The 288,358-nt window shown below is 32.0% G+C and overlaps 21 protein-coding genes and 1 long non-coding RNA gene across 37 annotated transcripts; 12 read left to right on the top strand and 10 right to left on the bottom strand.

Moving 5' to 3' along the window:
• Positions 1-45,833: 45,833 nt before the first annotated feature.
• LOC113520372 (uncharacterized) lies at positions 45,834-50,832 on the bottom strand. 3 transcript variants are annotated; one of them, XM_052898057.1, is made up of 3 exons: positions 50,232-50,832; positions 47,402-48,087; positions 45,834-46,383 (listed from the first exon to the last, which is right to left on the bottom strand). In XM_052898057.1, exons 2-3 carry the CDS (start codon positions 47,618-47,620, stop codon positions 45,958-45,960), a joined length of 645 nt encoding a protein of 214 aa, XP_052754017.1. In that variant the 5' UTR covers positions 47,621-48,087; positions 50,232-50,832; the 3' UTR covers positions 45,834-45,957. The 3 variants fall into 3 exon arrangements, 1 of the variants encoding a protein (XP_052754017.1); XR_008253206.1 differs by lacking the exons at positions 45,834-46,383; positions 47,402-48,087 and adding an exon at positions 48,094-48,429; XR_008253205.1 differs by lacking the exons at positions 45,834-46,383; positions 47,402-48,087 and adding an exon at positions 48,437-49,177.
• Positions 49,673-52,875, top strand: LOC113520369 (uncharacterized). Its single transcript, XR_008253207.1, has 2 exons — positions 49,673-49,880; positions 50,226-52,875. It is a non-coding gene; the product is annotated as an uncharacterized LOC113520369 (long non-coding RNA).
• Positions 52,876-68,730: 15,855 nt separating this feature from the next.
• LOC128201351 (uncharacterized) lies at positions 68,731-70,054 on the bottom strand. Its single transcript, XM_052898064.1, has 2 exons — positions 69,947-70,054; positions 68,731-69,842 (listed from the first exon to the last, which is right to left on the bottom strand). The coding sequence occupies exons 1-2, from the start codon at positions 69,966-69,968 to the stop codon at positions 69,295-69,297; spliced, it is 570 nt and encodes a 189-aa protein (XP_052754024.1). The 5' UTR covers positions 69,969-70,054; the 3' UTR covers positions 68,731-69,294.
• A 20,890-nt stretch (positions 70,055-90,944) lies between these two features.
• Positions 90,945-102,197, top strand: LOC113520249 (gustatory and odorant receptor 24). Of its 2 annotated transcripts, XM_052898039.1 has the most exons (5): positions 90,945-91,536; positions 99,808-100,065; positions 100,366-100,644; positions 101,052-101,213; positions 101,865-102,197. In XM_052898039.1, the coding sequence occupies exons 1-5, from the start codon at positions 91,000-91,002 to the stop codon at positions 102,060-102,062; spliced, it is 1,434 nt and encodes a 477-aa protein (XP_052753999.1). In that variant the 5' UTR covers positions 90,945-90,999; the 3' UTR covers positions 102,063-102,197. The 2 variants fall into 2 exon arrangements, with proteins under 2 accessions (XP_052753999.1, XP_052754000.1); XM_052898040.1 differs by lacking the exon at positions 101,052-101,213 and having other exon boundaries at positions 100,366-100,479.
• On the top strand, positions 93,571-96,222 carry LOC128201343 (E3 SUMO-protein ligase ZBED1-like). Its single transcript, XM_052898038.1, has one exon. It carries the CDS (start codon positions 94,059-94,061, stop codon positions 96,036-96,038), a length of 1,980 nt encoding a protein of 659 aa, XP_052753998.1. The 5' UTR covers positions 93,571-94,058; the 3' UTR covers positions 96,039-96,222.
• An 860-nt stretch (positions 102,198-103,057) lies between the features above and the next one.
• LOC113520287 (hsp90 co-chaperone Cdc37) lies at positions 103,058-106,793 on the top strand. The gene is made up of 5 exons (XM_026905570.3): positions 103,058-103,280; positions 103,421-103,984; positions 104,729-104,844; positions 105,260-105,449; positions 106,027-106,793. The coding sequence occupies exons 1-5, from the start codon at positions 103,248-103,250 to the stop codon at positions 106,237-106,239; spliced, it is 1,116 nt and encodes a 371-aa protein (XP_026761371.2). The 5' UTR covers positions 103,058-103,247; the 3' UTR covers positions 106,240-106,793.
• A 1,620-nt stretch (positions 106,794-108,413) lies between these two features.
• Positions 108,414-121,023, bottom strand: LOC113520248 (regulator of gene activity). Of its 2 annotated transcripts, XM_052898041.1 has the most exons (9): positions 120,518-121,023; positions 118,977-119,252; positions 117,142-117,325; positions 115,060-115,350; positions 112,810-112,842; positions 111,932-112,136; positions 110,494-110,658; positions 109,184-109,319; positions 108,414-108,559 (listed from the first exon to the last, which is right to left on the bottom strand). In XM_052898041.1, exons 2-9 carry the CDS (start codon positions 119,247-119,249, stop codon positions 108,485-108,487), a joined length of 1,362 nt encoding a protein of 453 aa, XP_052754001.1. In that variant the 5' UTR covers positions 119,250-119,252; positions 120,518-121,023; the 3' UTR covers positions 108,414-108,484. The 2 variants fall into 2 exon arrangements, with proteins under 2 accessions (XP_052754001.1, XP_052754002.1); XM_052898042.1 differs by lacking the exon at positions 112,810-112,842.
• Positions 121,024-121,972: 949 nt separating this feature from the next.
• On the top strand, positions 121,973-126,362 carry LOC113520311 (V-type proton ATPase subunit E). Its single transcript, XM_026905613.3, has 5 exons — positions 121,973-122,143; positions 122,320-122,495; positions 124,063-124,231; positions 124,597-124,791; positions 125,347-126,362. Exons 1-5 carry the CDS (start codon positions 122,111-122,113, stop codon positions 125,452-125,454), a joined length of 681 nt encoding a protein of 226 aa, XP_026761414.2. The 5' UTR covers positions 121,973-122,110; the 3' UTR covers positions 125,455-126,362.
• Positions 126,363-126,447: 85 nt separating this feature from the next.
• Positions 126,448-139,006, bottom strand: LOC113520247 (glutamate [NMDA] receptor subunit 1). The gene is made up of 17 exons (XM_052898037.1): positions 138,824-139,006; positions 138,061-138,227; positions 137,539-137,661; positions 137,082-137,353; positions 136,554-136,706; positions 135,682-135,855; positions 134,960-135,221; positions 134,279-134,380; positions 133,622-133,736; positions 132,778-132,945; positions 132,330-132,454; positions 131,676-131,910; positions 130,987-131,135; positions 129,976-130,133; positions 129,144-129,316; positions 128,284-128,537; positions 126,448-127,533 (listed from the first exon to the last, which is right to left on the bottom strand). Exons 2-17 carry the CDS (start codon positions 138,214-138,216, stop codon positions 127,354-127,356), a joined length of 2,799 nt encoding a protein of 932 aa, XP_052753997.1. The 5' UTR covers positions 138,217-138,227; positions 138,824-139,006; the 3' UTR covers positions 126,448-127,353.
• A 642-nt stretch (positions 139,007-139,648) lies between these two features.
• LOC113520245 (uncharacterized) lies at positions 139,649-142,686 on the bottom strand. Its single transcript, XM_026905519.3, has 5 exons — positions 142,464-142,686; positions 142,097-142,217; positions 141,589-141,766; positions 140,623-140,816; positions 139,649-140,135 (listed from the first exon to the last, which is right to left on the bottom strand). The coding sequence occupies exons 1-5, from the start codon at positions 142,479-142,481 to the stop codon at positions 139,948-139,950; spliced, it is 699 nt and encodes a 232-aa protein (XP_026761320.1). The 5' UTR covers positions 142,482-142,686; the 3' UTR covers positions 139,649-139,947.
• Positions 142,687-143,688: 1,002 nt separating this feature from the next.
• On the top strand, positions 143,689-161,708 carry LOC113520423 (mitochondrial glutamate carrier 1-like). The gene is made up of 8 exons (XM_052898060.1): positions 143,689-143,872; positions 144,796-144,867; positions 150,379-150,513; positions 153,478-153,627; positions 156,647-156,780; positions 157,148-157,346; positions 159,076-159,216; positions 160,872-161,708. The coding sequence occupies exons 2-8, from the start codon at positions 144,815-144,817 to the stop codon at positions 161,008-161,010; spliced, it is 951 nt and encodes a 316-aa protein (XP_052754020.1). The 5' UTR covers positions 143,689-143,872; positions 144,796-144,814; the 3' UTR covers positions 161,011-161,708.
• A 5,622-nt stretch (positions 161,709-167,330) lies between these two features.
• LOC128201352 (regucalcin-like) lies at positions 167,331-174,810 on the bottom strand. Its single transcript, XM_052898068.1, has 6 exons — positions 174,420-174,810; positions 173,231-173,366; positions 172,196-172,399; positions 171,494-171,712; positions 168,978-169,090; positions 167,331-167,691 (listed from the first exon to the last, which is right to left on the bottom strand). Exons 1-6 carry the CDS (start codon positions 174,504-174,506, stop codon positions 167,443-167,445), a joined length of 1,008 nt encoding a protein of 335 aa, XP_052754028.1. The 5' UTR covers positions 174,507-174,810; the 3' UTR covers positions 167,331-167,442.
• Positions 174,811-179,061: 4,251 nt separating this feature from the next.
• Positions 179,062-192,767, top strand: LOC113514024 (SWI/SNF complex subunit SMARCC2). The gene is made up of 20 exons (XM_052898069.1): positions 179,062-179,308; positions 179,524-179,643; positions 180,084-180,197; positions 182,034-182,199; positions 182,494-182,648; positions 183,270-183,413; positions 183,694-183,821; positions 184,450-184,556; positions 184,915-185,057; positions 185,386-185,567; positions 185,692-185,833; positions 186,095-186,203; positions 186,384-186,568; positions 187,336-187,525; positions 188,104-188,258; positions 188,570-188,687; positions 189,524-189,676; positions 190,373-190,582; positions 190,974-191,076; positions 191,617-192,767. The coding sequence occupies exons 1-20, from the start codon at positions 179,192-179,194 to the stop codon at positions 191,741-191,743; spliced, it is 2,868 nt and encodes a 955-aa protein (XP_052754029.1). The 5' UTR covers positions 179,062-179,191; the 3' UTR covers positions 191,744-192,767.
• Positions 192,768-192,954: 187 nt separating this feature from the next.
• Positions 192,955-197,714, top strand: LOC113522162 (regucalcin-like). 2 transcript variants are annotated; one of them, XM_052898061.1, is made up of 6 exons: positions 192,955-193,203; positions 194,142-194,301; positions 195,500-195,667; positions 196,025-196,243; positions 196,755-196,870; positions 197,284-197,714. In XM_052898061.1, the coding sequence occupies exons 1-6, from the start codon at positions 193,117-193,119 to the stop codon at positions 197,521-197,523; spliced, it is 990 nt and encodes a 329-aa protein (XP_052754021.1). In that variant the 5' UTR covers positions 192,955-193,116; the 3' UTR covers positions 197,524-197,714. The 2 variants fall into 2 exon arrangements, with proteins under 2 accessions (XP_052754021.1, XP_031770672.2); XM_031914812.2 differs by having other exon boundaries at positions 195,470-195,667.
• A 1,232-nt stretch (positions 197,715-198,946) lies between these two features.
• On the top strand, positions 198,947-203,547 carry LOC128201350 (regucalcin-like). 2 transcript variants are annotated; one of them, XM_052898062.1, is made up of 6 exons: positions 198,949-199,094; positions 199,974-200,172; positions 201,264-201,461; positions 202,105-202,320; positions 202,548-202,663; positions 203,254-203,547. In XM_052898062.1, exons 1-6 carry the CDS (start codon positions 199,029-199,031, stop codon positions 203,500-203,502), a joined length of 1,044 nt encoding a protein of 347 aa, XP_052754022.1. In that variant the 5' UTR covers positions 198,949-199,028; the 3' UTR covers positions 203,503-203,547. The 2 variants fall into 2 exon arrangements, with proteins under 2 accessions (XP_052754023.1, XP_052754022.1); XM_052898063.1 differs by lacking the exon at positions 201,264-201,461 and having other exon boundaries at positions 198,947-199,094.
• A 245-nt stretch (positions 203,548-203,792) lies between these two features.
• LOC113520244 (biotin--protein ligase) lies at positions 203,793-222,936 on the bottom strand. The gene is made up of 16 exons (XM_052898177.1): positions 222,497-222,936; positions 221,735-221,994; positions 221,445-221,598; positions 220,517-221,354; positions 219,854-220,049; positions 218,915-219,039; positions 218,772-218,798; positions 217,133-217,265; positions 216,250-216,426; positions 212,240-212,428; positions 210,938-210,989; positions 210,833-210,894; positions 210,278-210,384; positions 209,817-209,917; positions 209,105-209,321; positions 203,793-208,404 (listed from the first exon to the last, which is right to left on the bottom strand). The coding sequence occupies exons 1-16, from the start codon at positions 222,630-222,632 to the stop codon at positions 208,230-208,232; spliced, it is 2,949 nt and encodes a 982-aa protein (XP_052754137.1). The 5' UTR covers positions 222,633-222,936; the 3' UTR covers positions 203,793-208,229.
• A 2,973-nt stretch (positions 222,937-225,909) lies between these two features.
• On the top strand, positions 225,910-238,950 carry LOC113520366 (protein lgg-2-like). Its single transcript, XM_026905685.3, has 8 exons — positions 225,910-226,118; positions 229,459-229,514; positions 229,789-229,923; positions 230,174-230,312; positions 231,711-231,772; positions 232,496-232,630; positions 232,852-232,988; positions 237,103-238,950. Exons 1-7 carry the CDS (start codon positions 226,034-226,036, stop codon positions 232,981-232,983), a joined length of 744 nt encoding a protein of 247 aa, XP_026761486.2. The 5' UTR covers positions 225,910-226,033; the 3' UTR covers positions 232,984-232,988; positions 237,103-238,950.
• A 1,151-nt stretch (positions 238,951-240,101) lies between these two features.
• On the bottom strand, positions 240,102-249,005 carry LOC113520368 (mediator of RNA polymerase II transcription subunit 29). Its single transcript, XM_026905689.3, has 5 exons — positions 248,420-249,005; positions 246,939-247,000; positions 246,666-246,750; positions 242,494-242,592; positions 240,102-240,323 (listed from the first exon to the last, which is right to left on the bottom strand). The coding sequence occupies exons 1-5, from the start codon at positions 248,630-248,632 to the stop codon at positions 240,207-240,209; spliced, it is 576 nt and encodes a 191-aa protein (XP_026761490.1). The 5' UTR covers positions 248,633-249,005; the 3' UTR covers positions 240,102-240,206.
• A 1,019-nt stretch (positions 249,006-250,024) lies between these two features.
• LOC113520380 (DNA repair protein RAD51 homolog 3) lies at positions 250,025-255,354 on the top strand. 2 transcript variants are annotated; one of them, XM_026905705.3, is made up of 7 exons: positions 250,025-250,261; positions 251,497-251,627; positions 252,008-252,114; positions 252,346-252,512; positions 252,858-252,986; positions 253,465-253,653; positions 255,223-255,354. In XM_026905705.3, the coding sequence occupies exons 1-7, from the start codon at positions 250,217-250,219 to the stop codon at positions 255,253-255,255; spliced, it is 801 nt and encodes a 266-aa protein (XP_026761506.2). In that variant the 5' UTR covers positions 250,025-250,216; the 3' UTR covers positions 255,256-255,354. The 2 variants fall into 2 exon arrangements, with proteins under 2 accessions (XP_026761506.2, XP_031770587.2); XM_031914727.2 differs by lacking the exons at positions 250,025-250,261; positions 251,497-251,627 and adding an exon at positions 251,855-251,940.
• On the bottom strand, positions 255,264-268,012 carry LOC113520378 (annexin B9). 4 transcript variants are annotated; one of them, XM_026905703.3, is made up of 8 exons: positions 267,858-268,012; positions 267,564-267,603; positions 266,249-266,425; positions 261,443-261,647; positions 260,546-260,775; positions 259,263-259,359; positions 257,744-257,925; positions 255,264-256,716 (listed from the first exon to the last, which is right to left on the bottom strand). In XM_026905703.3, exons 2-8 carry the CDS (start codon positions 267,591-267,593, stop codon positions 256,666-256,668), a joined length of 972 nt encoding a protein of 323 aa, XP_026761504.1. In that variant the 5' UTR covers positions 267,594-267,603; positions 267,858-268,012; the 3' UTR covers positions 255,264-256,665. The 4 variants fall into 4 exon arrangements, with proteins under 4 accessions (XP_026761504.1, XP_026761502.1, XP_026761503.1 ...); XM_026905701.3 differs by having other exon boundaries at positions 255,264-256,134; XM_026905702.3 differs by having other exon boundaries at positions 255,264-255,783.
• Positions 268,013-273,521: 5,509 nt separating this feature from the next.
• On the bottom strand, positions 273,522-281,121 carry LOC113520337 (protein Pixie). Its single transcript, XM_026905649.3, has 12 exons — positions 281,007-281,121; positions 280,585-280,799; positions 280,033-280,248; positions 279,460-279,667; positions 279,019-279,205; positions 278,537-278,658; positions 278,233-278,333; positions 277,865-278,042; positions 276,439-276,560; positions 275,463-275,659; positions 274,905-275,139; positions 273,522-273,699 (listed from the first exon to the last, which is right to left on the bottom strand). Exons 2-12 carry the CDS (start codon positions 280,795-280,797, stop codon positions 273,652-273,654), a joined length of 1,827 nt encoding a protein of 608 aa, XP_026761450.1. The 5' UTR covers positions 280,798-280,799; positions 281,007-281,121; the 3' UTR covers positions 273,522-273,651.
• Positions 281,122-282,848: 1,727 nt separating this feature from the next.
• On the top strand, positions 282,849-285,632 carry LOC113520334 (copper homeostasis protein cutC homolog). Of its 6 annotated transcripts, none has more exons than XM_026905640.3 (5): positions 282,851-283,088; positions 283,182-283,277; positions 283,543-283,684; positions 284,118-284,192; positions 284,558-285,630. In XM_026905640.3, the coding sequence occupies exons 1-5, from the start codon at positions 282,991-282,993 to the stop codon at positions 285,137-285,139; spliced, it is 993 nt and encodes a 330-aa protein (XP_026761441.1). In that variant the 5' UTR covers positions 282,851-282,990; the 3' UTR covers positions 285,140-285,630. The 6 variants fall into 6 exon arrangements, with proteins under 6 accessions (XP_052754067.1, XP_026761441.1, XP_052754068.1 ...); XM_031914719.2 differs by having other exon boundaries at positions 283,042-283,088; positions 283,182-283,273; positions 284,558-285,631; XM_026905641.3 differs by having other exon boundaries at positions 283,043-283,088; positions 283,182-283,273; positions 283,345-283,684; positions 284,558-285,631.
• Positions 285,633-288,358: the final 2,726 nt, after the last annotated feature.

Here is a 288,358-nt window from a genome sequence, read left to right as displayed (position 1 = left end):
TTTATAACTTTCATATTTATGAACAATAGAAAATAAAATGATAACATCACTATAGCAATTATGTAGGACCTATTTATTTAGTGTATGGAATATTGTCTATCGACAATGGGTGTAGGTTGACTGGCGCCGAAGGCAGAACAACCCACGCAACGACCAACTAACCGGCACATAAATTAGTTTAACATTCAGTACGTAATATTTAACTGCACTATATGCTTGTAATTCTATTTTCTCCATTTTTTATTATAGTTTCTGGTGCGATGAAGAAATAATACAATTAGAGGAAAGAAAATACTATTCGTTCTTCCCCACAGGATATCAAAAGACGTGGAGAAAAGAACAGAGATCAATCTAATAATAACAAAAGAAAAACTTAAAAGTCTATACCAAACTGTCAGGCCAGCGTAGTAATAACAAGTTAATGTCATTAGATATTATATTAGATTATATAGATAGATGCAAATTCATCGCCAAACACAGATTTTTTTTTTAATTTTGTGCGTAAATTAAAATAACGTACTCAGTATATGGAAAAAATATATTGTCAGGTTTAATTCAAAAAATAAAAATGATAAAAAAATTTTAAGAATATATTTGAAAGAACAAGATAAACAATGATTCGTAATAATGCCTATCTTGACTAACTACTTTGATTTATATCCAGCTAGACTTCTCTTTTCATTTTTAAGTAATTGAAAATGTCGGTGCAACTCATGCTGTTTTAATTAATACTATCCCAGTATATTTAATTTGTTAGTAATGACACCTATAATTAATATATTTATATCTAATAAAATTATTCCTCAATTCAAATTTAAAAAATTAACCATCTATTTTTCCTTCTAGCATATAGTACATTAAAAAATCATCATTGATGGACGAACGTATAGAGATAGTCCAGCACACATTTGCCTCCATCAATGTTCTCTATTGTTTTTATAGTCATTTATCTCAAACAATGCGTCAAAAACACTATTTTACTTTTTTTAAAGTTCAATGACGAATAACGAACAATAATATTTTTTCACACGGTTTAACATTCAATTGGCTTTTTAGTTTTTTTTTTTATTTGTAAACAATTTTATGGCATTTCCTTAAAAATTATTTCCTTAAAAAAATATCTCCCAACTCAAATTTACAAAATAGACCTGATCTAGGAAATTTTTAATTAACTATATATAATAGTAATTTATTTGTCCGCAAAACACGACAAATATGGATTTATCATACATATTAACATCGCTGCGTATAGTAGGTAGTACGGCAATTTTGATTTATCTCTAAGAAGATTGTCAAAATAACATATTGCATACAGTAGGTTATATAGGTATCAAATATTTTTAGTATGTGGATATTTATCTACAATCAAATAAGATATTTCTAAGCATTTTCGGTGTAAAAAATTTATACGCAAATTTGATACGGAAGCGATATCTAATTAAATCTATATTTGTAGACTCAACGAAAATATCTTTACGCTACGCACCATACGAATATATTCTTAAAATCGTTCCTTTCTGAAATTAATAATGCAAAAAATATACCAAAAACTATCAATTTATTTCTGCAATAAATTTAGGGAGACATAAAATGACATTAACAAACGAACTGTTCGTTATTTTAAAACTACCATAGGCCCTGGCTGGTTATACAACCAACATACGAGTTCCTAAAGAAAAATCCTGGTTGTCTGTATCGCAGACTACAAATAGTAGAGGTCTGTTTGGGCGAAGACACTAATGGGACTCTTTAGTCCCTTCCCCTGTAATGGAAGACAGGACCGCGCGTGAATATTGCATGATAACTGTTTCTGTAATCATTACGTCGGTTCTAAGCGTGCAAGGGCAGTTCTAAATATATATAAAGTCAGTATATTCTGTGATGATCATGATACTGCCCAAGTCTATAGGTGACGATGATTACTTTCAATCAGGTAAACTAACAGCTTGTTTGCTGTTCTAAATATCACAAAAAAACACCAACCCTTTTTTTATCAATAAACATTTTGGTTCTAAAATTATCAGGTTCAGTGTAAATACGATAGTAATTATTTCACTCACAAAGCTCTTCGTTGATCGATAATTCCACTTTGGACATCTTCATTAATCACTCTGTACTTAATGAGAATTTGAATACAAATAAAAATTTCCGTAAAAGGATCACTCCTCTTTTATTATCGTGATATAATTTAAAAAATAGAATTAAAAAATGCCCTAACTTGGATAAAGAGTAAAGTTATTAGTCGACTGCTAATATTTTTTTGTTGTTAAAGTTTACCGTCATCATAATTAATCAAAACTAAAGTTCTTTTAAGTCCCAGATTTGAAGTCAAAACACTTAGAATTGGAGTAGTTGAGAAAGAAACGACACCAAATAATACCTTATCATTTCTGAAATTGACAAGGTCAAAACTTTATTTAAATTTATTCAACTGATACAGTGTGAAACGTGCAAATATTATATTCCTAATACCGTTCTAAATACACCTCCCTCGTTAGTTTTTTTTTTAATTGGAAATAAGAGAGATCAAATTGTATCCATTTGCAGATTATGTCAAGTAATGTTCCGCTTATCTAAAGTGTTAATTAGTGGCGACCCTAAAATGACCTTTCGTTCACATAAAAGAGAATTGCCTAACCTTTAATAGAATATTAAACGCGTTTTATTTAGGCGATTAATATTGAATAAACTTCCCGATTTAGAATGTTAATAAGTAATAACATCCATTTCCCTAACACTGTATGGGATCACATAAACATAAGCATTAAAAGAGATACAAAAAATTTAAAAAATGGAAAATAAATAAATAAGAAAGAGATTAGATTTTTATATAAGACAGATAAGTAAATCTTAAGCAGATACACCACACAATGTGAGAAACAATGAAATGTTTCATATAAAATATCTAATAATTGAAAATATTTTAATTTAGAATGCCAAACAAAAATTCTGAATTGGCGACTCAACTACGTAACACAGTCACATAATATCACGCATAAATAATAACATAGTAAAATCCATATATGAATAAATAATTTATTATTATTATTAAAAAAAAACCGATAAATTAAGAACCTCCTTCTTTTAGAAGTCCTTTAAAAATATAAACCTGAGGCTTCCGTATGTATTTAGATCTTTTACCATCGACAGTGAACTAAATACATGTATATTTATTTACATATAACCTACTTTTATATAGGGCATGCCATGACAAATACGCTCACGGCTCACTGAATGGAAAGTAGTAACCGTCGTCGCCTACAGACGTGAAGAGCACGGTAAACATGACATAATATACTGTGACGCTCATGGTGCACCTCATACGTATATGGTATGCAATAATTTCTCTCCCATTTCCCACCTTTTATCGTGAGGGAACTCTGCTAACACTAACAAAACTGTAGGAAAACTCGAAATAAAACCTCTCCCAAAGGCGCGAGGTAATAGACTAATATCCTCTTATTCTTCTTATGGGCGGAACCCACGCCCTGTAGTGAGACATTAATGGTTTCTTATGGTCATCTTTACCTTTCAAACAGAAACACAGCTATGCAAACAATTGTGTTTGCATAGCTGTGTTTCTTTTATTGATTTATTTTTGATTGATATTTGATGATTGATGATTATTATTGAATCACATACATACATAGGTACCAATGCAGTATTTTTGAATTATGTTACTTATTATTTTCGCCAATTCTAAAACAATTTCGATGATTCATTTATAATAAAAGTATTTATTATATTGTCTCTTAAATATATAGTTACCATTTATATTTTTTATCAATAAAAGGCTAACTAATTGACTAACTAATTGATTCAAAAACTTAATGATTTTTTGAAAACCTACAGGCGCAGACTTGAGTCAAATTACAGAATATTTATTATTAAAGTATGACTCCCAATAGTTATTACAAATAACTTACTCAAATTTTATAACTACAGCCTATTGAAAACTGTGTACTTAATATATATTATTCGTTACGTCTATGTATCGCGTAAAACATCTATATTAGCCTGGGAAGAAACGCGCCAGTTAAATCTTTTAGAAAAGCAAGGGATCAAAGGAATGGTGGCCATTTGCGGAATATACGTAGGGAGCGCCCTCAGCCGGGATTAGGGCGGGAGTCGATCCTCGTTAGTGTCATTGGCAATTTAAATATACGACGGGCGCGTTTTTCTTTTTGAAGAAATAATGAAATAAGGAATAATGAGAGCATCGTGGCCTAGTTATGTTACTGCCCTAAGACTAATAAACCTCAAAACCGTGCAAAAATAGTGAGAGACACAAAAAGTGTCCTGCGTTTTGAATTTCTCACCAACATACCGGTGATAAAAAGCGCCATTGACAAGACATATTAATCCAAAAGACAGTCATTGATTCGTCTCTAACCTCTTTCATTTCAAATAGATAGATGAATACATTTATTTGCCAGAACATTGTTTCTACAGATCTTGATTTATTGTGAAGTACAAATGTTCGCCTTATAGTCTAAAGCATGCATATTTATTGATAGGTAAATATCAAATAACGGATTGTATTCTAAAAATTTTTAGACATGATACCTAGAGCCATCTATTACCACCGCACCGCTCGCCATTAGCAGCGAATCAATTTTAACACCCTAAAACCAAAATGGTGACGCACAGTGCAGTTTCAGACTATGACCGCTCAGATTATAGAATGATCTTCCTGCTAATGAGATTACAACATGGGTTCTTTAAAAAGTGCGTATTTGCAGTGTAATATGAACATGTTGAGTTCATAATAATATTTAGTAGTCAAGTCCTGAAAATATTTATTTTTCGATTATATAATACAATTTAAAGTACTTTGTCTCACTCTCTTTATTAAATGTTTTTTTTATTTTTTTATTTTCTTTATTAAATGTTTTTTTTTTTTTATCAGCTAACTATTTATTATCCAAAATTGTATGAGAAATTGACCCGTTTTTTTCGAAGCGTTTCTATGGAGATACTCGGTATATATTATATAATCTAAGCACATAGCATACTTTAAGTTCTAATTAATTTAGAAGAAGCCGCGGGCTATTGCTTGTAAATAATGAAAATAAAGACAGTAAAACAAAATAGAAATATTATTATGTAACAAATTTCCATCAAGAAGTTACGATATAAACAGTGAATTATATTATATAATAATAAATTAATATTGGATAATAAGTAATTGTAATTAACCGTAGTCAAGTCCAACATAATTGTATGTTTTCCTGGAAGACCGAAAAACGAGAAATGGTGCTGCTGAAGTTCAAGTGGAGCATGAAACGTCGGCAGTGTTTACCAGACTCGAACGTAATTCCTTTTATTGCTATTATACCCCCTTCTTTGAGTAAGCGATAGAAACAAAACAATTTACATGGGTCGTCAGCTTGTTTACCATTCCGAGTTATATCACTCAAAATTCTAAGAATATATTGAGGTAACGTGTCTACATTCCTTTCCCGATGCATTACAAATCGGTCGCTTTTTTCGGCAATAATATATTGAACCTCATACACATATAAGTTTCTATGTCATAAAAAGAAAACTAATATTATCTAAGATACAATACAGTATCACACACACCTAGTATCTGACTCAAAGATTGTCGTTTGGTATTCATATCTCGCGCCGGGTAACTTCTGCGGTCGCGTTGTATCAATAGGTTCTCGATTGAGAGTTGTCCCCACTATATTTTATTGTATCAGGGTGACAATAATGTTAGAAACAATAAGTATAGATTAAATATACTCATATTAATCTATATTGTTCTTAATGTCATTTATTGGGGAATTTCGAAACAATAAAATTATTGTTATTCTTAATTTTTAATTAATTAAACTTTTAATTGTTTTTCTTCTAATATGTTTATGGTGAGTATATAGCCAGTACGGCTCCTCACCAAGTTACACGATTTTGTGTTTTCACTTCCAGTTGTCTTTTTCTGGTAAAATTACGGAGATTGTAATTCAACATACTGTCCAACAAATTAAACAAACTGACGGTGACCTGTTACCGTATAGGTGCCAAGTATAAAAGTTTTTCTTTTATATACTTAGACACAATATTTAACTCCACATATATGAAAGTAAAGATCTATTCCACCCAACTAAATATAGTGTTTTTAGGTACTAATACTTATCTGAGTTTATTGAAAAAAAAATCTTTTTCCTTGCTCCCTAAATGATCACTAATTAATCTAAAATAGAAGAACCACGTCGAGAAAATAGATATTATTGCAAATAACAATTAATATTTGCCAATTTTGATTAAAATTGTTTTCATTGTAATAAAAATAGGTATTGTTGAATTTTTATAGACCAATATGATCATTTTCTTGCACTTTTAATTTAAAAATAACAGCTACAACAGAGTCAACTCAATGTCCATGATTTTAAACTGGCAGAAAAATTCCTCACTTATATTACGGTATAAGTAATAACATTGTTTCATACCATATACATTACTTTGAGATCCATTATACTTACCAAATTATATAAAAAACAAACAAAACACCAACTTATCGACGAATACTAACCATTTAAACAGTGATCATTTCCTGTCATTCTGCTATTACTACTTGAATATGGTAATACTAGTTCTAAAACCGATTGTATTACGTTTGTTTGTCCGACGTGTTCAGCATCAAGCATCGTACTATATTTAACCTACGTGTTACCAAATCTTAGGTCCACTAACATCAGACAATGCTTTGTTACGCATTTTTCGTGTGATCTACGTCATATATATATATATATATATATATATATATATATATATATATATATATATATATATATATATATATATATATATATATATATATATATATATATATATATATATCTTTTAATGATATCATAAATAACAAACTAATTGACAGCCTATCTAATGGAAAATGGTATATAGTATTAGATAGATAATTAATAAGATGGTAACACTGGTATAAGGAAACGAGTCATCTAGGTATGGCACAAATATTACGTATGTTTTATTTATATGACCTAAATGTATGTTACACAGTCGAATGCGTTTGTCGATCGCGGTTTGGTAATGAACAACAAATCCCTCTGACTGTCTCATCAGGGATTACAATAAGCATGTAACCAACAGAAAAAAATACTTACGACTATGTGCCAGAGGCATTTGTCGACTAATTTAATTAATAAACTTATAGAGTTCAATTCAAACATGTTAATATTCATATATTTTTTTATTAATATACATCTTTTTCTGTCAGTCAATGAAAAAAAAAATTATTTCATGGAAAAAACACGAATGGAACAAGGCTAAGCTGATAACTTTTGTACAAAGTTTTCCTCTGTTTAAACCCGCGGCTTTTACCGCGTTAATTAGAAAATAAAGTATCCTACCTATATATTAAGTTAGGATAAGGCCCATGTACCCGCATACCAAATTTAATTTCAGAATGAAATAAAAAATAGAAAATCAAATAAAAGTAAAAAATAGTACACAAAAGATCATGGAAAGATCGCGGTGTCACAGATTTTTCTTCCTGAAAATCTTTCAACAATAATAATAAATACTCTTAAATCAATGTAGAAAAACATAGTTTTTTACATAACTTTAATCTCTTATTTATTTATATAATTGGCTTATAATTTTTGAAAAATACTGAAATTAAATTGCATTATTTTTATAGTTATAAGAGATATATGATTAATTTTAAGTAAATTGGTTTGAAACGTACTTTTTTATAAATTTCCATCCCTATTTTTACAACCTTAAGGATTGAATGTCGAAAAAAAATTCTTCTTAGTAGTTACTGTCAAAATTTGGTAATTCTTACTTTAGTAGTTTCAGCTGCGCTCTGATGAGTCAGTCAGGACTTTCCTTTCAATTAGATTAAATTAAAAATACCCAACAGTTCCTAATTTAAACATCAGATTATAATAGTCTGGCACTTAATAAAAAATAATTGTGCAGCTGTGAGGTGTAGATAGCCCAGTATTATGCGGTTAATAGCATCGTGAGGGCCACCCTTGCTTTACGTTACTAAAGATAGCTCCAAGGTACTTTAAGTGTCAAGGTAAATGAATGCGTGCTTATCTCATCCATGATGTAGGGGTGAACTTTTATATGTGTTGCACAAAACATCGCTATCTTATACATTACATATAATATAATTATAAGTTATACATGTTATGTTATGCTGTTTTACCAGAGGGAGATTTTATACAAAAGTCGTTTGACATTTTAAATTTTATAAACAAATACGAGTGTGTCTGGAAGTTTTCGAAAGACCATATTAAACTTTGGAGTTTAAATAAAATAACTGACAGATGACAAGAATTCTCAAAGACACAATACATGTATTTATATTAGACATATAGATATGGATTAAATATGAAATGTAAATTTAATAAATAATTCTAGAGAAATAGTTGCCTGAATAGAGCGTCAAAATTAATTTGGGACCAACATGTAAAAAATCTCCATCAGATTGCAAAAATATATATCGAAGTCAGTTCAAAATTAATGAAGAGTACATAACACACTCAAAAAGATATGTAAATTAAGAACCTCATGTTCTTAGAAAATCACTTAAAATATCTATGTCATCGATTATTTCCTATCTTCCGAAGTTCTCAACACCTTTTCGAGTAAGTACAGTAGCAATAGGGTTGCAAACTATACTGTTAAAAATAGTATTATGCTGTTTTTCACTACATTATACTTTTTACTGTTGAACAAAAATAAAGTATACAAAATACTGTTTTCAGCATCAAAATGCTTAACACTATAAGTTATACTTAGACGCTCACACGAATTTTTTTTCAGTCAGAGGGCGCTTAGTGCAGATTAATAAAAAATGACCATCTTATTTATTTTTATTTTAGTTATAATTGTGATGAGACATATGAAGTTTTTAAAAAAGACTAAATTGATAATTTGTGCTAGAAGCTCTAGAAAATATGTATTTAAAACATTAAATAAATAAAATTCTATTAATTATTTTGAAATACTATGTAATATTCTTCTCAGATCTAAATAGACTTCATTTATTGTAAAAAAAAAAGATGGCAACCCTAAGCAGCAATGAGTCAGTCATGTAGCTTAAGCAATCGATAACCGACGGAGAAGACAAGTTCTCGGCTCTTTGCAGACAAACATAGTGTCGATCGAACCTCAGGAGATAGAGTGACGATCTCAAACTTAGCCTCCTTTATGTGGTAAAATATAAGGGAGATATATATTTAATGGTGAACGATGTTATAGATTGATAATAATGAACCTTAAACCAACACTTTTAACATATTTTTATAAAGTAACACTTTGCCTTAATTAGTAAATACATCACTATGGGTAACCATTTTCTAAACGTTATTTGATTGGGCAATGTACATAATACTATACTACGATATAAACTTAGTACAGGACGTTAATTTTTTTCCACATCTTTGCCCACAAATGAGAATGAAGACCAATGAGAATCTGACCTCCCAAAACCTATAAGTGATAGCAATTGTGCGGGTATAGATCGGAGTTCGATAAGACCTTCCCTCCCGATAACGTCAATGGTATCATTTAAATGGATTTTATTCTATCTAATTTCAAGTTTAACGGCGCTGCGGAGGTTTATTGTTTTTTTTTTCTTTTGTACAATAAACATTTTTGCAATCAAGTAAAAAAGTGATTCTTAATAATAGGGTTTAATAGCCACATTGCCAGCAAATACCCTATCAGTACGACCTCCCCTAAAAACAGTCGTGGTTATTTTTTACAGAATACGTCACTATGGACTAACCAACCTACTGTCTTCTTCACCTATCATCTCTCACTGGTACCCCATCGATGTATACCGATAACCAATCAATTTTTATTAGTTTAAAAAAAATAGAACTGGCCAAAAGATCAAAGGTAGCTATAATACGAAAAACAAGGAAGAGGGTATGCAAGAGATAGGGCAAGATCGTAAGGACCCAACCTGACCAAATCCGTTTACTAGTATGAATATTATAATTTTATATATAACAACTTTTTATAAATCATTGAAACAATATCTCTGGCCTACATTTTAAAAATAAAAATTGGGAAATAAAAAGTAATTTTCTTTTGTTCACAATTATCTAAATACTATAACCTCTTCAAGGATGAAATGAAGAAAGCATATTCTGTAGTTTGTTGTTTGCAGTTGTATAAAAAATATGCTTGCGGACAAGACAATAAATAGCATTTGCAGTATGCGCTCTTATTTTTAGAATAATAATTAGTCACTTTTATTATATAAATTTTTATTTCACTTAGTATTTTTGTGTTTTTTTAGCACTAAGTTATTTCTGATTTGTTAATTATTTATACAAATAACTGTAAAATAAACGAACTCATGAAGTAGGTATCATAGATATAACCTATAGAATAATTATATACCAATGACAATTTTCTAGTCTATTAAACATTTCTTTAGGTGTTTATTTCAAATATAAATAAAATAACATTACATTGTTCTCTTAATATAAGTATTTATTAATATATTAAGTAAAACCTGACGTTCACTTCTACTAGGAGGTATGTTATTTTTTATCAACAAACACTTTTAATTTCTTTTTTAAACTATTTATATAGGTACATGGAATCTTTTACATTTTTAGGTAATCTATTATGCAGTTGAGTACAACTTGAGGGAGTACCCTTAAACTGAACAGATTTTTCCCATCCATAGTTCTTATGTTAGGTAATTTAATGTTATTGTTATTATAAAAGACAATAATATTAACTGCAAATTTCCAGCTAGAAATAACTCCAGGATTACAAATTGAGGCGGGAGCAAAACTATTGGCGGAATACTAGTGATGTTTTAGAAGTGAGGATGAAATTAGGTCAGTTGGCCCCCTGTGACAAATTTACCAGGAATTAACCACAATGGTTACCAAGGGGATCGCATAGGGATCGACCTAACAGGGTATATTACTAACAATGGGACCGCAAGTCTCTGTTACTAATAATCCTTTCCCATACACATAGTATTGTATTGCTAGAGAGTAAAAGTTTTTCCAAGTTTCTCCTTCTAGTTAATTTAAACATAACAATTATAGTAGTCATAAGAAATTCCAAAAATCTTTAATACTTGAGGGCAACACCCTCAATAATTAGTAATAATATATAGTAAAGACATTTCTAAATTAGTTTTTACAACCCAGACTAAACAGCTTAATTCGGCCTTGATAGTACAGAATATATTCTGTACTATCAACTTGAAATAGAATACTTTGTTGAATGACAAAGTTTTTATTAAATAAGTAGTAGTAAGAATATTCCATATTCAGCTAATATTGAGTATGAAAATTACAAATTATAAATTTTTAATACGAGTACTAATAATTTATTTAAAAGTCACAATATATAGTGCCGTACATACTATGCCACATTAATTATTATACTGTGAATACCTTTAAAAGGCCTGTGTATTGCACATATATTGTATTGTATTTATTGTTTGTTACATGTGTGTGTTCTAATCCAATATGCTGTTAGTGTTCCTATAAATAAATAAATAAATAAATTATTATAGGTACATATTATAATTTCAAATATATAATAAATTAAATGCAGTATTAAAATTTAGTTTATATCTACAATTAGGTAGCATGATGTCGGTTGATGACGACAGATAATAGCTAAAGGTTATAATTTCCTTTTGTGAACTATTTATAGCACTGTTCCGTTGTACCGCCCACAACAACAATCAACAAGTAGGTAGACAGAGCACCGACAAACGTCCAATGAAAACTCAATTTTTATTGTATAATTATTACTTTATATCAGTAACAATTGACAGATCTCGGATCTATTTAGTCGATACCTTTAAACGAATATTATATTATTATTTTAAAGGTATTTCTTGATCCATCATTTGTTTTTTGTATTATATTAACGACTTTTTTGGTATAATAGTTTATCATATTAATTCAACATTCGTATAATTGCAATAGTTCAATCCCCGCATGATATAACAAATTCTAGTTATAATTATAAAGATATAAATCTTTTTCATTTATATTGTTTATATTTTTATTTGGAAAAACGCACATGTCATATTTATGAATCTCATCCAATTGAGTGCTAACTCATACTAACATAACATAAATTCTATGTAACTTAAAATGGTAAACAAGCAAACAGCCCAGATGATGGAAATAAATCGCCAATAGACATGAACAGAAAGAAAAGCTATGCCATTCCTGAGGAGTATGGTGTTATGCGTCTATACTCTATAAGTTCACTGCCATTTTGTATCCTTAAAAATAAAAAATATTTAATTTGTCACAATAAATTGGTAGATTGATATTACTAATACAACTCTGTACAAAAGCCGTTTGCTTGGGAACCTCCGTCCCATTCGTGTTTCTACCGTGAAGCAGTTATGTTTCATGACTGTGTTTCGGTTTGAAATGCGAGATATGGCAGTGAATTTACAGGGTACAGAGGGGGGGGGGGGGGGATATCATGGGAGAAACAGTACACTCTGTTACGTCTATAATACTGCTCTAGTGTATAGGTGACGGTTACGACTTTCCATCAGGACCGTCAGCTTGTTTGCCATTCTATGTTGCATAAAAAAGAAAAAAACTATCCGGCCAGATTTTTCCAATAGTTAAACTACTTAGCTGTGTCGGAATAACCCGCTCCTCGTTATCTTATTATAAAAGCTCTTATTTTGAAAACAATAAACAAATAAATTAAAACTAAGAAAACTCACTCTATAGTTATTTATGTGTGTACGTGTGTGCGTACGTGTGTATGTGTGTGGTTGTATGTATGTGTGTGAATGTGCATGCATGTACATATGCGTGCATATACTAAAACCAAGCCATACAATTACTTCTTCATGGTAAACTATCAAACGAGACAAAGGGACGACTTGTACAAAGTCGTCTGCTTGACCGTCTGCGTGTCGTCTGCTTGTATAAAATGAACTTGTCCACACAAAGCGCTCTTTGTAAAATATAGGGATATCATTATGTATATATTCTAGGTTTAATCAGTGACCTTTTGATGTTTTAAGTTTATGTTTTCATCTTCCGACAAATTTCATCATTCAACAAATGTAAAATAGCATTTTCTGCCTGGTGGATTCCGACAGCTCTAAGCGTAAGGTCCTTTCATTTCCGCAATCAGCATACAAATTAGGGTGTTCTGGCTTTATTAAAATTTTATTATGGAGGTCTTAACATTTATGCTCTTGTTAGGATGACATGACTTGTGTTTTTATTTTTTGTTCCCCATTTATTTTCTGTTTTGCATATATTTGTGTAAATTTAAATGTAGACAAGGTCATGGCCAATCCTGATATTCTAAATGACCTTCATGCAATGAAGGCGGTGTTGAATCTCTCGGCATTCAAGGGTGCCACTCTAATTCGAATGGTAAAAAATAACAACGTATATCATAGGTCATATACACTACGTATACACTTCCATTCAATCTTGAATTATAAGTTAATTAATCATCTATGTCATTGAAATATTAACATGTCCGCCGTGTAGTCGATAGAATTAAAACGAACTATTTCTCTCTTTAAACATCGAAAAATAGCAATCAGCCTGCCAAGCTACAATTACTAGCAAAACCCTTCTTATGGGAGAAGCCTATGTTCATCAGTTGCCAGATAATGGCTAATAATTATGATTAGACACTTGGCTAATTATAAATTAGTAAAGTTATTATAAAAATTATTATTAGTTATTTTAAAAATAATATTACATATTAATAATTGGCAAGAGCACTGGTGGAGCATGACGTAGAAAGTGACTTAATTATTAATGAAATAATTGAGATTACCATTTTTAAAAAATATTTCTATTTTAGGACTTATTATTATTATTACATATATCTAGATAAAAAACTTCACAACAAAACTTTTAAACTCAATAATTTCATTATGCCCTAATAACTTAATATTCAGCTAAAATAACGTATAAGTACTTTATTTCGTAAAGTCATTTCCTAATAACCGTTTCTTCCATTTAATACATTTAACGCGTATAATGCATATTGTTCAATATCCACGTTTCCGTAGCTGAAAATAGGGATCAAATGGCATTTAGAATTGCCTACATACAAATATATATAATGGAATGGGCCAATTCAGTTTTGCAATATAGCTAGTTACCGCCTTTAGCCGAGTGACGAGCGTTTCATTTCCCGTACCGTCATTTTCAATAACTATCGTGATGTTGTTTATATTTGAATTTTATTACAAACTGTTATTTCCTTATAAATTTATTAGAAGTGAGTTTTTTTTCTGTACTGGTACAAATTTACTCAATAGCCACTTCATGGTAAGTGATTATGAAATTTATTTGTGTGGGCCACAGGACCAATGCACGATTGCATCTAATCTGTAGCTCTGAATTAATAATGGTGTTGAAAAAAACATTAAAAATTTTGTTTAATATTGAAGTTAGCCTAAACTCACAATCCATACCGCTATGTAAATTCTATGCATGATAAATTGACCGAGATTAGAAAATTTTTTCTACTTTATTGCGAAATATAATTCGTAAAAAAATTATAATCTTTATTTCATTTTCTTATTAAATACGATAAAAACAAAATTGATCTATCAAAATAAATTTACGTATTTTTTTAATTATTTATAATTATCTACTTAATACAAAATTACAAGTAACTATAATATCATATTGGTGACGGTGTAAGAATTCAAAGCATCTTTACTTCCTAGAATTTCCCAGAATTTCGTAAGAAGTGGGCTAAAGGAAAAAAGGAAATAAATGAATGAATGAATGAGTATACTTTATTTGCATTATACAATATAGGAAATAAACAAGAGAATTTACAAACATAACGATACAATTGTATAACTACAGTAAGGCGGTCTTATTGCTGAGAGCAATCTTTTCAAGACAACCTTAAGGTAATCAGGGCAAGAGAAAGAGAAATCAAAATAAAGCTATACCAAACCGATCAGCTCGGATAATAATAGCGGAATATATTCTCCTATTTCATTATTTCTACCTACCTTAATGGGAAACAGGCGTGACAGATATGTACGTATGTATATATCCTACTCTATGAAGATAGATCCGTAGGTATATATAAAGAATCCTATATGAGGAGAAACCTAAGCCCAACAGTGAAATGTTAGTAGAATATTAAAGAAAGGTTAAAATAATACTAAAATATTAACTGAAATATTACCCTATACACCGATAGAAGAACGTGTCCTTCTAGCCAAGTTACACTAGTTGGGGATTGTATATTCTTCAGACTGACATGTAGTACTTTATATCACGTCTACAAAGAATTTAATACCTTTACTTATTTCATTGTTTATATTATAGTACTTACATATTCTTATTTCTTCAATTACATTTATTTTATGAAAGTCAGATTTTGCTCCACAGACAATATATTAAATAGATATTTGCCAGATATATTGGTCCAATAATATCGATCCTGTGTTACCCTTTCTCTACACTTATCTTTTAATCTTACATTTAAGATTTTTAATTTCCCGAATTTACTATTTTATAAACCATTATGAACTGAAATTATAATAATTTTAACTTAAAACTTTTAGAAAACTATTTCACAATGATTATCTGAAAGAGAATTAACAATAAGATCGCCTTTTGTACTTCATAAGTGTAATATATATACTTGTACAATAAAGAGTAATTAAATAAATTGTAAAAATATTTACTAATTTCGTCATTTTTATAAACTATTAATAATTTTTATAAAATAATTAAGTTAAAAAACAGTTATAATATATGCCTTCTCCCGTATAAGGTAAAGTACATAAACAGTCAAATAGGTGTGGTACATAAAGGTCACTTTTTATATCCATGTTACTAAGTAAAAATAGAAATTGTTATTTTATTGGCGTAAAATTAACCTTTATTGCCTGTGTTATTACCTTACGACCACGGACTTAACCCTTATTACACGGTACAATGGTAAAGAAAATATAAACGCAGTCGCCCGCGGCCGGACTAAAACATTATTAAGTAAATTTATTTCTGTAGTGGGCTCAACTGATTATGTTAATTTAAAATAAATTATCCAAACTTCAGGCTCCTAATTAATTACATTAATTGAGAATATTTAATGCTCTGCAAGTTCTTTTTGTGTTTCGAAGATAGATACCATTTATTTTAATTGTGCAAACAAAATTTAATTGAATAAATTTGCCTCGAAAAAATCTGAATTTCGCTAGAGACAAATAAATAATAGAATATTTAAAATTAATTTTCATTAATATTATACAATAGTATATAAAGATAAGAGTTGGAACATTTTGCTGCACTTTCATGAAGGTTTGAAGGGTAGGATATAGCAACGAAATTACAGGATACAAAGGCATAGCAGGAAACTTAGTCCTCATGAATGGCAACGATAACAATATTGGAGGGTTCATGGGCAACACAGTATACTCTATTATGTTTATGTACAGTACTATTACTGTTCATGTCTATAGACAACAGTTACCACTTTCCATCAGGTGAACCATCAGTTTATTTGCTAGTTGTTATATAGAGACTTAAACTTAGTAATTTTACAACTACATATATCCCACCTTTATAAACATAAAACTAACCCCTATATCGAGCCATATGAAGAAATAGTACGAGTAGGCTCTTTCTCCTGAGGGGAAAGGGATTATTAGTAATGAGACCTAACTGTCCCCTTGTTAGCAACATACCCTATCAGGTCGACCTCTACGCGGTTCCCCCTAGAAGTTATCGTGGTTAACGTTATCATGGTTGTTGAGAATTCGTCACGATGGGCCAACTGACCTCTTCATCCTCATCTCTCATCCTTTATGAGATCCATTGCATTTCGATAAGCAACAAAAAAAGAGTAGATACTATTCATACACAGATACATTCAGACGAAACTGGGGACTTTTGGGGCAAAATTTCATTGTGGTTAAAAGTCTCTCTAAATACCATAACAAAATACATGAAAAGAACTTGACATAATTTGTAACATCTTTTGTAACCTCATAAATTAATGAAATAATTATAACAGTAAACAATCTACAAACAATGTTACTACAAAGTTGAATACCTTTAACCTACAGTGACATTAGCGATCGCATAGTCCAATATGGCGGTATATATAACAAAGAAGTCACGATATTCCGAGAAAAGTACAAAGTTACACGTGGGCGACCTACAGATGAAATATAATCTTGTTAATAAACTTTTGCAGTTTCATAGTTTCTATCTTTTCCTCCTTAGTTATCATTTAGTGCCATTCCATTTGACTGCGGGATTGTGTTATTGCTTTATTTCTTCTTCATTTAACTAAGTATCTATAAAGATAATATTCGAAATAATGAACTGTCATAATATTAAATTTTATTTAAGTTCGAGTAAAATGAAAATTGCGAGATATTAGAGTGGAGACCGTGTGGAAAATAATATATAATTCTAGCGGTTACTTTACCGAACTAGGTTATCTTGCGGATATCCATATCACTGGTTATTTGATACTTTATTACTTTTATTGATTACTGCCAGAAATAATATAGAATTATTGTTTGTGGTAGTAATAGTTGGCAGTCACATAAATACTAATGGAAACTCAGGGAATTTAAACAAAATAACTCTTATCAAATAACCATTAAAAGATACGACAAATATTATCCTACCCGAACGTTAGCCTCTATCTATCGGATCTAAATATGAATCTAAAATATCAAGGGAACAACTCAAATATACAAAAGAAAACGACAAAAGAGTTCAGTGATATATACACGTAGAGACGTATAACTACAGACATTCACAGCGTTAACAGGACAAAACTAGCCAAAACTAACTAAGCAGTACTTGTATTATGAGACAAGCACACAAACAACAAAATACAATACAAATAAAGCATATCAATAATAGAATACAACTGATCACAGATACAATTTTTTTGTAACAATAAAGAATGCACACAAACCAATAGATACGATACAAACAGAAATTAATGATCAAACCCTTAGAAAATGAGACTGTGTGTCCTTCTATTACACCACTAAGTCCCTCAATAAATATAATAAATAGGTACTTGTCTCAAATTTGAAACTGGCAACACTGTTAGATATTGCATTGAATAAATCAAAAGTCACCTACCATGAAACATATTACTGAATTTTATGGTCTGCAGACGTAGATCGTATCGGTAGTCGTTTATTTTACGTCCTATAATGTCATTTATATGTGCGATTCATAGATATGCCATAACAAATCTTTTATAAATTTTATATACCTATCAATTTTCTAAAGAATGTTCGAAAAGATTTAAAATTTTCACAGTTCACTTTGAATAACTAAAAGATGAATAAAGTTTAACATATACCTACTTGCGGTTTCCCGCAGTTTTGTCCACGTAAATAAATATATAAAATATCTTATGTGTTAATATATATATATAAAATATCTTTAAACGTGATTAGTTTAAAACAGCTTTATAAACTTCTACATAATATTAGTGGGTATCAAGTATACCTCACTGGTGCCTGCACTATCCGTATACATTGACGGGGCAGTAGTTGCCACAGTTTACAAACTGTAGCAACCACAGTTAGGCTTTAGAGATGTTTCAAGAGAGACGCTGCTGCCCATCCATTGCCCTCCCTTAGTTCTCTCTTACGACACCCACGGGAAAGGAAAGGGTGGCTTATTCTATACCGGAACCACATGTACATTATATATCTCCTAAATGTGGAGATATTATATTTTATCTTATTAACGAAGGTAATATCTGATAGAGTGGCCAATGAATAAAACACAAAAAGTATTAATATTGACTCCATTAATTATATGCTAGGGACCGACTTAAAATCACTGCATATGAACCACTAATTTTCTAAACAATAACAATGCATAAAGTACATAGTTTAAACTAATAACCCGTACATTGCATTTGAATTTGACCTTCTAGAAAGCATCGTGATTAATTTCTATGTAGTGAATTCAACATGGTAGGTCATTCATCTAACTTCATCCTTACTATTTCATCCTTCGCTGGTACCCCGCCATTACAACCTACTATTACGCCATACAGTATACTTTTACAATAGACGGACATACTATTCCATCTTCATCTATTAAAAAAACCGCAAAACATAATTATGCCGTCCACTGCTACCTATCTAGTCCATGTTTTCTTATCTGGATAAAAACTATTCTACCTGTCAAGTTGGAACACACAATTCATAATTATAAAATTTCATGAAATTCCTTTCAGCTGTTTCGGAGAATAGTTTGAAGAAACCGTAACACGGGGTTTTTATATTTTATAAGTAAATATCCTTTCCCGTTGGTCGTAAGCGTCGATTAAGGAAAGACGAGGAATGGACAGCAGTGCCCCTCTTAAACCTCTCTAAAACCTGACTGCGGTTACCAACCGCCTGCCAAGTGTGGCAACTATTGGCAAAACCCCCCAAGGGGGAGGCTTATGTTCAGCAGTGGACAATTAAAGGCTGATATGATAGGTTAGTTAGGCGCTTGTAATATAAAATAATACAACCACCTAACGCTACGAGCATAAACCGATCCTTTTGTATCCTTTTTACATTAAAACCTGTGCATATAACGGGTATTAAGTCCATATATAAAATGACCTTAATCAACACAGGCCATAACCCATAAAAATGTGACTGCAGTGGACAGTAGAGTTAATAAAGCTGTATATTCGCTTTCAGATTTACTTGCAACATAAAATTTGGGAGGGAACGGAAGACGAAGACAATCAACGCTAAAAGCGCCATTGTTGATGTTAATGAAACCCAGCGAGATATCAACTTTGTTTGGCCCATTGTCGGAGCGCCCGCCCAGCGGACTTCGCCGTCTGTTGCGTGCAAAGTTTGATTCTGTCGAGTTGTTCGTTAAAGTTTCGTTTTTTTTTTTTTCAGTCTGCGATATAATACAATTTTGAAAGTTGTCCAAAGTATACAGACATATATATATATATATATATATATATATATATATATATATATATATATATATATATATATATTTTATATTTTTAATGTAATTTTTTTATACGCTGGCGGGATACGAATGAGGTGAGAATGAAAAGGAAGGTCAAATATGATGAATACACCTAGATAATCATTAAAATGTTTCATCTAATATTGTATCTGTATTTTATTTTATATACTTTATTTCCATAAGTAGCTTTTACCCGTGACTTTGTCCGCATGATCGGGTTATGTTTACTAACTGGTATGAAAAATTAAAACCAAGGGTGATAGATGAAAATAAAAACAGATCAGTTAGCCAATCATGATGAATTCATCAGGAATTAACCATAATAGTTTCCAGGGAGAACCGCGAGAAGGTCGACCTGGTTGGGTATATTGCTAGCAATGGGATTCTCAGTCTCCATTACTAACAATCCCTTTCCCAATAACCAGAGGGAGACTTTGTACAAAAGTCTGGGTACCTCTATCTCATTCGTGTAGCCGTTGTGTTTGCATGGCTATGTTTCGGTTTGAAGGGTGGGATATGGATTGAATTTACTGGGTACACAGGAATAACACCTGAGTCCTCAGGAATGGCAACGCATGGGGGGTATCATGGGCAAAACAGTATACTCTGTTATGTCCATGGTACTGCTCATGTCTATAGGCGACGGTTACTACTTTCCATCAGGTGGGCCGTCAGCTTGTTTGCCATTCTAAATTGTATAAAAAAAAACTGGCCTGTTTTCATTGACTGGGACTCCGTCAGTGTATCCCGTTAGCGCAGGCGAGGTTAGCATTCTATTTTCACCCACAAAAAAAACACCCATGCGAAAGGAAGAGGTGACCTATTCCCTGCCGATGGATGGACCACACGGACAGGTGATTTGTATTATCACAATATTATCAAATTAATCACAAAGTATAAAGTCCCTCTTTTATTTTTTTGAGATAAGCTTGTTATCTCAAAAATGCTAAATGATTTCTTTAAAAAAAAAATAAAAGGTAGACTACAGCTGTCTCTTTATTTAGTTTGTGACCAGTGTTTACCATCACCAAATAGTTGGAAATACAATTTCTGACTAACCATTAGTATACAAAATTTAACCCTGTTTAAATTTAAAACCCGAACTTATAATTCAGAGAGAGTCCTAGAATAGTGGTTTATTACCTCAACAATTTACTATTATTAGCCTACTATTGGTTACATTATTACCAAGCTAGACGTCTAGCCATCTTGCTAGGTATTGGATTTTTTAATATGGTTTCTTTCTCTTGCATCTAGGTGTTCTGTGTTTAATTAAACAGTTAAATCCATTCCACAATCCAGTCCCACAATTACATTGTAGCGGATGCAATCAGTGGATAATAGCTTAGATCTACACATCTGTTAAGACATCTTACTAATATAATGAAATTGTAACCAGACGATGCCCGTACATAAGAGAAATTAACATGAGCATCCTAATAGATGACAAAATAATATTTTTTGTCAGTTTGTCTGTCAGTATGTTTGTTCTGGCATCAAAAACTACTCGACCAAATTAAATACTGTTTTCACAGTTGTGTTTTAATTATCTTTAAAATTAGTGTGTGTTTTATTTTGATACGCTATTTAGAAGTGAGTAGCTATTTTTAAAATACGCATAGGAAGTATCAAATAAAAGGTAGTCATAAAAAAATATTACTCTATCGAGAAAAAATAAAGCCTGCCCTACTAACTATAACTGGATGAGTGAGGCACATGCATAATTTACACTTGTGTCACTTTTAGATAACAACTGGGGTCACAACAATGATATCTAGGGAAATTCTATTTGATTCATTTACACCTCCAAGTTAACTATGTACTTAAAAATTGTATTCCATAAGTACGTAATCATAAAAAGTAACGATTTAAAAGAGCTTGTAAATGAAGTTATTTGAATAAAGATTAGTATATAGTATAATAAAAATCATATTTAATTAACACTTTACAGATCAATAATAACTTTTTAAAATAAGACTTGAAATGGCAAATAAAGTAACGAGATCTAAAAGAAAGTATTGTGACTATAGACTATATTGACTATAGATCGATATCTAAATAACACTATGAATGATACAGATCGATAGATAGATCCAGTTTTTATAACACCATTGTATGATCTAAAATAAGAAATTTCAATTTGAAATAAAATAATGAAAAAAAAAATTTTTTTTCTAAAAAAATTAATTTTACTCATATTTAAAAATTTTTTTATTCAAAGAAAACAAAAGCCTATTTACAGATTATATTTGTACGAAACCCTTGGCATATAAATTCAACTCGAACCGTTTTATTTTGTGGAGCAAAATTTACTTTAGATAACTCTATGCGAGTGCTATTTGAGTGTCCTCCCTATAAGAGTATCATGGACATCCAACATCTGATACGATCGCCACGAATGAGCCAATCTGAAACCTGATAACTATCTCTCCTTTAGAACAACAATCCCGAGCTTTTTATACTCAAGCTTCTTGGACAGTTTCATACATTGGATTGTAACTTTTTATAATTATATAGATAAAATAATCCCATAAAAAAATCTACTCTGATTGTGATATAACCAGTTATTTTGATTCTAAAATTAAACCACTAAACTAATTTTGATAAAATTTGACCAAACTGTTAGTATCTCCTTTCAGATAAAAATATAATTTCCTAAATAGGCTTAGAACTGACGCAGTTATGAGGTAATAAACAAAAAATAATAATACCAAATTGAGAACTTTCTTTTTTTGAAGTCAGTTAAAGACAAGATACTTTTTATATTCCAACCCCATTCTCGAACGTATTTGTTTACTCCCTTCAACTACACGTTAGTTAACACTTAGTAGGATACCCATAATCTCAGTAGAGACTAAATCTCATATCTTTTCACACTGGATGCATTAATATTCATTTAATATGGATTTCTGTATATTACAGATTGCTCTTCGTCGCTGTAAATAGCGTCATGATATTTTTTGTCATTTGATCATCTATTAAGATGAATAAATATCAGTTTTTATTGAAGCCTGCATGTTGAGGGAAAAGGATTATTAGCAATGGAGTTTAATGACCTCATGCTAGTAATATATACTATCAGATCAACCTACGCGTGGTCTCTCCTGAAAATCATAAAACAAAGAAAAAATAAAGAAGAAAATCTGACTATTTTTTTAACTTTGCTTTAGAACGTAGGCTACACACATGTTACTTTTACCATGTATAACCATTATATTATCCTCCATAATTACAAGTTCAAGCCCACTTCAATACTTTACACTGTCATTCTCGTATCTACGGAACCGCCCTTTGTGTGAAAGTGTTATACCCTCATAACCTCGCTCCACTGCGCCCACATTAATAACTAGCAATAAAGTAGTAAGTACTTGATAAAATCTGAAATTACACAGCTACAGAATAGATAATATTTTGTTTTATGCAATCTTGAATTGTAAACAAGCTAACAGTCCACCAGATAGAAAGTAATAACGATCGCCTAAAGGTATGAAGAGCATATATACTGTGATGTCCATGACATTCCAACCATGTTTATTCTAGAAGATTAAGATTATAGCTGATTCATCATAAAAATGTGATTGGTTGAATGGCCGTGTGGTCCTGGCTACCCCTTCCTTCCCCGTGAGTGTCGTAAGAAGCGACTAAGGGAACTTAATGATAGAAGAATAGCAGCGTCCCTCTTAAACATCTCTAAAAGCCTAACTGCGGTTGCCAACCTGCCTGCCAAGCGTGGCAACTACTGACAAAACTCCTCTTATTGGGAAGGCTTATGTTCAGCAGTGGATAGTTAACGGGGGAAATGATGACGACGTAAAAATACAAGAGAGATAAGAATATCTAAGCAGAAGACTCTTGTACAAAATTTCCTCCTAGTAAATACAAAAATGAATAGATACAAGAATAAAAAAAACAACTTTCTTGCTAATCAGTATTTTTTTTTATAAAATTTTTATAATTATTGTGTCAGTTCTATCCAAATACACAAAAAAAATCTCTTTGTGTTTTAGATATAATACAAATAGTGCTGTGATCATGTTTAGTCTTTTACTTCGATCATTTCATGAACACACAGGAAGCACACGCTCAAATGCTCCTAATAAAGCCATTCTTACTCGCGCAACTCGGCTCCGCCTCTTGATTTGATGAAGCATGTAATCCACCCTCATTCTAATTTACTCGTCAAGGTGTACGCGGAATGAAGAGCTCCCACAAACATTATACATTTCATTACGCTGAATCCGGTTTAACGTTTAACCTGAGAATTGTTTTGGCTGCGATCCTTCGAGATATTACATCATAATATTTTGTACACCTATATTTACGGAATCTGACGATGGAACTTTTACGAGTTTTGCTTTATCGATAGCTCAATTTGCTGTTCTACTTACGATTAGTCTATTATTCGACTAATCTATGCTATAAGTTATTTGCTAACATTCCAACTTTCATATATAAGGTTAGCAATTTCGTTGATCCTAATTATGTATATTTGAATCGAATACTAATATTGTATCGGATACAAAGAAAAATATTATTACTCCCTGATAACTAATCCCTGATAACGTGAATCTTAATTTTGTCCAAGTCACTAACATTTAGGTAGTTAGTTAGTGCTTACTAAGACCTCTAACTGAGAGGTGATTTCACAGGACACGACTGGAAATCCACACCTGAGATCTTTGTGTAAAATTAAATTAACCTGGAAACTGATACAGAATTCGTAACAATTATAATGCTAGTTATATCTATTTATAAAATTATATTATTGTTTCTTATAAAAAAAATGCTTACGACTATAAACGCTAGCCAGAATTATTTGTCGACTATTATTTTTGTGATGAATATGATGCTCAATATACTCACATTTCTGAACTGTCGCAGAGGTATATTTTTATATTTAAAATATCTCAATCATCAGTCATAACCACTGACACAATTCAATATGTCCTTATTAAGACCTCAAATTTAACTAGACATGTCTACATTTCGCCGAGTATATTTAAATCCATCTTGCCATGCAGGTTTACTCTGTATCTGAGATTAATATAGTTCCTTAATGGTATTTACCATATCAAAGAAATAGTCAAATATTTAAATAGATACACAAAGTTATTGGTAACTGCCATATTCAATTTCACTGCTAATTGAGAAATATATGTTGAAGTGATTTTTCTTGTTTTACAAATAGTAATTAAACAAACAGTTTTTCTATTATATTAATATGCATTCTTAGTAACAAATAAGTAATACTGTTACAAACTCTTTTGTAATTTGTATTTTTTTAATATTTTATTCTTTGTATTGTTCATCTTTTTTATTAAAAATTGACAGTACAACTTTTCAACACGAATCGGCGTTTTCATTCCTACAAACAGTTCACAATAAATACCTTACACCGCCTACAGCTAAAACACTAACATTAAGTTTACGAAAACCTCTTGCAATTTGTCTTGCAATGAACATTCTTAAGAGTGGATTAATTCGTTCCTTTGTTTAAATAGTAGTCACCACCTTTTAGTTTGTCTAGCGATTATTCCCTTATCCTTTAACGCTTAGCTGAATCTAATTAGTAATATAAATTTAAGCACCTATCTCTTCTAGACCTTACAAAGTAGTTTTGTTAATCTGACATCACATATAAATATGCGATAAATACTTAATGGTGCTGAAAGTAAAATCCTTATACGGCCACAACTCTCAGTGATGAGGAAATTAGAAAGGTATACTAAAATGCCCATTTTAAAGAAAAGAACAAACAGATACATTCGAAACCAATTTAAATTAAATACAATAAACTAATGTTGATCCAGGCACACCTATTTAATAGAATCATTTGCATAACATAACACGTATTATCTGTAGAATAGTAGAAAGGTTTCCAGAACTGATGACAAACATTTTCGTCAAATTTGTTACCTTGAAATTTTAGATACGTAGATAGTAAGTTATACATTTACATTTTTTTATCCTATTAACTAGGCATTGAAACAAATATGAATATATATTATACCTATTTGCTACGTTACCAGTATGAAATAAGTGCGTAATATACTTGCTATAAGTACTCCTTATTATATCAAACGTAAGTACATTTTCACAGCAATCCAAATTATTAAAATAAATAAAAACCAGCACCAGTAAGTAATAACAAGCAAACAGTAACAATTATTAGCAAGGTCCCGCGATTATTACATGATTATAGCAAATTTTAAGAAACAATGTAGTAATGTAATAAAATTTTATAAGAGCAAAGGAGAGTACCTAATTTCAAATGGAATTTTCATTGCAATCATCATGTTTTATAGTGACAAGGGCCTTCCATGGATTATTTGAGCGTTAAATCGCGTCTGAAATTTCATAAAGTACTGGCTACTGGGTGCTGTTACGTTCAGAAAAGGTTTGGATTTATTCGAGCCGGTATGCTGAGCTCGAATTATTAGCTGCTTGTTAGGGTTTCCGTAGGTATTCATAAACCTTGTTTAATTACAATTATAAATCTATAAATGGATTTATGAGCACGTAATAATAATTATAAAAAATTAATTAATTAATTAAAATTGATAAAAAAATACGAAAGGAACTAAAATCTACGCTTATAGTTTTTACGTAACGATAATTTTACATTATCAATATGTACAAATACCCATACACTATCTGCGTTTTGCTTAGGTAAGTGTTAAAATGGTCTCATTCAAGCCTAATCTTTCATTTAAGGGACGGTTACCACTTTCCATCAGGTGCGGTCTTCAACTCATTTGCCGTTCCCAGTAACATAAATAATTCACAAAATAATTTCCTTGAAATGAATTCATCTATCTCGCATACGATTGTGGTCTTTATTTTCGAGAAAAACTGTTCGCAGGTGGTTCTGAGTATTTGTAAGTACTTACTTTGAATGGAAAGTATTCAATTAGAATAAATGAGGTGATTCCTGTCAAGAAAAATACATTCTCAAAGACATTATGTGTAACAATTGTTTCACTTGAAATTACTAATTGTCATTGTATAATTTTATGTTCCTCATGCAATAAAGCATCATCATCATCATTATCATATCAGCCGTTAAATGTCCACAGCTGAAGATAAGCCTTCCCCATAACGAGAGTTTTGACAGTAGCTGTCACACTTGGCGGATTGGCAACCGCAGTTATGCTTTTGGAGATGTTTTAAGAGGGACGCTGCTGCCTATCCCTCGGCCATTAAGTTTCCTTAGTCGCTTCTTATGACATCTACGTGAAAAAGGGATAAATAAATAAATAAACTATACTAACTGTTGTTACTGAATAAATTTTGCCTCAGGTATGTCTTTGCATATCCGTACAATAATTGCGCGAATACACATATGTCAAAGACAATAGAATAGAAACAAAAGCAATAAAGATACTTTAAAAAAAAATGGATTTGCTAAGCTGCACTCAGTTAATATTTTATTGTAAATCTTTATAGGAACAGTGTGTGAGCCTGTTCTTACAATGTGTAACGTATTAATGTATTAAACGGTAGGGCTAGCCTATCTCCATTACGTAGATTATGGTGGCTGAAGTGGTTCTTCTTCTTTAATTTCTGGATAAGCTCTTAATAAAAATTAATATTTAAGAAACAGCTTAATACAATATAAAAGATTTTTTTTTATTTTAAGTTTTTTATATAATATAGATAGTGTTTTTAAAATATGTGTCAACAACGAAAAAGTTTAAAAGTAATAAAACCTTTTTAAAAACCATTTCAAAAATATACAAAGATATATAAATTTTACAAGGATTGTAGATGTTTAGCGTAGATTTCGAAATGGAACCCTGCCACGTGAACGAAATTGTGAACACCGTATTAGGTTTCAGAGTTAAGAAACGTTTTCCCCTAAAATGAGTATGTCCATAAATATTTCGTTACATTAGAAGTTGTAAAAAGAGTTAAATCAATAAATTTACTGTAGAGATAATTTTGTTTAGTTCTAAAAAATACCTATATTTACAGCTATGAAAATAACGCTTGAGGCATATTGAAAAACCTTCTTGATAAAGATCTTTAAAATCTGTATTCACTCTCAAACTGTTCCTCCTTTTTCCTCGATGATTTCCTTCATACCGTAGCGATAGGCGAATATTACCAACAAATGCATATCCGAGGAGGGTTGACGTCAAGCAGACGGCCGGTCGTAAAACTAAAAGCTAAGACCTTGGTTAATGTGGATAAGAACATATTACGCCCACCCAAACAATTGGAATAAGGACAGAAAGACGACGATGATTTAAATATAAATGTAGATTATAAAATGTAAAGTTTCCATGCTATTTACACACGTCTGTATTTTTCGTAAAATAATTGATCACAACAGTCTTACAGCCCCCACAATGGTTATATTTACCAGTGTACGTTTATCATAAGAAGCCCTGTCTCATTGTGAACATACGTTTCGTCAGTTCTCGGTCCTGATTAATGAATGAGCTCTGTAAATAAGGCTTAGTGAGTTATCTACTTGAACCACATTTGTTAGCTGGCCGACTACTTTTATTTCCCTCCAGCTTTGTATCCGCATACTAACGTTGGCCTACTTTTCTGATATCTGGTTTTTCTAAATGTAAATACTTCGAGACCTACGTATTGATTTTGTATTATATAGATTTATATAACGTATTTATAAAGTCAATTAAGATGATAATATTTTTAAAAGATTTTAACAAAATTTTAGACAGATTTTGATCGTTTATTGATAATATAATACATGGTTAATTTTAAATTTTCGCGTTGTCTACACATATTTCAAATACACAATCCGGATTTAACGAATTGTAAATATAAAAAAGAAGTAAGTATGTAGATACTATGTACCTATCTATGCTTTTAGATCGCGTTAAGTACTGATTGTGTATTTGAAATAAAGTAATAATATATATTTTTAATTGGTGAAAATGGTATGGTAACCCCGCTTGCACTATTAATTTACACTGGTAAGTACTAATGAAAGATTATAGGTAAAGATGAAATCAGGTCAGTTGGTCTATCATGAAAAATTTACTAGGAATTAAAAATGATGTATTCTAGAGGGTACATGACCTAAAGGTAGACCTGATAAGGTGTATTGTCACCAATAAGGATACGAGTTCCAACAATCCTTTCCTGCTCCCACCTTTATATTTTGGATCAGACAGCATACAATCTAATACTTTTCATAAATCATAAACTTATTATATTATACGATATTGTGTCATTTTACTAAATTGCCAACCGATTCCGTACATGTTTCGAGAACGAATAAAATCAACTTTCATATTATTTTATACCAATAAAATACATTGTGCTCTCATCGTTGAAAGAACAGTATTTTAAAACATGTGCCGATGCATTGTAAATCATAAAGAAAACATTGGAAACTCACTTTCCCTGTATAAACACTAATTTAATATTGAGCTTTATAAGTTATTTTACTATGTGTTAAATTATCACTTAGCGTAAAATATATTATTTTTAAAAGTTCAATTTTATATAAAAAAAAATTACTAGGATCTTTATATATTTATTAAATCAATATATAATGATACAAACGGAACAAATCATAAACCGTACGCCGTGTGTGTTTATATAAATACTAATTTCAAATATAACCATCGTTCAAACCAAATTGATTTGGTAAAATTGTTTTCCATCACTGAAAAATTAATTAAATAAATGACTCATAAAATTTTGCTAATTTATTTAGGATATAATCGATGTGTATTTAAAATTTCTTTCAGATCAAAAATCAAGGAATAAACATCAAAATTTTTAAACCTTTACATATTTTACTAGGGTAGTGGGTAGTGTAGATAATTATAGAAATTCAGTCGATAAAAATACGATGACTGGGTAACTCTGCGAGCAGTTGTGCGTATAATGCCACTGAGCGTGAAGGAAGGCCGAAAGGCGAGAACTAATACCTCCCTAGAGGTCATCAATTCAATAAAGGTGACTGCATACTTGCATATAAAATTTTAAATCGTTTTTTATATACATACCTTTAAGACTATCACTCGACAAAGTAAGAACAATAATTGCCCGTAGAAAATGTCTGTAAAAATACAGTTATATACGCTGATAGTGCTGTTAAAGCCCATTTATCTATTTATTTATTTTATTTATTTATTTAAGGCAAACAAACAGCTAGAGCAATACATAATTTTATACTTAAATAGTAATTTGGCAGCCACTAAAATTTGCACAAATAAAATACAAGTAAAGGAAACACAAAATTAGACAATACTAAATTAAACAAATAAAACAAAATTAAACAAATTTAAACAAACAACTATTGGAAAATTAGTCTTCTTTACTTTAGAAATATATCGTATTATTTTAACAAGAATAAAGTTAAAAAAAACTTTAAGTCACAATATATTTCTACCTACATAGGTAACTAGCTATTAACTCTTAATTTTTTTATTCGCTTATGAAAATTGTTTAGTCAAAAAACACGAGGTTATCAACCTTTGACTACCTATCTGTCGTTCCATCATCAGATGATCAGGTCTCTGTTATATTGATAAGTCATCAGAAATAAGTATTTGTACAAATGTATCAAGTTTCATCACAGTCGATTAATGAAAAATGGATATGAAAAGTAATTTTTTATTTATCTATATTTAAAAGAATCTGTATAGAGGTCTAAAAGACCATTAATAACACCGGATAGTCGAGTACGAAGCTATGCGCGATAGCAACTATTGTAAAATTTCAGCAGGTACATTATCTGTTACTCCGAATTTCATATCTATATATAGGTATTTTCAATAATTTATACTATATCTATTAAATAAAGGTATCCTCATAATCTACTTTGTAGACTAAGCTATTTTTTTAATATCAGACCTTTCTTATTCCTCCCTTTATTTGTCGATTTAAAGATATTTACGCTATAATATTTATATTAATAGGTATGTTTTTGTGTAATATACAGATAATTATTACAATATGTAACGACAATTATACGTCGGACGGCTCGAATTATTGATGATCAGTTCTGACTCGACCTACTAGGTCGAGTTAGAACTGATCAGAACTCTACATAGAGACGTCGCATCTCTATGCATCTTTTATCGATTGTACCATGGAGAGTTTTCGGATTGATACCTGCTGCTGAATTTCACCACGTACAAACTAAACTAAAGTATGGAACTTTAGTTTGTGACAGGTTGTAGGTACTGTTACGGGGTGGGTCAGATGAGACTTTTTAAAAAGAAAATTATTTTATTTAACACGGGTCTTTATTACAAAAATTAGTAAAGCGTCTTGTTCGTCTGAGGTTCAAATCCGGTCTGAATTAAAATATATCGAAAAATCATTGGAAATGGATGGTATGACGCATACCTTATTGTTAACCGTTGACTGTTTCGAAAATGCAGTTCAGCACTTTTATGTTCGTATGTTGTACATAACCACGCCTATGTAACAGTACGTAGTACTAACTTAACCTAAGCGCTTGAATAAGGGGGGAAAGGGATTATTATTAATGGGGTCTAACTCACCCATTGACAGCAATACCCTATCAAGTCGACTTCCACGTGATGACCCCTGGAAACCATCATGGCTAATTCTAGTGGAATTTCTAGTGGAATTCGTCACAATGGGCTACCTCCTTTCATCGTCACCTATCATCCCTCATTGGTGCCCCGCCAGCATATACCGATAGCGTAGGCCGGGTTACCATTCCATTATCTCCCATTAAAAAAAAACCGCCTGAATAAGTAACGGTCCTCCACCGTGTGTTTTTCAAGGTCCTTTCTTCCACGTACGTTCACGTTCTGGAATCAGCTTCCAGCAGCAGTATTTCCGAACTGATACGACATCGTTGCCATCAAGAGCAAATTCCGTTTTAAAAGGCCGGCAGTACACCTGCAATATCTTTCATGTTGCGGTTGATCATGGTAGGCAGTAGTCACCATCAGTTGAGCCAGATGCTCGTTTGCCCTGTATCTTTTCCTATTCCTTCCAATTTAAAAGTACACAATTTATCTAAACCAGATCCAGTAATTGATCATACGTAGAGTACGTTGATGTATTCTCTTATGACATTTCCTATATCCATACCAGAATTTCAATACGCAAAGCACTTGGTAGTTTGAAACTACTTACCTATTCGTCTGTCAATTTTCATCTAAATCGGATCTGAATGTAGCTGGAAAAACGTAAATACCATAAACAGCGTAACTCAGTTTCACGATTCTGTAAAATATCAATGGCTATGAAATAAAATAAAAAAAAAATGTTTTTTTTTTTTTTTTTTACAACACAGGGGGCAAACGAGCATGCGGCTCACCTGATGGTAAGTGACTACCGCCGCCCATGATCACCCACAACACCAGCGGCATTGCAGGTGTGCTGCCGGCCTTTTAAAAAGGAATATACTCTTTTCTTGAAGGTTATGTTGTCGTATCGGTTCGGAAATACTGCTGCTGGAAGTTGATTCCAAAGAATGGTTGTGCGTGGAAGAAAGTGCCTTGAAAAACGCACGGTGGAAGACCGCCACTCGTCCAGATGATTGGGATGAAACTTTAGTTTGTGGCGGGTTGTACGGTGGTGAAAATCAGCAGCAGGTATCAATCCGAACAATTCCTCAGAACACTCCCCATGATAAATTCGGTAGAAGATGCACAGAGACGCAACATCTCTGCGCAGTTTCAATGGGTCAAGTCGGACAGTAAGGCGTTGACTATCGATAATTCGAGCCGCCCGACTTTGAATGCGGTCTAACGGAAGGAGTTGGTACTGTGGCGCTCCTGCCCACAGGTGAAAACAGTATTCCATATGCGGCCTGACTTGGGCTTTATATAATTTCAGTATTGAATAAGTTTGCTGAATAACAATTATATTTTTAAAGTAAACAAATCGAAGAATTATAAAGATATGTAGTTGAATTATCAATATTGTTATATTACTTAATTATTTTTTCTGTATTAAGAAAACAAACTCATAATAACATGAATATTAGATCAAAACCTCCCGTAGTAGTAATCACCTACAACCATTTGTCGTGCATACATATTGTCCATTTGGTCCCGGCATAGAATGGGCCACCCCTTGCTTCCCTATAGGTGTTATAAAAGGCGACTAAAGGAATTTAATGGTAGGGGATAGGCAATAGCGTCCCCCTTAAAACATCTCTATAAGTCTAACTGCTGTTACCAACCCGCCAGCCAAGCGTGGCAACTACTGGCAAAACTCTCCTTATGAAAATGACTTATGTTTAGCAGTGGACAGTAATAGCATTGTTGCTAAAAAAGACAAATTAAAATAACAATGATAAAATTAATTAAGTAGATGTTTTGCGATTTCGAGCACAAAAATTAAAGGTTATTATAATACATACAACATATACAAGTATACAAATTTGAACAATTTCTAAGTTAGCTGATAGTTTCATTAATTTTTTGCTGATATAGTAATAACTATATCAGCAGAACGTTTATATATGTTATTTTAGTATGTATGTATATCAATTATTAGTAGTACCGCATCCGAGTATTCTAACACTACCCTATGGTTGACTGGGAGAGAATGCTTTTAGCATTAAGTCCGCCATGTACACATATTTGTACTAATGAATAAATAAATAAATAAAAACTATTGTACAGCTGTATAAAATATTATATAGCTTTGTAAAAAAATACACATTAGCAAGAAACATTGCGAGTATATGGATTCCATTCAAGAAAAGATCGCGTACCATCTGTCACTTCACATTCATACACAATAATAAAAATCACACGCCAATTTAAAAATTTTAATTCAAATTATATTTATTTACATAATAATCAACAAAAATTTTCGCAAGTTTTGACTCCAGTGCCATCTAATATTTCTTGTGCAATTTTGTTTAGTGACTAATCATCTTAAGAACTGATGATTTATAACATTTTAGTCCACCAAATCTGACATATTTTTTATCTTAATGTGATATCGCATAATATGCATCTATTTATCTACACCCAAACATGCACCTAAACTCAATAACATTATACCTCAAACTAAGTTAAATTTTTCTTACACTGTACAAGTTTAAATATATATACACAGTCTCTATGTATAAATTATTAATTTTTTGCTCGTAACTCCGAAAACTGTTGCAACAGTGGTGGTTTTAGGAAGCCCTGCTACATAGTAACTTATTCATAGCACCAACAGCTGTGAAGAATAACTGGAAGCCACAGCTGCTGCAAAGTATTGTCATTTGTCCATAACATCACTTTTTATTAGATGTTGTTGAAATTTCAAGGTAAGTATGCATACCTACGATACAAGTAAACATTTTAATACCAGTCTGTCCCGAATTAATCTTTATTTTAACAAATATAGTTTTAGACTTTTTTCTAAAGAATGTAAATTATTTCAAATGTAAAACGACAGTTTTCTTGCCAGTATATTCTTTTTAATTGTTGTCATATTGTCGGAATACTTCGTGTGTATATGATGCAGTTAGTCGCCTACAAATTGCGTAATAACGCAGTAATAACATTATCAGTAGTATAAATAATTAATCTCATTCTACCGGCACACCAAATCTATTATAGATTTAGTAGAGAGTAATTAAAATGCATCTAAGTCTACAAATTTACTCTTAGATTGTATCAAAATAAATAGAATGCAGTTTGGCTTTATCTCTCAATTCAGCGATAATACCAATATTTTCATACAATTATGTTTAGTTCAAGTCTTGCTAAGATTTAACTTAGTAAGTAAAAATGTTAAATTTGAACACTATAACAGATTAAATTATTTCGATTTTACCTATATAATAGTTTGTTACTGTTTATGTCTGTTTGTCTATCTATATTAAAATAAACCACTAGCAAGCTATTGATATAAAGTTTAGTACAGATTTTCTTCAATGAACGTACATAACACTTGGAAAGGATTTTATTTCCCACAAACATTTTATTATCCGAAATAAAAGCATGCGGGGATGCGACTGCTCGGCAATAAAGATTAAATGGGAATTAATAAAGGGTTCTGTATTTTTGTCGGTTTTTTTTTTCTTATCTTCTCAATTAATCAGTTTCTTTGTCTTCTCGAAATAGGTTAAGCCGATATTATCGACCGCAGTTAATCCTACTTACCTATACGATCAGATTCGTGCTGTTAAAAATGTGCTGACTCTATAAGAAACAGCAGTCTGAAGGGGTTTCTGTCGAAGTTTGAGAGTTTACAAAGGTATTGTTCAGTAAAAGACATATCGTACAGTATGTACACATATGTCACATATGTTACAGTAAAGCATGGATACAACTGTATTTAATGTAAATGTTTCTATTATTTTTCATTTAATGAAATCCGGTTGACAAAAAATTTAGTAAAGTAAGTTGCAAAATGAAATGCGAAGCTTTACAAAATAGAATAGCCATTATTGCTTGCTCCTGCTACCATTGTATATCCTTGAACTACACGTCAAACGCCAGGGATTCATTCCTATGTTATAGAGTTCTATAACACAGATCTACACGAAGCGGTCGATTTTATCATTCTTAATGTGAACTGCTAAACTGCAATTTCTATTCCCAGACAAATACAATCTTGAACTCTTCGAATCAATGGTGAATAAATCACTCAGTCATTCGATCTTAGAATCCCTGAAGCACAATAAATTAAATTTGAAACATTTTGAAATTAAAAAATAATTATAGTTTATAATATTTATGTACTTGGATATTTATTATTCTCTGACGTTTAAACGGTAACGTGGATATAAATAAAATTGGCTACAAATTTATCCTAGATTACCACATGATACTTTATATCCCAATTCACAAACATTCATATACACACACATGTATACAGTAGCCTATACATTCTTCCGCTCTCGACTTATCGCTATGTGTACCACAGGGAGCAATAAAACGAAATCACCCCGAGATCGATGCTAATGTCAGGGGACACATAGGTACCTTCATTTCAATTATTGCTATCTCGTTTCGTTACGATAATAAATATACTAGGTGCGAGGGACAAGTGTTTTCGAAAATTGTTTTCAATTATGCCCGTTTTCAGTGTGATGTTGACCCAAACAAGAATCGAACCTGAAGCTCATTTTTCCAAAGCATGTACCCACTGTCATTGGAATATTTAAATTCATTTTCCAGGGGGGGGAGGGCAGGCTCCTTAGACAAAGCGCATCTGCACTTTGCATTAATACATAACTGAAAGCTTCGCTCCATGTTCTGAAGTTTTTTGTTTTTAATGAATGATAATGGAATGGTAACCCCGACTGCGCTATCGGTATACACTGGCGGGGCACCAGTAAGGGATGACAGAAGACGATGAAGCAGATCAGTTAGCCCATCGTGATAAAATTATCAAGAATTAATCACGATGGTTTCCAGGGGGAAACCGCGTGGAGGTCTACCTGACCAGGGTTCCACTAATTCCCATTACTAACAATCCCTTCTCCCCCCTTTGTTCTGGAATGGGAACCAAACAGTTTTAGTGTGGGTACGACCTACCCAGACCCTACTCTAAATACGCCTATGTCTACTACTGCTCCACAGAGGTAAGGTCATAAAATAAATACATAAGTACTTACTAACATAAAAAGTATTGTTCTGACTCAAAAAATGATTGATCCTAAAATTGTTAAAATAAGTTTTACATGTTTTAGAGAATAACATGTATGAATAATTAACAATTTTTTAATTTTATAAATGCGAAAATTGGAAGTATAAACTATTTTTAGTTCATTTTGAATGCGCCGTACGTGCTCCCCTCGAAAATTCCAAGATTATAGACATAAGCATTAAAACAACCACAGTTTCCTCAATACAATGTAAGTAGTCAAACTTGATGTTTATCGACTTTAAGATGTTTAGTCAAATTGAAGTAGGCATTTCAATGCACTGGTATATAGTACCTACTCTATATCATCAACATCATCATCTGCCGTTATCTGTCCATTGCCGAATATAGGCCGCTCTGTAGGATAGACCTATATTCTCGAATAAATATCTCCCTAATCAAACAATTAAAAAGATTTTGATCGGTCGATACGTATAAATATCTACTCCACAAGTAAACATTTTAAAGTAAGTTTGTCCCAAATTAATCTCTATTTTGATAAATATATTTTTCACAAAATAAATTGTCATTCACATGAAATGTGAGCTATCAGTTTACTTACTACTATCTTCTTTATTTTCTTTTTGATCTCTCGCAAATTAACAATAGACTAACGATAAGAGATTTCAAAAAAGCAAAATAAGAGTTATGAACACATTTGCTTCAAATTTATGCACTCACTGACAGCTGTACCCGCGATATTATCCACGTAACCAGAATAAAAAACTATATAACGCTTCGCCCCATATAATACTATGTATTCAAACTTTTATGATGAGTTGAGCCGTCAAACTTCCAAAATATAACATACAAACTAACTTTCACATTCGTAATATAAAAATAGCTTATGTATTCTGCGCAACAGCTTAAACTGATATTAGAATAAAGATACTTTCTTAGTCTCTACAAAGAACAATCATATGTTTCTATATCAAAAACTCGCTAATGCGTAAAGTATGAGAGAAATCTACTTAAATTAGTCATAGACATGAGATAAAGTTAAAATTACACATCTTACTTAGAATATTACAGTGTCTATTGTGTAAGATAAAAGCAAAATGAATTTTCAACATCAGAACAAATTGTCTATAAATGTAATATGGATTTCTGCAAATAACTAGTCCAGAAATTAACTGCTTTAATCGTTTAGTAGAAGAAAAACTTCCACGTATTGGCAGCTAGCCAAGTCTGTCATGTAAGGGTGGTTGAACGATTTACAGCGGCACTTAAATCCTAATTAAAGCAAACTTAGCCGCTTTGTGTAATTGACTTGCTATTGTTATTGACAAAAGATTCAGAGAATATCATATTGAGTAGTGAAACGTAAAAAACAATTTTACATCCATATTTTACACAAAATTATTTGTAATTTTCTGTGAAATGTCGTTGTCTGTCGTGCTTTTTACATTTTAGTATTGATGTTATCCCTAAAGCAGTAAAATTTGCTAATCCAAATTAAAAAAAATCCTATTAACATTATATGAGAAATCAACACTGTTATAAATATTATTTACATAAATATTTAAGTTTGAATATTTGCTACAGATCTGAACGAAATTTGGTAGTTTGTATAATATTTTATTAAAACCTGAACAAGAATCTTGAGAGATTAATTAATTTAATAAATTGATTTTTGCAATTAATAAAACGTGGCGTTCTAAATGGATAAATAATATTAATTGCCACCTCAATGAAACTGAAGAAATAGAATGTGAATAGAATGTAGCTTCTGCTCATTGCACACCACACCTGCACATATTGAAATTTACGCGCGTAAAATTCCAAAATCATTATGTTTCTAATAAGTATACAATTAAAATAACAGCATTAAAAATATAAAAAAAAAATCAAACATATATACTATACTTTTATGCAACTTGGAATAACAATAAAAAAAGTAAAAGTAGACGATTACAATAACCACTTTTTTTTTAATAAATGGGACACGTTTTGTTACAAGTCACTCTACTTATTTTTAAACCTATGAGAATTAATTGTTTATCTGCAACAATTTTCAATTTTTTCACCGCATAATTACATTTCTGTTTCGCCAAAGGTTGACTGGGAGAGAATGCTGTATTATAGTATTAAGACCGCCTTTTGTACCAGACGTTTTTTTTTGTAATGTGGACAATAAAGAATAAATAAATAAATTATATCTACCTTGATGCAACTAAACAGCTTTTGAACAAATTAGTGAGATTACAAAATGTATGCATACGCTTTATTTTTGACCTACGTAAACACGACCATATTTGCGCTTATAGAATTAGATTGAAATGGCTACTAATTCGAAGGCGTCGAGATTTTCATATAATGTCGCTTTTATATTCCGTTCTATACAACTCTTTTTCTCCGTCCTATCTTCGTGAACATTTTAATTTCCTAGTTCCCAATTGCGTATCCTCGACGAAGTTTGACGAAGTTCCTTATCCTTAAAATCCCTCCTTATTCGTCTACGCTTTAAGATCATTTACCGTCCATGCTGCTAGATTGAAAAATTCCCTTCCCATGCCTATCCATGAGAGTCAGTCCTTAAATATTTTTAAGAGTAGACTTAAAAAGCATCATCTATCCTTATGAACATATTATGTATTTATTTGTTTGTGATTATTATAATTATTATTTCAGCTGTTAACTATCCATTCCTAAACATAAACCTGTGTATGTATGTGTAAGTATAAATTTATGTTCATGGATATGTGTATATATACGATTAAATATGATATAATTCATTCGTTATAAACTTAAGTTTGTCTAATTCTTCTTGTTTGTAAATTGTCATAATATAAAATTGTACATCGCTCTACCCGCTGGCATTGTAGCTCCTTTCCACTTTGGGTTTGATAGAAGAGAACTCTTTTAAAGTTAAGTTCGCCTTTGTGCATATGCTTACCTCTGTCATATTCGTTATGTATTACTAGTGTGTACAATAAAGTGTACATAAATAAATAAATTATATACCCACACATTGTACCTGTAAGAATTCTCGGCATTTTCAGGTATTTGTGTCTAACAAATAGCGAAAATTCTCATTAGCTACACTTGAAAGCATACCGAGTGAAACGAAAGGAAACGTTATACTTTAGTTTGACGCTTTTATTATTTTAATGGCTTTAGTTACGCAGTTAGGAGATAACAAAGGTGAACCAACTTTACCTCTTTATATAACATGTAATTTATTACAATATCCCAACTTTTACCAGCTCTGTTTTCTATATAAACAACGGGGGATAAACAGTAAGAAAGTTAACGATCTAATGTTGTGATTATTGAGCTATGAATACGTAATCCAAATTTAAATATGTTACATACTTCACACACAATCAATATCGACAACAAAAATAAATATCCTAAGGTGTCTATCACATTTTTTATCCGACGTGGAATACCAAAGAAGCTGACGGCCAACATGAAAACATGGGCAGCTTCGTGGTTCTCATAAAATATACTATGCTGATCCATGGTACTCTTCGTGCGTTGCAATTCCTGAGAATTATTGTAGAGTATAAGTAATGTATCAAGTACTTAACCTACTTATAGATAACAGAGAAATTATTATTAGGTATCCTTCCAAAAAAAAAAACAAACACAATAACTTAAAAATAAACATCTACATACAAGTTCATCGTAATCGTCATCATATCAGCCATTAAGTGTCCACTGCTAAACATAGGCCTCCCCCATAAGGAGGTGTTTTGCCAATAAGTGCCACACTTGGCAGACGGATTGGCAACTGCGATTTTGGTGATGTTTTAAGAGAAATGCTGCTAATCATCCCCCAACCATTCTATTCCCTTAGTCGCCTCTTATGACAACTACGGGAAAGAAAGAGATTATCTATGCCGAGACCACACGACCAAGTACCTACAGGTGAGGAGAAAGGGATTATTAGTAATGGAGTATGACAGCCCCATTGCTAGCAGTATGCCCTATTAGGTTAACCTCCACGTGGTTCCCCCTGGAAACCATCATCAACAATTCTTGTTGAATTCGTCATGATGGGGTAGTTACCCCATGATGATGAAGCAAATCAGTTGACCTGCTTCATCCTCACCTATCATCCTTCACTGGTGCCCCGCCGATGTAAACCGATAGCGCGGGTGGGGTTACCATTGCATTAACACGCATAAAAAAGTACCTACAGGTACTAGTATAGTATTATATTATCTGTGCTACAAGTAAATTAATAATTTAAAAATTTCACAATATCTATGAAAAACAGACAACAAATCATATTTTTAAATTAAGTAAATAGGTATAATATTACTAAGAGACTAAACCACCACTTCAGGGAATTACAGTGAATTTCTTTAAGTCGGGAGACTTGAAAATGTCCAGACTAACAAAGAAATACCTACATAACTTTTAGAGAAGTTTTCAAATCAATTACGGTCCTGTTGCAATTTGATCATTCTATTACGTAAGTAGTTACATTTTTATTTCTCTATCTTTTAGATAAATATAAGATATATTATATTCATTGCTGTGTCCTGTGTTTTTTATTATGTTTTTTATTGGCCGTCATAGATCACGACCTCTTACGCGAAATTCGATTCCCTATGAGATTTTTTTTAATCTGATTTTTAATGGTCGCCCGCTTCATAAAGCTTTATAATTTCGATATGTTGAATATAAATTACATCCATTATATCGAATTTAATGAGTTGATAGATCAGTTAATTAGAATAAGTGTTTTTACGAGTGTAAATAGTAATTTCATTTAATTCTAGTTTCAATTATCCAGCACCTATGGGCAAATGATAAACAAATTTATCATATAAAACTAGACTTATATAAAAGCAAAAACTAGTTACATAGAAAAGGCGAATCAAAATCTATCATTTACATTTTTTTTTTTTATTATTATATTTGAGCGAGGTATACGAGCAAGTTGAACAGAGTGTGCTGGGAGATAGGCAAGGATCGTAGTAATACGATCCAAAAGTCTTATTGCTATCAAAATTTTAACATTTTAATTACCCTGTTCGTGGAAATAAGTGCTATTGAACAAATACGAATTTTAATAATGAAAAATATTATTGAATATTGAGTCATAATTAATATAAAAAGAAAATTATTTATAATTATATATTTATTTAAGGTTTATAATTAGACTTAATATAGCGTATTTGGTAGCGTACGAGACTAACGGTTGATCTTGCATTATGCTGTAGACACCTAAGCGCTGCGCGTTCTGCGCCCTCTGCCTCAAGACCGGTTTAATTTATAAAAAAAAAACTATTGTTATAAATATAAATAGCATAAAAGCTATAGGAAACGAAATATTTGCAAAAAAAAAACTGTTTTTTTTTTTACCTTAGACCTTGAATATCTTAGACACGAAATTTTATGATGCTTTTGAGACATTTAGAAGAGCAAAACAAAGGTATTTTGAGGTTGACCTTTCTTTCCAGCCTACATGACTAAACTATTTTTTCGCTCAGAATGGTGAAGTCAAGAAAAAGAGAATAGTAGAGCTATTATAATAAAAAATCTATAAAAAAAAATACACAAAAATAATTGAAGATTTCAATGGCACAAATATAGGTATATTCATAGAGTACATAATCATACCACGAATTATACGGCAAATAAAATCTACATTACAGAACTAAAAGCTAAATTACTCTGCTTTATCGTGAGCAAACAGCGATTCATGGGAAAGGTCGGCGGACGGATTTATTTCAATCTTAGGTCTCCCGGCACTAAATATGCAGCGTTAACCCGGACACGATGCTGCACTTACTCCAACCAATTCACTTGGGATTACCGTGAATAACATTTGTAATATAACTCTAAAATAATATAAAAATAACATATTTATTTAACTTGTTTGAATTAGAAAAACTTAGTATCTGAAACAATTTTTCATTTTCACGGTTACTGTTTTAATAAACTTAATGAGAACATAAACGAACGAATAATAATCGATCCAATCATAAGACAGTCTGCTCATGTTCATGTTCAATCATAAATCGATTAATTAATTGAATATTTATTTATTTATTCTTTATTGCACAATAAGACTTTGTACAAGTGGCGAGCTTAATGCCATATAGCATTCTCTACCACCTAACTATTAGGTAAAAATAAAAAGCGTATGAAGGGCAGATGTGGTGAAAAATATGTGACATAATTATAGCAACATACTGAAATAATTATACATGTTTCCATTTGTTACTAATTTCATTTAGTGTTTCTGTGAGAATTTAAAATAATAGGCTGGTAACATGTGTCACTCAGGTTGATATAAGGACTGTAACGATATCCCATACATACCTACAATATTACAGAGATTTACAAGTTATGATGAAAAAAAGAAACTAATATATATGAACTCTGAAAACATAACACTGCTTTTTTTGATAGTTTTTTTTTTCACAGTCGTGTAACAAACTCACTTTCACATTTACAATATTGAGTAAAAATTTAAAAATGGAATAAAAAAAGTAATATCTCAACTAGGAATTAGAACAAACTATTTTTATTTCCGTGGTCTAGCCCGGCGGAGTTTTGCATTAGGTATGCAGGGGATTTGAGTGCGCCGGTTCATCCGGTGCGAGTTATATTTCCGTTGAAAATACTGCGGCTTCCCCTAATGGATGCTAAAGGTTAGCCAACATTGTGTACGGTCGACAAAATAATATTTCGCCGAGCCCTATACACAACCCCATACATAAGTATGTCAAGTGTTTTTGATATGAATATTTTTTCAGTGAATCGTGATTATAGCTACTAAAGTTGAAGATAGAGTTAGCTAACTAATCATATCTAAGAATAAAGTCACGTGCTAGTAATTAGATACCAAGGAACTTCCATTAAGTACTTGAGTACTATATTTCATTTGGAACCCACTTTCCTCCCTTGCATGAGATTTACTGATAAAATAAAAAAAGTATATATATGATAGTGAATGATATATTGCAATGAAATAAGAGTATATGAAGATGACGAGATATTTCACTGATATCTTCTCCTACATGTGGGATTTAACACCATTACTAATACAATAGTTCACCTAACTTATGATTAAGTATGTAGCAATTTGTTACCTATAACCTTTGTTTGGTTTTTTTTTTATTGAATGAAAATGGAATGATAACCTTGCCTGCGCAAACGGGATACGCTGGCGAAGCACCAGTGAAGTGTGATAGATGAGAATGAAAACAGGCCAGTTAGCTCATCATGATGAATTCATCAGGAATTAATCATGACAGTTTCCAGGGGGAACCGCGAGGAGGTCGACCTGGTTGAGTATATTGCTAGCAATGGGATTCTTAGTCTCCATTACTAACAATCCCTTTCCCCCCACCTTTGTTTGGTTAGACAATAAAAGGTTTAATAAATTATATATATATACGCACGCACGCACGCACGCAGGCACACGCACACACACGCACATGCAAAAATACACACACACACATACATATATATATTCATAATCTGACTAATGTTTCTGGTGGTAATATACTGCTTAATTTCTGACATTGCTTAATACTGACTAACGAATACTGTCGCAAAATTGTATAAATTGAATATAGAATACTAAAAAATATTTCTTCTAACAAGTAAAAAAAACATTAATTGCCGTGCATTTCAATAAAAACGCCTACTGAATTCAAGCCCGTAATAAAAGAAGATTGTATGTGGCATTAATAACATTTTATATGTTTTTAATGAATGATAAAATGTTTCATTCATTATAACTGGCGTCCCGCGTAAGCCCTCGGCGCTACACAATGAGCGAATTAATTAAAAAAATCCGTAACATGCGGCGATTTGAAAGGAAACGTTAGGTAATAAAAAGAAATGCTACGTTTATCTGCACAAAGGTGAAAGTATAATAAATAATTATTCTATATCGATAGTGAACACTAAGAGTACCGTGTCGTTAAAAAAAATACTTAGGTAAAAATATCTTACTAATGTTATAAAATTGTAACCAGACGATGTCTGTATATATCTGTATATGTGTACCATGTATTTAAGAAAAACTTAATACGAGGGTTAAGAATAGAATCCAAAACAAATATTTTTTAGAAATCTTGTGTTAGCCTGTGGGTTTGTTTGCTTCGATATCACGCAACAACTACTGCACCAAATTGGATGCGGTTTTCACAGTGGTGTTCGTGAAGGTTTAATTTAAAATCTGGTATATATTATATCAAGATAAAAATGGCGTATCAAGATACGCCTTCTAGAAACTACTTCATCGGTTTTCCTAGTTCTGAAACCATGCATATATCTATTATATTTCACATGATCTCTATTATATTTAGAACCTTAATAATATATTTTTATGTAATTTAGAACAAGCTAACACCTAATGGAAAGTGTTAATTGCCAGAGGGAGACTTTGTACAAAAGTCGATTGCTTGGGTACCTCTGTCCCGTTCGTGTTTCTACCGTGAAGCAGTTGTGTTTGCATGGCTGTGTTTCGGTTTGAAGGGTGGGATATGGCGTGAATTTACTGGGTACGGAGGAATAACACCTAAGTCCTCAGGAATGGCAACGCATGGAGGTATCATGGGCGAAACAGTATACTCTGTTATGTCCATGGTACTGCTAATGTCTATAAGCGATGGTTACCACTTTCCATCAGGTGGGCCACAGCTTGTTTGCCATTTTAAGTTGTATAAAAAAAACTTACAGACAGGACCAGCTCTATGAACATAATAATATACTATACAACATAATGGGCTGTGATGCCCATGGTACTTTTATGCCTTAACATTTCTAAAGACTATGAATATTATTAATATTTATAAAGAAATGTTAATATGATCATTGTAGACTGTAATTTAACATTATGATTGCTTAATAATAATAATAATAAAAATCATTCAGAAAATCATATTAATTTCATGTGCAAGTTAATAAACTAAATGTTTTCATTATTTTCTTTAGTTAAAACAATAATTTTGTTATACCCATGCCCAATAGTGATTTCATTATTCTGATTATCATAATCTCATTATGATAATCAGTTATAGATTAATAAAATTACTATAAAAAAATATTATTTTAACAACATAATAGAATCAATATATGTCTGTGTATATAGACTTATGTCAAATAATAAATAAAACAATATATGTGCCAAAAGATATGTGTGATAAAATATTTTAGTCTATTTATCTGATTATCCTAATTTTTTTCAATATCATTTTGACAGCTCTATATTAACAAAAGGTATTTAATGTCAATTAGATTTTAACTCACAATAGATTCATATAAAGGTATTACTTCCAACATAACAAAAGTAAAAATACTTAGTTGTAGTACTACATTTTATTAAATACATAAAACTCTATCTTAGGCATATCTCAGGTCTCTTTTGTATATACATACATCCCACAAGGTACTATTATAATTTCTAATTATAAAATTATTCAATATGTTATAAACTAAAATATCCATAACTGACAAAATCATCTAATATATTTTTAATCACTGATTTATATTTATTGACAGCCATTTCTTTTTCTTCATCTGTTGTCCAGATATTTTTGCTCCTAACATGTCCTTCTTGCTGCAAACCATTTGATAGCCATAATGCAGTGTTAGCCACAATAAAGCATGCAGGAGCAACAATTTTTAAATCATCATATAACATTTTCTTTGAATATAAAGTGTGTGAATCTAAACCCACCTCTTTCAAAACTTTATTAAAAGTTTGGTAATAAATATCTAATAATTCTTGGTAATGTTTATGCCTTAATTCAGACTGTGTACTTGTTATAATAAAGAATAGAGTATCATATGCTGGACTGGACATACGAACTGTTTGATAATCTATCAAGCAAGCTGCTACTGGTTTCTTCTCCTGCAACAATATTTTAATATGCTAATTAAAAATTAAATTTAAACTTAAGAAATATGATTTAACAAGACTGTTTGCTCGTGAAGCTGAGGAGTTCTTGATAAAATTAAATTTGTTATTCATGCCTTAATTCTTATAATAAAATTAGAATTTAAAAGGTGTGTGTAGTAGTAGAAGGCTATTCATAAACAAAAATTTTGAATATTTGACTGTCTAACCATTGAATGGTCTACATCTATGATCTTCTAATGTTGCAATTGCGAAAAATATATCTTTTTATTTAATATTATTATAATTATAATTTATTATTATTATAATTTCTATAATGCTTGCTCTTGAACAAGACTTTTATATATATTGTAATGCATTATCCAATTAGTACTGTTATATATATATATATATATATATATATATATATATATATATATATATATATATATATATATATATATATATATATATATATATATATATATATATATTTAAAGAGTAAATTTTCTTTCCAAATGTCCCCATGGCATATGCAAGTTTGTTCTACAGCTGAAGATATAGATTCAACTATATATCTACAATTCTCTTTTAGATTCCTCAATAATAGTTCATACACAGAATTTTCAAATACATTTATTACTTTTTGTAGTCTATCTATCAAGATATCCATAAACCTTTTATTGCTCTGATTGCTTAATGGCACACATATTGCTTTTGTTTCTTCATACAGTTTTGGATCCCTTTCTTTCATAATAAAAGATAATGCATGGAACTTTGCCAATGATATCAAGGATACTCTAGCATGATCTATGTCTACAAACATATTTTGAGTGTATGGTTGATAACCATCACTACACATATTCTGCATGGCAATCACTTCGTTACAATATTCCTTAGATATATAATAGCATTTTGGGCTAACAAATTGCATTGAAAAAGGCACATCATTCTGCAGTTCTTGGTATTTTCTCAGTATGGTCGAGTAAACATATATTTCTTTAGCAAAAAACTGAGTGAGCGCTCCACTTACCCGAAATCTTTCATCGGTAGGAGCAATTTTTAAAACTATATCTAAAGTTACTTCATTTTCTCCATTTTTTCCAGTTAAAATTACTGGGATTAGAACGCCGAAATAATTTTGAGCTATTGACTCAAACTTTATTTGTGAATAATGGCACTCTACCAGGTTAAGATCAGATATAATTAAATTAATAACATTATTAATATAATTTTCTGTTATTTGAGACATTTTTGTACTTAAATATTAAATAAAAACATTGTATTTTATAATAAGTATAGGTTATTTTACTATCAAATATTACATTTTGTAATTTTTGTCACTGTCACTGTCAATACTGTCCATTACACTGTACCCCACTTTCATGCTCATCAAAGATTCAGAATTATAAACTTCGCGTCGAACTGCAATAACCAAAATTAGCCCATGCTAAATTCCAGATGTTATCATTACAATGAGCTAACTGACCTGCCTTTTCATTTTAATCTATCATCCCTCAGCATACACCATTAGCGCAGACGGCAGTACCATTCCATTATCATCTATCATCCCTTACCGGTGCTCCGCCAGCATATATCATTAACGCAAGCGGGGCTACCATTTCATTTTCGTCCATTAAAAAAAAATTACCTTATATTATTATTATTTAAAGAAACTTTTCATAGGTAGGTACGTCTTTGGTATTTATTATGTCTGGCCTGAAGCAAAGGAATTGTTTGTTTACCAATGTTATATTAGCTGTAGTAATAGAGTCATCACCTATCCATTCTTTACTAATTCCATGCCAGTATATACCAACAGTACAGATGTAAAAAGCTGAAACATTTGTGATAACAAAGTAATTTTAATTGTCAAATCTTTACTGTACGTACTGAATAATAATGGTATGTTGAATGGAAAACGACTGCAATCGTACTGCAGCTTTTTATACAAGACACTGGCAGAAATGGTCGTAAAAATAACGACCGATTGTCCTTGAAAAAAAGAACATAGGGCAGATGAAGGTAGTACTTTGAATAGGTATCATTCCATTTCACCCGCTAAAAAAAAGCAAAACCTTATCTGCTATTTTGACTCTGACAGTTGTCTAGTGGATTAACATCAGCACAAAAATATAAGTGTACTAATATAAAAAAACATGTTTCATTTATTACAAGCCTGGAAATTCTTAAATTTCGAGACATAGTCTCTTTTATCCCTGAAACAGTGATGTCATATCTACCAACTTTTCGGTAGATCTACTAATTTTCTTTTCAGTCAACGTATCTACCAACCTAGACTTAAAAACTACCTATTTTTTTTATTAGTTTGACATATCACCACTTTGAATTATTTTTATATCGACGAGCGACGTTGCAATGTGTAGCGTGAGCCATGTGACGATACGTCAACATACATAGAGTTCAGGCAATAAACCACAAAAAAAAAACGTCAGCAACAGTTCTCCGTTCGCGCCATTTCGCGCCCATAGACATTATTATACTGTTCTGTTCCAGGCAAGTTAAACGTTATAAAGTTAAAATTATAAAATGTTGTCTACTCTAGAATTTTTTTTTTATTTACATTACATTTTTATTTTTAGGACTATGCCTAAAAAACATGACCAAATTGGACCGAGAGTGAAGATTATTAAGAAACATGACATTTCATTTCACAGAAAAAAATGTCCTACACCTGAAGAATTCTGGAAGCATGTTTCATTCGATCCAATGTTTCCCCTGCTATGCGAATTCGTGAAAAAATTATTCGTACTTCCACATAAAAGCGCCAACGTTGACATATTGTTTTCTGCAATTAATAATATGAAAACCTTCTAGAGAAATAGAATATGCACGGAGACTAGAAGGATTGTTGCATACTAAAAGATTCATAGCAAACAACGGGCAGCCTAGCGCAGAACATTTAAAATTTTTCAATAAAAATATGTATAATTTCCAAAAATAAACATTTTAAGAATAGTTCATGCATTTTTAATCTTAAAAAAATCTAAATTGAGGTGGTTTGATTTACCGATTTTGCATTTTACATTCTACCAACTTCTAACAACATTTGGCGCATAATCTACTAATTTTCTAGAATTCGGGTTGGCAACACTGTCATTAAATTTTTTGTATATTTATACTTTATGTTCTTGTATTTATTGTAGTCCATCGGTGAAGATTTTTAATTTTCGACTCTGTTGCTCCCCTCTCGTGGTCTTGGAGTGTCACCGCTCTCGTTCCTGCATACAGGCCCGGTGAAACTGTCAAGGCTATCTCCGTCTAACAGCACTAACGGGTGAAAAAATCTTCTCTCTTTGACTTCGAGTGTTCCCGAACGTCGATCGATAAAATTGAATTATATTTCTGAGAGTATATTACCAATTATAATGTAATACATATTAAAATTAAATCATAAAATGTTCTTTAGTTAAAAATATTCTATTACTGTGACATCGCAACTATAGTGAACAAGTTTATTGGCATCATAGAGTCCATTATGCTCGTATTAGGTATTAGGTTTATTATTATATTACGTATTAGGTTTAATATGCATTTTTTGGCCTAAAAAATTGAATGGTGACTATGTGGGCTATCGGTAGAATTAAGATGACATTCTGGAGACACCATGTGGTAACTAACCTAACCTCAGTACTAACAATATATCCTTATTTCTTACAAAGTGTTTACTAAACGCATTATTAACAATTCCGTCCCCTCTAAAATCTGTATTATTGTCCCACTGTTAGCAATATACTCTGTCAGATCGACCTCTACGTGGTTCCCCCTGGAAATCATCGCGCTGAATTCCAGATGTATTCATCATGATGGGCTAACTGATCTGTTTTTTTTTTCAGTCTCACCTGTGACCTATCCTCACTAGTGCTCCGTCAGTATACCGTTAGCACGATTGGAGTTACTACTGTATGCCATTATCATCCAAGAGAGAAGGAATTGTTAGTAATGGAGAGATTAGTCCCCATTGCTATCAATATACCTTATCAGGTCGACCTCCATGCGGTTCCCCATGGAACTGTGAATTGAAATGAAACATTGAATTTGTGTATAGTGTATAATGATAGTGTGGATGAGGTTACAATTTCATTATCATCAAAAAACATACTACCCCTCGAGTTACCCACCAACCAATGAGAATTTTGACCCAAAATCTGATCTTGTTGCAGACAAATGCAAGAAGATGATCTACATTTAAGAATTGTCATCGGAAACAATTGATTCAATTAGAAGTTATGCAGTGTGATACAGATAGATCTGGAATTATAAAAATTAAGCATATTAATGTAAAAGAAGAATCAGCCATAATTAACAACATGTTTTTGGGCAAAGAAAATTGCAGTCCTATAGAACAGTATGAAGATTGTAAAGTGAAGAGTAAATTGGAAGAAGAACCTTTTAAGTGTTTTAAAACTGATTCAAAAAATTACTTGTATAATATGGATGAAGTCCATAAATATATGCAGCAGGAAAGGAAAATTGAATCTTATAAGTCTTCTCCGTGTGATACCAATGCGTACAGAAAAACACTGAAATGTCATAATGGATCTGAACACCACATTTTACGTGTTTATACTGGCCAGAAACCATATATTTATAATTATTATAAAAAACCTTATACACCAAAATCATATTTTCATATTAAAGAAAAACCAAATGGTATTGATGTGTGTAAAAAATGTTATAACACAAATGCACGTTTGAAAGAGTATGCATGCCATACTGATGAAATGCAATTCTATTGTGGTTTGTGTAAAAAATTGTCTTAAAACAAAGCAGCATTTGAAACACCACTTGCATATTCTTGCTGTTGAAAAACGCTAGAGTTGTGATGTGTGTAAAAAAAGTCTTCTAACAAAAATATCATATGATACTTGCATATTATACACACTGCTAAAAAGCCATAATAGTTGTCATGTATGTAAAAAAAAATTAAAACAAAGACAGCATTTTACACAGCACTTGTATATTTATTAAAATTGAAAATAAAATATAATTGTGACCTATGTAAAAATATTTTAGAACAAAGAGCACAAAAGTACTTATGATAGATATTTATATATCTATATAAATAGGGCATCTCTTTCATAATTAATCTCAATATCTGCAGGATCTTTTATTTTTATGTATATAAAAGATATACTAAAAATATTTTTTATAAATTTAAATACCTACATTAACAATAATAAAAAGGTTTTCTCTGGTTCTGAAAATTGATGCTTTAATGTTCACATTACTAGCATTCTACTAGACAGAACCTTTAGTTTTCTCCAAAAATATTTCTAGTAAATGTTACATATTATATAGACAGATGAGCTCACATAGCTCATATTGTAACTGTTATGTACATTCAAATCTCACAAACACAATAATAATCAAATTTTGATATTAAATGTGGAATGTCATAATTACCTCTGGATATAGCTCTTTAGTCTGTACTATTATGCTCTTTTAACTTTTGTATACTACATACATTGTAAAAATATTTTTACATAATTATACATCATACACAGTTTTTTAAAAGTATAAATATGTAAGTGCTGTATCAAATTCTATGCTTCATTTTAATTTTTTTTTTACATACATCACAACTATTATGGCCTTTTAGTAATGTGTATAATATGCAAATACCATATAAAATATATTTTGTTGTAAAACATTTTTTACACACATCACAATAATAGAGTTTTCCAACAGTATAAACACTGTGGAAGTGCCGTTTCAAATGCTGCTTTGCTTTAAAACATTTTTTACACACATCACAACTAAATGGCTTTTCACCAGTATAATATGCATGTTTTTTAAATGTGTATTCATATTGCTTATTTTGATGTGTTAATTAATTGTTAAGAATTTTCAAAAAATTGATAAGATCAGAAAAACAGCAGGCTGTAATAAAGGCTAGAGGGAACAATACCAAGTATTGTTTTAATTTTTTTTTTATTCTTACCATTTTTTGTTTAATTTCCAAAATACGGTATGAGGGTCATTTGAAAAGTTCTTAGCCTAGCATGGTTAGTCATTGGTTTTTTTTTTATAACTACCCTCATTTTGTAGTTACATTATTTAGCAACAAGTATGCACAGTTTATTCACAGTAACTCATTGTTCGTTTACACGTGATACCGTAAGTCAAGTCAGAGCTATTTTTGAAAATGGGTGAAATTGAACATCGTGCAGTGATAAAATACCTGAATTTGAAAGGTTTAACTCCAAAAGCTATACATGAAGACATGTCTGCTACTTTGGGTGAGTCCGCTCCTTCGTATGCGTCTATTAAAAACTGTGTGGCAGAGTTTAAACGTGATCGTGAGACCATTCAAGATGAGCCCCGTAGTGGCCGGCCTTCGACTGCTTCCACTGATCAAAACGTTTATTTTGAGGAGTTAGACGAAGATTTTTTTAAAACGGGTATCGAAGCCTTACCGGGTCAATGGAAAAAGTGTTCTGAGCTCGGAGGAGAGTATGTTGAAAAATAAAAATAAACTCAAAATCGTGTGGTTTCATTAAGTATGTTAGGCTAAGAACTTTTCAAATGACCCTCGTACCTAGGCCCTTTTCCTAAATTCCCATTTTTCCTACTCTTACATTCAGACATCATTTACTTAAGAAATAATTGATGGATTTTAATGATAATGATATCAAATTAAAAAATAACTAGGGTAATAGGTTTATATAGTAATTACGTAATTGTAACTTTACATGGTATATGATATATTCTTTAGCAATATAAAGGTTGTAAGCCTTTTAGTAAGAAATGAAGCACAAGTATTTACAGTTCATTTAATTTAGATATCAAACTATTAAATCATATATTTACTTTGCATATAATATATAACATAAATACCCAACTTCTGTTAATCCATTGACACTTATTTAATTATAGCTTCTTTTAGGACTTCAACAACAATAATTGTGATATATTTTATATAATGACCACGTGGTTTGCTATACTTGGTCACTCTTGATACGTCAAGGAGGAGCTCCTTGACGTAGTAAGAGTGACCAAGTTCCAAGACCAAGCTCTGTTCAACGGTTGGACAAGAAGTGTCTCTCCACCCAAATGATAATCTTTTATATTCACACGGCCGAATTCAAGTAAACAAGTCAGTGAGACCACGTGTTCTTACGATTTGATTATTTTTTATTTAAGTATAATGATAATAATTAATTATAAAATCAATTAAAATATAAATTAGGGTTCTATATACATTCAAGAATAATTTATTACCAAATTCAGTATAATAACAATTTTAATACTTTATTATATTTAGTTACTTTGATATTTATTAATAAATGTAGGTACACATTTTGACACAAGATGTTTAAGAAAATTAATATAATTTAAAATAAATATCTAACAAATGCATATGTGCGCCGTCAAGGGTTAAGTCGATTTGGTTGCTCGCGAGTGTATTTATTTCCACGAAACAGGTTTTGCCTAGTGTGAGGTCATAGCTGTACTTCTTAGAGTACTTTGAAAAGATATACTTATCTATAGAACATTTTTTTAGTGTCCCACGTATATTGGCTAATTTTAATTATGGAAATAATGTTATTCTTTTTTGAAAAACAATAAATGATAATAATCTATTAGATTGTCTATACTTATTTCAAACGACACAACTTAAAAGGCAACACTCGTATTAATCCTTATGTAACATTTGATTGTAATGAAATACGAGAGTGTGTTCTTATGTTCGCGGAATGAAAGGGTTATAGGGGAGTGATTAGGCTCATTAGGATCGAAACGTGTTCAATGACTTATAATTCATCGTAATACGAAGTTTAATTGTTATTACATAATTAGTCTGAGCTATCGTCAACCAAGCAACATAATCGGGAGTAAAAAGTGAAATATAGAAAAAATCTAATTTCTTGCCGTTATAAAGTTCCTTACCAAGCAAGGAAAATCAGTTGCCCCCATAATGAATGAGATGTCATTGATTTACGGCGACTCTTGTCCAAGAAAAACCCTAGTGTACAAGTGGCATAGTTTATTTAAACAAGGAAGGGAATCCCTTGAAGATGACTCGAGGCCGGGCACGAGCATCGAGGTGACTACGCCAGTACTTATCCAAAAAGTTTGATAAAACTGTACTCGATGCTCGATTAAAGAAGTAACAACTAGCAGAAATGGTTGGAGTATCCGATACAACCATCCTGCATTAAATACCCTTAAAATCCTGCACGATCATTTTAGCATGACTAAGGTCAGCGCAAGATGGGTGCCGAGAATGCTCACGCCGCTGCAAAAATAACAGCGTGTGGAATATTCACGTGCATTTTTGGACTTGTATAATGAAGACAATGATGGTGTATTGAGTCGAATTATTACTGGAGGCGAAATTTGGGTTCATCATTATGGACCTGAGTCGAAATAAGACTCCATGCAGTGGCATGAAAAGGGCACAGCACCTCCAAAGAAGTTTATGGTGACACAGCTAGGAAACTCATGGCAACAGTCTTTTGGGAATCCGAAGGAATATTATTGATCGATTATAAAGTTAAGGTGTTTCTATAACCAGAGAATACTACGCTTCAATATTAGAGCGACTGAAAGAAGCCACTAAAGAGAAAAGACGGGGAAAATTGACGAAAGGTGTGCTGCTTTTGCACGACAATGCGCCCGTCCACAAGAGCCGCGGTGCGTTGGCAGCCCTGCTTAAGGTGGGCTTCAATATTTTGAACCACCCACCCTACAGCCCAGACCTGGCCCCGAGTGATTTTTACTTGTTTCCAAAAATGAAAAAAGAGCTGCGGGGTAAAAAATTTACTACCGATGATGAAGTCAAGGAGGCAGTTTCGGCGTATTTTAAAGATAAAGAGAATTTTTTTTTTATGAGGGTATACATAAATTAATTGGAGGATCTGAAAAATGTATCCATCTTGCAGGTGAATATATTGAAAAGTAAAAATTAATCCCCCATTCCACGAGCATAAAAACACTCCCTCGTAATAATAATACTATTATTTTATTTGTGTAGTTAGTATACTTATAACCCTGTACTCCTCAGGAATGGCACCATGAAGGGTAGGTATCATGTCCATAGTGCTGTTCATATTTATTGATCATTTTAACCGTTTTATATTAGGTTTCTAGTTTTTGTTTACCACTGTTTTTCCATAAAAAGATTACTCGCGAAGTTGTCCAAATCTACATCAACACTAATATTATAAAGAGGAAAGATTTGTATTCTTGTGTGTATGTTTGTAATGAATAAATTCAAAAACTACTTTGCCGATTTATAATACTATATGTCCAAGTATTATCGTTTTGTCACAATAACCACTTTTTACATTTTAAAAGTTGATAGAAATTCACTTCTGTTTAAATCCTTATCCAAATAAATCATATTGTTTTCAAAACTGTTTCAATTTATGTAGACTAATTTTTGAATTGTTCAAATCGGCTATTCCATTCAATAGATATTACGAATTTAATAAGTCATAGAAATAGAAAAAATAACGCTGTCGCGTTGTACATGTAATTCATACCTATTTTAGCGGTGCGGAAGAGGGGCAGGTAGGAGCGAGCACATCTATGAAATAAGTAACTAGGTAGGATTAGATAAAAATGTAAAATGTTGTAAAAATGTTCACCCGTGCGAAGCCGGGATGAGTTGCTAGTACACAATATACACACATTTTCACATCGGAGAAATTAATTGGCTTTTGCTCGCTACTTATTTCGTGTGGCACTGGATACTCCCTTAATATTTTAATAGAAAAATTATCCATTACACATTTGGTTTGAGAAATTATTTATAGTTTCTCAATAAATTATTTACAGAATTATACTTCTTTCTATCGTAAACTACCTACCATTATAAGTTATCCTACTCTTAGGTAATGCAAATATACAACCGTTTTAGAGTACTTGATGTACAACTACATAAACGATAAAAAACATCTAAAATATAAATAAATAGGCACATTAGTTTGACCTTATGCCTATATATATGTTTTAGAAAATTTAGTGTTAATATTAACAATTTTAAAAAGATGTCAACAGTAAGTAAGTACGTATATATTTAATAGACGGTTATCAGTGGAGTATCAGCAAACGATCATTCTAAATTGAATAAACATTTTTTTAATGAGTGATAATGGAATGGTGTCCTACGCTGTCAGTATACACTGGCACCAGTTAGTGGTGATAGGTGAAAATGAAACCAGCTCAGTTAGTCCACTGTGATGAATTCAACAAGAATTAATCGCAATAACTTCCAAGGGTGTTATTAATGGGTGAAGATAGAATGATAACTCCGCTTGCGCTATCGGTATAACGAACCCACGCAGCTTCCAGGCGTGGAAGTCGACCTGACAGAATATATGACATAGATATAAATTTGATTATGTATCGATTGTAATTCAGCTGTACGTTTTCCAAAAAATAAATAAACATCCCCATCACTAACAATTTTCCTCTGGCAAAAAAAAAATCCAGGGCATCAATGAAAAACGATACCTAAATAGAATTAAGCAATATGGGTTTCCAGGGGGAACCGCGTAGAAGTCGACCTGATAGGGTAGGTAGGTAACAATTTGGCTTTTACATCCCCAATACTAACAATACCTCCCCCGAATAAACAATGTTAGTTATCTAACTAATTACGAGTGTTATGAGTGAATGTAAAAATTGGATTTTTCAATGAAACATCGATATTTTTATTGTTTCGCAAAAAAAGGTTACGAAATAATAATAGGATTTGCAATTTTCTCCTGTGTCGCTTCCCATTATATTTTGCACATTTTATTTTCCATTTGGGAAATTCCCAATGAAATTTTCCTATAACGATGACGAAGGGGCGGAAAATTACTGAAATGTGGATTGTTCATTTTCGCTTTGCATAGATATTATTTAAATCTCTGAACCCTTCTTATAGAAACGTATTAATTCATTTCTCTACTTGGAATACTTTGATGAAATATATTACCATTGTGATTCATGTCTGGAGCTGGTTTTATAAAGTGACATTGTTCAATGGACTTCAAAACGTTCCTAATTCTTTTTTTTATTAGTATGTTACACGACATCTTTGAAGTGATTACATAGATCATTGCCTATAAACATACCAGAGAGACTTTGTATAAAAGTCGTTTGCTTGAACATCACTGTCGTACTTGTGTTTCTGCTGTGAAGCAACTGTACTTTGTATAGTTGTATTTCAGTTTGCAAAATAGAATATAGCAGTGAAGTTACAGAGAATGGAAGTATCAAGTGATGTCTATGATTCTGTTCATGTCTAGAGGCGATGGCCTATCGATACTTTGTAAAAGGTGGGCCGTTAGCTTGTTTGCCATGTTCTAAATTGTATAAAAAAAATTATAGTATATTTTAAATTGCCTTAACGACAGCATGTGGTTAATAATTTTATGGCGGCTCCTAAACCTACCCTGAAAAAATTGCGCTTGTAATAAATAAGACAGTAACAAGAACGCCTACACTTCAAAACATATTTAAATTTGACTATTCGTGTGTAGGCAGGTTATGATTTATTATTGTAATTTTATGTTAGGGTTTGATGATTATTTAATAAAAACTCATGACCATAATTACCTAATTTAGATAAGGTTCAAACAGGTTTTTTTAAACCTAAAATTATACTGGAAATAAATGTACTGGATTAAGTAAATAAGGCGAGGCGTCATAAAACGTGTCAGACCTTGTTATATTAAAAATCTGGGACCACGCTAAACATTTTTATCGGCTCTTATTTATAAGTTAAGTAACTTAGGGAATTATGTTGAAAATTTTGCTTAGTAGAGCACGAGTGATCATTTTCAGTATTATGTCTTTAAAAACAATGATCAAATTCTACTATGCTTTATATCCTATAAAATACATATTAGATTATTATTACGATTTTATCAAAATATGCTTAGACGTAAAGCTCCATTATTTTGAACCTACAATATCTATACATATAATAAAACTGTAGAGGTCGAGTGTCGATACATAGAAAAAAAAAACACCAAACACCGAGTCAGAGGGATGTTAGAAGTGAAATAGAACACATCCAGATTTTTTTAAATTTATTTTTCTGTCAGTTTGTCTGTTTGTACGGGTTACTCTCCGAAACTGTTGGACCTTAAGTTAACCTAAGGTCAACCTTTTAGATACTTTTAATTACGGAAAATTAAAGAGTTCCTGTGCATAGTTAAAAAACTATAGTAACTTATACAGCTTAGTACACAACCTACTTAAATAGTTATTTTGAAATAAGGTAAAGAGTGAGAACGACACGTCATTTGTTAATTTTAGTCCAGTATTCCTAGACATAATAAATCGATAGGTTCATATATCAACAAATGCTAAACAAGAGTAACAAATACCACGCGGATAAAGTCGCAAGCATCAGCTAATTATCTATAAATTTAAATGAGTTCAAAAGAAATTTTTCATAATATTCTGTATAACTGGCTACCTACAATGTTTATACCTATTACTTCAAGTTTAATTTAGTTGATTGTACATATTAGCGATATAATATGCATTTAGTTAAACCTTGTTTTTATTTATGTAAACCTGTAATTGGCTTTTTGTTTCCAAGAAGAACCGTGGGGAGGTCGACTAAATATATAGATATGACTAAATATGAATATGTACACTATATTACTAACTAAGGACTAGACGAATCTGTCAGGTCCACCTCTATGCGATCCTTTTTTAAAACCTGAAATCCGTGTTAAATTCTTGTCGAATTCGTCACCGTTCCATTATCACTAATTAAATATTTAATTACTTACTAAGAATAGTTATTTCGATCTTTACACGGGAAAATAAGGCTAGATCGACGGTAACATGTAATGCCAGTCTCGGTTCGTTCTTGCTCCGTACTCAGTCTGTAAGTAAACAGAAAAGTTCAAGATTGATCATAACTTGAAAGGAACTGGACTGTACTATAGTATGAATACACATTGTTCTTTACATAATAATATTTTACTAGACTAAGAACAAACCAAAAAAGAATTGAAATCAGTACTATAATCTGAATGCGGCATAATCTGTAAACGGACGTCCTCAATTTGACATTTTACAACATCTGCAAATAACAAATATCTACGTCTACAAATTGGGGACTTGCTGTGATTGCCCAAATCTTATTACTTTTCTACGTAAGTAGGTACTTACATTTCTTCATACGCCTGTCACGTTTGAAGTTGTTTATTGTACTTAGGTGCTACTTGTTTGGCACTTTGATATTGTTGTAAAGTTGTTAGTCACGTGCAATGTAAGCGGTTTGCCAAAATATTCAGAAACATATGGGTAGGTTTACATTAGTTTTGACGGCTGCTTAGAAAATAGAACTTTTAACTTTAAGATCAACATCATTCTGTCCAGTAATTAAACCATGTACTTACATAATACATGTGCGTATAATTTAATGTGTTTTATTAAGACATTATGACTAAATTTGAAGAAATGCAATTTTTTGTCTTTTTGACAAAATTTGTATAAAATCTCCTACGTGTGTGCAGACAGGTGACAAAGTCGCAACAGAACTTGGCTGTAAAATACATTTTTAACAGTTAATGACCTCTATATTAATTTAACTATGAGAAAAGGGAACATTAGCAATGAGAACGCCAATCCCCATTATTAACAATAACCATATACCTCATCTTACCAATATAATAAAAATTTTACTGAATGATAAGAAGTAATAAAAGTCATAAAAATACTTTTTAAAAATTTTATTAATTTTTTTTTATACAACTTAGAATGGCAAACAAGCTGACGGCCCACCTGATGAAAAGTGGTAACCGTCGCCTATAGACATAAGCAGTAGCATGGACATAACAGAGTATACTGTTTCGCCCATGATACCCCCTATGCGTTGCCATTCCTGAGAACTCAGGTGTTATTCCTCTGTACCTTGTAAATTCACGCCATATCCCACCCTTCAAACCGAAACATAGCCATGCAAACACAACTGCTTCACGGTAGAAACACGAATGGGACAGAGGTACCCAAGCAATCGACTTTTGTACAAAGTCTTCCTCTGTCTGCCAGTCTGTATGTTTGATCCGAAATTACCAAATTGAATACTGTTCTCTCAGTTGTGTTTTTCAAGGTCTAACTTAGGCTGATGTGTTTTATCTAGCAATCTATATGTGGTTACCTACTTCCAAAAGCCACGCGAACGAAGTTAGGGGCAAAAGCTAGTATATTATAAAGTCATTAGAATATCATTAGAACCTTCACTGGTGCCGTCATTGTAGGTATACTATCTATTAGCATAGGCGTACGCACTACCTATTCCTACTTCATCTATAAAAAAACTACTTTTGTATGTACTTAGATCCTAAAAGAAACACTAATTTTATTTAATACGAGGAAGCATAAGCTCACATATCTAACATCACTACACCAAATTGAATCGAATGAAGTCGTTCACATCAATGGACTTTTATAAAAATCGTTCTCATTTGTCTAGTGGCTGCATCTCGAAGGGAAGGTTCCCCTTTATTGGACTCATTTGTAACAGATTCCTAGCTCTCTTGTAATGGAGTGTGTTGAGATAGATTACCTACGGTGAAACTTGTTTCGAGTTCTCGATATGCTTATCTTAGACATGCCTAATTGAAGAATATTTCACTTAGTTTTATAATTATTTAATTATACGTATAATTAATTATATGTACTGTCTATATTAGTGTTAATATATAGTGCCTAAAACTATTTAGGTAATGAAGCCGTAAGGTAGACTGTATATATTTATTAATCAAAATTAAATTAGTGAATTATAAATGTAAATACGTTGCATATTTGAATCCAACATCCAGTAAGAATGTTGGATTTTTTTGGATTATTATCAATGTTTCCCATTTCCTTCGTCAGAATATTAGTCAAAAAGTCGGTATCAACCGACAGAACTCGCTCGAAATTTAACTTAAAATGTAACCAACACCAAACACTTTTATTGTCAATTTAAATTTCAGACTGACTCTCCGGTGACGGAAAACAATGATAATAAACCAAATTAATCCGAGTGACGTCGGTGGGCTTGCCCCCTGCCATGTTGGATTCTAATATACTAAGAGAAATGGGGCATTATTTTACCACAAGGGCAATAGTCGACGAATGCCTCTTACACCCCATAGCCGTAAACAATGAACTTATTTTAGTTCTACTCCGATCAAAGTTTTTTATAAGTAACTTCGAAATTCGAATGGTAAACCGTCGACCACAGACCTAACTAACATAAATAGCATCACGAACTGAATTGAATTCTTTATTATGATTCGCTTCTTAATACACTTAAGAACGGTGTTAAGCTAAGATCTCTGTCCATAAATGTTTTGTGCGATACCGTTGGCTGTTCATTATTATATCGCCTGAATTATATGAGAGTAACAAGATTTACGAGACACGTCTCCTGAGGAGAGCTAACGAGTTCTGTGTAGGGCTGTCACTTAGAATACCTTCGCACTAATACAATATTAAAATATTAAAAACATTTGTGTACTCTCATACATTTTGTATGCCCAAAAAAGTAGAATATAACTGTGTAGATATAATTTTGATTTTATTAACTTTGATGGATTTATTCGCCGAATAAGAATTTGTAAATTTGTGGTAAATTGACCTAAAATCTTAAATCTAACGTGTTTACTATCTACATCCATGTGTCCAATAACATTGTACAAAATACTCAAGTCAGTTAATATCTACCGTTGCTGTAGCCAAGATGAGTAAGGTTTTACTTATCAAATATTTATTTCTATAGAGGACGCCACACGATGAAATAAAATAGTTAGGATGCAACGCAACAATACTATGTAAATAATGGAACAAGAAGTAAAGGGCAGTGCTGGATAAGATAATATTATAAAATAACAACTTAGTCTATTTTTATATAACAGAAACTCTTACCGAATTCTTCAATACCGTAACAATGTTTTTTTTTAATTGATAAAAAAAAAGTTAACCTTAAACTATTGACAGCCCTATCGATGATTCTAGCAAAACTCGTGTCACGTAATTACATAAAAATAATCACATCAAGACTACGACTGTCCTCCGACCTTCCACCTACTACAATAAACGCCTCGCTTGACAAAATAACGCTACCTATTCTTTTCTTTATCATTTTTTTACTACACTTGTTCCCAAACTGTTCTGACATGTATCCAGCGTAATCACTACGCAGACCCATCTCAGACTAGATGGTTTTAACGACTGTCATCCAAATGGAAATGGGAACGCCGTGGAATTTAATTTGTATTTACACTCGACACACATTTTTAAGTTATACAAAATCTAAGTAACGCAGTACCGTGATGGAATAAAAATAATGAAATCTTTATTCGAATAAACTTTATCAAGAGTAATTTTAAATTATCAATATTCTATCACTGGGATCGAAATATTATTACTTATCTCTTTAAAAAAAAATCCCTCAAGAAATTTAAAGTACGCAGGTAATTTATGAAATTAAAGATTTTATTAAATACAGTAACTTTTAAAAATAGCATAGAGGTAATCTGCGACCATATTGATTTAACACTCTGATTTACGAATATGGGACCTATTTACCCTATACATATGTCTCCATCAGAGACTTCACACAGCACTTGTAAATTAATCTCCTTATTCTTAAAAACTAAAACCTCCAACAAACCCATTACACTGTTTTGACACATATATTAACTATTACATTGTTTTGTCACATTCATTCAAACTGAGAATTCAGCACTAAAGAACGATACTAAACAGTTCAATAGCTAAAATATATTAATGAAAGGTTTGACGTTTTTACGAATAGAAAGATAAGAATGTACCTACTATTTAGCTTAATACTTCAACGCTGAACAGGTGACATGGTATAAAATTTTATTTGTATTCATGCACTTTTATAAAATCTGCACAGAAAATTCATCTACTGCATTTATTAGAATTTGTACACATTGCATCGATAATACACTTACATTTCAAAAACACTGCCCTCTTTTAGCACCAAAATTTATAAGTACAACTTACATTACATTAGTCCAAAAAAAATATTAAAAAAAAATATTATTCTCACAAACGGTAAGAACGAAATTCGTAATAGAAAATTTGTTATAATAAACGCCCGTAAAGCAATAGGGTCCTATTACCGTATCCGTTTCTGTACAGGAGTAAATGGTTGAATTTCCGAGATAAGCTCAATAGGCAGTTACGAATGTAAATCTCGAAGGCCATTTAAAAGATATTTTTTGGTACTGAAACTGAAAACCGCATAACTGAGTCGATCAGCTTATTTGTTTACGTGCCTTTCAAAATATAAAAATGTGCTTACTACTATTTTTTGTTCCAATAAACTTAATTACAAGTATTTTTAAATAGTGTTTTTTTATAATACTACCGTCCAATCGGAATGCAATTTCAACTGAGAAAAACGGAAAAGAAACTCCTGTTGCTTGCATCGCTTAAACATCGCTTAAACTCGTACGTTTAATAGAGAGAAATTTCGTACAAAAGTAGTCTATTTAGTTGCCTTTATGCAAACTGCCACTCAATTTTCTGCAATGAAGCAACTGTCCTAACATAACAATGTATAACTAGTACCATGGGCGTCACAGAACATTCTGTGATGTTCAAGGGGGCGATCAGATCGGCAACGGTCACCATTTTCCATCAGATACGAGTAGGCCATTAGTTTGTTTGCTATTCTTAAATAGCACAAAAAGAGAAATTGCCGACCCTTATGTTACGAATATCTTAAGTCACGTAACCAGTAAATAAATATTATTTCTGAGTTCATACAACATACTTCTTCGGAACTTTATAGATCCTAATACCTATTATTAACTATCTATGTTATTTTATTATGATTGGATTTAGTCATAAAGCTGTATAACTTTATCGTTCTTACGTGAACAGAAACCTGTACCAACGCATTAGCCCTATCAAAAGTGTAGGTAAGTTTACTGAAAGTATAGCTTACATGAAATGGTAGCCAGTTATATTTACGTACTTATAAAACATTTCTGATGCTCTAAGGTTGTTTAAAATAGCAAATTAGGTGAAAATTGTCCCACATCACGGCGATCAGTAGCAGGGGATCCACTATGAAATAGCGGCTGAAAGTTTGAACATTTTCCACTACGAAGTTACAAATTAGTTAATTGAATTTAGGCGATTGGTTCAACCAAAATATATTTGACATTTGATGTGAGTAAGCCATCATCATCATTATATTTATATTAGCCGTTAATTGTACACTGCTGAACATAGATATCTTCCATATAGGGGAGATTTGGCAGTAGTCGCCACCCTTGACAAGCGGGTTGACAACCACAGACAAACCTTGGTGATATTTTCAAATGGACACTGCTGTCCATCCCATGGCCATTAAATTCCATTACGACACCCATGGGAATGAAAGAGAAAGGGGTGGCCCATTCTATACCAGGATCACACGGTAAAGGAGAATAAGTTATACTTATATTCAAATTTTGCAAGAAGAGGACATATTGATTGCCACAATATGATATCAATATTTTTGATGTAGTTTTTTTTTTACAACACAGGGGGCAAACGAGCATACGGCTCACCTGACGGTAACTACCGCCGCCCATGATCACTCACAATACCAACGGCATTGCAGGTGTGCTGCCGGCCTTTTAAAAAGGAATATGCTCTTTTCTTGAAGGTTATGATTGTTTTGATTATTAAATGAAAAATAATTATTTAATAGTTTATGTTCATCTTTCAATCTGTCCCACAGATGTCTTATTGGTCCTCGACCATAGATAATCAAGATAAACAACAATGATGTCGTATCGGTTCGAAAATACTGTCTAGATATCTTGAAACAGATTCTGCTCACTATTCAACTGTAATATCTAGACCAGTATCGGCATAATGGGCCAGTTTGGGGGGCTTCTTATAATGCGATTGAACACAACTACGGCTAACTAGTCTGTCATACTCGTAAACAGACGCTGTTTATAGTCTAATATGTTCAAATATACTGCGACTGTAAATTAATTATTAATATACCTACTGTATATAATAGTTATCGCCATTGCCGTGTGATCCTAGCATAGAATATCTATATAACTATCATTTCCTTATCTGTTGGTGTCGCAAGAGGCGACTAAAGGAAAATAATAGTCAAGGGATGGGCAGTAACGTCCCTCTTAAAACAACACCAAAGCCTAACTGCGGTTACCAATCCGCATGCCAAACGTGGCAACTACTAGCAACCCCCTTATTAGGAATATCCATGTTACCAACGATACAATAAAAATAATCATTAAATTATTTTTTTATAACTTGTATAATTCAACTTTTTTTGTAAAAAAAAAACAATAAGATGAGTTCCTCACTTCCTTATTAGATGAAATTGTATTCCAATTTGCACGGCAAAAATCATAAACAACTATTAATGAAAAATGCATAGGTTTACCTGAATGAAAAATACTTGTTTTCTATTTATACGTCAAACAAACATGAGTGGGCCAATAATTTGAGTTACAGTAATGCAAAGCTTAGTGGAATACCATTCGGATCCAATCATTCTGATTTTTAATTTCAGAGTAGATTCCCTGAATAACCACTAAGGTTACTAATGCCCATTTGACTGAAGAATACTAACCATGTCATATGTTATACTTATAAAAGAAGAATTAATTATAATTATGAAAAAGTTTTACATTTTCCACGACAATATCGTATGTGTACACGGAAATTTATACAAATAAATAGGTATATATTGAATATATATTGTTCTAGAGTAGTAATATCTATATTTATAAATAATTTATTCTGACTGACTATCGCACAGCCAAAGTTAATAATTCCAGAATGCTGAAATAATAATTAATTATATTTATTTTATAACCTAAGCATACGCTAAGAAAGATTTTTTTATTACCTTGTGTGCAAAGGCGTAGGCAACAATTAGTATATTATACAAAATGAAATTGAAATATATATTTGCGGCGTTTGGAGTTGAAACTCTGGGTCCGTGGGGCCCCGAGGCAATGAAGCTTTTCAAAGAGATTTCACGCCGGCTGGTGGAAACCTCTGGTGACCAGAAGGCTGGTCTATACTTTGGTCAACGCATTTCCATTGCTATTCAGCGTGGAAATGCAGCAAGTATCCTAGGCACCCTACCAGCTGGCAGTGATCTCACAGAAATTTTTTATCTTTAAATAATTTTTAAAATTTTTAATTACTTTTTCTTGTTATTTGTAAATAAATATTTAGGATAATATTTCAACAAGTAATGTAAAATTTGTTACTGACTAATTGAAATCGTTTTAAAGGAGTCTATTGGTGAAACAGACCAAATTTCATTTCAATTTTTTTAAAAAAAATTTACTTCCTATTATATACTATTAGACGTAGGTACCACTCATACTTGTATGTGTAACTTAATTGTTTGCTGTCTATTGACCTATCTTATAAAAGTATATTCAGTTTTACTTGTAAAATATTCTTTTAATAAAATTTGAGCCTCAGATATGCTTAACCACCTGTCAAATTAGGACAAGCCCGCGTATAAAATATGTTCACTGCCACTGACAGAACACTCCCTTAATAATGTAATATTGTGATCTACAAAAAAAATCAACTTCACTTGTGGCATTATGTCATTTTATTTTCATTTAAAAACAAAACTATTAATTTTGATAAAATTTCTATGGGACTAATCTGTAAGTAAATCTTTTCAGATAAAAAAAGAATTTTCCAAATCAGTTTCTAACTAACGGAGTTATGGGGTAACAAATATAAAAAAAAAAACAAGTAATTTGAAAAACTCCTTTTTGAAACCGGTTGAAAATATTAATGATTTTGATTTCATAGTATAATCTCTGTCTATCATCATCATTATTATTTCAGCCATTATCCGTCCACTGATGGACATAAGCCTCCCCCATAGACTGCCATAAAGAACGGTCCTGAACCACCTGCATTTACTGACTCCCTGACTCTCTGTCTATAAGTAGGTACGTATCTATAAGATCCTTTCAAGATGACTTTGAATACATTATTAGTTTAACACTTCAGCAATCTCTCTATAGTATAAGGAAGCATTAGATTCTCAAATCCTCAGAGCAAACTATGCATTACAGCTAGTTCGTGGCTTGTTTGATTAGTTAACTAACTTGGTGCAGTATCGGTAGGTATACTGTGTATAGATTGGTAGATACTCGTGCGATTCTTCCAATTTCGATATAACAGTTAAAGAGTGTCGCTTTATGAAATACTTTGTCTATATTGACTGGAACCTAAACCCATAATTCTGAGTACAAATCAAAATTTTCTGTCAATTAACATTTTCGATTAAATATTGTGGTAATGGTAAGCACTGTTAACAATAAAATTTAACCGACAAATGGTAATAGTACCTACTCTAGGCCAACCTAAACATATAGGGGAGAAAGGGATTGTTAGTAATGGAGAATGAGAATCCTATTGCTAGCAATATACCCAACCAAATCGACCTCCTCGCGGTTCTCCCTAGAAACTATCATCGTCAATTCCTGATGAATTCATCATGATGGGCTAACTGGCCTGTTTTCATTCTCATCTGTTACCCTTCACTGGTACTCCGCCAGCGTATCCCGTTAGCGCAGGCGGGGTTACCATATAATTTTCACCCATCAAAAAAAAACCTAAACATATGCAGCACGAACTAACTTCAAAAATTAAATGTATAATTATCGCATGAATTGATTATTGACATGTTACAAAATAATAGGTAATATATCGATAAAATTAAGACTTAATGTTTAATTATAATTTTCAATCCCATATAGTAAAACCGACGCGAAAATCAAAACCGTATAACCATAGTCCCTTTGAATTTAATGATACATTAAATTACACATTTTTAACATCTGCCTTTAAGCTGGAATTATTTGAGGTTTTGCTCAGCGAAATAACAGTGGCTTCAATCGTGATAAAAATAATTGGGCTGGAACAAACACTGGAGAAATTTTGAAAATAAATGATCAAAATCGCTTCGAAATTGCGATATAACATAATGTAATAATTACACAAAAACAAGTCGGTACGGACAAGAAAACTTCGTTATTTTAGATCGTACACAGGAAATAAATACATAGTAGTAATACTATTTCTATTTAATATTCATAACGAATTGAAAGTTTCACCAAGTGCTAATAATTGGCAATATTGACTTAGGTTGCAGTGGCTACTCCATCAGCATTTCTCAATGGTACAGTTTAGAGTAGATACCATCTATAGGTATATTTTGTTACTGTAGGTCAAAATATACGTTTGGCATCCTATAGGCGTAGCTCAGAATGATAATTTAATCAAAGTTAATTACGAATATCCGTAGAAATTCACGAAGTTCTAAAGTTTAAATTTTAAAAATATATACTCACAACTGTAATCCCTATTAACCCTAGAACACTAAACTTATTTTTCAACGCTTATTACTAACCTTCGTCGTTTCGACTACGCTGTCAAAAAAGTAGGTTTATAAAATTTTATTGAATAAAATACTTATTTCTTTTACAATATTTGTTTATTACAATCATTTGTTAACAAAAATATAACATTCTTATTTAATTAAATCACATATTTATTACATAATCAGCCTTTGTGCTGAGACCATATGTTTCGCTCTAAATAAAGATATTTGTTTTTTTTTAAGCGCTTATCTCTTAAAAACTAGAAAAAAAACTTTGAAAAAGAAGTCAAATAATCAAAATTTAAACATCGAATCAACAAAAAAAGTAAAAATTTTGGTAAAAAACTATGAACTAAGACATTTGTGACACATATCAAATTTGTGTTCACCACACACTGATTTATTGCACTCGTAGCAACTAGTTTTCGTCATCCTTTGCTGATGGGCATACGGCACAAATTTTTCTTTTTTTTTTTGCGATAGGATGACCTGTAGCTTCAGTTTCAAGTGTCAAACTCGATCTACTACTTCCTGGCATATTCAAAATTTGTGTAATCGAATCGCGCAGGCCAGTTTGAAGTGTGGGCACAAGTATACGTTTTTGCATATGTGGCTCGACTAACTTGTGATGCAAAATTTTTGTATTTTTCAGATTTTATTACAATCTCAGCATTAGTATAAGTGAAAATTATATTTACTATATCATCTGTAATAAAAGACGAAAAGCAACGTAAAGGATCTAATTCATTTTTACACATACGAGTGGGGCCTGGTCTAATATGCACAATGTTTCTTGCGACTGTTCGGCCTTGTGACTTTGGCTTTAACGATGACCATTTGTGCTTATATTTTCCGCGAAGTATGTTACGCGATGGTATAATAATCAATTCGTTAGGTTCTTGTGCCGAAGTACTTGGTATCTGTTCTTCAATTGATGCCAAGTCCAAAGACGAAATTTCATCCTCACTCACTGATACATAAGCCGAATCAACCTCGATGTGGTCTTCCTTCTCACTCTCTGACGAATTTTCTTGGTCACTATTATCTTCTAATAATAGTTGAAGAATCGTATCTAAAATAGAACAATACTACACATTACTTTTATGTTGTAAAAACTAAATAATAAACTTAAAATATTACAAACACAATAGTACAAAATATATCGTTATTACTAACCTTCGTCGATGCGACGAGTCATGGTTGCTGGTCCGGCGCTCACAAATCTCTTACACAAAAAACACTACCGTGTATCGCGGGGGCACCGGGCCATCTAAGATTACACGAGAGTTGCAATGGATGCGATCGCGCACTCAAAATTTACGGCACCTGTTTCGAATTCGTGTCGTCGATTCGACGAAGCTTAGTGATCTAGGGTTAAGGTAGTTAAAAACATGTATTTTATTATTATGATAAACGTATGCACATACCAACTTCACTCTGTTTGTGTTGATTATAAGTCAGTCTTCCGAGAGTTTGAAGAATAGGTATTAGCCAGGTTTGAACTCGTCGTGAGATTTTCAATACATCATTCAACCAGACATCACAATTCCACCACATCTCTACTGGCAAAACAGCCCCAATGAGAGCCTAAGTGCAAAAAATGGAGTCCCATTACACTACTTTACATTTATTACCAATAGACCACGTCTCTTTGATTTTTATTTTTTTTTTAAATAGAAATCTCAGCTAATAAGTAGTACAATAGCTGGTTTAATTCTGTGTATATACGTTGTTAACAACGCTTCCGTCGTCGCCGTTCGGATCGTGGGAGATTGAAAAGTAAACGGATTCGCCACACGTTTGTTTCGTTTATTTTCCCCGAGAATATAAACAGGGCCGTCGGATACAACAAGAAAGGGGGGGGGGGGGGGGGGGGGGGTGTTCTAATTTACCTTTTATTTTTCAAGTTTTATACTACATTTTTTTATGCAACTTAAAATGGCAGACAAGCTGACATCCCACCTGATGGAAAGTGGTAGCCGTCGTCTATAGACAGGCAGTACCATGGACATAACAGAGTATACTATTTCGCTCATGATACCCCCCATGCGTTACCATTATTGAGGACTCAGGTGTTATTCCTCTGTACCCCGTAAATTCACTGCCATATCCCACCCTTTAAAGCGAAACTCACACAATATATTTATTTTATTTATTTAATAATATATTTTATTTTATTTTTTATTTATTAATATACCGGAGGGGATAATATATGGATTTTTAGTAAGAGGGTCCAACAATCCCCTTGCTAGCAAGATACACCATCAGGTCGACTTCCACGCAGTTCCCAGTATAAAATAACATGGTTAATTCTAGTGGAATTCATCACGTTGGCAAAATGATCTAACTTTATCTCACCCATCATCCCTCACTGGTGACATCCCCGCCACGTATACTTGCGTGGGGTTACTATTTTATTTTTACGTATTAAAAAACTATACAGGCAAAGTCATTATGATTAATAATCTTTTAAGTGAGAGTAACCAGTGACACTAAACATTTTCGTAAACAAACAAAAATAGAAATAAGAAAAAATAATGCTGAGATTCCCATACTAACACGGCACATTCAGCTATGAAATAAGTATTAAAGTTCTAATTTATTATTTTTTGTTTTCGACCATTGATTCTTTAAAAAAAATTTTTGACCCACTGGATAGAAAACGGTCGCCGTCGCCTATAGACCTGAAATATACCTTGGACATAACAGTATATACTGTGTCGCCCCAAAAGAAAATAATCACCTGGATATCAGCCTGTCTAGCACTAACAGGGACAGTACCTACATATAACAACCTTTGCATATGAAACTATTAACTGAAAAAGATAAAGGGCATGGATAGATTAGGTTTTAAATATAATTTTATGAAGCCAATACATGTTTTCTCATTATTAATTGACTTTCTCTTTAAAGTGAAATAATTTAATGTTGTCTAGACTGATTTAATTATTACTATTATCTAAGTAGGTACTATTAATGAACCAAAATTATTTTAAACTTTAATTAATTTTAGAGTGGTACATTCCTTTATTTATCAAATATTAATGTAATCATAATAAAATACTTTAATAATCAAGGCTAATTTTTATTATTATTTCAGCCGTTTTGCCAATAGTTGCCATGCTTGGCAGGCGGGTTGGCGACCGCAGTTATGCTTTTAAAGATGGTTTAAGAGGGACGCTGCTGCCCATCCCTCGCCCTTCCTTAGTCGACTCTTACAATACCCACGGGAAAGGAAGGGGTGGCCCATTCTATGCTGGGACACACATGGCGAAGCTAATAAGGCACGAATCGAAGCTAATAATATATATATATATATATATATATATATATATATATATATATATATATATATATATATATATATATATATATAAACTATTAATACAAATACATTATTATGCCACTTACATATCAATGTATTGTATACATATAAAAAGATATTCCAAAATTATATACCAAATATGCCAAGTATAAAAAAAAGAGATTACCATGCAATTTCAGTTTAAAAAAAATTCAAATAGGTATTAACAGCAGTGGTTAATCAGATATCAATGTATCTGTGTAATATCTAATTAAACACTGATAAATTACAGACATAAACAATTAAAGATGTTATAGTTAAGTAATTATGTATCTTAATGGTTCTGAGATGGGCAGCAACGTCCTTCTTAAAACATCACCAAAGCCTGTCTGCGGTTGGAAACCCGCTTGCCAATCGTGGCAACTACTGTCAAAACCCCCCAAGGAAGAGGCCAATGTTCAACAGTGTACAGTTAACAGTTGATATGTATGTAACGTATATATGTTATGTGTTATAATAGTATCAAAAAAAAATAGTTTTTAAGAAAAACTTTACGGTACTAATATTTTGCTTAATAATACAACATACATATAAACAAGTACTTAATGACGAGTGTGCATGGCAATAGTTGTTCATGCACTGAATTTTCATTTAATGTTAGACATAGACACCTATATAAATATACATTGTAAATAAACTGGCTTTAAAAAAAAAAGTAATTCAATTGAGTTTCTTGCCAGTTCTTCTCAATTGGATCTATATACCGAACTGGACGGTAGGGAAAATATAAAATTATAATGTAAAAATTTGACGTTCATAAGCGGCTAAAATGTCCTACATGAATAAATGATTTTTGAATTTTGAATTTTAAATTTTGAATTTTATTCTATACGATTTAAAGTTTATGAACTTTTCTTGTATAAAATGTTAAATAGCATCATTATGTAAAACTTGAGAAGATGAACGATAGTGGAATGGCAGTGTTGTAATAATTACAAAGCTTAGAAACAAGAATTATGAGAGAAACGGATAATTTTAGACGCGACAATAAATTGCGCACTAGACTAGCCTTAAAGGAAATAAATTATTCGAGATATCACGTTATTATAGCACTCGTTTAAATGTGCTTAAATCATAATAAATATAACTTACGATAGAATACTTTATTATCAACGTTTTACCATAGATAATTGAACTTTAATTCACTTAGACAATGTAAAAAGACCTAACACCATACGACAAGGGGGAAAAGGGATTGTTAGTAATGGAAACTGAGAATCCCATTGCTAGCAATATACCCAACCAGATCGACCTCTTCGCGGTTCCCCCTAGAAACTATCATGGTTAATTCCTGATGAATTCATCATGATGGGCTAACTGGCCTGTTTTCATTCTCATCTATCACCCTTCACTGTTGCTCCGCCAGCGTATCCCGTTAGCGCAGGCAGGGTTACCATACCATTTTCACCCATAAAAAAAAACACCATACAACATTATCTACGAGGAATAACAGAAAATATTAATTGATAGTTCAACATAATGAGCGACAAAATACAAAGATTAATTTACATATCATATAAATTAAAATGAATTATTAATAATTTTAAATTCTATCTATCTCTAGACTGTATCTCATTTTTTAAGTAAATATATAACAATTATTATATTTATACTAACTTATCGTTAACTAAATAAGTAGGTACGGGGTTTTTTTTAGTAAATAAGTAAGTGAATAAATATTTACATGTAATCAATCTGTAAGTATACAACGTTTCATTAGTTCTCTCCACCAGAATAAATAAGAGGTGATTATTAAAAAAAGCACAATGCAACTAAAAAAAGGAAAATTAAAATGTTCTTACTATAAAACATTTATTTGTTTTCCTTTTGTTTCGTTGTATTATGCTTGTGAGATTATATTTTGCGTATTTAAAAAAAATTAAAATAATAACTGAGCCCGTATTTGTTCTTTTCTATTCATACACATTCGTTACAACTATGATCTAATGAATACTATATCGAATGTAAAATTTATATACTTTTTTATCTATTTTCATACATGTTACATATGCATCACGTACTCATATACAAACGGATTTTCTTAATGGCAAAATAAATAATAAAAAATACATAGCATGCCCTGAGTCCAGCTCTGTGCTGTCGTTTGTTTTTATTACAACAATATGCTCGTTCTAAAACCCCCTTTTCTCTAGGGTTACAATAGCGTTGATACGGTCAGTGCCCGTGTCCTTTTTCAGAACGAGATTAAAGCTTTGGGAGATTAACGAAGAATTGTGTTTACTATCTGAACATTTCAAGAGTTTTACAGGTACCAGTCTTTGTTACACTATTTATTATTTAACGAATAAATCGATCTAAAAACAATCACTGGCCAGTGAATTGCAGGTATTTTCTCACTTCATGTAGTGATCAATTACAAACAATAAGACAGACATAGCTGATGAAAAGAACCCCAACAAGTTAATTTTGTCGCGCAAATAAAAAAATATGACTGCCCTGCCAAAAACAATTATAATCATTGTAGATAGTAGGTATTTAAAAGTTCAGTATGATGACCATAAATTAGAACTCAGTGTTTTAACTATATCCCATTTATCTAAAATTATTCAGGGTTATACAAATTATAGTAGAGTGAATAATGCCAAATACGTTATACGAACGCTGATAAAGTTTGACTTCGTTTTATGAGCAATAATGTAAAAAAACCTACCCAAAATGCATGTTGTGTGAGCTAAACAATGAATCTATACTGCTACAGAAATAATTAATTTAGTCAAGTCAGTGAACTTTATCGTAAACTCTCTGGTTACAAGAGCCATTCTATTCTATCTTAGCGTAACCGCAATCACACCGCATGTTTTGGTAGTGTCAGCAAAACAAACGGATATTTACACAATTACCCAACTGCTGAAAAAAATAATGTTTCTCGGATGTACCTTAATGTGTGATGTATGAATGTAAATGTATCTACGTATGTAAGCTATGTCTAAAATCTGAATTTTATGAGTGTTAAATAACATTATACAATAGGAATTTATCGCATACATATATAGAACACATCGCCCATGACATCTTACGGGTAATACTGCACCAGTGGCATTAATACCTGAAGACTAGATTTTATGATTACGATATTTATAATATAATATATAATACCAGAGGGAGACTTTGTACAAAAGTCGATTGCTTGGGTACCTCTGTACCATTCGTGTTTCAACCGTGAAGCAGTTGTGTTTGCATGGCTGTGTTTCGGTTTGAAAGGTGGGATATAGCGTGAATTTACTGGGTACAGAGGAATAACACCTGAGTCCTCAGGAATGGCAACGCATGACGGATATCATAGGCGAAACAGTATACTCTGTTATGTCCATGGTACTGCTCATGTCTATAGGCGACGGTTACCACTATCCATCAGGTGGGTCGTCAGCTTGTTTGCCATTCTAAGTTATATAAAAAAAAAATTGGTTTGAGTCCTATAATTTTTTTTTCTAATAATAAATGAGTAGATATTAACAAAAGAATTATTATTCTTAAGGGATATATTTCACAAAAATGTAGTTTTTAAATATGTACATGTTTATTAATTGTGCTATCGCTATTAGCAATAAACGTGCTTCCAAACCAATGACAATATACTAAGTTTAAAGACGGTAGCTGTGAGCCAATTAAGTCCACGCCTGGCGTCATAAGGCACATTGAGGATGCCCAGTTTAGCGAAAACTAACTCAATTAACTTTGTTAATTGCATACAATCTGTGCCATAGATTATGGTCCTAATAAACGAAAAAAAAAAATTCAAATTATATATATATATATATATATATATATATATATATATATATATATATATATATATATATATATATATATATATATATATATATATATATATATATATATATATATATATATATATATATATATATATATATATATAATTTTACATATAAAGAATTATTGCGTGTGTTAGTGATTATTTTTGTTTCCTTTCAAATCGCAACAACAACGTACCATAACTGCTTTTCCTAATAAAATAAGTCGGACATAATTAATACGTACCCAAATAAATATAATATAGGGTTCAACCCAAGCGAGTTACATAAAACTCAAAAAAAAAAAAAACTTATCCTAAAGACGTAATTATGTAAATCTTTAAAAACCTCAACCTTTTTTTCATTCAGTTCATTTGAAATCTCTCTAGCGGTGGCTCCTCCAATTTAAATATTTCCCCGAGATGAGGTTAATCATGTCTATGACTTTACGAGAGTAAGACGACAGCTAAATACGGGGACAGGATATTGCTAGTTCCTTTTACATCGGCCAACACGTAGCGAGGAATGAATGTAACTGACATCGGAACCAATTTGATATTGAATGAATTAAAATCTATATTTAATATTCATATTGATCCATGTAATTTTCTATTTTAATTTTTACAATATTGAGACAGAATTTATTTTTACTAGATTTCGGGTAACTAATGCGTTAAGTATAGTACACAATTTATATCATTATATCAGCCATTAACGCCGTCCTTCGGCCACTGCTAAACATAGGCCTCCCCCGATTGGAAGGTTTTTCCAGTAGTTGCCACGCTTAGCAAGCGGATTAGTAACCGCAGTTTGGCTTTTGGTGATATTTTAAGACGGATGCTGCTGCCCATTCCTCGACCATTAAATACCCTTAGCCCATGCTATGCCGGAAACACATGGCAGAATTTCATTACTATTAATTACTAAGTTAGTATATATCTAATCTAAATTTGAAACTACAAATACTCGAGACGTGAAGACAGTTTTCTCTTCTTTTTTTTTCTTATGACGTGTTGAAGTTTAGATACGTGATCAGAATAAGATCGTACGTAGTCTAGAACATCTTATTGTAACCACTCAATTAGTTAGTATATTTTTATAAAAATAATAAATCCGGACGACTCAAAGCTTTGGTTACATGAAGAATGCCTCATTCCTTCTCTACAAGTTTCTGTGCCTTCTAGTTTAGATATAGGAGCAGTATAATGCTAAGTCCAGCGGTCTGAAACACAAGGGAGGGCCCACCTGATGGAAAGTGGTAACCGTTGCTTATAGATATGAGCAGTACCATGGACATAACAGAGTATACTGTTTCACTCATGATGCCCCCCATGCGTTGCCATTCCTGAGGACTCAGGTGTTATTCCTCTGTACCCAGTAAATTCACGCCATAACTTACCCTTTAAACCGAAACACAGCTATGCAAACACAACTGCTTCACGGTTGAAACACGAATGGGACAGAGGTACCCAAGCAATCGACTTTTGTACAAAATCTCCCTCAGGTAAACTAAAATTATGATATTAAAACCATCAATTACAAAACAACGATAATTTCGAATTTGTTTAACTTAGCTATTACGTATTTACAAATGTATGTCTTGCATTCCACGAGAGTATAAAATGGAGGGAAATAAAAAAAATAAACGACCCGTTAAACGACAATTTGAATCAGGAAAAGTAGAGCGCCAAGATATATGTGAATGGGTACACCTAAGAATATTTTTACTGTTATAATGCATACCGTAAACAAATGTGGCCATAAAATAAATAAGATAAAAGCTTCGGTCACTATTGTAACAAATTACTGACACAAATAATATACTGTTTTTCTCCAGTATTGCATTTTTCCCCGCTACGATTAGCTGGCAGAAAATGCCATAAGATTTAAGGCATCTGAGATACATAAAGAGAGTTAATTTATTTATTACACACAACGTCCTTGCGGCTTAGCTAACGTAAATTTCAAGCACAAAAACAAGAGATAGGTATTTTATATAATTCGTCCACTTACTACGACTACATATAGCGACGTCAGTTGCACCTCTGAGGGTTTTTCCTTATCACCATGTACTACATAGACCATATCTTAGATTATTACTAAAAGTACTTGAGGTCCGTACTAACTTTTACCCGCAACTTTATCTGCATTACCGGGATATGTTTACTGATCAGAATAAAATGTAACTATCTTCATCAGATATAGTATGTGTATACCAAATTCCATATTTATTTAATAATACCAGAGGGAGACTTTGTACAAAAGTCGTTTGCTTGGGTACCTCTGTCCTATTCGTGTTTCAACCGGAAAGCAGTTGTGTTTGCATGACTGTGTCTCGGTTTTAAGGATGGAACATGGCGTGAATTTATAGGGTGCAGAGGAATAACACCTGAGTCCTCAGGAATGGCAACGCATGGGCGGTATCATGGGCGAAACGGTATACTCTGTTATGTCTATGGTACTGCTCACGTTTATAGGCGACTAAGGCGATTTAAAAAATTATCCCCAATTTATTTGCTGATAATGTAGCATTCAACAGTTGAAAGAATTCAGTTTTTTTATATGATATGGACATAACAGAGTAAAATGTTTCGCCCATGATACCCCCCATGCGTTGCCATTCCTAAGGACTCAGGTGTTATTCCTCTGTACCCTGTAAATTCACGCCATATCTCACCCTTCAAACCGAAACACAGCCGTGCAAACACAGCTGCTTCACGGTTGAAACACGAATGGGACAGAGGTACCCAAGCAATCGACTTTTGTACAGTCTTCTTATGTAAAGTGTTTTACATACGTCATTTAGACAATACGATGTAAAAGAAATCAATGGGTTATACAATACTTATTAATAAAAATAATCATTTGTATTAGTTTTATTTCAAAGAAGTAAATCACGTATGCGTAATAATATCTCCCATGCATGACCGTTCTTGAGGACTCAGGTGTTATTTCTATACCCTGTAAATTCACTACCATATCCTCAGTTAAGTAGTTTTTAATTAAGTAGGTAGATTATCCATTCGAAAAAGTATACGCACTGAAAATCAAATCCTTCCTCCATATTATATTAGTATAGATATAGACAATTAATTACGTATCTTTTTTTTTTTTAACTTATTCTAGTAGATACTCAAAGTAAAAGCGAATTTTAGAGTTGCTTAAAACACAACTCATGTTGTCTAAAGCCTGATTTAAAAAGTTTGTACTAGGTGTACCAGACGTCTTCCCAACTTTAACAACAAAGGTATCAAACAGAATGACTGACATCGTGCTTGTACAGTTTCCATCGCAAAGGAATAAGCTTATTATATTAAAGTTATAATTTTAAAAATCTAAACAAAGAAGAATTTTACGACAAAACTTATTTACATTTTACACCACGTAACACGTCTGTATGTAAATAGAAAGGACATAAAGTGATTAGTTTTTAGTAATTTCTTACAATATAACTTATACAAAACAAGCTTTATTTATTTTATCCACACACATAGCTACATTATCCACAACTTCATTCATGTGTCCGGGATATATTCAATGATCGAGATAAAATATTTCATCCATAAAAATAAAAAAAAATTAGATAAATTCTTCCTTTCTCCATGGCATATACGTAGTTTTTATAGTGATTGGTACAAAACACATAAATCCACTTTCACATTTACTACTGATAATACTAGTAAGGATTAAAGTATTTTTGAGTAAATCGGTGAAAGCAAATCAATTTAAAGCAAAATCGATGTAAATTAATGAAATTTAGAATACCATTGTACAGTTTTTTTATACTACATACATTATACTCATAACAGACACGGATAGTCACAAGTCTCCTTTACATGTTTGTTGCAGAATTCCTACATGACGTAATCTAAAAAAAATCATCATCCACACAAATTTCTAATGACTTTGCAATAAACATCCGCTTAGAAAGATAACCCGTCTTTTAATTCACATACAGCCATTATTCCAGGGCCTTTCTCATTAAGCGCTGAAAGGACGGAACTTTTTCAATAGCGCAAATTCTGGCCTTCCTCGACGACATTGGGGTCAAACTTCTACGTTGTCATAGCACGATAACACTTATATTACGTACAACAAACACACAGGGTGACATCGTTTTCATTAGCCGTGAAAAAAAATCTACTCATAGTCTAGTATGGAATAAAATGGTATAAAATGGAAATGTTGTGAATCAAAGATTCAAAAAACAACAAAATATTATATGCGCCTCCCATACCTATTAACTTATCAATTGGATTCACGATTGTGGAGACTCAAAAAGTTTTTCATTTTTCGACAAATTTCAAAAATATAATTTAACAGTAAGGAAAATAATAAACATAATGCTAACGATTACAATTTTACTTTATTAATTCGTCAAGTATTTATGGCAGGAAATAGGGATAACACGGAATATATATATACGTCGTGTATGCCCCGGCATTAAATGGACCACCCCTTCCTTTCCCGTGAGTGTCGTAAGAGGCGACTAAGGGCACTTGTGGGGGGATGGGCAGCAACGTCCCTCTTAAAACATATCTAAAAGCCTAACTACGGTTGCAACCCACCTGCCAAGCATGGCAACTACTAACAAAACTCCCCTTATGGGATAAGCTTATTTTCAGCAGTGGACAGTTAATGGTTGAAATAATAATAATAATAAAATATTTAGCTATTTTTATTTCATAAGACCGCATACTTGATTCCCGAAGGACTTACAAGTATAATACTGTTAGTTGTTTTGATAGAAGTTGAACGGATTTTGTAAGTTAAATTAATAATATTTACTATCATCGTCGAAAAAGCGATCAAATATAAATGGCGAAGTGCCGGCTTGAGCTTCACGATGTCTTGGTTGTTTTTAAGTCAAGCGACAAAGAACAGCATCGTTGCTCGGCTAGTAATTTTGCCACCCCAGGTAAAAATAATAATAACCGCATTTATTAACAGTCTCAACTTTGCCTCCCCTCGATTTTGCCGCTTTGGGCAATTGTCTGTCTAGGTCGCGCCCAAAACGTTGTCTGTTATCGACGTCATTCATTTTTCAAATGAAGACAACAATGAAACGACTTTTAAAACCCTGAGCTTAAAAATAATCTTTAGCAAATCTCTAGAATAAAATGTTAGACCTATTTAGAATATTACTGGCAAAGCCACCGTTGTTAAAAATAGGACCTATTTATTACAGTACTTAATAAATAAACACAACCACTTCATTCATTAACTCCAGAATAATATTGAGATTTTTTTCATTTATTTTTCCTTGTGTTTCATTACCACAAAGTACTAATTTGCGCTTAACCGTGGGCGGTTTTAATCAGAGGTTGTAATTAATATTTCTACACAGCGATTGTTAATAATTAATATGAAGTGCGCACAGCTCAGTTACTTATACTAGCTTATTATATATATTAACCACTATTATATCTAACTAAAAATACTTATTTATAAACTTTTGAAAACGAAGATACAATTATGAAGACGTTAGTGTAGGTTGTGCGTTTTTTTTCTTGGGTGTAAATGGAATAGTATAACCCCGTCTAGACTATCGGTATAAGCTGGCAGAGCACCAGTGAAGAGTGATAAGTGAGGATGAAAACAGATCAGTTAGCCAATCGTGATAAATTTATCTCCAATTAACCATGATAGTTTTAAGAAGGAATCACATGAAGGACAACCTATTAAAGTATATTGCTAGCAATAAAGCAGTTACCATTACTAACAATCCTTTTTCCGCCCAGTGTAGATAATGTTGCTATATCACAATAAAATCTGGAAAACGGGCACCTTTGTATAGACTTGTGAATACATATAACGCTTCTTTTAATGATGTTCATATTATTAATGAACGTCCAAGTACTTTTAAAAAGATAAAAGTTTCACATAATTTTTAACTATTCCTGTTTGCTTAAACTATTTGTATTATATTTGAATCGAAACTGTGGTAAACGGTGTTGGTAGCAAATTTACTCAATGTTTTCTTTGATTAATATTATATGTATTTTTCTTTATTTTGTCACTGTCACTGTTTACCCAAATAAATGAAAAAAAAATCTCATTAAAGCAATAGTTACTTTAATTATTTGTAGAATTGGTTAATAAATTCCTTCAGTAAGAGGTTACTTATGTATTATAAAAAGAACATATTTCACCAAAGTGCATTAAGTCAGCATTTTAAATAGTTCTGACACAGATTTTAATTTTGTATAATTTTTTTATGCAACTTATAATGGCAAACAAGCTGACGGCCCACCTGATAGAAAGTGATAATCGTCGCCTATAGACATGAATCATGGACATAACAGAGTATACTGTTTCGTCCATGATAACTGTCATGCGTTGCCATTCCTGAGGACTAAAGTGTTATGTCTCTGTACCCTGTATCAATATGTATACCCAATATGTATACCCATGTGCAATAAGTATGTGCAATATGTATACCCATCTTGACAATGTTTTTTGTAACTGCGAGTATACAGAAAAATTCATAATAAATAAACTTCCTTCAGATCACTGTGGTCAAGTTGTTAAGTTTAGCAGTCAAATCAATAAAGTCAACAATAATAAAAAATCAAAAAGACAAATAAACGTTTACAATATTAATAAATACAAAAGCGCGATTAAAAATAAATTGGATTTGCTGTTACAATCTAGTAATAATCCTGATTATCTTTACACCAAGCTAATTAATATTTTATCCGGAGAATATGAACAATTTTTCAAGAAAAAAGAAGTTCATGTTAAATCTAAATTCACGGAATGGGCAACAGTAGGAATACTTAAAAGTAGAAATATTTTGTTTGATTTATACGATCAAAAAAAATATCGATTTGATGACAAATTCACCACTTATGTAAAAAATTATTCTAAAATTTTTAAAAAAGTTTGTATTATGGCTAAGTCTAATTATTTTAATAAACAAATTAAGCAGTCTTCTGACAAAATTAAAACCATCTGGAGCATTATAAATAAAGAAACTGGAAGATCTAAAATAGCCTGTAATCAATTTACATTAAATTATGATAATAAATTAATAACAACAACAAAAGATGTAGTTAATATTTTTGAAGATTTTTTTGCTAATATTCCGATTGATATTACATCTTCTCTGGACTCATCTCAATCTCGAGCAAAAAAATTACTAGAGACTAATATCGGTTGTTGTTCTTTAAGATTTAAATTTTCACATGTTAGCCCCTTTCATATCATAAAAATATTCAAACAGCTAAATTTAAAAAATACGGAAGACCTTTGGGGCATGTCTGTAAAAGTAGTTAGTTCTTTCATAGATATTGTTGCTCCATATCTAGCCACTATTTTTAATAAATGTATTGATAATGGCGTTTTTCCACATTTAATGAAATTTAGCAAATTAATCCCACTATTTAAATCAGGAGATAAATTTGAGCCAGGGAACTATAGACCTATATCTATTTTGCCAGTTCTAAGTAAGGTGTTTGAAAAGATAATGTTAAATCAAATGTTACATCACTTCAGGGTTAACGGACTGCTTCACAGTCAGCAATATGGTTTCACCGCCGGCAAGTCTACCACTGACGCAGGTGTTGCGCTAATGACACATATTTTCGAATCTTGGGAGAGGTCACAGGATGCACTCGGAGTTTTTGTGACCTATCAAAGGCATTTGATTGTGTGGATCATAAAACGCTTTTGTACAAGCTCGAACATTATGGTATAAGATATAATGATCTAAAATTAATGAGAACTTATTTAGAGGATAGGGTTCAAACTGTAGATATTGACGGTGTAAAATCTAAGGGAGCTAATATTAAGATGGGCGTTCCACAAGGGTCAATCTTAGGCCCCTTTCTCTTTTTAATCTACATAAATGACCTTCCCTTTATGGTAGAGAAAATTGCAGATATAGTGCTGTTTGCGGATGATACTTCGTTAGTGTTTAAAATTGGACGTCAAAGTAATCAATTAGACGATGTAAATTGTGCTATGTCTGCAATATTAAATTGGTTTACATGTAATAACCTATTATTAAATTCCAGCAAAACAAAGTGTATAAAATTTACACTTCCTAATGTAAGACTAATAAATACACAGTTATTGCTTAATGACGAAATAGTAAATTTTGTTAATGATACAGTTTTTTTAGGTATAACAGTGGACTCGAAATTACAATGGGGGCCCCATATTTCAAAATTGGCCAGTAGACTCAGTTCTGCTGCATATGCAATTAGAAGAATTAGGCAATTAACAGACGTGGCGACGGCTAAACTTGTATATTTTAGTTATTTCCATAGCATAATGTCTTATGGCATACTGCTGTGGGGTAAAGCAGCCGATATAAATACTATATTTGTTTTACAAAAGAGAGCCATACGTTCTATTTATGGTATGGGTTCAAGAGAGTCATTACGTCAGTGCTTTAAAGACTCAAATATCCTCACAGTTACTTCACAATACATTTATGAAAATATTATGTATACACGGAAGAACTTAGCGAGTTTTAAAAAACTCAAAGACTGTACAAGTAGAAACTTACGCAATATAAATAAGCTTATTTTACCTAAATGCCGTCTGCACAAAATCAGTAATTCATTCTATGGTAATTGCATAAGATTTTATAATAAACTGCCGGAATCTGCATTAAATCTGACAGAGAGGCAATTCAAATCTTATATTAAACAATTTTTATGTAAGAAAGCCTATTACAGGATAGACGAATTCATAGATGACAACATATCAAGTAAATAATTAGTTTATTAGCATACAACGTTATAATTTTATTTTCTCATTGCTTTCTTGATTTAATTGATTAATTTTAGAAATATGAAAGCGTAGCGGTTTTTTGTATTAATTGCCGCATGCATTCTTATGTAAAATGTGAATACTATAACTATCAGATGGCAATTGTGAGTAGCTTTGACGTGGTCGTGTTTTGAGTAGTCATGCTCACTAAAATGTCCAGACTTGTGGCGGCGTGGTGGGCCGGGTCATTGGGCTCCCTAAAATATGGTCGAGCGCAGTGATGGCTGGCTCATCCGTCATACTCGTGAACGGGTGCTGCTTGTAGGGACTGGTCTGCTCTAATCACTATGACTGATTTCCTCTTATTAATTGTTTAACCAGTTGGTTATGTATTCAATTTTTTTTTCTTTTTGAGTATTTAATTGAATTAGTGCTAATTGGTGGTTTGTATTCACACAATTAAACTTAAAAATGTAAAATAATAATAAAATTATTTAAAAGAGCATCACGCAAGTTTCTTGCTCGTTCTTCTTGTGATGAGACAGCTTTCCGAACGAGCGGTAAATTAAAAAAAATGTAATGACTTTTCAAAAGTGCTTCAATGTAAGTTTATTTGAATAAATGATTTCTATTCTATTCTATTCTATTCCTGTAAATTCACTATCAGATTCCACTTTTCAAACACACCTCTTCACAGTTGAAACTTGAATGGTACCCAAGCAAATGACTTTTGTAGGAAGTCGCCCTCTGGTGCAGTATGATAGAACGGCAAATAAGCTGACGGATCCCCTAATAAAAATCTGTAAAACCGTTGCATACAGACATGAGCTGTACTATGGACCTCACAGAATATACTGCCATATTATCTCCCAACAGCTATGAGTTAAACCTACAATAATGTAGTGAATTGTAAAATGACAATTGCTAAAAAAAAGCATTTTTTTTTTATTTAATCGAATATATTCCTACGAATATATATCTACGATTTACATTTATATTTACCATGGCGAATAGACGAATCAATTTATATTGAAAATCGAATTTGATCCAATACAAGTGAATTGAATATTTTACTAGAATTTCCGTCGTAGCACGCCATCGTGTGGATTCGAACCCGAGACGAACGTTGTGCCTGACAAGGCAGTCCCACTTGAGAGCACTCCAGTGGGATGCTGAGATTTCAATAAGCCAGGAAACGGATCCGATCGGTTTCCGTGTCGATTTCACACTGACCTTTATATATACCTATATTGACGATGAGATAGATTTCAGATTTCTACAGTATTACTACTTAATAAAAATATTATATAAAACGAAACATCCACTTTAACGACAAAATAAAGCACAGTAAAGAGTAGAATAGAAAAGAGTTTACTTCATAACATTTAATCTTACACATTAATGTTTTATTATTTATTTTAGCGTTCCGTACCAATCACACACCACCAACCTTATTATCTTTATTATATGTCCGTCCGTTCGTCCATCTTTAACAGCGTTACATTTAGCAACCACTAATGCTATCGATTTAAAATTTGGAATAGTTTCACATATTGCAATGGAAACGAATATTTTTTTAGTTATTATCGAAAATGCAAAAAAAAAAAACAATTACCCATACATAACTTGTACAGTAAAAACCTATCAAAGTTAATACATATAGGTTATACAAGGGCATATGATGCAAAAAAAAAGATTAAATCACAATTTGCTTATTTTTAAAATTATTAAAAAAACTGTCGTTTAATTATTTGAAAATAAAAATAAAAATCTTATCCTAAACAATTTTTTTTCTCTACTTTCTATCAGGTATAGGCCATAAGATTTTTTTTTCCATTTTAGGCTATATACAAAACTTAATTGTAAATGAAATCTAAGGAAATTACCAAGACACATTTTTCATTTTAACAAACTTTTTTGTTTCTTAAAATAATAAGCAATCGAAACTATTGGAAGTGTCGTTTTCTATCTCTGACTCTAAAATTAAAAGTTTAATAGATATTAGAGTGAATATACGCTCATAGCTTATAAGTTTTACAACTATCGTAAAGTAGATAGGTACAACTTGATCATAGACTATTAAGCCGGTAATTATGAAGAAAGCTTCGCCGCGGGGGTTTCTTAAGCCGCTCACAATCAAATTTGGCTACACCGAGGCGGGTTAATCGAGGATTAAGTACGAAAATTGGCCTCGATACACTGATGAGAAAACTTAACCAATTGGATTGTTTCACTATCACTACTAGGTACATACAGGGGGGAAAGGGATTGTTAGTAATGAGGTTTAACAAGCCCATTGCTAGCAATACACCCAATGAGGTCGATCACCACGCGATTCCCCCTGGCGACCATAGTGGTTATTTTTTGTTAAATTGGTCACTATGGGCCAACTGTCCTGCTTTCATCCTCACTTATCATCCTTTACTGGTACTGGTATTAGGTTTCCTTTGATTTTAGTAAGACTGTACCTGATACCTTTTCTGGAGAAAAAAAATTTCATTATTATCAATTAAAGTTCTTTTTTTTACATATAATTCCGCTACAAGGCTCTAGTAATACACAATAAAGTGCCAATGTAAATATCAAAATCTTAATGTAATAACTGTTAATAGCCAAAGTAACAATATTATCGCAACTTTTAATTTAAAAATCCTTATTTTATTGGCCTTACACTTTACGGCCTAAATTCATCTCGCGCATTGAGTAACACTTGTGTTTTATTTATCGTTCACCCAAAGCTTTATGATCCATAAAAAGACATTTCCTGGCGTTCATTTGTTATACAAGTATCTAATGTCCTAGTTTATGTATTGCCGAGCAGGTGCCCTATAAAACATCATAATTTATATCTGCAGACCAGCGATAATTTTTTATTAACTTTTCTGCTTTTTACGGATTTACCTTTGAATAAATCGTAAACTTAATAAGTAACATTAACACAATTGTTTTTACATCAAAATATGTTTTGTTTATTATTAATTACAATTAATGTAAATTATTAAAACCGAAGAATAAACATGTAAATACGAGATATTATTGTTAGGGATTTTGATATTTAATACGAAAAGTTTAGGAACTAAAGTCCTGAATTTGTAATATAGAACAAGACATTTTAAAATTGTTTTACCACAGCGTTGTTGTTATGTATTTCTAGTATATCACATGTTTTGATAGAATTTTAAAGAATTTGCTATAAGCAAAATATTTATGACCTTTATAAAATGATGATATTTATAAAAATTAAAGTGTTATATTAGTGGATTACGATCACTTTTATGTATATGTAGGTGAATATTGTGAAAAACCTTTACCTACAAATTTACTAAAAAGTTATTTAAATAAAAAGGCATGTATTTATACATGCACTTTTGTATGTACTCGTATTTACTATACGTATGAATTTATACATTACCTAGACAATGATCCAATTGTACTAAATTATATTTTAACAACCCCTACTGAGAATAGATTTGGATTAGCACAAGAAATTTCGTCCTCATGCGTAAATATAATCTTCACGCGAGAATCTCCACAAATCTCTTAAAATGAGTAAGTGCTTGCTATAAGCACCCTCGTGCGCTTACAAGACATTAAGAGGGTACTAAATTTACATAAATATTCCGCTTATCGCTTTAATTAGCTAAATAACACGAAGCTACTAAAATTATTGAAATAGTAAATCCTACAAATATTATAAACGTTTATTTTTTTATTTATTTTGTATATACTTTTTTCCAATTCATATCAGAAAAGCTGCAGGATTGAGGCTAAATAATTTCACTCAAAGGAAATATTCTTTCATTTATAGACAGCATTTACAGGTTTTTAAAAAGTTACCTAACCTAAACCGGAAATTAAACCGACTAAAAATAATTTATTTCTACTGTAATTGCACTATTTGATAGGGCCAATATGAATGATATAATTTTAAATGAACATCTACATTTAGGAAAACCATTGAAGGTTATATTTCGGTCATATCGATTCTTTGGTACATGAAGGACACCGTTTCTACCTATACTCTTAACCATTGAATATGTATGTTAATCTTGAATATTTAATGGCATTTATAATTTAAAATTCAACTTGAGATTAAATAATAAAATATATTTCATTCAAGTTGTATATAATTGATATGTCTGAAATGTAATATTCCATTGTTTCCTTAAATATGTATACACAATAGTATGTACATGTATATACGACATATGCATAAGTATATTATCTGAAACAATTTATACGTAAAATTTACTCTGTTTCTTCATAGTCATAACAAAAATAATGCAATTTGCAAGCAGCCGAGCAAGCAGTACTTTTTACACAAAAAGACGGGCTTTTTAAATATTCTTATTTTTGTAACTAAGTTTTTTCTCGCTACTACTACATTGATTCCACAAATAAGAAAATCTATTAAATAGAACACTTCTGGATGACTTTTAAAGCATACGCAAGATTTTAAATTAAACCCTTAGGAACAAAACCGCATCCAATTTGGTACAACAATTTTTGCGTGATGGCAGAACAAACATACATACAAACAAAGTTTCTAAAAATTATCATTTGACTTCTGTTGCTCCTATTAAATATTTATTTATTACCCCTCAATTTCAGTATTATTTTTTTAAATATCTCCCATGTACAGACATCGTCTAGTTACAATGTTATTATATCAATAAAATGTATTTTTTTTTAATAAATTTTGTTCTTTTGGTCGAGGTTATATATTTAAAACTTAGATTATATAGATAGTTTCCATAGAAATGATTCGAAAAAAATGGATCAACTTTTTCATACAATACTGCGTGGTAAATAGTTATGAGAAAAGGAATCTTCTTTTCATTTAAGAGTTTCCTCTTGTCGGTGCAACCAATTCATGCATCTTCCTCCAGCCAGCTCTATCCCAGGCCATATCCTTTATCTCCCTATACGACACGACGCCTAGTGTTTCCTTTATCTGTCCCATGTAGTTATAGAGAAAAGGAATAACCTTTATAAATTCTATATTTGTTTTGTCTTATAAATTCTGCATCTTTTTAATGCATAAATACTTAATATTTTATTTATTAAATAATACGTCAAGATACATTTTGCACGTAAATACATATATAAAATACTGATAAAAAAAAAGATTCAACTAATTTGATAAAAAGTTGCCCCGTTTTTTAGGCCCAGTGATTTCTCTATATAATTTAAAATCTCAAACTGTTTCCCAATTAGCGAAGAAACAAACTCATCAGGGGATTTATTCTAGATATTCTAATAGTACTCGGATATCATGAAACTGCTTTATTTCCAACTTGTGTCTATTAGTGTAACGGTGTTGAGTACTACGAGGAATGCATAGTTAATGCTCACTTCAATATTCAAATACCTATATTGATGACGACCTTAAATGTGGCCGTACGCAATGATGGCTGGAGCATGCGTTACCTATATCTAAAAGTATAGCTGTTTCTACAGAGAAACTCAGAGACGATAAAAAGAGTATGAAAAAATCCAACTTATATATATAAGTTGAATTATATAGTATCATATAATCCAACTTATATATATATATATAACGTGTAGGTATATATACAGTCTTTCAATTACATGTACTCAACAGAATTTAAAAGGGGGAAAGGGATTGCAAGTAATGGGGTCTCACCCATTGCTAGCAATACACCCTATCAGGTCGACCTCCACACGGTTTCCCCTGGAAACCATCGTGGTTAGTTCTAGTGGAATTCATCACTATGGGCAAACTGACCTGCTTTCATCGTCATCTATCATCCCTCCCTGGTGTTTCGCCAGCGTATACCGATAGCGCAGGCGAGCTTACCATACCATTATCACCCATTAAAAAAAAAAACAGAATTTTAAAATCACGGATAAAGGTTTGAATCGTGTCTGAAATTAAATTTCTTTAAGATGTTTGTTACTTAATCTCGTCCAAATGACTAGACGGATTTGAATGAAAGTAGATTGAATTAACACATTTCTAATATAGAAGTACCTCCTGTTACCATAATTTATGAGAACAAAGCCTCAGGTTACATCTCTAACTGAATTTAGTAAGGATACCTCAAGTCAGATTAGATAATAATTATTTTATTTCCAATTACCTGCTGTGTTTTAACGAGAAATTTAAACACCACGTATTGAAATGATCATGATGTTGTCACGAGTTAATATTCAAGGTCGTAGTCAAGGTGAAGTACACAGTGAAAGATTAATGCAAGGACGACAAAACGCCTACGTGGCTGCAATCAAGCTGTCAACCTTTGAAATATGACGAAGCGGCGCCATCTTAATCCCATTACGCTTCCTTCTCCTGTAACTCGATTCAGTAAGAACTGTGCATCAAAGCAGCTAACACGTTTATAATCAAAATGTCTCTCTACACGGGTAACACTCTATTTCCAACAGCGAATATTCCTAATGGAATCGCATCACAAATGGATGATAAGCCAAAGAACAGAATGATATACCTGGACGTCACGCCCGCTCGGACTCCATTTAAGAAATTAACTTCGCCGAACACCGTAGTTCCGCTACAGGATAATCTCGTAAATCCTTTAATTAGCAAAGATATAATATATGAGAATATTAAACCCGTATTTGCAATATTGAGGCTAATTGGTGTATTGCCAATAACGAGGCCTAAACCAGCTGTGAATCAGTTTCAAATAGCATCACCCTCTATGGTGTATTCGGTCGTCCTTTACGTTTCACTCGTAAGCTATGTGCTTTACCTCTCACTTCATAAAGTCCAAATATTACGGACTACAGGGGCTGAAGGCAAGTTCGAGGAAGCTGTTATCGAATATCTGTTCACCGTTTACTTATTTCCAATGATCGCAGTTCCAATACTGTGGTATGAAACACGAAAAATTGCTGCCGTATTGAATTCATGGGTTGAATTTGAGGTAATGTATATATTTAAAAAATTAATGTTTTCAATTAGTTTATCGAATTAATTCTATACGTTACATCATGGAGTTACTTGATTGAATGTGGACGAAAAATAAGTGATTATTGATTATACCAAATTGACCTCTATGTTTAAAAGTCTACCTTGAAAAAAAAAAATAACGGAGCGGGAACCTTAGTTTTATATATTCTGCTATGTGTAAGAGTGACGCCCTCTAATGTCAAGAGTTTATACGCCGCCTTCGTAGTACACAAAAGGCTCTGACTGGCTTTAACTTAGCGATGGGCGAATCGAATTAAAAAACTCGAGTTACTCGAGCTGCATTGCCGGCGGCTCAATTCGAACTGGCATTTCTATCAACTCGAATCAACTCGTATGAAGCCAATACACCGCTACCTACGTCACAACCGTGATATGAATGCGATCCGCGCTCGGGACTCGGATTAGTGTCGCCTCAACTCGGCCGAGTGTGTTTGTCATAACGTTAACTCGATTCGTAAGTTGTGAATGCTGTGTGGCTGTGTGCGTGCGATGCAATAGAAACATCATACACACGAGTAAGACTCTCGTTGCGTGACGTTTCTGTCAGCGTTGTTTTGCAGTTATACTCCGCGCACTATAAAATGGTGCGATAATAGCTGAGATTTTGGCTCTTCGTCATCATCACTACATAGTATAAAACAAAGTCGCTTTCTCTGTCCCTTTGTATGCTTAAATCTTTAAAACTACGCAACGGATTTTGATGCGGTTTTTTTAATAGATAGCATTATTCAAGAAGGTTTATATTTATAATACATGCATAATAGGAACACTGATAATTTAAGAGGTTTCTAATTTGATGTAATGTGCACCCGAACGAAGCCGGAGCGCGTCGCTAGTTTTATTATAAATGTAACAGAATAGTGTTGAGTAAGATTTATGGAGTTAAAGTCAATCTAATAATATATTTATTACATATTTTTATACGACTAGAAAAACAAGCTACCGTTACCGATCCATAGATTTGTCGCATACAATGAACTTTCGTAAATTATCTATGCTTTACTGTTTGCGTTGTACAAGTATTTTGAATTATATACTGATATGTGTATGTACCTATTACCTGCACTGCACCATGCCATAGCGTGTGGTGTTTAATTCTCGACATAACTACACCAACCGAACAAGCTACGAAGCAGAATGAGATAGTAGAATCACCCGAGGCGTAAGTTAAAGGAAGAGAAGGCAATTGGTTCATGATTGGCCGACGACGAGCTCCTTTTTTTAGAAATGTACTGTTCCGTTTTTAATTAATTAATGTTAAAATAAATTTAATTAAATAGTAAAAATGTAAATATTAAACTTTTATGTATTTTCTTAGGTGATTTTTATACTTTTTATATTTTTATAAAATGAAATTTTTAAAAATGTTGTTCAAAATTTTTAAGTTTGTAAAAGAAACCTACATGTTTTGGGATACTGTAAGTGTAGTGAGTAATTTATAAATAAAAAAAAAATAAATAGGTACCTACATAATGACACAAACTCCTTTTTATTTCAGTCATTTGCTTATTGTGAACACTGTTATTTTAACAAAAACAGATGCTAAGGTGGTTTATTAAAAACCATTTATGAAAGATGTATATTTAAAATGGAATAAAGTTTTTAAATATAGTAAGTAAATATGAATCATCGTTATGAAATTTGGTGAATAAAACTTTTATCACGTTAATATAAACTTCTTAAAAATAAGTAGTAGATTAATCTTATAATAAAAAAAGCAGATGTATTAGTAATTCATGCAATTACTTCTATCTTACTTTAAAATAATAGGTAATTATTTCATGACAATTACTTGATAAATTAAGACACCAAGAAATAATAAACAAACGAATTCAAGATGATATTAAAATATGATGTTAGTATAACTTTTAACAAATATTTATTAATAAATTAAAATAGTTCTAATTTACTTTTTTTTTCATGGATGATTAATGGAATGGTAACACCGCCTGCGCTATCGGTATACACTGGCGGGGCACCAGTGAGGGGTGATAGGTGAATAATGAAAAAAGGCACGTCAGTCAGCCCATCGTGATGAATACACATGGAACTCAGCACGATAGTTTCCAGGGGGACCCGCGTGGAGGTCGACCTGACAGGATATATTGCTAGCAATGGGACTGGTAGCCCACATTACTAATGATCCCTTCCCCTCAATTTACTTATATTGTAAATGGAAAAGTAAGCTTAATTTACGTTCAGTACAACGACAATAGTCGTAAAATTACTCTACCATATCTGAAACATAGCTGTAAATATATTGATTATTTAATTAATTAATAGAAAATATTTTAATCTGTTAATTTTAATAAACTTTCAAATTCTGTGTCCCCTCACTATTTTTTTTTTTTTACTGTGACTCACCGAAAATGAAATTAATGCAACGACCAACGGACCAACGTTTCGCGCGAAAATACAACAGTGAATATATAGATATATAGTTATTGTTTTTCGCAGTTTCTATTTTTTATCAATATGAGTCCACCTAAAAAAAGCGTAGTATGGGAGTTTTTTCGTAAAAACAGTGATGACAGTGGTACCAGACTTTATTGTAAACTGTGTAATTGTAATTACAAATATATAGGAAATACATCCACTCTAATTAATCATTTAAAGAAAAAACACATTGTTCAATATAGTGAAGCAATTGGACAAGCTTTACCAAGTAACGAAACTGTAAGTAATGGTTATGAAGAGAACTCGAGAATTTTTTTATCTAGTAATAGGCCAGAACCAAGTTCCAGTGAAAATAGAATTTTACCATCGCCATCCCTCGTGGAAATACCAAATGATGAAAGACTTACTGAACCAACCCAAAAGCGAATGAGACAAATGCGTATAACTGCGCCAACTAAAATTAATCAAAAATCTGGAAATGATGCATTAATGGACATGATTGTTTTGGATTTGCAACCCCTACAAATAGTCGAAAATAAAGGTTTTATAAAGTACACACAAACATTAAATCCGCATTATGAAATACCATCAAGAAAAAAATTAACCCAAATGTTAGAAGATAGGTATTTAATATGTAGTACTGAATTAAAAGAAAAACTTAAAGATGTATTAGATATCGCATTGACGACTGATATTTGGTCTTCCGATAGCCAAAAAAGTTTTATTAGTGTTACTGCCCATTTTATACAATATTCGAAATTACGATCAATGGTCATTTCAACTAAAGAACTTCCAGAACAACATACTGCAGAAAATATTGCAAATATATTAAGAACCATTTTATCCGATTGGAAAATTTATGACAAAATAGTCACCGTAGTCACCGATAATGCCTCCAATATGAAAAAAGCCGTAAACGATTATCTAAATAAAAGGAATCATTTTTGCATCGCACATACCATCAATCTAGCTGTTAAAGACTGCCTCGGTAAAGAAATTGAAAATATTCAAAGTTCATATTTAAAAAATACAGAAATTCTTAACGTCATTACAAAATGTCGCAATATAGTAACTCACTTTAAACAAAGTACAAAATCAGCGAATACACTTAGAGACATGCAAACCCAGATGAACCTAGAAATTTTAAAACTTAAACAAGACATTAATACCCGATGGAATTCCACTTTTTATATGCTTGAAAGGCTATTAAGATTAAAAATTCCTTTATCTGCAACTTTACCATTGCTTGACACACCACCACTTAACTTAAATTCAGCTGAATGGTCTATTCTGGAAGATTGTGTTGCAGTTTTGCGGCCACTAGAAAAAATTACAACCACCTTGTCAGGAGAATATTACCCGACGTTGTCATACATTATTCCATTGGTAAGAGGACTACAAAATTCTATCCTCAAGAAGACTCCACATACTGAAGCAGGCCAACATCTACAACAATCATTACTGGAAGTCATAGATAGAAGATTGGGTGTGTATGAAGGTAATAGGACTGCAGCAAAGGCAACTATTCTAGATCCCCGTTTCAAGAAAAAAGCATTTGGGTTGGAAAGTGCTGCAGAAAATGCGATAAAATATGTTATAGAAGAACTAGCTCAATATCAGTTACAGCTTCAGGTATCTGAAATACAACATGAATCTAATACGGCAACAACATCTCAGACTCAGACTTCTTCAAATAGTGACGATGAACTGTGGGAAGTCTTCGATAAAAAAGTGAATGACAGTACTACGCAGCAAACGCCAATATCTTCTGCTTCAATTATGCTAAAACAATACCTAGATGCCCCGTATCTAGATAGAAAGAAAGATCCACTACAGTTTTGGGAAGAACGAAAACATATATTTCCGTCTCTGTATCGAATGGCTTGCAAATATTTATGCATACCTGCGACGTCCGTGCCATCAGAACGACTTTTTTCTAAAGCTGGACTACTTACCAATCAAAGAAGAAACAGACTTCTCCCAAAAAAGTTAGACCAAATTTTATTTCTGAACTCTGTCTGCAGGGAGAAAAAGATTAGTAATACATTTAACAAATAATAAGTAGGTATGTACCTACTTATTATTTATTAAATTATAGGTATTATTATAATTTATTCTCTTTCAAATTTTAGGGCTATTACATAATATACGTATATTTAATTATAGATACTAGGTAGTTAACCGTATCTACAAAACATTTATATTATATCCAGTTAAAATTGAGTAAATTAATACAAATTACAAAACCTGTGTTTCCATATGTGCCAAATTTAGAAAACATGACTAAAAGACGTAAGACTTGCTATTTTATTTTGTATAGATTATATATTATGTTAAAGTTTAACTAGATAGTATTTTTATACAATAATATTACACGATTATAACTTATATATCTACTTGCCTTTTAATATTTTACTAGCTGTTGTCCATGATTTTTACCGCGTGAATTAGAATAAGTATATTCTATGTGTAAGATAATGCTCTATCTGTGTACTAAATTTTATCCAAATCCTCCATCCTCCTCCATCTACCCTTTAGCGTAATTGAGTAACAAACATCTTTAAAAAATTTCGTATTTATAATATTAGTAGGATTATCTGAAATCTTTAGCTTTGCCTGAGTGATAAAAACTATTCTTGCATCGAGTACATTTTGTTTCACAAAAAAGAAAACGTACTTACTACCAATTGTGACAAAATGTATGGAAGCGATATGGGAATAAACTATCGACTGCAAAAAGAATCAGAAATCCGTTCAGTTTTGGGGGAGTTACCGTGTAACATACAAATAAAAGTAAAATAAAAAATCATACGAGTCGAATTAGGAATTTTATTTTTAAATCACTTACAGCATAACGTATAATTACCTCACAGTGCTTTCTATCGGAGACATATACCCCATAGACATAAAAACTTAAAAAATAAAGTTCAACCGACTTCAAAAACCACAAAACGTCATTACACTAAAAAGTAAAAAATAACAAAATACAAATTTAATCAAAGAGAACAATAAACGTAATATTTATTTATTACTATGCACTACCTACTGATTGTTCTATATGACAGGACAGGCAAAATAGTTTTTATAGTTATTATTTAATGAAACACTAAGTAATAATTGTGGAGCGTACATATGTAATCACTTTCTTTTTAAAAGTGTTGTCATCTACAATTGCAGTGAGATAGGGATGCCATATATGCAACATCCCCCCTTTTTAAGTTCATTAAGAACACAATAAGTATTACTCTACATGATATAGTCATTATAAATAGTTGGCTTTTTAAATATTTCAGAGGGAGACTTTGTACAAAAGTCGATTGCTTGGGTACCTCTGTCCCATTCGTGTTTCAATAGTGAAGCAGTTGTGTTTGCATGGCTATGTTTCGGTTTGAAGGGTGGGATATGGCGTGAATTTACTGGGTACAGAGGAATAACACCTGAGTCCTCAGGAATGGCAACGCATGGGGGGTATCATTATATTTACCACGCTTAGCATATTTTCTCCCAAATTCTGGACAATTGTTTCTGGAGTGACTTTGACCACACCTTGCACATATGTTCTTTTGTATTTATTATTTTTTTCTGAATTTTTGTCTCTTTTTTAAGAGTGTTTACTTTCATCATTTTCTAATGTTTATATTTTCTTTTTTAATTTTATTTTTTTCCTGCTTCTGCTGTTCTACATATTTTAATGACTTTTTTTGCATCTATTTTCTCTTCTCTTAATAAAATTTCCTTCAAATTTGAATCTTTAATCGCGATGATGATTATCATTGCAATGAGCCTATCTTCTAAGATATCAAATTCACAGAACCCTGGTGATGAAATAATTTATAGATTCATCATCTTCTTGTCTCATATTTAAAAATTGATACGTATTTATTAATATGTTTTTACGTGGATGAGTATACCTCTCGAATTCTTCCAATACATCGGTAAATATTTTTGTTCGTTTTTTATCAAACGTATTAAAAACTTCGACGGTTTCTTCACCTGCTGTGTTAAAAAAAATTGCTATTTTCTTTCATCACTCTGTTCTGACAGTCCCGTTGCGGTTAGGTACAATTCAAACTGTTGTCTAAATTGTTTAAAATTCGCCTTTTCCCCTGTCAATATTAGATCTCGCGGGGATCTGATGCCTTCCATCCTGGTATTTTGTTAGTACCAGATTGACAAATGTTCACTTTTACACTAGAGTTTATACTGCATACAGCTATTTTTACGACAAATAGGCATTTGATGATTGTTACAATTGCGGTTTTTTGCACAAAGCAAAAAAAGCAGGGAAAGGGATTATTAGTAATGGAGACTGAGAATCCCATTGCTAGCAATATACCCAACCAGGTCGACCTCCTTGCGGTTCTCCCTGGAAACTAGCATGGTTAATTCTTGATGAATTCATCATGATGGGCTAACTGGCCTGTTTTCATTCTCATCTATCACTCTTCACTGGTGCTCCGCCAGCGTATCCCGTTAGCGCAGGTGAGGTTACCATACCATTTTGACCCATAAAAAAAACTCCTGAGAGTAAAAGAGCGCTATTTTATCGTCAGCTCATGTGACTCGAAAGAATACAACTAACGGTGTAAACGTGCCTATGATATTTAAAATATGTCCCTTAACTCCTAACCATTAAGGAGTTGTACTCCATCATCAGATCATCTTCATATTACTTGAAAAATACTTTTAACGGTTTTAACGTGCCTAAAATTTCAAGAATTATCTCTTAACTCCTAACTTTTAAAAAGTTGCACCTTCCATCATCAGCTAAGCAACATGAGATGATGACTACCAGACCCAAATATCTGAATAGCTTTAGAAAGTACATGAAAAATATTGTAGGTGCTTATAAAGTTTGAGAGTTGCCTTTGATTTCCCTGGGATCCCATCAACAGATCCTGACATAGTGACAATGGGACCACATTAAGACAATACCCTTTCCAACAAAAAAAGAATTTTGAAAATTGGTCTACAGTTGACGGAGTAATCGCATAACAAACATACAAAAAACATACAGTTTTACAGTGGAAATGCGAACCTCCTCCTTTTTTGGAAGTTGGTTAAAAATTAAAAACTATATTTTAAATATTAGTGTTTTGTATTTTTCTTTCAAATTAATAGCTCTAAAGTACAAAACTATTCTATAGCCAAAATAGGTTGATTATATGTTTAGTTTTTTTTTTTATGAATAAGGAGATTTTTATTACAACCGCCTTTAAAAATATTTAAACAGTTCAATCAACAATGTTGTTGTGACTTTTGAATTCTGAGTGTTTACTACGTTACGCTAATTTATTTTATTCGAATTGATTAAAACTCGCGAGTTCGCGTTGTCAACGATTTAAATCTGAACCGAGTTAAGTAACCGACCTGATGAGTTCATATTCAATTGCAATACTGATCCCATACGAAGTGAATGCGAGCTGATTCGAGTTGCGATTCGAATCAGCCACCGTTTCAAATCGGGTGATTCGAGTTCAAAACTATACGAGTTGGCCCATCGCTACTTTAACTACCCTACTTTATGTACCCCACGCAGTACGTTTCAATCATTTTAAATGATCCAAACTTTAATTTTTATCTTATTTTACGGGATACTGTTAACATGGAGTACATAACAAACGTTTACAAATTTAAAGATCTTTACATCAAGTTTACAAACGCTACAATATGGGGTTCTTCAAAAAACGTATTTACAGATTCTTAAAAGACGAGCTACAAATTAGTAACCTTTCTTATGTTACAAGTATTTACGCCAGCCATTCCCACTCAGATGGGCTGATAGCTCGTTTACTTCACAAATAATAATTATGCTATTTTTTTGCAGATTGCTTATAAACAAATGTCTGGTCGATCACTGCCAGTAAAATTATACAACAAAGCACTAGCAATTGCGATAATCATCCCTATACTATCAACGACATCTGTAATCGTCACTCATATTACGATGGTACACTTTAAACTCATGCAGATTGTTCCATATATATTCCTAGAAATATTGACTTACATATTGGGAGGATACTGGTATCTTCTTTGTGAAAGCCTCAGTTTTTCTGCTAATATTCTGGCCGAAGACTTCCAACAGGTATTATTCTGTGAATACATTTAACGTACAACATTAATTTGTATAATAGTTAAAATCTATCTTGACATCATGCTTTTATTTTTTTCATTCAGTATGTACTTAGACACTTAGATGCTTTACTTAATAAATAAACTTGCCATATAGCTCTTAAATACATTTTAAAATAATGTCTTAGGTACGTAATCATACTACTAAGTAAACGAATAACCATTACATTTAGCAGTAGATCTTGGCTTCACGACTTTTAACAAGACTGCCTAAATTGATATAATGTTTACACATTTACTGTTCTATTTACAGGCCCTTCGCCACATTGGCCCTGCTGGAAAAGTTGCTGAATACCGCGCCCTTTGGCTGCGACTGAGCAAAATCGCTCGGGACACTGGCATCGCTAACTGCTACACGTTTACATTCGTCAGTCTATATTTATTTCTCATTATAACTCTCTCGATTTATGGCCTCCTAAGTCAGATATCGGAAGGCTTCGGAATTAAAGACATTGGCCTAGCATTGACTGCTCTCTGTAGTATTTTTTTGCTATTCTTCATTTGTGATGAAGCCCACTATGCATCTCATAATGTAAGTAGCTATTGTATTAATTTTATTTGTAGTATTAATTGCAATGTTTTTAATACTTACCTACATTAATTTATTTTTAAAGATCCTTATTACCTTAGCTTTGATGAAGAGTCAAATCTTATACAAGTATATTTTGTTCAAGTTCTGAAGTTGGTATTTCCTTGGACCACGTTGCAATAGTTTATACCTAAGCTATTTAAGAGACTTAATGTCTTTTTGATGATTAAGACCTGATCAAATGGTAATATAAGAAAACAATAAGTAATCACCTTCCTGTCTTTTGTACCTTGTTGATGTAGGTACAGTGCCTTTAAACTTGTTGGATAGTGTGTTCCTAGTTATCTTCGATTTTAAGAACTTTAGTGCTATAACCGTAGCATTATTATAATATTACAATTCATCTTTAGGTGCGCACAATCTTTCAAAAGAAGCTTTTGATGGTAGAGTTATCATGGATGAACGCAGACGCTCAAACAGAAGTTAACATGTTTCTCCGCGCAACCGAAATGAATCCTTCACAGATCAGTCTTGGAGGTTACTTTGACGTCAATCGCACTCTATTTAAGTCTGTACGTGTAAATTTATTTGTGTTTAATTACCTAAACAATTACTTAATTAATATGTAAATGTTACTTTTCTGAAAATTCCCACAAATTAACTTGTACATCTTTTATGGGTGCCAAAAGTAATTAAATGTAAATAAAAAACAAATTAGCGGTGAATAAGTAAATATTTAACACTTCTTTACAAATCAGCAACTGCTCTTTTGCGTATAAATTATGTCAAAGATATACTCGTACTTTATAATAATTACAATCATTATCACCATATCAGCTCTTAACTAACCACTGCTGAATATAGGCTTCACCCATAAGGGAGATTTTGTCAGTATTTGCCACGCTTGACAGGAAGGTTGGCTACCGCACTTAAGCTTTGGTGTTGTTTTAAGAAGGACGCTGCTGCCCATCTTTGAGCATTAAATTCTTTTAGTCGTCCCTTAGGACACTCACAGGAATAAAGATATAGCCCATTTCATGCCAGAACCGCACGGAAATATGTTGTTATGCACTATAAAAAACGGCCTTAACCCACCTAGATTCAGTTCTTTATAACACCTTTGAATTCGCTCCACTCGGGATCCCAATCTTAATAAACTAATTTTAATCAGTTACTTTTTTTTATTCAAGACAGTACATAATATAAACTTTTTTTTTAAACAGTTAATGGCAACGATGGTGACGTATTTGGTGGTACTACTGCAATTCCAAATAAGCATACCTGATGAAAACCAAAATCAACTAGAAAATGGAGAGGAATCAATCGCAAATATCACATCAACTGTTACCGAAGCCATGACAACGACTACTACCGCTACGACTATACTCACAACCCTGGCGAAAAAGAAAAAGAAACACTGAGACATCACATGACATAATTTCTGAATACTCCGTCCATCCTAAATAATCTGCAAAAATGTTAATTTTGTTTTAGATATAGTTAAATACCTAATTTATGTTTAATTGTTTACAAGCTTAATTCGTGTTGCAATTATAAAGAGATTTTCATAATACAAGTGTTTTGTAGTCTGCCCTGTAGACATATTTTAATGTGTGAAAAAGTATAAATAAATAAATTTTGGGTGAGGATGAAAGCAGGTCAGGTGAGTTAATCCATCGTGACGAATTCCATAAGAACTAATTACATACTCGTAGTTTCCAGGGGGAATTGAATAGAGGTCGACCTTGATAGAGTATATTGCTAGCAATGGAGCTATTATTAACAATTCCTCTCGCCCCAAATACTCCTATCGCATTTTCCGATTATAGGTTCTTAAATTATAAAGACAAATTTTAAATCATATTAATAGTATCTCTGCTCTATGGATTATATACTGGATCAATTCTATGATATCAATTTATTGGAACTTTAAAAAAATCACTTGTGCATTTATGGTAATTTGTATATATATATTTTTTTTAATGTGTAAAAATGGAATAATGACTCCGCCTACGCTATCGGTATACGCTGGCGAGACACCAGTGATAGATGAAGACAGGTCAGTCTTATGAAGAATTCGACAAAGATTAACCACGATGATTTCCACGGGGAACCGCGTGGAGGCCGACCTGATATATTATTGCGACTATCAGCATTGCCAGATTGAGGGTTTTCGCATTCTGGGTAAAATTTTATCATGAAATATGTTTAGAGAAATGGAATCGTTGGACAAAATCGTTGGCGTTTGTAAACATTATTTTCTTTGTCATTCATTACTTAGCACTTACTTAGTCAAATATAAAAAATGAATAAAATTTTATTTGGATAAATACTGTCGGAGGAAAATAAAAATTTCAACTGGTAATATTAACAGTCGCACTCTCACTGACAATGTCAGACAAATAATGTCATTGTCAAATTTGTCATTTTTCCTCATAAGAAGCGAAGCGAAATCTTTCATTCTTATTTTTTCAATTCACTAAAAGAATATTCTAGGTTCCGAAAGTTAAAGAATAAACAAAACGGTTACTTATCAACTACATATAGAACTAAAACAGTGCAAAATTATTGCTAGAAATATATTCAGAGAGATTTAATTACAAACAATGGTGGACTATAGCAAGTGGAAAGATATTGAGGTTGGTTGTAATTTGAAATTACATTTACTTTATGTTATTATTTACTATTACTTAAAATTTTAATGTGTATTTAATTTTATTAATATAATGACAAATTGTCTAATTTATTCTACTATATTTCTAAAAATAACCTATTTCAGATTTCTGATGATGAAGACGAGACCCACCCGAATATCGATACCCCATCGTTATTTAGGTGGCGACACCAGGCCCGTGTGGAGCGCATGGAGGAGCGCCGCCGAGAGAAACAAGAACATGAACAAAGAAAGTCTGAAAACATTAGAAAATTGGCAGAAATTAGAAGGAAAATATCTGAAAATGCTGAAGGACCCAACTTAGATACTCTGAAGAAGGAATTGGCTCAACTAGAAAAGGAGGAAAAAGAAATTAAAAAGAAAGAAGATGACTTGAAAAAGAAGGAGAAGCTAACACCCTGGAACGTAGATACAATAAGTGAACCAGGTTTCACAAAAACAGTTATAAACACAAAACCTGCCAGGCCCAAAGATGAAGACTTAAGCGAAGAAGAAAAAGAGGCTAAAATGAAGAAGTTTATTAAAGAGAATGAAAAACTATTAAAACAATATGGCATGTTGAGAAAATATGAGGACTCTAAAAAATTTTTACAAGAGCATAATCACTTAGTCTGTGAGGAAACAGCTAACTATCTTGTAATATGGTGTATTAACTTAGAAATGGAAGAGGTAAATTTTTTTTATATAATTATTATAATAGCATGATATGTGACCACACCATCCTACATGTAAACAGAGACAATATGGACAGTTGTGGTCAAGTCCAAAAGTTCATAATCATGAATGAAGATAATTTTATGTTAGACTCACCTAATGCCATATTGATTTTCTAACTTCTTAGCAAAATGTAGATGTGTTTTATGTAAACACAATAGAATATGGTACTTTATTTTTTTTCTGTTTTTTTTTTTTTATTTTTTTGCTTATGCAATATAAAAATATTATATTTCTCTAACAAATTTTAAACTAATCAGGTTATCAGCTGTACTTTTACTGATTTTTAACCATCTTCACATAAGAAATTTCTAATTATATTATTTTTTAAAGTAGATGATTTAACCAAATACCACCAACCAATTAAGTATTTTGGTAATATCATTATTAAATTTGAACTCATTTTTTGAATTCCGATTGCAAATAAACTGACAGCCCACTTGAGGAAAAATAAACAGCAATATTACACATTATTCTATGATATCCAAGGTACCCTTCATGTGTTTATGCTATTTTTCCTCTGTACCCTATAATTTCACTATCATATGACAATGACACTTTGAAGGAATATCCTTTCAAACCCAAACAACCATGTCAGCAAAGCTGCTTTATAGCATAAACACAAGAAGAACATAGGTACCTATATAGATGACTTGTACAGTCTCTGAGATATTAATTTGTATCATAATTTATCAACAGAAACATGATTTGATGGCCCATGTGTCCCATCAAGTGATCTGTATGCAGTATATGCTGGAACTTTCTAAGCAACTAGATGTGGACCCCAGAGCTTGCATTGGTTCATTCTTTAACAGGCAAGTAATCAAATTATGTATTTTATAATTATAGCAGTAGAGTCATAAAAAATTACAATTTCAAAGAACTTCCTGTTTGAATAAAGATTACATTTTATATAAATTATGTACAATAAGATTCTACAACAGCATTTCTATAAATTGAAAAATATGTGGTATGTATCAAATGAAAATTAAAACTTTAATTTAAAGAAATAGGTTTAAAGTAATGGTGTCCCAGAAACAACCTCAATACTGTTTAAATATAAAAATCATATTCAGATGTTTATTATGAAATTAAAAAAATATAGCAGATGGATTTGCACCACCTATAATAAATAGACATTTTCTCTGTCAGGACTGTGATTGCTCATTTTTCTTCTATTTTCTTAAATTTCAAATAAATGCTAAATTATAACAAATTAATGCATTACAGGATTCAAGAAGCTGAAAAGACATATAAAGATTCATTTGATGATGAACTAGAGCAATTCAAGGCAAGGATCAGAAAACGGGCTGCAGAAAAGATACAGGAAGCTGTCCGTGAAGCTGAGGAAGAAGAAAGAAAGGCAAGACTTGGACCAGGTGGCCTAGATCCACTTGAGGTTATGGAAGAACTTCCACCTGTAAGTTTTATAAATATACCTACAATTTTCAATATCCATACTTAATTGTTTTATCACTACATATTATTGAAAATAACTAAGAAGGAATTTGTTTACCTCAAAAGTTGTAATATTGTTCTTATTTAAAAACAGTACCATTGCAGAAGATGTTATGAGACTCAAATAGAATGTAGAAGAATACAAGGAGAAAGAGAAATATTTTTGAGTAATAATCAGAATATCTTGCATAATGTAACTTCTATAGGCAGCTTGGTTCTTTGTCATCTTTATATCATTCAGATTTCTTTCTTTTTGGTGCCATATGTTTATTGGTTGTACTTATATTTTTGCAACAACAGAATTTCATGTCCTACAACATAAAAATAATAAAACAAAGTCATTACAACACATTTGTTGCTGTTTCACTCCTATCAAAATATAAATCAGTATTTTTTGTATATTCTAGCTGTATACAGCCTTTCTTAAAATACTTAGTTGTCATGCTTTGGGGTTTGAGTACACTATATTTCAATGCACACTATGATTGTAATATATGAAATATTATAATTCTAATCTATGAAACTTATGTCACATACAGGAACTGAAAGAATGTTTTGAAAAGAAGGACATCCCATTACTACAGGCTACCATTGCTAAGATGCCTGAACAAGAAGCAATTTACTACATGAAGCGATGTATAGACTCTGGCTTGTGGGTGCCTGGAGGTGGTGATGATTCTGAACCATCTACAGCTACATCAGAACCTGAAGAAAATGCAGCCCCTTCCGTTAGCACTGAAGATTTAGACTGAGATTCAAAACAATGTATTTATTATTTGATATAAGTAATTAAAAATTACCTCATGAGTAAGATCGTGATTCAGAGGAAAACCTATGAAATGGAATCTATATTTAGACCACCTGAATGGCCATTTGCTTCCTTATTGATACTTGCACTTTGCCATGTTCATTTCTACAATATAACATAGGAAGCCTACAAACTATTAAATCTAATTATTTTAAGTTACTCCATTTAATACTAATGTAATAAGAGTATGACAGCATGCTACTTTATTAACTAATATACTTATATGTTCAATTGTATTGTCATCATATCAATTTTGTAATAATAAAATCAAAATTGTGAGTAATTTTTTTAGCCACATGTAAAAGTGCATTTTAATTAATAATTATAGTTAAAATTCTGATAACTATTATTTTTAGGACATTAATAGAACCTTTTCTTTTTATGAAATAAGTTATCAGAATGTTTAAAGCCCATATTTACATGTGACTAAATATACGAAAGGTGATGACTGATGGAAGAGATATTTTGCTCGATGAAAATATAAAAACTAGTACCTAATTAACCGCATTATTTATTTAACCTCCCTTACATACCTATTATTTATTTTTTAATTTTATTATTATCATCCGCAGTATACTACAATGCACAGTAAATGAGGCGAAAGGAAATTATTAGTAATGGGGATTAGCAACACCATTATTCCTAGCAATATATTATGTCGATCTTCGCGCGAATTCCTCCAGAAACCATCACGTTTGATTTAATGTTGAATTCAACACGATTGGCCGACTGACCTGCTTAATCCTCACGTATCATCCATCAATGGTGCCCTACCAATGTAAGCCAATAAAGCAGGCAGAGCCACTATTTCATTTTCACCTATTAAAAAAACCTGAAATCTATCTCTGAATAACTTATTCTTCAATCTTAGAAGTCTCCGCGTAGATTCTTTATTTTTCACGTTGCTCTCGAAAGGAGAGATTGTTTAGTTATATTGCTAAAAATTGGTATTTTAAACCGCATTACATTAATGGGGTTGACCTCCACGCGGGTTCCCCTCGAAACTATGGTGGTTTTCTCGTTTATTTCGTCACGAGGCGCCAACTAACCTGTATCAACTGTCATTGGAATCTCGCCAGAATACCAACAGCGAAGCTGAGATTACTTATCAGATCGACCTCCACGTGCCCTCTCCCCCTGGAAACCATCTTGCTGAGTATACCGTTAGAGCAGACGAGGATACCATTCCGTTATCATCAATTAAAAAAAAAACTGCACCGCCAATGTATACAGATAGCGCAGGTGAGGTTACCATTTCATTTTCACCTAAACCTGAGAACTGCTCCGTTTATCCTCGTCTATAATCACTCACTAGTGCCACGCCAGCGTATACCCATCATCCAGACAGACAAAATTCCATTACAGCATTATAAAAAAATACCCTTACAGGACTGAGCACTTTGCCGGAGTGTACTGCGGCGATACATCGTCACCGCGTCGTTAATTTAGGCCCGGAAGCCAAACCTGTACTAAACAGTACCCACTAAGAAAAAAATTTAAAGAATCTGAAGTATTTATGAAAGATGGACGTATAAAAAACGTCAAATGATTTCTAGACAAATGCAAAACAGATATTTTGTCACGTATTTATACAGATGCATGTGTTGAGAGCAAATAATTGTTCTATGATGCCTTTACCCAAGGGCACAATACTTAAATTCGCGCTGCGCTACAAGCATCATATCCGTTGTACTATTATATATACATTGAAAGCTACAAAGTAATATTGAAATGTAGTGACACTCGCTGTAAGCTGGTTTTCACGAGGATCAGATACCCGTTTTTTATGAGCGTCAAAGTTCAACTTTTTTTATGCAACATCAAATAGAAAAATAGCTACTGGCCCACCTGATGGAAAGTAGTAGCGGTCGCCCATAGATCTCAAGTCTGGGCGACCGCTACTATAGCTCTTAAACTATTTCTGAGAACTAAGATGTTATGCTTAAATACCCTGTAATTTCACTGTCCTGTCACATGTATATAGCTATTTTTGGTCGTTTGAAAGGTTAGTACCCATACAAAAATAACTGTTTAATGGCAGAAACAGAAGTTGGAGGTCCCACCCAATCAGATGACTTTTGTAGTCTCCCTTTACTTAAAAAAATAAATAAAAACCAATATTTTTTAAACTTGTACTTTTTATATAACAAAACTACAATAGGTATGTGAGAATGGTTGCAGCGGGAGCGCTACGTGAGCACGTGCGGCGGCAACTGCGGTCGGCCCTCGAGCTTGCTGTAATCTAGGTGAAATTCTTTCGCCACCTGTGGACAAATAATTGTTTGACTATTAATATTTTATAAAGTAAATGTTTATTATTATTATGGCCCGTAAACTATTGACATCGTTGTAAATGTATAACAACAATATTTGATTGAACAAAATTTTTCTTTAACTATTAATAAATGATATACACAAAGTGGCTGTGTAGTCCCGCCATAGAATAGGCCACCCCTTCCTTTCAAGTGTTTGTAGGCTTTGTTTCTTCTTTATATAAGAAAGTCCTTGACTTTGCTTCTTTTACAACGACGAATGTCTTTCAAAGCAGAAACTGTGAGATAATCATTTTTAAATGATTCAAAGATAAATTTAAAAATTAAGAGCCTTAGGTTGAGAAACGAACTTAGAATTCCCGAACGTAGTGGAATGGCTAACCAACTATGCTAATACAAATGCAAACTATATAAGAGTTCCTCTTTGTTTACTTCCTAAAGGACTTATAAGTTATTACATATCGTTATATTTATCGTATAGCCCACCGATGAAAGTGTACAAGTTTGTTAATATCACACCCTTCTTGTTTTTACAAAATTAATCATAACATTTATAGTAAATAACATACACAAATATTAACTATATGAGGATTCAAGTGATAGATCTATTATTACCTTGCGCCAATTATGCGCGTCAAAGAAGTAGTAGGTGCCGCGCTCGTAGGTAGAGGTTTTCTCCACCATTGGCATGCCGGGCGCTTGAGAGATCCACACCTTCTCCTCCATATGATATCGCCACTCGCGGTTATATCTTAAATGGAAATCGTTTAAATGTTATAAAATGTGAAAACAGTATGTAAATATTTGTCTATTCTTTGCTAACTTTTAAAAGATTTCACTGAATGCGATACAATGTTCTAGATATTTTATATGACAGTTATAAAGCACTTGTCATGTCGACTGTACTATACCACTAACTTGATGCTAACGACCCCGTAATAGTAGTTGTGACTATTAATTAAGAAAGAATGGACAGTGAATGACAAGCATCTGATGTTTATTTATAACTGTTTCATTTCAAGTTCGTAAGTAATGCAAGCTATATCAGCTGAAATTAATCGCTATGATTACAGCTGATAGTCAAATTATAGTAAAGCCTGTACGAGAAAACGCTACCTTTCCGTATTCACACGTATATCAATTAATACTGACATATTACACCCAACCCTTTACCTTGCTACCAAACCCTCGATAGATTTCAAATGTTTATTTGAATACCATAGATAATTCAAAATGGGTCGCTTGCAAGTAACAAATAAACAAACTACACCGATTAGTATTAAAAAAAAAATCATGATGATTTGTGCAAGTTTTTTTTTGGTATATGATTATATATATAAATACTCTACCAATGTAACTGTAGTCATCATCATCATCTCAACCTTTATCTGTCCACTGCTGAACATAAGCCTCGCCCATAGACAAGCACAAAAAAAAAACAGTCCTGAGCCACCAGCATCCACTGACTCTGCAACTGTAATAGTCCGTTAATATTACGCTATTTGCTCTAAATGCTTATCAAACCCGGCGAGTTATACTTTTTCTTTTATAACACAGGAAACAAACGAGCATGCGGCTCACCTGATGGTAAGTGAACACTCACAACACCAGAGATATTGCAGGTGTGTTGCCAGCCTTTAAAAAAAGATTATGCTCTTTTTTTCAAGTTTACGATATCGAATCGATTCGGAAATACTGCTGCTTTAAGTTGATTCTAAAGCGTGGAAGTAAGTGCCTTGAAAACTGCACGGTGGAGTACCGCCACTCAACCAGACGGTTTAAATAGAACTTTACTTTGTGACGGGTTATACGGTGGTGAAAATCAACAGCAGGTATACTGAATGAAACTCAATACGATTCGTGTAAACTGTGTTCTTTATAGACCGAGGAGTGTGTGAGATCTCTTGTAAAAACAGAATACTCACAACTCAGCTGCAGCAGCAATTTGTAGTACATCGCCCACAAAACAGTAGAACAAGTAAAACAATAGATCTTCTTTATATCGACTTAGTCGTAGTGGTGCCAGTTTTTCTCTAATAGAGCCATTTATAAGGTATTCGGGAGGCACGTGATAGTCCAAGTCTTGTGGTCTGTTAAAATTATATATCTACGTTATATGTCACAGTAACATGTCAAAGTTTATTGACGACAGTTAAGACTCTTCATTAAGCCATCGACTTGTTTACTATTCTAGTTATATTTATAGGGAGATATTATCAGTATCCTTTCAAAAGGACGATGATCATGATGATGATTTCTACCAGTGAAACTGATCTTTTTCCCCAAAAAATATGGGTCGACAAAACAAACAAAAAAACTATGTAGACAGCGCATCTGACTGTAAAGTCAGTACGAGACATTTAAATGTTTTCATTATTCCACTAATGTTTTTATGTAGTTTCAATGTTTAGTTTCAATTTTTACGAATTTTAAAGACACCTTTTTTTATGCAACTTATAATGGCAAACCCGCTGACGACCCACCTGATGTAAAGTGGTAACTGTCGCCTACAGACATAAACAGTACCGTGGACATAATATGTCGCCCATAACACCCTTCGTGCGTTGCCATTTCTGAAGGTTAAGATTATATGCACCCTGTAATTTCATCATTGCCACCTACCCTTCAAGTAGGAATAAAACTGCTTTACGGTAGAAACTCGAATAACACTGAGGTATCCTAGCAGAAGACTTTTCTACAAAGTCTCCCTTTGATCTAAAGTTAAAACTTTAAAATAAATTAATAAATAATGAAACAAACATATTGCGATGAGGTGAGACTCACCAATAAGTTGAGGTCTGTACCAACAGACCTCAACTAGAATTATAAGAACTTTGCTAGGCAAAATTTTTACAAGTGAAAGTAATTTCCCATTATGGAAAATCAGAACTGTATAGCTTAGTTCCTTTGCCTTTCTCAATATAGGTAAATTAATACTATAACTACTGAAAGTCAGTTCACAAGCTTTTTGTCAATGATAGGTGTAACAGGAAGACGTGTTTTTTGTTATGCAACCTAGAATGGCAAACAAGCTGACAGCCCACCTGATGGAAAGTGGTAACCGTCGCCTACAAACATGAGCAGTGCCATGGACATAACAGAGAATACTGTTTCGCCCATGATACCCCCCATGCGTTGCCATTCCTGAGGACTCAGGTGTTATTCCTCTGTAATATACTCTGTAAATTCACTGCCATATCCCACCCTTCAAACCGAAACACAGCCATGCAAACACAACTGCGTTACGGTAGAAACATGAATGGGACAGAGGTGCCCAAGCAAACGACTTTTGTACAAAGTCTCCCTCAGGTAAGTAACAAAAATAATAATAGAACTGGTGTAAAAATAAAACACAATTTTTACCTGCAAGGTGTATCCGCCCATGGTCCAGCGAACGTGAGATAAAGATTATCCGGTGAATTTAAATTCAATCCTAATGCAGTCAGATCCTGACCTAGCGCCAACGACACTAAACTGGGATCTGACTCCGCTGCTCGGATAAAGGTCAACAGTCCTACGATACCAAACTGGTTTGGTATCATCGTCTCTGGTATGTTTGTTACTGTACCTAAAAACAAAGCACAGTTTCAAGTATATGTCTCAAAATTAAACTACATTTACATACATATATTATTCAGAGTACCATATCATTATTGTTGCTTATAAATATGAGATTGTTTCTAGTAATTTGTTATAAATGACGTATACAAAAATAAAGTGCCAACTGTGATAAAATTCGAAATAAATTATAGGAATAAACCCATGTTTGGCAGTGAGAATTTAATATTTAGATTATTATAAATGTTTTAGGTTATTAAAGTATGAAACATAGCAAGAGACATTCTATGTGACAAAAAAAATATTCATTATTTTAAAAAGCTTCTTTGAGATCCAAAATCTAACTCCATTCTCAAGGCCCAAAGGATTTTCCATAGATAAATGTAAGTATGACAAAATGCAATTAAACATCCTCTTAGATTTTTTCTCTTTAAATATTTAATATTTTGATCTTACTTCTTTTTATTTAGTTTTCATAGCTAAATAAGCAAAACGATTTGTATGAAAATTGGACATCCTACATTAAAAAGTCCTAAAATGAAAGATTATTATTATATTATATTTATGTAAGGATGAGGTTCTCAATAACATAATGTAGTTGTGTTTATAGAAAATCAAATTACGTTCAAAATGCAATTTATTTTCAATTCTGTTAAATTTTCTACATTTTTTATAATACACACCATAGAATTCCGTATGTGCTCCTTGACTGACAACTTGGGGAGAAAAAGCAAATGTCAGATATTCGTTTATTATTATATTAGATGAGAAATTACAATGTAGTAAACAACATATATAAATATGATTATGCATGCATTTCCATGATTTTAATTATACTGATATATAGCCTAATTTGCGCTTTTTATTACGTACACAAAATTATTCTTTTAGCATTACAGCAACAGAGATCCAATTGTACTAAATAAATTGTTATTAATATTTAATAAAATTGAGAACAACTTGTTGTATTCTTATAAATTATAGTGACTCGATTTAAAAACGCTAAATTTAACAAGATACAACAAGAAAAAAAGTAATCCTCGATTCATTAATAATATAAAAACAAGTTATATTTATATAGATTCATATGCTCGGAGCATCGGAGATCGTTATGATGTACGCTCGAGCAGGACATTGGGCGATTTTATAATTTTCCGTAGCAGGAATGATATCATAAATTTTACTGTAAAATGAAAATCGTTAGCACCGTTTAAAGGTATACCAGCTAAACAGAATATTTTTAAGTTTACAAAAGTTTTTAGCTTCACATACTAGAATGGTGCGTTCATCTATGGAGTTAGTATGGGAGAATTGGCTTTTGTCATTTTAAAATTTTTATTTAAAAAATTTCAATCCAAATATGTTCTACAGCATACTGGTACTACTACCCACTGGGGGGAAAGGGATTATTACTAATGGAGACTAAGAATCTCATTGCTAGCAATATGCCTAACCAGGTCGACCTCCACACGGTTCCCCCTGGATACTATCATGGTTAATTCCTGAGGAATTCATCATGATGGACTAACTGGCCTGTTTTCATTCTCATCGAGCACCGTTCGCTGGTGGCCCTCCAGCGTATACCATTAGTACAGGCATTCTATTTTCACCTATCAAAAAAAAAAGCAAACTACCCACTACCCAAGGGGAGCCGCTATGTTCAGCAGTAAACAATTAACGGCAGTATTATCATCATCATGTTCTACAGCATAGGTCGATTATTAATTTTACATACTGCTAACGATTTTGATTTCACTGTATAATAGAAGAGAAAAATGTATGTAATTAATATGGAGATGCTTTAATTATACACGATAATATTGTGTACATGTGTGGAAATTTATAAGTATTTCCATATAATTGCATATATTTTTCTCTCCTATTAAAAGCAACTGTAGAATTGTATAATATCGTGATATACAATGTTAAATTAAAAAAGCGTATTATGAGCGGATTTTTAATTACACTTATTCTAATAGTAAATACTTGCTACTCATTATTATTAGAATGTGAACTGTCACATAACATGTTAATTCACTTGAATGATTCATGTATTATCCTTCAATTTACTAGGAAATTCTAATTGAAGAATATTTATTTAAAAATAAATAAATGTTTATTCTTCAATATTTTTAAGTGACCTTAAAAATGTATATGTATTAAATGTTAAAAAAAAACTTAATATTTATATAAATTTTCTATGCTGTATAATGCCTGCTTTTTGTTATTATTTTCTGAATTTATCATTCTTATAATTAGAGATCTTAGATTTAAAATTTTCCATTCACTGGGAAATTTTTTCACAACCCAATTTTATGTTTAATGTCTAAAAATATCAATAGTTAATAATAAAATAAGGAAACTTTATTGTAGATAGATAGATATTTTTTATTGTTTTCCACAAAAGATTACAGTAATAAACTTATTATAAATGTATAAACAATTACAAGAAAAGATTATACTGAGAAAACAATGAGCGGCCTTTTCGTTAAAAGAATTAATTCGTTAAAAGAAATCGAATTTACTCAATTATATACAGTTTGACCAAAGGAACAAAACTCTTAAATTTTTTTTACTAGATAAATGTCAGAACATAAGTAATCAGCAGTTGATTGATATTATTTAAAATAATTGAAATTTATTCCACTGTATATATTGTATTGATAAATATAAAATAAAAAATAGATCAATTTCGGTTCAGTATTGTATGTACATTCTTAAACTAACCTATCTAAAACTACATAGTAGATGTTGACTGACTGATAGGATTTTAGATATTTTAATTATAGCATCATTTTTTATCTCTGTCTCTCGCAATAAACATGAATCACAGTTAAACTTACAAAATAAGCTCTTAAAACAACATAAGCTTTTTAAAAGCCAAAAATTCTACTGTCGTCGACAGCTCCATAAAAATGATAAAAACTACTCACCATCAGGCGAGGTCTGTATGCCCTTTCTAGGTTTGTCCGTGCTGTGGTTGGTGTAGTCGGCGGCGAGAGCGGCGTGCGAGGGGTGTGCGTGCGAGGCGGGGGGCGGGCCGGCCTGTGTGGTCACGCCGGCCGCGGCCGCGCCGCCCGCGCCCGCGCCCGCGCCGCCCGCCGCCGCGCCAGCACCTGCCGCCGCGCTCGCACCCGTACTCGACGTGCCGGGCAGCGCCGGGAAGTCTTCTGACGACATCGTGAACTCCGACTGCTCGGATGTTGGCTGCTTCACCATACCCACTACAAATACACCAACAATCGATTGTTTAATACATAAACTACACATTACAATGTCGGAGTCAGAGAAGGTGAGGTTTGGTAATAATGTGAATTAGTAGACACATTGCTAGGAATATATCCTATCAAGTCGACCTCTTCGCAGTTCCCCTTGAAAAATATCGTGCTCAGTTCCAAGTGAATTCGTCACGATAGAGTAACTGACTTGCCTTTTCATTCTCATCTATCATCCCTCACTGGTGCCACGCCAGCGTATACCGTTAGCGCAGACAGGTCATTACCATTCATAAAAAAAAAACACTACAAGCAAACAGCAAATAAATTAGTGACAGACATTTCGTTATCGTTTTCTCTCTTATACCTGAGACAACGAAAACATATCTATAGATAGATATCTTACATCATTATACTTTTAACAATATTTATTCATTTATAAATTTCTTGATTTATTCTTGATTTATAAAAAAAATAAATTATAATTGTATAATAAATTGTATATAATTTTACTTCCAAATAATAGTTAATTACTTACTATTATTATCGTAGTAGACTTTGTAACTATTATATACCTACAAAATAACAACTTTGTTACCATTGTCCCACTTATGCCTGGGCCGTTACCCATTAAAGGAGAACATTTTCCCCTTATTACCATGTCGGTCAATTGCACTGGTATAGGATTGTATTTATAGGTTTCCTTATCTAGTACTGGTGTATTTTGGTTTGTTCTATTAAACGTCTTTTCATAGAGCATAGAATTTAATCCTTTATAATTTTTCATCTTTAGATCAAAATAACATTTATGTGAATTTTAATCTATACCTTACTTAGTAAGCAATGGCCTATTACGACAATAAACAATATTTATATTTAATTATTGGTAAAATAATAGCAATAATACTCGCAAAGCATATTTTCCAATAAGAATTACGCCGAAAATAATTTTATATAGATTTATCTATAAACAAATTTATATATAAACAAGTGCGCATAATAAACATTCGGTATTCTATATTCGGTATACATAATCGTCGTTATGTATATAATAAAAGTCGATAACATCACCTGATTGTATTGATAATATGTTAACAATTTTATTTTATATACACACGCCCCTACAGGATAGACAAAAAGTTAACTTGTATTAAGCATACTGATATGATATGAATGATAATAACATAAGTATGTTGATTCACTGTGTAAACATTTACTAAATATGCAAGCAAAATTATAATAGCAATATTTTAAAAAAATCCTAAATAGCATTTTATTTTGAATTATTTTATTTATCCTTCTTATACAATGGTATATTGGGCTTTGTACATTTAGTCGCGTCTTAAGACATCCTAGGATTAAGAAAGTGTGATGACATATTATATTTCTACATTATAATTTCATAAAGAATATTATCTTAGCACAAATAGTAATACATAAGGGGTATCAAAATCAGGGTTTCAGATCTATAGGCAACAATGTACCATTGATGGCCCATCAAGTGGACTGTTGACAGCAGAATATGGTGACCCCACTTGTACTATTGATATACGCTGGTGATGAACCAATAAATGATGGTAAATGAGGAAGTCAGTTCAGTTGACCCATTGAGATAAAAGCACGGGGTTTCCAGAAAGGACCAAGTGGAAAACGATATATAAGACCTGACAGGTTATATTTGCAGCAATGGGCTGCCATTTCCCTCTACAAGCAATTCCCTCCACTCATACTATCAAGTGGACTATCAGCATGTTTGCCATTTAGTCGTATAAGAATTGATAAATAAGAACAAGAGTGTACCGTAAGGTTTAGAGCCAGGGGGCGGCGGCGCGGCGGCAGGCGCCTGGTCTCCTGCGCCGCGCGCCGTCAACGATGGGAACTCGCTTAGGTCTAATAGTGGTGGCGTCGATGTATCCCCGCCCTCGCCGAACACAGAATGGTAATTGCTGCCGGCGTTGAACCGAGATAGGTTACCCATACTCGACTGTAATAACAATATTTAGCTGTAAGAGACTAATTTAGAAATATTTATAGAAAAAATAGTACCTACATATTTGATGTTTATTATTACCCACATTTATTTGTACTATACTGTACATGCAATCGTTTCGCGTAATATGTTAAAAACAAATTGAAACATGTGCAAAAAACACGAAAAGTTTAATTTTAAGGCTTCGATTTAAATAGAGTCATCAAATTAGATTTAAAAAGTCATCAAAATGTTTTACAATGGATATTTTCGTCCATAGTAAACCATTTTAATGACACGTGTGTGAATGTGAATAATTATGGTATGATTTATGGTGCCTAATTGACTTCGACTATATTTCAATTCAAAGTTCCTAATATATCGTAAAAAGCGTAAAGAATTAACAAACTATTGCAGATGGCATTTACGAAAATGTTCAATGCACAGGGGTTTATCAATAAACCGCGTTTGAAACATCACGTAGTTTAGCAGTGATATAAATTAGAGCACTTGTGGCACCTACCTTTATCAATGTCTTTGGCATTGCGTAAAATGAAGACCACGCAAAATTATCAACACTTGTATATACAGGTATGCGGAAACAATCCGAACAGAGTTGATTCACAATACTTATAGGTATACCTTAAGATAAAATATACCGTCAAACACTGCTGTAATGAACGTGAACACTCTTTCTCATATTACAATGAGTAATTTAATCGAACTTGCATAAAACTGCTGTCTCTAGCAGTATATTAATAATAGCTATATTTTTCAATTGACATGAATTTCTTTGTCTACCTTATAAATGCACTGTTATTCACACACAATACTGTAAACAATTTTTAATTATGAATGATGAACAGTTTGGAAAATTAATTCCAGTAGTATTAGACCATGACATGTTACACAAAATGCATTACAGCAATAAAATTAAACAAAAGAATTAGACTACATTTATATGTATTTTAATTAGAATAGAATTGTTAAGTCCTAAGTAAAAATAACAATTGGCCTTAGTAGCTATTGCTATGATTAATATAATTATATCCATTCTAATCAGATTCTATCATAAAATCGATAGCTATGTTATTTAAATCTAAACAATACTAACTTTAATAAGTCTGTTTTTTTTTTTTTAAATAAATTAGAATGTAAACGGAAACTGAAAACTAAAAGACATCATGAATACCTAACAAATTTCCAGATTTGTATCAAAGGAATAATAATAACTGTACCTACTTAAAAGTAAATTTCAACTAACCTACATATTACACATTGAAATTTTTAAGAAACACTCAAAAGTAACTGCTCATAAGGATATTCAGGAAATTATAGGGATGTTATCTAAACAGTACGCAATATTTTTTTAAATACTTTTCATGCAAAATAGCTATGGCATTTTCCTTTTCTCCTCTACTCTAAGGTTGTCTGGAAGAGTTTGCTTTAGCGATAAGACACAGATTGCATTCAGCAATGAACAATACTACTAACATTATAAGGGTGTAATGTAATAGTAATTAAATCGGAGTAACAAACAAGTATGCATGAGATAATTTAATAATTTTAATGGAGCAAACATTAAGGAAAAGAGTATTTGATATTAAACAGAAACCCCCTAAAAATTAATAGAGGTATAACTTATAACATTAAAAACAGTTCTTACCATGGAATTTGAGTTGGGTTGCTGTGACAGTGTCGTCGGCATGGGCACCCTTCTGTCCGCGAATGCTCGCTGACCAAAAAGAGTAGTTCTCGAGGCCATAGCAGCTGGGGCGCCACCAGGCATTGCCGTGGAACCCCGTCCCGGGGACAGGGCGCCCCCGAACGTTGGCGTTACATGTCCTGACACACCTCCTACGAGCCCTGAGCTTACACGACCGCCCACACCGCCGCTCGCTAAGCTTCTAGGCGCTTGCTGGAAATTCAAGTTTGCCATAACCTGTAAAAGAATACAAAATGTTTAAAAAAATTCAGATTTATTTTACTTTCAAAGTTTCACTATAGGGTTTAATGGGACATTCTGCTAAATGTTTTTCTTGAATTTATTTAAGTATCATTTTCCTTTCGTAGATGTTTCCTCCCTACTAGCTATACAAGCTACAAGATTAAAATACTATTTTCCCCTATATCTTAAAAATTATAAAAAAAAAACAGTAATAATGGATCTGTGACATGGCACCAAATATTTATGCTTAAATGAAGTTAAATGCTTTTAAGTTTGAAATTACAAATTGAGGTCTGAGAAAAGATAAATGATTGCTGTAATGAAAGATATCAAATGAGGATAGCAGGCAATCTAAAAACTTTCTAAAGTTCATTTTACATACTGATGACACAACTGACAATACCTACTGAATATGTTGTAATTAATGATTTTATCATAAAACTATCATAAGGTTATTTACTATATAGAATTACTATACAGTTGACTAACCTCATCAGAAAAAAATTTAATAATTCTACCTTAAAGTACACTAATAGCTAATATAATTTGAATTATGATTATTCTAAACATTATTTATGAATCTGGTAAGACTTTTCTCATACTAACATTTCAAAGAGCCAAATAATATTTTTTGTAACTCGTACAACTTCAAATTTTGTAAATAATAATCCTTTGATATCTTGATTGCACATGAGTATCTCACATTCAGTTCAGTATGTCATTTACATGCAATAAACAAGCCCTGCTATAAAAATTTATTACATGTACATTCAATTTCTATAATAACCAAAATTAAACAAGGTAAAGGTAAAGATTAAATACAATTATTAAATTTAAAGAATTAGAATCTGTCACAGATAGGATAATTTGAACAAGGCTTTCCCAAGAACACAGCCGAAAACAATCAGAAACAATAATCTGAGATAAACTAAAAATCTTTCATTAATTATAAAAACAACTATTTAGATTTCTAATTAACCTATGACTACAGAATTGCATACAATATCAGTGAAACGTCCTGAAAGAAAACTGCATATTGCTAAACTACACGTAAAGTGCAGTTAAAGATATACAATTGACCGATAGAATACATATTACATACTATTATGAGGAATAAGATAAAATAATTAATAACACATACAGGATAGGTAATAACCAGTATGCTTTGATCATTATTTTGTGATGATTATTCGTTGTCTGTCAAACAATGGCGACTAGTTGTAAATTTACTCGCTTCTGAAAAAATAAGCAACAATTACCTATTGTGTCCACGTCAGTCCTTAGTCCACTACTTCAAGACACGTATGGATGGTTCATAATCAAATATTACCAGGAGAAACAAACAAATTCACTCTAATGAAATAAACAAAAGTTTGTTGACTGTTCAATTTAGAAGACGATGTGTCCAAAATTTATACACGAAATAAAAACGTAAATCGGTCTTTGTCATTTAACACTGCTATAAAATAATGAAGACTTTATACATCTTTACATCACTTATAAATATTTTATTAATTTCACTCAGTTTTGTCGAACGCCACATTACCCTAAACAACTGGCGGCCATATTGTTAAAAACGGAAACATAACTTTCAGGATATTATCAGATGTATAACTAATTATACATATGCTTTAAAATATATCAATTTAAAAAAAAATAGTAGACATCTAATAATTTTTAAGTATTATCTTTAAAGTTTTTATTTGAATTTAATAAATGTAAGTAGAATATCCGGTCGCTCGATTGATTATACCTAATGACACATATAAAAAAATTACCATTACAAAAAAATTCAGTTTATAATTTTTTTTTTTTGAAATATCTAATCTACTGAATATACACAAATCCATAATTATAAAATTTATAACAATATTCAATAAATTTTCAGTTCCGACTTTTCTAATAAGAATTTAGTCTTAACTAAAAGAGCGCTATTAAGTATTTTTTAAATTTACCTCTTGGGGATTCAAACTCGTTTATTACACTAATGTAATAAAATTGTAATTATATGATATCTGTATATGAGAAATATTTAGAAAAAAATAATATCAAGGATTTTAGAAATTAATAAATTATATCAATAAGTAAATCTCAAAACAATATTTTTTATAAATTTTGTGTGTGCGTTTGTGTGTTTGTTCCGATTTGCAAAAGTATTGCATCGATTTGGATGCGATTTTCACAAAGGTCTAATTTAAAATGTAAAAAATGTTTAATCTTATTACGTCATCTAAAAATGATCATTTCATTGATTTTCCTACTTCTGAAATCTATGTGTATAAAGCAGCAGACAAAGCCAAGTTTTGAATAAATAAACATGCTGCGTATTAATTATAGTGTCGCTTTCAAAAATTGAAAACTTTATAATGCTTTTACTTCAGTTTTGCAGACGTAGGCATCTCTTTACAATAATAAAGTTATGTTAATAATATACGTTAAATAGGTAAAAGACGGTATGTGCCTATTAATACACTTTATATTTTCTAAAAAAAGTTGTTATAAAGATACAATTTTGTTATATTTTTAAAATTTTGTAACAAGAATTAGATAATTAAAAATATTTTACTAATCCATATTGAAATGCGATTGATTTGCTAAAAAAATACTAATCAATAAAAAGAATTATAAAACGCTGCTTTTAGTTTTTACTACATTCCAATTGGAATAGACAAAATATCTATGAAGGACTTTGGGACGAAATAATATTTTTTGGCAACACTGGGATCATATGATTGTTCAATGAAGGTGCACGTCTGATAGGCGTCGTCTTACTTCTTCAAGCCAGTTTTTAATTTTCTGGCTCAATATCGGTTGTTTTACGTGTTAGTGGTGTTAAATTATAACTATCAGCCATGGCGCTCAGCGATGCAGATGTTCAAAAACAGGTATGTACAACAGTTAAATGGAATGTTACAAATGCTACACTACATGATTTTGTCAAGATGATTGATCGAGACTGCTTCTATTTCATCTAATTCTTATTCTTGGATGAACGAGTAAACTATGTATTCCCATTTGAATAACAGCTTTTTCATTGAAATGGCATATTTTTGTTTAACAGATCAAGCAAATGATGGGCTTCATCGAGCAAGAAGCCAACGAAAAAGTCGAAGAAATCGACGCAAAGGCTGAAGAAGAGTTCAATATTGAAAAGGGTCGTTTGGTCCAACAGCAACGTCTCAAGATCATGGAGTTCTATGAAAAGAAAGAGAAACAAGTTGAACTCCAGAAAAAGATGTATGTCTCATTTAAAGAATACCTATAACTGGTTGCCCTCGTGACATAATTTTATTATTTTGTAATACCATTGATTATATTGCAAACAGAATATGGCATAGAGGTACTTATGACCTAATTGAGAATCATGTGTCAACTATCAAACTGATCTTATGACTATAACCTCTAATGTTTAACACATTATCATGATTTTATATACATAAGTATCAGTTCTAAACAGTCCAAATAAGTATCACATATAAATAGTATAATTTCTTTTATAAATCATATAATAAGAATACCAAATACACATGTTCAGTATTTTCATAGGCATCATGAAATATATATCATTTTCAATACTTTATTGAAACAAAATGTTTTTAAAGACTGTTCTTTTTATGAATTTAAAATAATAAATTTAAATACTTCATTCATTGCTTAGTTATCATAAATGTAGTCACATGATTTATTACATTATATCTTTTTTAAAGTTCACTCTACAGTGTTAATTCTGCATGTGTCAATTGTGTATAAGTACCTCTATGTTTATGTTATTTTATTTCTATAGATTTAATTATTTTTTATTTTAATTGAATATTGATGAACACATAATAGCAATATTTTTATAAATCTTATTTTTAATTATATCTTATTTGTAGAAGACAAGATGCATAATTATTATTCAGTGTAGACTCTCATTTAGACATAACAGAGTATTATATTTCTATAATATTTCTGAATGATTTGATAAAAATGATTACATAATTGTTATCTTTAGATAAGACTAAAATTGTTCTTATCTTGTTTAAAAAAATACTATATTTTACTCAGTGTTTGGAAAAGATACAATTTAGAGCATATTTATTTTTTCATTACTCCTATTAAATATAGAAGTATCGACAAAATATTTAAATTGTATTCTTTGATAAAGTAGTAATATTCTATCTTGTTTACCATCACCAGAGAATTAATCAGAAATTAAAATTGACACACTATCATTATCCAAAAATTGGCAAGCAGATGTTTGTAATAGGGTTAGCAATGCACTACTAAATCACTTATAATTAATTCCCACATCTATTATTATCATAAAAGGTTAAATGTTAGAAAATCACACTGGTTGTTTTTTCTTAAACTAATTCTAGTTTAATAAACAGCTAGACAAAAATTTTAAATGTTGGCACTTTCAAATAAATAATAAAACGAATGGATAAAAAAATTGTACTAGAAGAATTAAGTCAATGATCTGCTTAGCACAAAATAGTATGCTTCTAACATTAGTGTTATAACATTGGTGCTCTTCATAGTCTCTGGTACTTATATTAATATGTCTATATAGATTCCAATATAAAGTGCCCTCCTCCATTGCTTGCTCTAATGTTTAATTTAAATATACTTTAACAAATTCCTAGTATCAATATGCAACAACAAAATCAATGAATTGCCTTGAAACTACTACCTCATCTAGAGTTGCAGTTGTGCATGATATGTATCTTATTTCTTTGTAGTAATTAATCACTTAAAATTTAGTATTTTAGTATTATTGATTATGTAAAGCCCCATTTTAAAAGTAATTTATTTGATACAGTCAATCATCGAACATGCTGAACCAAGCTCGTCTAAAGGTGCTGAAAGTACGTGAAGACCATGTACGCAATGTACTGGATGAAGCACGCAAGCGCCTGGCTGAGGTGCCCAAGGACACCAAACTGTATTCAGATCTGCTTGTTACACTCATTGTACAAGCTCTGTTCCAGGTAATTAGTGGTTTTTCACATATTACTTAATCTTTTGTAAACAAAATAATAATTACTCACAGTTACTTTTATGGTTTGTAATAACAAGTAATGTTATGACAGGAGATACACTATTTATGTGTCATTGAACCTTTATTCTATTCATGAAACAGATCTTAGTCGAGTTAGTCTTCATGAATTGATAGTCAATGTCCAACTACTAAAATGTTGCAATTAATTTAGTTTAGATCAATTTTGTATATGATTTTTTTATAATTGTATTGGCGATCTTATGTTTATTTTTTAATTGTATTAAATTTATTGACAAACATATTATGACATTATTAACTTAGCAACAAATATTAGTTTAAAAAAAATTCTTGCAGTTGGTGGAGCCTGCAGTGACTATCCGAGTCCGACAGGCAGACAAGAGTTTAGTAGAGTCACTGCTTGGCCGTGCCCAACAAGACTATAAGGCTAAGATTAAGAAGGATGTTCAGCTCAAAGTGGATACTGAAGCTTACCTGCCAGCAGACACCTGCGGTGGTATCGAGCTTATCGCCGCCAGAGGACGTATTAAGGTGAGTTATATGATTAACAATAAAATTTTAATGAGTTAGTATTAAAATAGAATATGTATCATGTCTTATTTTCAATTCTTAGGAATGGTAAAACATGGGGGACTACCACAGCAATACATTTTATTACTATATTTACATTTAAACATAATTTACATTTACAAAATGTTAATACTATATCTACATATGTGTATGACAATATTTAATATTAATATTTATAGGGGCAGTTATCATTGGCAGTCGACTTGTTTGTGTAACCATTAGTATAACTAAACATTAGAATTTTTACTATCTATTTTCGAGATGAGTCACACACTGTTTTCATATTTTTATATTGCAATCACCCACATTGTGTTTGTCATTTATTGCATTATCTGCAAAATAGTGTTCAGTCTATGTGAATTCAAATAAAATTATTTCTATGTTTATCATTGAATACTATCCATCTCTCTACCAATTAGTATAAAATTTATTCAGCCTTATCAAATTATAAATCAGTAGTTTAGAACTTAAATGATTGTTATTAAATAATGATAACATTGTCATGATTCATTACAGATCAGCAACACCCTGGAGTCACGCCTGGAGTTGATAGCCCAGCAGCTGTTGCCCGAAATACGTACCGCCCTGTTCGGACGTAACCCTAACCGTAAATTCGCCGATTAAGCGTATAGCGGTGACTTTATACACACACTTGTTATTACTAACAATTATTTAAAATCGTAATATCTAGTGTTACAATAATATTATAATTAGTGTTTTCCTTTTGCCTAATTAATTATATTATAATAATGCGTACAATTTTATCGCTGTTTAGAATGTATACTGCTGAATGGTCCCGTTAAGTCGCCAGAAAATGTATAATTATGTGTGATCATGTTTCTGATTTCTGGTGTCAGTGTGTATATTCAATTTTATATTAATATTACCCTTTACTCTAACTGTACGAGAAGTTTCGCCGGCTAAAACTAACTAAATGATATTTTATTATTACAATTCATTCACTTAACACGCTGTAATATCTATTTAGAGGACGTAGTTTATAGGATTTCGAAAAGATTTAATTAAGACAATGTTACCATTTTACTAGGTAATGAAATAGATATTGGATAATTGATACTGATAAGAGTTAATACGTCATCCCAGCTTCGTTCGACTCGCAGTATTGTAGCACAAACCACAACGGCACTATGTAATGGTTGATGAAATATATCTGTATGTTAAAATGTTTAATGTAATACCCACCCTCCTGTTATAAATGTTGTTATTAAATTTCATTTGCGCTTCATGTTATTCGCTATAAGGAATCATTGGAGGCTGCAAGGTTCTGGGGTGATGGCAGCATCCCATGCTGTTTTCACTTAAATCGAAACAAAGATTTGACTGAACGCAGTGTGGTATCACATTAGAACCTTCCAGTTGACAAGATATTCCTTTTTGTTCCAACAATCCTGGCAATGTAATATTTAGATTTGTTTTTTCAGGAGCACCATAGCTCTTAAATAGGATATTAATATAATTCGCATATGGCACTGTTCAAATTCTTATGTACATAAATATATAGATGTGTTAAATATCGGTCTTTTATTAATGTGATATCCCATATTAGGCACCTTGTATATAAATCAGTTATTAAAAATCGATTATATTAAAACTACTAAAAATAAACAATAATATAATTTTTATTTTCTCAAACAGACAATTCGATTTCTGTAAAGAATATAATCGAACAACAATCATAGAAAACATCAAACCTGCTTTGTTTCAGTGCACCTCACTTTATATAATAATAAGATTATTTACTAATGATAATTTATATAAAATCTAACAAAAATGTACATATTTGCAATATTTGACAATTAATATAAAAAAAAACTAATGTTTATAAAATATAATAAAATCAAATATAATAAATTATTGTATAAATACATTTCATTAGCTGATTATCAACTCACAGCCTAAACCAATGGAATTACAAACATGACAGTTTGAATTTACTCTTGCGTTCTTAGTACAACGTAGATATTTATTCATAAATTTCAGAAATTTGAACAAGTATGAGAAATAATCGTACCCACGCGGGTGTAATTGCTGTAAACAGCCTATTTCTCTATTTACTATAATCAGTACCTATAACGAATTACTACTACCTATTGGTGTTCAAATATTATTTATTACACTGCAAAGATCCCTTTTAATTGACTAACAGCATGACATATTAATAGGATCTTGTTGAAAACCTCAAACTGTACAAACACAAACAAAACATTCTGCAATTATGGCATAGACACGCCAGCCACGTGATAAAACATCCAAACCACAAATGCAGAAGGTAATTTTTCAAAATCTTATTATAATTACATTTCAATTACTTAGGTTATAAATTTTCGTCTAGCTGAAGTAAATATTTAAAAGGAAACAAAAGGACTACTTAATTCCCTTGGCAAAAAACAGATTTTTTTATAGTTTAAATTTAAAATAATAAATTAACCACTGGTTATATTACACAGCGCCATCTAGACGTAATGATAGTAGTAATAAACGTAATACAACGATAAAATAAAATTAAACAACCAGGTGAGATACGTCAGGCGTGTACGCTGGTAAATAGCGTGGTACACGGGGTTCGTCGCGTCGCCGTGCACCTCTGTCCACTGCCAGACTGATGCTTCCAGCTTCCTTTACTCCATTGGATTTGACGCGCCTCTGCGACGGCAATAAGGAGGCTCGCAACGACTTGCGTTTCTGAAATTAACTAATATTTAGTACCCATAATTCGAGTTCATAATTGTATGAAACTAGATACATGCAGTATGCTTGGTGCAGGAGGGGAGCGAAGCAATAATATAGGGCATTGCATGTCATATCTGTTGCGCGCATTCAATATATCTAAGTTAAAATTGGTGTTTTGAAACGTAAGAAAATAGGTAGGTTGGTTGTCTACTCTAGGTGAAATGCAGGTATTTGTTTTAGAGACATCCGCTAAGCTTTTGGAGTTTCGATTCTTCAATCTTAAGATAGATATGTATCAAATCTACTTACTTTGATAATCTAACTTCTAATTGTTTTCTCTATAGATAAATTTTATAAAGAAATAATGTCGGTCACCTTTTATATAAGTAGGTAATTTAGGATGTCTGTAACACCGTGCTGGGGGAAAAATCAGCAAAGCATTTCATTGGTATTCATATCAAGAATTTAAAAATATGTATAATGTTGAAGTAAGTACTTAAGTAATTTTTTTTTAAATCTCAAAATCCGATATTGCCCAACGAAACACAAACAAGCAGGGTGATTTTGTGATGGAAATTAAGAATATAATGAACATGAAACGTATTTATTTTAGATAAATATTTTCAATATTAAATATTGGTCTATAATAACGCTTTTAACCTACTATGGTTAAATATAGGGGCGAACACAAATTTATATTTTGCTTTCTATTTGATGTTTGATGTTGGCGTAGTTATCCGCTATGGCCTCAGCTTTTTTTACCTCAACGCAACCACGCCACCTGTCGGCCGCGTGCCGCGCAATCTCCATCCTCTTTTGCTTCCGTATCTGATGTCGTTTATAGACCACCTCTATAACTATAAGCACTATCCCTCCGATAATGCCCGCCAACACTAGAATGAACACGCCCGCCATGTTCTTTAGACCTAAAGTGTTCGGGGTTTTCTCATTCTCTTCACAATTCAGCATGTTGTTCCGTAGAATCCACTTGTTGTCCAGGCTCTCCATAACTCCACCTATGGATAAAATTTAATTACACAATATAATTAAGATTTTGTTCCACAAAAAAATGCTGATTTCAATCGTTCCAAAACTAGTAATTTTGAATTTAAAACTAAACAACTAAATAGACTTTCATAACATTTCTATAGTTATAAAAAAGGCCATTCTTTCCTTTCCCGTGAATATCGTAAGAATCGACTAAGAGAGGGCGAGGGATAGGCAGCAGCGTCCCTCTTAAAACATCTCCAAAGCCTAACTGCAGTTGCCAACCCGCCTGCCAAGCGTGGCAACTACTGGCAAAACCCTCCGAAGGGGGAGGCTTATGTTCAGCAGTGGACAGTTAAAGACTGATATATGATGATGATGATAGCATTGAGCTCATTTCTCAATTTAGGTAGTCATTACAGAAAACTCTTGAAACCGACTTTATTAAAAACTTTATGTAATAGTTATGTAATTTATGTAATAATAATAATTTATGTAACAATAGAAACACCTACTATGGTGAACAAATTATATTTGTGATTATAGTTAATTGTGATAATAAACTATGGCAACAATAATATATAATACAATTATTTAAAGATTTCACGAAGTATTTATAGGAATATACTACTTACTTTCATGGAAATCCAATATAGCTAATGTGACCAAATCCGCCCATGGAGAACCCTTTTGTAGGCCAACACCATAACCGGACCGACCGAACAATTCTCCGGCAGTAACGAGCTCACAATCTTGTGCGGCTTCGAATTCTAATCGTGATGAGTCCCAAATAAATGCCATCAACTTGCTGAAACGATAATAACGGACAAAAAATAGAACAATTTTCTTCTACTAATGGGCCAATTTTGATTTTTAACTGCGAAATTTATGAAGCGAGGTGCTTGTACTGTACTCATCAATCATCAAGTACCGTCTATCTATTGATGATTGCCGCAGTGATGGGCACGTGATTTTGGGTAAATGAAGTCCCAGGTTTGATTCCCGGTTAGACCAATGTAGGAAACGAACTTTTCTAAATTGGCTCGGGTCTGGGTTATGTCATCCAGATAATGATTGCGAGGACCAGGCTATTAATATGATTGTGTGGCACTTATTATTTTTTTTCCCCTTTTATATATATATATATATATATATATATATATATATATATATATATATATATATATATATTTAAGACAATGGTTAAGCTAAATGCTATTATTAATAATAATAATTCTTTAATTAATTAGGCCGAGAGATGGGCAGCAGCGTGTCTCTTAAAACATCTCTAAAAGCCTAACAGCGGTTGCCGACCCGCTTGCCAAGCGTGGCTACTACCTACTGGCAAAACTTTCCTTTTGGGGAAGGCTTATGTCCAGCAGTGGACAGTTAACGGCAAGAAAATAAAGGTACAATATACTATAGGCAGCTTAAGAACGTCAAATATTAAATAACATAATAATCTACCCATTTTTCACATCTTCAATAGCTTGTTCAGCATTATCGTAGTTATTAGCTTCCATTGTTCGATACATATTAGAAAGTTCCACCTGTCTTCTAAAATACATGTCCACGGCAGATCCTTTCACTGTTGCACAGGTGAGGTTTTCCATTGTATTACGTAACTGGAAATTATAAAGCTGTTGTAGGTACTATTCTTTTTTTATACCACTGAGGTGGCAAACAAGCATACAGCCCACCTGATGATAAGTGGTTACCTTGTATGCCTATGAACACCTGCAATACCAGAGGTATTACATGCGCGTTGCCGACCCTGAGGAAACCTCTTTACCCCCTTTTTGAAGAACCCCATGCTGTAGTCTCTTGGGAAATCCTCGGCAGGGACCTCATTCTACAATCTGAGTGTTCGTGGGAGGAAACATCTCTAAAACCGCGCAGTATGCGACCATTGAGGCTGTAAGACATGAGGATGAACTCCCTGTCGATGGCGAGCTGTACGATGGTAAAAAGTGGCTGTGGGCATCATATTGAACAATTCCTCTGAGCACAATCCATTGTACAGGCGGTAGAACACGCAGAGTGAGGCAAAATCTCTCCTAAGACAAATAATAATTGTCTTGCCACTTCGTACATGAGCTATATCAAATCCAACATAACTTCATGTCATCTACGCCCATAGGTTTCAAACTACAAGTACCTTTCTCTCAATTACCTGTCCCGTTAAATTGATTTGATTGTTTAACGTTCTATTATTATTTTATCTTCAAGTACATCACATACCAACTTTTCGTATTTTGCAATTTTTATACACTAATAAAACTAATATAATCCACAAATCGCAACTGACAATCTGGTGTTGCACATTTTTTTTATAATCATTTTTTTTATAATTTTTTTGTATAATATAATAATGTAATCAACTACTGCTATCTCAAAGAGTACATAAGCACACCGTTTAGGCCCAACCGTTTATGACATTGGCTTTATAAAAAATTACGAATACGTATTTACACATACCCTGGCGTCATTGATCCCTGTAAGTTTGGTCTTTGGTCTCTCGAGCACAAGGAAAGCAGCCAAATTGGCAGTATATGAGGCTACGATGATCATCGCAAACCCAGCCCATACCATCCCCAATACTCTTGCTGAAAAACTACGTGGTGTTCCTAGAAAAAATGTCTATTACAATAGGAGTCTAATTTTTTATATCCGATAATATTATAATCAATAAGTACTTATACGTATACCTAAATTGTTTTAATAGTTATCTTAGGTATTTTTCTGAAATTCTGTCTAAAAGGTGCTTATTAAGGTTATAACATTACAGTGTATTGTTAATGCCTTCGTATAATAATTTATTCCTCTATAAATACTTTGAAGTTTGGATTTCTCTGTCCACCGCGTAAAATAGAAGTGACATAATAATTATAACACCTAGATTGTAAACAGCGATTTTATGCATTGAACGACCTATGCTAATAGTATTCAATGATGTGGAATTAGTGAAGGATAAAACGATAAGAATGAAGTTAAGTCAATGGGCCCATAATTGCAAATTTACAATAGAGAAATTAACCGAAATGGTTTTCAGGGATTACTGCGTGGACATCAGTCCAACAGGATACATTGATAGTAATTAATCTTCATATTCCTAACAATCAGTTTTTTCTAGTGAACTAAAGATTTTTCTCGTAATATTGACTTACCTTCACCAATACCACTGTTTAAGAGCACGCCCCATGCGAACCAAATTGCACTGGAAAGGTTCAAAGCATCTTCTTCAGTGCCGTCTATATTAGCAAGCTTAAACCTTCCGAATGGAGAGAATCGATCCAAAAGATACAACACCAGCGCAACCACATGTACTGACACCATTACTAGAATCCATAGGGTGTTTGAAAACGGTTGCAGAAACGACACCAAGGTTGATGAACGGGATGGCTGTTGATCAAGTAAATATATTAATAAATAAAATATATATTTTAAGCTGCATTTTACACATATTATATTTTAACTGTAAGAGTAATGCTTATGCCATTGCACCTCATAATTAAAGGTCCCGGAAATTTCCAAATTGATTGAGCATTCTCGTCAAAAATACACGTACTTCAGTTAATTCAGTATTCTTATAATTAAAATCACAGAGTAGATACACTCCGTGATTAAAATATAATTTTCACATACATTAATATACCATTATTAGAAGATATAACACAATATACTGTACAACACACATGGTATAACACATACGGAGCTAAAGTCTGTAGGTAAGCTGATAAGAAACCCACATCCCAAAATGCTTCAAATAGAATGTTATAAAATGTTAGCAAACACAAACAACAATCTTTTAACAATCGTACCTTTTTCTCCAGAATGGTGATACCTTGGTATTTAAATGGCTTGCTAAACTCTATAAATTCTGCTCGCTCTGGATTTATTGTTAAAGGGGCTACAATCATATCTGCTCGCTCATAAACCAGTTCTCCTAAAGAAATAAAAGCAAAGAAACGTTGTTTAAATTATATGTTGTAACACTACAAAATGTAGGTACCATGCCACGGCAAATAGTATACGAGTAAAATATTGTTAAAACGGCAAGATAGTTGCGGATTAAAATTTTTATATATGCAATCAAATTCATGTAAAATCGTATCTACTTTTTCATCCCGTTTATTATATCTGTTTTATTTTTGTTTACAGTCTACGCATTAATAGCAACGTTAAAAATACATGCCAAGTGCATAGAAAAGAATCTTGTTAAAATCAAGTCGGTTTATAAATTAACTCCTAGGTTAAAATTCGCCTTACCAATTAATCCCGTCCATTCTTTCTTGGCACCAGGTGTTGAAAAATTGCGTATTACGTAATTTCCAAACTGTCCATCCGGAGATAGAGCTAATGAGTATGTAAAGTTGATAACTTTCGCTAAATTGTTTAACAGATCCATACAAAACCCCTTACAGCAGTAAAGTTGACCTACAACATGTTCGCAATATAAGAACAACAGTTGATTGATAAAAAAAATTGCAGTTGTGTTGGTTGAGCTTTAAAGCTAAGATGTAACAAATAAATGAACTTAATTTCACGTTTATAATATTACTGTTGCCTATAAGTTTGCAGGTGTGGTATCGTGTTTTTCCTTTATGTTAAAATTTTCAAAATATTTTCTCAGAACCGATATTCCAAATTTCAACTTTTTAGACTTAGAAGCTTTGGTTGTGCATTGATATGTCAGCCAGGACAAACAATTTACAGAGGAATAACACCTGATTCCTCAGGAAAGGCAACGCATGGAAGGTATCATAGGCGAAACAGCATACTCTGTTATATCCATGGTACTGCTCATGTCTATAGGTGACGGTCACCATCAGGTGGGCCGTCAGCTTGTGTGTCATTCTAAGTTGTATAAAAAAATTATAAGTATTGGACATTACATTGAAAATTGCATTGAACATAACATACTTTATATATATAAAAATCCTATATTCTATGATGTATTAAATTTCAATCAAATCCGTTTAGTAATCTTTGCATGGAAGAGTAAAAAACGTTCATTTTTAGATCTATTCTTTCAAACTTTTACATTTATAAAAACAGTAAGATTAAGGATAATTTCCGGAAAAATATAATGGATTAAAAAATTAAAGACTACCAAAGTCGTCACTTGCGTTGTAATGGGGGCAGAGAATTTCTTCTTCGGCAATACAATCAGTTTCAGATTCCACTCTTCGGGCGTATACAAACGGTTTCTCCTCTATAGTCAATACCTAAAGTAATAAAGTCCAATTAATTTATTTTTTTATTATTTAAGAGTTTTCGCTTGTCAAAACAATTAATTGATATAATAACAATTAGCTGAGATACACGGTAAAATCGAAGATTCCTCCTACCAGTGAAACTAAACATGTTTTACAGGTCGAAAAACGATAAAAAATTTAAAGATTTCATATGAAGACAACTAGACGCGTGGTGTTCGCATGGGGGGGAAGAAATATTTGTATCTATACAAGTGATTTCTATTTCGTTCTGTACATATAATAAAAGAAATAAAAAAAGCTAGTTTTATTATTAAAGAATTATTATTGCTATCTATATGCTGCAACTATTATATTATATTATCAGTGCCGTAGCGCATATATAAAGTCAACAAAATAGACATATACAGGTTTTTTCACAGATCAGCCAATTTTCTTTTGGTCTTACATTATTTGTTGTAACTTAGAAGAGCCTTTAATTTATTTTATAATTAATAGGGAACCTAAAGTCAGTAAGATTTAAAATTTTACAAAAAAGACACTCATTAACTTACCTTTAAGTGAGTAGGAATCATAAAACCTTCGGGCTTAGTTGGACTACGACCCATCCATATAATCTCGTGTTCTTTTAGTTCCAGTCGCATCTTTTTTGTTTCCTATAAATATATAATTTATTACTTGTAACGTAACTTCCTTACTTATTATTTATTTATTATTATCACTGAAACTTCATTATTCTAATGTTCATGACTATAATCTTAGTTAGAATGTTGGATAGATTATAACTAAATGGTTAAACTATTTTAGAAAATAGGTATTATTTCGTCAGATTTAAAATCGAACCGACACATTTTATATAAAACAACGTGCTACTCGTATACTGTGCCTATTACTTTTTCTACTTTAACTTTATATCTCATTTCGTACACGTTCTTAACTCATAAAATTCTTAGAAAGGTACTTAATTTGGTTAACCTTATTTATATAATTCAATCATAATAATCATAATACTTATTTTAATTACGATTCTTAATTCCCGTACAGACCCAAAACATTTATAAATTAGTTGTGATAAAAATATTATTATTATAATATATAAACCGTATTCCAATATTGTGCGATTAAAAAATTTCGAAGCCAACATTAGTTAGCAAACTTCCCAACGGTAGCATAATTAAAGCTAAGGTATCGATATAAGCTGATACAATACAAATAGATGTGAAAAATGGACTAGCCTTTGAATAAAAGTATTTCCCAACAGCAACATGTTCTCCTTGTGCTCGAACATTGACCATGTCATATTCAGCGTGGACTCTATCCCCGTGATCGTCGAATGCTACGTGACCGGTGGCGCCGTTTTCCAAACTCTGCCTTCTTATGTAATCGAACAGAAGCCGGCCAGTTGTCCAAATAGATCCCGAGTTGTCACAATCAGACGGTGGTGCACTAATTTCTTCGGTAGTATTCATATCTCTAATGGCTGATGCTAAGACGTAACTGTCAGAAAACAATAAACATGTCTAGTAAAAGTAGTAAAAGTAAATAGGTAAAAAGAATTCCAAATGATATTATATGCCTAATCCAGTTACCCTTATGTTTATATTTCTGATGAAGAATAACAGGAAAACATCATTATAATCTATTTTAAATACACTATTGGGACTTAACGCGACGCAAATGCAGATAAATAGTACCTATATATCTAATTTTTATAGTCGACATTGTGGCATGGATTGCACCAGGTCGTGGTCGTAATATTTCTCGTAATATGATCTTTTTTCTCTTCTTTGGAAGCGATTTGTGTCAACCTGTATGGGTTGTTAAGGATGGGAATACTATGTTTAGCTTGACCTATATGCATATTCAATGGATTACTTAAAATGATAATAATATGATGATGGACATTTTGTTCATTAACGTAACTAAGAATATCTAAAGATCTTATTAATAAACTCACATAGAGTCCTGGATATGAGCATGTTCGTTCGTAGCGTTAACAAGACGCAGTCCAAGGAGTCCTTCGGGAGCATTCGCTGCATCTAAAGCTTGCTCCGTCACCATCCACACATAGCCAGCAGTTGTCATATTTAAAAATGTTGCATCTCTAAATATTATTTCGGCATCTGTTTTGCTGTAATAGAATAAAATAATAAAATAAGTTTACATTCTTATACAAACAAGTAAAAGGAAAAACCAGAAAATAACTATCTGAGGGGAAAACAACATACCGATATTCGGGCTAAAAGGTCAGAAAGAAAGCCTTTGGGATACTGCTGTTCCTATCTACACCTTACGTGGCGATTAGACTAAGATTGCTCATGCAATCTTGCGTGCTGATTATACAAAAACTTTAAGATAAGTCGCGTGAAAAAGAAACAACACGAATTTATCTTAATAAGGAGCGAAGTAGGTATTTATTATCAGTGTTTACAATCTTTGGAGTATCATTTAAATAGAAAAGCTGGATTTCGTAGAATGATACCCTACTAGATGGAGTGAGGATCTCGATGCCTTCCAGGAAGACAGTGATAGACACATGTATGTGACTCAGCATCGTACCTTTATCTAAAGGTAACTAAAGTTTGTGAATACATAGTACTAGGCAGAAAGGATGATAATGATAACAAGTCGTTCTTTTATTCTCGCCTGACAATTATTATTATTTACTTATATTTTAAATCTGAATATATAACGATGATTCATTATATGAAATTGACTTATGTATGTAAATTAGTATGTCATACAGACTAAACATGTCGAACAAAATTATATTGTTAACATTTGCACGCATGTTTCTCACATAAATTTTGAATCTCGAATGTTCCTCACCTTGCATACATAAGAAACACCCTTGCTTGGGCACCTTTGACATCCATTAATTTATCGCTGAATGAATCCAATCCTGGTTCAAACTCAATTACCTGCTCAACCACAACTTTGCGATCAACATCATCGTGCATACTCTGGGATGTAGTTTGAAACCTATATGAGGAATTGATTTATTATTATTTTTTTATATTTACCTGCTTAAAAAATAGGTAATCGTATGTAATGTATGTATGGTGGCGTGCATTTACGATAGTAAAATATATAGCTTCTCTCTGTTTTAATAACTGATATTAAAAATGTGAAAGTCCAGAACGCTTAGCTCTTCAGACGATGACAGTAACCGTCTATAGAAATATATGCTTTTTGCCACCTTTGTGATATGAAAAAATCAAATTACCTTGTTACAGTTTTGCCGTTTTATCTCACATATAAAATTGTCTATGAGTTACATTTATGTCAAGTTACAAAACGAGCTAGATCAGAAGTTTTCGTGTATAATGAATGCAATATAGAAACTACAGGACTTACCGCCCCAGAATAGCGCGGCCATCTGTATCTGAGCTATGAATAACAATTACTTTCATGTAATTAAAATGTTTCAGTACATCAACCCACACATCCGCTTGGTGAGAGTAAGGTGGTACTGTACGCAAAAATGAGACGTGTATATTTTTATCAGAAAACGCAGAATCCCTTGACGATATTCCAATAACTGGGATATGATAAAAGCCACTTGTATAGGATACCGCTGCCGGTGACAGATCACCAATGAGGGGATGAGATACGACAACCGCGTAAATCTGAGAAAAAAATTATAAGATTAATAATAATATCGTATTTATTATACGTAGGTTTACATTAACTCTGAAGTAAAGTTAGTTCCACAAACTGACTATGACTTAGACACAGAAAAATAGAAGAAAACAATAGACAATTTAATTTATAACGTTAGTTATAATTACAGATGCATAATATATAAACTTACTCGATGTGCGATGAGGTCTTTGCAAACATTCAATGCAGTTTTTATAGGATTTGGATCCATCAATATTGAATAATCATGATAAGTAACTCCGCGAGGCACATATTGATCTTTAAAGTTCAATTTCTGAAAGCAATTAAAAAATAATATCTAATAAAATATAATTTATTTTTTGTTTTTTTTTTTTTATACGTGCCTAATAAATTGTGAAAGTTACAAACTTTGATAAAAGATTTATTTTACAGACATGCTGAAATGGCTGATCGAATTTGATTGTACTTTAGTACACAAACGTATCCTTGATATTATTATATATTATTACAAAAAAAATGTTTTTAACTCGAATCGTAGATCTATTACATTATTAATAAATGAGCAATATTTCGCTGCTAATGTTATAAGGTAGGCATTTCTTGTTTTGTTTCAACCTTTAATCTCATGCATGCACCCCTTTTTAAGATGACTTGAACTCACTATGAACTAGTTTACTCGACAAATGGAACAAAAGTGAAAGAATAAACTTACAGAAATTGTATCTTTGAAGAATGCGATAGATTCGTTGCTAGAAAGGACTCCTCCTACATTATAATACGTAGGGTTCGAGAAACGACGTCTGTCGATTTCTGCCGAAGCTAGTTGACCGTAACAGCAAATCACGAAGAGAATGACTGTGTACGACATTATCTTGGCCTCTAATAAAAAACAAAATTATGAACAGCAATAAAAGTAGTTATTTATATATAAAAATATTGGATGTTTTTTCTCTAAATCTAACCTATGTCTACTTATACACCAAAGACCTATCTAAATCTGTTTATCATTTACAGTCATCTGCACGTTATGTGATCGGTCAATGAATAAAAGAAAACCAATTTCGAACAAAATTGTAAACAAGTAGTATATAGGCAGGTACTTAGATAGACCTAGATGGAATATTTTATTTTTGTGAATGGATAATAGAGTATGGATAATTTTACTTATTGTGTGAAATCAAAAATAAATAAATAACAGATGTTTTTGTTGTTTATGTCGTTGAGTAAATACCGTAAATATTATAGTGTTTTTTTTTTTTTACTATTTAAAATTATATTTTAGAGTAAGTACATTATTTATAAAATCATTAAGACCGCTTTATAGCAAATTAGCACAGTTTATGTAAACAAGGATGGAACTTTTGATTGCATATTAATATTTCAGTCACACCCCTGGCCATTTTATTCTCTTAAGGGTACGTTTGAAACCATTTAGAAACTGTCTCTAGAGCAATAGACTAATTGCGTAATCTTACCTTATGTTTTCAGCTGCATTGCCGTACTAAATGGTTATTATGATCATTGAAACTGATTTTTTTAAAGAAATATAGGCATTAACTTGGAGGACAGGTGATTTGGGATGCTGTAAAGCTGCGATAGATGGAGCCTCATCTCCCGTTAGTTATGCAATCGCGCAGGCGTAAGTTACCAATCAATTGAAGCTAGTATCTCTAAAGGTATTCAGTATTTTTTAATAAAAATATGCTACTGATAAGTAAATATATATGGATAATCTGATATAGAAAACCTAATAATAAATATTTATTTATAGTTAATAAATAAATGTTTACATATCGAATTTATTATTCATTATCGTTAAAATAGCTACCTACTTACAGTAGCATGATAATAATATGTCTCCGAATATTTATAACTTTTAAATTTAATAGTATCTAGGTACATAAGTTTACTTTCACGGCATAGGTACATATACTTACTTGCTATCTAAGCCATTATCTTATTGATAAAACAGTTGATAGTGTAAGATTAACCAGTATTTCCACACAGAACAGAGGTGTGTCGCCTAAAGAGTAAAATAAAATTTTTAATGATGTCAAAATTACATGCACTCAAAAATATTACAAAATTGTCTTCCTGCTAAGCGTGGCAACTACTGGGAATACCCCCAATGGCAAATACCAGGAGGAAATCGCCCTCCAGTCCTTTAGTTTGGGGCCGTTCCTTATGATAGTCTATGGAGGAGGCCTATGTTCATTATTGGGCAGTTAACGTCTGATACGATAATGATTATAAAATAAAATACCTTTTTCACTATAATGAAGAAACGAGAAATAATCGACTCGTCTGATAAATGTTTATCAATTTTTAGGAATCTTACGAACACCAAAAAAAAAGCAAATTAGGCATTTCTTCATATTTTATTCATAATAAAAACATAACGTGGGTACCTATATTTTCTATATTACAAATATACTTTTTATCTATTATACAAATAGATGAAGTTATAAAAAAAACTAAATAAGTATAGGTAACAATATTACACATACGTGTAGTAAGCCTAATTATAAACCAACTTTGTTGTCAGAGCCAAAAATATTGTACGTAGATTACGAAGCATTCTAAATATCAAATGTGGTTTTCAAGGCCAATTCCAAGGATTAGGGGATGGTGTCCATCCCGATGTCCAGGGTTTGGGCCAAGTGGCTTCAGGTGTGTAAACCTGAGGACGGAGAGCGGCAGCGGCGGCCGTTGCGGCGTGCTGTGCGGCGCCCGCGGCACCAGCAGCTCCTGAGCTCTGGATCACTGATAATTTCAGTGCCTCTATGTCTGGACAATAGAAAATGTAATAAATTATATGTTTATTGCTGTTGAAGAACAGTTCTGTTATTGATTATATGCGGGTTCTCTTTGCTTACTCTCTTAAAGAGGCCAGATGTATCGATAACTGCTGGAAAGTGGTAACCGTCATCTCTATAAAAACATGAATAGAACGATGATATTCATGGAATATACTATGACACCCATGATGACCTTCATACGTTACTATTCCTTTAGACTATAGTACTATGCCTAAATATATATTTAATTTTTTTTTCTGATACTTAGAATAGCATATTAATCTCATGAAAAGAGGTAACCATGGCGAATAGACATGAATAGCATCACGTATATCACTGAATACACTATGACACTAATAGATACTTCCCGAATGCAACTGCATCATTACTGGCTTGCGTAATTATTTAAAAGTGAATATGTGTGTACTCATGTTGACTTCCAAATTAATGTACTTAATTTGAAACTAGAATGTTACCAGCGTTCTGCAACCGCGCGGCTTGGTTGTGAGCGGCGCGTTGTATAGCCTTGGCGGCAGCGGCCTCACGCGCTGCTGCGATCTTCTGCGCAACAGCTGCACGAGCCTTGGCTGCGGCCAGCTGCGCCTGCGACTGCACTGCTGCCTGTGCTGCTTCCAGGGCGTGCGCGCGAGCCTGTCTTGCTGCTTCTTCGCTGTTTACACATTGGTTTATTTTTTACAAGCGGCCCGCCCCGGCTTCACACGGGTACAATGTAAAAACTTAAGTGGTTAATGTGAAGTATTGCTTACACCAGTACGAATAACTTCTTTATATTATAATATTAATAACTAATATATATAACTTTATATTATATTATATTTTTTCTACATTATTATGAGCTATATAAAAAAAAAATTACGTATTGTAATTCCTACAGTGGAGTGACTTATAATATTATTATTATATCTGTCTACATAGCCTATCAAAATTCATATAATAATATAATTTTTTTAAATACTAAAAAGCTCATTAAAAGCTTTATAATATAAATATATGTTATCGCTTACCGTAGCCCTAATAAAGCGGATCAGTTCTATCAGACATCATTTTGTAATATTTCAAAAGCTGACAGGCTTGATTTCTTTCGACTTTTAAATAATTATTATCATATTTAATATAATATAACAATAATCGTTTAAGATAACATATATTTCAACAAACTAATAAATAAAAACAATTAATAAAACAATATTATAAACTATAAGTATAAACCTTCCAATTGAATCACTCTATATATTAATAGATAATTAATAAAAATCATATTAAAATCTATTGCGTAATCTAAAAAAAATAAGCGTACAGACAGAGGGGAACCGACATTGTTTTATAATATAATATGAGAGACTAGCTATTTTCCGCTACTTTGCTCACGTGCATCAATCATTGTTTCGTCGTAAGGATACGTATATATAGAGATCATTTACCTCTTATGTGCCGCATGAGCAGCAGCGGCCTCTTTCGCACTGGCGATTCCTTGCTGTTCTAAAGCTGCATGTTTCGCTGCAGCGACTTCATGCTGCGCCGCCATCACCGCTGCAGTGGCTGCCTTTGCTGCCGCCACCGCACCGGCCACGTCCGAGTTGGTATCCGACGACCAGCCTCCTGAACATTAATGCAATAGTTTTTTTCTGGAAGGCAATTTTATACAAAGTTGACTTCTGTTAAACTTGTGTGTCTGTGATCAAGCAGTTGTGCTTGCATGGCCCTGTTTCGGTATGAATGTTTGACAGTAAAATTATAGGTTTCTGAACTACGTAGTCATGACATCTTTGTCATCAGGTGTGGCGATGCCCCGTATGTGTATCATGGACTTAATAATATATTCTGTGATATCCTTTGAGCTGTTCGTGTTTAAGGTGATGGTAACCATTCTGTTTGTCATTATAAGTTGCATAAAAACAAATAAAATAAGTATAATATTGAAAATATTACCATGTCCTTGTACAGCCGGCACCCAACCCACTGGAGGCCACGCTGGCGGTTCCCAACCCACACTCCTTTTCTCAGTGCGATTCCCGGCCGATATCACCGCAACCAAGCTGATAATTACAACCTGCATTAACAAAAAATCTTTGTTTACATACATCAAAATTGGCCTTACTGCAAAAAAACTAGTAAACTAGAATAAAGTGGCCATTACTATAAATTATATCCTGTAAGCAGCTATGTACACAAAGAGGTATGTAAATACCTACAACTGTAGATTTCAGTTACTCAAAAAAATATTGACGCAATAATATATATATATAAATTTATAGTTCATTATATTAAGTGAATAATAAAATAAATAAAATCTTACGGCGATTTTAGTAGCCATATTTTCCGCTGGTGTTTAGACTTTGCTGTTTGGTTCCAATAGAATAGTGTTGATTTATTGAAGAAATCATAACATTTTATATGGTTGAACACGGAAATTGTTATAGAAAGGGATTGCTCTGGCAGGTAGCAATATATGCCATTATTTTCTAAGAGCAAACGCTAGGTAATAGGTAATCTTTTACTATTACAAAAATATCACTAGGTACTTACTATCACTTTCATTGCACCTATCTGCTAGCTATACCTATCTACATGTGTTTGTATTGTTGTTTATTTACTTATTTAATAGATATCTTTAGCATGGAATACATGAAATGAATTTCTGTACCTACTTTAAGTAATTTTTTTATAGTTTGTTAATAAAAAGGACTTCAGTCCCCATTTATAATAATGTTATACTTTGTCAGATAAACGTTGTGATTAATTTCTAGTGATTTCACCACGACGGCGATCCAATTGATCTGACTTGGTCTTCACCTTTCATCACCTACTGGTACGTAACTAGTGTAAATCGGCAACACCTACAGACCAAGTTAGAATTTCTTTTTCATCCTATTAAATAATCTCCTGATTTAATGGTCAAATGGCATCTGCAATTTTTGTTCACGATCCAACTCCCCCCTCCCCTTCCCTTAAATATGCTTATGTCGGTAATCTTCTTATATCTAGATATCTTTAAACTTTGCCCTACCGCTATTAAATTACTAGCCACAATGACATCGACATAATATTCAGGAATTGTAATGTAGTAGTGTATCATCGGGCATTTCGGTTTATCCTGTATTGCCCATAGGTAAGCCGTTCTTACACCTATGTCTATAAACAAACAAACATGGTATTCAGTATTTTATATCGAGTGGTCATTCATTTAGAATGCCATTTCAAATGTTCTTTATGGCGAGGCTCAGATTCAAGAAGCTCCTTAATAACTAGATCCTTATACATATTTAACTAAATAAAACTGAAGTCTCTCTATCGAAGTTCATATTACTAGTAATTCTTTTGTGTTTATCTTCATACTATACTTGGTCTGTTTTAATTAAATCGATAGAATTATCAATATAAAAGTATAATGTTATATACATATTTACATACATATAATAGGATTTATTCTCTGTCTACGATATCAATCATAATTTATATTACTTGGCAACACTTACAGAGACGTCATTAAGGACGTCACGTCACACGTCAACAAAAATAATCGATCAAAATTCAAACTGTCATCATCACCAGGCCAGACGTCTTGTTCATCTGTGTATCGATTCACACCGCAACTTCTAGTTTATTCAATAGTTTTTAATTTCTCACAATAATCAGTATGTCTACTTTTTAAAACACCATCTAATTTTTTCCATACACCAAGACAACCGATTTGACGTTCAAAATGTGAGTAATTATTGCTGTTACGTAAAGAAATTGCTTATTTCCCTACAATATTAATACCAAAGAATACTATTTTATGTATAATTTTATATAAAAATGTAAAAAATAATCAATTACAGATGTGGTAAAAATTAGTAACTATGTATTAGCATAAACTGTATAGCACATACCTTATATTATTATAATTATATATTAAAAAATATGTATTTAGACTTTTCTGACTTTAATTCTAAATGTTCCTTTATATTGCTTAGTTTATTTTCTTCTCTATAACTCTCCGTATCTGATAGATACTTGTACTTATTATTAGTGATGTGTTTGTTGGCAACTAAATTAATAGAGTGTGGACATAGAGCTGCCCAATTGGATATCTTCCTGCCATCATTAAAATTGTCATTGAACCTTTTTAGTTTAAATTGAAGCTAATTTAATTTTAATTCAATAGCAGTTTGTGTGTATTTTATAAATACTTCAAATATTACACTTCCTCAAATTTTTTGTAACATTGCCAATTTTGCTAAAACTACATCTAAACAAAAATAAATAGTATCACAAAAGATCTAACTAGAATATCATTATATTTGTCTTGATTTGCTTCCAACTTATTATGTATGTTTTACTACTACAGTAACAACCATAGGAAACTATTATTTTAAGATTGTTTGCATGAGTGCTCTATATGTGTTAATAGGGTTATAGCAATAAAATTAATCAATATGGAGATATAAGACACATTCCTCCGAAGTAGCTCTTAAGAGATACCATTGGTATCAGTATATTCTGTGATGTCCATGGTCCTTGATATGCCCATAGGGGATGATATATTATTTTCCATTCAGTGGATTGTCATCTTATTTGCCAATCCAATTCATATAAACAATCTATAATTTATTAATTAAATTAATAAATTTATTTGTACATCACAGATCCACATAAATCATTAAAATGAGTTCATCAGGATCACCTAAGTCCCCTGCTCCACCTGGCCAACAATTTTCGTAAGTACCAATTTTTTTTATAATAAATATACATTTTTTTTATTACCTACATAAATTTATTGTACTACCATAACAATCCATTAAAATTCCATTGCTGGACACATACCACTCCTCATAAGAGATCTCTGTTAAAGGATGTGAAGTTAGTGGGGTCTCTTTTTACTTTTCTTCTTTTACTCTGATGCACTGTCATTTATATGCGAAGATATTTCTTATGATATCCTAAAGATGAAAGATTATTGAACATTGAACTGATTTTTGAAAAATATTATTTCATTTTTGAATTCTCAAAGGTTGACAGAGAAAGAGAACCATCTATAGATGGTTTAAGTCCACTTTTTTATCCAACGTCAAAAAGGGAAGAGAGTCTCACTTTGGTTGTATTTTTTTTTTGTTACTTTATAACTTTGTCCTTTATGAATCAATTAAGAAAAACTGTGGGATCAGTCTGAAAGAATATATTTTCAATTTATTCAAAATTGATTCAGTAATTTAGTGAAACAATTCCTAAATGTACATTGTTATACTAATAATTTAATATAAAAATATATATTACTATATATTTTGTAAATGTGATCAATAAAAAATAAATAAATGATGCCTAGTCACTGAGAAAAGAGGTACAAGAATTAGGGACTACTTACACTTATTCAGCTTTTATTTGTGTTTCGTAGAATGATTTTGGTCACACTTATACAGCTCTGCTTCTGTCAGCCGCGTACGGCGCCGTAAGAATGACAAATGCCGTCATAGCTTGCTATCTCCGCTGAAACGCTTGTCTACTGCGTACGGCGTTAAATATGCTGCATTTCTATATTATAATTACTATAAAATACGTCTGCACTCTTTAATCGTTGTGTACATAATGATTACGCAATAATAAATCAAATCAATGCAGAAACAATACAGGTCGCAACTTGTTAACAAGGAGTCGCGAAACATCCCTGTAAAGAGCTGTTTCGCCGTGTTCGACGGTGAATGCGGCGGAACAGCGTTGAACGCTCTCTATAGCATTCGCATGATAAATACACATTTATTCTCATTTTATACTGAGTTGCCGCGAAAGCAGAATAGACGCGGAAAACTGAATCGATGCGTATACGTCTCTACAGAAAATCGTTGTTTTCGATGGACAAAAGCTGAATAAGTGTGAGTAGTCCCTTAGTCCTCATAAGGAATACTATGAGTATCTCTCACATTAAACTAGTAAACTAATATAAAGAGGAAATAAAATTCAAACCTAATATTAAAAATAACAATAATGTATATAGTATTATAATATATAATAAGTATATATATATATTAGCTGTTGCCCACCACTTCGTCCGCGTTTCCGTCGTTTTTTCGTAAAATAATTAGCCTATGTCCTTCCTCGCGGTTCAGTGGTTTTGATGTAACAGACACGTTTCCCTTCACTGTTCTGCTCCTATTGATCGTAGCGTGATAAAAAGTATAATATAACCTGCCCAGGAGTATAAAGAATAATTGTACCAAGTTTCGTTAAAATCCGTCGAGTAGTTTTTGTTTCTATAACGAACATACAGACAGACAGATAGACAAAAATTTTACTGATTGCATTTTTGGCATCAGTATCGATACCCATCATAGTTATTTTGGAAATATATTTCATTTACAGAATTGACCTCTCTACAGATTTATTATAAGTATAGATTAATGTGTATGTACATTTATAATACCAAAGGTTTAATTCTTGTTGTTGGTTATGCTGTGCATTTTGCATCAGGTGTTTTAATCAGTAATTAATCATATAGTTAATCTTCACCTATCTTGTAAATAAAAAGTTGTTTTAAGAATGAATAATGTAATTTAAAAAAATGTTATGTAAGTTTTAAAAAAAAATGTAGAATAATGTACATAGTGCATCAGACTTAACATTCTAGGTTACTATCAATATGTTAAATTGGAATTTACAAATGTAGATTAAGTAAGTGGAATGTATGTAGATAACAGCAAGTGCCAATCTGGGGCAAGAGAAATCGTGATTTTTAAGTAGATATTAAGATAAGATTTTTTTTTTTTAGAAACCTAGATGATGTCTTGATTATAATAATATTTTTTATTCAAAAGCATATTTTGATACATAAGTCACTTACTCTAGTTATTTGCTAAATATGATTATCACATATAGGATGTGACTATTAAATGGGACGTGACCTAAATGTTTTAATTATATAAAAGCACTAGCTTTGTCTCATGAGGTTTCCTGTGTGTGTTAATATGAAAAGTAGTCTATGTATTAATCAATATTGTCTATGTGTATATATATACAGATAGATTTCTGTTGTTTTTGTTGGTCTAGCTAAATAACCGATTAGTTACACCAACTGACGCCGAGTACTGTAATTGTACTTACTATGCACATTCTATCTAATTGATAATGATAGTCCAGGAGTTAAAAAGGTCGTTATATCCATGGCCAATCGTAATATGAATCATATTACAAAACACGCAGAGTTGATTATACATTTTGCGTTAATAGCGTAATGGATAGATACTTTTTATTGTTTAATCCAGAAAATTACAGTAGTAAACTTAAATACAAACAATTACAAGAAAATATTACATTAAAAAAAACCATGGGTGGCCTTATCGCGTAGAACGAGCTCTTCCAGGCAACATTTGAATGGAGAAGAATAATTATGAACATTTGAATGAAATTCCGAATTTTCGAATTTCGTGTTTTTGTTCGTACACGACCCTGTTGAATGACATAAATCCTACCATAAATGTTCAAAGGAAGATATTTTAGATTTTTAATATTTTTAAACGGTCATTATGTTTTTAGCGTTTTTCCAAATACATATAGAGATACAATAGAATCTTATTTAATTGGTGTCTATAATCGTTAACACTATTGAATGTGGATATGTATATATATTATATATAAAATCATACACAAACGAATACATTTACATATGCAGTTACAAAATAAAAACAAAATGATTGTAATTATGCTAAACAGATACAAATTACAAATATGACAACTTGCTCATATAAAAGTTCTTAACTTTTGTTTTAAAATTACGTAGGTATTGTATATTTCGTGAAGAGGTTGGTATACTATTCCATAGTCGAACAGTATGCACAGTTAATGATTTGTTATAAAATCTTTTGAAATGTACAAGTAATATAATATAAACAAACTATTACAATTTCATCAGCAAGATTATAAATATTTATGTATATTAATCATATAATTACGATTGTGTGAAGCGAGTTTTTTTTAACCGTCCCTACAGTGTCATTGACATTCAATTTTTATCTTACCGGCCATTTGACAATACCGTCTGACTATCTGACTGGTTGTCTGCTAGTAATAAATATCGTTTTCTACATCATGATTCTGATAATGTTTTTGTGTCTTTCGGCCACCTTCACCAATACTGATCCAATTTTTTTAAATCAAAAGGTTTTAATACTACTAATTTTATCTACCCGTGATATTTACGCATTGATTTGCATACTAATTTTATGAAGTTTCTTTTTTGATTTTTATTACACATTGAATTTTGTCCTTATGATAGTTTATTTTTAGAACTTTCGATTTTATATACTCTTTATTCGAATCTATGCAGAAATTGTTTATTATCTTCTTATACCTTGTTTCCGTCCAACATACATCATGTATTTTATGTAATATATACGAGTATGTATATGTAGTTTAAAACATGAATTCGACCTTTGTAGAATTCATGTTTTAAAAATAAATTATCCTACTTTGTTGCCATACAAACTATATCCAAGTAACTTTTTGTAGGTAATCTATTTATATTAGTCTATTTAGAGATCTGTTTACGTTTGTCTTCTTATTGACTACTAGGATATTGCCCGATACTTCACACGCGTAGATTTCAAATGTAAGAAAAGCAATGTATTACATTTCACTTCTAGATGAGGTATCTAGATAAAACATACGCCTAATTTTATGTTAACCTTTAGGAATACAACCATGTAAACCGCATCCAATTTGATGCAGTAGTTTTTGCATGATTCCGGAACAAACATACAGATACAAACAAAATTTCTGAAAATTATTGTCTTAGCATTTATAAGCCTTATTAATACTCCTCATATTGATTTTTCCTAAATATCTCCCATTTACAGAAATCGCTTAGTTACAAATTTATTATATTAGTAAGATATTTATTTTTTATTTTTTTAATATAAACAAGATTTGATATTACAATGATTATGTCAGATGTATCAATATTACGTTCGCGTAGAATTTAAAATATGAAAACGAATAACCCGTGACATTGCAACACGTCAATCTAGCGAGGATATTGTCTATATATGTACCAAGTTTCATTAGAATCCGTTCAGCCGTTTAAGTGTAATTAAGTAACATATGTCGAACTAAATGGCATTGTTAACATCTGTATTAAACTAGAAATCTAATTGAAATCCATCTCGAGTTGACATAAATTAAACTTTTCAACCTATAGTTAGTCATAATTTTCTTTGTTTAAATAAAAGTGTGCATATTATCACAAGTAAGTACCTACTGATAAAATTTTTAATTGACGCAATCGTAGCACACTATGTATTATATCTATATTATTATATATTCTTGATCTTTGATGGTTGATCTTTACAAATGAAATTGAAGGGTCATTTGCGATTTTAAAATAACTTTTCTTGAGATAAGATAACTTTTATAATATAGCTACTTATGATAAGTATACGAGTATAACATAGTTTCATATAATTTTAAATAATTCTTCTAATATTATCTCCGAATTTACATGTTTGTTAATTCATATCTAAATAGCTCAATGAATTGTGATGTAATTTCTTGCACATATAGACCATATCATGTATTAACATGTTTTTTTCTTATTTATTAGATCAGATAAAAACTGTGAGAGATATTTCGCGTAATTTTGCCGACCGAAGATATGAAGATATGAAATCTTCTATCAATTATAGTTACATATATATTTAGTAATCTCTGATGCTGAATTTTATTAATGAAATAACAATTTGCAGTGACGTGATTAATATTGTTATAAATTAATATTACTTTTAAACATATTATTATTATATAGAAAACGCTATGTTCTAATAAAATATGACAAACTTGCAATGGGACTGACGTAATTAATTGAAACTAGACTTATTATTTTGTAAATCATGAATAAATGATCTATATTTTGCATGTATAAAATTACAAAAATATATTTACTTAAAAATTATATTACTAGCCAACCTGGCAAATAATAATCTTAGGTTAAGTATACAATATGTTACTATAATTTCTCCCGAAAATAAAGTCCATAAAATATTATTTTTTGTTAATATCTAATCGTGAAACCGATAAGGTTTTTTTAATGGATAATTCTTAAATAAATTTTCTAAAATTGATTCTTAATATTTACTCATCTACAAAATACGCCGAATGACATGGAACTATAATTTTATGCTTCTAGAGCGACTGGTGGGTTGTCTGTCAGTCAAGGAGAGTGTAGTTAATTAAATGTTTTGTTTCAGATTACTGCCTAAAATCATAAATGGTGGCATCGCAGGCATCGTGGGCGTGTCTGTGGTGTTCCCACTGGATCTGGTAAAGACGCGACTGCAGAATCAAACTGTCGGCCCAAATGGAGAGAAACAGTACAAAAACATGTGCGTATATAATTATATAATTTTTAAAATTGATTCTTATCTAGAAATATGTACCAAATAGTTTTATTCATATATACATTTCAGTCCTTTGTCCTATGACCTCGGATTCTTCAAACATAGCGTGAAAAAACACTTAATGAGCTGGCATAGTGCGTCCAACCGTTGTTGAGAACAGAACATTATCATTTCGGTTGATCGCATATATGAAGCATATTATCCAGAGAGAGACTTTGTACAAAAGTCGTTTGCTTGGTTTCCTCTGCCCCATTCGTGTTTCTACCGTGAAGCAGTTGCGTTCGAAGAAGTGTGTTTCTATTTGAAGGGTGTGATATGGCAGTAAATTGTAAATTTACTGCCATATCACACCCTTCAAAATGTTTTCTTTCTTTTATGTTAAAATTTTCAAAATATTTTCTTAGAACCGATATTCCAAATTTCAACTTTCTAGACTTAGAAGCTTTGGTTGTGCATTGATATGTCAACCAGGACAAACAATTACAAAAATTTACAGAGGAATAACACCTGAGTCCTCAGGAATGGCAACGCATGGGGGGTATCATGGGCGAAGCAGTATACTTTGTTATGTTTATAGTACTGCTCATGTCTATAGGCGACGGTTACCACTTTACATCAGGTGGGCCGTCAGCTTGTATGCGACTCAAAGTTGAGTAAAAACAATCGCTGTTTGCTCAAGTTGTTGTGGTTACATGTGCTATTATATAAGTAGGAGTAGTAGTTGGCTTCTTTATATATATAATAAAGTCAACTACTTTTGTTATTATTTATAGTCCTATACTGTGTTTTCAACCTATGTAAAAATATTATTTAAAATTTTATTCGACTGTCAAGAACATACTTTCATTTAATTTTTTAACTCGTAATTATCAATGAATACACATATTATCTCGGCTTATAATGGCGATTAACAGCAATTAAAGATGTTATCATATCATATTAAAGATAATGTAATCAGCTAGCAATAATTTTACATAAAACTAAGAAATTATACTTAGATATCTTTCACTAAAAATTATAAATAGCTGCTGACCCATTAAGCATAGTTTGCCCTCTGTAGGTCACTTATCAGGATTAAAACTATCCTATCTCTAAAGTTGAAACAAAAAATACACATTTACAAAATTTCACTATAATCGGATGGGCGGTTTCCATGATTAGGAACGAACATTTTGACTCGTGATTTTTATATATTATTATTAAAATTAATATAACTAAAACCTAAAAGGCTTTTTAATAGGTGAAAATAAAATAGTCACCCTGCATATGCTGTCGGTATACACTGGCGGGGCATAGGTGAGAACAGAATCATATGTTTTGGTCCATCGTGACTAATTTAACAATAATTGACAACAGTGATTTCCACTAGGTACCGCGTGAAGGTCGACCTGGCGTTATATAACAATGCACCCTGTATTGCTATGTTGTGGTGCTATTAGTCTCCTTTACTAACGATTCCCTTCCCCCAGAATCTAATGTTTAGAATAAGGTAGCACTAATGATTGTTGTCGATAAAAGTACTTAACCTGAAAGAAACTTAGCTCTAAACCATACATTATAAATTACTGCCTTCAAAACTATTTTTGTAATGGTGTTACGAAATGTTTTATAGAATTATTACAATGTTCACTCTCTATTGAACTTTCCAATATACAACATCCCATTCCTTTCCGTTATTTTCAAGGTGAAGTGTGCTTCGTATTTTTTTTTTATACCACAAAGTTGGCAAACAAGCGTACAGCTTGTCTGATGGTAAACGTTCACTGTAGCCTATGGACGCCTGCAACATTAGAAGTGTCACGAGCACGTTTGCCAACCTGACGACCTAATATACCCTTTTTAAAGAAAATCTAAAAAAGCGTAAAAGTAGTAAAAGCGAAATACACAATTATATTTATTTCTTTGTTATCATTAGTTTATACTGCAGTGTTGCAATCATAAATACGGTCCGCCTGAAGGTAAACGACTACCTATGCATGAACGTTTACTACACAAGAAGTATAGTTATTAATCTTTGTGACATAAAGATCTTAAATATCACTGTATAATAATTTTTCTGCTCTAATCTTATTCTCCAAACAAGAACACAGCGATTTAGCAAGTTTGACAACAAAATTAATTGATGAGATAAAATTACATAAGTGATTTGTACGAAATTTCCCATTCGCATCTATCACGCTAGGTTGTTTACAGAGTAGACAGAGAGAACCAGTACCAAAATTATTCATTTTAAACCATATATAATATTTGGTTTAGCACCTTTTGCTTCATCCACTGTCACAACATTTGTTATTATGACTAAAAACTATTTTTAATCTATATTATCTCTTATTTAATCCTTTATGGTCTAGCGGCAATACACCGCTTCACCTTCCGATGGTCACGGGTTCAATTCCCATAGGGTATAAACATTTGTATTCATGAATTTTATTGTTTGTATTGTTGTGGGTGTTTTCTATATATAACATTATTAGTATAAAAATACTTAAGTAGTCGTATCAATTATCTACCCATAGTATAAGCTCTGTTTAATTTGACTTACTTACTTAGACTCTGTTTTTAGGGAGACTTTGTACAAAAGTCGATTGCTTGGGTACCTCTGTCCCATTCGTGTTTCAACCGTGAAGCAGTTGTTTTAACATGGCTGTGTTTCGGTTTGAAGGGTGGGATATGGCGTGAATTTACTGGGTACAGAGGAATAACACCTGAGTCCTCAGGAATGGCAACGCATGGGGGTATGTATCATGGGCGAAACAGTATACTTTGTTATGTCCATGGTACTGCTCATATCTATAGGCGACGGTTACCACTTTCCATCAGGTGGGCCGTCAGCTTGTTTGCCATTCTAAGTGGTATAAAAAAAAACTCTGTTTTTAGATAGCGCTCTGTAGATTATATATTAATATCTCGTATTTATTGTTATTATATTAGTGTTGTCATTTTCATCAGGTTGGATTGCTTCAAAAAAACATATGCAGCCGAAGGATATTTTGGCATGTACCGAGGGTCTGCAGTCAACATCGTCCTTATTACTCCGGAGAAGGCCATAAAACTAGCTGCCAATGACATGTTCAGACATTACCTTACACTTCCAGATGGGTAAGACACATTATTCGACGTTCAAGAACTTAATGCAATGGCTAAATGTACTTTGTTTTCTATGAATATCTAGTTCTCGGTTCTTAGTGGGGCAAAATTAAAAAGCTATGGACTTTCGTGTAATAAGTCAGTTTTCTTTTTGTAGCCGTACATTTGTTAATTTGCAATTATTTTAGATTTGTTAACGATGTTAAGTTACAAATTAAAAGTTTAACAAATAATCTAAGGCTTTTCAGATTTGATACCAATTTTGTAACAATAATTATGATCATCTAATAGAATATGTAAACTAGAAGTCCATATTAGTTTACCTATAATATTAGTTGAAATCTAAAAAGTGTTTAATATTTGCCTTTTTCCTTATACATAATAACCATGGTTAATAGTAACCAACCTTGAATTTTGTTAGAAGCGAGAACCTATTGAACCAATTGTTATTGACAAACTCTTATGCTACGCTATTTACCATAGTTATAGAAGAATTCTATGAGATATGAAGTTTTTATTATACAAATTATATAATAATATTTAAAATATTTGAAAAGATGATTTACATTTATTTTAAGACATTTGATTTGTTTTCTTAATTAAATATTCGGTAACGAAATTACGCGGCTCTGTTTACCCTAACACTCATAGTTTCCGAACGCTGTCATAAAAAAATCTTAATTGATGTCTATGTCACATAATGAACTTGCAAACAATGATACTTCTAGAAAGATCTAGACAATCTGGATGTTATTAGGAAATTATAAACTATATGTATGTTCAGATACGAGACTTTTTATGTAATGTTGTTAGACCAGTCAAGATACCGCGCTCTACAGTAGTAGCATCCTTGGTCCTAGCGTTTTATTAAATGCTAGCAACTTCGGTTATTTTTCATATTTAACTCAGTTATGTACCTCTGTACACATATTTCGATGTCTCACTTCCCTCTAATTGTACCCTTGTCTAATTATTCCATTGTATTTTTATAAGTTGAATCAGCTGTTATCTACCATGTTGTAACACATGCTCGAAATATCCGACCCTATACTCTTAGACGGTTTACATTAAACTCCTAGGCATTGAAATACACTGGAGAACTTTTCCATAGCTGATATGGTGTATTCAATTGATTACCAGCATAATATGCACCGGTAGCAACAGTCTCAAATGCTTCAAAATGCGGTGTGTCTTTTAATAATACTAGATTTTCTGCCATATATAACTAACGGCAAAATACAGTATCTTATCTGTAAATATCACATGCATAAAATGATTAATAATAATATTTTAAATATTACCTGGAAAATAATCTAAGATTTTGCTTCGCGATAAAACAGTTTTTTATCGTAAAAAAATTAATATGCACTAACACAGGAGTAAATTTTATTTATTCTAAAAAGGTCTAGAATTGATGAATATGGTTCATAGCATAAGTATACAAAAAATGCAGATGAATTGAGCAAATACTCGTTAAAAATCAAATAAAAAAAATTACAGAAACTATTTAACATTGGATTGATCTTATCTAGATTGCGTGACTGTGCGCATAATGTAAATTATGATGTTATTCTTTTCGAATCTATAATTCATATGCATTGTGGTAAACTAAGCAATATTATACACAGCATTTCAATGTCGTAATAAACTATTGCTCAAATGAATGAATAAATGGAAATCCTTCAAAGAATGATACAGATTATAAAGATTAACAATATGTACACAAATAATATGAATACTTAAATACACAAAAGCAAGATAAAGGCAACAATGGGCGGCCTTATCGCTAAATAGTAATCTTTTTCAGGTAACCTAAGATAGGATGGAGAGGAACAATTAAAATTGTGTCTGGTCAAGGTGTAACAAAAAAATAAGATTAAAAAAAATATGACAATTAAATAAATAATTGTAATGTAAACGTTTGTAAAATTTGTTTTATATGTTTCAGTATTTGTTACTTTACAAATTAGAACTGCCTATTGGGGTTTAACTAACACTTTTTTTTCTAATTAGCATAAGATACGTCTTACATAAACTATAAATTATATTCGTAACTATGATCCCAGATTGTAGAGATAAATGGACAATAGTCCCAATAGTAGGTATATTGAAAACTATCAGTTATTTTAAACCGAGCTAAATGAAAAAAGTTTATTGAAATTAAGGCTCCACTTGTAACATATATGACCTAAGCTACATGCAGTGCTATACCTGCTTTCATACAAGCCGGTAACTAGCTTGTTCTAATGAAATAATACAATAGATATCGGATCATATATTTATTTCATAAAAACAATATTTAATTTTCGTGTGTTAATTTACTGATAAAATTTTGATAAATATTGAACTTATAGGGTATTTCCCCTGTTTGAGGATACCGCCACCGTCACTAGTCAGGCATTTTGTTTAGTTATAAGTTGATAGCCGATTAACGAAAATTAAGTAAGGATTAATTATTGGTTTGGTCATTTGGAGAGGATGGATGAAAGAAGAATTACGAAAGAGATTTATCGAGCAAGAATGAATGAAGATGTCGGTAGGGGCCGCCCTAGACGGACGTATGTTGACCAAATAGGCGACGTGCTGAAGAAGGGCCAAATTAAAAGTACCCGTAACCGGCGAGCGTGTATGAAAAGATTGATGAATGTAGAAGAAGCGAAAGAGGTTTGTTTGAATCAAAGCATTTGGCGTTCTATTGTTTCTGCCTACCCTAATGGGAGATAGGCGTGACAGATATGTATGTATGTAATTATTGGAATAAGAGTATTTTGAACATAAGTATGGTGGAAAAGAATTAATATTGTAAATATAAAGTGAGTTTATGTATTATCTTATCTGTTAATCGCCTTGCAATTTGATATATATGTACTATTCGTATTTATAATCGAGAAAGACGTACGTTTCTATTTATATTGATCAATCAACATAATATATCCTGGTCTACAGATGAAGTCACGGTTAAAAGTTAGTGTGCATCATAAATTTAGGTCCGACAGCCAATATTGTGCCATATCCAGTTACTTCTTCACAGATCATTGCCTGTATTCCGCCAAATGATAGCGGGTGGAAGCGCAGGAGCCTGCCAAATTGTCATCACAACGCCCATGGAACTGCTGAAAATTCAAATGCAAGACGCTGGGCGCATCGCAGCACAAGCCAAAGCGGGTTCGTATTGTGAACCTTACGAAATACTATAAATAGTCCTTTCGAAATACATTTCAAGTCTCGCTGTTGTTACTCTCTTACCGCAAAAAGTAAGGCTTCTTGTTTCAAGTTTTTTTAATTACAAGTTGCTACAAAATTCAGTATATATATATATATATATATATATATCCCAGTCATCCCAGTCAATATTGATGTTGACGTTATTGTTCTCGAATTATGTATGTATTTTTATTGTTTCTTTTTAATCATGTTTGCTCACATAATCAAAGAAACAAAATGTATTGCTTATACAAGCAATACATTTGCTCATACTAATTTTGTTAAGGTTAAAATTGATTTTTATTCATCTTAAATTATTTTGTTACAGAGGGTCGTACAGTACAGAGAACGACTGCGCTGGAATTGACAAAAAAACTGTTGCGAGAGCGCGGAGTCTTCGGTCTTTACAAGGGCGTGACGGCCACGGCGGCCCGTGACGTGTCCTTCAGTGTGGTGTATTTCCCACTATTCGCGACGCTCAATGACCTCGGCCCGAAAGAAAAACCCGGTGGTCCGACCGCTTTCTGGTGAGTGGTAGATTTTTTTTTTAAATGTAAATATTTATAATCTCTTTTTATTTTAACAGTTCCTATCCATAACCCCTTTTTCTTAAAACTATTCGGAATCACGACCCCTCTTTATTGAGACTGTTCCTGTTCACAACCCTTATTTCTTTAAACTAATACTGTCCACAACCTCTATTTCTTTAAACTGATCTTGTCCACAACCTCTTTTTCTTTAATTCCCATCCACAATCCCTTTTCCTTTAAACTGTTCCAGTCCACAAACTTTTTTCTTTAAATTTTCCTGTATTTCATACAGTGTTTTCTTGCGACTCCTATTAATACTTTACCTTTATTAAATCTGTAATATTTTTATACAACTTGAAATGACAAATATCTATGATTCACCTTCTAGAAAGTGGCAACATCACACACACTAAAAGAGAGAGAATACATAAATTATAATGCCTAAGTTTAAGGGTATCGTTATTGATGCTTCCAGCCATGCACAGCTTGGATTTCACCTAAGTATCTATTAAGAGTTCATTCACACGTCGACGAATAGTTTTTATATTTACAGCGGCCCATAAACTTCAACTATCGCATTCATACGCTCGCGAGCTATAAAAATTATCTAATACGTCCTAAAATACCAATTTGACAAGACAAATTCTCACGACTCGTTTAATATTCAGCAGTGTGTTTTTAAACGTATGTACATCTTTTAGTGGATTATTACAAATGTTTTTTGGCATAACCAATAAAAGTAAGTACACGCGAGGCCATTACGAGTACATTTGCTTCTTTTTTTATACCACTGAGGTGGTAAGCAAGCATACAGCCCACCTGATGGTAAGCGGTTATTGTAGCCTAAGAGCGCTTGCATTACCAGGGGTATTACGCGTGCGTTGCCGTCCCTGAAGAAACTTTTACCCCCCTTTTGAAGAACCCCATGCTCTAATCTTTAGGAAAAACCTCGACAGCTTATTCCATAATCTGAGCGTAATGTTGGTTCTAGTGTAATGGAAAAAATAATTCTTCTATCTCTAGAGGAAAATTGTATGTATTTAGGATAATAAAGCCATTTATAAAGTAACTTGCGAAAGAAGGTTTTTAATGCTTCTAAATTTTTTTTTGGTGGTATTTTACACCAATGTAGTCGTCGGCTCTGAATCGATTTTTACAATTCTTTATACAATCGATGGGTAATAGGGTTCGATAGAAACAAGTGTACTCTGGTGTTAGTCCCATTTTAATTATGTCTGTTTTCTTTATGGAGCAAAAACCTGCTTGTTGTGAGTTCTACAAAACATCTTTTGGATTACAGATGCGTTCAGTGAAGCAGCTTTTTTTTTTTTGCGGATCAATGAATTCATTAATAAATTAGAACAGAAATAATTTTTAGTCAAATAAACTTGTTTATAAGTTCTTTTAAATCGTCAACTTTTATAGTTCGATTGCTAGGTTCGGAATGTAGGTATTTACTAAGAATAAGCAAATTACGAGACACTCGACAGTCATTCTTTTCAATTTATTTATATAAAAAACTTAAGTACAATTAGACCATTCTCCATTAATTTATTATCAGCTTATCTCCAATACTGCTAGATATTGGTCTTCCTCAATGCCTTCCAACTAATGCCATACTCTGCTATCCATGGATGCAAAATCATTTTCTTCCCGCTGACTTACGGAGATCGTCACCATCAATAAATATTAGTTGTTCAACCTATTAATATTTTGTTATACGTAGGTGGTCGTTCATTTCGGGCTGTTCGGCCGGTTCGGCGGCGGCGCTGGTCGTGAACCCGATGGATGTGGTGAAGACACGCATGCAGACTCTCACCAAAGGGACTGGTGAAAGGCAATATAGCTCTATCATGGATTGTATTGTGTAAGTATTACAAATAATGACATAATTACCGCTGAAGTGATAGTTTTCCGGAAATAGTACATTACGATCAAGGCTGGGAAACAATTGACGGCAAAATAATATTGGAATGATAAGTCGAAGCTCTTTTAAAATATTTTTAGGTTTTGATAAGTAGAGTAAATTAATAGTTTAAACTCGCCTCAGAAATTAATTACGTCAAGTTAATATTTAATACGTAAAAGCGTTACAATGTGATGGTGATAAAAAAATCAATTAATAGCTTCATGATAATTTGAAGTTATTCCGAAACTTATATCTGACACATTTGCGGTAAAAAAGTATCAGCAAATGATCATTTATTGCTTAACATAAGCCTTCTCTTAAATTCTTTACGACCAGTCGAACCCCCCATAAACAGGCGATAAACAAATAGATCGATATAATCGTTATCGCTAGCATGTCTACGAGGTCTGTCCGGAAAGTTCGTATAAAAGTGTTCTGGAATGCGAGAAAGAGGAGTGGGGAGGCCAGGTAAGCGCAGGACCCCTTCCTTATGTCCCTAACAATGCTTCAGTTCTGGTCTGACCGCCGTGCGGTGCGAACTGGCTTGTCACGCCATCTGTGAAGTTACCTCTTAACGAAACCCCGTCGGCATGGAGCCCGCTTCCGTTGAAGAGCAGCGCGTCGTAATCAAGTTTCTCTCGAAACTCGGCAAGAATGGCCGTGAAATTTTTGCCGATCTCAGAACAGTTTATGGGGATGATGCTGTGAAGGAACCAACCGTCCACAAGTGGCTAAAAAGATTCAGAGAGGGCCGAGAAAGCGTTCAAGATGACCCACGTTCAGGACGTCCTTCCACTTCACATTCCGACGAAAACGTGGAAAGAATTCGAACTTGTGTTAATGGGGACCGTCGTTTAACGGTCAGACAGGTGGCTGAAGAGCTTAATTTGGGCAAAACCGTGGTCCACGAAATTCTAAGAAACGAACTTCAAATAAAAAAAATTTGCGCCAAGATCGTTCCGAGAGTTTTTGAGTAAAAATTCCATTACGGTGACCGAACACCCCCCTATTCGCCGGATTTGGCCCCGTGTGACTTCTTCTTGTTCCCAAAAACCAAATTGGTACTTCGGGGGCGGCATTTGGGGGACATAAATGAGATAAAAAAAGCTACGACGGGGCAGCTGAGAAACCTACAACCAGAGGACTTTCAAGGAGCCTTCTCACAGTGGAAACGGCGTTGGCACAAGTGCATTATGTCACAGGGGGAGTACTTTGAAGGGGATAAAATTGATTTACCTGAATAATTGTAAAATAAAATTTTTAAAAAACTTTTATACGTACTTTCCGGACAAACCTCGTATAGTATAGAATGAGATGGTGACGTCCGGTATCCTGTTCTATGTCTACATCTTGTATATCCATTCACCCTTTTGCTACTTCCCTAGATGTACTGAACCACTTGCACCCACTGCATCCCAGCAACACATTTTTAATATAGCATTTATTTATTTATATGTTTTTGTACATTCACTTATAATATAAATATTAATATATAACAAAAATGTACACGGACAGTAACATTATCTAATCCACTTAATAATGATTCCATTTCTGTTGAAACGATCAATCAAATGTCAAGTATCATAAAGTAAGCCGTTTATTTGCTTTTACAGAAAAACAATGAAGTACGAAGGCCCCACGGCATTCTTCAAGGGCGGTATGTGTCGTATGATTGTAATAGCTCCTTTGTTCGGCATCGCACAAACTGTCTACTATCTGGGTATAGCCGAGGCGTTACTGGGACTCAAGTAAATACACAATCCCTACCAATGTTTGACAACATTATGATCATTTTTTTAAATTATTTTCTCACATTTAATAGCATGCAATCGGTTCATTGTTCGAATTGTGATTATTTATTGTATTAAGATTGTATTGTGATGAATTGCGATAATTTGCAAGTTGCTATTATTTATTTGAAACGAGGAGACTATCTCAGGCCACAACGCCTGTTTTGTGAAAAAGTATTACTAAAAGTCCTTAAAATATTTCGCAAAACTAAATCATTATACCGATTTACAATTAGCGAATTCAAGGCATTGTTTATTCACTCAAAATAAACATAATTGCCATTAATCCTACAAGGCTTTTATGTATAATTGTTTAGGATATTATATTTGAAATTCGTACATTAGTTGTTCCCAGTAATATGTTGCCAACTAGTTGTAGTCGATCGAATATATTCAATGAATGTAATATCAATGTATTCCCAAATTACTGCTAAACATTGAATTTTGGAAACAGGATTGTTATACATAAATATATTATTGGGACGTTTTGCATACCGAGTGTGTACTTTAAAACTAGGTATTTGAATAATACATAATTGAAGACGGCCGATAAAATAGTGTATTTTTGAGATAGATAGATTGAAAGATTGAGCTATTTTTAAATAATAATTTATATCAAATAATATATAGTCATTTTACATTGACAATAATTTATTTTTATTTTAGAAAGAAATTTTATTTTTATTAAGTATCAATTTTTTTTTATTCATTTCTTAACATAAATTTTTCACATGACATCTTACTTGCTTCAATGATGTTTTGCTGCTTCACAATTTCATAGTGTTAAAATCAAATTGCGCTAATCGAAGTATCTGATGAAATATGTCACGAAGCTGCCCAAATTGATACTAGTGTTCATTATAATAATATGAATTAGTAATATCAGAAACAAATTAGCGATAAAGTAAGTATTATGTTTATATGATCAACTGTACAAGATAAATTATAATAATGATTTCTTTTTATTTATTATAGACGTTGTAGGCCCCACTCTGAGCTTTGTATTACGAATGTGCATTCTTAGCTCCTAAATTGTAATTTAATTTAAAAAAAAAGTAATAAAAAAATTGGTCAATTCCGAGTAAAACTCGCACCTAAAGGTGCTTCTGTACTGTATTATATTTTTCAAAAATTAAAAATTAATTTATATCTAATATAGTGAACAAACATGTAAACAAAGCCAGAATAATAAATATATATGAAATATTTCTTTATTTATATAAAATAGCACCTAGTATAAGCTAAGATTGTCAGAACGTTCGCGTTCGCCAATCGTAAAAGATGAAAAACATATAATTTCATATTATAATATGTCCATGTTAATATATGTTTTCATTTACTTTCATTACAAGCACATTTTTCAATCTTCACAATTTTTTATATATTAACAAAATTATATTATGTGTAGGTCTTTAGAGTATCGGTCATTCAGTCACTAATGTGTCAAGGTATTATTTTAAAAAATAATTATTTGATTCCTAAAAATAAGTTCTATGGAAAAGTCTATGACCTAAAAAGTTTAGGAATCGCTACTTTAGTATTCAGAATGAACGGGTGAGATAAGAAGTTATATATATATATATATATATATATATATATATATATATATATATATATATATATATATATATATATATATATATATAACTTATATTTATTCTTAATACTAAATATAATCAGCCAGAACATTTCCATTATTAATAACCCAAATTATGTTATAACTCTTCATTAATGTGACTATTCAAAGTGATATTATACATATATTGGATCTTGTTGTACATTTGTAATAGATTTTGTTATAGCTTTGTTTTGTTATATTTAATAGCATAATTATTAAATACGTGTGTATATGTTACTGTTACTGTGAATAAAATAGTTAAAGTGCAGATTATATTATTGATCTGCTGATTATCTAGTCAAGTCTATTGGTTTATATGTGTGATTATATAAAATACAAACTATACTGTAAAAATATATAATACGAAGCAATGGTTGATTACAGTAAATTACAAATATCAAAATTATAAAAAATATAAAATATCTAGTCATATTATTGGCAATTATAAACAAGGAAATAACTCATCTAAATGAAATTGCTTATAAACACCATTCACATAATATAAATTATACTATATTCGTAACAGTATAATTGTAGTTATATAATTAGTATAATTTATATTATACGAATGGTGCTTACGCATTTGCGTCGTCAGTGTTAGATGGTAGGCATTATTCATTTCATAGATTGTACTATCAAAAGGAAAATCATTCCCTATCGACATGGTTGTTTTCTGGTGAGCTAAAACATAGGCATGTGAAACTCGGGCTACTCACATAAATCTATCAAAAAAATACCATTATGTCAAAATTGCTCTCACTTTGCCATATAATCTCGTGTAACTTAGTTTTTTTTTTTCTATACTATTATTATAAAGAAGAAAGATTTGATAGTCTACAATGGATAAGCTCAAACTACTCAACTGATTTTAAAAAAATTTTCACGACATTACCAGTGTGTATCTAGGCTGTATATTATTTTCGAAAAATCTATTTATCCGTGCGAAGCCAGGCCGGATAGCTAGTGAAATATAAATATTAAGAAATATAGATTGAATAACTACAATTTTTGTTTAAATAAATTACTTGAATGCCAATTATCTCTTTAATATACGAGGTTTGTCCGGAAAGTACGTATAAAAGTTTTTTAAAAATTTTATTTTACAATTATTCAGGTAAATCAATTTTATCCCCTTCAAAGTACTCCCCCTGTGACATAATATATATTAGCTTTCGTCTCATTTATGTCCCCCAAATGCCGCCCCCGAAGTACCAATTTGGTTTTTGGGAACAAGAAGAAGTCACACGGGGCCAAATCCGGCGAATAGGGGGGGTGTTCGGTCACCGTAATGGAATTTTTACTCAAAAACTCACGGACAACAAGAGAGGTGTGGGCAGGGGCATTGTCGTGGTGATAGAATCCAACGCCCCTCTCGCGCCAATTCTGGACGAACTCGTGACACGAGCTTTGATAGCACATATTCAACTGTCTGGCCTGGAGGGACGAATTCTTGATGGACAATCCCCCGAACATCGAACTCTTTCTCGGCCCTCTCTGAATCTTTTTAGCCACTTGTGGACGGTTGGTTCCTTCACAGCATCATCCCCATAAACTGTTCTGAGATCGGCAAAAATTTCACGGCCATTCTTGCCGAGTTTCGAGAGAAACTTGATTACGACGCGCTGCTCTTCAACGGAAGCGGGCTCCATGCCGACGGGGTTTCGTTAAGTTTCACAGATGGCGTGACAAGCCAGTTACCGCACGGCGGTCAGACCAGAACTGTTAACATAAGGAAGGGGTCCTGCGCTTACCTGGCCTCCCCATCTCTTTATTCCATATATATTATTATGTTTATTCTAACAGTAACATATACACTTATTAAAGACACTGACCATTATATCGTTATTTGTATTGAAAAGACATTTATTACCTATATTAAAGTAAATTTTCGTTGCTAAAATGATAATGAGTTTTCCCCGCTAAATGGCATTCTTTAAAATATAAACACGTAATGTTAAAAATATAAAAACTCGACACTATATGAGTATGTTTCAATTGCAATAAATACGCTTATAATTTATTTTACTACCGATTATTAGATGATGTAGTCTTATAAACTGTGACATGGAAGCTTGCTCTCGGTATATTATTTAAAATATCAATTATTTATACTATTTATTTATAAATTGTAGTTTTGGTTATGTCAATATTTTTCTTATTTTGTTAACGAGTGGATTTTTTACACTTGTTAGTATTAATTAGTTTTAATATACTTCCAAAATGAATATGGGTCATGCATCATTCAGGGTCTTCCTTACAACATGTGCATTTATTAAGAAATACAAAATATTAGTAAACTTCCATGACACAATAATGTCCATTGAAAAATGCATATTAATTTCCCTTTACCAATTGTATTGTTGTTAGATTTTTTTTTTGCATTTTCCAATATCATTCTGCAATAAGTATAAAATTATAAATACTCATTAAGTAACATCGTCGCGGTGGATAAAATGTGTAATTTGATGTAAGCTTTATTTATTCAATCACCATTTGAGTATTTATACATTCATCATTTCACATGTTATGTTATGATAATTATTAATAATGCAACGTAAATATAAAATTAGTGATGTTTCATTAGCCAATCGTTTATTATCTGACGGACTACATGCTTGCTCGCAACCATTGTGGTATAAAAGGAAAGAGACAGCAAGTTTAAAGTCCCAACGTTTGCATGATGAAATGCATGAATGTAAAATGTTAATTATTACGTCAAAATAGGTAGCTACTGGCGATTGTGATCTCAGCCTGCACGAAAGTGGAAAAAAAGTCGTATGTTTATCATAATTGTAGTGTAAAGTTGAAGCTTGTGGTTGAATTGGAATGTTGTAAAATTGATTTAAATAATCAGCATTATGCAATTACTATAATGACAATAATTACACAAAATATGAGATATAGTTATCATTGTAATGAAATGTTATCACTTAATGTAATAAATGTCAATTCAACGATCTCTGCGATCTGTTACGTGTGAGTTTTATTTTTAAACGTTAGATAATAATATTTTTACCTTTATAACAGTATTATATAGTGTAAGTGACGTCCTCTTAAAATATTATAAGCATAATATCTAGATATCCCAAAACGCATAAGTAGGTTTGTCGCCGTATTTAGCTATTAAGTCAATGTTGATATTTTTACTAAGGCTATACCTAAATTATATTAAGTATAGTCTTATAGAATGACACGCTATCCATCACGGTTGCGACTGTATACTAAATACTGTAGCTGAACCAGCTATATTTTCGCTTCGAGCAAAAAGAAATAATTGTCGCTTCTTTAAATATGTAGTATAAAACAAAGTCTGTGTTTGCGTACTTTGTATACTTTGAATCTCCGTTTACTTTTAAATCACGGGTTGACGCGTTTGATTAATTCGGTTTCATCGTCATTTAATTATTTTCAACCGACTTCCAAGAAAGAGGTTCTCAATTCGATTTTTTTTATCTTTGTTACCTCATAACTTCATCAGTTGTAACTGATTTGGAAAATTCTTTTTTATCTGCAAGGATATACTTACAGATTAGTTCCAAAGAAATTTTATCAAAATCGGCTCAGTAGTTTAATCTTTCAATCAAAATAATTGGTTTTGCCACAATTAAAATTTTATGGAACACAATTTAATTATGTACGCAAGATTTATATTTAAAATGATAATAATAGCAAAGAAATACTTAGCAGGGAGTATTTCTTAAATAAAATAATTAAAAAAGTCACAATAGGAAATAACGAAAAAAAAAACTTAAAAGTTTTAAAAAATTAATGTGTGTTTTTATAACATGGAAATAATGAAAAAAAGTAAGTACAATTATTACCATGTAACCAGTTAACGAGACGGGAGCAGGTTTGATGGTGTATTCTTTGTATACGTCATTTAATATTAATATAATAGTTATATTTCCTATTAACATTGTTAATATGTGTACCATATAAAACATTGTTGTAATGTTTGGCGTGATGTCAATTAATTGTTACTAAATCGTTATATCTTGTTTCTGTGTCACTTTCTACGTATCTATGTGTACTTTGTACATACACGTTACACTGATGCCAAATACCTAACTTCTACCTATATCGACTTTGTATCTCCAATTAAAAATACATCAGTTTTTGAACATAGAAATCTGAATGTTTAAATAAAAGTAATAAAAATTTTATCTTTATATTTCTTATTGACCCCCATATTAAATTGGTTTTTACTTGTATTTATCCTGTACATATTGAGTTATAGGTACGTATAAATGTAGCTACTTTCAAACAAAAGTTCAGAACAAGATTGCAGGCTGTTTTCCGCTTATTAAAGACAAAATGAGCAATTCGAAACAATAATCTATACATTTGCAATCAATGTTTTATTGGTTGGCTTACAAAACTACCTTTGTTCATATTTCGAAAATATAATACAAAGTGTTAAAAGCATTTCATTAATATTATTGCTCGTATTTTTAATGTAATTAAGTTAGGGCTGTAGCTAGCTAGACCCATGTTTAAGGTAGGGCAAAAGAACTTTTTGTTAGGGCAGAAGACATAATTAAATGACTTCTAAAAAGCGAATCTAATTCTCTTGAAGCCTTTCATTTTAAGTTAGAACATTGCCCCTCAATGCCCCCCCCCCCCCTAAAATAAGTCATTTAAGTCTAAATACAATAAATGTAATATTTAATAAAGTAATTTATTTTATATAACTACATATTAATTTTTCACATAATTTAGAACAATAAAAACAGAGATAAGTACAAAGTATAAACGTTTGTAACAAGTCTTATGTAATCAATATTTATCTGCATCGGCGAATACAAACTGGTTCTCTGGGAATCCTCTAGATCCAGTTCCTTGTATGGCGAACAATGACCCAGCCTCCGGTTCTTGGGCTAATTGGGCAGGAGAGAGATCGCGTCGGCTTGTTGTGACGAACAAAGTAGATAGGTCAGGCCCACCCCACATCACCGAAGATACTTGACTTACTTCTAGTTTGTGCTGTTCTAGCAGCTTCCCCGCTCTTGAATCTATCTTAATGACCTGAAAAAGATAGGTGGTATTACCTAAAATTATGTTTGTTAAATAAACGCTTTGAAATCTCACTTGGTAAATTTTTATACCATTGTCAATGTAATTTGTGCCTGATTAAACTCAGAGGGCAAATAGTATATGGTCATAATATTTACTAATATTATAAATGTGAAAGTAAGTTTATTTGTTTGTTACCTTATAACGGCTTAACCAAACACTATGAATTTTGGTATACGTGTACAATAATATAAGATTGAGAATGGTATACTATACTTTTTATCCCTGTCAATAAACATAACTTTAAGGTTGTCTTGAAAAGATTGCTCTCAGCAATAAGACCGTCACTGTACTTATACAATTGTATCGTTGTGTTTGTAAATTGCCTTGTTGAATTCCTATATTGTATAATGCAAATAAAGTATACTGATTCATTCATTCATTCACAACAAGGTCACGTAGAAGAAATAGCGGGTAAGAGCTAGTATTCTATAATGCACGTCCATGCTTGCACAACAGTGATGTAAATATCTCTCTGGCATTTATGATGATAAATAGATACCAAGTAATTTAATACGAATGATTGCAAAAATGTTATAAATATTAAAACCATATGTAGGTGCCGATGTATTTTAATTATTTGCCTATTAAATTCATAGTCGTCTACAGATAATTTATTATCACATAGATATTTAAATTGATTTGTTCTACTTCGCCTGTACTTAAATACAATAACAAAACTATTAATATCGAATTAGGTGCCGTGTCTACTTGAATTTACCCATTTTCTTATAATATGAAATTTACTATATATAAAATAACTAGTCTGTGATACGTTTGTCGTAGTCACTAGCTACAGCAGTCCGATTTACTTTTTACAAGGAGCTTCAATGAAAGGTATGTACAGGTGAAAGTAAAAGAAAGCAGATATCTGTTGCAATACCTATCCACTTTTCCGATTAAGAGAGTAAACTGTAAAATTAAAACCATTCTATCGACATTGTTCTTGTCTTTAATCGACAATTCTAAACACAGACAGACAAGGGTGTGATCTGGCAATGAATTTACAGGGAACAGAGGAATAACACCCTAAGTCCACAGGAATGGCAACGCATGGAGAGTATCATAGACGAAACAGTATACTCTGTTATGTCCATGGTACTGCTCATGTCTATATACGACGGTTACGACTTTCCATCAGGTGGATCGTCAGCTTGTTTGTCATTCTAAGTTGCATAAAAAAAGACAATATAATACGAGTACTATACTCCTAGATCTTTTGAAAATATAATAATTACCTTGCCACCTTTATAGCACGCCACCCATAGATTACCATCAGTATCAATGGTCATGCCATCTGGTACCCCTGTCACATTGTTGGCTTGGAAACTAAACAGTGTTCTTCTGTTACCTGCAAATATAATATCATAATAGAACTTTTTCCTAATTAACTAATGAGGATGAAAAGGCATGTCAGTTAGCCCATCGTGATGACTTGGAATTCAGCACAATGGTTTCCAAGGGATACAACAGGGAGGTCGACCTAATAGGGTGTATTACTAGCAATGGAACTCTTAGTCCGCATGAACAGACGGTTTGTAATGAATTCAAAACTGCATTATCGGGGAGTAACAAGCCATATATTATTTTCGAAAATTCTATCGAGCCCTGCGAAGCTGAGCAGGATCACTAGTATAAGATATATTTAAGTTTGTATCGGTCTTCCAATACTCATAGCATAAACTACTTAATTCGGGGCCGGATGCTGATGTATAAAACTACTTTTTTTTAATTAGCTTTAGAAAAGTATTTGCCAAACATTATAATATTATATATTAAGAATATTGAAAAAGGGTAAAAATATAGGTATTTAATAAGTACATTCTGTATCATACGATAAGTAAATAGTTCAGCTCTTCTTATTTCCAAAAAACTTGACGAAAAGAAAGCTTACGCTATTGGTTTATTCATAATTACAATTTTTAATATAATCACAAATTATTAATAAATTATTAATAATTCAGAACTGATCTTACTTCATCCTCATCTATCACTCACCTTACTCACTGATACCTCGCCAACATATACCGATAGCGCAGCGTTACCATTTCATTATTTATTACTCATAAAAAAATAGCACGTTCCGATAAAACATTGTCATGTAGATATGTACATGATCCATATCCATTCAATGAAATATGAATAGGTATCTATTTTAAATTATAATGAATTAATATTTAACTCAGGTGAACTATTTGTTCTCTCTACGTTTACTACGTTACTCTAAGTTTGTAAAAGAGTTATTTAAGTTTTAAATATTTTGCTTAAATATTTTAATCTCTACGAGCTTTTTGCCCGCTACTTTTTATGCGCGGATTTCAGATGTAGGAAAACCAATTAAATTGATCTCTTCTAGATGGTATCAAGATAAAACACGTGCTAGAAATTAAGTTACACCTTTAGGAACACGACTATAAAAACCCCATTTAGTTTGATGCAGTTGTTTTAAGGTAACATTGGAACAAATATACAGATATACAAATAAAAAAAAAAAGTTTTAACTTTTATTGGCCATATTAAGACCTCATTTTTTTTTTATTATTTCTTAAATATTTATATATATTTACTAATAAAAATGCAAGTAATCGACGACAATAGAAAGAGTTGAGTTACAACTATGTTAGTAAATATTGTATAACACAAATAAAACTGTATTCATCATCATCATATCAGCCTTTAACTGTCCACTGCTGAACATAAGCATCCCCTTGTTACCAGTATTTGCCACGCTTGACAGGTGGATTAGCAACCGCAGTCAGGAGATGTTTTAAAAGGGACGCTGCTGTCCATCCCTCACCTCGCCTTCTCTTAGTCGTCATTTTTTTTATATACGAGGTCTGTCCGGAAAGTTCGTATAAAAGTGTTCTGGAATGCGAGAAAGAGGAGTGGGGAGGCCAGGTAAGCGCAAGACCCCTTCCTTATGTCCCTAACAATGCTTCAGTTCTGGTCTGACCGCCGTGCGGTGCGAACTGGCTTGTCACGCCATCTGTGAAGTTACCTCTTAACGAAACCCCGTCGGCATGGAGCCCGCTTCCGTTGAAGAGCAGCGCGTCGTAATCAAGTTTCTCTCGAAACTCGGCAAGAATGGCCGTGAAATTTTTGCCGATCTCAGAACAGTTTATGGGGATGATGCTGTGAAGGAACCAACCGTCCACAAGTGGCTAAAAAGATTCAGAGAGGGCCGAGACAATGTTGATTGTTTTTTTCGATGTTCGGGGGATTGTCCATCAAGAATTCGTCCCTCCAGGCCAGACAGTTGATGGAAAATTCTACGTCGATGTGCTCAGACGCCTCAAAGCTCGTGTGGCACGAGTTCGTCCAGAATTGGCGCGAGAGGGGCGTTGGATTCTTCACCACGACAATGCCCCTGCCCACACCTCTCTTGTTGTCCGTGAGTTTTTGAGTAAAAATTCCATTACGGTGACCGAACACCCCCCTATTCGCCGGATTTGGCCCCGTGTGACTTCTTCTTGTTCCCAAAAACCAAATTGGTACTTCGGGGGCGGCATTTGGGGGACATAAATGAGATAAAAAAAGCTACGACGGGGCAGCTGAGAAACCTACAACCAGAGGACTTTCAAGGAGCCTTCTCACAGTGGAAACGGCGTTGGCACAAGTGCATTATGTCACAGGGGGAGTACTTTGAAGGGGATAAAATTGATTTACCTGAATAATTGTAAAATAAAATTTTTAAAAAACTTTTATACGTACTTTCCGGACAAACCTCGTATAGAACAGTAATAATATTTCTTACGTAAGGTTGCAGTACTCAAATCAAAATCGAACACGTCAACATTTCTTGTTGGAGAATCGATATAGAACATGTATTTGTTGTCTGAGGTCCAAGCGATCCCGTTGGACACGCTCACTGGTCGCACTTTCTCTTCGGGATGCGCGTAATTATGCTCATCCAGCATGTACAGAGTGGCTTTGTCCTGATCCACCACGCCTGCCACTTCGTTGCCTATTGTTCCTATAAATTGAAAAAAAAGATATGATAGACTCACTTGAATCGCTCCATACAATAAACATGATAACCCATTTACGTTCCACTATAAAATTATAGGAAAATTTACATACTAACTAGCTGTTTTTCTTGACTTTGTCTGCGTGCCTCTATATATGTATAAAGTGCCTTAGGTTAAGTTAGGATATAACCGACTCGTTTACCATATTTCATTTAAATTCATTTAGACATTTAAAGATGACTGAGTAACAAAGTTAAATATTTTTTATGGAATTCAGCATGATTCATAGAGGGGCACGGGGAGGTCGACCTGATACATACATTGTTAGCAATGAGACTGGTAGTCTATATTACCAACAATCCATTCCCCCGTTTTATTTGGATTAGTAGGATTCACGAGAGTTAAGTCACAGGATCAACTAATTTCTAATATTTATCGTCGTATCTTAAGTTTTTTTTTTTTTTATAGATGAGTTCATAAATACTTACCAAACCAAAGTCTTCCATTAGCATCCACTTTGCCATCGTTAATTCTATTATCTGGTAGCCCTAAGTCAACAACGGTTAACAGCCGTAGCGACTTGTCAACAGATTCAGAATCCCACGGTAAGAAGTACATCTCCGATCTGGATGATACCAGTATCAGTTTGGGATTGTCTTTTACTGTTACAACGAGGGAAACAGGGCCATAACCTGAAAGATTATTTTAACGTCATCACCTTATTGTTTTTGACTTAGAAAAATTATACGAAATACAGAAATGGAATGAATAATATAATTCTACTAATATCACACCTCAATGCAAGGACTATGGTACTATTGTTTTATCTATGCCCAGAGCGCATAATCTATTGAGTGGTTATAAGTAGTGTCCGACCGAACTTTCGGTTTCGGTTTCGGCTAGTTTCGGCCAGAAATTCTACTTTCGGTCTTAGTTTCGGTTTCGGCCAAAAATTATCCGAAACTTCGGCCGCGCCGAAATTTTGGTTGTGTGTGTGTCTAACTGAAAGTTGTTTTTTATTAAGTTTACTTCCAAGAGTAAGTCATGACTTTAACATGTTTTTATATATAAATATATATGACATATTTGTTACATACTTTAATTAGTGTTTATTATTACCTTTAACTATCTGTGTGTTTGTGTAAATAATTGTGTAAAAAATACACTAGATTTCAGTATACAAGAGAAATTTTAAATATGTTTCAGTAAGTTTCGGTTTCGGCCGAAACAGAGACCAACACCGAAAGTTCGATTTCGGTTTCGGCTGTAAAACCTGTTATGGTCGGACACTAGTTATAAATTTCTGTAAGGTATGTCTCTACCACTCGTTTTATATTATTTTATAGTACTATTGTACTAGTAATATTCGTTTTGTACCTAATATTTGTTCTTATATAAGTATTAGATAGAAAATGAACCTTAATTATGTGCTGCATAAAGCGATTGTATTAAATGCGACTATTTTAACTTTTTAGGTCACAATAGTTATTCACGTATATGTATGGAGATAGAATTATACTTACTTATATATTTGGTAGTAATATTGCCAGTCTGTACATCCAGTCTGTGCACCTTCTGTCCTGTTATGTCTACAAAATAGAGAGCATTCTCCTCCGTCGACCAATGAGGACCCTCTAAGTGACCATCGCTACGGAATATCTGAAATACATATATTAGGTATGGTATTCTTTCTAAATTTACAACATCATTAGTGATTATATAAATATAAATAAATAGAATAATAACCAAATAAAACGTGAACATTTTGTTATAAGCAAGTATATTTTTATTAATCATAAATTATTAATATTTATGATAACACGCTTTGCAACTTACTCGTTGCAAGTTGTTATGTATATAATATTATTATAAAATATTATTGACATATACAAATCATATTCTAACATTCAAAACAGACGGGATTTGAATCAGCACTTTCTTTGCTATGGCGGGTCCTGTATTCTTACCAGTTTAATCACGTTATTTCGACAATTTCGAAATAGATGGAATAACTTCTACTCATTTCGAAATGTTTCAACAATTATTAGTATATGATTTTCATATTCCTACATTTTTTCTTTTTGAAATATCTCTTGCCAGGTATCATTTTATACGAGATAGTGACATATGAACAAAGGAATAAACCATTCGGTGTACAGGCTACGAACTATTTGTCACTATGTCTTCCAAAAATGTCACTTTCCAATACATATTTTATTATAACGATTTAGTTATTATAATAAATTCATGAGAACATGTCAATGACCGCCTAAACGGGGAATAACAGATGCATAATAATTTTATAAACTTGTATTGGGCGTACAGGTAATTTATTTATTTATTCATAGTTATTGAGTCATACTCAAAAGATAATAGCAAACTTTTTAAGGAACATCTAAAAAATCTGTAGGAGGTTCTCAATTCATCTGTTTTATTTTTTTTGTTTTTATGTTGCACTTCCAGAACCGATTTAGATGATTAATTTTGAAATCAATATGGTTTACTCACGTGATAATCTTATATTAATCACTCACGACTAAAGTACCTAGTTATCTTTATAGCGATATTGCGATGCAAAATCTTAATTTTCTTTTTGATTTTAACTATTAAAAACAAAAGATTATAAGATTTAGTCAGATTTAGCCAAACAAGTGTAACTTCTTCATAATTTCACAATTAATTAGCAAAAAAAAAAAAGAAATTATCACTTACATTTTTTATAAGCGGTGCAGGCGATCTGTAGGCATTTATATTAATCAATACAGTTAAAAACACTGCTATTAATATGTTGACTTTCATTACGTCTTCGTTACTTAAATTATTTTATTAGCTATTGTTAATTGATAAAAAAAAAGAGTTTAGCTGCTTTTGTTTTGACCCAGTTGCGTCCGGCGTGGAGTAGTAGCGTGGTATAAATGAAACAGAGGTCGCAAACCGCAACGATCGTTGTCACTATCAAATAATATAGCCTTCACTGCTTTAGTAATCGTTATTGTATGCCTTGCAAGAATATTATATATATAAAAGCCTTAAACCTGTTTTTTTTTTGTTTACTCTCTGCCCCAAGACTCCGATATACGTTGACTGAATACTAGTATTCAGTCAATGTATACTGGAGTCATGAAGTGTCGTGAAGATGTAATCACGTCAGTTAGCCTATCAGGACAATTTCATAAGATGTAGTAAGATATCGTATCATAGATAATCATGTTGGTTTCCAGCCCGGAGATAAAAATACAAAATAATCAGATCAAGCAAAGCTATTAGTTCTCATGTCAAGAGTCCAAACATTCGTTTATAAGAATAAAATGTAGAAACATTACATGTTTTCACACGTGGTCCTTCTAAGTAGGCCACCTGATGTAAATTATCCGTGAATAAGTTATAATAGGTATGCAATTTTATTATCTTTATTATAAGTTATCTATAGCTTCACATAAAACAGAGCCTGTCACGGTTCGACGCGCCATACAGCGGAAGTCTTAAACTTGATCAAGGTTTTTAATTGTTGAACATTAGGAAGTCAAAGTAATCCTGTATATCGCGCCTATAATTTCTTTCAATTAAGGGGCCATTAGTTCATTAGATTTGCCCGGATGTCATGATAACACCAGTAGACTGATACTAAAGCCAACATACCTTTTGGAAAAATTACCACGATAGCCAGTTTTTAACTTTTTTTTTTATGCATCTTTAAATGGCAAACAAGCTGATGACCCACCTGATGGAAAGTGGTAACCGTCACCTATAAATATTCAGCACCATGGACATAACAGCAGTTGTATTTCGCCCATGATACTGTGTTCCTGAGGACTCAGGTGTTATTCCTCTGTAATTTACAGTAAATTCACGGCAATAACACCCTTCAAACTAAAACACAGCCATGAAAACAAAACTGCTTCACGGTTGAAACACGAATGGGACAGAGGTACCCAAGCAATCGACTTTTGTACAAAGTTTTATAAAAACTGATTTTACAAGACCACCTAATTTTTCATACTTTATGTATACGGTGATCTACATGTCTAACATCTGTCCCACTCGGGAAACTTTGTATAAAGTCATCTATATTTTTGGTTCATTAATGTTTTTGCTGGCAAGTAGGTGTGCTTACATGACTAAGTTTTAGGTATGATATGAGATATAGCAGTTATAATGGAATGCTATCCTTGTCCACATTAACGGTATACACTGGTGGGGCATCAGTGAGAGATGACAAGTGAGGATAAAGCAGGTTAGTTGGCCTATCGTGACAAATTTAACAATAAGTTATATTTTGATGGTTTGTATAGATATAGCACAATTATCATTTTTTCCATTACTAACAATCCCTTAATGTTTTCAATCCTTTACCGATATACCAAATACAAAAGTCGATTGCTTTTTACTCTGTCCCATTATATCTAATTGAAGCATTGTTTTGCATGGCTATATTTCGGTACGAAATAATATCTAATATTATTAACAGGAATAACACCTGAAACAAGGAATGGCAACGCATTTTATCATGACCAAACAGTATAACCTCTGTTATGTCCATTAATGCCATGTCTATATGAAAAACTTTCCATTAGTGGGCCGTCATCGATGTTTACTCTCTAACTTTTTAAAAAAAGTCCATCTTTGGCAGACAGACGGGATGACAACCGCAGTTAGACGTTAGAGATATTTTAAGAGGGACGCTGCTGATCAATCTTCGCCCTGCCTTAGTCGCCTCTTGCGACACCCACGGGAAAGGAAGGGTGGCCTATTCTAATTCAATTTATATTTCACCATTTGTATAGATACTTAAAAAAATATGGATAATTATCCATATTTTTTTTAAATAAGTCGCTACATGTTTTATTTCTTTATCGATATTTCAAATAAATTTTTTTTTACTTGAAGCCCATTATATCTAATTAGATATTTTTTACATTTATGCGGTCTACATTGAATTAATATCTATTATTATTAACCTTCTAGACAGTTAAAACAAGGTTATGGTCTACATTTTATCTTTACTCAGTATAACCTCGATGTTTCTAATACATTAGTGCCTCCGTATATATATATATATATATATATATATATATATATATATATATATATATATATATTATCTATTAATTAGATTTTTGACACAAACTTATATGCATAATATTCAACACAATTTTGTATTCTAGGTACCTACAGTTATTGTCATAGTTAGTTAAAATAATTAAATTCGTGTTCCACAAAAAAACCGATTTCAGTTGCAGCGAAACCAGTTGTTTTGATTTAAAAATTAAACTTCTAAACAGGTTTAAATAAAATTTCTTAGGAACTAATCTATAAGTATATATAATTATAATTTTATATAAAAAATAATTTTCCAAATCGGTTTATGACATGATGGAGATATGAGGTAATAAACAAACATAAAACATTACAATCAAATTGAGAACCTCCTGAGTTTTTTTAAACTGATTGAAAATATCCCTAAATAATCTTTAAATATTAATATTAACATTGGGGGTGAAGGAACTGTTACATCCATCAATAATTAATTATACTTTTATATAAAAAAAGAATTTTCCAAATCGGTTTATGACATGATGGAGATATGACGTAACAAACAAACATAAAACAATATAATCAAATGTTAACTGACCTGCCTTTCATTCTAACCTATCATCCCTCACTGGTGAGTGATGATAGATGAGAACTATCATCACTCACTCATCATCACTAGTAGCCCCATTGTTAGCAATACAGCCTGTTAATATAATACTATTGTTAATAATGGAGACTATCAGCTTTTTCTTGCTAGCAATATATCCAACCAGGTCGACCTCTTCGCGAGTTCCTCATGGAAACCATCATGGTTGATTCCTGATGATTCATCATGATGGGCTAACTATCATTTTCATTCTCATCTATCACCCTTCACTGGTGCTCCGCCCCATTGTTAGCAATACACCCATAAAAAAATACACCCTGTTAGGTCGACCTCCTCGCGGTTTTTCCTGGAAACTGTCGTATTCTATTCCAAGTGAATTTATCACGATAGGCTAATTGACCTGCCTTTTTATTGCCACTCATCATCCCTCACTGATGCCCCGCCAGCGTATACCGTTAGCGCAGGAAGGTTACCATTCCATTATCATCAGTTAAAAAAAATATTAACCCCTAATGTATGTACTGAATACTTGTATACCTACCATTGTAATTGATTCTGATTATTCATTGTAATGTAATCTAAGAACCTATTAGAATTATCGACTATTGTTGCACATACATAGATAGTTGCAACAATAACTCCTTATACGTACCTATTAATTTTAATAACATTCACTCGTGATATGTATTGAACTGAGCTATTGATAAAATGCCTAGACATTTATAATCTATAATTTTACTTCGTATTAAAGATATTTGTTTATTTGTTAAAAACTGGTAATGTTAAGTAAATATTTACAGCCGTGTGGTCCCGGCATAGAATAAACCGTCTTTTCTTTTCTCGTTGGTGTCGTAAGAGGCAACTTAGGGAATTTAATAGTCGAAGGATAAACAGCAGCGTTTTGTCTAAAAACATCACCGAAGCCTAACTGCGGTTGCTAATCCACCTGCCAATCGTGGCAACTACTGGTAAAAACCTTATTATGGGGGAGGCCTATATTCAGCAGTGGACAGTTAACAACTGATGATATTTTTTGTTTTATCTACCATGCTTACAATGGTGAACAAGCGTGATATATATGTAGGTAGGTAGGTAATAAAATGGTAACTTCGCTACTATCTCACATGTGTTAGAGTTGTGATTGCATGGCTGTGTTTCAGTTTGAAAGGATATGGCGATATAGAGACATAAGACAAATATTTTCAGAAAAGGGCACATATGAGATATATTACGGATGTCAAAGTTTTTTTTGTGACGTACATTATGCGATCATATACATCGAGAACGCCTTTCTTCTCTGTCGGTCAATGCTCTATCTAAATAGATTACCCAGCTCCTTTATCTCTTGGATTTGTTTATCACACAACAAATCTCTGAGCAATGTTTTACATAGTTTGAGAAACGAACCGGAATTACATTTTTAATACACGAAAATGACGTAGAGGTAAAAGTTAATAATAAAATAAAAAAGCGATTTACAAATTAAACCATTTAAAGATTTTGATGATATTTTTTTTCATAGTATTTATTTAATTTCATTGTATTACTATTGTAATTGTAGTATTATATGTATTGTAGTATATAATAATGCATAATCTCAACCATATCATAGGTACTAAATGAATTGAAAAACAAGCTGTCGTTAAAGGGTAAGTATCCAAAACTATAGACAGGACTGATAGTAACAGTGTCAGTAAATTGACTGACTGCGACTGACGTTTATGAATGTCAAAAAATAGACGACGACGCCGCTTTGGCTTGTTTTTACAGTTTTAATGATTAACTTTTGTCTTTAAATTTTCGCATAAATTACATATCTTTAATACAAAAGTGATTATTAAACATGACTACTATATGCCCTAAGAAGGATGGAGGGCCCAATGTGGATTATTTTCAGGCACCGGAGTCACTTGCTCAGTTTGATCAAATTCGTGTTTGGCTTCAAAAAAATTGCAAAAAGGTCAGTTTAAACAAAACATATCATTATTATATTTATATATACTAAACGTATTTTATAGAAGTAACAATAAAACTAAGCTTACATTAAAAATCATCGCTTTCTTAAAGCATATAATCTCTAACCTAATTTGGACGATTTACTTCTTAATTGAAGGGCTTATTGTTTAATTTAGTCAAAGGATGGCCTTATATTTAATATACTTTATACTCTTGTAGCATGTACAAACCGACCCACCGACTAAAGAGGGCTTGGCTCAACTTGTCATTCAACTTATACAATATCAAGAGAATAAACTGGGAAAAAATGCATCAGACCCACCATTTATTCGGCTTCCAGTAAGTTATAACTACATTTATAAACTGCAGAACATGGACAAAGACAAACAATGAGTACTACAAATATAACCAGAACTAAATTTAAAATGTACATTAAATTCATTTATATAATTGTATCAATTTTAAAACAATAAATTTTTAGCAATTACAGTTATCAAAATTAGATTAAAATAAATAAAATATAACTTCTAGTACTTTTTTGTCTATCCTAAAAGCTTAATATAAATTTTAAGTAGAAACTTGGTACTCTAAAGTCTATAAAGCAACTAGACCAGGTGGAAAGTGCTTTCACATTTAATTTCTTTATTACAATATTTACAGGACTTATGGTTCTTATGTTAGAATGTCATTGATCTGAACTTTTTATCACAAAATTAATTGAAGTAAATATGTATATAAAAAAATAAAATTTAATCAACACAAATTTTAATAATCTTTAGATGAAAGTGTTTATGGACATGAAGCCAGGCGGTTCCCTGTGTACGGTGCTTGCCACCATGTTCCGCTTTAAGTCGGAGCAACGGTGGCGCAAGTTCGACTTCCAGGTCGGTAAGGTATGCACTGCCCCGCACCCCGCTACGCTCACGCCCGACCCTGCCAGATCTCGCCAGATCCTGCCAGACCCCGCACTGTGCGGCTCTAACAATGCATCATTTGACATGCTTGTAACATTTTCTATTTTACTCTAAAATCTTACACACAATGGCCCATATGAGAGGCTTAGTGTGAAAAAGAGTCCACTTTACATTTTACTCTAACTATTACTACTCTTTTATTTAAAAAAATGTATGAAATTTATATAAAAAATAATAGCCTTAATCTTCACAAATATTTACTTTTAACTTATTGTTTCTACTATTACGTAGTAAATGTTACACTCATGTTTTTCAATGGCACGAATGTTTTAAGGGTATGATATACATAATTAACATTGCACACTACACAACAGTACATGAACCTAGAATTTTTAATGAGATGTTAATTATATACCCACACATTTTTAAAAATATATGAATTCACAAATTTATGTAAATATTACAATTTCGTGTGTAAGCACATTTTTTATTAAACACAATTATTCTCACATTCAGAATTTCCTATTTTTATGCATTTTGTAGTAGTTAAACCATTACTTATCACAAGATTTTTATTACTACACAATTATTTCCTTGTCATGGTGTTTATCATGGACTTGTATGCTTAAAAGTATTCCAAATTCTCCCCTCATTATTATTTTTCATTTCATGCAATCCATTTATTTCAATGTGTTTGTTTTGGGAATTGAAATGGTTTTATTATTTGTAAATAATTTCTACCTGGGGCCCTTCAAGTCTTGCATTTTGTGTTTTTGATAACCAGTGAATTTTTGTGACTAATATAAATTCCTTTCCTCATTTTGGTTTGCATGCTTTATTTTTTATTGTTAAGACAAATATTTAATGCCCTTTTGTACCAATTTGTATGTACCTATTGAAATTATTACAATTTAATTTACAAATTTATATCTGCGAATTTTATACTTTTCAATAAGTAGATTTTTAGATTAATGCTATGAATTTGTGTTTATGTGTAAGCACATTACAAAAACGGTTGTCAGGATTTTATAGATATTTGAGGTATATTTATGTATAAATTCTAAGTTCATATAAAACGATTATTATATATTTTTTTATCTCGGAATTACAATAAGATCGTATATAGAATATGGGTCTTAGTAATAGGCGTGCATTCCAGATACGATATATACGAGACCTCTAACAAAAAATATTATCAAAAGCATTCCTAGATTCCCTAGCCTTTTTTAACTAATTATTGTTCTACAATAAAATGGGGGTCTACGAACGCTCTCCGTTTGTATTCCTATTGTCGTCACTACGCGTTTAAAAGATGGATGTTACGTAAAAGAACCAAACGCACAAATCAAAGAGACAACATACAAAATGAGCTCTTAACATATTTACATTAAATGAAAGTAGGGATGGAATGAATGTTGGCTTGCTATAAATTCCTAAAACAACGCGTACAGCTGACGATAACAGTGTTATAATAATGTAACGTATATCATTTGTAGAAGTGTTGGTTTACTTTTCACAACAGATTATGTAGTGTCACTACTTAAGGGTTACCTCTTAGGGGTTTTGTCATTATCCATTTAACGCCTCGGAACTTGACAGATACAAGGTACATCATTTTCTTTTAAAAAGTTTTTTATTAATTACAAGATGAGTGTTGCTGAAATGGTCGAGGTTCATAAAACCTAATATCTGAGATGTTAAATGTATAATCCTTGCTAATAGCATACATTTAATTAGTTTTACTTAAAAGTATTAAATATCTGATACTGATTGGACGTCAATCCTCTCGTCCCGTCCCCCCTTCCTCATTTTCAGAATCCATCGCGCAAAGACCTGAATGTACAAATGATGATGGAGATTGAATCCTCTCTGAGCACCGCTGAGATAGTACGCACGCCGTGTGTCTACATACGACCAGACGTGGACAAGGCCACTGTGAATAAGATTAAAGAGATTATCGGACATCATGGAGATATTTGCGGTAGGTATAGAATTGAGAGCCTGATACATTTAATTATGATTAGACACTTGGCAATATACTAATTGCCAATTGTTATTGAAATATGCAAATTCATATTACAATTGTTAATATTAATAAATACAAATGAATTTATTGTGCGGGGATCAAACCTACGACTATCGAAAGGTAAGACGGTTCAAATTGCTGCACCACCAAGTTCGTGTAATTACAATGAAATAGATTGATACATATAGATTAGTGCAACAAAGAGTTAAATAATAATAATTGATCTTCATGTGTTATGTGTGGGTTCAGAGGACGAGGAGGAAGCTACGCACATAATATATCCAACGGTGGATCCTCTTGAAGAGGAGTACGCGCGACCAGTGATCCGTCGCGGCAACAACGTGCTCGTGCATTGGTACTACCTACCTGACAGTCACGACACGTGGGCGCCGGCCGATTTGCCGGTAATGTATATAATTAAAGAACGCAGTTTAAATAACACTAACAAGTTATAAGGCAAGCAAGGATTCTGATATATAGTTAACCCTTAAATACCTGAAGTTTCAAATTTGATACCGGGGTTTGCATTGCATATTTAAATTTATTTAACAATGAAATTGTTAAATAAATTTCTATGTTTTGATTACCGTAATGCCTAAAGTATCAAAAATAATACCAATTTTTTTTTTTAAATAAATATTTAAAAAATATCGTTTTGATTTATTTACTATTTTTGTCCATTAGTAAACACAGTAAAGGGTACACTTATATATATTTTTTATTTGATTTAAAAATCAGGCTTTTAAGGGTTAAAAACAATTTATAATAAGATAGAAATATTAGATAGATATTATATTATTATTGATTAATTTCTCTTGTTTACCCCAAAAGGGACAAAATAGAGTGACTTCTCATTGGTGTAGTTATCTTTTACGTGAAAAAATAAGCTGAGCGCATGAGCTACATCGCTTTAATTAACATAAAAAATTGGAGGTTTTACTACTGTGTCATTTTTATATACTTAGTTACAATTGAAACCTACCCTATTGCGCGAATGTGCCTTTAATGAAATTTGAAAAATCTAGGTGGATGTACCAGAAACCGCTAATTGGGAGTGCAACCGCTCTGAGCCATGGCGCGTGTCTGCATCTTGGATTCTTGACCTTCCGCAATACAACGAGTGGATGAATGAGGAAGACTATGAAGTTGATGTTAACGGCAAGAAAAAGGTAGAGCCATGGGGGCATATAAAATCATATCAATTTTCTATAAAAATATAGTCAAAACTTTTTTAGGCTAAGTTAAAAAAGAGGTACTGTAATTTTTGGGATATATACAAACAACTATTACACCAATTCTAAACAGTTTTTTATAATTATTATTGCAATCAATTGGATTTACTTGTGTTGGTCCCCTATTATTTTTATCAATGTGTTATAGAAGTATTTTTTTTTAGTAAATTTTTTAAACTGTTATGTCCTAAATACAATTATAAGTTTTTTCTACAAGGTCCACAAACTGCGTTTGTCGGTTGATGACCTACTACCGGGCGCGGAGCCGTCTAGCAAGGGCAAGAAAGGCAGCAAGAGGAAGCGGTCCCCGTCGCCGCCGCCGCAGAAACACGGCAAGAGAAAGAGGTATTGTTTATCATCATCATCATCATCATCATATCTGCCGTTCTTACATTACTTATAAAAAAGTAATTCAGGGATACAATCATATTAAAATTTACTGTTGTTAATTAAAATAGTAAAATTAAAAAAAAAACTTTAAATAATTATTTACTTGTAGTTCAGTTCTAGTAAATTAGTAATTAATATATTATATTACTTTGTCAAAATATTAATATATTCTTTTTTCGAGAAAATTGTTAAAATTTTTAAAAAATTACCTACTTATTTTAACTAATAACAACATTATATTTAATGTTTTGCAATAGTAGACTATTTATCTATGTAATATTGTGTTGTTATGGAGACGAAAGGTTTTTTTTTTATGGGTGAAAATGGTATGGTAACCCCGCCTGCGCTAACGGGATACGTTGGCGGAGCACCAGTGACGGGTGATAGATGAGAATGAAAACAGGTCAGTTAGCCCATCATGATGATTATTCATCAGGAATTAACCATGATAGTTTCCAGGGAGAACCGCGAGGAGGTCGACCGGGTTGGGTATATTGCTAGCAATGGGATTCTCAGTCTCCATTACTAACAATCCCTTTTCCCCCTGGTGACGGAAGTTAATAAGTAGTCTTATTCTTGTCAGTCGCACAACAAAGCGTCGCGACAATGACGCCGACGACGAGGAGGACAACGCGTCCAGGGACAACACGGACACCGCGCCCACGCCGGATAGCGAAAGGGCAACTGAATGTAAGATTTTAACACAATCAGGCGATAAATAATATTATTTTGTGTACTTCATGGCATGTATATTGAATATATACAATGTGTGTATGTATGTATATTTTCAATTAATTCTGTATTCACAAGATTTTTTTAGCATTTTTCTTTTTTTTTTTTATTTGGACTTTCATCTGCTCTTAAAGAAATGATGAAATCCCATTTCTCATAAAAATGATTCGTAAATTTGATACGTTGATGTAATTTGCTTTATGCTTATATCAATTAATATAGAGAAGGCATAAAATTTTAAAATTCCATAAGCCTCTTTAGCGCAAACTAAATATGCCTTGCTCGAGTGGAAATCATATAAATCGTGTGTGCACAGCTGCAGCGGCGACTCCAGCGCCGGAGACGGCGACGACGCCGGCGCCAGCCGCCAGCGAAGCCCCCGCCACACCCGCGCCGCCGCCCGACGCGCACGACACGCACGATGACTCGCAGGGCAAACACTCCGACTCTAACACACAGGTCTGACATACTATATAACTAGTTAGGCTTCTTATTAGGAGAGTGAGTTACATTATCTTTTTATCTTCTTAATACATGAGTATATAAATTCCATATCAAAATGTTCGTTCACAATCTCTAAAACCGCTGAACCTTATTCTTATTGATGTTTGAGCAAGACGGAAGACAGCGCGAAAGGTCATATTAGTTCTAAATTTACTTCAATTTCCAATTTTTTTTTCCATTTGTGTTTACAATACAATCTTCTAATAATAAATACAAAGAAATAATTATTAAAATGGTAGAATTGATTTCAGTTTATTAATCTGATATTTGTTCATATATATAGGAAATGCTGATAAAAGAGGAATTAGAGGACAATGTGACAGACCAGACGCATCACATCGTCGTGCCGTCATATTCAGCGTGGTTCGACTACAACTCCATACACACCATAGAGAAACGCGCTTTGCCAGAGTTCTTCAATGGGAAAAACAAATCTAAGACACCCGAAATATATCTGGCTTACAGGTATCATATACACAATGCCCATATACCATTCTATAATATTTTATATATAGAATTTAAATTCAAAATAAAATATTACAGTAATTTGCACTAATATTGGAATTAACACCCATTTGTAAATGTTCAGGAATTTCATGATCGACACCTACCGCTTGAATCCCACCGAGTACTTGACGAGCACGGCTTGCCGGCGTAACTTGGCCGGCGACGTTTGCGCCATCATGCGCGTTCACGCTTTCCTCGAGCAATGGGGACTCGTCAACTATCAGGTCTTATCACTTAGTCGCTCATTTACTTACTCTTTAATTTATCCACTTACATGCACCAGTAGTGAGAAATATATCCTTTCACCGTAAACCTGACTATGGTGGAAAACAACCTGGGTTCAAATCACAACCATGATTTTATTCATCTGATTTAAATAACCTGAACCATGAACGGCAGACAATTCAACAAATTGATTTGAAATGCTACTCAAATTCATACAATCTGTATTTGTTTTTGACTTTTCAAACTGAATGTTCCAACAGTTGGAGGCAGAATCACGTCCGACTGCGATGGGTCCGCCTCCCACGTCGCACTTCCACGTGTTGTCCGACACGCCGTCCGGCCTACAACCGCTAGTCGCACGTCGTCCAGGTAATTGAGAATATTCAAGCCAGTATAAGTTTAAAACTAAACATGAGGTATAAAATACACTTCATGTTTATTTAAATTTAAATCTTATAAGATCCAAATGTCAAGATCCCCAATTGTTGCATTGTGCAAAATACAAAGTATAAAATGTTTGATAATACATGTTTAAATTTTTTAATTTAGCAGAGAACGCGGCTGTACCAAAGGTGGAGGCAGGTCTACCAAACGGGACGGAAGCAGGCGTTGCGGGGGCAGCAGCGGGCCCTGCGGGGCCGGGTGCAGCGCCGCCTGCCGCGCCCACGCCGCCCGCCGTCAAGCCCGAGCCCGCCCTCGACCTGGGCACTTTACCCGGTCTCAAGCTTGACCAGGTAAGGAATGCACTTTACTTGCTAGCAAACATTAAGACGATCATCGGTCGCTGATCATCCATGTAAAAATGCCAATATATCAAATTGCATACAGTTTTTTTGCTCTTTTACACTATATGGAATAAATGAATAAATAGTTTATTTTCTCTTCACAAAAGGTAGTAAAGTGATAACTTATTTATTTATTTATTTATAGGATTACCAACATAAGATACAGCTAAACATTTTAATACAATACACTGGTAGATTAGATCTTACCATTCTTACTTGAGTATATACTTGAGGTACAATTAGTTAATATGTAAGATTGTATGGAAGATTGGTTATTATGTTGACGTACCGCAGTGAAACCTTCATTTCCATCCATAGTTTGATAATCATCGTGCAGATTTTCTATAGACGAAAGATAGACAACGTCGCATTTCACGTATTATTATGTGTTGTTATGTTTCGCGTTGACTAATATTTAAGCATCCGAAAATCAGTGGTCCAAGAATGTATCTCTATAGTGCTAGCCCAAAAGCGTTCACTAAAATATGGCAATGTTGGAGTTATTCGTTCAAGTATACAATTCAACTATTTTTAATGCAACAACAACAACAACAACTTCTCTTGCCCGCCGGATGATGTGTGGGCGGGCGACTTATCCCATAGATTCTACTCCGTCCGGGTCACTAATACATGAGAGGCAGCGCCCTTTCGTGTAGTAGCAGTAGTCTATTCGTATGTCATGTTTCAACTGCTACACAAGTAACATGTGCACACAGTATCGCGGCGGCGCTCGCGGCCGCGAGTGGACGGAGCAGGAGACGCTGCTGCTGCTGGAGGCGCTGGAGCTGCACCGCGACGACTGGAACCGCGTGGCCGCGCACGTGGGCACGCGCACACACGACGAGTGCATCCTGCACTTCCTGCGGCTGCCCATCGAGGAGCCCTACCTGCACGACTCCGCCGCAGGTCTAGCATTTTCTACTCCTGCCTTTCTAAGAGTCATACTACCTATCTCCTTCATTTACAGTCTCTGTTATATAGTAACCTAATTATTTCTTATACATTACACTTAGATAAATAGAGTGTCTCTATACAAATGCTTCGAGAAAAGCGAATCAAGATTTTCATACAAATTTGCATTATAAATAGTGACAACTGATTTCTTTATATCTTCTATATTTATTTTGTCTTATAATTTTTACGTCTTTTTAATAAGTCTCTCATTTATTTATTAAATAATACTTCAAGATACATTGTATGCGTAACGATATAAAATACCGATAAAAAAATGAGTTGGCTAATTTGACAATTAGCTGACAAAAAGTTGGCCCGTTTTTGAGACTCGTGGCTCTATCTATATAACCTAAGACATTATATTATCTCATGTAAAATTGCTATGTAGCTATGCTTTTGGAATAAGCTTTCTTACGGTAGACTGGGAGATAAAGTTTTATTATTAAGTCTGGCTAGTATATGTTATATACATTATGTACTAAATAATAAATAGAAGGTCCTTTAATTTTTTTATATTTTTTTTATTGTAGGAGGAGTTTTGGGTCCATTGGCCTACCAGCCTATACCATTTAGCAAAACAGGCAATCCTGTAATGAGTACAGTGGCATTCCTCGCATCAGTGGTCGATCCACGTATTGCTTCTAAAGCTACTAAGGCTGCCATGGATGAATTTGCTGCTATTAAGGTAATTACACGTTATGTAGTTCTTTGAAGTATAAAATACACAAAAATCTATTAATGGCCGATTTATCTTCTAATATACAACAAATAGTCTTATACTTATTATGCAAAAAATCTAACTCCTATGTGTTTAAGAAACTTTAATTTAATGGAATATTTCATATCTCGGCGACAAATATACAGGCGTTGACTGACGAATGTCTTCCTTCTTGTTTGCTTGATCTACCATCATGTTTGTGTTAAAAAGTTGACGCGCTATGCTTGTACTCGTAGCATATTTATTTGAGATGTAACATGGGATTTTATGGTACACAGGACGAGGTGCCGGCGGCGATGATGGAGGTGCACGTAAAAGCTGCCGGAGCTCACGGACCTGCCGCCGCGCTCGCAGCTACCGGCATCGCAGGCACCGCGCCCGACCCAGACCCTAGCGGTAACCTAACCCCTTATTTTTATGTGGGAACCCCTAATTCTAACAATACATGATTTTACAAAGTGACATCGAGTTTAGAGATTGTGTTTATATTAATTGTTTCCCGCGATTTTGTCTGCTATATTAAGTATGTGTTTTTTTTTTTTTTTTTTTGATGAGTGAAAATGGTATGGTAACCCCGCCTGCGCTAACGGGATACGCTGGCGGAGAACCAGTGAAGGGTGATAGATGAGAATGAAAACAGGCCAGTTAGCCCATCATGATGAATTCATCTTTAATAATGATAGTTTCCCCGTAGGTGTCGTAATTGAGGGGATTCTCAGTCTCCACTAACAATCCCTTTCCCCCTATTAAGTATGTGTTAGCGAGGGATGGCCGCATTAACATCCCTCTTAAAACATCTCTAAAAGCCTAACTGCGGTTGCCACCCCGCCGGCCAAGCGTGGCAACTATTGGCAAAACTCCCCTTATGGGAAAGGCTTATGTTCAGCAGTGGACAGTTAACTGCTGAAATAATAATAATAAATGTATTAGTACCTACATATGTACCAAATGTTTATCATTAATCAAGAAATAATTTGAATTATGGTCAATATTGATCTAAAAAGTTATTTGAATACTTCAAGATTAAAAAGAAATGAGAATTGACCCCTATTCCAAATCAGCAGTATCATAAACTACTTTTATGAAGTGACGTTGAAGGTATTTTGTTCAGCTCAGACTCCTTCCTTGAAATGAAAAAAAATTTTGGTCACTAGGACAATAAAGAAAGAGCTCTATGTACTACTTTATAAGCAATACATATAATATATTTATTATGCATTCATTACCAACAGCTGAGAAAAAGGAAAGTTCATCAGATGTAAAGGCTGAACCTATGGAAGTAGAAGAAGGAGGCGAACAAAAGATCAAAGACGAACCGAGTGAAGCTGCCGCCGCCGAAGATAGCAAAGACAGCACTAGCAAAGATGCACCCTCACCGCAACCAGGTAGACTGTTTCTTTTCTCTATTATAAAATATAAGTTTCTTTCAATTGGCTTAATTAAGGAGAATATTCCTATTTCAAGTACATTTGTATATATACACTTTGATTTCTATCAAATATTGTAATTCTTATTATATTACAATGATTTGAATAAAATGTAAAGAGAGTATAGTTAGTTCAATGAAAGATTGTTTTTCTCTGACACGGTTTCAGTTCTAATTTAGTACTAATATATGAAGAAAATTCTATGAATATGTGCTATTAACTATAGCAGTGAATTTACAGGGTACAGAGGTATAACATCTTAGTCCTCAGGAATAGCAACACATGGGGGGTATCATGGGTGAAACAGTATACTCTGTTATGTCCATAGTACTGTTACTACATGTCTATAGGCGATGGTGATAACTTTCCCCCAGGTGGACCATCAGCTTGTTTGCCATTCTAAGTTGTATAAAAAAATATTCTGATAGCTTTCTTGCTCAATTTCATTCATAACCCTCTCAAGTCGTCTTTCGTCGGTCTTACCTGGATACTAGGCAGGTCTGAGATGATGTTCCTTGCTGTTGACACAAGCCATAAAACTAATGCATGAGATGACATGGTTTACAGAAGTATGCGCGCTATTGGCGGATTATGTTTTAATTAATATTTAATGCTCTTTGTGAATTTAATATACCCTTGTTTATTTCTTAACAGAGGGCCCGGCAACAGTGGACGCTAAATTGCAATCAGCGGCTGCGGCGGCGCTCGCAGCGGCTGCGGTCAAGGCTAAACACTTAGCCGGTGTTGAGGAGAGGAAGATCAAGTCATTGGTTGCATTACTAGTTGAGACGCAAATGAAAAAATTGGAGATCAAGCTCCGACACTTCGACGAACTCGAGGCCACTATGGAGCGGGAGAGAGAAGGTATTTATACATATATTGGTGATCTGACCCGATTTCGCATCGGTGTATAGTGACACGTGATTTTCATATATTTAACAACTTGTTACTTAATCAGACTTAAGTCTAAAAAATAAATCATCAAATTGGAGTGCACAATTACAATAAAATCAATTAAACAGTTTTAAAGATCATCGTGAATGAAAGCCCTGCCACAGAATTTTCATATTTTAACATTTTATTGTAATTATACAGCGTTGACAGGTAACTTAACTATAGCTATAAGAAAACTTTCCTATAGTTATAAATTAGAGAAAAAAATGTGCTCTCATCAAATCAGTTCACCTCATAATAAGAGAAGGCTTAATATAAACTGTATAGTAGTTAGTATAAAAATGAATTACTTGTTTCCCAGGTTTGGAATACCAACGTCAACAGCTGATTCAGGAAAGGCAACAGTTCCATCTTGAACAGTTGAAGGCAGCAGAATTCAGGGCAAGGCATCAGGCCCACCAGAGGTAAATATTTTACTGAGCTGGGTGTTATCTTGCAGAAGTCCATATCACGGGTTATTTGATTAGAAATATTTTGTTTAATTCTGCTAAATTAGTAATAGTATATGTAGACTGCCAACACTCAAAGATTGACCACCACTATTACCAGATATTTCACAATCTTCCATAATAACCATCAATCTCCAACTATAATTTTGTTTGCTTACGTTTTACTACGCGTGCTTCATCTCTAAATGAGGTGTCTTCAGGCAAATTCGGTATCCAAACTGCGAATTCGCAGTTTAGGTGCCGACACTATTAACACTAGGCTCCGAGCTGCGATCTAATAATTTGCCTTTAATTAATCAAAGTAATATTAATTAAATATTCATGGCAGGTAATAAATTTTAATTCAATTCCATCGTCACTCAATTGAGATTTGAGTAATAGTTATGCAAGTAACAATATCGAAAATGAACTCCTAGAAGGATGCTCCCTATACTTATATAGTTATCGACTTATACCAATAGCTAATGCTGTTATTAATTGTGGTACCTGTGTCAGGCTGCAAGCGGAAAGCGGCGCGGCGCCGACAGCGGGCGCGGGCGCGGCGGCGGCGCCGGCGCCCGGGCCCAGCGCCGTCGAGCAGGCGCCGCCCGACGTCGCGCCGCCGCAGCCACAGCACGCGTAAACTTCATGACAATCATGCACCAGGCACACTGTATATTGTGTCCATTTGGGGAACTTATTTACCACAGGGAAGAATGATATTCATTTGATTTTCATCCAAACTCTATTTCAAATATTATGGTATGGCTGAACATCCTTAAAATCTATTTAAAAATAAACTTTTATAGCCTTTTAGTTACATCCTCATACTCTGGCCACTCATGGAACGAACATTTTTATCATGCATAGTTCATGAGTTCCTATAGCCACCTTCCGTCTTATTCATCTGACTAGCTTTATTGTACGATGATATTGTTCTGTCTCCGAACTTACGTAAGTATGCAACATTTTAGCATAGCTAGACGCCAAAATATGGTTAAAAAGTAGTTGGCAAATTTAAACAGTAAAAAAATTGTAATAAAAAACTTTTAAATTGCTAATAAGTGTTGAAGGACAATTCTCTGTATACTTTATCTTTATACGTGTCTGTATTTCATTGACTGTCGTAATAGAACACACAGTCATAAAAAAAATTGTATTTTATAAAAATCAGTAGCTATTTATTCTAAGTAAAATATAAGCTATACTGTGAAGAAAAAAGAACAGAATTTATTAATTAACTCCGCAGAAAAGAATTTATCCTCATACAAATATAACATGCCATACAGAAGCCTTAAGAGGCTTTAGAATCACGTTGTTTTTATACCAATACCATTGTATTTGAAATGAAGTGCGATTTCAACTCTAGATATGACTCAAGATATTTTTTATACACTCACTGTAATTAAATTAGACATTGGATATCAAAAGATGCGTGAGTAAGAATATTTGTGTTTGATTAAATGTATTAGAGTGAATATTCATATAATTCTCTGTAATTTAAATTGATCTGTCTGATCGTTGTATGTAATATGTGGAATGGATGATGTAACAACATGTAATTAGTTTTAATTATTTAGTAAGTATTATAAGATTATATTTATAGGAGCTAGAAGCTAATAAGTACCCATAACAACTAGTTATGAAATAAATCATATAAAATCCAACCTGTTTTTTATTTGCATATAAAATTATTTATAGAAATGAAATTTATTTTTTTATTCTGCTTTTGTATTGAATGTTTCAGTATAAAATAAAGATTAATTAAAAAACATTTCCATTATAAAGTATTTCTATTACTTGTTTGATAATTACTATTCAGGCGTTATCATTCTTTTTCCTTTTATAAATGATATCAAGTTTCTAGCGACGCTAAAATGTCTTTTTTTTACAAACTTCTATTGTTAGAAAAGCTGGAATCGATTTTAGTTGTTCATTGTCACTGTCGCAAACTATGTTTGTGTGATCAAAATAGGTATATCTTGGATACATTAGGCATATAACAAAATCAACATAATGTTAAATTTTTTGTTTTTATTATTTACCGTGAGTAAAATCAGTGTTGCAATAGCTGAGGATTCAAAACATTACAAAATTTCAATGGTAAGTCCTCATTTATGTAATTTAGACTCGATAAGTAGATTTATTTGCACAAAAAAAAGATACTAACTTCAATCGGCAAAACCAGTTATTTTTGTTTAAAACATTACTGGGCCCATTTTATTAGGATGTCTACAGATCCTACTTAAAAGTAAGAAAATATCCATTTAGATAAAAAAAAGTAATGTTCTGATTATAAATGACTGAATTCTGAGGCAACCAACATAAAAAAATACCTACAAATGAATTGGGGCCCTCCTTTTTTTAAAGTCTGATAACAATAATCCTTGAATCAGACATATAAGAAAAATATGTTTCAATTTTGAAGACTTACTATTGATAGAACATTAATGCTTAACAAACTGGTTAACGTCCTACTCCTGGGTCCTATACTCAGCAGTCAAATGTTAACCGGTTTGTTTTTTCTTATATATTTATGTATACAGGTGAATTCAAAATTATTAGAAAACCTAAAAGGGATTGCCTTACCAATGATAGTGAATATTTTCCCCTGAAGAACATGAGTCAATGTACGATGAGAAATATTAAAGTTCACATAGAAGGATGCGTATAGCTTTTAGTACCAAATGTTCATAACTTTTAGGCGGTTTGGACTGTGTGCTTGGGGGAAAAATTCAATATGACTATTTCTTTTTAATTGACGATAATGAAATAGTAACCCCGTCTGCGCTGACGATATACGCTGGCGGGGCACCAGTGAGAGATGACATGTGAGTTACCCCATCGTGATGAATACACCTGAAATTCAACACAATGGTTTTTAGGGGGAAGTCGACCTGTCAGGGTATATTGCTAGCAATGGGACTGGTAATTTGCATTATTAACAATCCCTTCCCCTCAATATCACTACTTGTAGGATGGTTTAGGTTTCAACCTCTACATAATAAAAAAAAATTATATATTTTTGTGTTATTATAAAGGTATCTTCAAACGACAATCCTGACAAGCCGGCTATATTTAATCATGCCGAAAGCCCGGTATGGGACCCGCGTTCGCAGAGCCTCTACTTCGTGGACGTACACCTTCAGAATGTGCATCGACTTGACTACACTTCGGGCAAGATATACACTAAACACATCGGTTAGGTTTATATTCTACATGTAGCACACTACTACATAAAAAAATTATTAGTTTTAAATAAAATAATAAGTGTGTGCATAATTTAATTAAGTATATGCTAGTGATGATTGATTGATGACTTGGTTTCACAAAATAAGAGAGCACTGATGCCTATATCACATGTGTAAAACCTAGTTTGAGCATACAGGGTCCTCACTTTACAAGGCGCCTTAAAGCAATTGCTGTTTAGCGATAAGACCGCCTACCGTTTCATATTTATCTTACATTTGTATAATTAAGTTTCGTTAATATTATTCTTTTTGTTTGTGCACATATTGTTAATCTTTATAACTAGTATAATTTGTAATTTATAAACTCAATAAACGATTATTATTATTATTATATATTTTTAGACTGTATCTCGCAGCTCTTCCGAGTGCGTGAAGGTATTTTTTTTTTAAATATATTTTATCTTGAATACGGTCTGGTATCAAATTTTATTTGAATCCATTCAACAGTTAAACTGGGGACTGCTATATTTTTCATTACAGCAGCATTATATAAACTCGAATGAATAATTTAGCTAATCAAAAGTTCGCGTTGTATGTTTTATGGTTTCAAGAATCGGAAATTAACGCGATCAGGATTTCTATCAGGTTACACCAGCCATGGTCACGAGTAGACTGCTGCAGTGTTGTCATATTTGCTTTCGAGACAAAATTTTTTTTTTCTAACCACACTGTCCCACATCACACAAATTGTGTCACTACATTGAGAATTTCTGTCCACCACACTGAGCATGTATTTATTCGTAGCAGAGTAGTCATATTATTCACAATGATATACATATATATAAATTTCAAAGTAGATAATTCCAGTTTCATAAATTTTTTTTCAGGATATGGTCTTTCTTTAATAGATGATGATGGAATGGTAACCCCGCCTGCACTAACGGTATACACACTACACTGGCGGGGCACCATTGAGGGATGATAGGTGAACATGAAAAGACAGTTAAGGTCAGTTAGCCCATCGTGATGAATACACTTGGAATTCAACACGATGGTTTCCAGAGGGACCACGTGGAGGTCGATCTGGTTGGATATATTGCTAGCGGATATATAGCTAGGAGACTAAGGATCCCATTACTCTTAGTCTCCATTATTAACAATCCCTCCTCCCCCCTCAGGATATGGTCAAGTGAATGTAGTGTCTCTAGTGTCGGGATCCCGGCGTCTACTAGTGGCGGTGAGGTCTGCGTTGTATCTTCTCGATTGGGATGTGGAAGGCGACAACGCGCTCCGGCTCATCACGACCCTGGATGAGGGACTACCAGACAATGTCATCAATGAAGGCAAACCAGACGCTGAAGGAAGGTTTTGGGTCGGTATGTTACATGACTCAGTCTTCGTATCATAAAGTCGATAACATTCGAGTAACACCTCAGATGTTGCAAGCGATCATAGGTAGCGATTGTTACTTACTATATAAATAAATAACTCAGAACACACTTAAACAGGAAGAGAACTCATTGAGAAAGAAAAGAAGGAGAGGGAGAAAGAAAAGGGCACAGATATCTATATATATAGACAGAGATAGAGAGTAAGGGAAACAGGAGAAAGAGAGCTGTCTAGTTCCAAAATAAATATTGCTTCTATAACTGAGTGGTACCTTTTACTTTAATTTCTTTTTGAAACATTGATGAAATATATTTTTAATAGTAATCAATTCAATTATTTTACAGGTACAAAAGGCTATCAAATATTTGAAGACGTACTTAATGATAAAGCAACTTTGTACAGTATCGATCAGAACAATTTTAGAAATCCAGTAATCCACCTTCGGCCGATTTCAATCTCCAACGGATTAGTTTGGGCACTCAATAACTCAGTAATGTACTATATAGATTCCCCCACCATGAAAATCGAAGCATTTGATTTTGACATTCAGAAAGGAGAAATAAGTGGGTACCTATATTTTATTAATAAACAATTATTATAATACATTCTGCGCACAAAAATCGAATCTGAAACCTTAATTCCCAAAGGTATCATTTATTGTTTCATTTTCGATAGATGTGTTACTAATCTATCAATGTACAGTAAAAGTATTGTCTCTAAAAAAATATTTTAACATTCAAAATATGCCAAAGGTAATATGCAATTTTAAAAAGATCTATAGGAATGTTGGAAATATTTACAAGGCAAAAAGTTAGTCAAAATAGCAATAATTATTCTCTGATTGGAAAGAAGTAGAGATCCTAAAAAAGAGACTAAGCATGGGATTCTTCAGAAAAGTGTTAAAGAGATTTCTTCAGGGCTGGGAACGCGCGCGTATTACCCCTGGTATTGCAGGTGTTCATAGGCTACGGTAACCGCTTACCATCATCATCAGGTGGGCCTTATGCTTGTTTGCCACCTCAGTGGTATAAAAAATAAGAGTCCTTTATTCTATTATTTTATTTATTTCTATAGGCGGTCGGCGGACTATTATAGACATATCGAACTACGGATATGAAGATGCTATACCGGATGGAATGACCATTGATGATGGGGGACACTTATGGGTGGCGATTATGTTTGGTGGCACTGTAAGTAAAATTTCCTTTTAATTCAAACTTATTAGTGTCAAACTCATTTTGTTTAAAAAGTCTGCCTCGTTATCTTGGTATGACAATTACATTCCCATGTGTAAGAATGAAATTAATGTTTTAAGGAAGGAATCCTTCCACCAGGTGGACCGTCAGCTTGTTTGCCATTCTAAGTTTCATAAAAAAAATCGACTCGGAAACGTCGAAATTGGTGTATAAAAACAAAAGATTCGCCGTGAAGGTATAACCTTCTCGTTTTTGAAGTTGGTTAAAAAAGGAATAATATGAAAGATAATATGCATAGAAAGAAAGTGAATACCCAAATGACTAGATACAAACACAGGAAAATTGTGAAAGTATATATTTTTTTATTTATTCTATAAGAAATAAGTAATGGAAAGACGTTGCCTTAGGTGTTACACATCGACCCAGATGCCAAGCTAATAATCCACAGCTACAAGTTACCGACTTCCCGAGTGACCTCCGTCGCATGGGGAGGGCCCAATTTAGACGAGCTCTTCATTACAACCGCTCAAGACAAGGTAAAAATAAATGCGGAACCATTAGAAGGCGCCATTTTCACAATTAGAGACACAGGCAGACGCGGTGTGTCACCTAACTACTTCCAATTTGATAAAGCTAACACATATTAAATGTTTTGTTTTAAACTTAATTAAATTAAATAGGTATTGTTGTTTAATGTTATAAACGTTGTCCCCAATTATTGTTTTAAAAGTAAACTTAATTTTTAGTTTTTATTTTTTATAAAAAATGAAATAAAAGTCTAGCTCGTTGGTTTTTACTTATTCTGTATAGTTTTTGTTGCTTCACGTACTGTCAAATACCTAAGGGATTTTGTAATTATTTGTAAAAACCTATTAGGTAGTGATTTATTTTATAATCCTAAATTATTTTTATACAATTCTAATATTTGTATCTAAATCAATACATATAAAGATTCACATTATTTATCAAAATATTTTCGAAGTTTTAATTTACCTAACTGCTATTGCATGTTTTCATGAAAACATGATGGAACACACAGCGTGTTATCATCACGTACTGACTACTGAGTAATATAAATGTCATGTAATTGGCTAATAAGCATAGAACCATCAAGTACGTTCACAAATAAATAAGTTAAAAACCGCATCTATATATTGTTTACACTAGTAGTCTAGCCTCACTTAGCGTTTCAAACACTAAGTTTTTCTAAAAAAAAGGTATATTTATTTTATGAATTCTTAATCATTATCAACACTATTACGACTACAGTTAATAAGTTAATTAAAATTTCTTTTAATCTTGATTACTTTAAAATTATTATTCACTAGTTGTTTCCTACAACTTTACCCGTTTGAATCATTATATGTTTTAAGTTATAATATAATTTACCCGTATTATTACATTCAGATTCGTTTAGGTGTGATTTAATAACAAATATTTAATAATTTGATGCCTGCAGAAATTAAACCCGGACCTAATTTACGCAAAGAGAGTGGTGGGTAGGTTCTTTTTTTAATGGATGATAATGGAATAGTAACCCCACCCGCGCTATCGGTATACACCGGCGGGGCATCAGTGAAGTGATAGGTGAGGATGAAGTAGGTCAGTTAGCCCATCGTGACGAATTCAACAAGAATTGTCCACGATGGTTTCCAGGGGGAATCACGTGGAGGTCGACCTAATAAGATATATTGCTAACAATGGGGCTGTCAAACTCCACTGCTAACAATCCTTTTTCCCCCGTGGTGGGTAGGTTACCCTCCACTATCTCACGCCTCCGTGAGTTTATAAACCTGATATTTACTGCAAAACATGGACTAGTTAGAAACTGACTCTGACAGCTGTATTTGGAATTCCAGTTTTGAGAATATTTGTTTATAAGTATTTCATTTATAAATTAAATACTTTTCATTATTAACTAATAAATGAAATAGGTACTACCTATGTACCTAACAACATAACAATTGAAAAATAACGTCATCGTGCTATTGTACTATTTCACGATTAGTCTCACACCTCCACGGTACTAATTAAGTCTAATTACACCTGCATGCCGCATTATAAACAACATAAACTTACAGGCTCCAGCAAATAAAAGAACCCTGGTCTTCATGGAAAGGTTTTGATGTTACAACATTTTTAAGCAAAAATAATGTTGTATCGAGCAATCACAGTATTATTTTTATCAACATTTTATATCAAATTTGTTTCATGTAAAGTAAGTATTCAATTAGTAATATATTAAGTATATAGACGGATTTAATTTGTTATACGCCAGTGACGGTCTTAAGAGGAGTCTTGGTCGAGCGGCGTTCGAGGGCGCCTGGTTCAAGAAGGGCACCGTGGTTTAAAAGGGGTGCCGAAGTGTAAGAAAAGTATCTTTTTTATCGTCATGGGGAGGAGCACCATCATAAACTTGGCTCCAGATAGGCTAAGTTTAGCCTTAGATAAGTAAGTAAATTGAAGTAAATTAAAGAAGTAAATTATGTTAGGTGATCATTATAGTTCTTCAACGTTTCTTTCGATCCTTAGGCATATTTCGGGATTTTTATCAGTAGTCGTTTGTCAATGACAGTCCAAAGCTGATGTTAGAAAGGTCAATTTCTATTGTCATCAGAGTTATTGAAAACATAAACTGGCCAGGGCCCCTAGACAAATCGTTCTATCAACGAGAACCAGGAAAAGCAATACGACTTTACGCAGTTAATACCATGCCTAGGTATCAATCGTAATGTATCATTATTGCTGTGTGGTCCCGGGATAGAATAGGCTACCCCTTCCTTTCCCGTGGATGTCATAAGAATCGACTAAGGGAGGGCGAAGGATAGGCAGCAGCATACCTCTTAAAACATCTCTAAAGCCTAACAGCGGTTGCCAACCCGTCTGCCAAGCGTAGCAACTACTGGAAAAACCCCCTAAGGGGGAGGCTTATGTTAAGCAGTGAACAGTTAAAGGCTGATATGATGATGAATGTATCATATACCCAATTACTTATTGTTTTTTCCTGAAAGTAGATTCCTACTCCTGAAACCTAATTGATGTAGATATATATAAATTTCTGTATGAGAACTTAAATTTATATTAAACTTAATTCTAGTTTAGCACACTATACCCTGAAGAGAAGTATCTGAGGGATATCAGTTACAATGTATTTGCGTATACAAACTTGACGTTTACACATGCCGAGAGTCCCGTATGGGACTCTGAGACCAATAAACTGTATTGGGTGGACGTTCTCAATCAAGATGTGCACGTGTTGGATTATTTCACTTGGCGTCACACCACCAAACATATTAGTAAGGATATAAGAAGTTATATTTATAAGATTAAGGTGTAAGTTTTTGGATATCACGCTATTGCTTGATTTTGGCCCGTTATAGTTCTGTTTCACCTTGTAAATAATAAGTGCTCAGTTTTTTTATGTAACTTAGAATGGCAAACAAGCTAATGGCCTACCTGATGGAAAGTGTTAACCGTCGCCTATAGACATGAGCATAACAGAGTATACTGTTTCACCCATGATACCCCCATGCGTTGCCATTCCTTAGGACTCAGGTCCTATGTACCCTGTAAATGCACTGCCATATCCTTCAAACCGAAACACAGCCATGCAAACACAACTGCTTCACAGTTGAAACACGAATGAGACAGAGGTGCCCAAGCAAACGACTTTTGTTCAGTCTCCCTCTGGTCTGGTGTTCAGTTTACCTCACTACTGCTTATAAGTTCGAGGCTCAGATTATAGTACGTATACGTAATTTTTTATCAAGTCTTATACCCATTTGGATTTTCTTACACTTGAGAAATTAAGAAATTAGGGACTACAAATAATAAATAAAAAAAAATCATTGTATATTTTTAAGATAGTAGGACGAAATAATGCCTATTATGTGCTTTTATGTATATTTTTTTTTAATGGATGACAATAGAGCGGTTACCCCGCCTGCGCTAACGGTATATGCTGACGGGGCACCAGTGAGAGAAGATAGGTCAGAATGAAGATGTGATGTACTCATTATAGCATAGACCGCAAGCCCCCCGTTACAGGCCACTTCTCTGAGTGACGTTCGAGTGGGTGGTCGTGTATGTCGCATTGTAACATATTATTGTTTATTATTTCTACTACTTACTAGGTCAGGTAACCTATCGTGATGAGTACACCTAAAATTCAACACGATGGTTTCTAGTATATTGCTAGCAATAGTCCGCATTACTAATAAACCCTTACCCCCTGCTCTTATATTGAAGTACATTATGAAATGAATCTAGATATAATAGCTGTAAATCTAATAAAGAAAAAAACACTGTAATTAGATAATCATTTAGTACCAACATAATAAAAAGAGTATAAGCATTCTCTATATGATAATTCTGATTATTTACATAGGTTATGGTGAAGTGAACGTGGTAGTGCCAGTAATGAATAGCAGTCGGCTGCTGGTCGGCGTCAGGGCAGAGGTGTACCTGCTAGATTGGCAGAAACACGGCGACGCTGCGCTTAGATTAGTCGCCGCCATCGACCAGGGCAAACCGGACAATGTTATCAATGAAGGCAAAGCAGATGCAATGGGAAGATTTTGGGCCGGTCTGACCTTTTGTATTTGCCAAACAATTTCTTTAGAGCATAATATATATAATTACTAAAGCGAGCAAGCTGTCCACTTTAATGAAAATGGTAACCATAGTCTTTAAATATGAACCTGTGTCATGGACTTATCGCATTTTAAAACAACTTAGTATAGCAAACAAAATAATGCCCAACCTGATAAAAGACGCTTACTGCCGCCTATGGACATAAACAACATCCTAAATATCATAGATTATTCTGTGATGAGATTATATCATATCCTTACATGAATACATTTAATACATACGAGTTATGCCTCAATCATCCAAATCAAATTTCTATTTGAATAGTCATTATTAGTATCAAAATCATTAGCATTCTGTGATTTTTCGACCCGTGTTTCTTTAGGAAAAACAATCAGTTTCATTTATAGAAGACTCCTTTAAAAGAATAACAACGATTTCGATTTAAACTTGTCTCTTAAAGTGAATCCTGAGACGATATTTCTACAAACCTATCTCTTAACTTTATATTTTAATTTAATAGATTCGCGAAATCATAAACTATATTTACATTTCGTTGTAGTATCAACCAGAAATTTTAATTTTAAAGATTAAGAAAGAAAAGACTCGATCCCATTGTGTGTTTGTTTTTTTTACAGGGACAAAGGGCCCTCAGCGTGGGGACAAAGTGGCTCAAGACGAAGCTGCTCTATACAGTTTAGAACAGCCGTGGTACACCGCCAGAGTAAAACTAAAGCCTGTCACCATTTCTAACGGACTAGTCTGGGCCCTTAACGACTCCGTTATGTACTATATCGATTCCGAAACTAGGAAAATTGAAGCGTTTGATTTTGAAGTTAAAACTGGTCATATAAGTAAGTCGATAAAGGCATAAATATTATATATAAAATATATGTATATCTCACTGAAGATTTCCTGATAATAAACAGGTATTCTTGCTAAGACTAACGTCGGGATAATAACGTTGGGATATTTTTATTATTTTAAACATAGAAAAATATAAAATAAAATTTTTAATATAATATTTAAAATTACTATGTTACGAGTACTTTATGACAATTAATTGTCTTTATACTAACAGGCAATCGACGCACAATTTTAAACATAAAGGAATATGGTTATAACAAAGCCATCCCTGACGGTATGACGATTGATAAGGACGGCCTACTGTGGGTCGCTCTTATGTTCGAGGGATCAGTAAGTATTAAGATAAATACATCAAAACTGTAAAGCACGGAAGAATAGCATGCCAATAATAAAATTACTCAAATATCAATTAACAGTGGTTTGCACATGTCTTCATATAATGCAAATCCTTGTACAATAATTAATGAAATTATAAAATATTAAAACAATAATCACATCAATTACAACCACGCCTATGACGAGTCTGGATATGTTTTGTAAGAAGACAGGACACCTGTCCTGTCTTACTTTTAGTTTGTATTTTCCATACGGTAATTGAATTTATGTATTTTTTTACACTTTTTGTATTTTTTTTTTAAATTAAACATAAGTGTTATTCATATAGTTCAATTTAGAAATCAGGCAAATAATTAATTTTTTTTATATGCAACTGACAGCCCACCTGATGGAAAGTGGTATAAATACACATAAATGAATTCATTTATGTGTATTTATGTATAATCAGAATTTCATGTTTTGGAATAAACTTATGAAAACAAATCTAACAGACAAATCTAATTATATATGTAAATGTAATAATATATAGATAGATACGAAGATATATAAGAATACCTATACTTATATCACATAAAATTTATCAGGTAATCCGCATCGATCCAGAATCGAGGACTATAATAGAAAAGTACAAACTGCCGGTATCTCGGACGACGTCCGTGACATGGGCGGGGCCGCAACTTAACCACCTGATCGTCACTACCTCCAGACGCAACATATCCCCAGACGAACTGAGCCGTGAACCACTCTCGGGTGCCATATTTATTTTGCATCAGACCGGAACTCGAGGTGTCCCCATTTATAAGTTTGCTTTCGACAATGCTGATTGCTATTAATATTGTGACTTATTTGTGTATCTAAAATATATGTAATGCTTTTTTTTTGTTTTTTTCAAATGGAATTAACTTTTTCGTTAGATTTTTTAGTAATTAATAATTTAAAATTTGAAACAAATTATAATTCATAAAAATTACTTAGAATAATTAAGGTTTAATTATTATATTAATTATTATATAATAAAATGATTATTTAATTACATACTTATTCTAAATATTGGTTACTATTTACATTGGTTACAATCAGTCAGCGCTACAGACATTAATTGTTGCTTTAAATAAAATACCCCTTGTTTATTGTGAAATAATTTATTAGACGACATGGATACAACAAGAGCAATATAACAAGAAATTGTATAACATTTTAGACTCCATTATCAAATAACAAAACATCACACGACAACAGCAAAATGACTAGAATTTTTGCGAATAATACGAAAACATCCTTTCCCATTCAGCACGACTCTTTTCCCATCACCCACATTTATTTATTCAATGTTAATATTCGAAAGTATTCGAAGTTAAGAACTGTACCGATAATTGCTAAAATAGTTAATATAATAATAAATTATAAAAAAGTTAATAGTTTTTTTTTACTGATTACATCCAAGTAGAATATTGTGATTTATATTAATTCTACATTATAATATTTTAATTAAAATAATTAATAAATCTATTAACATTACAATTAAATGCATTATGTGCATTAACACATTTTAGGCACATTTTTCCGATACAATATCAAGAATGTAGTAATATAAACAATCAAAAGAAGCACTAATATAGTTGCGTATAATTAAATAACATCACTTACGTTTATTTATTATTTGTTTATGCTTTTTACGAGCGTAATTGCTAAATATGATAACCAGTTAAAACCACTAAAATACACCATCCACTCACTACACAAGTAGGTTAATTTTTTAAAGAGGCCAACACTTTTATGTAGAGAGATAAAATAGTTCATAAAAACAACATTCGAAACTCTGTCAATATTAACAATATGTTACCATTACCGCTTATATTAATCTACTCTTATCTACTGCATATAATTCTGCACACATTTCAAATTGCAGGAATTATTTTCCACTCCCACTTAATAAGTACTTATCCTAATAGTTTTTAGGAATGTCATGTTGTATTTTAAAGCAGAATATCCCAACAATATATTTATTTATTAGGTATGTAAATAAATCATTTGCATTAATTCTACCTGTTCTTTATATTCAATTAATACCGTGTATATCATTCAATGAATAATTCAATATTCTGATAATGAAATTATATTTAGAAAGAGGAACTGCCTATGAATTGGACTCGCTTATAAGATTAATCGACTGGTACATAACATCGCCGAATAGACAGGTCCATTGTGTTATTTTATGTATTTAATGAGAAAAAAAATGGTGCAACAAATAGGTATTTTATTGTATGATAGGTTCACGCTTAGACTTACACCACCTTATGAAAAGTGATGGCCTAAAATGCAACACATTATATTACCCAGATGACAGCCATTTGCCATCGACATAAAGACTATAAGGATTTTATTTATATTACTTACAAGTCAAAAGCAATAACTATTGAATATCTTTGTGTCTAAGTTTAAAAATAATAATTTTACGTTAACTACTTTCCTTTAAAATATATCTATGCATTGACGGGCCGGAATATTGCCTCCCTTAACTCACCCCTGCGTTGTCACATACAGTTAAATAATATACAATAGGCAGCTCCCCTTTTTAATTACTTTTTATTATATAAGTTAAACTAGTATGTCTATTGTTTGGCAAGCAGAGGTACCCAGTACAAATAGGATTGATACGAGCATTTACAAATATATCGATACATTTGTTAATGTTTCAGAGATTCCAACATAACAGCGACATAATTGACATGAGAAATAATTTTCTTCAAACACGATTAGTATCTATGATCAATGTTAATTCGCCAGCGACATGTCTCATTATTGAATTATCTAATAACGCGATATTAAGTTAAAACTAATACGACGTTACTGCTAACTTTATATGTTTATAATTATGTCGATACACCCGGACAGATATTTTACATTGATCTAACGATATTCGATAAGAGCACTGGCAGTGACATCGCTGAGTTATCTATGTGATATATAGTTCATAACATCTACATACAACCTTCTATATGAACCACCCTGTTCATTCGCTTCACTATTTGAACACGTGTGTTATGTGTCACCAAGTAGGGCCTCGTTCATGTTAAGCGTGTTCGCTGCGAGATTTTTTTGTTAGGAATCGTTTCTAAAGATATTTTTTTTAAGAAAATAGGCCCGTGACTTAATTGGTCTAAAATAATTTTTATTTATTATAATAATTACAACATCAAAACAAGTAATTGGCGAAAGATGTTCGCCATATTTGTTTCATTAGATTTTAGAGCAGCGGATGCATTTTTTTTTTAAGTTTTAGATCGATATACGAGCAGTGACATTGCTGAATCGTCGCTTATTATGTAAAAGTCCTTTTCGTAATGTATAAAGTAAATAGCAGCATCAGTATCAGTACTATGAAGACAGTAGCAGTTTATCATAATTTCTCCATTTAATGTCTAATCCTGTTATAATACATAAGCTTAATTGCTTTACGTTTATGATATTGTTAGTAAAAATGTACCGAATGTGAAATAAAAAAGTTGAAAAATTAAAAAAAAAAACACCGATTTTGTTGTAATTTCTTGATGGAATTTTGTCATATTAATTATATAATATTATTCAAAATACTTGTACATTGTTCCACTGTCTTTACCAAAGTGTTTTTATTATTTATATACGCGATCGGTTTCAAAACTTCATATTCAGGCGTATTTATATAGTCAAAATTAATAGAAGTAAAAAAATATAAAAATAAAAAAAAAAGAAATACGAAAATACAAATAACTTATTTTTTTTTGTAATTACGACCACACTACCCCCTACGCCCTCTACCCTCCTACTACTAATAACTTAAAATAAACCTTACATAAGGTATGGTATCTACTTATATGAAACTAATGTACTAATACATTTTCATTGACTTTGATTGCTATAAGCTACAATTCTTATTTTTTTTAACAAGTAACACAGTAACTTTTTTAAAAATCGAACCTAGGTTTGTGAGGCTTAAATTGTATTAAAGCCCCTAGTAGGCGTTTCATACGCTTAACATAAAAATGTTTGTACAAAAAATAATCTTACCATGTAAGAATTCAATATAAACTCTACTACACACTAACAAGTACTATTGTAATACAGTTTTGGTGTTTAAGTTTTAAAAATTACATAAAAGATAATTTATACTCTGACTGAAAATGGCACAAATTCTTTATAAATATATTTTAGTTGCAAATAGAAATCTCCTGTATAATATATTATATTCTGTAAAATAATATCTCTGATACGTTATTATTGGAGAGATTTTTTCGCAATAACGATATTAAATAACATAATAGTTATATAACGATAAGTATTGTTTAATTCAATTCAAATATTTATTGCATTTCACAGTGATATTAAAGTCATACTTTTTAAAATTGTCTGTTGACGTTGTCTATATGCTTAAATTATATTTAGATAAAAAACTATTTGACATTGTATTATAGTAACGCTGTAATAATCAAAGCTGGCAATAGTTCAAACAAAAACTACATATGAGTACAAATATAATATTAAATAAAAAAATCATAAAGCGTACAGTTTCCCAGTACAATAGGCGGAAAAAATTAAAATAAGAAAACAATTATTCTGTAATCACAGACATACCCACACTCCATCTGTTTTTGTGATGTATGTAGTCTAAGTCTTTTGATAATTTTAAGCTAACAAATGTGATATAATAAAAATTATATCACAATCATGTAATTTTTCATTTTATCTCACTCTAATTAAGTTATTACTTGTTGAAAAGTTACTATTCTACAACATACTGAAAAGTATACAATTAAATCAACTTGTTACATTATTGTGCAAAGTGATTTTAACGTCTTGAAATGGACTAAGTCACTTAACATGACATAAAACAAAAATATATGACTATATCAAAACATAACAACTTGTTGGTACTCTTAAGCAAGTTCTATTTATAATAAGCAATCTAGTCATCAATCTACAACGAATATATTTCCTTTACTTCTCTCTACAAAACAGTATGCAGTCAGCAGATACATTGAAGGAAAATAATATTAAATATACTCAATTTAGATTAAGACGTAAACCAGAACCAAAACTTTTTCACTACCTCAAATACACCATATCAATTAATTTTTTTTTTTTAAGAATAATGGAACATTAACATATTAGAAATAATTAAAACCTCAACCAAATATAAAAAGTACGTATATAAAACTTTGTTTAATGGCTAATATAAAGTGTTTACGTACAACTCATCTAATACTTTTGTAGTTGTAGTAATGTATATAAATACACAACGCCGCTTGGTCATTGAAACTAAGCCAAAACTACTTTGAAACTGCGCTTAAATAAATTATATTATCGCCATCAGAATAGAATATGGTTTACAATATTCAACTTCGGACCATAATTTCGTGTATACGACGAAAGATTACCAGAACCAAGTCTACAGACAGAGAGCGTTTCTTCATAAACGAAATTTGATTTGTGATTAATTTAGCTTTGAAATATTAAATAAATCTAAAAAGTCAAAGTTGATGGATAGAAAGGCAGTTATTACCTAAAATTAGGATCAATTCCACTATAGCTTGGGCGCGATGAGTCCGCTCATGATGTCGAAGGTGTTCCCGTCGGGCGCGACCCGCAGCTCTCCGATGGGCGTGTTGACCAGCAGCCAGCCGGCCTCGTCTACGCCCGATATGCAGCCGGATACAGGCGTGGCAGTGCCCTCTCTCTGCAGGCGGATCTCTTCCCCCCTGTTAAAATACAATTGTAAAATAAAAAAAATCCTTGGCTATTACAAAATTTTAAAATGAATATAAAAAAAGTTTTATAAAGATATTTGGAAGTATGTTACACATCAATGCCTAAAAGGCTTATATGGCTTATGGCTTACGCCATACCGCCTAACAAAGTTACTAAATAGAAATAGCCAAGGATATTTTTATTTAGTATTAGCAGTAATTGATGAAATATGTAAGTGTTATGTGCATAAAAATAAAAAGAAAAACAGCCAAATACGAATAGGGTTTGTGCATCGCAAGTATATCACAAATTATAATAAAAAAAAATTCAATATTTTTTGTGAACTAACTTCAAATTAACGGTTGATGGACTTTTCCCTTTACTTGTGCTGTACGATATTGATTCTTGTTAAGTTTCATGATTTTAGGATAATGAGAAGTACTCTATAGGTTTTGATTCCCTTGCAAATGTAAAAATATGTGCTAGAAATGGTCATATCTTTTGAGTGCGTAGACTTACAAGTTTGATTTTTTCACTATATCAAGAGATTACAGACTTGAAAATTTGATATTAATTTTACCTTTATACCTCCTATCATTCCTAAGAATATGGACAGGCAGATGGATAGCAAAGCGATTCTATAAGAGTTATGTTTTTTTTCTTTTGAAGTATAGAACTCTGAACACCTCGGAAACGCAATGTATCACTTACGTGTGCAGCCAATACTGGTAATAGTGCTCGAGGAAGCGCTTGATGCCCCCGGGGGCGGCCATGTCCTCGAGTATGGTCTCGAGGTGTGAGCAGTAGAGCGCCAGGAAGCATTCCACGGAGAAAGCCGCGAGGGAGGAGCCGTGCCGCTTGTTGTACTCAGATATGATGTCGTTCACGCACGTCGTCGGCACGCTATTGCTTATATTGACGCCGGTACCTTTGGAAAAAATCATTATTAATAATATTTATAATATTTAATTCCATCAATATTATTTAATGTCATGGGCGAAACAGATACTGTAATGATATATTTCATTTCCATCAGTGTGGGCCGTCAGCTGGTTTGCCATTCTAAATCGTATAAAAAAAAATATTTTATTTGCTGTGTGGTCCCGGCATAGATAGGACACCCCTTCCTTTCGCGTAGGTGTCGTAAGAGGCGACTAAGGAAACTTAAAGGTCGACATGGGAGTAAACCCTACAGATTGCAAAATAATTGTGGAAATCCGTTCAGAATTGGTGATGTAAATGCGTAAATAAAACCTTTACTCATATTGATCTTACTTCGTGTGACAAACAAAATACTCGACTTTTAATAGTTAATATTACAGATTCAAATTAATTTCTATTTAAGAAGTACTGAAAGAAGTCCTCTTTGGGGGTCTTTTGCTAAATATATTTATCTAAATATCTCAAATTTGTTAATACTTACCTATATGGATAATAACATCGTCACCGATACAATTCGCCGTGGTGATTGTCCCGCCGATCTTCAACTCGCGCCCATAATATATGTCGTTCGGCCATTTTATCCTATTTATGTATAAATACAAAGATTAATTTTAATATATATCGACAAGTTAACCGGTTAATTTTCAAATTATGCTTTCTTATATATTTTTATATATGTACGTATAATAATGTAATGTAAACTCTCAGACGATGGGATTGATTCTGTAGCATCATTCTTTACAGCTTATCGTATACACATCAGATGTCTTCCTCCTAGGTACCGTTATATAAAAAAAAATTGTCAGGGTGACATTTAATTAATTTTTTTAACTAACAATTTGAAAAATGGTTAAATTTAATAACATTTAATAGTTTTGGCAATTTTTAGAAGTTGCTGAGATAATCTAATTTCAAAATGGCCGTACTCAATATTGCACATACCTAATGTCGAGGTGTTCATATGTGGGCCGCGAGCGGATTGTGCGCACTGCGGCCAACGCAGCCGCGTGCTGCAGCAGCGGCAGGGACGGGGACATCTTCTGCCACACCTGTTGTACACATTACATATTACTAAAGCGTACTAAGATAAAGGCTTATCATAATTATCATAAAATAATACGTTCTTCATAAAGGAAGTGCCTATTATCCAGTAGTGAAATACTGGTAAGTAGTAGCTCACTATAATTTCATATTAATAAATAATCAGATTAGTAAGTTTGATAAGCTTAGCAAGGATATATTTTAAGGAAATCGAGAGCTTATGTACCATAAGAAACGAAGTGAAAGAATAGCTGTTATGAAAGTTACTCAAAATAAACAGCTGGTTAGCTGACAAGCTAACTAGTTGACCCGGTAAAAAATCCCTGGCTACGTCGACGCCTGACGGGCAGGTTACAGGTAGCTATGAGGGAACCGGGCGGCGACAGCCAGCGGTTGCGCGCGCGGCCCTGGGCGGCGGCCTGGCGGCGGCCGCGGGGAGCTACGAGGGCACGGCACCTGCAGCGAGACGGAGGCCTGCCCGGGCGGCGACAGCCAGCGGTTGCGCGCGCGGGCCCTGGGCGCGCCACGCCGCCACGCCCGGCGGCGCGCCGCGCCACGCGCGTCGTACTACCACGTCCGGCACCACCAGCCCCATCTGCTTCGACGTCAGGTTCTGTGACAAACAATTTAACAGATTTATACACATGTGTAATGTGATCATAACAACGACGGAACTGATTATCTCCCATATTGATATATAAACTAATAAGAATCAGAGCAGATCAACAAAAATACGCTATGTATGCGCGCGCGTCCGGAAAGTTCGTATAAAAGTGTTCTGGCGAGAAAGAGGAGTGGCGGCGCGCCCCTTCCTTATGTCCCTAACAATGCTTCACTGGTCTGACCGCCGGCGCCAGCGCACGCCATCTGTGCCCTCTTAACGAAACCCGCCACGCGCGTCGAAACTCTCGAAACTGCAAGAATGGCCGTGAAATTTTTGCCGATCTCAGAACAGTTTATGGGGATGATGCACGTCCAGAGAGGGCCGAGACCAAGATGACCACGTTCAGGACGTCGCCCCATTCCGACGAAAACGTGGAAAGAATGAACTTGTGTTAATGGGGACCGTCGTTTAACGGTCAGACAGGTTCTGAAGACAATTTGGGCAAAACCGTGGTCCACGAAATTTAGAAACGAACTTCAAATGAAAAAAATTTATACACATGTCGTTCCGTGATCATAAAAAATTCACCGAACGCCGGATTTGGCTGATTATCTCCCATATTGATATATAAACTAATAAGTAATCCAGAGCGAGATCAACAAAAATACGCTATGTATTTCCGGACAAACCTCGTATACAACGTATTCGAAGAAAACTCATATTAAAAAGGGATATCTATTCAAAATTATCCTTCCCTCATTTCACAGGCATAAAAGAATTATCCATCTTTTTTATAAAACATTATTTCTAACAAAAACATACTACCTTATATATACACATTCATATAAAAAATTGGTTTAATTATTTAACAATAGAAACACAAAAATAATTATGATGACTCATTTTTGCATTTTCAATATTCAATACAGTAAAAAAGTAAATTTGTAAAAATATATTCTATATATAAGATATATTGATAAGGATTTAATTTCTTAGACTACAATACAATTTTTAAACCAATATTCATCATCATCTCCCTACCCTTATCCCAATTATTATTTGGGATCGGCGTAATATGGTTTTATACATATTACTTAAGGATTTGGCTTATAGTTTTACGACCGGCCGCCTGCCTGACGTCAACCCTCTTTGGGACAAAACCAATATTAATTACTTAAAAACAACAACATATATACATAGTGCATGTAGTCATTTAACTATATGTACTAGAAATAAATTCGAATAAAAGAAATTCTTACATCAAAATATTCAACTGTAGAAAAGTGTTCTGGGCATTCATAAACGTAGACCGGCAGAAAAGTCTCCGAGGGCGGCTCGATAGGTGTCTCGCCGCGCAAACACCACTGTATAGTCAAGTCACCAAGTTTTTGAACACGCCTCCCCTCCGGCGTAGGCGTACACCACTGCTCTACAAGTGACAACTTATGCTGCAAAACAATACTACACTTGAAACAATATGTTGATACCCAGTTGTATATTTTTATAGTAAATTCACAAGTAGTAAACAATTTAGTCTTTATCGAAATAATGACCCTTTAAAATACACAAATAGCTAAATGAAAAAATTCTTTTTATATTAATTGATTGCTATTATTTGTCGACTTTATTTTTAAAATATTAAGTTCGATAAAAGACAAGCTAAGTATTATGTTTACTAAACGTGCCAAGTATTAATAAATACAGATTAACAGCACATATCGTTGACGATGGATTATTATACAAAAACATGATTATGTAAATATAATTTGTTAACGTTTGTATTTTACGTTTTTATAAAAAAGAAATAGATAAATTAATTCTTATGTAATAAATATTAATAGTATTTAATACATAAATTAAATAAATGTATGTAAAAAAAAATCCTTGATGCCAATTTATGTATTTCTTTTTTAATGTTAACATTTAACGTGAAATACTATTAAAAGATATAAAACAAAAAAGTTATATAAAATTTAGACAGTTGAATTATAATAAAGTCACAGTCATAAGCGTTTAAATCTGAGTGAAATCTATGTTAGTTTTAATCGATCAAAGATACTTTGTTCATGTTGTCAAAACTTATATTTTTTTTTTCTAACATACAAGTACAAAAGTATTTTTGGCTCATATTAAGAAAAGAAGAAGATTAAATGATATAAAAAAAATTTAATTTTAATTTGTCCCGCTTTAACAATATTCTTATTTTTTTTTTACAGTAAAAGTAGTCTCATTAATCCCAGCATAACTGTGACAAACAGCAATTAGCAATATTAATGGTTCAGAAAAACGGTAGTGACATATAGATAAACAGAGTTCCTATATAGGAATTATATGGAATATTTAGAAATTAAATATACACGTCTTGGATAGAGCAGGCTACATTCGAAAGCAAGCAAATCCCAAATTTTCAAAACATTGTTAAATGTTAAGCAAACTATATCTAAAGCAAAAGCAGGATAAAAATTATTATAATTTCGCAAGTTTTAAAGTTGTAAATACACTACATAAGCGATAACATTTTAAATATCATCAACCACAATATTTCAACAATGAGCACAAAAATGATAAATTTAAATATTTTTAGTATAAAATTATTTTATAAATAAATAAAATATTTATTTTATTTAATTATATTTATTTTAAACAAAACACCCGATTTTACTGGTATATATATATATTTTATAATGTCATTACTGGCAATTAATACAAAAAAGAAAAAAATGACAGCCTGTTGGGATTTTATAGAGTGTCATATGAATCATATTTATATATAGAAATACAGTTTGACGTGAAATATTCACTGTCAGATACTGTACAATTTCAACTAAGATCATAGACAAATTGGGTTGTCAACCTGAAAAGGAACAGTTCTTTTTAGTTGTTTCTTAGAAATTATGTACTTATGAATTTATTACGTACATTATAAATTGACACTCATTATTGAAATACTAGGCTGGCAGAAACTGAAGAAGGTAGGTATATATACATGAATAAAACGTTAATAGCGAGAAGCCAGGTGCGTCTCACCAAGGATCACACCGTCACGTGGCCAGGGCCCGCGACCGCCGACGACGGCCACGCCGCCTAGCGGACAACATCCTAAACGTGACTTATTACGACACAATACGGGTAAATTTACAATGACACAGCACTATGTGTTCTGCTGTTCTCGTCATTCGATTTCAGAATAAAGTCTTTTTATCTTATTTATTCTGTTATATACTTGTAAATCTAAAAAATATTTGTAACATTAAATACTTTATTTATATAGAACTGACAAATTATTTTTAAAATAATATTATAATACAAATACGAGTATATATAATGAAAATATGATATAACACCAATTTCAAATGATATAGTTTTTTAAGTGTTTACAATGTTGTTTAAAGAAAAAATCTATCTCCCTTATTCATAAAAATTAAAAGGTTCTACAAACCTACTTTAACTATTAGGCTATTTTGTCACTATCTTTCAAATTGAGAAGTAGTGTAAAAGGACAAATTTCAATAGCTAAAATAGGTTTATAAGAGGTTTGACGTTTTTATGAATAAGGGGGTAACTGACGAAAGGCCTTATAATATATTTTTTTTAAATTATGTTTATAATAATACCTCTAGGAAATAATATACTTTACAGTATTTTTTATTAAATGCAAGTAAGAAAGCTCTTAAACGGTTCTTACATTATAAATTTTATATAGACAATATAACTTAGTGTATGTGTGTAGCTGGTGTATAGAAATAACGTGTCACTAGAATACATAGTGCCATTATTTGTAGAATGTGAATTATGATAACTTTAATATAATGTCGTCGATAAATCGTTATGGTGAAACCAAATGACGGCGTTTCTAAGAAGCGTGGCTACAATACATTATGACCATATAGTCTGACCAGAGGCTCAAAAATTAACAAGTTTACTAACATTATTTATAAAAAAATGTATTTTTAACAAACATGTTTTGTCTCTTTCGTTCTCTTGATTTATACCGTAAGAGTCTCAAGTAAGAATAAGAGTATCAAGACTTAAACATAATATAATTGTATTACTTCTAAATAATGAATTAAGTAGTGAAAACTATCTGTAAATGTCCATAAAAACTTCTTAGTTTTTATGGACTCATTGTGTTTAGAAGAATTCACAGAACCATGGATATTGAGCCTAGTCAATGCAAACTGTTTAAAAATTCGACGTTTTTCTACAGCATGAGGTTCTTAAAAAAATGGGTAGAGGTTTTTACAGGGTCGACAACACACGCATAATGCACCTGATATTTATTGCAGGATTTCAGAAGTCATGAAAACCACTTACCATCAGGTGGACCATATGCTATTCTATATTAAGACACATTTTGTTTAATTATTTGACACATAATAAATACAGAAATTAGAATTTACACCAAAGAAAGAGACAAACCATGGTTAAATATGACATTTGACATCCGATAAGTGCCAGGTGAGACTATTTTACGTTTTTCATTATTTACCAATTGTATATTACTCATACTTCTAAATATGCAAAATTCACATCACAGATTACTCAGTCTTATTATATTTTGTACCTAATAGTTACAATGATTTTTATATTTCAAAACAGGTAATGTTTAAGTTACCTTTAATATTATTATTAAAATAACCTAAAACAAAAAACATCGAACGCAAAATTTTTCAAAAATTGATAATTATTAGAATTCTCGCAGTAATTTCTATTGAGTTTTTATGTTTTTTTTTTTATGGTAACCTATAAAATAGACATCAAAATTTCTTTATAGTACACGAATTCATATACTGTAAAAGAAATACACATAAATTATATATTATGTACTAAATTATGAATGGACTATGTATGACATGGAAGATATTAATAAAAAAAATTATATAAGAGGTTTTAATAGGAGCAATGGAAGCCAAATCTTTAATTTTTACAAATTTTATCTGCCTGTATGTTTGTTCTGGCATCATGCAAAAATTACAATTCCAAATTGACTGCGATTTTCACTACTGTATTCTTGATTTTCTTTTATATCTCGATACGTTATCTAGAAGTGATCTATAATTAGTTTTCCTACTTCTGAGAAACACGTGTGAAAAGTATCGGACAAAAAAATAGATTTTGTATATAACTTTACATTGGTTTAACAGAATTAAAATAATTTAAATAAAATTGTATTTTTATATTGAAATATAAAAATCAGTGTTCAGCAATCACTACATTAATGGAGATGCGAAAATAATATATTTATTTATACATAATAATTATAACTTACCACATGATTTCCAAGAAAGAAACCCCTAGTGTATTCAACAGGAGATATCTCCCGCGGATTCACAACATGAAGCCCAAGGATGTCTCCTAAGATCTTGTGAATAATTTCTAAGCGCGCTTCATTACTTTTAATACCCTCTTCTCCTAGATAGTCGCTCGGGTCGGCTTCTAGATGAATCTGAAAATTAATTATCATTGTAAATAGTGGCATAGCACGAGTGGTTTTGTTGTTTTATTTTCAACTGTATAATTATTATACCAAGATTTAAATTTGATTGCAATGGTTTTAAAATTTAGTATTCTTTCGTTCTCTGCACACTAGTGTCTGTCAAAGATTTTATTATATAATGTAATTATAACAGTAATTTATATTACTTATTTTACCATCTAAAGTATTTTATATATTTTTATATATTCGTGTTTCAACCGTGAAGCAGTTGTGTTTGCATGGCTGTGTTTCGGTTTGAAGGACGAGATATGGCGTGAATTTACAGGGTACTGAGGAATAACATCTGAGTCCTCAGGAATGGCAACACATGGGGGGTTATCAAGGGCGAAACAGTATAGTCTGTTATGTCGATGCTACTGCTTATGTCTATAGGCTACGGTTACCACTTTCCATCAGATGGGCCGTCAGCTTGTTTGCCATTCTAAGTTGTATAAAAAAATATATATATATTAATTTATAATAATAAGATAGTTGCAATGGTAGACTAAGTTTAATGGGACAAGAAAGGCCATAATAAATAGCAATGGGTTGCAGCAATGTTGTTGCAATAAAATACAGGATAAAAGACAACTACTCAGAACAATTGTAGGCATTGATTGTAACACTTGTACATAAAGGATAAAGTGTAAAATTTCAAAATACAATATTGACTGACTTGTGAAAAAATAGCAATTCCGTTGTTGGTGAGGTCGGTGGCCTGCAACAGTGAAGGTGTCCGCCACGTCTCCTCAGACGCCAGTACTTGGATGTCTAGCTCGTGCCCCGGATGGCCTGTGTACTTGGACGGCCTAAAGAACATACAACTCAATAAATATTACGTTTAGAAATAAATTAACGTGTTTAAGTTTTATAATAGTTACTATTTTTTTCTATATAAGCCCTTGTTTACATTCAGCTAATGCCACTACTTGTACTGTCAGGTTACTTAATTACATTTACTTCTTTTACAGCATCGAATATAATAAGTATTTCCTATTCAAATTTTGACGATGTTGAAACATAAGCAAATTTATTATGGCTGAAGTGCTATTTTTTAATCCTTACTAATATTATAAATCTGAAAAAGAGTTTGTTTGCTATCTCTTAGAATCTTAACGACTTAACCAATAACTATGAAATTTGATATACACTTACTATTTAGGATGGCTAAAGACATAGGTTACCCTTATTGTGGGTACGTGAACGAAGTCGCGAGTGAAAGCTAGTTTAAATATAAAGTTGATATAATTTTAAATTATCTGATTATATACAGTTATACATAAATTAGCTTAGACACTACTTGAAAGTTAATCCATTCAATCAGTAAGTAATATTGACCATAAATAAGTATAATAAATACTATACTTCGCCCCTCGACAGTAAATAAGCAAGACAGCACATTGCAATGCATCTAGCTTGAGAATAGAGACGGCAAAAAGAGAAGAAGTATAATGTATTTACATGCATTGACCACTTTCGTGATCAATGCTATTAAAGTAAGCTGAGTGTAAACAGGGCATATACTTTGATATTGTGAACACTAAATATGAAAAAAAAAGTTAATTTAGATTTACAATAATCATAAAAATTCTTGGTATAATTAGGTTCTTAAATAAGTAAGAGTAAATATGTACACACTTATGTAAGTACGTAAATATTAACTCTTTTTTTTTCTAAAATGATTGTAACGCACATGCAAATAAAACTAACGCATTAACTCTATAAATAGCCCAAGGCGTGAGATAGAAATAGCGTACTATATGTATATACACAGAAATTTTTGTTGTCTCGTTTGACCTAACATGAATGTCCCCCACTCAGCAATCTGACCCTGATCTGACCCAATAACAAAACGATAAGCTGCTAATTTTTTAGACCAATCACACGCTATGTTTGTATAAAAATATTTATGTACGCCAGTTCTATTTGAGGTGACTTCTCCTTTCTATTTCATTGTTGTTATTATTAGTATGTACCCTTTACATTGTATATAATATTATTATAATAAGAAATTGAAATATACTAGAGTAACAAATCTATTTCCCAACATGCAAGGATACAGGGATTTATTTAATGTTTGCAAAAAATTATAGATACAATAAATTGTTCACGCGCAATATTGTGATTTTGTTGGATGTCACTCGTGATCTCGAGTATTTTTTTCTAATGAACAAAATCGCGCGTGTACTGAATTATTTGCACAAAATAATATTTTAAGCTTTATAAAATACAAAAATAATGATAAGTCAAAATGCAAAATTATAAATCGTATTATTATTATTGATTAATGTAGATATTATGAAGATATTGCATACCAACAAATATTATTATCCTGACTTGCTCTGAAAATTTAAACTTTGTTATAGTAAAAATATATTATTAGTTTTAAGAAATAGCCCACATTAACATTTTTATAAGACACATAAGAAAGTTAACTAACAATAAAACAGTCACTTACTGTCTATCACTTTCAGTGGAAAATTGTTTCTTAGCTGGCGACGCCTGGTAACAGAATATGTGATGTTTCATCTTCACCGATTTCCATTTGTCATATGAAAACTGCACTATTTCATTTTCACGAACCTATAATGAAATAGAATATTATAATGTAATACAACAACTTTGTATAATAATATATTTATAAGTTTATATATTTAAAAGAAAATTAATACAATTTTAGAAGCCTTGAAACCTTCACAAAAAGATCATATTCCTTCTTAAAAATCTGACAACACAACACACCTGCAAATCGTTCTGATTTTATGGATGCTTACAGACGGCGATAATCATCAGATGAGCCACATTGAGCATGTGGCATTTGACCCATTGTTATAAAAAAAGCCTTCGCACCATTCATTACATTATTAATCAATATAAATTAATGCTCATTGTTTTCTTTAATGATATAATAAAAAGAAACAAAATAGTTTTCAACTAACACTCGATTTACGAGTGATCAGAAACAGAGATAAGAGTTACTCGGCCGTTATTGTAATCGTTGATGTGTAGATGATCGGAAGCAAAATAAGTAAGTAATAATATCTTAGGTTGTGTCCCTAGATGTTCTTTGCCTGAAGGATTACCATAAAATGTTTTTTGAAATTACGGGCCGAATGAAACACAAATTTGATATTACAATTAAATATTACACACCGTTGAAAAATATTATATAATTCCTTTGAACTTTAATGGTAGGATCTATAACGAACAAAGTGTTTAGTCCCATTTAATGGGTCGATTTCGATATCAACGAAAACACAAAATTGAGTCCGAAAATTTCTTCTTGGGGGACCTTCTGGTTCCCCATAACTAGCTAAATTAGCTTGATGACCAAGCGATTGGGGTGATAGTAGCACTTATTATTGAAATGGTAAAAGGTAATGAGTGTAGCAAGTACCTCGGCAGTCTTGTAGTAGGGCAGCACGGCGTGCAGCAGGTCGGAACAGAGCGCCAGCAGGCGGCCGCCGCTGAGCAGGTGCGCCAGCAGCAGCGGCGCGGCGCGGCCCACGCAGCCCGCCGCCGCCACCAGCGCCGCACGACCGCGCCACGCGCCCGCCTCCAGCGCCTCGCGCGACACCGCGTACACCGTGTACCTGCCCGGTCACCACTCTACTAGAGCAGCAGCAGCATACTCATACTCTCTCAGCCATTCAACTCATACAAGTGTGTCTAATGTTTTATTATATTTATAAAGATTCCTCACTTAACAATTACTTTAAATATAGAGTTACACATAATATCTGAGGGTAGCTATAGTTGACATATTAAACACCTATTCTTTGTTACTTTTCAATCAAACCATCAGATTAGACAGAACAGTAAATTAAAATATGAGTGAATAATTTTGCAGAGTATATATATAACAAATATATGGAATGTACTGTGATCTGAAAAAAGTTGCAAGTCATGTGCCCATAGTATATCAGCCCTTCCACTGTTACTTCTTAATTTACATAGATATATTAATGAAGTGATATATAAAAAAAAATACAATATAAATAATGAAAATAAACAACATTGGTTAAACAATAGTTAAACAACAAACAACATAACTACTGACCTGTCACAATCTAAAACTTTTCTAAGTGATGCCTCCAAATTATCTCTAGCTGCTATACTATCTGAATATATCAACACATTTGGCGACTTAGTATTTACTAATGGACGGGAACATTTAGTAGACTTTGGTGTACATTGTTGAGATGAAGAACCTTTTGTACAATCTTCTTTGATTTGCGGGCATGATTCAATTGGTGGTTGTGACTTTTTTGGACCAGTTGTACTAACTACTCGCTTATGAGTCGTCACTGATTTAATTTGACTCGATATATTGAGCAAAGATGATGACAACTGACTAGTACCCTTTCTCAAATCTAATTTTAAACTTGATTTCTTTGGGGTTATACTATGTTGGATTTCAACAGTCACATTCTCAACAACTAATTCACTATCATTTGATTGTTGTTGTGCTTTTACAATTTTCTTTTCTGGTGATTTTTCTATAGTTTTTTCGAGCATTCTTTCTATAGTGTGTTCTATGGTTTTTTCAGAAGCCTTCTGTGATGGCTCTAAAGTATTCATTTTTATATCTGCAGGTTTTTCAACATCATCCTCAGCAGAAAGAGACTTTGTTGTGTTCACACTAACATCAGCTAAAGTAACATTTTTTCTACTAAGCGTCATTGTGTCAAGAATCAATTCTCTGCTTCCATTCATTTCCACACTACTTTTGATATCTGACTTAATATCTACAACTTTTGACAATTTTCTTAGTAATGCAGCATGAACAGGCCACCTGAACTCATCATGTGATGCTTTAAGACTATGTTGGATTTCACTACGTAAGGTCCTCATAGATGGGTCAGTGGCTTTATTTGGTTCCCCTGATAACTGAACAGCTGGAATTAAGTAATGTTTTAGTACTTTTGTGACATGAAATAAAAATACATTTTAAATATAATCTAAATAATAAATCAATGGTTACTAACTTTGTACCCTGACAACAGGCAATTTATGATCTATAACAAATTCACCACCAACAAAGTTGAAGCCAATGACACTGAGGTTCTCCATATTCGTTTTTAACACTATTGCCAGGTGAGAGCCTGCTTTCCATGCCACTGGCTGGCCCATAGTGTCCAACTATAATTAAATAAAATTATTTTATTGAACAATGCAATATTATTATTAAAATATATGTTAATATTTTTAAACAGAAATTAATGAATTTAAAATGTGTTAAAGCTTTTTAATATTTTAAAACTTATTGAAAACATACATGTGCAATATTTTGGTAGGAACTAGCTTCATGTGGCTCCATCTCACATTCAAATAGCACATCAACATCCAAGTCAGAAACAGGTGAGTGTTCATTAAATCCTAATGGTAGTCCTCCAGCACACGCTACCCAGTCACTGATTTCTATACACTGGGTGGGCTTCATACTGCAGATTCTAGTAGCATTTGTATAGTCTAGCAAATCACAGAGATAAGCATTCTTCGGGTTTGTACAGAGTTTGGAGCTTAATGTTGGAGTTTCTGGAGAAAAAAGAAATACTTATAATAACAAACAAATTAATAGCTAACTAGAAATTTCTATATAACATTTATAAACATGAATACATTGTGATACTAAAAAGTAAAAAGACATAGAACTATGGTCTTACACCATTGATCTTATAATCATTGTTATATTCAAATTGAAACAGCCATGCAACCATAGATGCTGACCTGAGCCGACAATATATATATGTACTATTGAATATTAAATAAAAATGCAGATATAAATATATCATTAATTTCATGAAATAAAAAATAATTCATTTATAACTCAAAAACATATCAACCTATTAGATTTTTTTAATGAGACGAAAATACAATGGTAAACCAGTCTGTATGCATGTATGCCATTAACCATGACAGTTTCCAAGAGGAACTGCGTGGAGTGCGACCTAATAGATATTGCTAGCAATAGAGCTGTTAGATCTCACTACTAACAATCCTTTTTTTAGATATTGTTGTTATCATTATAAACTTTTACCTGCGGCATTTTCAGGCACTTTGCAAAAAGCAACACTCGTGTTACCATTTAAGAACTCGAGCAATCGCGCTCTGAACGACCGAATACGCCAAGTTTTTATAAAAGTCATTGCTATATAAATTGGCGTGAATAGCATGTTAACTATCACTTATACACTCTAAACAAGACAAAATATATAGGACATAATTTTATATAAACGTAACATAAAGTTAACGAAATTGGGCTAAATATCGATTCTAAAGTCCACTGTAAAATCGATGTAAATAACAAAGTGTAAACTACTTTGTATTCTGATGGCAAATCATGTATATAATATTTTGTTTTACTACAATTCTAAAAACTTATCTAAAATTCAATATAACAATATCTTTATATTTTTTTATCTAGAACAAATTTAAATATTTCGTGCAAATCACAGAGCAAGGTCAAGAAGCAAGCAAAAAGCCCTATTCCCAAACTGTCACTGTCATGAAGTGTCATAATGACGAATTGACATCTCAAGATAGATTAGCGTATCCGAATGATTTAGATATTGGATTAATTAGTAATTACTATTTTATAATTTGACTATTCAATTAGTAATATACTGATTTTCGTATTCTAATAATTTTACTAATTGATAATTTAATCTAAAAGAAAACAAAACTGTTAATGCAACATCTTTATAAAACAGAAATAGTAATTAATTTATTTAGCAATTTATATTAATTTTTATAACTAATCAGCTTGAAAATTATTAATTTTTACCACATATACTAAATTAGAAACACTATTAACAACCACAAAAAAAAAATGATCTCGTCATTTAAGCAATCAGCCAACTCGACTACCTTCGTACTAACTCATACAAAAACAAGTACTTATTAATGATTTAAGCGATTAGTAAAAGCAGTACAGACAATGAATAAAATTAGTAGTCAAATAATTTACGAATTCATACGAATGAATTGCTTAGTCAAATAATTAGTAGTTGTATTAGAAAATTTGTGCATCGGTAAGACAGACTATTAATATAAAATCATCATAAATTAAGAGTAGTACTCAGGACTATTACTTATACCTACTACTACAATTATCCAGCATATCCCGTTAGCGCAGGCGGGGTTACCATACTACAATTGTGATACTATACTTAGAATTTAATTTTTTACAATATAAACTGTTGCTCATCATCATCAGCCGTTAATTTTTCACTGTTGAACATCGGTGACACATAAGAGTGAGAGTTGTTAGTAATTATCATACTTGGTAGGCGAGTTGACACACATAGTTAGGCTTTTGATGATGTTTTAAGAGGCACGCTGCTACCCATAATCGCCGTATACGACACCCATGGGAAAGGAAGGAGGTTTTTAAGAAATTGTTCTATAAAGGATGTCAATCTTAAATTTTTGATAAGTTTTGTAAAAATGTATTATGTAAAAGGGTAAAAGCGATTATTATTGAGTGAAGAGTTAGGTGAAAATCTGAGGGCGCCGCCCGACCGTGACGTCCCTAAAAGTCAATATTATTGGTACTATTCTGTGCCCGCAGAATAATGAAGAATTATATTTCTATTTTAAATTAATTTTATTGTTACCTAATCTAATCGCCCCTTCTGTAAAATCGGATACATTTTTAATTCTAAATTCTAATACGCTTGCAAAAAAATGGGCATGTTAAGTATTATGTTCAATATAATGGATTGAACAATAGATAAATATCTTCAGGTATTATAGTTAAGGCCATTTTTATTTATTTTCATTTTTATGATTCCGCACTAAGAAGATACAAATTAAATAAATGGTAGAGATACTAACGCATGTCCGTCCATCTATTACGGCACTATATTTTATTTACTATCGATTTGAAATATGGAATAGTTTTATATATTGTTGGCCCACACGTATCGCAATGAAAAATTAAAAAAAGAGGTATTCGAAATTTTAAAATTGTTCCTACCTACCAGTTTAAGTGGGATATCATATAATAGGGATGTATTTATTTGTGTACTCTAAAACAGATTTTTATTTAATTAGCTACGACCAAAAATATGAGAAACATACCATCCATTACCTCATTTATCTTTAATGTTTGTAAAGCGAAATATCTGAAATAATTACAGCTTTTAACGCTGAATATTATATGAATATTGCAGGAAAAATAAAACGATGTCTCTAAGTAATACAGGATTTAAAAAAAATATCAAATACTTCTAAAAACTAACTTAGTTATGTAGTCCAATTTTTACTACAATTATTGCCCAAAATTAGAAATTACTAATTGTAGTATTAATAATAATAACTGTTAGGTGTATATTTCGTATGAGAAATGCAATAATTAACATTTTTATCTTATATTTATATACGGAATATATTATGTACGAAACCCTAGGCGTGTGATTTCAACTTGCAATCGGCCGGTTTTTTTAGAATGTAATCGAAATCACAAAGTGGTCGAAATCGTGGACACAACTCGTCTCTATACAGATGACTTTGATTGTTTGATGATTGATGAAATATTTATTCTATGAAAAAAAGGTACTAACTTCGCCTATGCTATTGGTAAATTCTGGCGCGGTATCAGTGAATGATGGTAGAATTAATAGATGAGAATATAGTTAGATCAGCTAGGCCATCTTAATGAATCCACCAAAAAAAAACCTCGATGTTTTTCCACTCCCTCAGGAGGTCAACCTTACAGGATGTATGTATTGCTACCATTGGGGTTACTAGTCTGCGTTACTACTTTAGTATTTATTACTTATACTGTGACGTCACTAACAATACCCTCACTTATTCAAAATCATTAGCATCTTGTAAAGAAGTACTCTACGAGGACGAATTTTCTCGCTTGAATATCGGCATTTGTTTATATAATTATCTACAAAAAAAAAGGTAACATATGATTAACGATGTTTATTAAAACTATAATTTATAATATATATTTTTTATTTGTAATAGATAAATAAAAAATAAAAAAGGACCAATTTTATAATTGCTTTTCCTATAGAACGCTATATTATCAGTGAGTACCTAACATTAGCTGCATTTTATATTAATAAAAATCGAAGTCGGGTCTAATCGTTACTCATTATTAAGAAGCAAATTGTATTACAAATTCATTTGTTACATATGACCTCTACTTGTACATAACGGTTTACAATAATGTTCCATCATGTTTGAAAACCTGACCTACCTACAACGGTTTTACTCCTCAAAAAGCTGTCAAAGTGGCCAACCGACCTACCGCAACTATTTCAATTTGTAAATCATTTAATATTTACTACTTAATTACTTAGTAAATATTCTGTGATCCTAAATTATCACATGGTATGAAATGGTACAAATTATGAAATGTATTAATAAATGCAACTGTTGTTTACTAACTATTATACCGGGACCTCATACAATTTGATAAAAGTACATAATTTTGTTTGCTCTGCCGTAGTCTATCATTGCACAGCGGAGTGAGTGCTTGGTTTAACGCGAACTAATATTACTTCCGACGAGTGAATTTATATATATTTTTTTTAATAATAGTATTAATTCAATAAAAATGGAATTAAATTTTGTAACGACTTTAATTAAACACGATGTGAATCACAACGTGAAACAGTGCATCAAAACCAAGAAACCTTTCGGTAAATAGTTTTTATATTTTTTTTTCAATGTTATTTATTGTTTTTAGTAAATAAGAGACACCTATGTGATATTATTTTCAATCGACTTTAAAAAAAAAGGAGACTCAGTTCAGTTGTATTTTTTTATGTTTGTTACCTTATAACTTTGTTACTTCTAAATCGATTTAAATTATCTTTTTTATTTGAAAGGATATACTGATAGACATCCCAAAGAGGGTTGACGTTAGGTAGGCGGCCGGTCGTAAAACTATAAGCCAAATCCTTTAGTAATATGTATAAAAACATTTAAGCCGACCTCAAATAATAATTAGGATAAGGGTAGAAATATGATGATGATGATACGGATAGACTGGCCCCATACAAATTTTATCAAAATCGGTTCAGTTGTTCAGTTTTTAAATCAAAATAACTAATTTTACCACTAATCAAGTTTTTTTTGTGGGACATAATATTTTATTATCCAGTAATATGTGTGGAGCTAATAAAATAAAACATATTCTTTCTCTTAGTCATATCCATATTTGTTAAATTTAGAATAATCTATGATAAATTGTATATACATTTAATTACCTATTTACACTTTTTACTTATTTTCCTTACAATATGATACTAGGTACTGATACCTATGTGAGCCACCATAGACGTTTGTGTTTATTGACTTCTTATACTGACTATTATTTTGACAAGGTTTTAATTATATAAAATCTTAAATTATTTAAAATCGGATATAAACGACCAAATTCAAATATCAGTTTAGTAGTTTCATCTATTTTTAGTATTTACTTTTTACCTGTGACGTCGTCCTTGTCACCTGGATATATCGATTGATCTGGTCAAAATAGCTTATTATTTCCGGCGTTAAGACACCAATTCACAAACATATTTATTTCACATATTAGTAAGGATGAAAATTATCTATAAAATTACCAACAAAACTATAAAGTGATACCACAATATTATACATTGTAACGTATACTAATTAAAATGTTAGATAGGTACTTTGTTAGTTTGAACCGACACTGGATAATTAGTATTTTCATATTATTAATAAATAGGCACCTATTGCTTTGATAATACACATTCCTGGCCTACGCCAAATGACTTATAAAGATCAACGAACTCTAGAATTGTATCTATATACCTACTTATTTGTGCATCATTATTATCAGTCTACATCAAAATTACCCAATTAATGAATACAGATTATATTTGTTGTGCATACGTGACTTTTAGTTCAGCATCTATTTGCATTGATACACAATACGTATGTATTTGCAGAACAGAGGGCCTACCATGAAATTTTTCCGAAATTTCGGAGATAAACGAAACAGAAATTTGATGTTAAAATTACATAATACATGACGTTTGGAAATATTAAAAATGTTAAAATATTATTCCTTTGGACTTTTATGATAGGATCTATGACGAACGAAATGTTAAACTTCATTTATTGGTCCGATTTTGGTATAAAAAAAAAAAAAACACAAAATTGAGTCCGAAATTTCGGAATTTCATTTCATAGTAGACCCGCAGATCTGTAAGAAGGGTTTGTAAAATAAAACAATTCAAAACATGAGTCTGTGAAACGATAATATAAGAACACATGAAAAAACATCTTAAATTATATTAAAATTAATCAGTATAGATTCAACAAGAGAGTTTATACTGGTGAATTCAAATAAAGTACTTATTCGTAATGCAAATAGATGCAAATTTAACGAAGATTTCGCGTAAATACATGGACGTCCTCCTGGATTGATAAAGTTATCTTAGTGGATTGTAATATGTATTTTACATATTACAATGAAGAAAAAATGTTTATAGTCTATCATTTGTATATCTACAATGTATCAATCAATAGCCATAAGATTTTGCAACCTTCAAAACATAGAATTTTAGAAGCGATATTTATTTATATTTTTTATTTCCGTTTAGTATGCTTAGTATGCTATATAATAATAACATTATCTTGTTTCTTTTTTTAGTTAAAAAATAAATAATAATAAATAAATTTATAGTTAATAGTTAACAATTAATATATAATGATAACTAGATATTTTATATATGGTATTTGTATTAATTTATTATTTTAATTTCTTTTACTGATATTCAAAGCCTAGCGTACCTACCAGCTATTTCGTTTATAAGTCGTTATTTTTACTTTATTATTGACAAAAAAAAAAATAGTAAATTGGCATAGATATATAGATTAGATTAATTACAGTGCATAGTTGTATAACGATCTATTCATTGAAATACCAGTTAGGAACTTTGTTAAAAAATGTATTGATTTAAAAGATGCTACGGTTTTGCTACGGCCACGAAGCTACGAAATCTGTAATAGTGCAGTCTTGATGTCGTGTTATTATAATATCACTATAATTTCAATTTTTTACTTAATAATTTACCAAATAAGAAATTAAGATAAATAAAGTGCAACTGCATATGGAGAATTTTTTTTGTGTTTTAAAAGTATTATTATTTATTATTATTAATAAGTTTTAATATACGCCTACATTGTGGCAGAATAAAATTCGACTTTCTTTTGAATTTTTAATTTTCTTATGATGGAACTTATAAAAAAATAACCTTATTCTAGCAAATACATTAAGTCAAATTCTAATTAAAAAAATTTCCTACGAGATATGTACAAAATAAGAAATAAGTTGAGTAAACTATACGTAGATACTTATACTAAGCCTGTATTAAATAAATATTAAATAATAATAATAATCTAATATTAAATAATTTAAGAACCGTAGTCCTCAGCAATGCCATTATATGAAGGGGTAGAAAGGGGTATATATATTATATCACAAATTATTTTGAGATGTTCTTGGTTTTCTTCATGTCCATTTTTAATGGGTAATAATGGAATAGTAACCACACTGTCGGTATACATTGGCGAGGCACCAGTGAGAGATGATAGTTAAGGATAAAAGTATGTCAGGTAGCCATAGCGATGAATTTCACAAGAATTAACTATAACGTTTTCCAGGGGCACCGCGTGAAGTTGTGTTTGCATATGGCATGAATTTACTGGGTACAGAGGAATAACATTTGAGTCCTCAGGAATGGCAACGCATGGGGGGTATCATGGGCGAAATAGTATACTCTGTTATCTCCATGGTACCGCTCATGTCTATAGGCGCCGGTTTCCACTTTCCATCAGGTGGGCCGTCAGCTTGTTTGCCATTCTAAGTTGTATAAAAAAAAAGCTTATTTGGCAATCTAAATTTCATGTAAATAATATTTGAAAACCAGTATGTATCAACATAGATAATATTATAATACTATATATATAGTATAAAGTGTCCTTAATAATTTTTATTTTTTTCAGTTAGCAGAAAAGAAGAAGTAATGGCTATCAAAAGTAAATTTCCGTCAAAAATTCCTGTAAGTAAACATATATTTTAGACTCCCTTAAGAAAATTTTATATACTTAAAATTTGCACTCATACGAAAGCGCCACATTATCATTTATGAACAGTAATCTGTTATTGTTAAGAGGCTTTAACATTTACCCGTAGATTATTAAGTTAGTTATAAATTATTACCTTCTTCCTTAGACAGTTTTTATTGTGTATCAATTTAGTTTTTATCGAAATTCTAATATATTTAAATAGATGTTGACAATGTACCTATATTTATATATTTATTTTTTTCACAGCTTATAGTAGAAAGGTATCATAAGGAAAGAAATTTGCCAATACTAAATAAAACAAAATTCTTAGTTCCTGAAGACATCACTATGTCGCAATTCCTAGTTATAATTCGGAATAGAATAAAAATTAAGCCAAATCAAGTAAGTAGTTTTGCCCCAAAAATTTATATGTATATTAATATAGATATAATAACTACAGACTAATACCTAAAGTTAACAATACATAGAAAAAAGGATTGACAGCAGATATGCGAATTCGGATAAGTTTTAGATTTTAGAATATATCGCAACATAGACTTAATATTTTTATTATGTTCAATACTATATAAAAATATAAACCTGTACAAAAAAATAACAACTTTTAATATATGTATATTTTTTTAATTGACAGGCTATATATCTGATAATCAATAACAAATCCATGCTAAGTATGAGTTTAACAATGGCACAAGCATATGAGGATTATGGTAACGAAGATGGCTTTCTTTACATGACGTATGCTTCACAAGAGGTTTTCGGTTATAAAGATGGTAAGTACCTTTTTAAAAATTTATTTGTGTTATATCAAGACGTAGGGAATAAATTAGATATTCAAACTAATAAATAATAAAATTAGCTTTAAATGTAGATAAGTAACTTTTGGAATTCTCGATTTTGATGTGTTACAAATAACAGTGTATGAGTTGATTAGGAACAGAATTAGCTATCTATAATTTATAAATTATAATGGTCCAACCACATAGTTTGAAAGATAAGAGAAAGATGTTCCAGCCTTAGTAATTAATTTTCGCACAATTAAATATTGTGTCCCACATAAAAAACCGACTTCAATTGTAACAAAATTAATTATTTTGATCTAAAAACTTAACTATTGAACTATTTTTGATTAAAATTTCTATTTTAATCAAAATTTGTTAATTTCTCTGGGAGCATTCTGTAAGTATATCTGTATATATTTTCCAAATCTGTTAAGAACTAACGGAGTTATGAGGTAACGAACATAAAAAAATACAAACGAAGTGAGAACCTCTTTCTTTTTTAAGCTGGTTAAAGATTCGATGCTCTCTGCGTGTATTGAAACATAATAAAAAAAGTATTTATACAACAGGCGGTAGTGACAAATAATTGTAAAAACTCTTGACAGATTTTTAAATTACACTACTACCTTCCTTTATATGGATGAAGGTAGGTAGTGATAATCTATATTGCAACTATTCGCGAACTGCATTAAAATTTCAAGGTGCTTGTAAAGTTATATATAAGCTAAATTTTTTAATTGTATATCTAATATACACTACAATGGCAGATGAAACCTCAGTGGGTAAGTTAAGTAAATGTTATTTACTAAGTTTTAAAATTTGTATATATCTACATACGTATTTATTACCTAAGATTTATTTAAAATGAAATAATTCGTTTAAGTGTACGTCTATGTACCGATGCATTATGTAAATTAGGTACCTACATAACTACACAGCGTGATGGTATAATTTTATTAATTTAAAAAACAATAGGTACATGTTGTCATAAATTAAGTTCGTCTTTAAATAGTTGTAATTATTAAATACAAAATGCATTATTCAAGGTTAGTTGGAAATGACCTCGGAACAAACCTAATGTTCAAGAATTACATAACTATTAGCCACTTTTGATTATATATTATATGATTCGAGGTTTTGTGAAACTAACGCATTGTATAAAAATATCAGATTCCAGGACAATATTTTGAGTGTAAAATTTTAAAATAATCGATAGGTATTTAAATATGTAGGTAAAATATATACTTAAGTTTCGAATCCGTAATCTGTCAAGTGACACACTCATTTATAATCAAGATTAAAATTATACTGTCAATCTTGTCCTAGTCTATGTGTAATATTTTTTGGCATATGTAATAGTAGATACATACATTATATGTCTTGTTACAGATATGAAAGAGACTAAAGCAGATGTTCAAGCAATGAGAGATAGATTTCCAGACAAAGTGCCCGTAAGTTTCAATTTCTGGTTTTTCGAAAGCATCTAGGTCGAATAACTACAAAAGAGGTTTACATCTAAAGGATGAGATATGACAGTGAAATTATAGAGTACGGAGGCTTAAGATTTTGATACTTAGGAATGGCAACATATGATTAGTATTATAGATACCATAGTATATTCTGAACTGTCCAAGTCTACCGGTGATAGTTACGGGGAAGGAGGGGTGGGGGGAGGGGTATTCTTAGTAATGTGTTAGTAATAGGGTCTAATGGCTCCATTAATTTTAAGAAATTCGTTACGATGGGCTATTTACTTACTTCCTCACCTATCATCTTTCACTGGTGCCCTGCCAGTGTTTTAAAAAAAGAACTTTCCATCAACCGATCATAACATCGTAGTCCTTAGGAATGACAACGCATGATACATGAGCATAACAGTGCATTCGGAATGTTTAAGATGCATTTCATGTGTATAGGCGACGGTTACTACTTTCCATCAGGTGGGCCATCAGTTTATCATTTTAAGTGTCTTAAAAAAGACGAGCCATTGACTTGTGTATAAAAAAATATCTATTTTTGCCAATTTCATATTATTCTAAATTTTGATACGAGTATTTTGTTTTGCAATCAATAGGATTTATTTCGTATTGTCCTCAAATCACGTCCCGTTTTTGTCAAGACAGATATCGCTTTTATATGGAACAAAATGTTTAATAATTAAATTTTATTTTTAGTTATACGTGCATAAATATGTACGTGAACGAGAGGTTCCGTCGCTGGGAAGAAGTAAATTCCTCGTACCCGAAGAACTTACCATGTCTCAGTTTTTGTACGTAATTAGAACGAAAATGAAATTGAGAGAAACACAGGTAAATTCTAAGAATGTATTATTAAACCTATAAATTTGCATTATAGTTAGGCAAAATTATATACAGGTGCATAGACATTTATAAAATCTTATTAGAAGGACCCTATATACCTCCTTCTGTTTTTTATACAGTATAAAATAAAAATAATAATACCAAAGTCTCTTCTTCTCATTATGAGTAAAACTAAGTAAATGATGATAAATTATATATATTTTCAACAGGCATTGTATTTGCTGGTAAACAACAAAGTGCTAGCAAGTCACAGCATGACGATGGCGCAGGCGTACAGCCAGTTCCGTGGACACGACGGTTACTTGCACATCACTTACGCAACTCAGCAAGTCTTCGGATGAATACTGTAAGTACCTGTGTAATTATAGTATTTATATACTCTATCTATACCTAAGTAAATACTATCTACGTACCAAGTTTTTTGCAGAGCTAACTAATTATTTATCAACTATTAGATACTTGAAAGTTTTGAGGTACCTACATTTGGTAACGTATTTACGTTAGATACGTTATTATCTGAAATAAGTACCATACAATAAACCATACCTATTTTGTAGATATATTAGACTCTTAGATTACATTGAAAGTATCTATTTTTTAATATACCTACACGCGAAATCATGTTTTGTTTTGCTTCGCAATTACCAGCTTCCTTCTGCGAAAAGAAGAACGACAAAATTTAATCGTCACATAACAAATATCTCTATTGATTATTAAAAAAATATCTACATTGGTTTAGAATGAACATAACTAAGTATATGGTATAACTACAATGCAAAATTAAGATAATTATAAAACCTACTCCTATGAAAAATAATCCATCACTTAAAAATAGCAGTGCAGGTATCTAATCAGTATAATGTGAAGTCATAAGAATAAGGGCTATATGTTATATCACTACCTTGGGTGGGAAAGGGATTGTTAGTAATGGAGACTGAGAATCCCATTGCTAGCACTATACCTGCAATGCCGCTGGTGTTGTGGGTGATCATGGGCGGCGGTAGTCACTTACCATCAGGTGAGTCGCATGCTCGTTTGCCCCCTGTGTTGTAAAAAAACCCAACCAGGTCGACCTCCTTACGGTTCTCCCTGGAAACTATCATGGTTAATTCTGGATGAATTCATCATGATGGGCTAACTGGCCTGTTTTCATTCTCATCTATCACCCTTCACTGGTGCTCCGCCAGCGTATCCCGTTAGCGCAAGCGGGGTTACCATACCATTTTCACCCATCAAAAAAAAAAGTGTCACTACCTATTTACTACTGAGTTGGTGTAATTCGTTGAAACTTTATTGTTACCGTAGTAACAAAATTGCGACTATTTACAGTGTGATATAAATACCTCAGGTAATATGACTGTTTTCTACATACATAAATGTCTTTCATGACTAACTTCAAATAATAAACTTATAGCGACCTAATTAATATTATTACTTACGTTCATAAATTTATGTAAATTTATAAGGAATGTTCGATTGTTGAGTTATCCAGTAACGCGTGTCTGTTGTTTTCAAATTAAGTTGCTATTGAACGTTTATTCTTATATCTAAATTTATTGATTTCTAAATACAACATTGTCGAAGCTCATAAATTAGTATTAAAGAGTCTCATGTTGAGATACTTCTAGATAATTTGATTAACTTGTAATTAATTTCTTTACTATCGGCCAGTAATGTCAATGAATGGGTCTTATGATTTATGTTCATTGCTTGTTGTTTGCTACTTTTATCACTGCACTACATATTGCATGGTACATTTTATGCTCATATTTTTTTATTTATCGCACAACAGTTTATTATGTTAAATAATTAAAATATATATAAATATTAAATCCATTGCAATTAATAATGAATAATGTGATTTTATTATTTTTGTATTGAAACTGTATTGAATTTCAAGACATATTTATTAGGAACGTGACAGGCACTTGTATATGTATTACTGTCATCCTATATTACTACTAGGTTCTTGTCTTTTCCCATTTATGTGATTCTTAATGAAAGAGTAACCCCTTTTGCGCTTTTGCGAATTCTTTACGATAAGTTGCCTGACCTGACTGCATTCTCTCATACCTATCACTCCTCACTGGCATTTCGCCAAGGTAAATCAATAACACCGGCGGGATAGTCGTTCTATTAAAAAAAGATATTCTCGCCTTTGTAAACAAGACACGATTTTTTTAAAAACGAATGAGTGGAAACAATAGTATTTTCACTTATACCTTATATACTTAATGAATAAGGGGAGGGATTGTTGGTAATGAAAACTTCCATATAATACCTCTGGAAACCATGATGATGATGAATTATTGATGGGTTAACTGATCTGCTTTTATCCACATCCACGTGAGCCAGGCGGATTTACCTATTTAAAAATTATCCTTTTAATAATAGGTACCTAACGAATTATTGAGAGGTTATTAAATATAAAATAAGTATAAAATGATAAGAGCTTTACTAAATTAAATAGTACTCAATAGGTATATAAAAACGAAATGTTTATTATTAGTATATAGTAACAGACATATTGATTACAAAATGTAAAACATATTTAGGTATCTACCTATAATTAGACCAGTCTTTATAAAATGACCAGAGCCCGTTTATCGCCAGTCCTCCTGTTTTCCAATAAAAGTGTTTTAAATTATCTTTTGTAAAAATGTTATTACGTTGCTACCTATATAGAGTTTCAATGTCTGTGCCCTCCGCTTACAGATACAGGGTAACTGACACGTAATACAATACTTACCTATTTTCATAAACTAATAATGTTGTAACCATAGCAACACATTAATATCCCACTACTGGCCACACACTGTTACCGCACTACTTGGTATAGGCAGAAATTTAGCCAATGTTTAAAGCCTATACTAAGCCAAAACACTGTCGAAAATTAGAATACAATGTATCACCACTCTCCATTTCTAAGATATAATAAAGAGCCCACTACCAAACTACTCTATTCTACACTACTCCCAAAGAGGGTTGACGTCAGGCAGGCGGCCGGTCGTAAAACTATAAGTCAAATCTTTTAGTAATATGGATAAAACCATATTACGCCAACCCCAAATAATAATTGGAATAATGGTAGGAAGATGATGATGAATAAAGAGCCCACTACTAGAAAAAATCACAATAGATATTGATCTGTTGTGATTTTACGGCACAGGTATTATAAGTATTACATCTTGAAAATGAGAAATGGTTATACATTGCATTCTAATTTTCGACGTAGATACAATATAAAATACATTCAATACTATTAGGAAAAAGGTCTATGACAATTTTATCAGTGACCAATCTAAAAATTTTAGCGCTCCAGATGAAAATACATTTACCGCTCCTTTTAACGATCAGCCGCCCTCAATTTTGTGTCTATCGATCTGGCCCTGCTTTTAACAGATCGATAAGTAGGTATCTCGCATAATATTAAAGTGTACACAGATCCATCGCCATTCTAACACAATTATAAATCAACTTTAAGTTGATTTAGGTCCATAGTTAGATACGAGTACGTAGACATCCTAGATAAGTATTTGCATAACGCCGTGTAGTCCCAGCATAGAATGGACCACACCTTGCTTTCCCATGAGTGTCTTAAGAAGCGACTAAGGAAACTTAATGAGCAAGGGATAGGTAGCAGCGTTCCTCTAAAAATGTCACAAAACTAACCGCGGTTGCTAACCCCTCAAGCGTAGCAACAACTGGTAAAACTCCCCATATGGGGAAGGCTTATGTTCAGCGACGAACAATTAATGGCTGATCTGATAATAATAAATTGTATTTTTTTCTAAAGAATGTATGAGAAAAACTTAGTTATTTATATGCTATATAAATATGAATCGATACAGAGACCTGTAATATTCCACACCAGTCCACTCTCGCGACGTTATTTATGTCATATTAAGTTTATCAGGGGTCGACGCAGCACAAACATGCGTTATGTATGAACGAGGACTTCATTCCTCCCTGATAACTAAAGAGTTATGTTCCTTTTAGTGCTATCTATAGCCCCCCAAGGCTTGTTGTTATGAGACTATTACTATTTTTGAAATGAACCTAAAGTTCATTCGAAATAGATTCGAAAATAAAAAAAAAACAAAGGCTTAGTATCAAAGATATAAAAATAAGTATCAATATACCTAGCGGATGGATATCAGGTATAGATTCCCTGTACGAAATAATTTATATAGGTACTAGCTGTCCCGTTTTTATTTAAATTAAAATAAAGAACTCTGTGTAAAGTTAGCATTGTTTATAACTTTTGCAACTATTTATGTAGATAAATAGTACCTATATTCTAAAAGACCAGCTTAAAAAAAAGAAATTTACGAGAGAGATCAATTTAGTAGTTTATATTTTTATTTAAGTTGGTTTTCCTAACGTAAAAACGAGCAATATATCTCTCAGTATTAATATTATTTCTTACGAAAAAAGTAAACTTATTGTATTTGTTCCAGGTACATATTCAAGCTGGATTGGTGTGATATCTCATGTTCCTGAAATTATTTTCTTTTTTAAAGACTGATAGTTATTTGATTTTTCAATTTTATGATAGTTACAATAAGATTTGAATTATAAGGCATTAAAAGCGCATTAACATCTTTTATTTATTTAACAGGACCAACCCTTACTGATCCTGCTAAATAAGTAAAAATTAAATTAATTGATCAAGATATATAAAATATTGGTGTAACTATGTACAATTATTTACAATGATATATACACAGTACAAATACGCATGTATACCATACGGTCCTTTAAAATTAAATATATTATAAACAAATACATATAAAAGATTCACAACTATATTCCCAGATATGCTAGTCAAAGGGTTTGACAAAACTTGTTGATCAAGATTGATTCACAGACTGTATTCTGCTATTTTTCTCATAAAATATCTTTGAATAATAGTCATAGTAATAAATATAAAATATAATCTAGAATATAATAGTTTCAATTGATTTTTTTAAAAACTAATTTTATATTGACTTTCAATATGTTTCTAATAATAAATAAATTGTAATTTAATAATTTGTAATTGTAATTTAATGTTACGTAAATTTATTTTACACATATGCTAATAAAAGCGATCTATTTTTAATGTAATTACAGCGAGATCTTTTCTGATAGATATATAAATAATTAGCTATTGTTAAAGTGAAATAAGTATATTTGTGTATATTATTGTAAGTAATTACATTATTACTTTATCAAATTGGATTTACTTTATAGGAAGTGTAAATATTAATATGAACATATATACTTACATTTTTTTATTAAGCAATCCACAATTAAATCAATTTGAACGGCATATTCAAAACAAATTAAACATCCATCATGTTTTTGTGAAGAATTTTTAGGTATTGCAACTACAGAAAAATGTTAAGTTTCACACTATCTATAATACTATATAATATTAGTTACAGCCTGCGTATCATCTCTAGTAAGATAACTTCGTATGTTAATATTTGATGTGCTAATTCAGTTTTTCTATTAATTATATCTATTAAGGAAAAACAGGATTACTATCAACTTTTATTTGCGCTTTTGTTATTTTTTATATAATACTGTTACTCTTTTCCCAGGAAGAAATGAAAATCATTGCAATCCTTTTAAGCGAAACAACATTTTTTTCCAAAGAAACACGAATCGGAAGATGATAAAGAAGTTTGAGCCTCCTATACTTCCAGGCTCGTTCATCTGTTATTATATTTTTTTACATCAGCTTGTTTATCAATTTTTGCAGATTAGGAAGCGTTTTCGATGAAAGCCTACAACCGACTTCATTTTTTTCGATATCTTAAACAATTATCGTCATATTTCAACAAATTAATACAAAACAATATTAAATTATACCTTAAATAAACCTTCCTCTTATATCACTTTATATATTGATGAAAATCCGTTGCATAATTTAAAAGATTATGAATGCAGTTGGCGGGCAGTGCCTTTGTTTTATACTATGTAAACCTAAGTACGAGAAACATTTTTTTGTTGTTGTTTTATGATAATTCACTTGTTCTTAAAAGAATTAAACTACATAAATCCTTTACATAAATAAACTAAGATGAAAATGCGATTTTAGATCGGTAGGTAAGTGAAAGTTCTAAATAAGAGTTGATAGTAAACCTAGTAATGTTTCAATCTTAGATTTTAACATAATATTTAAAAAAAATTGTGCAACAACTTTATCATACATAGTTTACATGATCTCAGTGAAACGAAGAAGTGGTGTATTTTTTTTCCAATATAAATTATGCATTTCAGTCTGCTGTAACAATGTAATTAAAATATATTAAATTTAAGTATTTGTTTTATTTATTCAATTCTTACATCGAATTGCAGTAAATTCCTATACAAAATGTTATCTCTTAGGGACTAGTAGATTTTATTTCTTAAAAAAAAATTGCTACTTCTAATTTATTTTAATTGGATATAATTATAATGGGATCGACATGAGCATTAATCTAGTCGATTGCAAAAGAAATTAGAATCGGCCCGGAAATACTGAGGAATCATGTAAGATAAAAAAAAATAGACGTATATTTTTTCCATACGTCTATTTTTTTAACTACATTTTAAATAGTTTTTATAAGTTAGAAATTAAAATATTACAGCTAGAAAAAGAAATACAAGCTTCCTGTAATTACTGCATTTAATCAGTTTTCCCTGCCTACTGAGCAAGGACCGATGGAAATATAAAAAAAAATATTTTCAGTCACTACAAGTCGGAAGCCCACCAAAGTATGGCAACGTCATAGCAGTTGTAATGATTTCTTAATTTTGAAAAATATTTTTTTTATTATTTTTCTATATTTCTGCATGGCTATGCAAAAATTATCTCTTGCGAATTAAAATGTTAATTATGAAACAAAACTTTTAACTTCAACAAAATTTTATTTTTGATAGCATAAAAAATTTAGTGGTATCTGTGAATTTATTCTATGATTAACATATTAGTTCGTTATCACAACATTTTTAAATAATCAATCAGAAATACTGAATTTTTCTCAATTGTTATTAAAAGTTTTACAGATAACACCGGCGCTTTGGTTGGATATATAAAAAAGAAAGATTATTTTTCAGTAAACTTAGATTTAAGCATTTTTGAATGGTAATTTTTTTCATTACCGCTCATTCGAAACACAATTTCAGCAAAGAAGAATGGGCAATAAACTCAGCTGTTACTTTTTCAATAAATTTAATTATATAAATAATGAATTTGTCTAAATACAAACTACTAAGTAGTATTAAAATAAATTAATTGCAGTAACCAGAACAGACCAATTCTTACAGACAACCCCCGTTCACGAGTATGACGAATGAGCCAGCCATCATTGCGCTCAACCATATTTCAGGGAACTCAATAATCCGGCCCACATTTTAGTGAGCATGACTTACTCAAGGCCAACACGTCATAGAATATCGTTATCTAATTCGAAAATAATAAAAAGCGTTAGTTTATTTACTTATTTAAATTGTTTTTATTTAAATAAAAACTTACTTAAATTTAAGCGTGCTTATCAATACAATTATAATAAATCAATTATAAATTAAACGTTCACTCTGTCGGTGATATATTCTGTGCAGCAGCGACTAGTATGTCATGTATGTCTTTAGCGTAGGATATTTGGAGTCTCACGGTGTTCAGATATTGTGGGTAACTCAGGGTAGTTTCCTAGAAAAAAATAAACAATTTATTAAAGATATTGCCATATAAAATATAAGAATAACTTATGTAAAATAAGCCAACGAAAAAAAAAATGGGGTGTAAGTCAAAACAGCAAAAACAGTTAATTCAGAAAAGAAAGTTTCGTGTTTTGTCACATTATATCAGCAGCTGTCAAAAAACTTTTTTTTTTAACTATTGACAGAAGGAAACGCATATGGATACAAAGTAAATAGTCAAAGTTCGTTTCCTAAATTTGCCCCACCAATAATTGAACCCGGATTCATATTTATTGAAAACAATGAATAAATTATTATTAACATGTTCGATACATTGTAGGAGAGAGGAGCATATCTACCTAATGAAGATTATAATGGCGCGTGTCACAGGTTACTGATTATACTATATCTAATATTATGACAAATCCTCCGAGACTGAAGTGTCAAAATTAATATTAAAACAACACTAGAGTCATTTTCATCATCATATCAGCCGTTAACTATCCACCACTGAACATAGGTGTTGGGAGGTTTTGTCAGTAATTGCCACGCTTGGCAGGCGGGTTGGCAACCGCATTTAAGCTTTGGTAATGTTTTAAGAGGAACGCTGTTGTCCATCCCTCGGCCATTAAGTTCTCTTAGTCGCCTCTTACGACCCCCGCGGGAAAGGAAGGAGTGATGGGATGGGATGATTCAATGCCAGGATGGGAAACGTTATCAATGGCAAAAAGCATTAACAAAATCGGTTTAGATTTTTTTTTACTGTTGACGTTTCTCGCGATTTTACATAAGTTAGGATATAACTCGTAGGATACTTTTAAAACCAAGTAAGTACCAAACTAGCAACTTATGTATGTATAATAGGATTATTATCTTGACATTTTGAGCAGGATTCCTTATGCATAGAATCCTTAAAATTTCAACGGGAACGGAAGATATCGCGCAATATATCAATAGCGCGAAATATATTTTGCGCAAGCGAAGCAACGGGAAACAACTATAGTTATATATTATAAGAAATGGATAGCAACAAATTAAATAAAGTGATAATGGGACGTGACTTGTTGAAGTTTTTCCTTGTCAATTCGGGTCAAAAACTTGACATTATTATAAATAGCTACAATGTACTGTAATGTAATAAACGCAGAGATTTCGCACGGGTAGATAAGTAGAACATATTGATTTTTTAATAAAATACAACCCATATTACTTGTTGTGTTACTTTCTATATGTGAAAGAATTATTAAAATTGATTAAGTATTTTTGACTTTATTAAGAAAATAAATAAAAACGGAGATGTTAGTAGGGGCCGCCCTAGACGGATATTCATATGTCGACTAAATAAGCGACGTGCTGAAGAAATACCAAATTAAAAATACCCGTAACCGGCGAGCGTGTAGAGTAGAATGATGACTGTGGAGGAGGCGAAAGAGACTTGTTTCAATCAAAGCACTTAGCGTTCCATTGTCTCTGCCTACCCTAATGGGAGACAGGCGTGACAGATTTGTATATATGTAAAAAATATATTTGTATATAAAAAATAAAGACAATTTTTTCTTTCTTATAATATTAGTTTAAATTAAATTATGCAATTTGAAGTGGCAATGAAAATGATGCAGAAGAAAGGTGAGTCCGTTCAGGCAGGAGTATGTGGTGACGCTCCGCCGAAATGAATCGTTCTTTGTGGCATATATAAGGATATTCAGCAATGAACGATAGATGGTTTGTGATTAATATTTTATATTTAACATCTCACGTTAATAGTTGAATTTGCTACGAAACTCCAGTCATCAATATTATAAAATTTATACGGGACCAACAAGGGAGTATTAATATTGAAACATGGGCTTTTTCAGGCAGAAAATCCTGTGACACTGCGACATTTCCAAGATCTTTTGTGCACGCCCTTTTTTAAAATTTACTACTAATTCCTATCAATGGTAAGAATTTTAAGATGCTTTTTTAGCGACGTTTTTTTCTCCTCAGGATATAAATTGGGTGTTATGCTTGTTTAGTTTGCAGTGTCCAGTGAGGGTCCTTGTTAACAAGCGGGTAAATCATATTGATTGCAATAAGAACTGTGAAAACCGGTTAAGACTTGGCGTAATCATGTAACATATCTATATAAAAAGAAGTTAAGAGAAAACTTCTTTTGAAAGTCACTTGAAAAAAGAACTTACTTGTGTGGAGGGGCCCGAGTCGAGTCTGGACGGTATCACGGTGAGAGGCAAGTAGTGAGCTGCTGATTGCGCTTGCTGAATACACGTTATAGCTGTTCGCTAAAACAATAAAATAAAATAAGTATTGTTTTTTAATAATCAAATTATCTTACTAATATATTAAAACTGTAAATAAGTGTTCGTACATGGGAGATATTAAAAAAAAAATTATTGAGAAGACTAAATAAGAGCGATAGATGTCAAATTAACAATTTTTTGAAATTTTTATTTTCCGTCTGTCCGTATGCTTGTTTCGACATTGCGCAAAAACTACTGCAACAAAGTAAATGCCGTTTTCACTATTATATATCTGAATGTTTTATCTTGATACACCATCTAGAAATGATCCATTTTATTGGTTTTCCTACTTCTAATATCCATGCGTTTTAGTAGACCACATGAAAAAGCATAAAGGTACCTATTATTTTTCGATTAAAAAATTATCTTCAAAATCAGATTACAACTGAAGAAAAAGGAAAGGGTGGCCTACTTTATGCGGGGACCACATGACATTAATATATAATAAAATACCCCTTATTACAGCTATATTATTGGTGACAATAGTATAAAAACAACAGGGGAGTGAACCTTAACATTTGAACTCCCCCAGTTGGTCTTATTCGACAAATATTTTCGTGTCCGCACCGTCCATGAACCTAGTACAAAATTAGCGTGCGTTAGTGTAAGTGTAAAGTAGGTAATAAATAAAACTGAATAATAATGATAAAAACTTTTTTAATAAATATTTACCATAATCACCAACAAAACGAATAATATTATTCGTTCGTGACCTATACTATCCACATCTGACCTATTATTTTCGTTATTATCATAAACAAAATCCTGGAGGGGTGGGTCTGAACCAGGGCCGTATTTTAAGAAACTATTATAAAGTCATAGGTGTATCTAAGCGGTGGGGGCCGTGTCCACCCTCAATTATCCGGTGTCCACCCCACGACGCGAACGAAAAAGCTTTGAAAAGAGCTGTATGCCTTATTTAATACCTCCCCATAAAAATAATCTTAAAAACGCCAATGCGATTGTCTAAATTCTATTATTTAAATTGTAATAAATCTTCGTTACACATATATATTTACTTGACTTGTAACTAATAGTGTATTTAATGAATAAACAAGTGAATAAACAAGTTAAACTTGTACAAATATTATTTTGTGGGCTAATTACATTATGTACTCTTAAAACTGACATGAAATAGAAATTTGGCTGAACTGTACAAACAGAATACGTGGCAAAATGTACTTTTTCAGATATCTAAGTAAGATATCTGAAAGTTTTTTTTTTTGATGGGTGAAAATGGTATGGTAACCCCGCCTGCGCTAACGGGATACGCTGGCGGAGTACTAGTGAAGGGTGATAGATGAGAATGAAAACAGGCCAGTTAGTCTATCATGATGAAGTAATTATGAATTAACCATGATAGTTTCCAAAGAGAACCGCAAGGAGGTCAACCTGGTTGGGTATATTGGGATGGGTACAATGGGATTCTCAGTCTCCATTACTAACAATCCCTTTCCCCCGAAAAAGTATATTCTGCTCTGTAATAAACCGACTTCTACCTTAAACGAATACGTCGATGAACAAGATAATACACATTCGGGATCGACACTTTTCGGGTTTAGAACGCAAAATTGCGTATATACAATAATATAGCCATTTCAATAAAGACATTATTTTCTATAGTTGACTACTAAGGGAGAGGTATTTGGTATTGAATATAATGCTTAATTTTATACTTGCCAAAATTTTTTTAAAAGAAAGAATAGCGTGATAATTTTTCTTAAAATGAGATCTTGCGTTGCCTTGCCACAGATGATATATTAATATATATAATAATATATCAACCAAGACGAAAGAATGGTAAGCATGGGTGTGTTTTTCTGTCGTGTCATTTTATACCTATGGCAATGAAAATTGGCAGTTATAGTAAAATCTAAGAAAGAAATACGTTTTTTGGGAATCCTACATATATTTTGATAAAGTAATAATAAAACACACATGTTTTGCCGTTTACCCGATAATGTTATAAATATGACTTAAACGATTGGAATAGGAAACTAGAAATTTTAAATATACATTCCTTTTATGACGTTTGTTTTTATTGGCATTCTTTAAAAAGGACTTTTTTAAATTTCCGGAGATTAAGTCGTGACATGTTCAAAGCCGCAGTAAACAGCAATACCTGAGAGTAATTATAATGTTTAACCTTGTTATCGATAACATTCCTTGTTTTGTATTCCGCTCTGGAATTAATTAAAGACGAAGATAAACAAGATATGACTTCTGGATGAGTCATATATTTAATACCTGATAAACTAGAAAGGCTAAAAATATAAGGTCTCACATTATAATATAAGGTGCCATCGGTGAAAAGAACAAATAACTGGCTCTTTTAGAAATAAGTCTATATATAAATTCATAGTTTTAATTAACACGCTAGATATATTGCAATAAAAATGTATATCTAATACTATTAGATATACATTTTATTGTATATTAGCGATACTCATAGGCGTACTTAGGGGGGGGGGGGGCGTGCTCTCTCCAGGACCCGAGTAAAGCTTCGCGTCTGAGAGTACATACACGCCTTTATAAGGGTCAGTTCTCTTACATTTATTCTGTTTACAAACTAGGTAAAGGGTAAATTAGTTAAAACTATATATACAATATATATATATATATATACAATACACTATATATATTTAATTTGTATACACGTACTATATGGGATAGAGAAGGACATAGACTACTTTTTATACTGGTCAATCAATATATCTAAATCATATAGACGAAGTCGCGGATGAAAGCTAGTATCTCATATCTCACAATACTACCACCTACAATAGTATTATGTATACCTACCACATTGAAAGTGATACTGGACATTAGAAATATAATACTGTTGACAACTAGTGATAGCAAGTCGCATAGAGACATCCAGACTTCTGTGATTAACTATGTACATAGTGATTAGTGACTGTTGCCAGGTTGATAAGTTAATAGCACTTAGGCATACAATAATGTTCCGATGTGTTCATATCACCAATATATATTGTATCATTAAATTAATTAAATTAAATTCACTCTCACCCTTGTAATTAAATTTAGTGTATACTTGAATATCCACATTATATGCAGCATATTCAAATCCCATACGGTATAGGGGACAGCTATAGAAAGAGATTATTTCATTATTTTGGTATGTGACAGTTATGGGAATTTTTGTTCTTGTCAACCGACTTTGTAAACAACTTCTTTTTTAATTAATGAAAATGTAAATAGGTTTACTGTTGTTGTTTATTTATGTTGGGGAAATTACATTAAGTGATAATAGGTGACATAGTATATTGATAATAATGAGTCCAGCCTCCATTACTAATAATCCCCATCACCCTGTGAAGCAGTTAACCCACATTTCAAGTACTTATTCACTTTAACCAATACTTATGCAATGATTGTCTTTTAAATATTGGTAAAATTTAGTATTTAAACCACTAGTGCCAATATTTGCAGAAAATACCAATTACTTTATATATTAATCTAAAGTACATAAATCTAGTAAACTACAAAGCCTTATTGTAACTATTAACAGTAAGGTAAATATTTAAATATTATTTGTATTTGACAAATATAAATAGTTCTAGATTTGATTGAGTGACAACAATTCAAATATTTAATTTGTGTATGTATTATAGGTGTTATATTTATTTTATTAAATTGATTATTAAATCAAAAATATAATTACAGAGAGAATCTCAACAATAAAAACAGTTGCTCTTATACAAAAAGAAGAGATAAACAAATTCAGCACGGGGTAATCCACCACAATTTAGTTTTATAATTGGATTGGAACAATATACATATTTATTATTTTATTAATATAATAATCTAACAAATATGTGGGAATAATAATGAGGCGACAAACAAGCCCCACATAGATGGAGGGAAGTGAGAACCATCATCATAAACATCATAGAATATTAGTAGTAGTAGAGTAGCAGTAGTGTTTTGGAAAACAAAGGAAATATATTTTATATCTATATAACATAATGTTAATACATCAAGAACTAACAACATAGAAACAATGTCTTCAATAAAAGTCAATTCTAACTTACCAGATGTAATTCCATTTGATCACAAAGTGAGAAAAAATCTTCTAAATTTTTATCAAATCTCGGCACGGGATTATCAATTCCTTTCCTGAAAAAATATTATAGCAACAATATTTTTAAGTTATTATTATTATAAGCTCAGATTGTTAAACAGCTATGTTGTAGAAATTATGATGTCTTGTTTGTTGAATTTTTAAGTTTTTTTAAAACTTTAAATGAATGTCTTATGTATGTAAATAAACATTATTTATTGAAGTGGATGCCTTCTATACTTACTGAGAATTTGAGTCAATGTTGTGATTTTGATGTAATATTTGGGCAGCCGATTTTAATGTCATCTGAAAAGACAGAATAAATATATATATCTTTACTTCCTTGCTAATCCAATAAATGTGAAATTTGTTACATCTTTGTACCTTAAATCTTATGGTACCACCACTCTGAATGATATTTGATTGGTAGAGGGACATAATTCTTTTATTCTGATTTTTTGAGGTTTCCTGGGTGACTATACCATAACCAAAAATATAATGGGTATCCTGGTGGGAAGGGGGGGGGGGATTGTTAGTAATACAAACTACCAGTCTCATTGCTAAAGATATACTTTGTCAGGTCGATCTGCATGTGGTCTCCCTGGAAACCATCTTGTTAAATTTCAAGTGTGTACCACTAAGTGACCTGCCTTTTAACCTCCACTTATAATCCCTCACAGGTGCCCCACCAGCATCTACTGATAGCACAGGCGGGGTTACCATTTCATTATCATCCATCAAACAAAATGTACCCTTAGGGGCAGTTAAGCTTCCATTTATGCTGGTCAATATACCCCAATCTGGTGAACAAAATTGTTGTTATAAGCATTGACATATTTAAGATCGGGGGGAAGGCTCATCTCTTAAAAAAGCAGATATGAGCTCATAGATATGTCTCCATCCATAGCCGAAAGCTTTGCTCCTGATACTGTGATGGGCACTAAGCCATAGTAAAGAAGCCAAAGCCCACCCTACCAGAGGGGAGAAGAGATTGTTAATAATTGGGCTTGTCAGCAATATACTCTATCAGGTTGACCTTCACATGGTTCCCCCTGGATAACATTGCGATTGATTTATTTTTTAATTTGTCACAATGGGCTAACTAAACTGCTTTGGTTCTATCCTATCTATCTATTATCTATCTATACATATCATCTAACTATCTTGCTTTACCTAACATCCCTTACTGGTGCCCTACCAGTGTTTACTGTTAGTGCAGTACCATTCTATCATTATCCGTTAAAAACCTGGCCCATCCTTTAAAATATGCCTACTAATATAATTTAATTTATTATAATTATTTTGTATGATTCAGTTTGATGCAAATAATATTTTCGAATTAGGATACCCTGTATTATGAGAAACCAGATAATGAATATCTAGGGCTATAACTCAGAATAGATAAGACAGTTTTCAAGTTCCTTAAAACTGCAGAGTTAAATAAAAAAAGATCATCAGTTTCCTTGCAAATTATTTTTAGGAATAATTTTTAACAATTTATTAGTATTTCGTAATTTTGTAATCGATAGATATTCCAGAAATAGTTAAGCTTATACTCTTGTAAATAGTTAAATTATCTTAAACATTATTTTTTGAGAGTACATATATGTTCATATGTATTTATACATATATTTTATAGAAAATATGGATAATTTTATAGAAATAATGTATACATTTCTGTCCAAGACTGATTATTATACAACCTAGATTACTTATGATACTTACTGGGATGGATTCACGAAGGGATCCCATCAAAGTTTTAACTTTAGATATATTGTCCATTTTATCCTGAGAAGTTTGTTGAGGAATAGCTGAGGGCATTTGTTGCGGAGACGGCTGCTGCATAATGGGACCAGGAACTTGCATCTGCATCCCTACATTTGACGATGATGCGACGGGATTCATAGGAACATGCATATTCATTTGGTTATGATTCATATTTCTTCTATAATAACTTTTTTGAATTCACAATTTACTTCACTCTTATACTATTCTAGGGAAATTTATTACAATAAATTTATTAATCTAAGGTTAAAAAAGGCAATCTATGGGGGAGGTTTATGTCCAGCTGTAGACGAATAATGGCTGAAATGATGATGATTATAAAGGTTAAAAAAAGCAAATAAGATTATTTGATATAAAAGAACTAATAGGAAAAAGAAGTAATGAAAACAAACAAGTTTTGCCTTAAGGTTGGCAGAAAACGATTAAAAACAATTTGTATAAAGACAGGCAGTTGACAGATGAGATTTTATTATTTTTACTCATATGTGTAATTTTTTTACCAAATTATACGATTTCCTTTACCTTAACCACAGATAATATAATACTATACTACCAACATTTACTCCACACTTATTTATTAAGAAAATTGTTTTTTAAATTGAACTTATATAGTTAGTAATGTTTGTTATTTCGTTCATTAATAAATAACTGAGAAAAACTAGGAATTACAGTAATTTATTTTTATAATATTGCCTATGTTAATCTAAAAACAGCACACAAATTACAATAAAAAAAAAACATACACGTAATACACAGCAAAAGAGACAAAAGAATAAAAATAAAAAAAAGCACAAATAAAAAAACCAAAAATACAAAAACAAAATACATAATCTAACAATCTCCTTTGTTAACATTCCTTCATGCGTGTGCCATAGTAACACAAAATGGTCACAGCTCAGTTTATTGCTTTGCCCTTAAAAGAGCAAAACACTGATATTCTAAGAATTTTACAGTATATATACATATATACATACATATATATATATACATATACATACATATAATATACATACATACTATATATACACACACACACACACACATCTATGTAAATATACGTAGACTAGCATATTAATTAAAAAGTTGTTTTTTTTTAAAAATGTGTTTACCATAGATGAAGTAGTTGCCACAGTTTTCATTATTATTTGTCAAATGAATTAAATTGAAAATATAAAAAGAGAATGCCAAGTATGCTATTTTCTTTAATGGATGAAAATAAAATGATAACCCCGCCTACGCTATGATATACGCTGGCGGGGCACTAGTGAGGGATGATAAGTGAAATAGAATGAAATAGCAGGTCAGTTAGCCCATCGTGATGAATCCACCCGGAATTCAGCATGATGGTTTCCAGGGGGAACCACGTGGAGGTCGACCCGACGAGGTGTATTTCTAGCAATGTGACTAGTAGTCCGCACCACTAATAATCCCGTCCCCCCGCCAAGTATGCTATTGTGATTTTACATTTGTTTTTACATGATTTTTCTTTCTAATCTGTAATGAACTTGTTAAATGTTATTCTTGCCTTGCCTTTGCACATCTGTGCCAATTATATTATCCGTGTCTGTGCTTTCCACTACCTTTAAATTTGAAACTTTCTTATTGTCATTTTCTCTCAAATTCCCTCTTATTTTTAAAATAAATATATTTCATGTTATAATTAGCTAAAACTATATACATACTTCGAAATTATATTATAATACTTACGTTCTCTAACTTTTCGATACAAAAATAGAGATGAATATATCTAGTAAGGTATATAATTCTGTCGAATTATGGCATGTAAGTATTAAAAATATTTACTAGCTTTTATTTCGTCCGTGTGACCGGGATATATATATTAACCAAGATAAAAAAGGGGGAAAGTGATTGTTAGTAATGGAGACTGAGAATCCCATTGCTAGCAATATACCCAACCAGGTCGAACTCCTCGCGGTTCCCCCTGGAAACTATCATGGTTAATTCTCGATGAATTCATCATGATGGACTAACTGACCTGTTTCCATTCTCATCTATCACCCTTCACTGGTACTCCGCCAGCGTATCCCGTTAGCGCAGACGGGGTTACCATACCATTTTCACCCATCAAAAAAAAACTAAGATATAAAGTAACCTATATTCTCCTACATCCCATATTATACGAGTATACCAAATTTCAGCGATTGGTCAAAGCTATTGTTGCTAGTTTCTTGATTTTTGTTTCTCGTGGCATGAGAATTTTTGACTGAAATTTCTTGAGTATCTCGAGAAATTTATGAATTTTTAACAAAGTACAATGTTATTTTCAAATTGTTGCTTTTTTTTACAAATTAGACTGAAGATCAATTGAAATAAAAGATAAGTTTTTAGTTATAAATTGCACTTATTAATTAACAAATCAACAAGAAACTAAACAAACTACTTATACTTGACGGGTCTTTAAAATTAGCCACTGATCAAGTAAAAAGAAAGGTAGTATTTAACTTTTTTTTTATAATTCTAGAGTCTCTACCAGTTATATAATGTACAATTAATTACTATAATTAAATAAAAAATAATTAGCAAAATAAACAATATTACTAGTACATATTTAGATAACTATAAAAAGTTGTTTAACAAAACAAACATTTTGTTACCAACTTTAACTAAAAATGCCTTTTATATATTTTTTATGCAATTAAGAATATTTAGAAATTGTTATGTTAATAACATCAGTCATTTGATTAAACTAATTGTAATTAACTGTCACAGTTTTTTTTATGCACAAAAAAGTATAGGCACTAAAACTCAACCAGTAATCAGCAAAATAATCAAGAACGAAATAATTTTAATTTTTCTTTTAAAAATAGGCTTTCAGAAATATAAGATTATATTTTGTTTTTAGTTACTTGACTGAAGATAAATATCCACAAGTAATATAAGGTATAAAACAAACAAACTCACTTTCTGAACAAATACTACCTTTATCAATTATTACCTTTCATAAAGAGACTCATCATACTTTATTTAATTAGTAATAATAAATTATTTTGTTATAGCGTGAAACAAGTCTTCCGTCTATACCTACTTTTAGTCAAAGTCTAGATAAAATTATTGGTAATGAAGGTGTTCAGCTATGTACTCTTACTGAATTATTAGGTTTACCTGGCTCAGGAAAAACTCAGATATGGTGAGTATAAATATTGTTTATTGACAATGGAAGTGATATAATAAACAATAATGAAATATTTGCTGTAGATAAGCTGTTAGGTGTTTTTTTTTAGAAAATAGTTTTCCAATGAATGAATTGATTAATTCTAGTTTCAAATTTTCTATCAATCTACTTTTTGTAGAATTGCTGTTTATTATCTGTGCTATTCAGATATATAATCTTCAAAGAAATACAAACTTATTTCTCCAGTTCAGTCATGAATGCAGGTGAATCAGTGCAAAAAACAGTTTATGGAAGAAGACCATAAATATTTTAATGTATTTAATTATAGGTATAATATATTTGATGCAATAAGATTTTAATAAAAAACAACATGAATTATTATTTTACAATTTCAGTATTCAACTTTGTGCATCTGTTCAAATTCCTAAATCTCTTGGTGGGTTAGATGCTGAAGCTTTATATATAGACACTAATACACACTTCACACCATATAGATTTAAGGGTAGGTATGTAACTGCCATAGATTCATAATAAAATAATAAATACTAAATATTTTTTACAATATTTTAGAATTATAATAAATCTATTTTTTTTCATCTTATTACAATGTTTAAAAATATATTAGTTCCATATGTAAGAAGAGTACTTTTCCACATTAATTGTGTTGTTTGTATGTGTAATTATATGTGAAGGCACATATTTTTCCTTTTATTTATGTAACTTTTTGTTACAGATATTGTCACTGCCAGTTTAAAGAAATGCCAAATGGTTTTAAATTGTCCTATAGTTACAAGTGAAGAAGATGTATTAAAAAGATTGCATTATGTGAATGCATTTGGTATTGAAAAATTTTGTGCTTTTATGCACACCCTGTCAAGATTTGTTGATGAACACCCTAATGTAATATATTTTAATCAAATGTTAATTGTATCTGAATGTATACATTTAGTATAGTATTATATTCTCTGTGTGAACTGAGCTTAACCCAGAACTGTTTAGTGCCTATCCCAGTGTCATCTGGAATCAAGTTTGTCTGTGAGTAAAGACATATCTGAGACTACACATGCACTTTATAAACTTAGATATGCCAATGCAGACATCTGATGGAGAGATTCTATAAATCATATTTTTCTGGTTTTCTTTTTTTATCATTCAGGAAGGTCTGTTTATACTAATTATAAACTTGCATATTTCAATTTGAATAATAATAATATTTTATTACTAATATTTGTTTTTTTTTTTCAGATAAGATTAATAGTAATAGATTCGATAGCCTTTCCTTACAAAGAAGGCATATCAGCGGGACAAAGGACAGGTTTATTGTTTAGACAAATGGCTGAGTTACAAAGATTGGCAATGGAGAAACAAATTGCTGTAAGTGATAATGAATGAAAAATAAATAGTATAGAATATTACATTTATCTTAAATGAGATAGTCAGAGGTATTTGAGTTTACTAATTTCTGCCACTAAGCACCTGCAGATTGAAGGGTAAATCTGCCACTGAAATATTTGACATCAAAACAATGATTTTGATTATAATATCCATTGTATTTTAATGGTTGGTTATGTATGAGATACTACTGAAATTTCAAGACTTCCATCGTCCATAGGATGTTGAAACCAGCAAGTGCACTGTGAATTTAGGCCTAGAAATTTATTAGTTAATTTTTTTCAAAAGTATTTTGAAATACAACCTCATGTCTACAAATTTAACTAATATATTGATTATTATATATGATATTGTATATTAATATTATATAATGTTTATTTTTGAAATTAATTTTAAATTTCCTTGTAATCGCATTATTCCTGGTTTCGAAAATATTGTATACATTTCTAATATTTCTTAGGTAGTGTTAACAAATGAAATGAGTACAAGGGTGGGGCTGTCGACGGGCTCCGTTGTGGGGTCTCTGGGCGATGCGTGGGCACACCGCTGTAACAAGCGTATTCTTCTCTCTGTTATTAATAATTCTTGTGAAAGACTGGCATTGTCGCTTAAAAGTAATAACTCACCCAACAACGTGGGAAGATTTAAGGTAAACAATAAATAAATACAACATACAATATTACATAGCATAATATATTTGAATACCTTTTTTCTTGTATATACTTTAGACATGGGTAATATTAGTACCACTCCGATATTTATATATTTTCTTTGGATACCCATTTCAATATTACTAGTATATATTTCTTTAGTGCCAATATATTGTAACTTTAGTGCAGACTTTTGCTGCACTGAAGATAATGCCCTTACCAACTGAGCTACCATTTGCTTAGATAGTCGTTTCCAATTTATTTAATTATTAGCGATTAGCCATCCGGCACGACTTCGTATGCGTAGATAGAATTTTAAATAATAAATAAAAATTATATATATGTAATTTGCTGATAATACAGCATTTTATTAAAGAAGGATAAAATCTTTCCTCTTTATAATATAACAATAAACTACACAAGACATCACTGTCTATGACCTGTGTTTTTATGCTTGGCATATTTAGCAAACAATCTTGGCATGTCTTTATTCAGTACAAATTCAGATTTCACATGAATTCAGTTCTAACATGAAGTAGTAATGATTTGTATATAAAATCACGTCTGATATAAATACTATCAATCAATAACACGTGCAATAATATTATCATCTCACTGTTAAGTTTTGTTTGACTCGAATGATTGACTTGTTGGATCAATGCCAAATTATACACAATATTCCAAGTAATATTATGGTATATGCATGTAGAAATATTTTGGTTGTTTGCCAATTGACGGCAACTGAATAAAAATGCACCTTTTAGCATTTTTAGCGACAAGCGTGTTTTAGATTTCGAAATTCGATCTAGGTCAATTGATCAAAGCTATTTTTTCTGTAAATAGAGAAAATCCTTACTAATATTATAAATGTGAAAATGAGTTTGTTTGTTACCTTAGAGCGTTTTAACTGTTTGAGTGATTGGAGGAGGATATAGGCTATTTCTTATTTTGGTTAGTAAACAGTGAATTTACAGGGTACAAAATAATACCCGAGTCTCATTGGCGAAACATGAGCGAAACAGTATACTCTGTTATGTCCATGGTACTGCTAGTTTTTAGGCGACGATTACCACTTTCCATCAGGTGGACCGTCAGCTTGTTTGCAATTCTAAGTTGCATAAAAAAAACATATTTCGGGCCCACGAAGTCGCGTGTAGAAGCTAGTATTTTTATAAATTGAAGACATATCTTTGGCTCTAAAGTATAAATGTCTTTTTTTAAATCCTGTGTTAAATTATTAATTAATTGAGATTTCAAAAGGAAATTTTATCAAACTCAACTAGGAAATACGATAAAAAAAATTAATAAGCGCACATATGGCATTAGCACTATTTGTGATATATACGTCTTTCGGCTTTAGTTAATATTTACCATCAAACGAGCTATATGGTTGTTTGCCATCATTATGATAAGAATAATATTTTTTGTGCAAAACTTCTATACATACCATGTGACTAGACTAGGTGAAATTTCCACTTTTTTGAGTATCAACTTATTGAATTATTCATTCATTGTTTACTAGACACACTACTTGTATATTTGATGCTGATATATTTTTTTATTTTCAGATAACGCAAGAAGGAATTAGGGACGTGGAATAAAACAAAGATTAACATTTAATCGTACATAGTTTAATTTAATATTAATGTATATATGTAAACAAAATTACAGCACCAATAAATATCTCATTTTCACGAAAATATCAAGCTTCATTTCTACATCTCAACAGTTATACAATTCAAAGGCAGTTTCAGGTCGGAACTTAGTGCTTAGAGCTTATAACAAGGCGAACCTTCTTAAACTCTTTGTAGTAATTATTATGCTAGATCTTACGAAACGATAGTGAGTAACACGCGTTTGTAGTCCCCCTTAGTATCATCCTGCAAAATATTACATTGTACTTCGCAACATGGTCCTAACCCCGGTCACAAACGATACGACAAATCGGTAAAATTAATCGTTACAGTTCGAATTGTAAAGATAAATTGTAACGATTTATCGAGCGTATGCAACCTGTACAACTTAAACATATTTCATGCAAAGCTTAAAACAAACTACATTTTGTTTATTTTGCAGGATTAAGCACATAATGTGACTAGCACATTCCTGAAGTCACCAGTTAGGTCTTCCTGTAACCAATATTGAAAACCAATACTGAACAAAACGTTAGCGAAAAAATAATAATAAAGAAACTGGCCCATAATTTACTTGGAGCATTCACACACGTGCATTCGAGGTAAGCGTTTGATAAGAATATAATCACATATACTATACTAAGTAGCTTAAAGTAGAATAAAAAATAATTGTCTTTAATATAAAATGCAAGTGTGACTGTACTTGATTACAAAAATATATTATTTTACACACTATTAAGTGCACAGCGAAATGACGCTCGTAATACTGAGTGTTAAGTTTAAACTCTGTAGTATTTAGTAACACATTGTCGAGAGTAGTTGGCCGATCGGACCTCCTATGTCCTCCTGAAAAAATCGCAACAACTACTTGTAAAACTAAAACACAAACAAACGAGAGTGGCTAAGTGGCTCGACCACGCCCTCATGCGAAAGATGTTAGCTACTGTGCAAAGAAAGTTACATGAATGTGATTAGGAAGCAAAATATACAGATCGATTGGTGACATTTATAACGTGGAATTGGATAACCTAATGTACACTGAAGGCAAAACCACTTAAATACACAGACTCAAAATAGCTCATCTTCAGTGCGCATACTAATAAGCCATGTCCATAGCGGCAGAATCTAACAAAACAAAAACCAAACGTCATATTTAGTCAATCACTGCGAAGCAAGAAGGCATGGCCTAACTGTTATTTTTGATTGACTATGTGACTAGTGACATGTTTTGTACATTTGTTTTATTATATTAACCCGCTGTTGACATGCAATAAAAGATCACTTAACATCCTAACAATTGACGGATAATGAACTTAAAATAATCAGATAGGTGGTTATGGCAATCGATGCAGTCCTGACCGAGTCCAGCCCATTAATTTATTCGACAAGGGTCAATAAAGCCTTCTTGTAATCTCCGGACGTGTCATCCTGTAATCAAAATTGTCTATTCTGAACCTCTCTTGCGATTTTTAGTCTTAAAGCAACTGACGAAATTTAGTTTCATTTGTTTTCGATTTTTAAATTTTTGGTTAGCAACTGATCTTTGTTCCGTTAAAGACCTGACATGAATTTTTGTTATCAAAACTTCCACAATTTTAAGCGAAGACGTTCATTATCACATGATCACACTAATTCCCTTTGTTTTGTATACATAAATAGATCTGTATAAAGACACCGATAGTGTTATTTCAGAAAAATTACAATGGGGATAAGGACAGATGAATGGATAGAGTATCAACTATTAATACATGCTGATTATTTTCTATCTGAATGCGCAACTATGGGTCAGTTTCTTGAATCTATGTTATAAGTAGTTCAAAGATATCCATGCTGTGAGATAAACATATGCTCAATATAAATGTCTCTAATAATAATAAATAAGTAAGTATATACATTGCATATTAAGTTTTGCCTTATAGCATTATGGCATTAGAGAGACGATAAGATTTTAAGATCAGATAAAGGTAAACTAGTGTTAGAACAAGAGATAAATAATACATAATTACAAGACTAAAAATCTTTATTTAATTAAAATTTTATAACTTTAGTGGTAGGTACGATTATTTACCAGCAGATATTTTTAAATATATATTTTTTTAGAAAAGATTAAAGATAAAATAATCTCGTCTCACTAACGCCATATTTTGAGCTATAATGAATTGTAGAATACAATCTATTATAGCTTCAGAATGAATCAGCTATTACTCATTTATGATCATAAAGCCATAAATAAATTAATGTTGCCTGAACAATAAAATGTTAGATGATGTACCTATAAATGTTAGCACATACATAAACATATAAACACTATATAAGGAAGTATTTATATATAGTGTACCAGTATTATGAAATTGGGAATCAAAACTCAAATAATGCCAAAATGCATTAACAAATATTAAGTAAAACTTTCAAAAATAAAAAGAAAATATTCTTTTAGTACAAAAAAAGTACTTACAGCGATCCAACTTTCCAAAGGCTTGCCGTATTTGTCAAGGAAAGCCTGTTTGATGTCCCCAAGATCGATCTCGGAGCGGCTGACGATGATTCTGATAAGAGTCTTGTCGTTTGTACCCAAACCCTTCATGGAGTAGTACAGACGCTCGGCGAAGAAACCAACTTTGCTCTTCACACATTTAACTAAAGAAAATATATTGTATGTATAGTAGTTAAACCTGCTAAATATAACTTATTTAAAGGGAAAACAAGTTTTGTTAAAGTTATCACGGAAACACTTGAAATGCAATTAGTAACTCAGTAAGTTGAATCGGTCGATTTTTATTTTATTATTAGACATTACCAGATATGGGCGGGTAAATAATTCGTTTCTTTACATTTTCATTGTTTTATTCAAACAGACTATTGTAGTTTCTGTTCACAAGTTACTTTTATGATACTAGGTGGACACTTCTAAATATCACGATATTTGGGAACATTTTTCCTAGACCAAGGACAAATAAATCTATTGACAAATACGTATTCGAACGAAACAGTAAAACCAAACATTTTGTTGTTATGTGTACTCTTACCGCAGAAATCGTATCGATAAAATCGGTTGCCATTTGACAAGAGGTGTTTTCTCAAATATTTGTCTATGAAAATATTTAGCCAAGATAGATTAATGTATTTATTTTTCACATGATTGTACATTTCTTTTTCGTACATTTTAACTAATTTATTAATAGTAATTAATACATAAAATTTACTCAATATATAGGATAAATAAAATATATTAAAGATAGTAATTAGTATTATTTAAGCGATATGTATACTTGTTTACAATCGTTAGTTTTTGTTATATTACCAAATAATACCAAATATGTTTAAATAATTATGAAATTCGTGACAAAGTGTTCAGTGGCTAGACAAAAAGTTGAACGTTCGGCGCAAGGTCGTGTCAGTAGTAGCTTCCTGTACAAACAGATTACACGACCTTGTGCTAAAAATCATCATTATTCTCTTTATGTTTATTGTGACTAATATGAAATACGTGAAATACTAGTAATTAAAATATTTATCTACCTACATGATACGACTTGGAATGACGTACAACCTTCTAGTAGGTCATCAAAAATACTACCTCTAGTGATTAATTGTTTATTCCGTTTGCTTACTACGCTAAGTCAGGGCCATTTCCGTAAAATAAAGTATAATTATGATATTAGTATTCATAACGATATACCTAATAAATTTATTGTCGAAAATATTATGAAACCCATCAAGTGTACACGTTCACGTCAGACTCCCTATGTGGTAGGCAGGGAATACTATAGGCTTCTGATTTAGATAATTATAGAATAGAAATCTTCGAAATTTTTAATTAACATCAATTTAAAATTTGTCATAAAAAATGTTCTATTGGAATTGTCTTTTTAACTGTTGTTTTTTTTAGTCATAATCACAGAGCTTTATTTAACAGGACAAAGTGCACCGAAATAAAACTAAATATTTAATTAAATTAAAATAATTCAACTCACCGATAGCCAACATGCCTTTCTCAACACTACCAGAGAATTCTTTCTTGATAGATTCCTCGATGTCCTTTCCAGTGAGCGCTTCAAACTCGGCGAAGATCTGTAACCGTTCGAATTTAATTTAAATATATGACAGACACACAATTCATGAATAATAGATGCAGAAGCCATCAGTGCTCATTGTGCACTTCAAATGAAACAAGTCATTGAGTTTCATGAGTCAGAATTATGTGCTTATAATTAGAATCGAGCGCTGCGTGTTTTTTGCATTACCAACCAACTCTATTAACATGTTCAGTGCCGCCAATAGAGAACAATTTGCTCTGCGAGTCTGTCAAGAACATCAATTGAGTAACCGAGGTCAAAAATAATAGTTGAATTTCCGACTGTATTTAGGGTGAGCCAAAATCAGTATCCCTGAAAGGTGGGGCTAATCTCACAGAACATTAAAACTCAATTGGATGCTCACTGATTACGAATATGGTTACACACGTGCCTTAATCACAAACTATGTCACCAGTGATTCAACGGTAGATCATTAAGCTTAGGTTAAAAAAATATCGATACTAGGAAGTAATCTAATCCTATTAGACTTTGTAACTTGAAATTGTCTAGATGTAGAATACTCATTATAGTTAGTCATATCTAGTTAGTTCAATGAAACGGGTTCATACGTTTTCGTAAATTGTTTTCTTTTTATTGTAAAGTGTTTTCTTAGTTGGAGGCTATTTCCTTCTACAGTATAAATTATGCTAATTAAAATTCTAGGAAGTTTCAGTCATGCGGAATGAACTTGGATTAACACCATCTGAGAACGCTACTCGCCTCTTTACTTAAAATATTTTCATATATGAATTTAAATTGCACCTACAGTAAAGCACAGTTGTTTGAAGTGAGAACGGTTATTATGCGATTTGTTCCGCTTATGAATAACCGATAAAAAAATAGTATTCAATAGATAAGTAGGTATACAGATTGTAAGAAAATAAATGGTCTGTATTTTTTACAAGCACCTATTTCGCTTGAAATTTTTGCATTTGAGGAAAGTAAATTTAAATACATTTTATTACATTTTACTCTTACTACTAAATATTATATATATTTGTTGTCATTCTAGGCATCACAATAGCCTCTTGCTAACATACTTCGATGTACAACCGGATTTTAAATTCTGAAATCGGTCAATTGATTAATAATAGGTTTCGATTAATACAAGATCTTGTATAGGTTCAAATAACTTTTTACTTTAAGAACTAAACAAGAAACGGATATAGTAATGTTATTACCTGTCTTAATTGTTGGTAGGAGCGTGTGATCAAAATAGAGTTGAACACCGATTCATCAGTACCCCATTGTCCTTCACCGGCCGCGGCAAGTGCCTCCGCATCAGCTTTCGCGGCACTCTCATCGACACCCTGGTTCTCATCACGGTTGGCCATACACAGCGACACGCACAACCTTTTAAAGTGTCCAGATGTGTCGCCTTTGAGATCCGACTCTAAGCTTTTGTTGTACACTGAAATTAAAAGGAATATAGTTAAAAAACCTTTGCTAATAACTTCAACTATTGATATGTTCTAAACTTGAAATTGCAATGTCCTCTTTTTCTAATATAGGCTCGAATTATGGATCTTAAATTAAGACATTGTCTTGACCTGTTTTTTTATTTCATTCTATTATTTTCTTAGACATTACGTAAGCGTGTAGATGCGAGTGCGTAAATAATAAATTACAGACTGTTATGGTACTTATGGTGGTCATAATTATGATAATTAACTTATGAAGATTAGTTAATATTTTGTAGTACCATCACAAAAACTACCTATTAATTTACCTACGTAATTTTTGATTTAATGTCTTATGAAAAACTATACGTTAGACGATCTAAATCCGCAACTGGGTAATTCTAGACACAGTATAGACGACAATAACGTATCTCAATTACACAATATGTGCCCACTGATGTCAATACTTGTTCTATTGTATTGCCTATATTTTTCAATGGATTGAATAGCACTAAGGTCTTTAAAGACATTAAGATAAAGTTTCCGGCATTTAAGACAAGACTCATATTTTATAGTTGGGAAATAGATATAGATTTTCATTTTATTTTATGTACGTCCCTTGACAGAAGGTTTTATCTTACGAGTTTCCGTGGTTCAATTATTTACTTTGTTACTTACATTGTTCATAAAAAGCGGAAATAGTCCTGATGCCATAGTTGGACAGTGTGCAGAGGATCTCAATAATGGCTTCCTCATCAGTTCCAATCCCCGCAACCGCGTCGTGAAGCTCCTTAGCGTAGAAGTGTGGCAGGGGAGTCATGAGGGCAATAATCACATTCTCCAAGTTACCGCCCAGTTCGCTCTTCAGTTCGCTGATCAGATCCTGGCAAAATAAATAAATGTGTTTAGTCAGACTGATCGAAGACAAACAGCCAAAACCGGTTGGTTTTGTGCATAAATTTTGCACACAAATAAGGAGTTATGTTATTTTCTTATTTTCGCTACTCCACAATTCCTCTAAAGAATTCAAACATTGAATAGAAGAAATATTATGTAGGAGATAAGTCTTCCATTGTAATCGTTCTCTGCAATTCTATATTTTATGGTAATTTGTGTATATAGAAGTAGCTTAATAGATATTAATAAACATAAACAGTGTTTAATCTATTAAATTGATTTTATAAAATGTGACTCATTTTAAAAAGTCGAAATATTCAGTACTTCTTTCGACAGATCGTACCTACAGTGTATACAGTTTTATAATGTGTTTAAATTGTATGTGTGTCTAACCTATACAAACTCAGAATGAGTAAAAATAACTTATCACATTTGGATAAATAAAAAGATGCGATTTCATATACCACACATTAATTAAATAATGTTTTAAATAAATTTGGCGGGAAGTCGACCAAACGATGATATTTTGTTGGAATTATAGCAGACAACTAATATAAAATAAAAGGATGATAGAACTTCAAAGATGTCTCAGATATTTTTATAGTTTGGTTTGGAAAAATTAATTACGTTGCGTGTGTTTTGGCCGATATATCAGTAGACAAGCTATGTTAAACTAAGACATGTTTACATGTAAATATAAGTTATTTAAAATAATAATTCCATATAGATAGTACCTACTTTAGAAGGTTGTTATTATAATAAACTACTACTAAGTAGGCATTTTTTTACTTTTAGAAATGTTTCTTTCTATCTAAGTATATCCAGAGGGAAAAAAGTTTCTAGTGTGCCTAACAGATATGACGAGTTTAGTTTTTAATTTCAATCCATTTATTTGGGAAAAGATCAGTTTTACTGGTAGAAAATTCAAAGTTAAAGAATGTTAGTAAATTCGATCATTTTTACCTTTATGTGGATAATAAAACAAGTGTTTACATTAGTGTCATGAGCAAGTTACTTCACCATAATCTCGTCAAATAATACCATCCCATCTTAATTGTCCGGGAAGCAAAAAAAAAATCTATAACTTTTATAGGGTCATAACTTCTTCACCATCACCAATTATTTTAATAATAATTGGTATTTATTTCTTGTGAAACTTAGTCATAACAATAGAATTGATATCTACATAAAGGACCTGCATTCTTACTACACCTGTGTGTAAGATTGATAAGTCATACCGACATACATGTATATTGGCTTTAAAAAACTAAATAGCTTCACTTTGAATGTACATAACTAACGTCAAACTCATTGTTCTAGTTTCAGTTTCTGAGCACTTTCGAACGTTATAGCGGTCTGGCAATTCACCTAACTAGTTTACGTAACGTCATTTTTGTACAGACACGATGAGGTAATTCTTATATTATTCTGTTACCTGTAAACATACTGAGTAATGCAGTATGTAAATATACGTCATCATAATTTCTAAACGTTGTTTTCCCCAGTAGGTAGCTTTGAGCAATAGAAAAACCTGAAACTATATGTAGGTATGTAGTTTATAAATGTCTGAAAGTTAGAAAGTCTTCATATTTTGCTTATGGAAATATTCAATATCTTTTGTACCTATTTTACACCCTGAATGTTTGAAGTTAACAGATGAATTTACTACGTCAACTTCAATTTAATTTTTTTATGTCTATACCTACTTATTTATCAATATCGTGTAAGTCCCGTATTTATACATTAAATATGTAATTATTTCTAAAACATAATCATTAACTAATATGATAGGCTACTACGACATCATAAATATATGCCGCCGACCTAGTAATGACTATTATAAAATTAAAAATGTTTTAGTTTATCACAGAATCGTTTCTCTAATTAATCGCATTGATAAATAAAACGGAAAAAAATTTCCTTGTTCAATAGTCCTATTCGATATTTATAGTGAAATTGATAATTTAATATAATATAATTTAATTATAGGGTAAACGTACTATCATAATACTATATTTTTTTTTATAAAATAGGTTACCATAAGTTATTATATTTGAAATAACATAACTGTTGTCGTATCAAGGTGTAGGAAGGTTAAATTTTTTCCACTTATACCTATTTAAAATCGAATATTGCATATATTATCTGATGATAACATCAGATAATATATGCAATATTGTATTTAATGGTATTTATTGATTACATTTAAGTTGTTCATACATTATTAAATGGAAAGTCACACTGCCTATCTTGTCAGTTTATAATTTTATACGAGTGCCTATCTACCATAAAATGCAATCTCGTTAAACAACTATTTGTAACCGATTATACCTATCTAGGCACGATAACACTGAAATATGTCATCATCTTTAAAATAGAATTGTACCAGATCAATCAATCAGATGATGACTCTCTGTAGACCAAGGTATAGCGATATGATATGGACTGCATAACTGTACCTATTAAGTGGGGGGAAGGGAGGGATTATTAGTAATGCGTAGTCCGCATTACTAATAATCCCATTGCTAGCAATGTACCCTGGTAAGTCGACTTCACGTGGTCCCCCTTTGAAACCATCATGCTGAATTCTAGGCATATTCATCACGGTGGGCTTACTGATCTGCTTTTCAATCGGTTAGCGTAGGCCGGGTTACCATTACATTATCATTCATTAACGACTAGGTAAGTTCAGATTCACAAAATTAAAAGTAAATCAATACATAAGTATTTAAGGATCACAGATGTCATAATATTTCTTTCTCATACTTGTCATGCTAATAATAGTAGTAAATAAATATTAAATATTTTAAAACTAGCAGGTTGTTTATGCGACATATTACAGCAATCTTAACATATGACATTACCCGTCGCTGTCTTTACCTATATGGTTAGGATCAAAGTACTAGAAGCAACAGTAAAAAATTGCAAAGTGGAGGGAAAAACTACTACCTAAGTAGAACTACTATTACTTAATCATTGACAACCTTCAACATGCAGTTATATGGAACAGAGTTCCTCTTTGAGTTTGATGTAGTAAACGCTGTGAATCAACGTCCAACGATGACTAAGAACCTGTAAGGTTATAATCAAGGTCATCGCCGTGAGAGAATTTGGCCCATTCGCTGATGTTATCACCTCAAGGTTTGAAGTCATGAATGTTAGCGGTAATTGAACAAAAATAAGATTAAAAATAGAATAACCTGTTATAGCATAGAGTATGTATATGGATAAAAATAAAGTGGTGCTATAAGCCACTTACTGTACCGATTTGATACAATTTCTTCAGTAGAGTTAGTAGAGTACGTACTGTTTATACAACTGCAAAATGTTTACCGCAAACTAGTAACTATGTCGCAAACTAACAGAGTTAAACAATATCTGTGACAAATCAGGAATCAACCAAGATAATGCAATACTATACAGATATCGCTGGTTGACCACAATCAACTTCTAACTGGAATGGACAAGTCACAGAAAACATCCTATTTTTAAATTTATTTTAAATAGGACGAAACCAATTAAATTGTTAAACGAATGTTAATTTGGTTTTAATATTAATTCTTAATATTGATCGGCGAGCTTGAATAAAAGAATTGAAATAGGCATGCACCTATTTCTTCCTCTTATTTTTCTCAATCTACAATTTAAAAATCCAGATATGTACCTAGGTAGATTAATAAACATGGTTTACGAGGAATATGGACCTCAAAAGTCTCGCTATCGATATATATATATATATATATATATATATATATATATATATATATATATATATATATATATATATATATATATATCTTGTTACCATTCTATTAAGTCTCATGTGTCAAAAGCTTGGCCATCTCAATCATAATACCTACGTAAATTTAATTACTTAAAACATTTTTGCTTAAATTATTAAATTTACATATTCGGGCACAAACAGGGAACACGAAGAGGGAGCCTCTCCCTTTATAGGGTGTTACCGTAACATCACCTTGACCGTATTATGGAACTAGTTATTCTGTTTGCGCTATAGAAGTAGGGCTTGCGCTGTCAAGGGAGCGTGATAACTTTTTATTTTTATGGTTGTTCTTATTGATAGTATATTTATATCACATATAGCGTGAGTCGTAGAAGATAATCCAATTTGAAGTGCGGAAAAACCCGAAATATAATTTTCCCTATTTAAGTACAAAATTGAATTTATAGCCAAGGATAATAATCTAAATATGTAAATTTTTATATTCCAATACCTTTCGTGAAAAATCCGTCATACATCTCAATTCATGAAAGTGGTTCGGTTAGACGTAGGGTCAGTAGGTATGGGGCAAAAAGGTACTTCTGTATATATACAATAGGTACAAGTGTAATAAGAATTTTATGATTATACTATGTTTGTCATTTAGTTTTCTTTTTTTTTCATGCAACTTAGAACTTTAGTGAACATAACTTTAAAAAATAAAACTACTGTCTAATAACCCTATATCTAACTAAAGATTGCTTAAACTATCCACCAATACGTACAGTACTAACTAATATCTATTCATTACAAATATGATAATTTAGTATCTAGCTTTCTCTGTGGAAAAAGAAAAATAAACTTACCTTTCCGTAATTTGTCTTAAAAGTTTCTGCAATTTCCAATCTTTGGACGATACCGCGGCGGCAAAGGACATCGATAATAGCTTTTTCATCTGTGCCAAATCCCTTCATAGCCTTGCGGAGGGTTTCCGCATCGGCCGCGGGATCGAAGGGTTCCGCGGGGTATACGGTAGGGGTACACTGTAACAACAGCAGCGTCTTAAGTATTACAGTCTATTTGAATACAATTGAATAAAAAAGCAACCAAGTTTTCTTGAATTATCACAAACACTCTTAAAGTCAAATTAGTAAGAAATCGAAACGTTCAATCAATTAATTGACTTTTTAAGTTGTATATTAGACATCAGCAGGATACTTTTTGCTTTAAGTAAATTAATTATTCTATTGTTTTCCTTAAGTTCTATTAACACAAGCTATTTCTAACTTGGGTCAGTAGGTATTTGTGGTCTGTTTCAAACCTACTTATAATTGTGATTAACAACTCAAATTAATCTTATCTTCTTAGAACTAAATTTAATTGAATTTACGCAAGTTACATAAGAATGTTTTGGTAAACTGACTAAATTGCTAGTTAAACTGGCATAACTCGAATCTTTTCATACTTTCCTATTAATATACACAATTCATTAAGTTAGGTATTTATACCTATTAAATTAATTATTTATTTTTACTAGATTTATCCCGCTGCTCCTGCGTAATACATAAAGTATCCTATATGTTAACTTAAATATATATACCTATAACTTACCCGTTTACCAAAATTTCATTCAAATGCGTTTAGTAGTTTTTGCGTGAAAGAGTAATCAACATCCATCCACCCCTCCTTACAAGCATTCGCATTTATAATATGATTTTACACAGGTTTAATGAATAGTTATTTTGAATGTTATTTTATTATTTTTTGCATTTATGGAGATCCAAGATCCAAATAGGTAGGTAGATAAAAGAAAAAATTAACTAGGTAGCTACCTACTTAAAAATAGAAAAAAGCGGAAAAGAAATAAAAAAAAAAAAAAACATTCGTAACCACTAGCCGACGCCTAATGAGTTCTTATTGGTCTCGGTCGAATGCTTCTTATTTTTTTGATCATTTTCCGCATTTATTACGGTTCCCCAATACAAAGCATTTTCATATTAGGTAGATTAAATTGTTTTTTACTTCAATATTTTCAATTTTTATGTATCGCCGGTAAGCTAGTTTAGCTTTGTTTCGTTTAAAAATATATTACTTATCAAGTTAGCCTCGAAAAGATGACATCATCTCGTGAGAATCAATAGGTTGCGCTAAATCTACAAAGTACGTAGGTGGAAAACTTACCTTGTAGGGGTAGTACTGTTGTCCGCTCATGTTGAGATTCCTAGAAACAAACGAAAACTATAGAAAACAACAACTCGATAAAAAAAAAACAGACACATTCACGTATATGCTAAAAATAAATTTTATTTGACCGGCTTTTATCAACACTAACGCGGTCGGTAGGTATGCCGGATGCCGGTTTGTATGTTTCGAGAATTGCACTATTTAAATACCGTTGTTTAAATCGAATATTCTTTTTAAATAAATATCATATTATTTATTAAATATTAACGAGTAAAAACAAATTATACCTACTTGTTTTATACAGCGACACACCCAATAAAACCTGTATAGCGCAAACTCCGAAATTATCACGGCACTAGAATGAAACTTGGTTCGGCCTGTCGGTCGCTGTGGTTTTTGTTCTCCCTCTCTCGAATATAGCGATCGTCAACATTTTGTGTACCTTGTAAACATTATTCTGAGAAGTTGCGTTTTTTTTTCTTACTTGTTAATTAAAAAATTATGTATCAGGCACGTAATTTAAAATATCGATTGATACATTTTAGTAGACTTCCGTATAAATTGAATACATGTTCAGAGTACATTTTTTTGGAATCAGATACTAAGTTACAATGATAAAAAAATATTATTATCATTGATTACTTAGCATATATTACTGAAGTTGGTGTATATCTTATTTTATAATTGAGAAATAATCCAACTTAAACATTATGTAATTTTTATCCCAATAAGAAAAATTGGGCTTTGTAAGTAATGAAAGGAAAATATTTTAGCAAGACAATAGTCAGGTCAGCTAATTATATAGATTGTACCTTATCCCATATAACATTTTTGGACTATGATCATGATTCATAACAGTGTTATAAAACTACTGCCAAAGGTTGATAGTCTCTGTGCCACGTAATGCGCGACATGAACCCGAAGCACGATGATGTCATGGCGCTGCGCGCGCCGGCGCGCCGTCAATCCGACCGCGCGGCCCGACCCGATGTACTCCTAACAAGTAAACAAGGATGAAGAATCTTATACATTGAATGTTCTTTTACATTTGCATTTTTCCTTATTATAGACTAGTTTTAACATGGCTATAGTTACTTAGGTATGTACCTACATAATGCCCAAAACATAAGTAATGAAACTTTGGGTAGAATTGTCCATCGCGTCATCTTGAATAGGTATTCCAGTTTCAGTATGGCCTAAAATATTCTGTAAAAATTTGCATACGTATACTTGCCTATAAACATGACGTCTTAACTAGTATTTATGTAGGTGTATGTATGATGCAAACTATCATGCAAAAGAAGTGAATGTTGTGAACCGGTTTTGTGTCTTACACGAACGAGACAACGAGTGCATCGTTCGTTTTATTAAATATCTTCCTACCTAGGTTATCTCGATTGCGCGGGAATTTCGGGAATTCATATTGTTTTTGTTTTACCCAAGAACCATCGGATGTATTTACCCTACAGGGTACTTAGCATCGAAGCGAGTTGATGCATTCCAAACTTATCAGGTTCGATTTCTATTTTTTATAGCAATAACACCGTCAAACTGTCACCATGCAGAGACCTAGTTTGTATTAGGACAAGGCTAATGAACGCTTGTTAATTAATTACCAAAAACACTTAGCTGAGCAGATGAAGCAAATCAGTTCAAACGGAAATAACTATATATACAAGTAGTAAGCAATTAATAAATGTGCTTTATGGCTCATTTTAAAAACTGTTTACGTAGGTAGGTAAGTCATAATTTTCAATGCTATTTTCCTGAAGAAATATAAGCAGCATAATGCAAGAGTTAAGCATAAAAATCGATAAAGTTGTTGCATCTTTTATCGAATATATCATGGGGAGTGTTCTGAGAAATTGTTCGGATTGATACCTGCTGCTGATTTTCACCACCGTACAACCTGCCACAAACTAAAGTTCCATCCCAAACAATTGGACAAGTGGCGCTCCACTACCGTGCGTTTTTCAAGGCACTTTCTTCCACGCATAATTACGCTTTGGAATCAACTTACAGCAGCAGTATTTCCGAATGATACGACATCATAACCTTCAAGAGCATATTCCTTTTTAATATGCCGGCAATACACCTGCATTGTCTATGGTGATGGTGCCCATGAACGGCGTTAGTCACATACCAACAGGTGAGTCGTATGCTTTTTTAATGCTATTATAATACATATATTTTTTATTGTTAGGGAGGCAAACGAGTGTGTGTGTAATACACAGAATAGTATTAACCACACCAGTTAAATGGTCTCCAAACTAGAATACCGTACAAATATCTATAATCAGAATCCAAAATACCCAAACTCAAGTGAATTTAAAAAAGTTGGTTTCCTAAATTAGTACAAGATCGAACCCGGATTTCAATCCGGCAAGGCGTTTACAATTGCGCCACGGGTACCGAATTATCTCTGTCTATCCGCAAATGTCTCGGTGTGAAGATGTGTAAACATTGGTTGTAGATTTACGTACTTATGACTACAATACTATGATGACATCACGACACTAAAATAAGAACTTCAATAGAAAATCGTGGAAGTGACAAGACAACGTCACTATCCTGGTGATTTTACAAATGATTCGCCGCCATTGATCTTATTCATGATTGCGTGAACTCATCGAGTTGATAAACAAGTTTATGACTCATTACTGCAAACGTTATAATTATGTTATCTGACCTCATATACAGTTACATATAAATACGTATAAAAATATTTTTTAAACATCTTTTCAACAAATAAATACCAATTTAGATATAAATGTAACTAATATTTTGATACCAATTTGTTAGAAATCGGTAACTTAATCTTGGGGTTTTATTTACACATGAAATATAGAAAGTACACTGCTAAATGTGCTAATGTCTATTTATATGGGAAGAAGATTGAGTAACGGAGTTCAGTATTCTCATTATTTTCATTATCTTATCAGGTTGACCCTCCACAAGGGGTTCCTGGAAACCATCGTGGTCACATCTACTAGGAATTCGTCACGATTAACCCAGTCGGTTAATTCGTTTGGTTTGCATATTAGTGCGAACTAATACCGTAACATAGGATTTTTACATACAAGTATTAAGATAATTAGCCGGCGTAGATAATAGTTGGATAAGCCCTGGCGGGCGGCGTACATTTTATCAGTCATAAACAGAATCGAGAATAATAAAATACTATATAAAATAGCACACAATTTGATTGCAACACATAAACCATTTGCTGGCCTTATGAAATGGTTTAAGTTGCCTGGACAAATTTTCTCATTAATAGGAAAATATCCAGTCAAACTATATCGTATCCGTATCGATTATTCTTTTCATAAAAAATTGTTACACAAAAAGAGCAGTGAAAATTTATATGGGACTAATACGGCAGAAGATACTATAGTAATCATTTTAGTCTCTGATAGCAGTAAAAGTGTTAATGTGTTAAAAAAGTGCATATAAAGTATCTACATTGTATGTATTCCATTTAGGCGAGAAATGCATATTTTCAGATCAATATTTTGTTCAAATCAGACTTGTTGATATCAAAATATTTTTATTTACGATTAGACATTTTTTTAAGGATTTCGCCGTGTTTACATATGAAGGGTCCACTGCAATAATGATGAAGGTCCAAAAATATTTAAATCTTAACGAGTAATGCCATTCGATTACTTGACAATGTACTTATTAAATCTTCTTTACGAACTTAGCAGTATTGCGAGATAAATATGTTTTTAATAATAACGTCAATTCATAATGATAAATGTCCATCGCATAATCTTGCTGTAGTGGCAATTGTTTTGTCAGTCTTTGTGCATCTGGCATTCTGCAAGGTCATATTATACGGAGTTATATACTTTCTTTCTTAAAATTATGATTGAGAACAACGAAATGATCAGAAATACGAAAAAAAGAAAACAGACAGGAAGAATGAGTGATGTTTTAAAGAAACTTCGACTCCAAGGGCATGAAATTGGTGATGACTGTAAGTGTAATCGTTTTAAATGTTTTAAAATGATAAATGAAGAGCAGAGAGCAATAATATTAAGACAATTTAATAGTTTTGCGAACAGGTACGATCAAGATAATTATTTAAGCGGGCTTATAATCGTATCTAATGTACAACGTCGTCGTCCACGAGTAGGTGAAGAAAATGCGGACAAATTTATGATCTGATACACGAGTTACCGGTGTGTAGAAAAGCTTTTATATCCTTACATGGTATCAAATATAAAAATATCCAAAAAGATTAAAAAGCTATATCGTATCGATTATTCTTTTCATTAAAATATCGCAACTTTTTCAATTGTTATCCCAGGGTGGATACATGTTCGACTTGTGATGAATTTCAAGCTGAGAAAAAACATCTTGAAATTAAGATTGCTCCTCTTCCTGATGGGCAAGAAAAATCACAGATTTTGTCTCAACTTCGAAGACTCGAAATAGAAAATTTAGCACACAAAAAGAGAGCTGAAGTCTTTTATGATAAAAAAAGAAAAGCTCGTTTGACAGCTAGGCAAGATGTTACAACAGTAGCGATAGCAATGGATTTTTCAAAAAATCTTTCTGTACCGAATATAACTACAAACGATGTATATTATAAAAGGCAGCTGAGTTATTTTATGTTTAATATTCATGTGCTTGCTGATTCTTCATCTTATTTTTTCGCTTACGATGAGAGTATTGGAAAAAAAGGATCAGACGATGTACCATCTTTAGACTGTTACACATAGTTCACTGCTGCAGATTAGAATACTATAATAATTATTTTAGTCTCTAATAGCAGTAAATGTTAATTATAGAGTGCATATAAAGTATCTACTTTGTACGTATTCCATTTAGGAGAGAAATGCATATATTCGGATCAATATTTTGTTCAAATCAGACTTGTTTATATCAAAACATTTTTATTTACGAAGACATTTTTTTAAAGGGTTTCGCCGTGTTTATATATTAAGTCTGTACTGGTCTTTGTTGACGTTAGTACCTTTAATATGGTTAGTTTTTGGAAATATTTTTTGGCCAATTATCAAACCCCTAATTTCATTGGTTTATGGAATATGGAGATTGCAACCCCTTACTTTAAAATTATTTTTCTATGAAACTATGATAGATATTTGAATAAAACCAAAGTGTCATGAACGTCTCTAATTAACTTTACATTATATATATAAATATATAAATTATGAAACACATTGAGAATCCACAAAATAGTGATACATACTCCTTTATCGGAGCACTTGGCGTTCAATTGTTTCTGCCTACCCTAATAAGAGAGGCGTAGGGGGAAGAGATTATTAGTAATGGGGGTGTTAGTTATCATTATTTATTTATCTTTGAATTCGACACGAACCTGCTTTTCATCCTCACCATTCACTGATGCCCCGCCAATATATACCGATGACTCGGCCGGGGTTACCATACCATTATCATCCATTAAAAAAAATAAGAGAAGCGTGATGGATATGCATTTACATCAGTTTGACTCTTTTTTTTTTGTTTCTCTGATAAACATTGGAATTTGTCAAACTGGTTGGTGACTGGTAATGTAACACTATTGACCGGCCCGTTTTTGCACAATATTCACATTACATAGAGCATATTTAAAATGACAGAATGAGAGTCTACCGTTAAATGCAAGATTGTGTTTTGTAACGGTATTTCCCTTTACCGGAGAGTAAATTAGAAATTGAGACATAGTGATCAAAATAAAATTTACGATCTATTTGGGTCTTTACTATCTTAAAGAATATTTTATATATTCTGTCTGATAGAAATTTGGTTAATCCTAAACTAAAAAATGTCAAAAATTTCGAGGTTGATTCAGAACATTTTTGATGAATTCATTCCTTTGAAAAACTATTTATTTAGATGCTAAGTGCTAATAATTTCGATTTCACCCCGTATACATAGACAAAAATAATTATACATATTTGTTTTTAAAAATATTAAAAAAAGTGCTTTATAAAAAATGATTTATTACAGCAATACAATTATTGGAAATACATTGGATGGCAGGCTACCATCATTGTGACAGATACACAGCTTCCATATACACATATATAAATAGATATTGGTATATTTTCTCTTTTTAATCTTCCAGGAAGAAATATTGACCTGCCCGTTTTTGCTCTATGTCCTGTAAAAAAATAAAATAATGAAGGATATAAAATAAATACAGTTAGTTTAATTACTATGCATTCGTTCAATATAATTAGAATGTACAAGTATTACATAATAATTTGTTATTAACGATAAGCCCCTATGTCAAAAGCGCTATATGCTTGTTTATATTGATAAAAATAATTTGTACATTATGGCAATTTTTACACTACAATGTCCAAATACATACATAAACCAAATTCATTATCTGTGCATGAGACAGAATAGGACAATGATAACCGGCGTCTTATTTTTCTCACAGAAAAACAAAATCCAAAGTTTAGTCTGTTTGTTGGCAGTATAGGGGAAAATTTAATATCTATAGAATATACAAAAAGTAAAATTATTTACTTATATCACTTATTTTCCTATTATAATTCGAATAACAATTGAGGTATATGAAAATATTTTATTCATATGTAACAAAAATAATAAATAACTAGTTTTATTTCTTTAAGCATTTATATATATTTTCTAAAATAACCTCATTGATGATAAATTGATTTATTGTCTGTTTCATTAAGTTATTAATTATCACTTGTTTATAACTAAGAAAATAATATCAAGAGGTTATTCACTTGCAACATAAGTATTGAAGACAATGATTGCAATGAATATGCAAGTGATTATTACAAGGCTGTATATTAATTTGCTTAATAAATAATACAGTATATATGTATCCACTGTAATTTCACAGACTTGGTTAAGTTTTGTCAAAAATATTAATTACTCATTTTATTACATTTTTATTAAGTCCTTATGGCAGTGTATTTACAGGGTACAGAGATATAACACCTCAGGAATGGAAACATGGGGGGTATAATGGGTGAAACAATGTACTCTGTTATTCCCATAAAATAGTTCATGTCTATAGGCAACAGTTATCACTTTTTATCAGGTAGGCCATCTGCTTGTTTGCCATTCTAGTTAAATAAAAAAGTTCTATTAAAAGAACAGTGGATATTGTTAGTGACAGGTAGTGCTGACAAGTTGAATTCCACATGATTTGCCCTAGAAATCACAGTGGTAATTTCTGGTAAATTTAACCATAATGGTTTCCAATTAAAAAAATAATAAATCTATTGATATGTAAATAACTATATTATAATTTATAAGCAGTTTTCTGAAAATAATTCACAGTATATTGTGATTCTTAGTACAATTTATCAAGCAATTACTCACTTTTACAGAAGAATGTTTGTTGATTCTAGGCCTGAAATTGTTTGGATCTCTACGGAAGGTGATTCCGAGCAGCTCAAGGAATCTGTTCATGCCGTTCAGCAGCGACTGCGGCGCGTGTGCTGTCGCGTGACTTGATGGCGTTCCCTCGAAGACTATGACACGGTCCGCCAAATAAGTGGCCATTATAAAATCATGCTCGACTACGAAGCCCGTACGTTTAGCGTGCAATATGAACCTGAGAACAATTTACTTTATAATTTAGCATTTATTGTCTGTATAAAAATGTTAATTTCTTTAGAGAAATAAATTTAATATGAACAATATAAAGAAATAGCGCAACCAGAAAAAATATTATTTTAAATAGTGTTAAAACACAATAGTCACCATATTGTTAGTTTTGTAAGTAATACAATTTATTAGAAATTTTAAAATAACTTTAAAAAATGTGCCAAATAATCAATTTTGTTTAATTCAATCCCTCCCTAATTATCTAATCTCCTGATCTTGATTCATTCAAATTATTAGATTGTAAAATTTTATTATGCAATTAAAACCTACCGTTTAATAACCTTTGCAGCAACTAAACGCTGCTCAGAATCTAAGTAGGCAGATGGCTCATCAACAAGATACACATCAGCCGGCTTGCCAAGGCATAGCACCAAGGCTACCCTTTGCAATTCACCACCAGATAGGTTCTGGACTTCCTGATCCATTATTTCTTCTATTTTCATTGGCTTCATTACATCTGTTATGAACTGAAACATTAGATACTATTTAGTAAACACATCATAAATACTAATAAATTAATATTATTTTTAAAATTGATTTGAATTGAAATTTGATTTGAAAATGAAATTTGATTCCTATGGTTACTTTTTTAGATATGATTTTAATTTTAGAGAAATGTAGAGAAATGGTACCTAAAAATCAGCTCCAATATTTAATTATATATCCATAAATACATATACACATTTGGATAACTATCTGTATACACCAATTATAATTTGTGTAATTTTTCTTTTATGACATTCTACTTTATTTACCTGCAAGAAATATCTATTTAGCAACAAGGCTGTTGATTGTTGCTTTTTTCCCTTGCTTTTGATAGAACTGGTTTTTTTTATATCTGTATTTTTTATATCACTGAGGTGGCAAACAAGCATACAGCCCACTTGATGGTAAGTGGTTACCATAGCCTATGAACGCCTGCAATACCAGGGGCATTATGCACACATTGCCGACCCTAAAGAAACCTCTTTACACCCCTTTTGAAGGACCCACAGAAGAAGAGACAACAGCCTGGTCTCTTGGAAAAAAGTTAACAGGGAACTCATTCCATAACTTGTATAATTCTTTGAGGGTAATAAACAAGAGTTTTTATTCATTCATTTTCCAAATTAGCTATGACCACCTCATTGAACACTTCCTCTTCAAATATAGTAAATTTGCATCACTTTGGTATATAACAGAAAAACTGTTTAAAAAAAAATTTATAGAACAATTGTCAAATTTTATATAAAGAAAATTTACCAACCTGCGGGTGCACATATGCATCTCTAATTTTGTCATGCAGCAAGCTTCTGACTAGACCCTGTGATTTGGGTGATATCTTCTGTGGCTTATAACTAATGTGCAGTTGTGGCAACTGACCTGAACCTGTTCACAAAACATTGATGGTGTTAATTCACTGAGAACTTGTACTAGCTTTAAAAAATATAAAAAATAATAATAAATGTTTTAATTTGTCATTGATTTTATTTAAGAAATATTTTTGTGATAAATTTGAAAAATTTGGTTACTTTGTAATTATGTTATATTGAAAAAGACTAGATATATATTAAAACAATAAAAAAAAAAATCCTTACTGAATAAAGGGAAAAGATTACAATTTAATAAAACATATTATATATATATATATATATGATATATATAAGATAAATGTTATAGAAAAAAGTAAACAAATATTGATTTTGAAAATATTAAAATGTAATGTTTCTATTTGCATATTTGAATTTGGGGATATTAATACAATATTTAAAAATAAATGATATCAATTGCTTTGTTTTGTGAAGCAGGTGCAATATATATTTATAAGTATAGGTACACGATTTAAGTAAAATCATACCTTCAATGGATAAAGTTGATTCGGCATGTTTCAAACACTTTTGAAATACAGGATGAAAAAATAGATCGAATAATTCAGTCTTAGCCATCCCAATCGTGTTAAATACGGGATGAATTCATCAAAATATAGATTTATGAGAAAATAACGATATAACCTCAATTCCAAATATCCTCTACATCGTTAGATATCTCCACATAATAGTTTATTTACGTAAAATTCAATTTTCGACATAGGTATCAAAATAAATATTGATTTTTATGCAATAATTGTAATAAAAACTGTTTATTTCGGCAAAAAAAATGGAACCATTTGTCAACTTTCACAAAGATCACGAAACCAAACCAATAATTTTTTTATGGTGACAGTTTGTCAGCCCATCATGACAGCGCCGATGACATTACATTAATGTTGCCAAGTATAAAATTGTTTTTCTTCATTCGAATATAGTTACTAGACACAGTATGAGTGGGAAACGGTAGTGTCAGTGATAGAATAGTTCCGAAATCGTGAAACAACATCAAACGATATGATTGGAAAAGATTTTACAAAAATGTGGTATTTATTTACAATTAATATAAAACAATAAGAAATATAACAAATCATAAAAATTGCCCTTACCAATAACTATGTTATATTCATTTTACATAATTTACTTAATATGGTATTCAGGTATTTATTTAGGAATAAATGTAAATAAAAAATAATTACCATAAAGTCGTTATGTTCTATTACGTGTGCTGTGTTGTAAGCATTTATCAATTAATATACCACATTTTATAACTATATTTAATAAACAATATTTTCAAAATCAAAATTACATAAGAATAAATAATACCTTCATCAGGTTCCAAATTTCCTGCTAACATTCTGATGAATGTAGTTTTACCAGTGCCATTTTCACCAAGTAGAACCAAAATCTCAGAATCTGAGAATTCACCAGGCATCACCCGAAGACTGAAGTCACCCATTTTCTTGGTCATTTCAGGATATTCATAATGATTCATTCTTTTTATCTGTTGATGAAAAGTTATATCTGTATATTCTTTAATTAAAGTTTTTTCTTATATAATAGAAAGGTTAAATAAGCTAATAGTCCACTAGATAAGAAATGGCTTCATTCAATAAATATTTGTAAAAAGAGACATATAAGCAGCTTTTTGAAAAATTGTTATATTTAGTAATTATTCCTCAAATTATATTTACCTCTTCTTCAGTAGCAGATTCTGCAACTTTGAAAACTAGAGATTCTGTCCTAAATCTCATGTTTTCAGTAGGTACAAAACCATCAAGGAATATATTGATACCTAAAAATAATGAAAATCTTGATTTAATTTAAATTTAAATAGTTAATCAGATTTTTTTTTCATTACACTTATTTTCTAGCCCCATAAGATATTTCAAAAGTGTTTCTCAAGAAAACACAAATGATTTTTGTGCTTGATTCAACAGTTTGAAATGTATGTGTACATATTCAATAATTTATTTGTCAATAACACGTATATCTTACCTTCTCTCACAGAGAAAGGCATCGTCACAACCCCATAAGCACCAGGTACACCATACAGGCAGCAAATGAAGTCAGACAAATAGTCCAGCACTGACAAGTCGTGTTCTACAACTATGATGAACCTGAATAATATTCATAATTGATTATTGTCAGCTCTAAAATGTGAATATTATTTAAAAGACAGTAGAATTCTACTTATATTAGTAATTATAGTATTACAAATGTAAGGATTTTTATTGGCAGAAAAAAAATTTAAACCAAATTTTTATTGAGGCTTTAGTAACACCTGAGTGACTATGTCAGCCTCATAGGAAATGTCTCAGAAAAATTTGCATGTTAGTAGATGCTCTTAAATATATAATTAATATAAATATAAGTGAAAATTTGTTTTAAATATATAGAAAGTAAACACAAATTATTGTTTTCTTATATTAAATAATTTAGTTATACTATATAATGATTACTAAAAATATAAATCTCACTTGTCAGGGTGTATCAAGGAGCGTATTGTCCGAGCAGCATTAAGACGCTGCTTGACATCTAAGTAGGATGATGGCTCATCAAACATAAAGATGTCTGCATTCTGGATACAGACCATAGCACATGCAAATCGTTGCAGTTCCCCACCAGATAATGCAGCAATCTCACGGTCCCGGATGTGAGATAGGTCTGGCAAAGAAAAAAAAAAGATGAATGTAAATAAGAAAGTTGCAATTAAGTTATGACAATTAAGTATTATAATTTAAATGTAATGTAGTATTAAATGGTGTGAATACCTTTAATAGGCATATATTATATTTATTGTTATGTGTTATAATGCAATATACTGTTGGTGTTCCTTTAAATAAATAAATATCTTCTATAATTGTAAAGTTGATTATTAATGTGTCTCTTAATATTTTTAGTAATTAATAATAACTTACCAAGCATTTGACATATTTCAGGCTGGTTTTTCATTTCATCCTTTTTATCTAGAAGTTGTCCAACTGTTCCTTTCACAGCCTTAGGGATTTGATCCACATACTGTGGTTTAATGAGCGCTTTTAAATCATCTTCCAAAATCTTAGTAAAATAATTTTGTAGTTCAGAACCTCGGAAGTGAGATAGAATTTCTTGCCAGTCTGGGGGATCCTGATTTTGTAAATAAAAAAGTTTTGTTAAATAAATGGAGACAAAATTAAATGAAAGAAAAGTTTGAATAGCTCAGAGACTAAATTGAAGTCTTTTTAATAATACATATAGAAATTTATAGTATATACATTAATTAAAATTGTGAATTGGTTTTATTAAAAATATTATGGATGTATCTACTCTTTAGGAATAGCAAGGGATAAAGGGTTGTGGGCTTGAAATTGCCTTGGAATTGGATTTTACACCCAACATTACTTAACTTAATAGGAAATTAACACAATTGGCAAGCTTAAGAAACAAATAAATATTATGTTTTAATTATTAAGTAACACTCAACAAATAGAAGGAAACAATTTACATCTTACAGCATAGCGGCCCAGATTAGGTTTCTGTTTTCCAGCAAGGATCTTCAGGGCTGTTGATTTGCCGATACCGTTTTGCCCGACCAATCCTAGCACTTCACCGGGGCGTGGAATTGGAAGTCGATGAAGTTTAAATGAGTTTTTGGAGTAGCGATGAGTGGTATGCTTTTCCAAGTTCGAGGGTATATTAATAATAGTGATGGCATCAAATGGACATTTCTGTAAACAATATGAATAACTCATTTAGTATATACTGGAAAATAAAATTAATAAAAAATAATATTATAGATACTGATATGAAAGCAGCATGAAACTAGTTTGTTTTAAATCATATATGCATAAAGTATATATACTATAAATAATTTTATAATTATATAACAGTAAATAATATGAAAAAAATATAATTTGAACTTGCTATATTAGATTTAATGGTAATATTTAATTTTACTAGATAAAAACTAGTCAAATACTGTAATATATAAAAAGTATAATAAAGACATAGCCTTTCACTAAACAACTATTTCATTAAAATTGTAAATAAACATTAACACTAACCTTGACACAAATACCACACCCAATGCACAACTCTTCGGAAATAGTGGCGATCTTATCATTGGGAGTGACTTCGATACAAAGCTTTCCCATACGGACCACTGGGCAACTTTTCTTGCATTCTTGCCTGCATCTCTTCGGTTTACAACGATCCGCGTTTACGATGGCAATACGCGTAAGTTTGTCTGTCTCTTCATGTTGTTTATTTCGAGACATAGCTGTGGATCAAAGTCAGCTTTTCAAATTCACAATTTGGTTTAAATTAAGTGAAAACAGAGCCACCTTTCATTTCATATGTGGCACAGACATAACCTATATTGTTACCATATGATAGCACTGTAAATACTATTGAAAAAGGAAAGGTAACGTTAAACATATAAAATACTATAAAATTTAGAACATATATAGTAAAACTATAAAATTACCTGTTGTAGCAAGCGAACTTGGCAAATTTATGCCTATGTTCGCGTGTTCTATGCACCTCGATCGAAACGTCGAAGTTGAAAAGAACAATTTTGAATATAGCAACAAGATAGAACTGCCAAATCAATAACGTTCAAAAACGGTCATAGTGCTTCTTTCTAAATATCATGTATTAAATCCAAATATACAGCATAAAATCTAAGTGTAATTAATTTCAAATCGAATAGAATTAGTACAATCTGAATTCGTACTTGTATTTGGTAAAGGTGAATAGCATCTAAATATTTAGTAATAATAATATATATCTGTTGCGTGATAGGATTCAAAACGAAGATATTCGCAAAAGAGCCGACATAGCCCGAAGGATAAGCAAGCTGAAGCGGCAATAGGCTGGGTACATAGCTCGAAGAACCGACAACCGATGGGGAAAAAAGGTTCTTAAGTGGCGACCATGTACGGGTAAACGTAGTATAGGACGACCTCCCACTAGATGGAGTGAGGGCCTGAAATGTGTTGCAGGGAGTCAATAGATGCAGGTGGCTCAGGACCTTTTTTTATGGCAGTCTATTGGGGAGGCATATGTCCAGCAGTAGACGGATAATGGCTGAGATGATGATGATGTATATATATCTATGGGTGAATTGAATTCGTTTATAACCACGGTAATAGTGCTAAAGTAGCTAAAGTAAATATCTATGTAGTTTAATCTATAGAAGCAATATCAGTACAAATAAAATCAATAAAACAATACTAGGTGTATCAATCTAGAGGACGTTAATTATATCTTGATTGTATGCTTAGCCTGCAAAATTATTATGTCTCTGGTCAGTATTTAGGTCTAAGAACGAGGAATTACATGGAAGAAATGATAAATTTGTCAATTCATAGCAGGCTAGTGTATAAAAAATATTATACGGCCGTATAACTCTACCAAATTCAGATACAACTTGCTTGCATACTTTCTACATAAACTGTGTCCAATATATAATCTAGTAATGTAAAATTTGTCATTGACAAATAATTGACATATTAAACATTTTCTATACACTAGCCTGTTATAAATTGATAAAAATGACAACTGTGATGTATCTTTCGTCCTCTTTTTACTAATTATATTTGTATAAGAAAAAAGGAGGCAACTATATAATTTATAGTTTATATTTTATCATTCCTTCAATGGAATTCCTTGTTTTTAGTTTTGGAATAGGTCCATAATCATCACAGACCATATAATTATTATATCTGTGGTAACCATTGCAACCATTGATATTGACCGATTGTTTTGTACTAGAGTCCGGCCGCTCAGAGATTGCGTTTCTGACAGAACATTATCGAATGGGCGATGTAACTTCGCACTGGCGTACAATTTAAGGCAAAATTATAAATATCTTTTATTAATCTTAATAACAAATAATAACATTAAAAAATTAATAATTATGCTAACTTACAATAAATGTATTAATTTTGGGCTAAAATTATTGACAATTAATTAATTAACAAATATAAAAACAATAGTTTTTAAAAGTCTAAACACGTCAAACTGCGCTGTTTTAAGGTTATGTCAACTGTTTGTTTTTGTAGTAATGAGACAAAATAACAAGGCAATTGTAATTGAATATTTTTGTAATCTTAATATAATCTGTCGTTCGGTATAATTGTTAATAATAATAATAACTCTTTTATTTTCAGGTATATACCCATAGTTTACAGTTATTACGATTAAAATTTCTTTTTACTTATTAAAGTTTTTATATTATGAGTTATACAAACTTAAATAAAACTTAATTAAATAATGACTGCAATAAATAACATTACTAAATAGTATTAATGTTATTTATGGTACATCACTTGTCATGATGAATTGACATGTGTCAGAAACGCAATCTCTGAGCGGCTGGACATAATTATTCATTCTGTTTTATTTGAAAAATTCAAATATACAAATATAGCGAAGTTTTCTTTTTTAATCTTTATTATGTGATTAGAATGAAACGTGCTTACAATAAACATTCGTATTCGGGCAAAAAAGTCAACGCCAAACGATCTCGAGCTGCATTTTTACGGCATCATGGAACAGCAACAACGTATGTAATATATATAATTTTAAATATGTTTTAATTAGTGTCTGAATATAATTTACGTTCTTATCAATATTTTTTTATGTTGTATTTTTCTAGACGAAGTCAGATATGGCGTAAAACGGATAATAATGTACAACCTAAACAGTCATTACCAGATAGCAATGTAAATTTTTACAAGATTGAACATAGTAAGTGAGTAATCTTACCAATCCTCTACAATAATGTCATTACTTTTTACATTACTCTTTTTTTTTTTCAGGAAACTAAATACCAAGTCATCGTGACATACACTAGTTCATTAAATTCCAGAAGTGTTAAATGGTTGCCACAGTATGCAGAAGTAGAAAAACATACGATAGAAACATTAAAATTATAAATAATAACAGCAATAACAACAACAATAATTACGCATGCTGAAAAACATAATTATAAGAATTAATATCTTTTTTTTTTATAGGATGTTAGAAGTTTGTGTAGATAGTTTGCAATCAGCAATAAATGCTATTCATGGTGGTGCAGATGAGTTGGAAATTTGTAGTTCTTTGAATGAAGGAGGACTAACACCATCTGTAGGACTTGTCAAGAAAATAAAGCATATAGTGTGTATTATTTGTTTTTTTTTTAAGTGACTTTAAAATCTTGTACATTGACATATTTAAGATTATTTTAAGGGGCCTTACCCTTTAAAATAGGTACATTCTTAGACATGTCTATGCCCATAACTTAAAGTTCTGTTCTTCATGCTGAAGTAGGTGCAGTTCTGCTTTAATTACACCTACATTCTTGTTTTTTTTTTTAAGTACTATAACATTCTTTAATCAACAATATGTATAGATATTAACATATTCCTGTATTTACTTTACTAATGGTTCATTCAAAAAGTTGTTAAATGAAAAAGAACAGTTTATTAAATGGACTATCAACTTGTTTACTTTTTATTCAGCTTGGAATGTAAGCAAATTTATATCCACTCTGCTAAAAGTACTATACTTTTGTGTTTTCTTTGTATTTCAATGCAAAATAATGTTTCAGGTAAATAATATTCCCATGAAAAAGCCAATATACAAGACATGTGTGGAAAGCTGCAGTTGCTTGAAATTACTCCAGGTAGGAATTAATGTAATAATACTAGCAGAATTCTTATTTATGTTTCAATAATTTATTATATTACAAGTACTTAGTAAGTAACCCTGCGGAGTGAGGCCCTGGTGACCTGTAATACAGGTATTCTTATACCTATCTCAGGCACCAGTCTCTCACAATTATATTTATAATTTGATTACCTTAATATAAGCATGTCTTATTATATCTTACTGTGATGAATTGTGAAGAGAAAATAAATCTATTTATAATTATTATTAATAAGACTATAATTATTAGAAACTTGACTTTGTTCTAAGATCTTGTTATCTCTTAGTTTAGATCTTTAGTTAGATTAAGAATAATAATATAAGAACTTATTCAATTTACAGAAACCAAATTTGAATATTATGATTAGGTGCCGTACAGGTTCCGATTTCTGTTACACTGATGAAGAAGTAGACACAATGTTGGAAGATATTGAAGTATTTAAGGAAATTGGCGTTGATAGATTTGTTTTTGGTGCTTTGACCAACACTCTGAAAGTGGATGAAGAGAATTGTGTGAAAGTCTTAAATCTTGCCACACCCATTCCTGTAACATTTCATAGAGCTATTGATATATGTCAAGACTATATAAGCTCTGTTAATACCATTATTGAGCTTGGTTTTAATAGAGTATTGACAAGTGGACAGAAAGCAATGGCTGCAGATACAGATGCATTAAATATGATTAAATTACTTGTAGAGATGTATGGTGATAAAATTGAAGTGATGCCGGGAGCTGGAGTAAATGGTGATAATGCAAAAATATTTATTGATTTAGGCTGCAAAATAGTACACAGTTCCTGTAAAAATATAAGGTATCTCTGTAAACTTGAAAATAATTTAAATATGGGTACAAGTGATAGTGAATTCATTTATGTTAGTGATGAAAATATTGTTAGAATGATTAAAACAGTAATAAATTCTTAGATTATAAGTCTAAAGTATTAAAAATGGGTCAACTTTTTGTTAGCTAATTTGACAAGTTTGATTTGTTTTTTTTTTATTAGTGTTTTGTATTTAATAAATGAGTTTTTGAGCAATCAAAAGGAGTGAAAATTATAAGAAAAAAATAAATAAATAAAAGGAAACACTTGTGACCAGTAAGAGTCTTAAAATTAAACATAACTACAATTATTTTAAAATTTCACATTTCTCTTAAAAGAATTAGTCTTATTTTCTAGTGTTGTAAGTATCCGAAAAACATTCCTGCAATTGAATTAAAATTCAAAAAATTATTTGAATTTTGTGCTATATTCTTACATTATATAAATAAGATATTTATGTAAATATGTGTGTAGAGAATTTATTGAGTGTTATGTAGATTAGCGTTATTAATATTAAATTAAATTACATTGTTATGACGATTATTAAAGTTATTAATAGAACATCAACCATTATTGACTTCAAAAAAGATTTTTATTTTTATTTATTACTAGACGTTTTCCGCCACGTTGCCCGCTTCTATGTAGTATATCAATCGCTTTGGAACCCTTTATGAATCTGGTCTTTTATTGTATTATATACTTAAATGATATATGGTTAATATAATCAGCTGTGTCGTTCTAGCATACAGTCGGCCATCCCTTTCTTTCCCGTGGGTGTCGTAAAAGGGATGGGCAGCAGCGTCCCTCTTAAAACATCGCCAAAGCCTAACTGCGGTTGTCAACCCGTCTGCCAAGCGTGCCACTACTGGCTGAACTTTCCTTATGGGGAGACGTATGTTCAGCAACGGACAATTAATGGCTGATATAGTATTTAGTTAATGTATGGTTTTTATCAGTCACAAAAACTTTTTCAACATTACAAATAATTCCCATAAGTTCACTATGCGTTTTTGGAAGAAAACAATAAAATGTAAGTTATCGTCTATCGTTATGTGATACGGAAAAAAATGGCGCGATCATAACGAGAAAAAAAGGTCGCCAAATGTGTATCCTGAAAACATCAATAAATATTACACGCTGTTCATCATTGCGAGTTCCGGAGAAAAAATGCTTAGTATTCTTTAATGATATCCTTACGTAGGGAGGAAACAATATGTGGACAAAATTGCTGTAATGTCCTTTTTTATTAGTCATTATCATCATTTCAGTTATTATCCGTCCACTGCTGGGCATAAGCCTCCCCTATAGACTGCCATAAAGAACGGTCCTGAATCGCCTGCATTCACTGACTCCCTGCAATGCATTTCAGGTTGTCACTCCATCGAAGGAGGGTCGTCTTATACTACGTTTATCCGTACGTGGTCGCCACTCAAGAACCTTTCTTCCTCATCGGTTGTCGATTCTTCGAGCTATGTGACCAGCCCATTGCCACTTCAGCTTGCTTATCTTTCGGGCTATGTTGGTTACGTTGGTTCTTTTTTTATCCTCAGACTCTGAGCATAGCCCTCTCAAAAGCCCGCTGAGTAATTTGAAGCTTTTGCATACGGGCAATCGTATAATACCATGGCTAAAGACCTTCGTCTTCAAACTCTAAGGTATTTTGGACCTAAAGTTGTGGCGTAGTTTCCTGAACGCTGCCCAGCCAAGTTGGATTCGTCGGTTGACCTCTCGGTTAAAGTTGGACTTACCCATTTGGACAACTATATTCGGTCCCAGGTATACATACTTGTCGACAACTTCGAGCGTAGTGTTCTTAATCGTAACTGGTATAGGTGTGACATGGACGTTAGATATGATTTTAGTCTTGTCCATGTTCAACTTAAGACCTACCTGTTCAGAAACACCATTGAGGTCATTGAGCATAGAATTCAGATCCTTTAGGGATTCCGCCATAATTACTATGTCATCGGCAAATTAAAAATGAGTGATGTATTCGCCATTGATGTTTGTATAATATCTTTTCCAGTCCAAAAGTTTGAAAACGATTTCGCTGTCCGATTTTTTATTAGTGTAACTAATTATTTAACGGCTAGTTCTTGAGTTAACTCGGATGTAAAAATTGTCAGTATCCGCTTCATACTATAATCAAGTAGTTATTTGAAAATACTTATTTGAATTTAGAACGCGGAGTTGCGTACTGAGCTCATAAAATCGACAAGTTGTTTTAAAAGTACTACTAAACTACCTAGGTTAAAACTTAGTTCAAATTATTTATCCTTTGCTTTGCGAAAATTCCTTTTATAACATACTCAGATCACTCAGTTCCCTAAAGCATGCTAAAGTTACCTGAGATTACCTCGTAAATGTTATAAGTACTAAAGGGTTTCGGTCTTGAATCCTCCGATAGACATTTCAATCTTGAAATGTCTTTTTAGCGACACGAGAAGTTATCTTTTGTGTAGTTTAGGTATTTATTAAAACAAAAATATTAAATTCTAAAATTAAAGTCTTACGATTGTGAAATTAAATATTTTACTTATTAAATATTTTTAAGAGCGATAATGACAAAACTTCTATTTCTGTTTTTAAGAGCTTTTATCTTTCTACCTCCAATGAAAATTATTAATTGCCATATGCAAGAATAAAATGTTTTTATTAATTATCGAGAATGTTGCCATTCAATTATTACATCTAAAGTGAATACAGTAGAATGAAGAAAAAATCGAAAATTGGTTTTGAAATGATGAAGATATATAAAAACCGTAGAAATGTGTAGGTCATGTTTAAAGTCACTTGAATAATAACAAACAAACTGATGGCCTATTTGATAGAAAGTAACAGTCGTCGACTACACGATTAGCAACATGGACATTGCAGAATATGCTGTGCTGCTTATTTGCGTTTTATGTCTCTAAACTCTGCATTTTAATTATCCTATTCTATCCTTTAAATTGAAACCCTTTGATTTACTAAATAAGAATATTGAAACAAGCGCCTAACCATGCAAGTGTGGCGGAAAGGGATTGCTAGTAAATGGGATCTAACAGCCCCATTGTTAGCAATATATTCTATCAGGTTGAACTTTACATGATTCTTCCTGAAACTGTCTTGATTAATTCTTGTGAAATTCGTCACAATAACCGACTTGCTTTCATCCTCAGCTATCATCCTTCATTGGTGCCTCGGCAGCGTATATTGTGATAGCACAGGCCGGATTACAATTCTATTTTTACAAAGAAAACAAGTGAAAAGAAGTGAAGTGCTTTTGTATAGTCTCTCATTTAGCTAATAAATAATATACACATGTATGTATATGTATGAA

This window comes from Galleria mellonella, unplaced genomic scaffold (genome assembly GCF_026898425.1).
Source record: "Galleria mellonella isolate WM207_F2 unplaced genomic scaffold, CSIRO_AGI_GalMel_v1 utg40, whole genome shotgun sequence".
Lineage (NCBI taxonomy): Eukaryota > Metazoa > Arthropoda > Insecta > Lepidoptera > Pyralidae > Galleria > Galleria mellonella.
The sequence above is the reverse complement of the archived record's forward strand: the minus strand, read 5'-3'. Positions and strand labels throughout refer to the sequence as shown.

Coding starts and splice junctions, on each gene's coding strand:
- LOC113520372 (XM_052898057.1), bottom strand. CDS start 47,620: ATGTCTCAAATAACAGAAAATTATATTAATAATGTTATTAATTTAATT. Junction 46,384..47,401: donor CTACCGATGAAAGATTTCGG/GTAAGTGGAGCG, acceptor ATATTGTTGCAG/GAGAAGAAACCAGTAGCAGC.
- LOC128201351 (XM_052898064.1), bottom strand. CDS start 69,968: ATGACTCGTCGCATCGACGAAG. Junction 69,843..69,946: donor GACTCGTCGCATCGACGAAG/GTTAGTAATAAC, acceptor GTTCTATTTTAG/ATACGATTCTTCAACTATTA.
- LOC113520249 (XM_052898039.1), top strand. CDS start 91,000: ATGTCTCTCTACACGGGTAACACTCTATTTCCAACAGCGAATATTCCT. Junction 100,645..101,051: donor CCCACTATGCATCTCATAAT/GTAAGTAGCTAT, acceptor ATTCATCTTTAG/GTGCGCACAATCTTTCAAAA. Junction 101,214..101,864: donor ATCGCACTCTATTTAAGTCT/GTACGTGTAAAT, acceptor TTTTTTAAACAG/TTAATGGCAACGATGGTGAC.
- LOC128201343 (XM_052898038.1), top strand. CDS start 94,059: ATGAGTCCACCTAAAAAAAGCGTAGTATGGGAGTTTTTTCGTAAAAAC.
- LOC113520287 (XM_026905570.3), top strand. CDS start 103,248: ATGGTGGACTATAGCAAGTGGAAAGATATTGAG. Junction 103,281..103,420: donor GCAAGTGGAAAGATATTGAG/GTTGGTTGTAAT, acceptor AACCTATTTCAG/ATTTCTGATGATGAAGACGA. Junction 104,845..105,259: donor ATTGGTTCATTCTTTAACAG/GCAAGTAATCAA, acceptor AATGCATTACAG/GATTCAAGAAGCTGAAAAGA.
- LOC113520248 (XM_052898041.1), bottom strand. CDS start 119,249: ATGGCAAACTTGAATTTCCAGCAAGCGCCTAGAAGCTTAGCGAGCGGC. Junction 112,843..115,059: donor CATACAGACCTCGCCTGATG/GTGAGTAGTTTT, acceptor TTTCTCCCCAAG/TTGTCAGTCAAGGAGCACAT. Junction 110,659..111,931: donor TGGGCGGATACACCTTGCAG/GTAAAAATTGTG, acceptor TAATTTTAACAG/ACCACAAGACTTGGACTATC.
- LOC113520311 (XM_026905613.3), top strand. CDS start 122,111: ATGGCGCTCAGCGATGCAGATGTTCAAAAACAG. Junction 122,496..124,062: donor GTTGAACTCCAGAAAAAGAT/GTATGTCTCATT, acceptor TATTTGATACAG/TCAATCATCGAACATGCTGA. Junction 124,232..124,596: donor TTGTACAAGCTCTGTTCCAG/GTAATTAGTGGT, acceptor AAATTCTTGCAG/TTGGTGGAGCCTGCAGTGAC.
- LOC113520247 (XM_052898037.1), bottom strand. CDS start 138,216: ATGTCGTACACAGTCATTCTCTTCGTGATTTGCTGTTACGGTCAACTA. Junction 136,707..137,081: donor GGCCGCGCTATTCTGGGGCG/GTAAGTCCTGTA, acceptor TTCCTCATATAG/GTTTCAAACTACATCCCAGA. Junction 135,222..135,681: donor GCTCATATCCAGGACTCTAT/GTGAGTTTATTA, acceptor GTTTTCTGACAG/TTACGTCTTAGCATCAGCCA.
- LOC113520245 (XM_026905519.3), bottom strand. Junction 141,767..142,096: donor GCCGGCTGTACAAGGACATG/GTAATATTTTCA, acceptor ATTAATGTTCAG/GAGGCTGGTCGTCGGATACC. Junction 140,136..140,622: donor CGCGCGGTTGCAGAACGCTG/GTAACATTCTAG, acceptor TCTATTGTCCAG/ACATAGAGGCACTGAAATTA.
- LOC113520423 (XM_052898060.1), top strand. CDS start 144,815: ATGAGTTCATCAGGATCACCTAAGTCCCCTGCTCCACCTGGCCAACAA. Junction 156,781..157,147: donor CGCAGCACAAGCCAAAGCGG/GTTCGTATTGTG, acceptor ATTTTGTTACAG/AGGGTCGTACAGTACAGAGA. Junction 157,347..159,075: donor GGTGGTCCGACCGCTTTCTG/GTGAGTGGTAGA, acceptor TGTTATACGTAG/GTGGTCGTTCATTTCGGGCT.
- LOC128201352 (XM_052898068.1), bottom strand. CDS start 174,506: ATGAAAGTCAACATATTAATAGCAGTGTTTTTAACTGTATTGATTAAT. Junction 172,400..173,230: donor TATTACTACCAAATATATAA/GTAAGTATAATT, acceptor ATAATCTTTCAG/GTTATGGCCCTGTTTCCCTC. Junction 169,091..171,493: donor TTTGAGTACTGCAACCTTAC/GTAAGAAATATT, acceptor TTATATTTGCAG/GTAACAGAAGAACACTGTTT.
- LOC113514024 (XM_052898069.1), top strand. CDS start 179,192: ATGACTACTATATGCCCTAAGAAGGATGGAGGGCCCAATGTGGATTAT. Junction 185,834..186,094: donor GGGGACTCGTCAACTATCAG/GTCTTATCACTT, acceptor ATGTTCCAACAG/TTGGAGGCAGAATCACGTCC. Junction 188,259..188,569: donor ATGAATTTGCTGCTATTAAG/GTAATTACACGT, acceptor TATGGTACACAG/GACGAGGTGCCGGCGGCGAT.
- LOC113522162 (XM_031914812.2), top strand. CDS start 193,117: ATGTTAAATTTTTTGTTTTTATTATTTACCGTGAGTAAAATCAGTGTT. Junction 196,244..196,754: donor CATTCAGAAAGGAGAAATAA/GTGGGTACCTAT, acceptor TTATTTCTATAG/GCGGTCGGCGGACTATTATA. Junction 196,871..197,283: donor CGATTATGTTTGGTGGCACT/GTAAGTAAAATT, acceptor ACGTTGCCTTAG/GTGTTACACATCGACCCAGA.
- LOC128201350 (XM_052898062.1), top strand. CDS start 199,029: ATGTTGTATCGAGCAATCACAGTATTATTTTTATCAACATTTTATATC. Junction 200,173..201,263: donor TCACACCACCAAACATATTA/GTAAGGATATAA, acceptor TTATTTACATAG/GTTATGGTGAAGTGAACGTG. Junction 202,664..203,253: donor CTCTTATGTTCGAGGGATCA/GTAAGTATTAAG, acceptor AAAATTTATCAG/GTAATCCGCATCGATCCAGA.
- LOC113520244 (XM_052898177.1), bottom strand. CDS start 222,632: ATGCTATTCACGCCAATTTATATAGCAATGACTTTTATAAAAACTTGG. Junction 212,429..216,249: donor TCTTTCTTGGAAATCATGTG/GTAAGTTATAAT, acceptor ATTGTTTTGCAG/CATAAGTTGTCACTTGTAGA. Junction 210,990..212,239: donor CTACAGTTGAATATTTTGAT/GTAAGAATTTCT, acceptor TGTTTGTCACAG/AACCTGACGTCGAAGCAGAT.
- LOC113520366 (XM_026905685.3), top strand. CDS start 226,034: ATGGAATTAAATTTTGTAACGACTTTAATTAAACACGATGTGAATCAC. Junction 229,924..230,173: donor TAAAAATTAAGCCAAATCAA/GTAAGTAGTTTT, acceptor TTTAATTGACAG/GCTATATATCTGATAATCAA. Junction 232,631..232,851: donor TGAAATTGAGAGAAACACAG/GTAAATTCTAAG, acceptor TATTTTCAACAG/GCATTGTATTTGCTGGTAAA.
- LOC113520368 (XM_026905689.3), bottom strand. CDS start 248,632: ATGAATCATAACCAAATGAATATGCATGTTCCTATGAATCCCGTCGCA. Junction 246,751..246,938: donor AACATTGACTCAAATTCTCA/GTAAGTATAGAA, acceptor ATATTTTTTCAG/GAAAGGAATTGATAATCCCG. Junction 242,593..246,665: donor ATCAAATGGAATTACATCTG/GTAAGTTAGAAT, acceptor TTATTGTTTTAG/CGAACAGCTATAACGTGTAT.
- LOC113520380 (XM_026905705.3), top strand. CDS start 250,217: ATGAATATATCTAGTAAGGTATATAATTCTGTCGAATTATGGCAT. Junction 252,115..252,345: donor CACACCATATAGATTTAAGG/GTAGGTATGTAA, acceptor TTTTTGTTACAG/ATATTGTCACTGCCAGTTTA. Junction 252,513..252,857: donor TTGTTGATGAACACCCTAAT/GTAATATATTTT, acceptor TTTTTTTTTCAG/ATAAGATTAATAGTAATAGA.
- LOC113520378 (XM_026905703.3), bottom strand. CDS start 267,593: ATGAGCGGACAACAGTACTACCCCTACAAG. Junction 266,426..267,563: donor AACAGTACTACCCCTACAAG/GTAAGTTTTCCA, acceptor CTGTTGTTACAG/TGTACCCCTACCGTATACCC. Junction 261,648..266,248: donor TTAAGACAAATTACGGAAAG/GTAAGTTTATTT, acceptor TTATTTTGCCAG/GATCTGATCAGCGAACTGAA.
- LOC113520337 (XM_026905649.3), bottom strand. CDS start 280,797: ATGTCTCGAAATAAACAACATGAAGAGACAGACAAACTTACGCGTATT. Junction 279,668..280,032: donor CTAATCTGGGCCGCTATGCT/GTAAGATGTAAA, acceptor TTACAAAATCAG/GATCCCCCAGACTGGCAAGA. Junction 278,043..278,232: donor AATCTGCTACTGAAGAAGAG/GTAAATATAATT, acceptor TTTCATCAACAG/ATAAAAAGAATGAATCATTA.
- LOC113520334 (XM_026905640.3), top strand. CDS start 282,991: ATGAAACGTGCTTACAATAAACATTCGTATTCGGGCAAAAAAGTCAAC. Junction 283,278..283,542: donor TACAAGATTGAACATAGTAA/GTGAGTAATCTT, acceptor TTTTTTTTATAG/GATGTTAGAAGTTTGTGTAG. Junction 283,685..284,117: donor TCAAGAAAATAAAGCATATA/GTGTGTATTATT, acceptor ATAATGTTTCAG/GTAAATAATATTCCCATGAA.